At 38.5% G+C, this 271,527-nt stretch overlaps 2 protein-coding genes and 1 pseudogene across 6 annotated transcripts in view; 2 read left to right on the top strand and 1 right to left on the bottom strand.

Moving 5' to 3' along the window:
* The window catches only part of ABCB1 (ATP binding cassette subfamily B member 1), an 88,222-nt gene extending 70,834 nt beyond the window's left edge, over positions 1-17,388 (top strand). For both annotated transcript variants that reach the window (XM_046668811.1, XM_046668812.1), the window contains 7 exons: positions 1,896-1,996; positions 3,261-3,401; positions 5,781-5,937; positions 6,421-6,618; positions 13,106-13,312; positions 15,767-15,913; positions 16,735-17,388. In XM_046668811.1, coding sequence (XP_046524767.1) covers positions 1,896-1,996; positions 3,261-3,401; positions 5,781-5,937; positions 6,421-6,618; positions 13,106-13,312; positions 15,767-15,913; positions 16,735-16,938 — 1,155 coding nt within the window. In that variant the 3' untranslated portion in view covers positions 16,939-17,388. The remainder of the gene's footprint in view (positions 1-1,895; positions 1,997-3,260; positions 3,402-5,780; positions 5,938-6,420; positions 6,619-13,105; positions 13,313-15,766; positions 15,914-16,734) is intronic.
* A 36,227-nt stretch (positions 17,389-53,615) lies between these two features.
* On the top strand, positions 53,616-133,038 carry LOC124243310 (phosphatidylcholine translocator ABCB4-like; annotated as a pseudogene).
* A 2,121-nt stretch (positions 133,039-135,159) lies between these two features.
* Positions 135,160-189,057, bottom strand: CROT (carnitine O-octanoyltransferase). Of its 4 annotated transcripts, none has more exons than XM_046670076.1 (18): positions 188,928-189,057; positions 188,397-188,474; positions 185,657-185,792; positions 182,054-182,178; positions 180,400-180,581; positions 180,109-180,233; positions 174,109-174,217; positions 157,618-157,711; positions 157,151-157,276; positions 155,700-155,801; positions 151,063-151,146; positions 150,876-150,983; positions 150,520-150,650; positions 142,056-142,179; positions 141,105-141,183; positions 140,921-141,014; positions 140,675-140,794; positions 135,160-136,081 (listed from the first exon to the last, which is right to left on the bottom strand). In XM_046670076.1, exons 3-18 carry the CDS (start codon positions 185,769-185,771, stop codon positions 135,961-135,963), a joined length of 1,839 nt encoding a protein of 612 aa, XP_046526032.1. In that variant the 5' UTR covers positions 185,772-185,792; positions 188,397-188,474; positions 188,928-189,057; the 3' UTR covers positions 135,160-135,960. The 4 variants fall into 4 exon arrangements, with proteins under 4 accessions (XP_046526032.1, XP_046526033.1, XP_046526035.1 ...); XM_046670077.1 differs by having other exon boundaries at positions 188,917-189,038; XM_046670079.1 differs by lacking the exon at positions 188,928-189,057 and adding an exon at positions 188,588-188,610.
* Between the last annotated feature and the right edge of the window lie 82,470 nt (positions 189,058-271,527).

The raw sequence follows: 271,527 nt of genomic DNA, 5'->3' as shown, positions 1-271,527 counted from the left end.
GTGATGGCAGAGCCTGCTCAGATCCTGACTGTGTGATGGCAGAGCCTACCCATAACCTCTACCTTGCCCATGATCTGTGCTCCATAGATGTCAGTCACATTTTATAAAATAGATGCTTTCTCCTTTTCAGAAGTAAAAGTTCAGTTTATTTGAGGGTAGGAAGAGAAGTGTGAGGAGATTTTCTTTTTCTTTCTGGAAACATATGTATTTTTTCCTTTCTTCACAATCCTTTAGTGCGTGATAGTTTCTGAGAGAAAATGCTATTTACTCTTCTTGAATTAGAAGTTCTCTCTCCTCTTAATGGTTGCTGAGTCTCTATTGAAAACTCTTGGAATAAATGAAGCTATGCTGATGCAAAGTACTAAATAGCCTTTTCCTAATTGCTTTATTGTGTGGCATAATAAAGACAATTGTGAAGTGATCATATTATTTTACTCAGTATCCAAGGTCTGTGACTCATACTCTATCTTTTATTGGGCTGTTCACACTCTAAAAAGTGACGACATTTACAAACCAATCACAAACAAAACACATCTGACTTAGGAAACTGTGCACAGAAAATGTTTCTTAAAACCATTACATTGAAATTTACAATAAAATCTGTTTTCCAGAAGACGCTGTTATAGTTTCTTGAATTTTCTTATCAATGCAAAAAAACCTCTTCCATTTCTTTGTTTGAAACCTTATAATTGAGAATATTTCTCACATGGATCTGAACAAGGATTGTCCTTGAGGGGTTTGACTGCAGGTGAATTTTTTCCTCTAACTTTTTGCTTTCTGTACTTTTAGGATTTTCTAAAATGAGTATATGTTATATTTATAATGTGTAAAGAATTTTATAAAATATTTTAATGTAAATTGAATTTGGACATTTTCCTAAATTTGTAAGTAGCTTATGGTAAAATCCATTATTTTCTTGGCCTATTGGGTCAGAGTATAATATTTTTAACTTTATTGTTTAAGTTTTTGTTTTTAAGAATATAGTATTAATTTTTTTCCTCTACCTTTTTGCCTTAGTCTTTAAAACTGATTTAATGTCATATCAAATATTTGCTGTTATCTTTGAAATTAGGTAATTTGTATAGGATTCAGTGAGGTGTAACTGAGATTTTGTGTTTGTGATTTTTAAGCTATAAATCGCTCAATGTAATGGAATGTATGTTTATTAGATTCAGTTCTGATCAATGTAAAGGCCAGAGAAAGGAAGAACGTCTAAAACAAGAGGAAATTTCTCTTACTGACTGATTTCTAATTTACATTTATAATTCTGGAAAATAGTTTCTCTTAGAATTATAGAATTAAGGGGATTTTAGAGACACTCTCATCCATCTCCATCATTAAAAAAAATTTTATTATTTTTTTTATTGAGGTAACACTGGTTTACAACCTTACATAAATTTCAGGTGTACATCATTCTATTTCAACTTCTATATAGATTACATCATGTTCACCACCAAAAGTCCAGTGACCATCTGTCGCCATACGTATGTGCCCCTTTACCCCTCTCACCCTCCTCCCCACCTCCTTCCTCTCTGGTAACCACCAGTCTATTCTCTGTGTCTATGTGTTATTTTTTTATCTTCCAAATGTGAGTGAAATTATGTGGTATTTAGCTTTCTCCTTCTGACTTATTTGGCTTAGCATAATACCCTCGGGGTCCATCCGTCTTGCACGAATGGCAGAAACAAGACAGAGAGCCGATCTTCCTTCCAGATCTAAAACTCAATTTGGTAAATTACTTAGTATCTTTTTCTGTAATGAGGAAGCTCATAGGTCATAAAAAATAAATTATATGTTATAATAAAATTAATTTTATTAATGTCTTTTATGGAATTCAAATTAATTGCCACTGTTTGCCTTTGGGCGTCTTAGTGATCGGGTGTTCTCTGTTACAGATTGCTACTGAAGCAATAGAAAACTTCCGAACTGTTGTTTCTTTGACTCGGGAGCAGAAGTTTGAAGATATGTATGCAGAGAAATTGCAGGTCCCATATAGGTAATAATCACTGAAGAATGGGAGGGGAGAGTGGGGAGTTTTTCAATCATTGGATTTGTTTTCAGGAGGATTACTTTGGCTGGAAGTAGGGAACAGGTGGAGAAACTACTAGAAGGGAACCAATTGGGAAGCACATGTAATTACCCAGGAGAGAAATCACAAGACCCTGACCTAAGGCAGGGGCATCTCTGAGGTAGAAGCTGTAACGGCAGGTAACTGATGGCAAGGGGAGAGAGAGAGGATATTGAGAATGCCTCTCTGATGCCACGTTTGGATTAATGACCCCATTATTTGCTCTCGTTGGAAATAAGTTCTTTGCGGAACATGAAATTTGAGGTATCTCTTGGACCTGAGGGGTGGTGCTTCTTGAGTTTGCCCTTCCTTCTTCTTTTTACCCTTCTCCAGTGCACCTTCTGTTCTTCCTTTAATGAACTCATCCAGTGAGGGCTGTAAAAAGGGATGTGGCCATAAGCAAGCCTAACCTCTCTGAGTCTCAGTTTCTTCTATGGTAAAGAAAAGAGCTGGACTTTATCGGTGGGTTTTCAAACTTTTCTTTTTAATGATAGTAGAGCCTTTTTTTCTGAAAAAAAATTTATTTGAAGTCCCAATATATGAAACAGAGAAATGCAGGATCTGGTTGAAGCAGGAGTGGGAGGCCCAGAGGGCTGCCTACTCACCAGCCTGACCCCACATCACCCAGTTCCATGTGGCTCGGAAAATCCACGAATGTTAACTCCTTTGTGAAGCCTTCTCTAACTCCCCCAGAGAGTTAAGTGCTTCCTCCTTTTTTCTCATGTTATTCATAAGGTACCTCCATTGCATAAATTATAATCCAACTTGACTCCTGGGTCCCCAAGGGCAAGAATCGCCTGATTCCTCTGTGTTGCCCAGCGTGGTCCCTGCAGCTTGTAGGTGTGGGGTAAATGTGTGTTGAATGAATGCTTACTATGAAGTACATACATGTTATATGTCCAAGAGTGGAGGAAAAGGGAAGGAATTTCTATTTATTAATCCCTAACAGGCTCTTCAAGTTTTTCTTGGCTTATTTTAACTTTATCTCAACACTTTTGAGGTGTGGTTAATCCTCCATTAGGCGGTTTTCTAAATTTTCGCAAGTGGTAAAGTGGGGACCAAACTTAATTTTTTGGAAACTAAACCCATTTTTGTCTGCCATGCCTGATGCCCCACTGCTAATGTATCAAAGGTTGCTTTTTACGCACTGAGAGATGAAAGTCAAGTAAGTTTCAGAATGTCTTCTTTTCAGAAACTCCCTGAGGAAAGCACACGTCTTTGGAATCACATTTTCAATCACCCAGGCAATGATGTATTTCTCCTATGCTGGCTGTTTCCGGTTTGGTGCCTTCTTGGTGGCACGGCAGTTCATGAACTTTCAGGATGTTCTGTTGTAAGTACTGCATTAATATTTACAATTAGAGTCAAGAAAATAAAACCAAGGTGAACATGTTTCATGCCTGGATAGAAAACCTTACTGTGAAGCTTCATGAAGAGATTTTGGTGATTCAGAAGGCGACATTTTGCCTCTGAGTCTCCATGTGTTATCACTGAAAGCACTGCATTTCATTTGGGGAATCAGTGACTTCCCCACACCCCAATGCTGACTCACATGTTTGACCTTTCTGAATCTGTGGCTAGGTGGGGTAGTGAGCGATTCAATGAGGGGTTTCCAGAAGGCCTTGGCATTTGGGTAGAAGCTGAAACCTGAGCCAAGTGCCTGAGTGGCTCCTTTTAAAGGAGCCTCTGAGCAGGCAGGTCAAGAACAGGTGTGGAGCACTGTTCTGCAAGCCCTGGTAGATTCCAGGATAAATTTGCTTTCCTTGATAGAAGAAGAGCAGCTAGAAGATGAGAGCTGGAGAAATTCAGAGATGACAAAGGAAAAGCTAGATTGGGATTTTGGCTGCATCTCTGTGAATGCAGAAGATTGTACCTTGGTCAAGGGAAAACAGGCCTGGACTTCATTCTACTTCTAAAGTACTCAAATGTGCAGTTTGGTAGTGAAAACTGTGTGTAATCTTTCTGAGTGTCTAGATTTGGTGATCGGTGAGATTCTGCCCTTTGATGGCAACCATAATTAGTGTACTACAGTTTTACATTTAAACTAGAATCATCTAAACCTGGCAATATAATGTGTTAGTATAATATTTCCATCCTATTTAGACATCGACTTGTACATGCATTATACTTTGCTCAGGATGACCCCATGTGAAGATTTAAAATTGCTACTTAATATCTCTGTCTGACAAATGATATGCAGGTGCTATTTATGACTGTGACCAAAAGATCAAAACCAGGCATCACAGGCCTTGGGGCTTTGATTAGATAATTATTTGATATATTGCTTTACTCCAAGGTAAGGCATTGAACTGATGAAAGTTGCTGATTTAGCTGTTTAGAGTCAGAAAATCAATCTTCCAAGTAAAGGAAAGGGGAGACCTGTCTGAAGATCTTCCATTTAAAAAAGGTCTCACAGGTCTAAATGATAACAAGCCCAAGATTAACCATCCTTGAGATTTATTTAGAGCTATATATATATATATTTATATATACTTATTATTATATATACACACACACACACACATATATATATATATATATATAAAAGATGCTTTATGTGATACATTAACACAGGCTTAGAGTTCAGGGGAGAGGATGTGATGCGCTCAGGATTATTATGGAAGGGTCCCCAAGTCCTGAGTTCCAGGCCCAGTGTTTCAAAGGTGTGTTGATAAAAGTATGCAGAGGAGGGCAGCTGGAATGTTGAGTGGAAGGACTTATCAAAGATGACAAGGGCCTTTTTAACAGTATTCCAATACTTGAAGGGCTGTGTCATGCAAAAGGAGGTACATTTTTCTTCAATTTGAAAAAGAACTTTTTAACAATAGGCTTAATCAATCACACTTGCTACTTCCTAAAACAAAGGATGGAAACCAACTTCGGGGAAGTGCCTGGGCACAAACATTGGGAGCTGGACTTGATATCTTGTGATATCTTCCCAACTTTAACCAGCTCTGATTCTCATGTCGTAGAATAAGAATATTGATGCATCTTGAGAGCAGCGTGAAATTGGGCTCTGTAGGGAACTCTGTCTTTGCTATACAGCTCACAGGTTTTCTAAGAATCTGATGTAATTAGCATCACTGACCATATCCAGTATTGACTGCCACAATAATGCTGCATAATAATCAACCACTAAATCCAGTGAAATACAATCATAAACATTTGTTTTGGCCCACAAGTCTATGGGTCAGCTGGGCAGTTCTGGGTTGGCCATAGGAGATTTCAGCAAGGCTCACTCACCTGTGCAGTGAGCTATGAGCTAGTTGGCGGGGGCCCACACAGCTGTCCTCCATCTGTGCCTTGTCCTCCAGCAGGCTGGGCTTTGGTAATGGCAGAGAGAGAGAAAAGCATACAAGGCCTCCTGAGTCATAGGCTTGGAACTGGCAACAGTAACTTCCACCACATCCTGTTAGTCAAAGCAAGTGACAAGGCCAACCCAGATTCAAAGGGTAGGAAAACAAATTCCACTTCTTAAATGGAGGAGTTGCAAGGTCACATTACAGGAATGTGAGGATACAGAGAGAGAGAAAAAATGGGGCCATTTTACAGTCAATCAGTTACACAGGCATGAACGTGTAAGGAAAAGTGTTTTATTTTTAAACTTCTGTTTTGTAATTGTTAAGGCAATGCTCTCTGGTTGTAGAAGTATCAACTTGCTAGCATTGCAGGCAGAACTCTTTACGCATGTTTTGTCTTTGTTTTTTTGCAGGGTATTCTCAGCTATCGTCTTTGGAGCCATGGCAGTGGGGCAGGTCAGTTCATTTGCTCCCGACTATGCCAAAGCCAAAGTGTCAGCAGCCCACATCATCATGATCATTGAAAAAACCCCTCTGATCGACAGCTATAGCACAGAAGGCCTAAAGCCAGTGAGTTTGATGTTTTGGTTATATGATCTGCTCCTAACTGATGAATGAAAGTATTCTAAGAGGAAATTTGATAAAATCTGTGATTTTTTTCTTTGCTGGTAATAAAATGAAACTTTCTAGATCATTGTTTCATTTTAGTAAGTGGTAATAATATATGTTAATATCCAGTACTTTTGTATAAAAAAGCAATGGGGGGGATAGAAATATTGCTCATTTTATAAGGAATTTCTGTTAAACAGGTTTTATTATATGTGGGTTACTTTATTCTTGGGGAACAGCTTTGAGTTATCTTATTTGTATTGTGTTAATAATACATACTATGAAAACACTGACCCTTTTAGATCTTATTACATTCTAGCAGTTACAAATGAATCCTAATTGTAACACAAGTTCACTACCTTCTGACGTCTGGTGGTAGAGGGGGTTGATTATGCAATGGGTTTTCAGATTTGCAGCAGATTTACTGTTATTATTCTATTTCAGAATACATTGGAAGGAAATGTGATCTTTAATGAAGTTGTGTTCAACTATCCCACTCGACCAGACATCCCAGTGCTTCAGGGGCTGAGCGTTGAGGTGAAGAAGGGCCAGACGCTCGCCCTGGTGGGCAGCAGTGGCTGTGGGAAGAGCACACTGGTCCAGCTCCTTGAGCGGTTCTATGACCCCATGGCCGGAACAGTGGTGAGCACACTTTCTCATTGAGCTCATTTCAGGTTTTTCGTCATCCAAATGCCTGGGTGTATTTAATTCTTGACTATAAGCCATGGTTTTTCAAACCTTTAAACAACAGTCCTACTTAAAGGCTGACGTCCTAGATAGAGTCTCTACACTGTCAACGGCACCAGCCAACTTCTCCAGGCTGTCTCTCAACACTGCCCCTCTACCGTCCTCTGCAAGATGCCTTTTTACCACCCATCTCCCTTCCCTTGGTTAGGTTTCAGCTTGCATGAGAAGATCCAGGAAAAACTGAAGTAGCCAGAAAGATAGGGGAGAGGTGCTAAGAGAGACAAGTAAGATGGGAGCCAAGGATGGGGAGGGTTTCAACAAGGAGGAGGTAATCAGTAATGACAGGTTCTATGGAGAGACAGGGTAGGATGAAGACTGAAAAGACATGCTAGGATTTGGCAATTAATGGGCTGCTTTTGACATTTAAAGTATGCTCAGTGAAGTGGTGGTGGTAGAATACGGTTTAGCCTGGCTGAGGTGTGCTTAGGAGGGGAAATGGAGACTGAATGGAGACTGTCAAAAAGACGGAGGGTGAAGGGAAGGCAAAGAAGAATAGAAACTTGAATGGGGAGGCAGAGTCCAGGGAAAATGTTTAGTAAGGGGAATCTTGAGCATTTTTATGGCTGAAGATCAGATAAAAACATTGGTGGAGAGAGGGCATTGAAACACCTTCTAAGGAAAAAACAGAAAAGTGAGATCAACAAATTTGGACACCAGATAAAGAATATAGAGGGATTCCCTTTTGTTTCCTGAACTAAACGATTAAGTGAAGGTTCAGATTTATTCAGTCAACATTCAACAGACCTTTACTGAGTACCTGTCAGAGACTGTAGGAAGTAGCGAAATTTTAAAGATTATTATGGAGAGTAGGAAAAGACTCAAATGAGGAAGGAATAGAATTTACAGACAGAAATTTTCATTATGTAGGCATTTAGATATTGGTTTTACCCAGAGGTGATATTAAAAACATTAAACTGAAATAGATGGGCATTGATCAACCAAAATAGTTGATCAAATAGTTCCACATAGTCTGATTGATGCCCACCAGCTCCATACGGGCCCTTCTTACATTAAGGACTGACGTGAAAATAGAATTTTTTCAGCCTGTGGTCCAGGGCTCTTTTTACTTCCTCACAGCAATCATGGTTACTCAGATATTTTTTGTTGTATTCAAAGAGAGTTATGCCTTTATTCAGTCTATTCTTCAACAGCTACAAAAGCTTTGTCCCTTAATTTTACTACCTTGGTTTATATTTTGTGTAGATTCTGATTTTATGCTTCAATTTTGTGGTTAAAGTTTGAACAAAGGACTCTAAATGAAGACCCCACTGACAAATGAAACAGTCAGAGGAGGAAATTTTAGCTCCCAGACACTGATTATAGTCTTTAATAGACATTTATGAAGCAACATGTTAAGTGTTGAACTCTAATGAGTTATAGGGTATGGTCTCTGCCCTCACAGTCTTTAACTGAAGAGATGGGGTATATCCTTCCATGAGTTAGATTCAAGAAGAAAGTTAGGCCAGAGCTGGTTGCATAAGGGTGAGCAGTCAAGAAGTCATTGGGTGCAAGAGATAATGTGAGCTGTGGTGATAACTGATTTGTTCCCAATGTCCATATTGGTTAGTTTGGCTGAAATAGCACATTTAATTAGAGTTGTGCTTCTCAAATTTTTTGATTACTACACACTTAAGAGTGACAGCCTCTGATGGCTCACCTACTGCACTCATAGTCACTTTAGTAGAAAAAACAGTAAGAACAAAGTGTTGGAGTTGAAAACAACAATGGTAGACAGTACAATAATGAAACAAGAAGAAAGTAAAGAAATTAATGATTATTCTACACATACAGAATCACAAGGAGAAGATAATTAAAAACATGGATCATATCAGTTATGGTTCAGCATAGGAAACAGAAACTGCTGTAGGTCTTTCAAGTAGATAAATATTTAATAAAGGGAATTACATGCTTACAAAATCATCAGAAAGCGCTAGAAGAGTGGAAGTAAGAAGGGAAAGTCAACACTCCGGGCCATTCATATCACAGCACTGCAGCTGGGATCTTATGGCCAGGAGGTTGCTGAAAATCATGCAGTGGCACAGCTGCTCAAACCTGAAGACACAAGACCAGAGTCTGGCTGTTGCAAAAACTCCCATCTGCCAGAACACCTGTTATCTTAGCATGCTGCTAAAGAGAATTAGCCTCTGCCTTCCAGAGTTTGCACGGTGCATCTCACTGGTAGAACATCAATTACTTCCAGAACCAGAAGGGAGTCTGGGAAATAGTTTTTAGCCTTCTAGTCCCTTGATATATGGAAGAGCAGACACAGAAGAATATGGAAATGAATGCTGAGTACATAGGACAATAACCATCTCAAGACAGCACTGATAATGCACTGAAAACAAAGTGTCCTTAGCTTTTGTGGGAATGCTATCATCTGCTCCTGTGCATTTGCGCTAGAGCTTTGGAACACTGCCGAGTGGTACACAGCAGCCAGACTTCTTAGTGGAAGTGCCCCAATAAACACTAGTAAATGTGCCGTATGAATATTAATTAGTAACTCAATAACTCAGTCAGGAGGTTACTAGTAATTAGTTTTTATTGCCATGTAAAAATGAGTCTGTGGATTTGTGCATCATTTCATCATAAGAACTAAAGAAAGGACTTGATCCTGAGGTCAGGAATTCTCCTGATCATCCGTGGTCTTTGAATCATACTCTGAGAAACATTCACCTGAGGTGGTTCCCAAACTGGTGTGTAGCATCATGGCCTAGAGGGCTAATAAAGGACACAGGCACCCTGGCTCATTCAAGTAGGTTAGGGCCTGACCTTTTAATTTTTACAATCTTCCCAGGTGATCCTGATGCCAGCCGTAGTTGGAGACCACTGAACTGATAAATTTGAAAGGTTTAGGTTAAACTGCAGAGAGTCTTGGAAAATGAAGCTATGGAAGTGTACAGAGGGGAGGTTCCAAGTTTTGTGGGGCCTGAAAGTTACACAATTTTAGGGACTCTACTTAAAAGAATGCAAAGTTATAAGTACACAGTTAGGTACAAAAGTGAATGTGTACTTTGAATGAAAAAAATCAGAACAAATATTGAAACCTTAAAGATTCTGGTCCCTTTCTTGTTTCGGCAGGTTATCATCAATGCTTACCCAGAAGAGCTTTCTGATGGCAGCCTGGCCTCCTCCCACCCAGAACACTGTTCAGCTCCCAGCATATATCTGCCATTGAGGGCCCTTGAAGCTTAGGCTTCATTAGCTTCACTGTTAAATCACCTCTGGTTTGGGTCTTCCCCTGCCTTCCCTTTCTCCCCACTCTTGTCCATCCCACACACCACCATGAGAGTCCTCTCTCCCTCTTTGGATATAGTTAGTAGCCTGTTGTCATTGTCTGGGTCTCACCCAGTGGGTGCCTGGGCTAAGATGGGGGAATTCCCCTTTTGAGGGAGGCCAGAAAATATCTTTGAATTATGGGACACTTGTATTACCAAAACCACCTATAGTGTGTAGATCCAATCCCAGCTCCCCAATGACCAACTGTGTGGCCTTGCACAAGTTACTTAACTTTGCTCATTTGCTTTTCTGTAAAATAGTGATTAAAATCTCACAAGGGTTGTTATGAAGATTAAACAAGAGAATGTATAAGACACGCTTATCACAGGACCTATAATATATTCAATGCCCAATAACTTATCTATAGTCATTATTTCAGAGTAACTACAAATAGTAGAATAATACATATTTAACATTTGATTATGGTAATAAAAGCAAGCAATAGATTCAACAATCTAGAATAGAGATAGCTAGTCATTTTAATGTTACATTATTGTTACCAATGTATTTATTTTCCTGGTTAAGTTTTTATTTAGGCCAGTAGCTTTTGAGCAGTTTTCACTGGTTTCCCAGAGTTTCTTTGCCTTCCCTCAGACCACGACCCATTCCTCAGCCTAAGAAGCTCTGCATTGATCTGTTTTACATTTGGGCTTCTAAACATGTTTTCCTAAAGAAAGAATTCTTCAGCTAACACAGGTTTTAAATAGTTTGAAAATTCAGTCTATTGTCTGGAGATGAGGAGGCCCAAGAGTGTTATTGTGTTCAGTGTGATGGAGAAACTCATTAAAATGTGCTAGGATTATTGAAATTTGTATGATTATATTAGGTAGGCAGTGTCTATTTTCCTCCCAGAGGCATAAGCTTAGAAAAAAGTTTTTTAAAAAATCCTAATTATTCCTTCTTTGCTCAAATTTACATTTCTCAAGTACAGTGTTCCGTCTAACAAGATCTGCTATTTCGCCACATCCTTGTATGGTTTTCCCTGCCTCTCTCCACCCTCTACTTTCCACCTTCACTTAACACTGTAAGGAAGCCTGGAGCATAGATGCTCGGAATAGTCTCCATGGCAACTGGACTTGGTACTAATAAGGTCATGGCTGTGCTTTCCATTCCTGCACCTGCCAGCTGCACAAACAGAAGCTGTGTTCCTGCAGCAAAGGCGGTACCTTACCCTGGCCAGCTGTCTCCCGGAAGCACCCAGCCAGGCACACGGGAGACAGAGAGTATATACAATCACTATATACTCATCACCACTATTAGAACAGCTCAAAGCTGAGTCACTGATGTCTTCTTCAGAGGGGATGAACAACTCTCTCACTTGATTGGCAGAGCTCTCCTGCAAAGTAGATCTTTTGAGCAGGCCTACCCGCATCAGAGAGTAAGGATTTTTATCAGCAAGGCTGTAAAGGGCACTCCCCAGGAGCTTCTGCAGGGTAATCTAGGGAGACAGCTCAGTAGAGAAAGGGCAGCCTCTTCTTCCTACTCCCTTGGCTCAGCATTGTAGATGTTTGTCCATCCTTTCATGCACCCATATTCCGACTCCATTACACACACCCTGTTACGAACCACTGACAGTCTCGAGCACATCCTCTGTGCCCAGCACTGTGCTAAGTGAGATCCTTACGTGATCTCATTTAATCCTCATTCTGTGAGTTCAGGAATTATCATCATTCCTATTTTACCCACAAGGAAACAGAAATTAATTCACTTCCCCAAAGTCAACAACTACTTAGAGATATAACAGCCACCCTTCCATACTCATTTCTATTCCATTTGACTGCTGCATCTGATTCCTCAGAAAGCTGATCCTAACTCAGGTCAGAACAGAAACGTCACCACAAACCTATTATGTGGTCATAGTAGTTACTTATTTTCACTCAAATCTTAGCTACTCTTCCTGTGACAAACTGATACATAAGTATAAGGATACCGGATACATCCCAGAAATATAATGCATTATATTAGTTTCCTGTAGCTGCTATAACAAATTACCGCAAATGTAGTGGCCTTAAACAAAACAAATTTCTTATCTTTCAAGCTCTGGAGGTCACATGTCCAGAACGGGTCTCACTGGGCACAATCAAGGTGTCAGCAGGGCTGGGTTTCTTCTGGAGGTGCTAGGGGACAGTTCCTTTTCTTGCCTTTTCTAGCTCGTGGCCTCTTCCTCCATCCTCAGAGCCAACAATTACTGGCCAAGTTGTTACTGGGTAAAGGTCCACTACCCGATTTGCACAGAAGCCAATACCATGGCACCGGCTTTTGAGAAAAAAGCCTTTATTGCAAGGCCAACCGTCAAGGAGACAGGAGCCAAGGCTCTCAGATCTGTTTCTGTGATTGAAGGCTCAGGGCGAAGTTTAAGGAATTAGGGACTACTAAGCTGCAGCTGGAGCTAGGCTCGAATCAGTCCATAATCAAGCTACTGGAGCTGCTGGAAGCCAGATTTTCCTTACTGAAGGACTTCTTCCTTTGTAAAGGGCTGCTGTGGCAACATTTCTGAAGATTCTTGGTTCCAGGGTCATCCTGGGGCTTTGGGTTTCCGTCTGGCACACGTGCAGTGCTGTCTCTGTTATTGAGCAAGGTTTGATTAATCAACAGCCTGTTTTAAGGAAGCAAAACTAGTTTAAGCTGGTCAGTGTTTTATGTGCTTTTTCAGTCTTTCTCATGCTGCACCAGTCTGACACTCACTCCCCTCCTCCCTCTTCCACAATTAAGGACCCTTATGATTACACTGAGCCCACATGGATAATCCAAGATAATCTCTTATTTGGAGGTCAATTGATTAGCAACCTTAATTCCATCTGCTACCTTAACTCCCTCTTGCATGTGACATAACATACTCTCAGGTTCCATGGATTAGAACATAGATATCTTGAAGGGGGTCATTATTCTGCCCAGCATATGCATATATCAGAAACCAGGGTTAAAACAGAAGAAACATGACAATTCCTCAAAGCATACAACTATGACCTTATTCAGTTAGCCTTGACAATCCAAACTAAAACAACAACAAAAGTGTACTCTCGCAGTAACTTGGCAATTTTAATATATAAAACAATGATATTAATTTCACTGGTCCTGAAGTTGCTCTGTGACCTCTTGTTTTCAGCTACTTGACGGCACAGAAATAAAGCACCTGAATGTCCAGTGGCTCCGAGCACACCTGGGCATTGTGTCCCAGGAGCCCATCCTGTTTGACTGCAGCATTGGTGAGAACATCGCCTATGGAGACAACAGCCGGGTCGTGTCACAGGAAGAGATTGTGCAGGCAGCCAAGGAGGCCAACATACACCCCTTCATCGAGACACTGCCTGATGTAAGTCTCTCTCCAAATTAGGAGCCTGGGAGCATGTGGCGGCCTCCGTGGCCTATAGTTTGATCTAAGGGCTAGTTTCCCACAGAAGAGAAATGAGCAACCAGAATACACACCCATCTGTATACAAGCATCTGGCTATATGATGTTACATTTTACCCGATCACCCAGCTGACTCCTTGTGAGCCAGCCTGCGTGAAAAGTGCATATATCTGGGAGGCCTTTCCCTCTAAGTCTAAGTGCTGGGCCCACAGAAGCAGACATGACCCTCCCTCCCCATCTCTCCCAGCCTTCCTTCTGCCACCACGCAGCTCTCCCCGAAGCCTCAAACCTCCCTCTTTGGAGTCAGGCCAGGGAACTGGACCCATGCTAGCCACAAGGCTCTCTCTGATTAGAGCTGAGTCATTGGAGTGACCGTGGTGTTGTGTAATCTCTCACCATTGCACATTTCATGGCCCCAGACTCCACTTACAGGGTTGATTATTGAAACCTTCCTTGGGCTCCCTGGGCTGTTGTCCCATGGATGGCCTCTAAATTCCTCCTAGGAAGTTAGATCAATGAAACCTCTCGCCCCTTAGGTCGGTATCTACCAGCCCTCACGATCACTAGTTATGTTCTATATTGTAAGTGAGTGCCCCCTAAAAAGTAAAGCTCAGTCGCCTCAAACCAGTGAGGAAGGCAATCTCCTCATGGGAAGGATGGCAATACCAGGTGGCCTTCACTCTTTCCCAGAATTTCCTTTTCCTGAGGCTCTTCTTTGGATAACTGCTACCACCATATCACAGGCCCCAGGGAGGAAGTACGGTCCCTCTCCCCTCCTTTAACCTTCTATCCCAACTGTGGATAATTGGCCCATTCCCAACGCTAGAAATGTAAAAAGTACAGCTGCGATCCCCTTTACTATCGATGAGGTCAGTGTTCTCAAAGTCTGAGTGTGGACCAGCACATCAACATCACCTGGGACCTTGTGAGAGCTGCAGATATCAGGTCCTACTCCAGACCTGCTGAGTCAGAAACTTTGGAGGTCGAGTCCGGCAATCTGTGTTTTAATAGCCCCAGTGATGCTGACGCCGGCTGAAGTTTGAGAACACTGGGCTAGGGTTTAACAAAGACAATCACAGAAAGTAACTTATCTAGCTCATCAACTATCCCTTGCCCCTCTGGCATTTGCCTACCACAGGGACTCCACCTTTCTGGGCTCCTGGGCACCATCTGTCATACAGAGCACACTTGTAGATGTTGTGGTTCTTTTCCTCAATGTCTAGACCAGGAAAGGGAAGGCAAACCCCTTACTCCTGTCTGCTGTCTGAGGACCCAGTTCTTCACCCGAGTGATTCATGCCAAGACTTACCCCATCCTGCAAGAGGCTGCTTTAGTTACCTCCCCCTTCAGGGTTACAGCCTTGCCTTTCAGGATCCACGGTAATCAGTGCACCTGGCACCCCTAACCTCACCTGGGCACGTGGCAGTGCTCCCCCACCCAGGCAGCTGCAGCTTTGGGGTGGAGCCACTCCCCAGCATCTGCCGGAACCTCCCCTGGGGACTTCTCACTCCATCTGCAGGTGGAGACCTATGTCTGAGTGCCATAGAACTAGGGTTGCCAGAAATAGCAAATACAAATAGGCAACCCTACTTAGAACATGACTTTAAAGTCAAACTCTGGCTGCCAGAATCAGAGCCCTTGGTTTGACTAAAATTTCCGCCTGGCAAGGGCCGGAAAATCATAAGATAGTATTGTTTTCTAGGTTACACATGCTGTCACCTCCCTCCCGTTTCTGCTCTCCCCAACATACCCTTTTAACTCCCATCTCTATCATCTTGTTGAATAGTGACAGTTATCTGCTGTGGGAAACAATATGTGAAGAATTTCGGGAGCCCTCTACAAACAAAAATAGAAAAAGGCGATTTCAGCTTTTAAAGTTAGACATCAAAATAGAATTCTTTTACATCCATCAAAATTGTTCAAGTGTTGGAGATAGTTTTATAAAAACAGACACCAAAAGGCCAGCATCCCAAGAATTTCTTCCTTTCCTCGCTTTAAAATAATGCAGAGAGCATCACCTACTGGTTATAAATAAAATGAGCTTCTGTTATTTTATTATGCATAGCCTATCAAATCAAATTTCCTTCTTCCTGACAGTCTTTGTCCCAAATATAATGAAATCAGAAGACTGGAAGAGACTAACGTTGCAACAAGAATACTTCCTCATACAAAATGTTGACTTGCTTACACTAAAACGTAACTTTGAAGACCCAAATGTCTATTTTCAAAGAGAGAGAGCAAACCTGCCATTTAGAGCTATGTTTTTGTTGTTTAATTCTCTATGAACTCGTTCTTAGCTTCTGTACGTAAACTTTCTTTGTGTGTATGGAAGTGATTATCCTGTTTTCTGTAAGAAACTGTTTTAGAACTTTATTATCCATTCTACTTTTCATAATCACAAAACCCTGTTGACAGAAATATAATACCAGAGTAGGAGACAAAGGAACTCAGCTCTCTGGTGGCCAGAAACAGCGTATCGCGATAGCTCGCGCCCTTGTGAGACAGCCTCAGATTTTGCTTTTGGATGAAGCTACATCAGCTCTGGATACAGAAAGTGAAAAGGTAAGAATTTAAATGGAACTCATTCAGGTCTGAATCAGTTGTCCTTAAAAGGTTTAAATGTATGCTTCTGTCTTCCACAGTGGAGAACAAAATTCAGCCAGATATGTTAATTGTTCCTTATGTCAGCTTTCAGTAAAATTTAAACACTCTCTGTAGCTGTGATTCAAGAGAAGTAAGAGGAAGTAAGGCAAATTAAAGCACTTGTGCTCCCAGAAACAGCCCTGGATCACTTTGTATTGACCTAAGATGCTGCATTCAGGAGGCATACTTCTCATTTCTACCAGCAGCAACTTCTCAGCAACTGTGTAAAAAAGTGAGGGCAATACAATGTTAAAAGCTGACTGTACCTTAAGATAACTATTAGGAATCATTTTCAATTCAAGAAAAAGTTGAGTATTCAGGTATCTGGAAGAAAAACTGATTCTGAGATGTTCCCTGTATTGAAAATCCCAAAATTCTAGGAGGCTGTCTTTGGCCTGTGTTCAGTCTTCTGAATTTGCTGTAGAGTTGGACTAAAGGGCTTCTGTAAAGGATGTTATGTGGCTAAACACACTAGTAAATGTTTTTAGATGATTTGACAGATTGCATTTATTGTTATAACTTTGAGAATAGATAACCCCTGCCTCAGAACTAATCCAAACTAGGATTCAATATTCTGATATGCCAAATCCCTTCCTTTGTAAAATCTATTATATGTCACCGATGCCATTGTTAAAGAAGGACCTGTTGTTGGAGAAATTATTTGGGAGGCTTGTCATGGAGGAGGAATTAAAGAGATAGGACTATTTTTATCAGGATTAATTTATGTGATCATTGAACAGGTTGTCCAAGAAGCTCTGGACAAAGCCAGAGAAGGCCGCACCTGCATTGTGATTGCTCACCGTCTGTCCACCATCCAGAACGCAGACTTAATAGTGGTGTTTCAGAATGGCAGAGTCAAGGAGCGTGGCACACACCAACAGCTGCTGGCACAGAAAGGCATCTATTTTTCCATGGTCAGCGTCCAGGCTGGAGCAAAACGCTAAAGAACTGTGACCATATGAGATGTTAAATATTTTCTAATATTTCTTAAACATGGCATTTAATCAAAGTTAAAAAGCGAGTGCTCACTCAATAAACTGTGTAGAGTTACCGTTTAACGTATCCTGCCACAATTGGAGATCATTCCACCAAGTTCTGAGTCTTCAGAGACTATAATTAAAGGAACGGAAAGAAACATCATCAAATGGAATAAAATAATGGTTTTAATTGCATTATGAAATTTATAGAATAATTCAATAATATTTTTGGTAATAAGGGGTATAATTTTTGTTTATATTTTCTTATTTGGGCTGTAACTGACTGCCTAACTAAAAGATTATAGAAGTAGCAAAAAGTACCAAATGTTTGCATAAAGTGCCTATAATTAAATTTTGACATGACTGAAGTCATCTCGTCTGAAATGCCTGTAAATATGTCATCTCCCAATTGCAATATTGAAGACCATTTCTACATTAAAAAAAAAAAAAGTCGTCTTTAAAAACTCCAATTAACTTTTGTGGGAAATGTTAAACAGCGTAAATAACTCCTATTGTTAATATCTTTTCACACTGAGTCCTGCAAAATCATCTGGCTTCATTCTTCTTGGACTTGATCCTGCTGATTCTTGCATTTGCACATTATGATGCCTCTCAAACCAACCACACAGATCAATATGAGATTTTGGGGGCTGGGGTGGGGCAAAGAATGCACAATTGTGAAGTGTATACTCTCATGCGTATTAGATGTTTAACTACATCATCATGCAAACATAATGAAAAAAGAAAATATCGCAAAGAATGATACTCTGAGTACAAGAAAAAAATAGCCCCAAAGCACTATTAACAAGATTGAAAGGCACAGTCTGGGAGTAATATTTGCATATTTGTTAGAAACAATTGATAGCCTTAATATATAAAAAAATTTTAAAAGGAAAAAATGCCATCACCTCCAAGGAAAAATGGGCAAAGGACATGGTCAGGTAATTCCCAAATAAGAAATATATGAGAGAGAAAGTGTACAATCTCATAGATATGCAGATTCAGACAACATATCCTTGAGGAATAACATCAGTTTCGTGGTGGAAAAAGATTTCCCTCATTTTGCCCTCAACAATAAATAGGCATCCATCCACAGACAAAACTGCCTTTCTGGGAGCCCTGGGATCCAGCAGCATACACCAAGGGACCTGAGAGGAGTCTCACCCACTTGTATTGGGTAATGGGCATACAGCCCTTGGTCTTGGCTGTGGACCCCACAGAAGCCTGTGAACTGACTCTATCCCCTCTTGGCCTCAATTCAGAAGCCCCTGGAAAATGGTCTTAGATGATCATCCGCAGACAAGAGGGCCCTTGTAGAAGTCCAGGTTTCCAGAAGAGAAGTTCCAGCACACCGCTGGAGCAAAAAAAAAAAAAAAAAAAAAAATACCAATTTGGATGCGTTGGAGAGAGTAAGAGGAACAGCTTGACCTGACTTGTGTTAGTTTGCAAACTGGCCCCTGTACGCGGAGGGCAAGGAGAGACCAAAGAAAGGCAGACCACTCCAGATTGGTAGGTGGCGGTTTTAATAAGCAAGGAAACTTACTTACGAGGCTTGTCTTGGGCAACCACAAGACGAGTAAATCTCCGCACCCACCCACCAGAGTCTTAAAAGCATATATAGAGGCCTTAACTGGGTTCAGTCCCATGTTCAGTCCAGATAGTCTCAACAAACCCAACACTCTCAAGGCTATATCCTTGGAATAGCTCCCACTGTGGGAATGGTAGGCAGACCTAATATTTCAAGGACAGGGGAGGGAGTGAAGAACCTCAGATCCCCCAGGCCCAGCTGGGGAATCAACTGGCAGTCACATCCTCTTGATTACCTCTTCCGACACTCCACCCTTCACGAGTGGCTCTTACAATCTTACATGCCCCCCTCTTCCACACGCAGTGTGCCCTGAGTGGTCAGCAAGGAGTTTCTCTAGCATGGACGTGGCTTCTTTGGCAGTTGTCTGGCTGCACTGGAGGCAGATACCACAGCAACAATACGGGCACATGCAAGAGAAAATACAGACTAAGATGATTCCCAAAATAAGTAAAAATTTTATCCACAAAGAGCCCCATGATCCAAACCATTGGTTTACTAAGTCCCCCAACCCGGGTATTGGATCACTCAGGTTCACTTGTGTCCTCAAGTGATTTAATAAAGATGATACATTAGCAGACTCATCAGGTATGAACACACAACATTCTGTTTGGATGATGGTGCAGGTGACTCCTTGTGAGGCATTAGTAATGTTCAAGGCCATTCTGTTTTGGAGAACTGCTTTTCTCATAAGACATTTCAGTAGTCACTAAAGACAGGCTTTGCCAGCTGTCATTTGAGGCTTGTTGGGTGACTTTAGTGAGGGCTTGTATGTGTGCTATAACATCCTCCAGGCCAAGGGAGTGAACAAAGATGGTGGCCAAATGACTGTACCAGTGGAAAGCAAAACATGCCCATCTGGCCTTTAGGAGAGGGAGGTCAGCAGCTTTAAGAACTTGACCTGGTTGTGCATACCATACATTTTGGCCAGGAAGCACTGTCAGGCATGAGGAGATGAACTGAGGGTGGGAAATGCCATACTAGGATCTTCACCTTCTCCCCTCTTTCAATGGAGCATTTTCCATTGCAGGTAAGTGCATTTCAACAGGTCCAGCTTGCAGCAGGACAATGGAATCCCAGTGGAGAGTGTACTCAGTCACCCCCTCACCCAGGAGTGTAAAGTAACTCACTCATCCTGGTGGGACAGCGTATTGCAAATTCTAGTAGATAATCCTTCCCCAGGTGTGATGGGGCTTGGTGTCCTCAGCAGCACAGCACATTGACCACGGTAAGATTTGGGGCAATGGTTGGTTGCCACAACTTCCATACCTTTTCGGTATTGGGCTTCTTGGCTGGGGTCCCCAGTCTGGCGTATAGGGCAACAGACCGTACTGGTTGATAAGTCAAATGCATCATAACCTGGAACAGTACTTTAGTCTAACCAGCCAAGTTGGTTTTACCTCTCAGGAATTTAATCTGCTGCTTTAATATTCCATTTTTCCTTTCTACGAACCCTGCTGCCTGCAGGTTCTAGGGGAGAAGGAACCTCCATTCAATGTCATATTCTTTTGCCCAGTCTTGCGCATCATAACCTTTGAAATGTGACCCTCCAATCACTGTGTATTTCACGAGGGTATTGATGCATGGTACTCAGCTTCTCTAATCCCCTAATGGTGGCAGCCTGGTTTGCACGGCAACAGGGAAAAACTCGGGTTAGGCCAGACACAGTGTCAACACACACCAGGGCATATTTAGAACCCTCACTCAGACAGAGGGGGCCAATATAATCAATTTGTCAATCCCTCACCAGTGGGGAACTCCAATGAATGGCTCCAGACTCCTTCGGCAGATGCCTTGGGTGTTGTTTAGAACACACATGATATGCTGTTACTGCATTAACCAAGGCACTGTATTTCAAGGGCAATGTGGCATCCTTGGCAATACACCATCCCACCCAGGTGCAACAGTGGCTGCTCTTCCTATGCACCCAATCTGCTGTATCTACTGAAGGGTCAGTTGCTAGGGCTCATACTTAGTCTAAGGCATCAGCTTCCTGATTACTAGGGTGTGTGAGTGCCTTATGAGCCAAAATGTGGAAGACAGCGAGGATTGCCTCAGGCTCTTGCAGGTGAACCCAAATGTCTTTCACATATCCTGACCCCACAAGGGCTTATTTATTATCATCCACAGCTTGGCTTTCCATTGTCCAAGCCATAAGATTAATCCCTTTAGATCAGCCCAACTGTTGGTGCAAACAGTTAATGGTCAGGGCTCACCAGCCAAACTTCTCTGAGTTCAGCCCACTAGCTGCTGTGGTTTATTCCTGTTTATAGGCCTCTGTATACCAGGCATCCATGGGAATTTCCCCTATTCCCTCGCTATAGGCCACAGAGGCTGCCACAGGAATAGGGGTGGGAGCATTTGGAGGATTTGCATATTCTACAGGGCCTGGGAGTACCCGCATTTCTAGAGACAGTGGTCAGGCAGACAGGGTGCCCCTCTGCTGCAAATAGGCATGCCACTTAGTCAAAGTGGCAGTTTGAGCCATGGCAGAGGTGGGTTGTTTGAACATATTCTCAACCTACCCCTTGATAGGAAGAAAAGTTATTACTGCAATATACTGTTCCTACATGAAAGACTCTACCTGGAGGGTAGAGGAGCAACTGCTAGGAGCTGTTGCTCCATGGGGGTAAATCAGGGTTTTGCCCCCTTCCCGAGGTAGGATCAAAATCCTGAGGGTACTCTCTCCTTCTGTTGTCTCTGCCACAGTGCCAAATCTATACCTTCCCGAGTCACGGATAAATCTAACTCAAATGGTAGCACTGCTTGGGACGTGCCCAGAGCTTTACTCTGCTTCACTAGTATTTTTGCCTTCTCCAATGTGACTTACTGCTCTGATCCCCAGTCCCAAATGTGCCCTCTTATTACCAGGTGTTATAAGAGATGGAGGCACTGCACCAGGGGGAAATAAAAGTCCTCAAATACCCCAAAATCCCTGCGAAGGCTTCACTTCTTTCGTGTTCTTAGGGGTTGGATAAGCTTGCACCTTTATCAATCACAGCATCTGGGACAACACACGTCTTACCTGACCAAATGACTCCCCAAAACTTTATGGCAATACCTGGGCCTTAAATTTTCTGCAGGTTCACCTCTTATCCTCTCCTTCACAGATGTTCCAGCAAACCCTGTAGAGTGTCTTACAGAAGAGACAAGTCTTCACATGTTAACATTGTATCATCAATGTAATGGGCCCATTTTACTGAAGTGGGGAAGAAAAACAAGGACAGGTCTCAGGCTACTGTCCCATGACATAATGTTGGGCTATGCAGGTAGCCTTGGGGAAGTGCTTAAAAGGTCCATTGTTGTCCCTCCCATGTGAAGACAAATTGATCTTAGTTATCAGAAATCTGTACTTGTCTAATCTTTTTCCATGAATTTCCTTGAAGATGAGGCACTTTTGCAGGAACACTTGTATTAATAAGACGTATTTATACAAAATAACCTTAAAAAAGTTTAGCATCATTTCTTATTTGACAATGCTTCCCATGTAATTTAACATATCAAATAAGTCTAATTAGTTTAATAGCTCTCTTTTATAAGAAGAGAGAACACATCTTTTGAGATGTTTTAGGGGTCCTCTGAAAAATCCCAAAGCTACTTCAAGGTCAACAAGACTTAGATATTTAGAATTTGAGTTTTGGGAAGTTTGTCAAGAATATCAAAAGTTTTAAAACACTGGATTAAATGTCATAGGTTACTGTGAAACAATACTTATCCATTTAACCAAAGTGACAAATACTTTGAAGGCAAATACAGAAAGTTACATAGTTGTAAAAAAAATCTTAGCTCTTTTAGTAAAGAAGAGTCAATTTTCTTAAGTAAAGACCTGATAAAGACAACATGAAGCTTAGGAAATTATTTTGATAAAACGTGAAATCTTTGTTTTCTAGGCAGATTACTCAAAAGGTAAAGAGAAACTCCTCACAGTCTCATCAAGAACAGACTAATAGTCAAAGCAAACTTTGTCCTTTTAACAGATGAGAGAAAATTTTCAGCTTTCCATAAGTACACAATTGATGTTAAAGCTTATTTTTCTTCAGGTCAATTAAATCGAGCCCTTTTACAAATTAATTTTGGCAAGACCATTTGGAGGAAGAAAACATCACATACACATATATCCATAACATATATCCACAGACATACATAAACATACAGATAGACACAGAAACCCCATAACTTTTATTCCAAAACTTTAGCCATAAATCAGGTACCCACTCACGTGGCTAAAGTTTTTTTACTAATATTTGTAGAGAAGACTTTTAAGATTTGTTTTTGCCCTTGACGAATAATCTATGGAAGCTGTGGACTAGACTTTGGGCAAGGGAGCTTCTATAGCAGTCTGTATTTTTAAAAGCCTCTGTCCCCCATTTTTTTCCTTCACTCCACGGGCAGTGTTTTAGTCATCTCCTTGGGTGTTTACATTTCAAAGACATGACAAGATTTACAACTTTAAGGGGTAGAGAAAGAATGCAAGTTTTCTCCTAGGAGTTTTGGGGTATATTTCTCTATTATCAAAAATCTAGAGTAATTACTACTTAAAATTTTTCTTTGTATTAGAGATCAGAAGACACAGGGCACTCTGTCCATTTCATTGTCAATCACATTTTCCCCTTCACTCTCCTCACTTTCCCAGGGGTCCTACCTCTTAGTACCCCAGTCAGGGTTTGTCACAAGTGCTTGGACTTTAATTCATGGCAGATTGTGCCCTCCTAGCTTTGCAAAATGACATGCTAAGATATCCAGTTTATTATTCTGCTCTTCCATCTTATCTGCCAGCTCCAAAACTAGCAGAGTAGTGGACAACTGCAACTTCTTCTCTAACTTCATCCTTTCTCCAACTTTCTAACTTGAGTGTCAGCCTCTAGTTGGGCATTGGTGGCCAGTCAAACTACCCACAGTAGAGGCCAGCCCACTGGGGCACTTATTCATTTCTCTTCTTTGCTGCAGTGCACTATGTACAGTTCCTTGAACAAGCACATTAAAGTATCTGTCATTTTCAGGGTGTCCTTGTACTCATGGCAATCCACAAGCATCTAACATATGGGCCACCCCTACCTGCATAGTGGTCGATGGGCAACTCGAAATTTCCCCTACAGATGCCTCTTTTCCAAGGCCCATTTCTTTAGTTTCTCGGCTGGCTCACCAACTGTTAGTTCACAAACTGGCCACTGTACACAAAGGGCAAGGAGAGAGCCAAGAAAGAGGCAGAACACTCCAGATTGGTAGGTGGCAGTTTTACTAAAAAAGGGAACTTACTTATGAGGCTTATCTTCAAGTCCACAAGACAAGTAGATCTCCACACCTCTCCACCAGAATCTTAAAAGTTTGTATAGAAGCCTTAACTGTGTTCAGTCACGTATTCAGTCCAGATGGTCTCAACAACACCTTACTCTGTCAAGGCTATGTTCTTGGAACAGCTCCCACTGTGGGAACAATTGGTAGAGTGTACATTCCAAAGACAGGACAGGAGATGAGGAGCCTCAGATTGCCTAGGTCCAGCTTGAGGGTCAACCGGTGGTCATGTCCTCTCGATTACCTCCTCCAACAACTTGCACAGCCCATCCCCCAAGTTGACACAGCTTAGGGCCAAGAGAGATCTTAGCTTGTGATTTCACTCATGGGGTAATGTGAGAGTGTATGAGTGAGCACCTGGCTTCCCCAGCTGTGTGGGATGCTGCCAAAGAAGCTCATTTTTCTCTTGCCCCATCCAGAGTACTGAATTGTGACCTGTGTGACTTGGAGGTGGAAAGAGACTAGGAGAGTGGCAGATAGAACTTTCAGAGGGCATTAAAGTGATGTGGATCCTACTAACTGCATCATAGACTCTATCAAGAAGCCCACCCACAAGCTGCTGAGAATGCCTCACCTGCAGATCCCCCTAACTGGCCCACAAGCACCCCTAGTGCTCAGTGTGCCTCACCCACACACACACCCTGACTCCAACAGTAGCTCCCTGTGTGTGCTTCCAATGGTGGCGGCAAGAGCAAGATCTAGCAGACAGTTAGTGAACACTCACAGGAGGCTGGCCTGAATCTGCAGACCAGGGAGAAATCACACATTTGAGCTTTATCACCACCTTTGGAAAACAAAACGGAGGTGATCAGCACATGGCTTGGTGCATTGTGAGATCAAGAGAAGGCATACAAGCTTAAGAATTCTGCCACAAGAAGGAGAAAGAAGCATGGATCAAGTTATCCACAGAAGATCTGAGAAGGCCTCATAGTCATCAGCAGGGCTGATGGAAGGTGTTTCTCTCCTGGAGCCAGTTAATGAAGACTGGAAGAGATGACTGTTACTTCAGATGGGAAGATACCAATGCAAAACTTCAAGGGACATGAAAAATCAAGGTAACATGACACCACCAAAGGATCATAATGATCTAGTAACCAACCCCAAGACATGGAGATCTGCAATTTACCTGATAAAGAATTCAAAAAAGTTGCTTTAAGGAAACTTAATGAGCTATAAGAAAACACAGAAAGACAATTCAACCAGAATCAGGAAATCAATATACAAGAAAAATGAGAAGTTTAACAAAGAGATAGAAAATATAAAAAATAGCCAGACAGAAATTCTGGAGCTGAAGAATACAATGAATGAAATAAAAGATGTAATAGAGAGTATCAACATCAGAATAGATCAATCAGAAGGCAGAAGACAGGCACTTTGAAATTATCCAGTCATAGGAGAACAAAGGAAAAAAATGGAAAAGAGTGAAGAAAGCCTATGTGATCTGTGGAATACCATTGAAAGAACCAATCTGTGAATTATTGGTGGTCTAGAAGGAAAAGGTAGGGAGAAGAAAATGCAGAAAGCTTATTTAAAGAAATAATGGCTGAGAGGTTCCCAAACATGTGGAGAGATTTGGATATCCAAGTTCACGAAGCTCATAGGTCACCAACAAAATAAACTTAGAGAAATCCTCTCCAACATATTATAATAAAATTATCAAAAGTTAAGGACAGAGAATCTTAAAAGCAGCAAGATGGGGGGGGAAAAGCTTATAACTTATAAGGAAAACCTCCATATGGCTATCAGTGGATTTCTTAGCAGAAACCTTACAGGCCAGAAGAGAGTAGGATGATATGTTCAAAGTGCTGGAAGAAAAAAAACTGCCAACCAAGAATACTTTGTCTGGCAAAGTTGTCCTTTGGAAATGAAGGAGAGAGAAAGGCTTTCCCAGACAAACAAAAGCTAAGGGAATTTATCACCACTAGACCTGCCTTACAAGAAGGGCTGAAAGGAATTCTTCAGGATGAAATGAAAGGATGCTAATTAGTAATATGAGAACATGTGAAAATACACAACACACTGGTAAAGCTAAGTCTGTAGTCAAATTCAGAATACTCTAATACTGTAATACGGTGGTGCGTCAATCACTTAATTCTAGTATAAGTGTTAAAAGGCAAAAATATTGAAAATAACTGTAGCCACAATAATTTGTTAATGAATACACAGTATAAAAGAGGTAAACTGTGACATCAAAAACATAAAAGTGTGGTAGTAAAAGATTACAGTTTTTGTACGCACTCAAAGTAGTTATCAGAGTAAGATAGACTATTATTTCTATGTTTTATGTAAGCCTCATGGTAACCACAAAGTAAAAAGCTACAGTAGATAAAAAAAAATAAGTGGAAGGCAATCAAAACATACCACTACAGAAAACCCTCAATTCACACACACACACACACACACACACACACACACACACACAAGGCAGCAAGAGAGGAAGAAAGCAAAAAGGGAACTACAAAACAGCCAGAAAACAATGAATAAGACGACATTAGTAAGTCCTCAACTATCAACAATTACTCTCAATGTAAGTTGGTTAAAATCTCCAATCAAAAGGCACAGAGTGGCTGGATGGATAACAAAACAAGACCCAACTACATGCTGCCTACAAGAGGCTCACTTCAACTTTCAAGACATGCATAGGCTCAAAGTGAAGGATTGGGAAAAGACATTCTATGTAAGTGGAAACCAAGAGAGTAGGAGTAGCTTTATTTACATCATAAAAAATAGACTTTAGCCAAAAATGGTAACAAGAGACAAAGAAGGTCATTATACAATGAAAAAGGGTGAACCAGTATTGATGATATAATTCATCAAGAAGATATAACAATCATAAATATAGGTGCACCTAAATATATTAAGCAAATACTAAGATATCTGAAAGGAGAATTGGACAACAATGCTATAATAGGAGGGGACTTCAAAACCCCACTTTCAACAATGGATAGATTGTCCAGACAGAAAGTCAACAAAGAAATGTTGGGTTTGAACTATACTTCAGACCAAATAGATTAACAGACATATAGAGAACATTCCATCCAACAGCAGCAGAAAACACATTCTTCTCAAGCACACATGTAACATCCTCTAGGATAGGTTACAAAAGAAGTCTTAACAAATTAAGATTGAAATCATACCAAATATCTTTTCTGACCACAGTGATATGATTTTTGAAATCAATAACAAGAGGAAAGCTGGAAAATTCACAATAATGTGGAAATTAAACAACACTCTCCTTAACAACCAATGGGCTAAAGTATAAATGAAAGAGGAAATCAAGAAATATCTTGAAACAAATGAAAATGGAAACACAACATACCAAAACCTATGAGATGCAGCAAAAGCAGTTCTAAGAGGGATGTTTGTGGAGATAAATGACTGCATTAAGAAACAAAAAGATCTCAAATAAACCACCTAACTTTACACTTCAAGGAACTGGAAAAAGAAAAACAAATTAAGGCCAAAGTTAGCAGCAGGAAGGAAATAATAAAGATCAGAGCCGCAATAAATAAAATAGAGACCATAAAAACAGTAGAAAAGATCAATGAGACTAAGAGCTGATTTTTTGAAAAGGTGAACAACATTGACAAAACTTTACCTAGACTAAGAAAAACAGAAAGAAGACTTGAGTAAATAAAATCAGAAGTGAAAGAGGAGACGTTACAACTGATGCAACAGAAATACAAACACTAATAAGAGACTACTATAAACAATTATACACCAACAAATTGTATAACCTAGAAGAAACAGAAAATTCCTAGAAACATAAACCCTATCAAGACTGAATCACAAAGAAGGAGAAAATCTGAATAGACCAGAAATGAATAAGGACATTGAATCAGTAATCAAAAACCTCCCAAACTGGGGGCTGGCCCCCGTGGCCGAGTGGTTAAGTTCACGTGCTCCACTGCAGGTGGCCCAGTGTTTTGTTGGTTCGAATCCTGGGCACGGACATGGCACTGCTCATCAAACCACACTGAGGCAGCATCCCACATGCCACAGCTAGAAGGACCCACAATGAAGAATATACAACTATGTACTGGGGGGCTTTAGGGAGAAAAAGGAAAAAAATAAAATCTTTAAGAAAGAAAAAAACCCTCCCAAACAAAGAAAAGCCTAGAACCAGATGGTTTCATTGGTGAATTCTACCAAACATTTAAAGAAGAATTAATTGCAGCCCTTCTCAAACTTTTCTAAAAAATTGAAGAGGAGAGAACACTTCCAAACTCATTTTACAAGGCCAGCTATTTTCTAATACCAAAGCCAGACAAGAACACTACAAGCCAACATCCCTGATGAATATAGATGCAAAATTTCTCAACAAAACACTAGCAGACTAAATTCAACAGCACATTCTAAGAATCATGCACCATGATCAAAGAGGGTTTATTCCTGGGATGCAAGGGTAGTTCAATAAATCAATAAATATGATACACCACATTAATGGAATGAGAGATAAAAATCATAATCATCTCAATAGATATATAAAAAGCTTTTGATAAAATACAACATTCTTTCATGATAAAATCTCTCAACAAATTTGATATAGAGGGAACATACTTCAACACAATAAAGGACATATATGACAAGCCCACAGCAAACATCATATTCAATGGTGAAAGGTTGAAAGCTTTTCCTCTAAGATCAGGAACAAGACAAGGGTTCCCATTCTCACCACTCCTATTCAACATAGTACTGGAATGCTAGTCACAGCAATCAGGCAAGAAAAATGAATGAAAGGCATCAAAATCAGAAAGGAAAAAGTGGAATTGTCTTTGCAGATAATATGCTCATACACAGAGAGAAAATCCTAAAAACTACATCAAAAAATGTGTCTTTCTCTGCCTGGCTTATTTCCCTTAGCATAATGTCTTCCAGTTCTAGCCATGTTATCACAAATGGCAGAATTTCTTTTTTAAGGCTGAATAATATTCCATTGTATATATACCATATTTTCTTTATCCATTCATCTGTTGATGAACACTTAGCTTGTTTCTAGATCTTGACTATTGTGAATAATGCTGCACCGAGCATGGTGGTGCTGATTTTGTTTCTTTTGGATATATACCCAGAAGTGGGATTGCAGGCTCATATGGTAGGTCTATTTTTAATTTTTAAAGGAATCTCCATACTGTTAAGCCACCAAATCTGTGGTAATTTGTTATAGTAACCTTGAGAAACTGATACAAGCCTCAAATTAGGGAAGCTAAACAAGGTGCTTTTATTAAAAAAAACAAAAAGAGGATAATGAGGCTGTGAGTTGGGCTGTTGAGAAGAAAGAACAGGTGACTATGAGAAATATTCATAGTCTAGATGTGAAAGGTGGAGGGATGATAAAAATTGGCTAGGAAAATGCTGCGACAATGATAGAGATGAGGAACTCTTTTGGAAGATGATTTGTTCATATGGCTTGAAGGTGACATCATAGTAGAAGGTGTTTGGAGGTGTAGCCTTCAGGGTACTACCTAAACACAGATGAGTCCCTGTGTGTGCTGTTTGCTTGAGTTCAATTCTCTTTTATTTTCCTAATTCCATCCTAGGATTATTCAGCTTTATTCACCTCTAAATAACGATGGCCCTTCTGTTTGGTTCACTAGAATCAACTTCTGAATTTAGGCCAAAATGTTGTTTCAACCTGTTTCCTGACACACAAAGCAGCCATTTGTTGTCAGGTCTCAATAATAAGAAACCTTTTTGATTCGTTTTTCTTACTCACATCTCTGTTTCTGATTCCTGCTCCCAGTTTGTGAACCGTTTGAGGAAAGGACTGTGTCTTTGCATCACTTTGTTCTTGTGTTTGGCATATACAGCCATGCATTGCTTAATGATGGGGATACGTTCTGAGGAATGCATTGTTAGGCAATTCTGTTGTTGTCAGAACATCATAGAGTGCACTTACACAAACCTAGATGGTATAGCTACCACACACCTAGGCTTTATGGTACTGCTCTTATGAGACCACTGTCGGATATGCAGTCCATTGTTGATCAAAACATTGTTATGTGGTGCATGACTGTAATAGAATTTCAAAAAATGTCTGCTCATTTACCAAGCTTTTGATCTAGTATGTACCTTACCCTGGGTCAGTTTTGTTAGTCACAAATTAACATCTGAAAAGTCCTTTGTATGAGATATATTAAGAGGATTCTTATCTAAGGCCATAAAATTTTACATAAAGAATGGAGAGGGAAGCCCATCATTACTGTAAGACCTGTGACCCAGCCTTCCTCACTCTACAGAATAAAAGGGAAAGCCTTATGGGAATTGTATCTACTACTTTGTAAAATAAAATATTGTTTTTAAGAAATTGGAGTAGTCTAGTAACATTATTGTGCTAACGTCAACGTCCTGGGCTTAATTTTGTCCTACAGTTACTACATGTCTTCATTCAGGGAAGCTGGATGAAGAGAACACAGGACTCTATGATTTTTGCAATGTCATGTGAATTTATAATTATTTCACAACAAAAGGTTAAAAAAGAAATAGGAGAATGAGAGGGTTAAACTTTACTTAAAGATTTGCTGCTCTTGAAGTGATAATAATTTGAGCTGAAATCTGAAAAATGAGGAGTTACCCAGGAAGTGCTGGGAGTCGGGGAAACAGGCCACAGGGATGCAGGGAGGGCATTTCAGATACAGGAAACAGCCTGCTCAAAGAGCATTTGAAATAGAGAAAGAACGATGTTGTGATTGGAGCTGGCTGAGCAAGGCAGAGAGTGGTGTGAGGCACCCTGGTAGGGTAAGTACAGATGCTTGCCTTCCTCTGGGAGACCTGCCTGTCAAAATGGAATTTGGGAGTGTTTCAAGCTGAGGACCAGAACCCGGCCACCATGTTATAAGAAGAAGCCCAGGACACATGGGGAGGCCATGTGACAACTCAGCTGAGCCCCCCAGCCCATAGCTTGCATCAAAGTACCAGCCATGTGATTAGGTATCTCAGACATCCAACCCAGTCAAGCCTTCACATGCAGCCCCAGCCAGCAACTGACTGCAACCTCATGAGATCAGAACCACCCAGCTAAGCCCAGTCAATCCACAGAACTGTAAGGGATCATAAAAACCATTTCTTGGGGCCAGCCCCATGGCGCAGCAGTTAAGGGCGCACATTCCGCTTCAGCGGCCCGGGGTTTGCCGGTTTGGATCCCGGGTGCGGACATGGCACCACTTGTCAAGCCATGCTGTGGTGGGCGTCCCACATATAAAGTAGAGGAAGATGGGCACGGATGTTAGCTCGGGGCCAGACTGCCTCAGCAAAAAAAAAGAGGAGGATTGGCAGCAGTTAGCTCAGGGCTAATCTTCCTCAAAAAAAAAAAAAATAAAAACAAAAAACAATTTCTTTAAGCCAATTGATAACTAGAACAATAATAACCCTTTTAGTTCCAGAGCCTATAAGGGACTTTCACTTATCTTTATTCTCTTAATCTTCAAAAGCATCCCTCTCAGCTGCAATAACTTGATGGGCACTTGGTTGACCATTGTACTCCAACGCCTCTATCAATACCTGGCACATTGAAAGCCCTCAATAAAAAAAATTGTTAAATAGAAAAAACAAGATTTGTTGTTCTTACAAAAAGGTTAAACAAAAGATTTTCAGGGAGTATGTTCTGCAACTGTAGTCCTTTGTCCCACTTGGAACTTCTAACACAGAGATGAATGACCGCTGCCCTTGAGGTCAAGTGAAATCAGAATAGCAAAGAGAAAGGCAGGAATGCTTACAGATATGTGCAAGAGGCAAAGATGCATGATGAAATATTTTCACCTGGACTCTTTCAAAAGAGCTGGTTTCACTCATAAGGAAAAGTGACTTTTGAGTTGAAAACTGAGCGTTTTTGCCTTCTCCACTGGGCAGCTAAATTTAAATGCTTTCTCCTTATTAATTGTCACCTAGTGTTTGGAGAAGCACATAGGCTATCTCATCAGAAAAAGGTGGTCTATTTTGACTGCCAACTTGTTAACATGTACAATTCTTTGGGCAGGTTACTTATTTTCTCTAAGCCTTTATTTCCTCATTGGCAATTAAGGATTTTAATAGCTACCTCATTGGATTACTTGAGCACTAAATATTATAATAAAGTGTTTAGTACTCTGCATAGAATATAAGGAAAAGAAGCGACGTTGGTTGCCTTCACGTCATATTTATTTTGCTCTTCAAGGTTACCAATTCTCTTGCATGAGAAGGAAGCTTTGTTTTGTATTTTTTCATTTATCTTAAGTGCCTGCTGGATTAGATACCGGGCGCACAATGATAAGATGAGGAGCTCACAGTTTAGAAGACAGAAAATTAGTAATGTCTATTGGTGGCATGATGCAAGGCTTCTTGGAGAACCAAGAAGAGAGCCATCACTTCCTCTGGGAGTGGTTTGAGAGTTAAAAAAGCTTCCTGGAGAACTGAGTATCTACTTGTCAAATGGGCAGTAGAGAAAGGGTATGGATGTGGAGAGCAGCATAGAATAGGCTGGAATTGGAAGTGACTCAGGGTGGTCAGAGTTTCAGGTGTTGGGTGTGGGGAAGAGTGGGCGGTGACCACCACCAAGATGAGTCTGGGAACTCAGGGAGAATCATAGACTGAAAGATCTGGCATACTAGAATAGATTTGTTTTTATTCTTGCTGTGGTTTATTTGAAATAGTGAGAAAGTTGAGATATGCCTTACCTTCCTACAAATGTACCTGTGCAGTGAGATTTTATAAAATGAGTCAAATTTAACTTTTTTATTTCCATTATAAAGATGAAACTATAACCCTTTTGCAAACTCCATAAGTAAAGGAAGAAAAGAACACACTATAGAAACCTACCTTGCAACTCCTGAGCATGCGGGTAACCCGCAAGACAGCTTCTGTGGCTGTAGCATTACAACCATAAGCCTCAGGGAGAACACAACAGGCTAGCATTGGAGGCAGGAAATCACACTATTCTATTTGGGGAGGAGGGGAAGGGCAAGGTGAGGGAAGGAGGATTTGTTTTCTTTTTGGTCAAGAAATAGAGGAAACTTGAGAATATTGATATTCTCAAGGTCATAACTCTAATATTTTATTTTTATAATCAAACTAGTTTGCAGTTGCAGCTTTCCTAGTCTATAAGAATTTGAGTGTAACAATTTTTTCATTTCCAAAATGAAAATTCGCTTCAATTCTCGCTTCAATTCTCTCTTATGCAAAAGATGTCTATCAGTGCGGGCAATGACCCCACTACTCCCACTCATTAGAGTTTAAATAGACAACTCAGGCAGAATTTATCCATGGATTTTGTGCATTGCTTTGGGAAAGTGCCAGTTCCAGCTAAGCTATGGCTGAGACTTCCTGAATTATTTGAAAAACCCTATGGCCACAATATTCTACCTCCTTATGCTGAATAACAGTACAAAATTCTTTGGAGTCAGGGATCCCAGTTCTGGAACATGTGCACATAGACAAAATCTGGAGAGAAATATGCCATAATAGAAATGGTTGGGTTAAAGTGAAAAAACAGTTTTAAGGATTTCCTCTAGGAAAACAAATACTTAAAATGGTGTTTAAGAGTGTCGGAGGCTAAATACGAAATACTGGATGTTTCACAAAACTTAGCATTCATGGATGTCTTTTGCACATACTTCAATTTTGAAAATTTTTTTGAGTAGCTAAATTTTTTATTATGGGTTATTATCAGCTATTAATAGATGAAATTAAATTCTGAGTACATTTTAAATTTCTCAAAATTTGTGTTTATACAGGAGAGGCTATTATAGCCAACAATTTTACATACTAGCATTGCATATCAAGGCTAAGGTCATAAGTTAGCTATGCAAATTCTCTGCACCGAACTGCCGTGTATTTTCTACACCTCTTCATGTTCATGTTTCACACTATATTTTAATTATTTGCTTATTTTTCTCTCCATTTATAGCTATTTTGCATACCTGAAGGCTGGGTCTCTAGCTTATTGTCTTTTTGTCTTCAATACGCTCAATGCAATATCTTAACATAGTAGGTGCCCTCTTCAAAAGTGTTACATGAATCATGAATAGACACAGCAAGATAGGAAATGATAGAGTTAAAATATCTTTTGCAGTTTCCAGATTCTTCCACCTTGGGACATGTGTCAAATATCTTCCCTTTGTCCTTCCATACTTACTCTCCACCCTTCTCTCCACAGTGCTATATGCCCTGGGAGGTTGACTTCTGTAGGTTCAGCTGAAGGGAAGCCTGGGAGGCAGTTGGAGGGGATCACTGCCCTTTTCAAAGTAGTTTTCTCTACATGACACTCAATATGGGTTCTGGTAACTTCTTCCTCCACTAACCAACGTTGGCCCAGGGAAGGCAATGTCCTCCCCCCTATTTTTGTGGCCTCAATGTATTTCACTATTCATTGTGGTATACCCACTATACCCTATGTTCTGCCCATACCTTTGTAGATAGTTACTTCATTAGATCCTCCTTGAATATCCTAATTTGAATATGCCATTTCTCCTCTCCTGGGACTTCAACTGATAAGAGACTATTTAAATTATTTCAAAAAGAATCCACTGTTCTTGACAAATGTCATGATTGCTTTCTAAAAACCTTCTCAATCACCTCTGTCAGTATAAATTCCTACTTAATGTATAAAATCTCTTACACCTCCCACCACATCCTTATTTGCCTTTCACCTCAGTCAAATTAAGATCATGCCTTCTTTTTCCAGGGCTCCACTCTTCATCCCATTTGTTTTTGCATTATTTCCCTGCCCTTGGAACTTTTAGAGTTACTTCTCTTAGAAGTAGCTTCATGTAAGATTAAAGAGAATATGAATATTGTGTTTTCGATGGGTATTATGGAGTGGGAGTAATGGGAGAAAACACAGGTAAACAAAGTTAAATGACTTTTTTACTATAGAATTCTCAAAATATTTGATGTGCATTGTGACACTCTGAGAGAGTAGCATGGTAACCAGCATTTCTCAAACTTCCTTGATCACAGGACTCGTTATCTACTAAACACCGGCTGGCATTCCTCGGGTCACAGTTTGGAAAATTTCACTTTAGGGGTATGCTTTAAACTCCATCCTTCTCATCCTCCAGAAGACTTCTTGAACAAATATTGACAAAATTGATTAGAACTCTAAGAGAATGGAATTGGAAGACAGGGTTCTACAGCCCCTTCCCTTTAATCCCTAGTGTCTGCTCTGTCAGAATCTTCAAAGATGCGTGGGGTGGGGTGGGAGGCAGCCAGCACTTCTTGCAAGATCTAGTCTAAGGTACTAATTAATGGTAGCTGGCTCTTGATTCAGAGGTCTTCTCCAAGCCTCTGAGCCTAGATTAATTGTAGATGCAGTTTCTCCTCTGAGCTTTCTGCCTTGATCCTGAACTAGCTGGGGGTGGAAAAGGAGTGGACAAGAAGGGAGAGAGTAGTATTTATCAGGTGCTTGTAATGTGCTAGGTGATATATTTGGTATATCCCTTTCCTGAAGGAGCTCACAGTCTAGTGGGAAGGAAAAGATGTAAGAATAAGTGTAATTAATGTGGTATAATATAATATAATGTAACATATAACAACATAGGAAATGTAAATGAACATCTGATACCCTGGTTTCTTTCACATTGCCTCATTATTCTGCTATGGCAAGGTCTATAGTTATTGGCATTTGACTTTATATTTTATTCTGGAGTAAGCTTGAGGCCACACTGAGACAATGTCCACCTACCCTCATATATAGAAAAATATACAGATTTTTATAAGTGCCATAATAGGCTGGATGTTACTAAGAGGATGAGAGAGTGTGGAGCAGGGAAATGAGCAGATAAGTTAGAGAAATCTTTTTACCTAATACTTCATATCCGTTCTTCAATTGATGGACAAATCCAAAGATTTGCTAATTTGATTTTAGAAACTTCTTCCTTTGCCTCTGCACCCTAATAGAGAAAATGGTTTTAAAAAATCACGCAGCAACTTCCAGGAAGATGGAATGGCAGTATTTTTTCCCTATTCTTCCCACACTGTGCAATTAGAAACACTGAAAATTATGTATTTATAAAACAAACATGAGACAACTCTGAAAAATGGAGAGAAGAAGGAAAACTAGTTAAGGGTCTTGGAATCCAAAGAATGACATAATGGTGAGTTCTCCATTTTTTGTTTTTGTTTTATTCTTGCTTCATACATCCTAGACTTGTGCTGAAGAAGGTGGAAACCCAGAAATGCTAATCACAGACAAAAAGTAATCCCAAGAAACCCCTGCTTTCTCTAGCCAAAGGACCAGGAAAGGGACAGCCTAGCAAGATAGAAAATGTTTAAACATTAGGCACTCCATTCTAGCCAAATATCATAGAAAAAGCTGTGGCACCACCAATACTCATGCCCAGAAATACTGAGTGACAAGGCTTGACTTCTACCCTTGCTAGGCTGTAACAAGTCACCTCAACCTCACTACCCTCCCTCCACCACATTGGTGTCAGAGAAGGCTAAGTAGAGAGTCCACATTTCATCCCCATCTGGTAGGAATGAGGCACCTTTGCCCCTACCCTCTGGGGTGGTTTAAGAGGGGGCCTAGTGGAGGTCCAGGACTTTCACCATCACCCAGTGGAAACAAGGCTACCTCCTCATCCTTGTGGTGTCATGAGAGGCCATGTGGAGAGCTGTAACAATGCACTCCTACTCCTCCCAACCAGGAAGGTATCAGTGGAGGCCTCGTGGGGAACCAGAACTCCCACTTCTTCCCAGCAGTGACAGAGACCCCCCTTCTACCTCAAGCATCAGTGGAGACCAAGTGGGGAACCTAGGCTTCTATCCCCACTCGCAGTAATGACACCCTTTATCCTGATGGAGCAATTTTGAAAATCAATGAAAATAAGAGGTTTAAATAAGATCCAGAATCTCATAGCATAATACCTCAAATGTCCAAGTTTCAATTGAATATTGTTCAACATACCAAGAACCAGGAAGATCTCAAAGTGACTTAAAAGAGTAAATTAATATATGCCTGAACCAAGATGATAGAGAAGTTAGAATTACTTGACAAAAATTTAAAAGCAGCCATCATAAAAATGCTTCAATGAGGAATTACAAACTTGCTTGAAACAAATGAAAAACATAGAAAGTCTTAGCAAATAAATAGAACTTATGGAACAAATGGAAATTTTAGAGTCAACACATACAATTACTGAAATAAACTCAATAGATGAGCTCAACAGCAGGCTGGAAGATAGAACAATAGAAACTGTCCAAAATGAACAACAGTGAGGAAAATAGACTGAAAAAATTAACAAAGCCTCAAGAATCTGTGGAACTATAACAAAAAATTTAACACTAATGTCATCAGGTCTCATAATGAGAGGAGAAAGGATGGAGTTGAAAAAGTATTTGAAGAAATAATGGCTGAAAATTTCCTAAATTTGGAAAAATACATAAAACCACACATTCAAGAAGATAAGCAAACCCCAAACAGAATAAATCTGAAAAGTCATGCCAGGACACATTATAATCAAACCTCTAAATGCTTAATATAAAGAAATTGATCAATAATTAATAGCCTCCCCAAACAGAAAGCACTAGGCCCAGTTGGGTTCACTGGTGAATTCTACCAAACATTGAAGGAAAAAATTATATCGATTCTCTACAATCTCTTTCAGAGGATAGAAGCATAGAAAATTCTTTCTAACTCATTCTATGAGGCTATCATTACTCTGATACCAAAACCAGACAAAGACATCACAAGGAAACAAAGATGAAGACCAATATCTCTCATGAACATAGATGCAAAAATCCTCAGCAAAATATTAGCAAATTGAATCCAACAATGTATAGAAGGAATTGTGCACCATGACCAGTGGGATTTATCCCAGGTATGCAAGGCTAGTTCAGCTTTCAAAAATCAATTAATGTGATATATCACATAAACAGGCTAAAAAAGAAAAATCATATGATCTTATCAAATGCATTTGACAAAATTCAACACCTGTTCATGACAAAAACTCTCAGTAAACTAGGATATAGGGGAACTTCCTCAACTTGATAAAGAATGTCTAAAAAAACCTACAGCTAACATCGTACTTAATTATGAGAAAGTCAAAGCTTTCCCACTAAGAATAGGAACAAGGCAAATATGTCCTCTCTTACCACTCCTTTTCAACATTGTGCTTGAAGTCCTAGCTAGTGAAATAAGCTCAGAAAAGGGAATAAAAGGTAGTCAAACTAGGAAGGAAGAAATAAAACTGTCTTTGTTCGCAGAGGACATGATGGTCTATGTAGAAAATCCAAAAGACTTGAAAAAAAAAGCTGCCTAGAGCTCACAAGCAATTATAACAAGGTTTCGGGATACAAGGTTAATATACAAAAGTCAATTGCTTTCCTACATTCTAGCAATGAACAAATGGAATTTGAAACTAAAAACACGAGGTCATTTACATTAGCACTTCCAAAAATAAAATATTGAGCTGTAAGTCTAACAAAATATACACAAGACCTATATGAGGAAAACTGTAAAATTGTGATGAGTAAAATTAAAGAAGAACTATGTAAATGGAGAGATATTCCATGTTCATGGATAAGAAGACTCAATATTGTCAAGATGTCAATTCTTTCCAACTTGATCTATTGATTCAATGCAGTCTCAATCAAAATCCAAGCAAGTTGTTTTGTGGATGTAGACGAGCTGATTCTAAAGTTTGTATGGAAAGGTAAAAGACCCAGAATAGCTAACACAATATTGAAGGAGAAGAACAAAGTGGAGGACTGACACTTCCTGACTTCAAGGCTTACTATAAAGCTACAGTAATCCAGACAGCGTAGTATTGGCAAAGAAATAGAAAGATAGATCAATGGAACAGAATAGAGAGCACAGAAATAGACCTACATAAAAACAGTCAATTAATCTTTGACAAAGGAGCAAAGGCAAGACAATGGGGCAAAGATAGTCTTTACAACAAATGGTGCTGGAACAACTAGACATCCACATGCAGAAAAATGTATCTAGACACAGGCCTTTCACCCTTCAGAAAAATAATTCCAAATGGATCATAGACCTAAATATAAAATGCAAAACTATAAAACGCCTAGAAGATAACATAGAAGAAGACCTAGATGACCTTGCATATGGCGATGGCTTTTTAGATATAACACCAAAGGAAATGATCCATGAAATAAATAGTTGATAAGCTGGACTTCATTAAAGTTAAAAACTTCTGCTCTGTGAAAGACAACATCAAGAGAATGAGAAGACAAGCCACAGACTGGGAAAAAATATTTGCAAAAGACACATCTGACACATCTGATAAAGGACTTATCTAAAATGGAACTCTTAAAACTCAACAATAAGAAAGCAAAAAACCCACTTAAAAAATGGACCAAAGATCTTGACACTCCATCAAAGAAGTTAAACAGATGGCAAATAAGCATATGAAAAAATGCTCCACATCATATGTCATCAGGGAAATGCAAGTTAAAACTACAATGAGATACCACTACAAACCCATAAAAATGGCCAAAATCTAGAACACTGACAACATCTAATGCTGGTGAGGATGTAGAGCAACAGAAAGTCTTATTCATTGCTGGTGGGAATGAAAAATTGTACAGCCACTTTGGAAGACAGTTTAGTGGCTACAGAAAACTAAATATACTCTTACTATAAGCCAGCAATCATACTCCTTGGGATTTACCCAAAAGAGTTGAAAACTTATGTTCACACAAAAACCTGCATTAGGATATTTATACAAGCTTTATTCATAATTGCCAAAACTTGTAAGCAACGAAGATGTCCTTCAGTGGGTAAATGGATAAATAAACTGGTACAACCAGACAATGGAATATTATTCAGCACTAAAAAAAAATGAGCTATCAAGAAATGAAAAGATATGAAGGAACTTTATTTATATTATGCATATTTATTTATGCATATTATTAAGTGAAAGAAGCCAGTCTGGAAACGCTACATACTGTCTGATTCCAGCTATATGACATTCTGGAAAAAGCAAAACTATGGAGACAGTAAAAAGATCAGTAGTTGCCAGGGGTAGGGGGTGGGGTGGGGTTAGCAGAGATGAATAGGTGGAACACCTAGGAGTTTTAGGGCAATGAAAATACTCTGTATGATGCTATAATGATGGATATATGGCATTATATGTTTTTCCAAACCCATAGAATGTACAACAGCAAGACTGAACCTTAATGTAAACTATGGATTGGGATGATTATGATGTGTCAATGTAGGTTCATCAGTTATAACAAATGACCCACTTTGGTGGGGATGTTGATAATGGAGGAGGCTGTGTTTGTGTGGGGGCAGGAGGTATATGGGAAATCTCTTTACCTTCCACTTAATTTTGTTATGAATCTAAAGCTGCACTAAGAAAATAAAGACCCAAAAATCCCTAAATATAAAGAAAAAATGTTGGAAATAGCAATGGAAAAATGACACATTACTACAGAGAACAATTGTTTGAATGACAATGGATCTCTTATCAGAAACCATGGGGGCCAGATGGAAGTGGCATATCATTTTTCAAGTGCTGAAAGAAAGTCTCTCTCAACCCAGAATCCTATATCCAGTGAAATTATCCTGGAGGAATGAAGGGGAAATGAAGGTATTCTTCTTTTTTAATTTTTAAATTTTTTAAATTTTTAAATTTTTTTTAATTTAAATTTTTTTCCTTTTTTTCCCCAAAGCCCCCCGGTACATAGTTGTATATTCTTAGTTGTGGGTCCTTCCAGTTGTGCCATGTGGAACGCTGCCTCAGCATGGCCTGATGAGCGGTGCCATGTCCACGCCCAGGATTCGAACTGGCTAAACCCCAGGCCGCTGCAGCGGAGTGCGCAAACTTAACCATTCAGCCATGGGGCCGGCCCCAAGATATTCTTAAATGAAGGAAAATTAAGAGAATTTATCACCAACTGACCTACCTTAAAAGAAAAGCTAAAGGAAGTTTTGTAGACAGAAAATAAATGATAAAAGAAGGAACCTTGGAACATCAGGAAGAAAGAACATGGTAAGCAAAAATATTGGTAAATAACAATAGTTTCCTTCTTCTATTGTGCTGTTTAAATATTTTTGATGGGTGGAACAAAAATTTACTAAAAAGTTAACCACACTGCCTGCTGTGGTTCTAAATGTACTTAGAGGAAGTATATGACACAATCAGATTATAAATGTGAGAGGGTAAATGGAGGTAAGGCTGATGAAATTTCTGCACTTCACTCGAACAGGTAAATGATGAAAACAGTAAACTGTTAAAGTTAAGTGTATATAATGTAATACTCAGAACCACTAAAAAAGCTTTACAAATAGCCATAGTCAACAGATAACTTTAAAAACAGTAACCACAACCACAAACAAAGCTACAGATAAATTAAAATGGAAGTCTAAAAAATGTTCAAGTAACCCACGATCTCTTCCAGAAAAAAGAAGAAGAAATGCTTCCCAATTCATTTTATGAAGCTAGTATTGCCTTGATAGTAAAATCAAAGACAGCTAAAAAAAGAAAGAAAGAAAGAAAGAAAGAAAGAAAGAAAGAAAGAAAGAAAAGAAAGAATAAAAGAAAGAGAAAACTACAGATCAATGTCCTTTATGAATTTAGACATAAAAATGTAATATTTTACCATTGGGGAACCTAAGTAAAGGGTATAGAAGATCTCTCTATATTATTCTTGTAACTGTGCGTGAATCTGTATCTCAAAATAAAAAGTTTAATGAAAAAAAAAAAACCAGCAAAAAAGGGGGATAAAGTGAATCATAGATTCCACCTGATATTAGTAGAGTTCCAAAAACTGATGCACAGATGATTGCAAACCCAAGTTAATTTTGCTTCGGTATATTTCTAAACATTTCACAACACCATTTAAAGTGATTGAGAAACCTTTAGGATGCCACAATTTTAGGGCTAGAAAATAGTGCTGTCAATAATTGAGATTAACATCAAATTCTAACCAATGTTACTATTTTTTGTTATATTATTTATAGACAACTTCAGTATGGTATTATTTGGCAAATATTTTAATGTGTAACAAAGTAAAGTATAATATTTTGAAAAGGTACCTTTTCAAAAACCTTAAGAAAATTCAACATAAATGACCTAAAGCATAGTGACTCTAACTCGTGCTCATTCATTTCATCCCTGATGTTGACACCCTGCTGCCCTCCCTATCTACCCAACACTTCCTATAACCCTCAGAGCACAAGAATTCCGTTAGCAATGTCACCTTGGAACTCTCCATGTGCCATTACCCTATGCTGGTGGAAATGAAGCGACGTTGTGATTGATAGTAGACTCTCCCCAACTGCTTCTTTAAGTTTGTCACAGCACCTTTGCAAGTCCACCCTGGTTTAAGAGGGTGTAAGGAAGAGTTCATTTGGAAAACGGAGAGCCCACTCAGCACTACCTGCATCTTCAACACCTTATGAATGTCTTCCAATGTGCTGGGGCCAAATTAGTTGGATGAATTTTATAATGAGCAAAAGAAGATTGATAGCAAAAGGAAATGATTTTTTAGAAGAAAAGAGGTCAAAGGAGGACAGGGATTTTTGTTTTGTTTTTCAAGCAGTGAGAAGATTTTTAAAAAGAATTTTGGGAGAGAAGTGTAAGGTGTAACATGGTTTGAAAAAAGTGAAGACAGGAGAAATCAAGATCTATACTTTCTGACAAGGAGATGGGAGATTTAGGCAGACGTTGGAGAGTACTGGTGGCAAAAAATCTGCAAACAGAAGGTAGTAAGAATGGCCACAGGCAAATATAATAGTACAAGATAGCATCTAACCATCTATATTCAGAGATGAAAAGTCAGAGAATTGTTAGCCGCAAATACAATATAGTGGGGAAAAGACCACAAAGCATATTATCATTAAGCTAAAGGACAACTGGAGAGAGAACTAAATCCATGATACTCTCCTCAGATAAAAATGTTGTGAATTAGTTTATACTTAAAAATAATATAAAATATTATAACAATATTATGTAATATTAAATATATATTTTAAATAGCTTGATAGATGGAGTTTGTTCTTCCTTTTGACACTTACTTATAGGAAACTCTTTTTTATAATATAAATCTTTATGCTATAACTTAAAAATATTGATCTATTCAATGCACATGGAATGATCTTTCTACTGGTGTGGGGACTAGAAATATAGAGAGGTATGGCCTCTGCCTGGCAGTAGTGTTCCCCAGGGATATTGAGGGGGCAGCTGGAGTCACACGGTCAGGGATGGAATCCTAATTCCATTGTGTCCTAGCTGTGTGGAAATTCACTTCCTCTTTAGGAATCCCAGTGTCCACACCTTTAAACTGAGAGTAATAGCTCCTTGCTTGTTTATTTTAAACATGCTTCCTGTTTTGAAAATCGAATGGGATTATATATATATATATATATATATATATATATATATATATATATATGTGATGGGCTCCATAAATTTATAAAACACCATAAGTACCTGAATGATTTTTTTAACTGGTTTATTCTTAGTCCATTATGAGGCAGGAACTATGACGTTTTCTTGATATTCTCAAACCCTAGCACAGGGGCTAGCACATAGTAAGTGTGGACAGCAAATGTTGGATATCTCATTGAATAAAACCAATAAAAATGTTTAGTCTCATGGATCTGACATACTACTAAGATGATAATAAACAACAAACATAAGAAATTCATAAGTTATATAGTATGCTAGAAGGTGATAAATGCTGTGGGAGGACAAATTGAAGTAGAGAAAGGGAAACTGAGTGTCCTGGAGGTATGGGATGCAGTTTTTAAAGAGGAGATCAGGATTGGTCTCATTGAAAAGATGGTAATTGAGAAGAGACTTGCAGGAGGTGAAGGTTTTGGCCATGAGGATATCTGCAGGAAGAGAATTTTGGGCAGCGGGAACAAGTAGCACAAACACCCTGAGATAGAACTCTGCCTCTTTTGTTTGAGGAACAGCCAAGAAGCTAGTGTTGCTGGTATGGAGAGAAGTAGACAATGAGGTCAGAGAGATCATGGAGAGGGCGAACCATTGCAGGTCACAGCTCTGAATGCATTGAGGGCCACTGGGGAACTGTGAGGAGAGGAGAGGCATGATCTGACTCATGTTTCAAAAGAATCGCTCTGGCTGCTGCTTTGAGAATGGACAAAGGCAGAAGAGGGGGCAAAGGCAGAAGCAGAAAGACCATTAAAAAGCTATTGTAGTAATTCAGGTGAGAGATGATGGCGGCTTGCACCTTGGTGGTAGAACTGGGGAGACGGAAGTGGTCAGATTCCAGATATATTTTGAAAGTAGAGCCAACAGGATTTCCTGACAGACTGAGTACAAGATGTGGAAGAAAGAGAAGAATGCAGAATGACTCTAGTATTTTTGCTGAGCAATTGAAAGGCTGGAGCTGCCAACAGAGAAGGAGAAGCCTCTAGGAGGGGCCAGCATGGGGAAAAGAGCAGGATTCAAGCTTGGGCATATTCAACATCCAAATAGAGATGTCAAAGATGCAGTTGTATATATCAGTTGGGAATTCAGGAGGAAGGTCTAGGCTAGAAATAGAAACTTAGCAATTATTGGATACAGATGGTATTTAAAGCCATGGCTGAGATTACAGAGGGAGTGAGAATAGACAGAGAAGTCCAAGAAGTGAGCCTTGGAGCACTCCAATGTTAGTAACAAGTTGAAAGAAGAGGAAGACCATCAAAGGAAACTGAGAAAGTGGCCAGCAAAGCATAAGAGAGTCCAAGAAATATGTAGTGTCCTAGAATCTAAGTAAAGAAAGTGTATTATGGAAGAGAGAAAGATAAATTTGTCAATGCTTGAATTTGTCAAGTAAGATGAGGAGAAAGAATTGGCCCTTGGATTTAGCAATGTAGAGGTTATCAATGACCATTACAAGAGGAGTTTTGGTAGTGTGAAAGGGTCAAACTCCTGATTAGAGTGTGTTTAAGGGAGAACAGGAGGATAGGAAATGGAGGAAGTGACAGGTAATTTGAGAAGTTTTGCTGCAAAGTGAAGGAGAGAAATGTGATGGTAGTTGTCAGGGGAAGTGGGGTCAAGAGAGATTTTTTTTTAGATGGAATTAATAACAGCATGCATGTGTGCCAACAGGAATGATTCAGCAGGGACGGAAAAGTTGATGATGCAGGAGAGAGAGGGAATACTGACTCCTTAAGAAGTCATTCTTGAAGGGATGGGATCTATAGTATAAAAGTACAAACAGAAGGACTGGCTGCAAATAGGGGCATGGAGAGTTCATTTAGAGAAACGGGTGGGAAGGCAGAGTTTTGGTACAGAAGTGGGAAAATGGCATGGCAGGAGATTATGGCAGTTCCCTTCTGAACACTTTGATTTTATCAGTGAAATGAGAAGCACAGTACTTCAGCAGAATATGAAGATAGGGAAAGAATGATAGAAGTTTGAAGAAAGAGAAGATATAAAATAATTATCGAGGAAAGTGGAAGTGTGAATGAACCAAGGAAACGTTTATGCCTGTTGGGCAGCAAATGTTGGTATACATCAATGAAAAAAGAAAAAATCTCTGTCTTTATGAATCTTGCATCCTACAGAGTGGGCAATAAATAATAAGCATAATAAATACATTGTATATATAGTAAAGGCCATGTAGTTTCATGGTGGTACAAGTTAGATGGTTTTGTGTTTTTCTTTAGCCTTGTTCTGCTGTATGTCAGGGGCTTGCAGTATTGGATAATTTACATTTACCAGGGTTATGGTTTTACCACGTAAGCCTGATAAAGAGAGAGAGTGAGGGGGTTTCAGGTGTTTGCAAGATGGGTTATGAAGGAAGAGAATACATCAAGGGAGGGAGAAACAGTTAAAACATGGTAAGATCAATAGATTGGAGAATGAATGTGTTTAACCATCTGATACATTTGACCTGTCTTCTTCATCCCCACTTCCCTGCATTAGTTAATATGGTAACTAAGAACACTGCCTGGATTAGAATTCTAGCTCTATTAATTAGAAGATCTCTCTTCTGTTCCACTTTAATTTGCTTATCCCTGTCCAAAACACATTGCCTTAATTACTATAGTTTCATAATAAAAGTCTTGATATCCAGTAAGTCAAATAACCAAATAATTTTTCAAAATAGAGACAAAATAAATTTTCAGAAAAAAAACCTGAGAAAATTCATCACCAACTAAAGGAAACACAAGACTGTTCTTCACATAAAAGGAAAATGATTCAAGATGGTGGCTCTGAAATGTAGGAAGAAATAAAGAGCAAGAAAAGGCTAAATATATAGATAAATCTAAATGAATATTGCCTCTACAAAGTAACAATATTCTCATAAGGGGGATAAATAGATAGAGAAAATTATAGTACATGACAACAATAGTTTATAAATCAGGGGTGGATAAGCGAAGTTTGATAGTTCTAAAATCCTTGCATTGTTCTGGAAGATGAAAAGTACCACCGATTAGTCAAAGATGCGTGTCATAACCTCTAGGAAGGAGTTAACTATTAAAGAGATAATAAAAGAATGCATACTTAATGAGTTAAGAGAAAGGAAACATAAATAATAAAAATATTCAATTGATCCAAAAGGAGACAAAAATTAAGATTAAAAAAGAAAGATAAAAATAGTGGTGCAGAGCTAGCCCAGTGGCATAGTGGTTAAGATCATGGTCTCTGCTTCAGCAACCTGGGATTCCCGTGTTCAGATCTAGGCACAGACCTATACACTGCTCATTAAGCCATGCTGTAGCAGCATCCCACATCCAAAGTAGAGGAAGACTGGCACAGATTTTGGCTCAGGGACAACTTTCCTCAAGCAAAAAGAGGAATATTGGCAACAGATGTTAGCTCAGGGCCAGTCTTCCTCACCAATAAAATAAAATAATGGGGCAAATAGAAAAAGTGAGGAGATAGAGAGGTTGGTGTCAAGATGGTGGTGTAGGTGGACTCAGAACTCACCTCCTCCCATGAACACAACCAATTTACAACTATTCTTGGAACAATTACCCCTGAGAGAGAATGGAAAACTGGGTAAAAAGAACTCTTGCAACAAGGGACAGTGCTGACTGAGGTAGAAGAGGCAGAAATTCCCTTCTGGAGAGATAAAAGCCCACCTTTGCAAGCTGTGATGCTTCACGGCTGTCTGGGAGCAATCTTAAGGTATGCAGCCTTCCCTGGAGGAGTGGGGGACCTGAGTGGGGGAACATTACCATTGTAAGCATCCTTTGGACTCAGCACAACTGAGATGAGTGTCATAATATCTGGCATTGCTGGCTATTAACTACAATAGGGAATACTCCTAGAAAAGCTATTAGTAACACAAGCAGAAAAAAAATCAGCTCTTAAAGAGCCCATGCACAAATACACCTGTTTTGGAAAACAACCTAAAATCACCAGAAAGAAAGGTTAACAGTCCTTTCTTGAAAAGAGACTCACCTGATAGGCTCTGGGCACATCTCGATAAGAGGTGAGACCTCTCCAGGGACTGAGAAATTGGCAGCAGCCATTATTGTGACCCAGTACAGGCATGCTGACACAGATACTGGCAGACTCCATTGGAGTTCTTCCACTAGCCTGTTAGCATCAATTTAATCCAGCTCAGCCAGGGCAGGCAGCCTGCCCTAGGGACTGGCCCCACCCAACAGCAATCCCTCAAGTAACTTGTCAGCCTGCATAGACTGGGTGCCTGGATCCTCTGAAGGCAGGTGGGTGCGTCTGCCTCAGCAGGGCAGGGCATGTGTGAGGAGCAGGTGGAGTGTGGGGGACATTGGTGGAGTGTGTGGGGGCCTCTGCAGTGGGGCAACTGGGTCCACTCCAGGGGGTTGGGATGTATGCAGGGGCCAGGACTGTGTTGACAGTGTGTGTGGATCCATGGGGGCCATGGAGCTTGTCAGTGGCAGAAGACCTGTGCTTCTCAAATAGCCACATAGAGGATTGGCCCTAGCTTCCAAAGCCTGAAACAATTGGGTGCTCTTTTGTCTGGAAGCCAGCCCCACTCAGCTGCAATCCTGAGAGAGCTGAAAACAGCCTTGCAGGCCAGAGGCCTACAGCAATTGTAAGCACCTGAGCCTAGAAACCAGCCACACTGGAGACCTACACACTTAATAGAAAAACTGAACAAGAATGTGCTATTAGACCTTGCAGCCAACTGTGCTGGGGTTCCCCAAACCCATTAAAGTGACTGAAGCGAAGAAGCCAACAAGAGGATATAACACTTGTAAATATCTATACACCCAACATAGGAGCACCTAACTATATAAAGCAATTATTAACAGACATAAAAGGAGAATCAGACAGTAATGCAATAATAGTAGGGGACTTTAACATTCCACTTACACCAATGGATAGATCATCCAAACAGAAGAACAATAAGGGAACATTGGCCTTAAATGACACATTAGACCAGGTGAGATTACTAGATATATACAGAACATTCTATCCAAAAATCACAGAATAGACATTCTTCTCAAATGCACATGGAACATCTCCAGGATTGATCACATATTAGGCTACAAAACAAGTCTCAATAAATTTAAGAAGATTGAAAGAATACCAAGCATCTTTTCTGACCACAATAGTATAAAACTAGAAATCAGCTACAGGAAGAAAATCAGAAAAGCCAAAAAATGTGGAGATTAAACAAAATGCTACTAAACAACAATTGGATCAATGAAGAAATCGAAGGAGAAATAAAAAAAACAGGAGAAAAACGAAAATACAACATGCCAAATTTATGGGATCCAGCAAAATCAGTTCTAAGAGGGAAGTTTATAGCAAAACAGGCCTACCTCAACAAACAAGAAAAATATCCAACAATCTGACAGGGCACCTAAAGAAATTGGAAAAAGAAGGACAAACGAAGCCCAAAATAAGTAGAAGGGAGGAAACAATAAAAATCAGAGCAGAAATAAATGAAATAGAGACTAAAAAACAATAGGAAAAATCAATGAAACGAAGAGCTGGTTCTTTGAAAAGGTAAACAAAATTTGACAAACCTTTAGCTAGACTCACCAAGAAAAAAAGAGAGAAGGCTCAAATAAAATCAGAAGTGAAAGAGGAGAAATTACAACAGACACCTCAGAAATACAAAAGATTATAAGAGAATAGAACAAAAAGCTATATGCCAACAGATTGGATGATGTGGAAGAAATGGATAAATTCTTTGAATTATACAACCTTCCAAAACTGAATCAAGAAGAAATAGAGAATTTGAATAGACCAATCACAAGTAAGGAGACAGTAATCAAAAACCTCCCAAAAAATAAAAGTGCAAAGCCAGACAGCTTCCCTGGTAAATTTAATGAAACTTTCAAAGAAGACTTAATACATATCCTTCTCAAACGCCTCAAAAAAAAAAAGCAAAGGGGAGGGTAAGCTTCCTAACTCATTCTATGAAGCCTACATTACCCTGATACCAAAGCCAGACGAGGACAACACAAAAAAAGAAAATTACAAGCCAATATCACTGATGAGCATCAATGCAAAAATCCTCAACAGAATACTAGCAAATTGAATAGAACAACATTAAAAGGCCATACACCATGATCAAGTGGGACTTATTTCATGGATGCAGGGATGGTTCAATATCTGCAAATCAATCAACGTGATACACCACATTAACAAAATGAAGAATAAAAATCACATGATAATCTCAATAGATGCAGAGACAGCATTTGACAAAATACAGCATCCATTTATGATAAAAACTCTGAATAAAATGGGTATAGAAGGAAAGTACCTCAACATAATAAAGGCCTTATATGACAAACCCACAGTTAATATTATTCTCAATGGAGAAATCTGAAAGCTCTTCCTCTAAGAACAGGAACTAGACAAGGATGCCCGCTTTTACCACTCTTCTTTAACATAGTATTGGAAGTCTTAGCCAGAGCAATCAAGCAAGGAAAAGAAGTAAAAGGGATCCAAATTGGAAAGGATGAAGTGAAACTGTCACTATTTGCAGATGACCTGATTTTATATATAGAAAACCCTAAAGAACCCACTGAAAAACATTTAGAAATAATAAACGAATACAGTAAGTTGCAGGATACAAAATCACATACAAAAATCAGTTGTGTTTCTATACACTAAAATGAGTTAGCAGAAAGAGAAATTAAGAATACAATCCCATTTACAATTGCAACAAAAAGAATAAAATACCTAGGAATAACCTTAACCAAAGAGGTGAAAGACTTGTACGCTGAAAACTATAAAACATGGTTGAAAGAAAATGAAGAAGGTACAAAGAAATGGAAAGATAGTCCATGCTCTTGGATTGGAAGAATTATCATATTTATAATGTCCATATTTCCCCAGCAATCTACAGATTCAATGCAATCCCTATCAAAGTTCCAACACTTTTCACAGAAATAGATCAAAGAATCCTAAAATTTATATGGAACAACAAAAGACCCCAAATAGCCAAAAGAATCCTGAGAAAAAAGAACAAAGCTGGAGGTATCACACTCCCTGATTTCAAAATATTCTACAAAGCTATAGTAACTGAAACAGCATGGTACTGGCACAAAAACAGACACACAGATAAATGGAACAGAATTGAGAGCCCGGAAATAAACCCACACATCTATAGATAGCTAATTTTGACAAGGGAGCCAAGAACATACAATGGGAGAAAGAAAAGCCTCTTCAATAAACGGTGTTGGGAAAAGTGGTCAACCACATGCAAAAGAATGAAAGTAGACCATTATCTTACACTATGCACTAAAATTAACTCAAAATGGATTAAAGACTTGAATATGAGACCTGGAACCATGAAAGTTCCAGAAGAAAATACAGGCAGTATACTCTTCGATGTTGGTCTTAACAGCATATTTTCAAGTACCATGTCTGACCGGGCAAGGGAAACAATAGAAAAAATAAACAAATGGGACTACATCAAACCAGAAATCTCTGCACAGCAAAGGAAATCATCAACAAAAGGAAAAACAAAATAACAAGTGCGAGAAGATATTTGCAAACCATATATCCGATAAGGGGTTAATATACAAAGAATTCATACATCTCAACAACAAAACAACTAACAACCCAGTTAAAAAATGGACAAAAGATCTGAACAGACATTTCTCCAAAGAAGATATACACATGGCCAACAGGCATGTGAAAAGATGTTCAACATCATTAACTTTCAGGGAAATGCAAATAAAAACTACCATGAGATATCATCTCACTCCCATCAGAATGGCAATGATTAACACGACAGGAAACAATAAATGTTGGAGAGGATGTGGAGAGATGGGAACCCTCATATACTGTGGTTGGAGTGCAAACTGGTGCAGCCACTATGGAAAACAGTATGGAGATTCCTCAGAACATTAAGCATAGAACTACCATATGATCCAGCTGTTCCAATTGCTGAGTATTTATTCAAAGAACTTGAAAATACACATGCATAAAGATACATGCTCCCCTATGTTCATTGAGGCATTATTCACTATAGCCAAGACTTGGAAGCAACCTACGTTCCCATCAAGGGACAAATGGATAAAGAAGATGTGGTATATATACACAATGGAATACTACTCAGCCATAAGAAATGATGAAATCCAGCCATTTGTGACAACATGGATGGACCTTAAGGGTATTATGCTAAGTGAAATAAGTCAGAGGGAGAAAGTCAAATACGCTATGATCTCACTCATAAGTAGAAGATAAAAACCACGACAAACAAACACATAGCAATGGAGATTGGATTGGTGGTTACCAGAGGGAAAGGAGGAAGGGAGGAGGAAGAAAGGGGTGATTAGGCATATGTGTGTGGTGGTGGATTGTAATTAGTCTTTGGGTGGTGAACACGATGTAATCTACACAGAAATCGAAATATGATGTACACCTGAAATTTATACAATGTTTTAAACCAATGGTACAGCAATAAAAATAAATAAATTAATAAATAAATAATAGTGAGGGGGAAAAAAGAAAAAGTGAGATAGCAGAGAGGTGGAAGGACATTATTTCGATGAGAACAAAGCAAAAGTAGCTCAAGATGCTGCCACAAAGAGAAAGTTAACGATTTTTTTTACAGGCTGAATTCATCAGGAAATCTAATTTATCATAGTGGCTTAAATTACATTTTTGAATGAATGACAATCAGATGGATGCACCAGGTAGGGCTGTTTCATTGTTATCAAATAAATATAAAAGGTGCCCTTGGAATCAGCACTAACACAGGTACACACATAAACGCAGTCATGTAGGCACAGCTCCTCTCTCTCCACAAACACCTGCTTGTCCTAGTCTCACTTCTGCCCTCAGACACAGAAAGCACACCATGCACACTTCCTACAGGCACAACATTGTGCACTGACTCAGACAGACAGACAGGCAAACACCTCTTAGTCCTGGGTGTTTCTTGTTTGTTTATGTTTGTTTTTAGTTCAGAAGCTTCCTACTTCTTCAAGTATCTGCCTCTTTACTCTCTCAGCATTTCTAGAGACTGAAGAGGCTATCATCTTCTTATAAACTAGTGAGTTTTATACGTCCTCCAGTCACCACCAAGCTTTCTTTCAAACCAAGTAATTCTAACTGCTTTAGTCCCAGAATATCTTGAAATAGTGATCTGACCACCCGCAAGACTCATGAAGAGGAGAAATTCAGGTCAATAAAAAAAGAGAATCCTATGGTTATGGTAGACTGGATAAGGAGAAAATAATTTTGAGGAAAAATACTTAACTAAATTCATGTCTATCACATAATTCCAGGACATGCCATAGTTTCAATCAGCGACACGCCCCCCCCCCCCCCCCCCCCCCACCATACTCTTCCAGTCGGGTTCTGCCTAGCTCCAGGCAGCAGGCAGACCAGGATGGAGATAAGTAGCACATTTCAGAGTGAGTGCCAGAGCTGCTGCGTCCTGCTCCAGTCTTTCCTGATCTTTTAACTATAATACTAGTTATCGTTTATTAGGTGTCTCCTCCATGATGGGCACTTTACGCGCATTGTACCTAATCCTAATGATACCCTGTTTTGTGGATTCAGAGACTGAATCAAGAATTAAACTGCCCAAGGCTAGACAGCTAGTAAACGCAGATGTAAGATTCAAACCACGGTCTGCCTGACATCTCCTCTTATACTATGCTCGGCTTTAAAGTTCTCTTGGAACTCCAGAAAGCCATGGGATGACTTCTGTGTTAATAAGATACAGCAGGAGCAAGGACCAGCAGGTAATCCTGCTACCTGATTAGGAAGAAGGAAAGCCATATTTGTTGAGCATGCACTGTGTTGTAGGCACAGTATTAGGTTCTTTTACCTTTTTACTTCATTTATTCCTCACAATAACTTGGTAAGGAAGATGTTTTTGTCCTCATTTTACATATGAGGAAACTGAGGCCTAAAGAAGTGAGCAAAGAGCCCAAGGTCAAATGACTAATAAGATAGGAAGCTCTGAGTTTGAATCCCTCTAGCTTCATGATAACTTATTGCTCCCTGTTTTAGATCTTTCCTTTTCGGAGGAGTGTGGAGAAATTAAGAAAGGCATATAGGGGACTCAAATAGGTGCTAGGTGTAGAGACAATTAGTATAGGGAGAACTCTAAGATCAGGGGAGGGCACTGAGACTGGACTCTGGTCCTGCTGGTGCAGTCTCAGACAGGACTTAACCTCACTGAGTGTCAGTTTCTTCTGGTAAAAAAATGCAGGTTTTGAATTAGGCGATCTCCAAAGTCCCTTCCACCCTGAAGTTCTGTGTCTTTAAGTATTGAGAGAGCACCGAGAACACTCCTCTTCTCCAAGGAACATAATGGGATTATTCCGGGCCGGCTCTGGTTAGCTCTCGTGGTCCCTTGAGATAGTTCGGTTCAGTGGCCCCCAGACTAGACCTGGGGATGCAGAAGAGGGAGACGAATCTACTGTGCGCTCTCATCCCTCGGCTGCCATATGATTGTTGAGCGTCCAGAAGCTGTCCCCCGCACAGGTTTAAAAACTGAGCGCCGAGGGAGTGACAGTCACTTGGGGGGTGGAGAGAGGGGTCTGGATGGCCCTCCAGGCGAGACTCTCCGAGCACCCGGCGGCACCAGACTGGTCGCGGACTTATCGGCCGCGGGGCGGGGGTAGCGGGATGTCCACCCGGCGCCCCCGACCCCACATCTGACTTTTCATGCTTGTAAAGCATCAGACATCTGCCGTTGATGGTTGCGCTTTTTGAACAAGGGTAGTGAAGCGCGCGCGCGCACACACACACGTTATTCCTCTTCCTTCTTCTCTTATCCTCTCCCCCACCTCCCAGGGCGAGGCTGGTGCTCTGTTTTTCCCCTCTGAGCGGCGAGGTGGGGAGGGGAACCTTAAGCAGCCTTATTCTTCCGCAACCTGCACTTCCAAATCAGTTTTTGTTCATTTGCAAGGAGAGAACCTCGACTCTTCCTTTGCTGGTGTCTCTTTCTCCCTGGCCTGGCTTTTTGGTTCCCAGGCGCCCTTGTTAAGCGCACTTCACAAGCCTTAAGAGGGACAGAAGCGACCGGTCAATGGAGGACAGACATAAATAATATACATGCTAAATAAGTGAACTACAGAAAATATTAGAGGGTAATGAATGTGATGGGGAAACATTAATCAGGCCAAGGAAATCAGATACGCAGGGAGGAAGTCGTTTGCAGTTTTAAATAGGGTGGTCTCTGTCAGGATTTTAGTTTTTACTCTGAGAAAAATGGGAGCCATTGTAGGTTTTTGAGCAGAGGAGTAGCATGATATGACTTGAGTTTTTAAATGTTTACTCTGGTTGCTGTGTTGAGGATAGACTAAAGTGGATGTAAGTGGAAGTGGAGAGACTAGGCCGGAGTTCTCCTGTGCTATTGGCACAGCAATGAAAAAGGTGAGCAGTGGTTGAATTCTAGATATATTTTGAATGTACAGCCAGCAGGACTTCCTGACACCACACCCCAAAATCCTTCAGAAGAGTGACCTTTACTATTTTTAGATCTATATATATATAATTTTTTTTTTTTTTTTTTTTTTTTTTAGCAAAAGGAGAATATGATTATTTGGCAGACGTGGTTAACATACCCGTCTTCTCTGTGTGTGAGCTTGGCAAGGCTGGTGACCTTGCCTTGTTTATCCAGAAATCCTTTTAGTACCTTGGACAGTTACCTTTGCTCTTAGTGACTGCCTTGCAGTTTGTTAAACTGAATGATTTTGATAATGTGTGGACATCACTCTTTTGTAGTTGAATATATTATAATAGTTGAATATGATAACTACTCAAATTTATATTCAATTGACTGTGAAACATTTTGTAACAAGTTTAAATTCAAACGATTATATTTTTTACAGCAACCAAGACAGGAAAAAAATGAAGAGAGTGTATTTGATTGGTAACATGGGTAAGTTGTGAAATATTAAATGTAAATACTTCTTGTCTTCATTCAAATTTGGTGTCTTTAATCAATAGTTATAGAGCCAGTACTTAAAGATTGTCTATAGGCAGCAATAGATTTTCCGTGCTGCCCCTGTGTTGTCTTAGGTTGGCTCATTGTAGTCAATGGCCCACATTGTCAAGATAGATGATAAAAGAGGTAAGGATAGGCTGGCTATGAAACAGAGCAAAGCTAAGTGGTTTACAGGGAAATTGAAAATAAGACATCTTCATCACACTATACAAATGAACCAATTTAAGGAAAATGCATCTCTGCATTTGTTTCACAAAAACCACCCCCAAATTTACCTTAAAATAAACTTGCATATAAAGAAAGTGCTTGTTAACTACAGAAATTTTTAAATAATTAAGAAATCTGTGTTCACATTTGGCTTCTGAGAAAATTGATTAAATGTGGAGTAAGTTCCACAGATGAGTGAAATCATACGATATTTATCTTGTTCCATCTGACTTATTTTGCTTAGCATGTGAAAGGGGAAAGGGGCACATTTTTACCATAACAGATGGCAACTAGACTTTTGGTGGTGAACATGATGTAGTCTATAGGGAAGCTGAAATATAATAATGTACACCTGGAATTTATACAATATAAACCAATGTGACCTCAATAAAAAATATATCTGTGTGGAGTTTAGGGATTCAGATTATGTTTAACACAATTCTCAGTGGTTTTCTGCTGGCACAAGGCAAGCCAGCGTATTTTTGGAAGAAGTCTAATCTAGTTTTCATTTGTAATATGTCTCAGAGAGGTGGCTCAAGAAAATGTTTGCCCACTTTTGGTAAACATGATGTGTTTCAAACTATGACAGCCATTATTCAATAGCAAAGAAGTTCGTATTAAGTGGCAATGTCAACTGAAATCTCCAACTTGGTAAGTAAATCAATGAAGACACCAAAACATCCTTAGTCTCGAACATTGCTGCACATTTCTCACCACCGCAAAGCCCCTATTCTCCACTCCTTTATTCTTGTGATGTTTTTGTTTAAAAGCCTCAGTAAGAATTTTTAAAAATTTAGTGCTTTAGAAAATAAATTGTTTGTAAAGCTAAATCTGGTTTTAATGCATAAGTTTTAAATCTGCCTCCTTCAGAAAATAAAATAGCCCAAATCTTAAAGTAGAAACATAGAAAATTTCATTTGAATTTTAAAAGCTAAAATTTAAATTAAATTTAATCTTTTTCTTTTTTTTTTTCAGCCTCTGAATAGTTACTTTTCTCCCTGAAAAATGTTCAGGGCAAAACCGTGCTCTAACAGGAGTTAGAAATGCATTGTTGTGATGAAAATCATTGAAAACAAATCTAGGTTTACGTAGGATGTTGCTGTGAAATTCATACAATTTTAGATTTAAGCTGAGAGACAAAATAAATTTTTATTTAAATAATATGAAATGCATTTAAAACGTTCCTCAATTTCATGTAAATGTTCAGTAAAGAGAACGTCACATGACGACCTGATCCCATACTTGTAACCGTGGCCGATAGACTCAAGTGCTCTATCTCCATTTCCCAGGAGCTGCCAAATGAACCTTGGGGATGCTAGTCCCCTTTGTAGCAATTTTAGGGACCCTTCTCCATTTGCTCTTGACTTTACCTGCTCCCCTTGTTCTGTTCCAAGTTCCATCTGGCTTCTGACCCTTTATCTCTTCAGGCACTCTCGCTTGCCCTATGTGTTTGATGATGGAATTTGGCCTCCCCTCCCACCACGTGAGTCTAACCTCAGGCTGTCCCACCACATTGACCCTAAATGACTCACCTTCAGCTGTCATGGACCCCACTCTGCCAAGCCTGACTCATCCCGTTCTCCTGATGACTGTTCCTTGTCCCCAAAATGGGGTGTGGTGGGGGAAATGGGCACAGGGAAAAGGTTAAAAAGGAGGTGGAGATGCAAGGGACAGAGGGGAAGGTATAGAAATGGAAAAATAAGAGAAAGAATATATAGTCTGGAGGGCAGAGGAGGAAAGAAGAACAAAAAGAAAGAGCCATAGAACAATCAGTCAAAAATGGGGAGAAAAAGTGAGAAATTGGAGAGGACCAAAAGAACAGTGAGACAAAGTCTTGGAGTATTATGACACTGATTGGCTGGTTAGTTGTTGGGTGTTGTGTACTTCACTATGACAACTGGTATCACCCCTCTAAGTAATAATGCTAAGTACATTGTACATTGACAGTACTAAGTCCAAGATCCTTGGTGGGGCCCACCGAGCCTTTTGTACTTCTCTCTAATGTCGTCTTCCACACTGTGTTCTGTGCACTTTAGGACTCAACTTTGTGGGGTTACCCGAGCACTCCATGCAGTTTCTAGTCACCTTGCTGTTCTAAGCCTAAACATCCGCACTTCCTCTGCACTCCCCAGTTCTTCTTCAGTGAACTCTCTCTCATCCTTCAAGATTCTGCAATGAGCATCACCTCCATGAGCAAGACGTCCCCAAAGTACACATATAGACACTCCGTAATGTTTGTTACACTTCACTAATGAGCTGCCTTTTAAAAACTAACTTAAACCTCTTAAAGGAATCTTATCCTCAAAACTCAGAGGATGTGTTTCCCCTATTTGTAATTCTCCCTCTGAAATATTCTGAATGTCATTTTGAAGGATGTAACAGGTGTGTTCCTGAGTGTGTGTACTTAATGTCTACTCCTAGCTGTTTTAATTCACTACCACAGGAGCTCTGGAAGATCAAACAATATTTCTTAATGGAACCAAACTTTTATCTCTTCTGATTATATTGTAATCATTCAATCAAATAAGATACTGATTAAATAGAATCATATTGATTTCTTCACTGAATAGAAAATAAATGGAATCATGAAATTAATCTGTCAATGATTTGGATTGAAGTTCTCCTTCTTCTCTAATACATTTATTTGCTACGATTAGAAAATTACTGAGCTTAAATAAAAATCCAAAGAGCATATGATTGTAGAAAATGAGAAATTCTATTCTAAAGGGTATTATTTTATTTCTTTTTTGTTTTTTTAGTTTCGATACTCTTGATTGGCAGGATAAATTACTTATGTCCCTGGGCACGATCATGGCTATAGCTCACAGGGCAGGTCTCCCCCTCATGATGATAGTGTTTGGAGAAATAACTGGCAGATTTGTCAATACCACAGGAAACTTCTCCTTTCCAGGTAAGCATTTCCCTACTTTTTTTTCTTAATGCGTAATACTCCTTTAACTGGATGAAAGATTGAAAATTGATTTCACTATTTGTCATCTACTTGTTTAATTTTTTGGACATTTGGGTGACTCCAGATATCACAGAAGGAGTTATAAAATTCTCAGAAAAGTCCTCAAATATTCATTTAAATGTCAACAAGTAGGTGTATCCTGTTTGACTTTTAATATAGGGGAAGAAAATATGCAGGAAGCTTTGCATCTGAATAACGTAGGGAAGTCAGTCCCCTTGAGGGCAGTGGGACTATAACAGAGTATATCTATGCAGTGTCCATCCCATTATTGATTCCTCATGAATTTCAAAACACATCAGTTAGCATGGCAGTACTTCTTTGCTGTGCTCAGCTTGTAGATCTGTTTCTGGTTTTCTTTTTTTCTCTCTCTCCATCCTTCTTGTTAAAATTATACCCACATAGAATATACAATTTCTGTCTCTAATTTTTGGATCAACCAGGTTGAATGGAACTTGATAGAACGCTTCACTAAAGAGTGAATGGATTCAATATCAGAATGATGTGCTTTAAAGTTCACCTGAAAGACTAATTACTGAAGAGCCAAAGGAGTCCCATAAGTTAATGTCATCTATAAGAGGGCCTGTGACAGCAGCATTGGAGTGAGCTTCCAATGGACATAATTATTTTCATATTAGCCAAATTCAACGTAGAAAGGAAAATTTTCATGCTGTCTATCAACGCTGCAGTCTCAGTTTCTCCCAAGAGACCTAGTGGGCACTAGGCTGGAGAAAACTGAGTAAAGCTTCATTGGCACACAGATGGTGGAATATAAGAAAAAAACTGATAAAGGAAATGGAACCAAACATTTGCAGCTTTCATCACAAAGATACCTGAGAGAAAGTGGATTCTCATTTAGATAACATCAGTAAGAGTTTTGAGTGTTCACTGATTGAGAACTACATGTTTGGTTAGCATTTAGGGCTTAAGTGTAATTACCTAAGAGAGTGTGACTGCTTGATTTATACAATAGGATCTGTTTACATAAATATTAATGCCTTTTAGAAATCCAATAAAAGTGTCCTTTGAATAATTAAAGCAAGATCCAACAAAAACACAGTTTATTTATTCTCAAGTACTATTGTCTCTGAGAAGAAGCTGTTTATCATAAAAATAACAATAATAGTAATCTTTCATTGTATTTATTTCTGCTAAGTCCTATTTCACTTAACCCTCACAAGGACAATCTTACACAGTAGATAATATTATCCTCTGTGACAGATGAGGAAACTGAGGCTTGGAGAGCATGAGTAACTTGCCCAAAGTTAACATGGCTGGTGAGTATTTAGGACAGAATTCAAACTCAGGTCTTTCTGCCACCCAAACCACACTCATGACCATGTACCTTATACTGCCAATGTAAATAATTGTGCTTTCTCTTAAAAACAAAAATATGGTCATGTTTTAAATAGATTACTTGTGTTTGACCAGTGACCAAAACTTTAACACAAACACCATAAAGGTAAAATTGGAGTAAGATAGGATGATTTAAAAAGTCTTCAGTGTAATGAAAGGTAGGAGTTTTCTACATATTTTCCTTTTACTTCTTAGAGGATTTATAGATCTGTTACACATTAATTTCTTATATATATAAAGCGGGATGATGCCCATGTTCGGACACCTCAATCAGAAATTGGTTTCAACGGAGGGTTTTAAAAATCATATTAATGGATGAATAGATAAACAAAATGTGGCGTATACATACAATGGAATATTATTCAGCCTTGAAACGGAAGGAAATCTTGATAGTGCTGCAATATGGATGAACCTTGAGGACGTTATGCTTAAGGAAATAAACTAGTCACAAAAAGACAAATACTGTATGATTCCACTTATGTTAGGTATCTAGAGTAGTCAAAATCATAGAAATAGAAAGCAGAATAGTGGTTTCCAGGGCCTAGGCATGAAGAGGAAATAGGAGTTGTTGTTTAATGGGCATAGAGTTTCAGCAGAGTTTCAGTTTTGCAAGATGAAAAACTTCTGGAGATTGGTTGTGCAACAATGTAAACATTACTTAACACTACTGAACTGTACACTTAAAAATGGTTAAGATGATAAATTTTATATGTGTATTTATCACAATTAAAAATTTTTTAAAAATAAGATTAAAACAATGCAATGCATTTATCACAGATGAGTTTGCATTTGGACCAATTTTATTAGACCTGTTTTTGTTTTTACTAACACCATAATAATTCCACAGCTTTCCTACTTGGAGCAGTTTGCTTGTTTTTTACTTGTTTCTAATTATGCAACCAAATAGCTTTGAAGCCGGACATGACAGACAGGTGCCCTGTGCTGTGCTCAGGGCCAAATTCAAGGTCTCTTGGGGGAATGGCATGAGCAAGTCACTTACATACCTGTGATTGCTGGAGTGATAAAATCACCAGAGTTGCCAACTTAGTTTCAGAAGCCTCCAAGTTACATGCCCTGTGGTCCTCTGTAGCCATGCATGTTTGTCATTAGGCCTGTTTGCTATCTTGGAGAATTTGCAATGGGAAGTCCATCACATGTTACAAATTTCCAATGTCCACTCTTTGGTAGTTTGTAAAAATAATATTCTCATACTTCTTTGGAGAAAATCAGATCTTTAAAGGATATTCACTCTAAATCCAGGGAGCTCATTGATATGTTTAGGGTTGTAGAGTTTAGCAAAAATCACGGGCATTAAAAGAAGATAGAGTATTTTGCTGAGCTCACTAGCGCATCTCATACAGATGATGTTTATTTAGAGTCTATTCCTTAGAATTGTTGGATTCTTGGACAATTAGACATAATGAGAACCAAATGAAGAGGGAATGTTAGAAGAAAAAGAGGTTTAAATTACAAGAGGGTCTCACAATGATTTATTCTGAACAAGGCCCATCCTTGTCAACAGAGTAAAGCTACTCCATGACAAGGTCGTTCCCTCGCAATGACTCAGTTGTGCAGAAACTATTCTGCATCCAAAACTTTAACGACAGAGAATTGGAAACAGATTTTCTGCAGAATATTGGGAACTTGATATATTTTGTGCCAAGTCTATGTGACTGTAATAATCTAGGAAATTCTGTGGAGAAATCTATGTACCCTGCATGTCCTTGCAGTGCCTCATAGTTAAGAGGAAAAGGCATTTTTGAGCCCCTAGTTACCTTAATTAACTGTCCATACTGCTGTAGGGGAGGAAGACATTTCCTCTTCCCAAATGGGGGTTCGTCTGGCCGGAGAACCAATTAAATTCACATGAGACAGAATAGCAAGAGAAAATTAAACAAAGCTTTATGAGGAACCATGGCCCGGGGCCTTTCTTCCCGAAGGAAGACAGGGCACTGAAGAAGTGGGGTGCACAGAGTGGTTATATACCCCCAAACAGGGTGTTTCACATATGATTGAAATGTTCCTTTTACAATAGTCACGAGGCTGCTCTGTCAGCACAGCACTCGATGGAAATGACAGATAGGTCTGCTGTCCCAGTGAACGCCGCGGGGTGGCAGGTGTGTTGCCTCAGGCTAGGGGGTCACAGATGAGCAAATCGGTTCCCAGCCTAAAGAAAGATGCTTAATCTTTAAGGAGATGCCAATGTTGGGAGGGGGAGGGAAGTCAGTTACAGGAGGTTACCAGAGAAGCACAATAAAATGCAGATTTTAAGTCCTTGCCTTTGGTATTGATTAAGAGTTTTTAGAGAGAAGGTCATCTCCTTTCTTCTTCCTGGTACAGAGAGGGAGGCAACTTTTACAGATAGAGATTTACCTTACAAATGTAAATGTGTCCTAACAAAGGGCAAGTTGCATTCCTCAGAGCCTCCTTGCCTGTCCCAGTTTATCAAAAGCAATCAGCCTCAAATAATCCTGATGCCAAAGAGACATATCTTGGGGTGGCCAATTCCAGGTCCCTACACTGCCAAAGCTGCCTGGACAAACACCAACTCTTTGTTTTATGCTGAATATTTCTGTGTGATAAAAGGAGTGCTAGGCAGAATCAAGGAAGGCAGACACTGATTTACTTTGAGACTAAAAAGTGACAGTCAGGACTCCCTATGTAATGTCTCCCTGTATAATCCTTAAAGTATACAGTTATTATTTAGGCCCTTCACTCACCAGCTGTATGAACTTGGACAAGTTACTTAACCTCTATAATCCTTACTATTCTTATCTTTGAAAGGGGATCATAGACTTACTGGTAGAATTAAATGAGAAGATTTATGTAAAGTATCTGGAACGTAGTAAATGATCAATAAATATTGGGGAAAACTAGCTGTAAGAACTTGGAAATGAAACAACCACTCTGAAATTATATTTCCCCATCTATAAAATGGGTGAATTATATGGGAGCTCTCTACAATGAATAAGCAGCTTCAAGAATTCCCCATTTCCTTATTATGGGATGCATTCAGGCAAGTTAGAGTGGGAGTTCTCCGTCCTGGCACTTTAGAATCAAGTGGAACTACTTCCTAAAAATATGATGCTCTAGACTCAGCCAGAGGTTCTGATTTAACTAGTCTTGAGTGGAGCCTGGACACCTGTATTTTTCAAGCTCCCCATGTGATTCTAACAGTAGATAGCATTGAGAATCACTGAATCAGACAACTACTTGGAGATTGTTTATGAAACTGAAGCATAATAGGTAGCATCTGAGAAGACCAGGCCTAGCCCCTTTTCAGATCTAGAATCCTATGAGCTTTCCAGATCTAGAGTCCCATGACGCTTCTGGGAACACATCAACGTGCATTTCTCTCACCTTTGTCCTTAGGCAACAGAAACTCTTGGTTTCCTGGGGCTCTGGAGCTCCTAGAGTTACTAAATCAGAGTTAGATTGCCGTTCTCGGCCTGGGACCCTGAGAAAGGAGCAGGTCAAATTGGGAAAGCCCATAGATTCTTATTTCCAGGCAGCAGAGTCAATCTGAATTACAATATCTTCATTGAGAGGATTAAAAAGTTTGAGATACTGTTGGAGGAGAGTAAAACTCATTTAAAATTTTACCTGATTTCTAAGTTGGGGGGGGGGGGAATAGCCCTGTACACATTTATCTGGAGATTTCCCAAGGTTTTGAACAATGATTTCCACAAATACCACAGCTTTAAGATAGCTTGTCTGCCTCTAATTCCAAATACAGTTCCCATTTGGTATATCAAAGATGCCATATTTAAGGACTCAGGAAGAAAATGAGCACCCAGAACTGAACTGATAAGAGCAGAAGTAAAATAGGTAAACGGGAAATACCTACCCCGGGGTGTTTTCGCAACAATGCAGTGGTGACGCGTTATCCTATTATTTCGTGAATGCAGTAGATATGGGCTGTTCCCTTTTTATGTTTTCACTTTGTGTTTTTAAAAAATGAAAATAAGTTGTCATCACATGAGTCAATCCTTATAGTATTGTTTTAGGAGCTGTGTAGTATAGTGTTAGCACTCTCAGCCTACCTGCTAGTTGTATGACTTTGAGCAAGTTACTTTGTTACTTTGTGCCTCACCTTCCTCATCTGTAAAATGGGTATTTGTGAAATAGTCCTGCCTCATAGTTTTTTCATGCTGTTCTACGACAAGAAATAGGCTGGTTTGACATCAACAACACCACTGACCTCAATACATGGCTAACAGAGTAAGTATATTGTTAATGTCACACTTTCATAAGGAAATTAACCACTAACTATGTGAAAATTTATATGGGAAGTTTTTAAATAAAAAAAGTTACTAGATTAGGCATTTGATATGCATTGGGAATAGATCATCTGATAGCCATTTCCAGCATTTACAGCCTATGCCACGGTGTATTTTTCTTATCTGCTGGTTTTTTCTCCTCAGATATAGTAGGTTATGTCCTTATTTAAGCAGACACAATTTTAAAATATAACATTCCTCCAAACTCTTGCATGAATATAAAAAATTTAGGGCCAGCCCCTGTGGCCTAGTAATTAAGTTCAGCATTCTCTGTTTACACACTCTCCGTGCTTAGCATGGAAAAGTATACTTAATTTAAATTGATGTAAAAAACATTGTAATTCAGCAGAACCATTCTAGAATGGCATTTGTTCTTTTGTATCAAATCCTAGGAGCCAGTAATATTAATTTTAATTACCATTAAAAAATACGTTAATAGAATGAGCAACATTCAGGAAGAGATTAAATTCTAAAACAATAATAGTAATAACAATAAGAACAATCAGGTTTTGTCAACTATGTGCCAGAACTGTACTAACTACTTTCTCTAATTATCTGTCAACCTCATAATTATCTTGCAAGGTAGGCATTATTAATTGCATTTTACGGTTTATAAAACTAAAATCTAGAAGAATTGAGTAAGAACCCATATCCCATAAGTAGTGACTGCTTTATAACCTTGTACCCTGGCTTGACAGTGAAGGTCAGACTGATCAAAAAAGAAAACAAAATAAAAAACCAAAAACAAGTGTGGGGACCTGGAATTGGCCACCCCAAGATATGTCTCTTTCGCATCAGGATTATTTGAGGTTGATTGCTTTTGATAAACTGGGACAGGCAAGGAGGCTCTGAGGAATGCAACTTGCCCTTTGTTAGGACACATTTACATTTGTAAGGTAAATCTCTATCTGTAAAAGTTGCCTCCCTCTCTGTACCAGGAAGAAGAAAGGAGATGACCTTCTCTCTAAAAACTCTTAATCAATACCAAAGGCAAGGACTTAAAAGCTGCATTTTATTGTGCCTGTCTGGTAACCTCCTGTAGCTGACTTCCCTCCCCCTCCCAACTTTGGCATTTCTTTAAGGATTAAGCATCTTTCCTTAGGCTAGGAACTGATTGCTGTGCTCACCTGTGACCGCCCAGCTCCAGACAATCAACTAGCCTCCTGCTACACCCACCAAGATAGCCGACCACTACCTGCTGTGTCCATCAAGCACTGTGCCGACAGGGCAATCTTGTGACTATTGTGGGAGGGACATTTCAATCACATGTGAAACACCCTGTTTGGGGGTATATAACCACTCTGTGCACCCCACTTCTTCAGTGCCCTGTCTTCCTTCGGGAAGAAAGGCCCTGGGCCATGGTTCCTCATAAATCTTTGTTTAATTTTCTCTTGCTATTCTGTCTCATGTGAATTTAATTCATTTTCCGGCTAGACGAACCCCCATTTGGGGAGAGGAAATGTCCTCCTCCCCTACACAAGCAAAGGCCCAAGTCTAAGTACAAGAACATGTAAAATTCCTGTTCCTCTCCCAATGGGGCAATAGAAGAAGGATTTTCTTTTCTTTAGAGAAGGGAAATTGAGCTGTGTTAAGAGTCTAACTATTTGAAGAGTCCTGAATAATATTTATCTTTTGGTGCCATTCTTGATTGTCTTGGTTTCTCTCCTTCCACCTCAGCCTTGGCTTATGATGCTAGCCATGAAGGTGATAGTGAAGCCCTTCTATATCCCAGGGTTGAGAGTTCAATTCTGGAACAGCTACGAGAATATTTGTTGGACTGGGAGGGACCAAGAGAGATGGGTCCAGGCCAGTAAAGAGAAGTCTCAGATCAGTTCTAGTCCTGGCTGATCCTGAATTGGTTCAGTTCCCAGGAAGCTGGGTCTCACCAGGGCTTTCTTACTTTGATGGCTTTGTTCCTTAATCCTCCAACTACACAGGAGGTGAATATGGCTCAGTTTATGGATTGTTTACTTATTTTCATGTTTTCCCCCTACTTTTTCTGGTAGGTATCAAAAACATCTAGAAAATACCAAAAAGACTGGAATTACAAAAGCTATTTCAGCCAACATTTCCATGGGCATTGCCTTCCTATTGCTATATGCATCATATGCACTGGCCTTCTGGTATGCATCCACTCTCGTTATATCAAAAGAATATACTATTGGAAATGCAATGACAGTAAGTTGTTTTTCTAATATTTATGAAGAATCTGAAAATTTTCTTTATCCATGTACCTTTTCTTTTCTTTCATAGTCCTCCTTTTCAAGAGATGAGCCATGATTACAGGCTTTTTTCTTTTGGTGAATCTTTGCTCTGTCCTGTGGGCAGAGCTGGCCTTCTAGAGTACACAAAACGTAATTATGAGTGGGGGCAAGAAAACAGCATGTAGTTAGACTAATTGAGAAACATATACAACATATAAAAGGAAATAAAAATTGAATGAATTTGTGAGTGAACAAATATGGATTGGAGCCATCCTCATTCTGCCCTGTAGTTTCATTATATAAGAGAGTAAACATTATTATAGATAGGTCATAGTATGAGAGAATATTAAATTTACATAGTATAAAACATCAGCCATCTGAAATACAAGATGAAAAGCTATAGCTTGTTTTTCTTTTTCAAAATGAAAATAGCTTCATTTTATGATAAAAATAATATATACTAGGTATACAAATGATTAGAACACAGAATTTTAGAAATTGGAAATTACTTAGAATTACTTATAATCTAATAATCCATATATCCTTAATGATAACTTTTGGTGAATATCTTCCAGACCATTTTCTATATATACACGCTTTTTTCTTTTAAAACTGGGATCATATTATGCATATTTTTTGCAACCTTTTTTATAAACTAGCAATAGTTTGTGACCATCTTTCCATGTCAGTGACAATCAGAACAACATGTAACCATTCAAATAGCAATGTTTTAAAACCTGCACTTTCCTATCTTTCTAAACAGAAACAATTTGGCCCTTTGATGATGACATGAGGCCATTATGAAATTTAATTATTTCAAAATGTTTTCTGGAGTGGTCTCTTCAGACTCCACTGAGGCGCTGAGGGCTGTTTGGCCGGATGACCTTTCATAATTGCTGACTCTATTTTTTTCTCGTTTTGGTCTCCTTTCTGGTTGTCAGCTTGGAAGCTCTCCACCTTTCTTTGCTTCCTCATTTGCTAAATTTTGTGAAGAAGGGAGATTGAATCCTGACTTTCCCATTCACCTTTTGTGATGAGTGTGTCCTTGCTGGCCTAGGCTCCTCATTTGTAGTATGTGGACAGTGACACCTCCCCGGTTGGGCAGGAGGGTGCTGTCCACGAGGCAGGGAGCCCAGCAACAGCCTCTGCACCCAGCGAGAGCCCTAGTGCATTCACTTTATAATCTATCATCTATATTGCAGATAGCAGATGGATATTTGAGGGATATTTGAGTCCTGGGTGTGTGAAGTCTTATTGTTACTGTCTTCTGAGAAAACCCAAACTATATATAGAATTTCACCATGCCCAGAGAGAAAGGAGTAATTTCTCTTCATTTATGTTTTTCTCATTTAAATTATGCTAATAATCTGGATTCCTGAAGCTATATTCTTGGCTGTTCTATATCAACTTATTTTCCTTGTGAAAAAAAATGTGAAGGCAATTGTGTTGTTTCGTGTGCTATAATACAGAATAATTGTGTAAAGGAATTATTAATCAGTGTACACAGGTGTGATTTAGTGAACTGTTACTTTGTATATTAAAAATCTTTTCAAAATATGTATGTAAAATGGTACTTTTTTGGGAAAATTCCATGGGGCCAAAATCTACCATGTTTCGCCTTGAATATTCTGTGTAATGCCGTGCATAGTTAGAGAAAATCATATAGGACTGAATAATAATACTGATGGAAGATGTTTACCTCTGGTGGCATTAGCTTCAGAGTCAAGGAAATAGGTTTGAAAAATCTTTCTGACTGTGTAAATTCAGGAGAAGAGCAACAGATAATTTGGCAATCTAGACAAAAATATTTTTGAGGTTGAAGAAACCCATTTGTGCTGCAATAAAATGCTATATTAACCTTGTAAATTTTGCTCTTTTGCTAAAAAAATTTTGAAAGTGGTAAACCTAAACTCAATCTTTTGTATCGTGTGTATTTCAGACAAATCATATTTGAGATAGTAATGGATGCCAGAATGGGGCTTTTAACTTTTTCTCATGTTCTTTTGCTAAGGTCTTTTCTTCAATCCTGATTAGAGCTTTCAGCATTGGACAGGCTGCTCCATGTATTGATGCTTTTGCCAATGCAAGAGGAGCAGCATATGTGATCTTTCATATTATTGGTAATGTAAGTCATTTATTATTTTAATGCTGAAAAATTATTTGAGGCTTGGAGAATTAAATCTGGCTTTATTTTAAATATCATGTGAAAATTAATTGTGGGAAATTAACAACCTCTTCTTAGTAATGAATGAAATAAAACGCCTCATTAATATTTCTAAAAGTTTACCTTTAAGTAATATAATAACACCGATCTCATTTTGGAAAAGTACATCTGTACTAGTGTCTTATTATTAGAATTCAGAGCAAAGATATCTGTCTATCTAATTTTTCTCCTTTTCTTTTGCACTTTGTAGCCAGACTGAGAATATTATGACTTCTATACAGGATGAGTGGGTGGAGAAATTATTGGTAGGACCAGAATTGACAGGGTTGCCTCCCTAAAAAAAAAAGATCATCGCAATGTTTGATATGATTTTGAATCAAATATATTGAATAAGTTGTACTAACTGCAGCAAAAGAAAGAAAATAATTTTGACATATTAAAAAGTATATCACTGCATTTACCCAGATAAACTGCAAAGTAGGTAACTGAAATTTGATCATTTAATCCAAGCAATTGCTCCTGTTTCATTGATCTAAGTCATGAGAAAGTTTCTCGGCTTCCGAATACTTTGAAAGTTTACATTGATCCTAAATAACTTGGCCCTAACCAATTGTTCAGTCAGTCTTCTCAAACCAATCCATTACATTTATTGTTGGGGAACAAACTAATTTTCACTAAATGCTGAAATGCCTGGCTATATCAATTATAGTATGTTTTTGTTATTGCAGTTGTATAAACATGCGTATCTGACTATTTAGAAACTTTATGAAGCTATACCAAAAACTTAAAGTGAAATATTGTATGAAATTAAATGAATATATCCCTTATGTACTTTTCAGGAAAAGCCTATTTTCTGAGAAAGACTATTTCTTAAACACACACACATACACGATCTTCACCTTGCATTCTGTCTCCTGTGAAGAAGATTGTGCCATTCCAGGTCTTATTTTTGGAATTGCTGAATCATATTCCTTTAAAATGCAATTGTTTGTCTTATGGAATAGTCATTGAATTTTTTTTTAAATTTAGAATCCTAAAATTGACAGTTTTCAGAGAGAGGGCACAAACCAGACAACATCAAAGGGAATTTGGAGTTCAGTGATGTTCCCTTTTCTTATCCAGCTCGAGCTAATGTCAAGGTACTATAAGCAATAGTTGTAGAAAATCTTAACTCAGATTGATTGTTTAATCATCTTAAAGAATCTATAGTCTCTATTATTTTGATATTTCTATGCTTTTTCCTTTTGGGATTATATTCCCTCATTGGATACTTTTTTCAAATTCAAAATTGAATCAAATTATTCTCCTTTTAGGGCTTTGTAGTGAGATATATTCTTTTTCTTTCTTTTCCCTCACAGATCTTGAAGGGCCTCAGTCTGAAGGTTCAGAGTAAGCAGACAGTGGCCCTGGTTGGGAACAGCGGCTGTGGGAAAAGCACAATGGTCCAGCTGATGCAGCGGCTCTACGACCCTGAGGAGGGTATAGTGAGTGGGAAGAACCAAGTTTTCCAAAGTGGGAAGCTGGGTACCAATTAGCCCTTTGAAATTGTTTTCTTAGTAACAAATTTGCATGTGAGTCTAATTTTGGTAAAAGGTCTACAGAATTACACTGCATCTGGATAGTGCATTCAAACCTTTGGGCTGGTTTGGCAGAAGTATTCAAAATGATAAAAGCCAAAGAAGCTAGACACCACTCTCTTCTGTTCTGATTAAGCTTTTCTTACCCACTAAATCACTGGAAAACAGTCATCCAACCACTGAGAGGATTTTTTCCAATGAGTTACTGGGTTTGGTCAAAAACGATCCATATAGCAATAGTTGATAATCTGGTAATCATGATCACAAGAAGTCTTAGGATAATAATTAAATTCATCAAAGGCAGTTGAGTTTTCTTAAATGTTGTAACATCTGAAAGGAAAAGTGGGATAATCCCTTAAGAAACTTCTGGGGGTGTGGGGACTAACAACCTAGGGTATATTTTTTTGCCTTCTAAAAATTTTGTTATAAATTCAAACTTACAGAAAAGTTGCAAGCAGGGAATTCACATATACCCTTCACTCAGATTTACTAATTGTTTATATTTGACCAACTGCTTTATTGTCCTCTCTCTTTCTCTACACGTGCATGTATATAACACACACCTACACACACACATACATGCATATTTTTTTCTGAATCTTTAAGAGTAAGTTAAGGACATCATGCCCCCTTGATCCCTACATCCTGCACAATATATTTTCTGAGAAGAAGAACATTCTCTTACATAACCATAAAACAATTATCAAAATCAGTAGATTTAACATTAATACAATATCAGCCTGCAGTATATACTCAAATTTTATCAATTGTACCAACTTTAGAACATTGAGTTTATCTGAAATTAAAATGTATTGTAATTCAACAATTATGAAAGCAGATTACAAGTTACAAAGAAAGACAAAAAATATAAAAAGGCAGAGAGATAGAAGAGAGATTGCAGGGATGAATCCAAAAGTTTCTAGGATACATGAATTATTTGTTTATTTAATTTAATAAAATTAATGAACAGTCTTGGAAAAATCTAATATTGCTAAGAAGGAACATAAGCCCATCCTCATTTACTAAAGCAAACTCTAGGTTTGTTCAAGTGTAAACATCTTTTTTCATTTTTAAAAAAGAACCTAGTGGGCCAGCCAAGTGGTGTAGTAGTTCAGTGTGCATGCTCCTCTTTGGCAGCCTGGGGTTCTCCGGTTTGGATCCTGGGCGTGTGGACCTACACACCGCTCATCAAACCATGCTGTGGCAGGGTCCCACATACAAAATGGAGGAAGACTGGCACAGATGTTAGCCCAGCAACAATCTTCCTCAAGCAAAAAGAAGAAGATTGGCAACAGATGTTAGGTTAGGGCCAATTTTGCTCACTGCCCCCCCCCCAAAAAAACCCAGTAAAATACTAACCATTGAGAATAAGCATTTCCAAATATCTTACTTTTAAAATTATTGGGGTAATACATATTTTTTTAGAAAATATACATGCAGCAGAAAAACATCTTCAGAAATTCTATAACTCAGAGATCTTCACTGTTCACATCATGATTTAACAATTTTCTTACTACTAAAATAGTAGGAGAAATGCCCAGTTGATTAATTCAGATTTTCTTAAAAATTTTTCCAATAAAAATCAGTAAAACTGTAATAAAAGAAGGTAATAAATTGGAACAAATGATTTATGATATATATGGGAAAACATTTAATATTTGAAAAATTAATATGAGTCTATAATAAGATATGAACATGCAAATGTTTTAAGAATAAACATAGATTTGTAAAAAGTTTCAAGAAATGTTCAGCCTTACTTATAAATATATACAAATTAAAAAATATAAGCTACCACATCACACCTATTAATTAGAAGAAAAATATTAAAATGATAAAACCTGGAGCTAGTAAATTACAATGAGGCAGATATATTTATATATTCCTGCTGACATTGTAAATTATTAAAATCTTTTTATAGCATTGTTTATTCAACCTTTATTCAGCAAATAATAAATGCCCAACATACACCAGTCATTGTACAGGCAAGCAGTTGTTATTGGGGAGGAAAAAATAAATCACAGTCTTCAGCCTGGTAATTCTCTACTTTGACAATTGTAAAAGTAGAGATTGTCCTTCACTGGTCCTTGAAGGAAGCCAAATGTCCAGCAGGTGGGAAATGCTAAAGTAAATTATGGTATATTACATATAGTGAAATATCATAGCGCCACCAAAATGATATTTAGACTAGGTAAGTGGACATTTTTATTCAAATTTAATAATGGTAAGCAATAATAATAGTACACCCAAAATGTATAACCCAATATTGCTTATGGAGAATAGTCCATCCATGAAAAAACTGTATATATAAGATAATAAATATCAAGAGAGCATACACTTTTTATTTTTATTCTTGCAAATTGCTGTTTATTTCCAATTCTCACTTCTAACCACTGAAATAAGTTAAATATTAGCTAACACTTTTTTCGTAACAAATTAAAGTCTTGATGCTTTAGATATCAGATGACTTAAGATATTTAATATAAATATTTCTTTCTTTCAGATTAACATTGATGGGCAGGGTAGTAGGACCTTTAATGTAAGGTATCTGAGGGAAGTAATTGGAGTCGTGAGTCAGGAGCCAGTACTACTTTCTACCACAATTGCCGAAAGTATTCGTTATCGCTGAGATATAACCATTGACGAGAGAAAGAAAGCTCTCAAAGAAGCCAGCGCCTATGAGTTTATCATAAAATCACCACAGGTAAACACTCTGTTAATGTAGTTGCCCTCAAAATTAGAATTTCACCCCATACACCTGAGGTCTTTCCTCAAAGGTTAAGCTAATAATGTTTGAGATGCAAGGTTGTCCACCTTTGCTAGGTAAGTACCTTGAATTATTCAGTTGGAGGTTTAAGGAGTATAGTCTGGTACATGAATCATATAAAATTTTATACAAAATATGTGTTAGTAGTTTTTTATTTTTTTTATTTTTTTAATTTTTTTTTTTTTTAAAGATTTTATTTTTTCCTTTTTCTCCCCAAAGCCCCCCGGTACATAGTTGTGTATTCTTCGTTGTGGGTTCCTCTAGTTGTGGCATGTGGGACGCTGCCTCAGCGTGGTCTGACGAGCAGTGCCATGTCCGCGCCCAGGATTCGAACCAACGAAACACTGGGCCGCCTGCAGCGGAGCGCGCGAACTTAACCGCTCGGCCACGGGGCCAGCCCCGTGTTAGTAGTTTTTTAGAACTCCGTATTGATTTATTTCATTAAAATTTATGACTCATTACGATATCAGAGTGAAGCTCTATGTTGTCTTGAATTTCTAGATCCATAGCTTTTTCTGTTTAAAATACTTCAAGAACTCCTCCATCTTTTCTGTTGTAGAAATTTGACACCCTGTTGAGAGAGAGAGAGAGAGAGAGAGAGAGAGAGAGATAGAGAGAGAGGGGCCCTGCTGAATGGGGGACAGAAACAGAGAATCGCCATCGCTCGAGCCCTGGTTCATAACCCCAAGATCCTTCTGCTGGATGAGGCCACGACAGCCTTAGACACTGAAAGTGAAGCTGAGGTACAGGCAGCTCTGGGTAAGGTCAGTAGACCCTAAACACCTGAAGGACCAGCAAATTGAAACTTTATTGGAAATTTTCTTTTTTGTGTCAGGTTGCATTGCAGAGAGGGGTGGCTAGCCCAACTCACTGGCTTGCTTTGACAGAGGTGCACTGAGTTAAATCCAGGCCTCTGCGATGAGCCACTTGGCTTTGGTTTTTTCTCACAGGTAGGTTTTAGCTTTGGTCAAAAGTAGTTGCGTTAAAATGTGCAAAGAAAAATCTAGTTACCTAGACACTGGTCCAGCTGAAAAACAGTTCAAAATACTTGCCTTATTTTGTAGGCAGTAACATCATCTTTATCTATTCATGAAGGCAGATGGATGCTTTTCTGGAAATGAAGTTCAGCTTGTATGTTTGTCTAAGCATATAAATAAGCCACACATTTTAAGAATGCAGACCTCATGTGCCCAGCTCAGATATCTCTAAAACTATCACTATCATCTTTACCAGCTGAAGCTTCACAGGAGGAACATTATCTTGGGATTCTTTTGGGGTCAAGTGCTGATGTCATCAATAATAAGAACACGATATAAAAACCGGAGTCAGATGACACCATATACATGGGTTTCAAACACGTAAATGTCATAGATATATTTGATTTGAGAAAGTTTGGTAATAAAATTTGCAAGGTCCTTAACAGAGTCTATCCAAATTACCTCTTGCAATTTTAGAGACAAGCTGTATGAATCTTATTTTCTGAGGAAAATTTATACCTGAATCCTAAGTAAAGGCAACTGCTTTATGTGCTATAAACTGTGATTAATCAATGCTTCCTGGTCTATCAGATTAATATTTGGCTTATCTTATATAATTTAATTTAATAATGACTAATGAGATGGTGATAATTATCCCTCACAAATTCTTGCACTGAATTATATTGCTTTCATGTATGTTAAGTCATAATATTAAGGAACCAAAATATAATATTTATGAGACTGGTATTTGGTTGATTAATTAGAAGTGAGTTAAAGCAGGAAATCATAAAAAAAAATACATACAACAATTAATTTTAACTTAAAACTTATAAATGGACATGCATGTGTTGACATAGACTTTTTAGGCAAAGTCAGGTAAGATAAGAGAGATATTTATGAGAAAAGAAAGTCCCATTCAGCCCTAGGGCCCAGGTCCCAATCCTGTCCAGGATACAAATAATCAGTATATTAGCCCTGCTGAGCTAAAAGAGCAAAATTTATTGGACGTGTTGTGTTTCACGATGTGGATCTTGTCAGAGAAATTGTAGCCTTGCACGTTTCAATTCATATTTGGACAAGTTACTTCACTCAGTTTCAGCAGTTTGTGTTTTATAGGAGTGTGGCCCACTCCTCAGTTGATGACCTTTTACATGTCAACTTTAAAAATAGCTAACGAGTCATTCATAATTTTTAAAAATCCCCCCGAAAAGCCACTAGCAGCTTGGGGTGGTGATTAAGAGCACAGGCTCTGGTGCTAGACAGGCTGAGGTTGGAGTCCTGGCTCTGTCTTTTTCTAGCTGTATGACCTTGGGCAAATTAACTAACTTCTCTAAGCCTGAGATACTGCAGAAGTAATCGTCATGGGGAGAGAAAGGGGGAGAAATAATGTCGTAGGATTACTGAAAAGATTAAACAAAGTACTGCATGTAAAGTTATTAGCAAATGCCTGGCACACAGAAAACAGTTGGTATTGTTAGCTGCTGCTATTGTTATAGTGATTACCATTATCATGATTATTATTAATTTTATTAATTGCTCAATCAGTTACCTATTGCTACATAACAAACCATCCCAAATTAAGACTTTAAGCCTAATTATCTACAATAATTCCATAGATTGGCTGGGTGGATCTTCTGCTATTTTCACTTGAACACATGGCTGCATTTACCTGGAGGGTTGACTTAGTTAAAATGGTCCAAGATGGCCTCACTCACATGCTAGCTGTTGGGTGGGCATCTCATGTAGCTTGTTATACTCATACAATATGCTAAACCTGGCTTCCTTATACAGAAATCTCAAGCCAGTACACCCAGAGAGCAAGGGCAGAAGCTATAAGACATCTAGAAGTTTAGACTCCAGAACTCACATAATGTCACTTTTACCACATTCTGTTGGTCACAGAAAGTCACAGATCTGGCTCAGATTGAGGGAGTGAGGAAATAGATTCCACTTCTTGATAGGTGAGCTGTAAAGAATCTGGGATCATAATCTTCCAAAGCACACTCCTTGCCAAAATTATTTACATTTCTCCCATGTGCAAAATAAATTCACTTCTTACCAAGACCCTCAAAATTTTCATACCGTTACACATCAGTCTCAAAGTCCAGTATCTGAAGATCTGTATGTGGTCCAGACATGGATGAGGTTCTTCATGCTAAGCTCATCTTGATCCAGAGACTTATGAACTAAGGAGACAAGTTATCTTCTACACATACACCCAACATATAATGGTGATGCAGGGACAGGATAATCATAATAGACATTCCTGTTCAAAAAGGAGAAGAACGGGAAGCACATAGCAGTTACTGGTCCACAGCAATTCTGAAATGCGGTCAGGTTCATGTTGCTAATCACCCCACTGCTCCAGGGGAAGGGAATGTTTCTTGATTAAGGCCCAATTCCACCCCCTAGTAATGGGTTCCTTAGTCCATTGTTCTCCTTGGTTCTGGGCTCCACCCCCTGGGCTCTTGGATCCTCCTCTAAGAAGTCTTTCATTTTCCATAAAAAAAATGGTGTATGTCTGCAGTTGAGTAGCTTTCTCGGTGTGCTTTCTACTCATAGAAATTTAGGACCCATTTTGAATTTTCTCAGCCTCTTTTAGTCCAAACTGATAGACTTTCTTAAAGACTTTGTGAGTTTGCTTAGAATCTGACTGGTTCACTCAAACACCAAAAGCTACAACTATGATATTTTTCAAGACAAGCTTCTCTCTACTTTGGGCTGCGTGTGAAGCTGCCATGAGAATACTCTTACTTATGAGTCTTAGAAGCCCTTTTATGTAGCCAAGACTGTCTACTAGAATCTGCCTTAAATCTTTCAGAGATTTTAACAAAAAACTTACACCTATACCCTGATTTGATCCTCATTTTGCTGGATAACTAACAATTCATTTTCCAACCCAGCAAGTACTGGGTCTTCTATGTTGCCTCTAAATTCTCCTTGCAAACCAAATAGCTCCTTCTTTAGCTCATCATTCTCCTCCCAAACCTTATCAAATACAGCCAGCGGAATCCAGTTGGCACTTTCAACATTCTGTTTAGAGATCTCTGGAATCTCCTTAGCCAAGTGTATAAGTTCGTTAGCTACAATATCTTTATTCCAAGTTACTGCAGGAAACATTTTTTCCAATTATTCCAAGGTTAAAAAACACAGGTCACCGTCTTTCTAGGCTCCAATAGCAATTTCCTTACTTCTCTTTCAGTCTCCACTAAGGATATCATCACCTCCCTTCCAGCCACTGCCTACCACTCAGATCTTAGTCCCCAAGCCAATGTTGCATGTTTTAGATTTTTGCTACACTAGCATCCCAATCTAATTACCAATTTCTTTATCAGTTGCTTTAAGCCAAAACAATGAGTTGGCTGGTGTGGATCCTCTGTTGGTTTTGCCTAGTCTCACTCAGGCAGCTACTTTCATCTCAGGGTCAGCTGGCTTGGAACGTTCAAGATGGCCTCACTCCTGTGCTTGGCAGTTGGTGATCTCTATTGCCTGAGGCAGCTCCATTCTACTCCAGGAGGCTTCTCATTCTCCAGTAGACTAGACAAGCTTCCTTTCACTGTGGTTTCAAGGTAGTATTCAAAGACGCAAACACACAAGCTGTAAGGCCTCCTGAAGCCTAGGCTTTGGAAATTGCAAAATCTTTAATTCCTTCATTCTTTTGGTCAAAACAAGTCAAAAGGCCTGCCCAGATCTGAGGAAGTGGAGAAATAGACTCCCCCTCTGGATAGGAGTAGCTGCAAAGTGTCTGTGGCCATGTTTAATCTGCCATAGTTGCTATGAATAGTTTATAATCTACCTAATTGACTCTATACTTTACAAGATAACTAAACTGATGTATTTTGCAGACAATAAACTATATCTTTAAAAGGGAAATCCTTTATTATTGCACTCCCCACAATGATACTAGTCAGCCAATTGGACAGTCATTCTAAGTTACAAACCAGCTTTCTTTTAACAATGAAAAGTTGAATTTTGTAATTTATTATCTTTCCCCTGAGGAGCATAAGGATATACCACTATTATACTATCTACTGTTATTCCTCCCTGATTCCTTATCCAGGAAGAAAAATATTTTCCTTTTGTGGATCCTTTATACATTTATCAGTACCTCTTTTGTGGCACCAGCTTATCATAGTTAGCTATTTATTTATATGCCTTCTTTCTCCTAGAAAGAATAAACCCCTTAAGAGGCAGAATTAATAAATGGTTCATGCCTGTGTCTCTATAACACTTAATCCAGTGCCTTGCATATAGTAGAACGTAAATAAATATTTACTGAATTGATTACCATGCTCCAGCCCATTGAGATACTACATATCTTCATTAAAAAAACATTGTAATGCCATATCAGCTTTTCACTCAATAAATAACAACTATTTATCAAAAATAAATAATAGGTTTTTCAAAATGAGATCTTGAAGAAGAATACAAAAACAGATTTGCTATTTTATCTTTTTGTAAGCAATAAACTACTTTCCCTTTCCACCCCAACCTACTATTTTTGTTATTGAGTTTCTAATAGTTTACATCAATGTGAGATTTTAGTTGTACATTATTTCTTGACTGTCACCACACAAGTGCTCCCCTTCATCCCTTGTGCCCACCCCCTTCCTCTGGTAATCACTGAACTGTTTTCTTTGTCCCTGTATTTGTTTATATTCCACATATGAGTGAAATCATCTGGTGTTTGTCCTTCTCAGACTGGCTTATTTTGCTTAGCATAATTCCCTCCAGGTCCTCCATGTTATTACAAATAGGATGATGTTGTCTTTTTTTATGGCTGAGTAATATTCCACTCTCTCTATATACCACATCTTCTTTATCCAATCATCAGTCAATGGGCACTTGGATTGCTTCCTTGACTTGGCTATTGTGAATAGTGCTGCAATGAACATAGGGGAGCATATGTTATTTTGGATTGTTGATTTCAAATTGTTTGAGTAGATACCCAGTAGTGGGATAGCTGGGTCATATGGTAGTTCTATTTGTAGTTTTTTGAGGAATCTCCATAGTGTTTTCCATAGTGGCTGCACCAGTTTGCATTCCCACCAGCAGTGTATGAGGGTTCCCTTCTTTCCACACCCTCTCCAACATGTGTTATTTTTAGTCTTAGTGATTATAGCCACTTTAACAGGCATAAGGTGGTATCTTAGTGTAGTTTTGATTTGCATTTCCCTGATAATTAGTGGTGTTGAATATCTTTTCACGTGTTTATTGGCCATCTGTACATCTTCTTTGAAAAAATGTCTGTTCATCTCCTCTGCCCATTTTTTGATCAGGTTGTTTGTTTTTTTCTTGTTCAGTTGTGTGAGTTCCTTATATATTATGGAGATTAACCTCTTGTCAGATATATGATTTGCAAATATTTTCTCCCAGTTGGTGGGTTGTCTCTTTGTTTTGATTCTACTTTCTTTTGCCTTGCAGGAGCTCTTTAGTCTGATGAATTCCCACTTGTTAATTTTTTCTTTTGTTTCTCTGTCTGAGAAGACATGGTATTTGAAAAGACCCTTTTTAGTTCGATGTCAAAGAGTGTACCACTGATATTATCTTCCAAGATTTTTATAGTTTCAGGACTTATCTTCAAGTCTTTGATCCATTTTGAGTTTATTTTTGTGTATGGTGTGAGATAGCGATCTACCTTCATTCTTTTGCATGTGGCTGTCCAGTTTTCCCAACACCATTTATTGAAGAGACTATCTTTTCTCCATTGTATATTCGTGGCGCCTTTGTCGAACATTAGCTGGCCATAGATGTGTGGTTTTATTTCTGGGCTTTCAGTTCTGTTCCATTGATCTGTGTGCCTATTTTGTATTAGTACCATGCTGTTTTGATCACTATGGCTTTGTAGTACATTTTGAAGTCAGGGATTGTGATACCTCCAGCTTTGTTCTTTTTTCTCAGGATTGCCTTAGCAATTCGGGGTCTTTGATTGCCCCATCTGAATTTTAGGATTCTTTGTTCTATTTCCATGAACAATGTCATTGGGATTGTAATTAGGATTGCATTGAATCTGTAGATTGCTTTGGGTAGTATGGACATTTTAACTATGTTTATTCTTCCAATCCATGAACAAGGAATCTCTTTCCATCTCTTTATGTCATTATCAATTTGCTTCAGTAATGTCCTATAGTTTTCATTGTATAAGTCCTTCACCTCCTTGGTGAAATTTATTCCTAGGTACTTTATTCTTTTTGTTGCTATTGCAAATGGAATTGTATTCTTGAGTTCTCTTTAAGTTCATTATTAGAGTATAGAAAAGCAACTGATTTTTGTAAGTTGATTCTGTACCCTGCAATTTTACTGTAGTTGTTAATTATTTCTATTAGTTTTCCGATGGATTTTTTTTTAGTTTTCTACATATAAGATCATGTCGGAGTTCTCGTCAAGATGGCGCTGTGAGCAGACGTTGAACTCGCCTCCTCCCATGAACACAACCAGGTTACAACAATTTTTGGAAGAATCACCCTGGATTGAAAACCGAAAACTGGATAAAAAGAACCCCCACAACAAGGCGCAGTCCTGATGAAAGCAGAAGAGACAGTAACTCCAGCAGGAGAGCAAAAAAGCCACCTTTGGGAGCAGTGGAGCTTCTCAGCTGGCCAGGCGGGAGCCAACCTAAGGTACGCAGCCCTCCCTGGAGGAGTGAGGTCCAGAGCAGGGCCAATACTCCTATAACCATCCTTCCGACTCAGCCCAACTGAGAGGGGGGGTCTTACTGTCTGGCTTTGCTGGCTATTAACTGCAGCGAGGACACCCCAGAAAATCTATCAGCCGAAAGCCGAAAAGATCCATGTCTTAAAGGGCCCATGCACAAACTCACTCATTGCAGCAACCTAAAATCACAAGAGAGAAGGCTGAATGTCCTTTGGTGAAACAAGACTCACCTGGTGGGCTCTGGGGGCATCTTGGTGAGAGGAGGATCCTCTCCGGAGACTGAGACATTGGTAGGGACCGTTGTTCTGAATGGGTCCAGGCGTGCTGATACGGACACAGGTGGGGGCCATTGAGGTGCGTCCCTTGGGCTGTTAGCCCAGGGGTCTGCCACACCCACTAGAGGACAGATTTAATCCAGTTCAGCCAGGGTGGGCAACCCTCCCTAGGGACTGGCCCCACCTAACAGCAACCCTCACGCTACTTTTCAGCCTGCATTGACTCAGTGCCTTGGTCCTCTACAGGCAGGCAAAGGTGTCTGCCTCTGTGGGGCAGGGCTTGTGTGAGGACCAGGTGAACTTTGGGGGGCATTGGGGCAGAGGTGGGGGTCTCTGCAGTGTGGTGGTGGGGTACGCTCCAGGGGGTTGAGAAGTGTGCATGGACCAGGACTGTGCTGACAGTGTATGTGGTCCAGAGGGGGGTGAGGCTTATCAGTGGTAGAAGACTTGTGTTTGACAAATAGCCATAAAAAGGTCAGCCCCACCTTCCAAAGCCTGAAACAACTGAGTGCCTCCATGCCAAGGGCTAGCCCTACTCAGCTGCACTCCTAAGAGAACTGACATCAGCCTTGTTGGCCTCAGGCCTATCACAACTGTATGCCCCTGAGCCTAGCAACCAGCTACACTGGCTATCAACCCAATTAAGAGGACAATGGCAATAAGAGTGTGCTAATAGACTTTGTAGCCAACAGTGCTGAGGCCCCTCCAAACCGGATTTACAAACAGCTAGCCAGGGAAGGAAAGATCAGACTCCCTGGGTACCTGCAGTGGGAGCAACCCTGCCACAGCAGAAGAACACAAGTAGCCCACAAAGAGGTCACTCCTGGTTCTTATGGTCTGGTCATGAGAGGGAAGCACACTGCTGGTCCTCATAAGGCATCTCATACATAAGGCCACTTCTCCAAGATCAGGAGACACAGCCAACTCACCTAGTACAAAGAAAACAGCACAGAGAAAGAGGCATAATGAGGAGGCAAAGGAATACTTTCCAAGGAAGGGAACACTACAAAACACCAGAAAAAGAACTAAGTGAAACAGAATCTAGCAAGCTCCTTGACAAAGAATTCAAACAAAACATAATGAGGATGCTCACAGATATGCAGAGAAGAATGGATGAACAAAGTGAAAACATCAGCAAAGAATTGGAAGATATAAAAAAGAACCAATCAGAAATGAAGAATACAATACTCGAAATGAGAAATTCACTAGAGGGACTCAATAGCAGAGTAGAGGAAGCAGAAAAACTGATCAGCGAGCTAGACGAAAGATTAGAGGAAATCGCCCAAGCAGAACAGAAAAGAGAAAAAAGAATTAGAATGAGAACAGTGTAAGGGAACTCTGGGACAATATCAAGTGTGCTAACATTTGGATTATAGGGGTCCCAGAAGGAGAAGAGAGAGACAAAGGGGCAGAAAATTTATTTGTCGAAATAATAGAGGAAAATTTTCCTAACCTGAGGAAGGAAACATACATCAAAGTTCAGGAAGCACAGAGAGCTCCAAACAAGAGAAGCCCAAGAGAGGCCCACACCAAGACAGATTATAATCAAAATGTCTAAAATTAAAGACAAAGAGAGAATCTTAAAAGCAGCAAGACAAAGGCCACAAGTGACATATAAAGGGAAGCCCATCAGACTATCAGGAGACTTCTCAGTCAAGATCCTACAGGCGAGAAGAGAATGGCACAACATATTTGAAGTGCTAAAAGGAAAAAACCTACAACCAAGAATACTCTATCCATCAAGGCTGTCATTCAGAATGGAAGGAGAGATAAAGAGCTTCCCAGACAAGCAAAAATTAAAGGAGTTTATCACCAAGAAACCAGTTCTACAAGAATTGCTGAAGGGACTTATTTAAGTGGGAAAGCAATGACCACAAATAGAGATAAAAGAAAAAAAAATCAAAAAAACCCAAAACAACAACAACAAGAAAAAACAGGCAATAAAATCACTTGTAAGGTACAAGTATAGTAAAGGCAGCAGATCAACTACCTGTGAAGGTAATATGAAGGTTAAAAGACAAATGTACTAAAATTACCTATTTCAATGATAAGAGGGTAATGGATATACACACACTAAACAAAAGACTATATATGATGTGAAAATCCTATAATGTGGGAGGAGGGGAGTGAAAAAGTAGAGCTTTTAGAAAGAGGTCAATAGACTGTTATACACATAGTATACTAAATAGGATCCTCATGGTAACCACAAACCAGAAACCTATAACAAGCAGGAAAAAAAGTAAGACAAAAGAAATCAAACATATTACTAAAGATAGCCATCAAACCACAAATGAAGAGAGCAAGAGAAAAAGAAAGGAACTGAGAAGAACTACTAAAACACCCCAGAAAAAGAAAATGTGACAAAATGGCAATGAATATATATTTATCAATAGCTACTTTAAATGTCAATGGAATAAATGCTCCAATCAAATGCCAAGGGTGGCCAACTGGATAAAAAAGCAAGATCCATGTATATGCTGCGTACAAGAGACACACTTCAGACCTACAGACATTCACAAACTGAAAGTGAAAGGATGGAAAAAGATATTCCACGCAAATGGCAAAGAAAAGAAAGCGGGGGTAGCAATACTTATACCAGAGAAAATAGACTTTAAAACAAAAACTATAATAAGAGACAAAGACGGGCACTACATAATGATAAAGGGAACAATCCAACAAGAAAATATAACACTTGTAAATATCTACGCACCAAACATAGGAGCACCTAAATATATAAAGCAATTATTAACAGACATAAAAGGAGAATTAGACGGTAACACAATAATAGTAGGGGACTTTAACACTCCACTTACACCAATGGACAGATCATCCAAACAGAAGATCAATAAAGAAACACTTGCCTTAAAGGACACATTAGACCAGATGGACTTAGTAGATATATACAGAACATTCCATCCAAAAACCACAGAAAACACATTCTTTTCAAATGCCCATGGAACATTCTCCAGGATTGATCACATATTAGGCCACAAAACAAGTCTCAATAAATTTAAGAAGATCGAAATTATACCATGCATCTTTTCTGACCATAAAGGTATGAAACAGGAAATCAACTACAGAAAGAAAACCAGAAAAGCCATAAAAATGTGAAGATTGAACAAAATGCTACTGAACAATGATTGGGTCAATGAAGAAATCAAAGAAGAAATAAAAAAAATTCCTGGAGACAAATGAAAATGAAAACACGACATGCCAAAATCTGTGGGATACAGCAAAAGCAGTTCTACGAGGGAAGTTTATAGTAATTCAGGCCTACCTCAACAAAGAAGAAAAATCCCAAATAGACAATCTAAAAGTGGACCTAAAGGTACTGGAAAAAGAACAACAAACAAAGCCCAAAATCAGCAGAAGGAAGGAAATAATAAAAATCAGAGCAGAAATAAATGAAGTAGAGACTAAAAAAAAAATAGAAAAAATTAATGAAACCAAGAGTTGGTTCTTCAAAAAGATAAACAAAATTGATGAGCCCTTAGCTAGACTCACCAAGAAAAAAAGAGAGAAGGCTCAAATAAATAAAATCAGAAATGAAAGAGGAGAGATTACAATGGACACCTCAGAAATACAAAAGATAATAAGAGAATACTATGAAAAGCTATATGCCAACAAATTGGATAATCTAGAAGAAACGGATAAATTCTTAGAAACATACAACCTTCCAAAACTGGACCAAGAAGATGTAGAAAATTTGAATAGACCGGTCACCAGTAAGGAGATCGAAACAGCAGTCAAAAACCTCCAAAAAAATAAAAGTCCAGGACCAGATGGCTTCCCTGGTGAATTCTACCAAACATTCAAAGAAGATCTAATACCTATCCTTCTCAAACTCTTCCACAAAATTGAAGAGGAGGGGAGGCTTCCTAACTCCTTCTACGAAGCAAACATAATCCTGATACCACCACCAGACAAGGACAACACAAAAAAACAAAATTACAGGCCAAGATCACTGAGGAACATAGATGCAAAAATCCTCAACAAAATACTAGCAAATCGAATACAACAATACATTAAAAAGATCATACACCATGATCAAGTGGGTTTCATTCCGAGGATGCAGGGATGGTTCAACATCCGCAAATCTATCAATGTGATACACCACATTAACAAAATGAAGAATAAAAATCACATGATCATCTCAATAGATGCAGGGAAAGCATTTAGCAAGATACAACATCCATTTATGATAAAAACTCTAAGTAAAATGGGTATAGAAGGAAAATACCTCAACATAATAAAGGCCATATATGACAAACCCACAGCAAATATCATTCTCAATGGAGAAAAACTGAAAGTTATCCCTCTAAGAACAGGAACCAGACAAGGATGCCCACTGTCACCACTCTTATTTAACATAGTATTGGAAGTCCTAGCCAGAGCAATCAGGCAAGAAAAAGAAATAAAAGGGATCCACATTGGAAAAGAAGTGAAACTATCACTCTTTGCAGACAACATGATTTTATATTAATAAAACCCTAAAAAGTCCACTAAAAACTTTTAGAAATAATAAAGGATTACAGTCAAGCTGCGGGATACAAAATCAATGTACAAAAATCGGTTGCATTTCTATACACTAACAACGAAGTAGCAGAAAGAGAAATTAAGAATACAACCCCATTTACAATTGCAACAAAAAGAATAAAATACCTTGGAATAAACTTAACCAAAGAGGTGAAAGACCTGTACACTGAAAACTATAAGACGTTGTTGAAAGAAATCGAAGAAGACACAAAGAAATGGAAAGATATTCCGTGCTCTTGGATTGGAAGAATTAACATTGTTAAAATGTCCATACTTCCAAAAGCAATCTATAGATTCAATGCAATCCCTATCAAAGTTCCAACAACATTTTTTACAGAAATAGAACAAAGAATCCTAAGATTTATATGGAACAACAAAAGACCCCGAATAGCCAAAGGATTCCTGAGAAAAAAGAACAAAGCTGGAGGTATCACACTCCCCGATTTCAAATTATACTACAAAGCCATAGTAACCAAAACAGCATGGTACTGGCACAAAAACAGACACACAGATCAATGGAACAAAATTGAGATCCCAGAAGTAAACCCACACGTTTACTAATATTCGACAAGGGAGCCAAGAGCATACGATGGAGAAAGGAGAGTCTCTTCAATAAATGGTGTTGGGAAAACTGGGCAGCCACATGCAAAAGAATGAAAGTAGACCATTCCCTTACACCATGCACTAAAATCAACTCAAAGTGGATTAAAGACTTGAATGTAAGACCCGAAACCACGAGACTTCTAGAAGAAAACATAGGCAGTACGCTCTATGACATTGGTCTGAGCTGCATATTTTCAAGTCCCATGTCTGACCGGGCAAGGGAAACAAAAGAAAAAATGAACAAATAGGACTACATCAAACTAAAAAGCTCCTGCACAGCAAAGGAAACCATCAACAAAACGAAAAGACAACCTAACAATTGGGAGAAGATATTTGCAAACCACATATCAGATAAGGGGTTAATATCCAAAATATACAAAGAACTCATACAGCTCAACAACAAAAAAACCCAACAATCCAATTAGAAAATGGGCAAAAGATCTGAACAGAGATTTCTCCAAAGAAGAAATACAGATGGCCAACAGGCATATGAAAAGATGCTCAACATCATTAGCTATCAGGGAAATGCAAATCAAAACTACCATGAGGTATCACCTCACTCCGGTCAGAATGGCTATAATTAACAAGACAGGAAACAACAAATGTTGGAGAGGGTGTGGAGAGAAGGGAACCCTTGTTCACTGCTGGTGGCAGTGCAAACTGGTGCAGCCACTGTGGAAAGCAGTTTGGAGTATCCTCAGAAAATTAGGAATAGATCTACCATGTGATCCAGCTATTCCACTGCTGGGTATTTATCCAAAGAACTTGAAAACACAAAGGCATAGAGATACTTCCACCCCTATGTTCGTTGCGGCATTATACATAATAGCCAAGACTTGGAAGCAACCTAGGTGCCCATCAAGGAACGAATGGATATAGAAGATGTGGTATTTATACATGATGGACTACTACTCAGCCATAAGAAATGATGAAATCCGGCCATTTGTGACAACATGGATGGACCTTGAGGGTATTATGCTGAGTGAAATAAATCAGAGGGAGAAAGCCAAATACCATATGATCTCACTCATAAGTAGAAGAAAAAAACGACAAAAAATATCAGATAGCATTGGAGATTGGACTGGTGGTTACCATTGGGGAAGGGGAGAGGGGGGAGGGCAAAAGGGGTGATTAGGGTCACATGTGAGGGGATGCACTATAATTAGTGTTCAGGTGGTGAACATGATGTAACGTATACAGAATTTGAAATATGATGTATATCCGAAAAAAAAAAAGATCATGTCATCTGCAAACAGCGAGAGTTTCACTTCTTCACTCCCTATTTGGATTCCTTTTATTCCTTTCTCTGGCCTAATTGCTCTGGCCAAAACCTCCAGTACTATATTGAATAAGAGTGGTGATAGTGGGCATCCTTCTCTTGTTCCCGTTCTCAGGGGGATGGCCCTCAGTTTTTGCCCATTGAGTATGATTTTGGCTGTGCGTTTGTCATATATGGCCTTTATTATGTTGAGGTAATTTCCTTCTATCCCCATTGTGTTAAGAGTTTTTATCATAAATGGCTGCTGGATCTTGTCAAATGCTTTCTCTGCATCTACTGAGATGATCATGTGATTTTTATTCCTCTATTTGTTGATGTGGTGTATCACGTTGATTGATTTGTGGATGTTGAACCATCCCTGTGTCCTTGGTATGAATCCCACTTGATCATGATGCATGATCCTTTTGATGTATTGCTGAGTCCAGGTTGCCAAAACTTTGTTGAGGATTTTTGCATCTGTGTTCCTCAGCGATATTGGCCTGTAGTTCTCCTCTTTTGTGCTGTCCTTGTCAGGCTTTGGTATAAGAGTGGTGTTGGCCTCATAGAATGTGTTAGGAAGTCGTCCATCTTCCCTAATTTTTTGAAATAGCTTGAGAAGGATAGGTATTAAATCCTCTCTGAAATTTTGGTAAAATTCCCCAGGGAAGCCATCTGGTCCTGGGGTTTTCTTCTTTGGGATGCTTTTGATTACTGTTTCAATCTCTTTACTTGTGATTGGTCTGTTCAGATTGTCTCTTTCTTCTTTACTCAGCTTTGGGAAATTGTAAAAATCTAAGAATTTATCCATTTCCTCTAGGTTATCCATTTTGTTGGCATATAGTTTTTTGTAGTATTCTCTTATAATCCATTGTATTTCTGTGGAGTCTGTTGTTATTTCTCCTCTTTCATTTCTGATTTTGGTTGTCTGAGCTTTCTCTCTTTTTTTCTTTGTAAGTCTAGCTAGGGGCTTGTCAATTTTATTTATCTTCCCAAAGAACCAACTCTTTGTTTCATTGATCTTTTCTACTGTCTTTTTTGTTTCAATAGCATTTATTTCTGCTCTGATTTTTATTATTTCTCTCCTTCCAGTTACTTTGGGCTTTGTTTGTTCTTCTTTTTCTAATTCAGGTGTAATTTGAGATTGCTTATTTGGGATTTTTCCTGTTTGTTGAGGTGTGACTGTATTGTGATGAATTTCCCTCTTAATACAGCTTTTGCTGCATCCCATATGAGTTGGTATGGTATATTATCATTTTCATTTGTCTCCAGATATTTTCTGATTTCTCCTTTAATTTCTTCAGTGATCCATTGCTTGTTCAATAGCATATTGTTTAGTCTCCACATCTTTGTCCCTTTCTCGGCTTTTTTCTTGTAATTAATTTCTACCTTTATAGCATTATCATAGGAAAAGATGCTTGTTATTATTTCAAATTTTTTAATTTATAGAGCCTTGCCTTATTTCCCAACATATGCTCTATCCTTGAGAATGTTCTGTGCACACTTGAGAGGAATGTGTATTTTGCTGTTTGTGGATGAAATGTTCTATACATGTTTATTAAGTCCAACTTGTTTAGCTTTTCATTTAATTCCAATGTTTCCTTGTTGATTTTCTGCTTGGATGATCTATCCATTGATGTGAGTGGGGTGCTGAGGTCCCCTACTATCATTGTGTCATTATTAATATCTTCTTTTAGATTTGTTAATAGTTGCTTTATGAACTTTGGTTGCGTTGGGTGCATAGATATTTATAAGCATTATTTCTTCTTGATGGAGTGTCCCTTTGATCATTATATACTGCCCCTCTTTGTCTCTCTTTACCTTTCTTATCTTGAAGTCTACTTTGTCTGATATCAGTATTGCAACACCTGCTCTCTTTTGTTTGCCATTTGCTTGGAGTATTGTCTTCCACCCCTTCACTCTGAGCCTGTGTTTGTCATCGGAGCTGAGATGTGTTTCCTGGAGGCAGCAAATTGTTGGGTCTTGTTCTTTAACCCATCTTGCCACTCTGTGTCTTTTTATTGGAGAATTTAATCCATTTACATTTACAGTGATTATTGATGTATGAGGGCTTAATGCTGTCATTTTATCATTCATTTTCCAATTTTCCTGCATTTCCTTTGTTTCTTGTCTTGTGTGTTTTGGTCTACCCATTGAATTATGAAGTTTTTTACGATGTGTTTCTTTCTTTTTTCCTTATTTATTTTTTGTGTCTGTGTTCTACTTTTTTGTTTAGTGGTTACCCTGAAGTTTGTATTCAGAATTTCATGTATAATATAGTCCGTTTTCTGATGACCTCTTTTTTCCTTAGTCTATACCAATTCAGTCCCTTTCCTCCTCCCCTCCTAAGTTGTTGTTCTCATATCTTATTCCAACTTGTGTTGTGAGTTTGTGGTTAAAGTGACAAGATTGTCTTTGTTTTTGGTGTTTTCCTTCCTTTTAGCCTAATGCTATAGTTGGATATTTGCTATCCTATTCTGATTCTGTCTACCGATTTATCTCCTTACTCTGTGTTTTGTGATCCCTTTCTCCCTTTTTTCTTTTCTCAGGTATGAGGGCCGTCTTGAGGATTTCTTGTGGGGCGGGGGGGGGGGGGGGGGTGTCTTGTGGCTACAAAGTCCCTTAGCTTTTGTTTGTCTGGTAAAGATTTAATTTTTCCCTCATATCAGAAGGATATTTTTGCTGGATAGGGAATTTTTGGCTGAAGATTCTTGTCTTTAAAGTTTTGAATATGTTGTAATACTAGCTTGTAAAGTTTCTGCTGAGAAATCTGCTGAAAGCCTGATAGGGGTTCCTTTGTAGGTTATTTTCTTCTGCCTTGCTTCCCTGAGTATTCTTTCTTTGTCATTCATTTTTCCAGTTTTACTAGTATATGCCTTGCAGTAGGTCTTTTTACATTGACTAATCTAGGTGATTTGGAAGCTTCCTCCACACACATTTCCCTCTCTTTCCCTAGATTTGGGAAGTTCTCTGCTATATTTTTTTGAGCACACTTTCTACTCCATTCTCCTTCTCTTCACCTTCTTGAATACTTATAATTCTTGTGTTGCATTTCCTCATTGAGTCGGATATTTCTCGGAGACTTTCTTCATTTCTTTTTAGTCTTAGTTCTCTCTCCTCCTCTGTCTGGAGCATTTCAACATGTCTGTCTTCGATTATGGTGATAGACTCCTTATGATGTCCACTTGAGCATTCAGGGAATCCATATTTTGTTTTATCTCTTCCATTGTGTCTTTCATCTCTAATATTTCTGATTGGTTCTTCTTTATAGTTTCAATCTCTTTTGTGAAGTAGCTCCTGAATTCATTGAATTGTTTCTCTACATTCTCTTGTACCTCATTGAGTTTTTTGATGATAGCTATTTTGAATTCATTGTCATTTAGCTTACATATTCCTGTGTCCTCAGGACTGAGTTCTGGGTGCTTGTCATTTTCTCTCTGGTCTGGAGATTTGATGTAGTGTCTGATGTTGGAAGGTTAGCTCTTTCTCATTCTGATATCATTCAGTTGCAGTTACAGCCTATTGCCACTGGGTGGGGGTTGAGAGCTGTGTATTCTGAGCCCTCAGCCTTCAGCCAAGATCCCAGGGGCTGGAGCCCGCTGAGCACATTGAGGGGAGGGTCACTTTCTCCTGTGTGCCCTCTGGGATTTCTTGATCAGCTCTCACTATCTGGTCTCCTGGGGTCTTGGCTTGTTGAGGTTACCCTGCATGAAAGCTTTTGCCCCGTTAAAGGGCTTCCCTCTAGGCTGCAAGAGCCCATGGGAGTCCTGGGTGAGCCCCAGAAGGAGGGACCCCTCCCCAACTCCTTCCCTCAAGGGTTCTCCTGCAACAGCAATTGCAGTCTTTAGAGGAGAGAGCGAAGTTCTCTCTTACCCCATTCCAGCTCCTCTGAGGGGGGATCCAGCCTCTCTGCCTTCCATCATGTGGCTGCGTGTCTCTCCAAGGTTTTTGTGTTGTTAGGATGTCTTCTGTTGGAGTATGGATGCCCCTTTTTGTTGTATGTTGGAGGGGAGAGAGTCCCAGGCAAGTCCACTCCGCTATGATGCTGACGTCACTGTATTTTGATTTTTCAATGAAAGTTACTAACCACAGTGCTTCATACCTATGTGCACTCTCCTACTCATAGTGTTACCGTCCTGGAGGGGCAAGAATAGAATCAAAAGAGAGCCTCCATGGTGAGTTTATGAAATGATTCCAAAAGGTTCCATTTTATACTTTTTTTCCCACACATTCCAGAAAGGTTAAAGGTACTTCCTTTGTTTGGGCCTGCCTTTCATCCCCGCTCATCCTAAATTAGCAGAAGTTCCAAATTTCTTTTTTTTTAATTTAAATTTTTGTTTTTATAGCAGTAACATTGGATCAGTAACATTATATAACTTACAGATGTGCATCATAATATATTTCAAATTCTGTGTAGATTACCTCATGTTCACCACCCAAAGACTAATTGCTTAATTACAATGTGCTTAATCCCCTTTCCCCCTCTTCCCTCCCCCCTTCCCCTCTGGTAACCACCAGTCCAATCTCTGTTGCTATGTGTTTGTCATTGTTTTATCTTCTACTTATGAGTGACATCATATGGTATTTGACTTTCTCCCTTTGACTTATTTCATTTAGCATAATTCCCTCAAGGTCCATCTATGTTGTCAAAAATGGCCAGATTTCATCATTTCTTATGGCTGAGTAGTATTCTGTTGTGTATATATACCACATCTTCTTTATCCATTCTTGCCTTGATGGGCACCTAGGTTGCTTCCAAGTTTTGGCTATTGTGAGTAATGCTGCAATGAACATAGGGGTGCATGTATCTTTATGCATTTTTGTTTTCAAATTCTTTGGATAAATACCCAGCAGTGGAATAGCTGGATCATATGGTAGATCTATTCTTAATTTTCTGAGGAAACTCCATACTGTTTTCTATAGTGGCTGTACCAGTTTACACTCCCACCAGCAGTATATGAGCAAATTTCTTAATAACTGGTGTCCTTGAATCTAGGATATTTATTTGCCAAGGTCTTGTCATTACTGGGGTGTCTGAGAGCTCTGAAAAAAAAAGTCTCTTTGCATCAATTCTCTACTCTAGCCAAAATTTCTTGGTTAAGGGTGATAGCTGCTAACTTTTAAATTCACAAATACATATTTTGTTTCTCCTGCACACCAGCCATTCACTCACAAGTCTGAGCCCCATTCCTCTGTTTCTTTATGTTGACATAGCATCAACCTATTATTATCATAATGATAACACAGTCACTGTTAGCAGTTTACTCATCACTATTAGTATCATGAATGTAATTAGATTGATCAAAGTATTTCCTATATGCCTTATCATACATGGACCAAGCCATGCTACTTCCACATCAGTAAATATTTATGAATGCTTCTTTGAGGTTTACATACTAAAAATCAAAGAACAGTCTTAAATGTTGTCCAGTAGAGATATGCTCTAGTCTCTCTCTTTTTTGTGGTACAACTCTTTTATATTTATTTGAGCACAATTAATTCATCTGGTTATTTTAGTGTAAGGACTGAAGTAGAAAGACCACATTATTTTTTTTCCTGAATGACTACACAGTTGGCTCAATACCATTTATTGTATAGTTCCCCTTTTCCCTACTGATAGAGAATGCCATATTTATCATATACTAATTCTTAAATGTTTTATATCTATTTCTAGATTCTTTAATTTGTTCTATTGATCAAATGTCTATTCATGTGATAGCATCCCCTGGATTTTACTGTGTTAGTTGCTTTTTATGTTCTAATATCTGGCAATATTCCTCTCTCATTAACTTCTTTTTCAGAATTTTCATGGCTTCTCTTTTTTAAAAAATTGAGCAATAGTTCATATACCATAAAGTTCATCCTTTTCAAATGTAAAATTCATTGGTTTCTAGTATAGTTACAAGATTTTGTGACCTTGACCACTGTCTAATTGCAGAATATTTTCATCATACCAAAAAGAAACCTCATACCCATTTAATAGTCACTCCCCATTCCATACTCATACATAGCCCTTGGTAACCATTAATCTACTTTCTGTCTTTATGGATTTGCCTATTCTGGACGTTTCGTATAAATGGAATCATACATTGTGTGGTCTTTTGTGACTGGCTTCTTTCACTTAGCATAATATTTTTAAGGTTCATCCGTGTTGGAACATGTAGCAGGATGTCATTCCTTTTTATGACCCAATAATATTCCATTGTATGGATATACCACATTGTGTTTATCTTTTAATCAAATGATGAACATTTGGATTGTTCCCACTTTTTGGCTATTATGAATTTAGCCTCTCATTTTTAATTTATACTTTTAACTACTTAGGTGAATTAAGCTATAGTCTAATAACTGTCCTAATGATGTGGTTTTATTGCTTCCGAGTAGGAGTGTTCTTATCAAGCTAGTAGAGCTAGTGAGTATCAAAAAGAGTAATCACTATTAATGACATAACATGGGTAATTTGATGAGTATTTTCCAGGGTTTAAGTGGCCATTCATAAACCCACCAAACCAACTTGTGAGTTCACTGAACCACTTAGAGGGATGATTTGTAGATTTTAGCATGAAAAACATCACCTGGGGTGCTTGTTAAAAATCAGAGTTACTGGCCCCACTCCAGAGACTGTGATTCAGATGGTCTTTGAACCATCCAGATCTCCGAGGTACATTTTCACCTAAGTTTCCTGCATGTAGTCCATCATAATTACAGTTAGAATCAGGCACTTCCAAAGAAACTCTACAGAACTGCTCTGGAGAAGGCTGGATGCGGCAAAAACTCCCCTAACAGGTTTCTGCTAACCTCTCTAGGATATTACATAACTCAGAACTAGGGCCACTTAGGCAAGTATGAAATCACTTGAGAAGGGCCAAACCTTTTCTTGTTTTTTGGAGTAAACACTGACACTACTGTAGGCTTCCAGAGTTATCCATCCTCATACTGAAGGGATTGGCCTCCTTCCTGGTCCAGAAGCTAAGTCTCACTTAAACCTTTCATAGATGAGTGATGCCTTTGTGCCCTAATCACATGGAGAGTGTAAGCTACTCTCTCATCCACCATGAGCACGTCCATCTATGTGCTTAATTGTGTATGTTAATTGACAGTGCGATGACCTTGTAACCATGCTGCCCCACACATTTGTCCTTTTCTCCATTAGGCCAGAGAAGGCCAGACTACCATTGTGATAGCACACTGATTGTCTACAGTCTGAAATGCAGATGTCATTGTTGGACTTGAGATGCAGTCATTGTGGACCAAGGAAGCCACAGTGAACTGATGAGGAAGGAAGGGGTGTACTCAAAGTTTGTCAAAATGCAGGTCACTGCTTCCCAGGAAGTTTTCCTGCTGTTTGCTCCTCAATATAGTGTTCTGTACTTTGTTACAATATCACACAGCTAATGCCATACTGAGAAATAAGTATTCAGGAAGATGCCTAAAAGTATACATCTGGGACTTTAATTCACAACGAGTGAAAGAATCTCTCAAGGCAAGGGAGGAGCAAAATAAAGGAAAATGCCAAAAACATTTTGAGCTCATTCCTTAGGACAGAGATTCTCTTTTTTGTGTGTGTGTGTGGAAAGATTTGCCCTGAGCTAGCATCTGTTACCAATCTTCCCCCTTTTTTTCCCTCTTCTCCCTGAAGCCCCAGTGCATGGTTGTGTATCCTTCTAGTTCTTCTATGTGAGCTGCTGCCACAGCATGGCAACTGACAGATGAGTGGTGTGGTTCCATGACCAGGAATGAACCTGGGCTGCCAGAGTGGTGAAAGCACAGAACTTTAACCTCTAGGCCTTCAGGGCTGGATCAGGACAGAGATTCTTAATTGTCTGGGGAATGTGTTCAAACTAACAGGTCCTTTCCACCCTAAGATTAGGGCGATCAAAGTGGTGGTAGGAGTAAGAGGGCAATGCCAGGATCTCTAGTCATTGGGGGAGGTCGTAGGTGATTTAAAAATGCTTCCCAGATGATCCTAATAAAATCAATAGGAGGATTCCTGGCTCTAGGAAGCAAACAATTTGGTTTTCTTTTAAAAAAAAATCATTCATTCTAGTTCCTAAAACAGATGATATTGATAATTATTGGTTTATCTTATTGCTGAACAAGACACTTTATTTTGCAAATAAAATTTGCAAAATAAAGAAATCTAAAATTTTTTCTATAAGCATGATTCTTATAATATTTGTAAAAGTGTATGCATTTGCTTTGATATAACTGTAACTAATATGTATGTACATATGTTTGTTCTTTTTTTCTTAACATTCCAGATATACATCATCTAGATACTATCATTTTAATGGCTACACAGCAGTCCGTTATATTAATGTATAATAGATTGCTTACTCATTTCTCTAAAGTTGGAAACTTGGTTTGTTTCTAGTATTTCTCTTTGGGAGCATGTGTGGGTCCAAAAAAGTTAAGTAAAAAATTTGCTTTGTTCAAAAACCTCCCCCAAAATAAAAGTCCAGGACCAGATAGCTTCTCTGGAGAATGCTACTAAACATTCAAAGAAGATTTAATACCTATCCTTCTCAAACTATTCCAGAAAATTGAGGAAGATGGGGCACTTCCTAACACATTCTATGAAGCCAACACCACCCTGATCCCAAAACCAGGCAAGGACAACACAAAGAAGGAAAACTACAGGCCAATATCACTGATGAACAAAGATGCAAAAATCCTCAACAAAATTCTGGCAAACCGAATACAGCAATACATTAAAAAGATCATACACCATGATCAAGTGGGATTTATACCAGGGACACAGGGATGATTCAACATTCACAAGCCAATCAACGTGATACACTACATTAACAAAATGAGAAACAAACCACACAATCATCTCAATAGATGCAGAGAAAGCTTTCGACAAGACCCAACATCCATTTATGCTAAAAACTCTCAGTAAAATGGGTATAGAAGGAAAGTACCTCAACATAATAACGGCCATATATGACAAACCCATGGCCAACATCATACTCAATGGGCAAAAACTGAAAGCCATCCTTCTGAGAACAGGAATAAGACAAGGGTGTCCACTCTCACCACTCTTATTCAACATAGTACTGGAGGTTTTGGCCAGAGCAATTAGGCAGGAAAAAGAAATAAAAGGAATCCAAATAGGCAATGAAGAAGTGAAATTCTCACTGTTTGCAGATGACATAATCTTATACATAGAAAACCCCAAAGAATCCATAGGAAAGCTATTAGAAATAATCAAGAGCTACAGCAAAGTCACAGGGTATAAAATCAACTTACACAAATCAGTAGCATTTCTATACACTAACAATGAACTAACAGAAAAAGAACTCAAGAACACAATCCCATTCACAATCCCAACAAAAAGAATAAAATACCTTGGGATAAACTTAACCAAAGAAGTGAAAGACCTATACAACGAAAACTAGAAGACTTTCCTGAAAGAAATTGATGACGACATAAAGAGATGGAAAAACATTCCATGAACATGGATTGGAAGAATAAACATAGTTAAAATGTCCATACTACCTAAAGCAATCTACAGATTCAATGCTATCCCAATCAGAATCCCAATGACATTCTTTACAGAAATAGAACAAAGAATCCTAAAACTCATATGGGGCAACAAAAGACCCCAAATTGCTGAAGTAATCCTGATAAAAAAGAACAAAGCTGGAGGCATCACAATCCCTGACTTCAAAACATACTACAAAGCTACAGTAATCAAAACAGCATGGTACTGGTACAAAAACAGGTGCACAGATCAATGGAACAGAATTGAAAGCTCAGGAATAAAACCACACATCTCTGGACAGCTAATCTTCAACAAATGAGCTGAGGGCATACAATGGAGAAAAGAAAGTCTCTTCAACAAATGGTGCTGGGAAAACTGGACAGCCACATGTAAAATAATGAAAATTGACAATTCTTTTCCACTATTCACAAAAATAAACTCAAAATGGATCAAAGACCTAAAAATAAGACCTGAAACCATAAGGCTTCTAGAAGAAAATATAGGCAGTACACTCTTTGACATCAGTATCAAAAAGATCCTTTTAGACACCATGTCTTCTCAGACAAAGGAAACAATAGAAAGAAGAAACAGATGGGACTTTGTCAGACTAAAGAGCTTCTTCAAGGCAAGGGAAAACAGGATTGAAACAAAAAAAACAACCCACCAATTGGGAAAAAATATTTGCAAGTCATATATCTGACAAAGGGTTAATCTCTATTCTATAAAAAGAACTCACACAACTCAACAACAAAAAATCAAACAACCCAATCAAAAAATGGGCAGGGGACATGAACAGACATTTCTCCAAAGAAGATATACGGATGGCCAATGGACACATGAAAAGATGCTCATCATCAGTAAGCATCAGGGAAATGCAAATCAAAACTACACTAAGATATCACCTTATACCCATTAGAATGGAAAAAATAACCAAAACAAAAAGTGACAAATGTTGGAGAGGTTGTGGAGAAAAAGGAACCCTCATACACTGCTGGTGGGAATGAAACTGGTGCAGCCACTATGGAAAACAGTATGGAGTTTTCTCAAAAAATTAAAAATAGAAATACTGTATGACCCAGCCATCCCACTACTGGGTATCTATCCAAAGAACTTGAAATCAGCAATTCCAAAAGTCCCATGCACTCCAATGTTCATTGCAGCATTATTTACAATAGCCAAGACATGGAAGCAACCTAAGTGCCCATCAACTGATGAGTGGATAAAGAAGATATGTTATATATATACAATGGAATATTACTCAGCCATGAAAAAGGATAAAATCATCCCATTCACAAAACATGGATGGACCTTGAGGGTATTATGTTAAGTGAAATAAGCCAGATATAGAAAGACAATCTCTGTATGACTCCACTCATAGGTGGAAGTTAAACATGTAGACAAAGAGAACAGATTAATGGTTACCAGGGGAAAGGGGGATGGGGAGTGGGCACAAAGGATGAAGGGGTACACCTACAACATAACTGACAAATAATAATGTATAACTGGAATTTCACAAGGTTGTAAACTATCATAATCTTAATAAAAAGTAAAAAAAAAATTGTTTTGTTTTCTAACATGTAACTTAACTCCTCTGAGCTTCAGTTTCCATATTTGAAATACTAAACCTACCATTTGAGGTTGTTATAAAGTTAAGAAATAAACACCCGAATATACTAAAAACCACTTTAAAAGGGTGAATTTTATGGTAAGTGAATTATGTCTCAATAATGTTGTTATTTAATTTTTAAAAAGAAGCACCTGACACAAAATAAATGCATGAGAAATAATAGTTATTGAAATTTACAAAGTCCCCAAAATGAAAATATAAAATGAAAAGATAGAAAGTTTTATAACTCTTGCTTCAATTTGCTAGGGAATGTTTGTTCTCCAGCAGGAGGGGATTAATCATAGTGTCTTTGTTAATGGCTTCCATATGGCTTAGCCATCATAGGTCCCTATCATTTCACTGGTTAAAAAGTATATATAATGTTACTTTAATTCACTTTTAGTTTTCATTTCATTGATGGTCACTAAGGCTCTGCGGTTTTGCCAGTGATGAGATGCTGGGTCCTCGGATGAGGTAACCACTTTCTCCCCTGGTTGGCCTATTCCTGTGCCCCTGAAAGAATGACCTTCTGCTCTCATCAAGACTTTAGGCTGGGAGACTGCCAAAGGGATACAGTCAGCTCTGACCTTTCTATGTCCTATTCCCTAGGCTTTCTCTCCTAGGAAAAGTTGTACAATTAAAGACTGAACAGTGGCCTGGTGTGATAGAAAAGGCCTGTCACCAACTAAGCAATGGGTTTGGGCAAGTCATTGGCTTTTCGCGTCCTCACTTTTAAATGAGCATGGCCTGCGCTAAGATGACCAATGATGTTTCTACCAGCTCTGACATCCTATATTCTTAGGCCTTTTCAACTTCTTTGCATTGATACTCACACATTTCCCACTTCTGATTTTGGTTTTGCCTTACCTTTTACTTGTTAGTACTGTTGGAGAGATGGAGGAAAGAGCCCCAGTGAGCCAGAGAGTTCACTAAATGCTCAAGCTAATGCTGCTTCGTTTTCCTCAATCTCCAAAGACCAACATAATGTTAATACAACCTTTTCTTGGTTTTGTTTCTAAGCAGAATGATCACTGCTTTTCTATTAGGTTGACTATTAGCTCTTAGTTGTTTCTTTTAAATGTATCTTAATTTTTTTCTGATTATAAATGTAATGCATTCTTATTTTTAAAAATCAAAGCATTTTAAAAAAATCCAAACATAGCTATCTCAGAAATTTGAAAGTCTCCCATAATGCAAACCCCTGCTGATAACCACTGACAGCCATTTAGCATTTATGTTTCATCTTTGATAGCCTAAAAGAGCTAAATAATATATCCAGATTTCTTTAATTATTCATGAGATTGAGCATCTTTTCACACGTTCATTGGCCATTTGTATTTATTTTCTGTGAAAGAATCTGTTCCTGTATTAGGCCTTTTTTCTGTTGGGTTGTTTATAATATTCTTATTGATTTATAAGCAGTCCTTGCATAAAAAGGAAATATGCTCTTCTCTTGTGTGTATTAGAAATATTTTTCCTGCTTTGTTCTTTCAATTTCACTTTGTTGTTTGTTTGGCTGCCATAAAAAAGCTCTAAAATTGTATGTAATTAGATAATCATTTTTTTCTTCTGTGTCTTCAGGATTTGGGGTTGTTCTTTCTTTTTTTTATTGCAGTAACATTGGATTATAACATTATATAACTTTCAGATGCACATTGTAATATATTTAGAATTCTGTGTAGATTGCATCATGTTCACCACCCAAAGACTAATTACAATCCATGGGGTTGTTCTTAGAAAGGATATTCACCCTTGTTTCCTTTCAACATTTATTGTTTTACTTTTTTTTTCTCTTTTGAGGAAGATTAGGCCTAAGCTAACATCTGCCACCAGTCCTCCTTTTTTTGCTGAGGAAGATTGGCCCTGAGCTAACATCTGTGCCCATCTTCCTCTATTTTATATGTGGGATGCCTGCCGCAGCATGGCTTGATAAGCAGTGTGTAGGTCCACAGCCGGGATCCGAACCCGTGAAGCCCAGGCCGCTGAAGAGGAGTGCGTGAACTTAATGACTGCACCAACAGGCTGGCCCCTATTGTTTTACTTTTTCCAATTAAATATTTGAGCCAGCAGAAGTATATTCAGGTATAAGAAATGAGGGATTTTGGCTTTAAATATACTTTTTACCACCTGTGAAAAGTGGCTATCTTGGCTTTGGAGCTCAGTGACCTCAGCATCCACTAAATGAGGGCTTTAAGTAAGGCACAGAAAAAAATATTATGAGAGAGAAAGAGGTAATGGTCATTTGGTCATAGGAGAAGGCTAAAATCAGAATGGGCTTAATGGAAAAACTATCCGAGATGGACTGCTTGATAGCATGGATGAAATTAGAAAAGGAGGAAAAGATAAGGGGAGGCATTCATAAGAGGTGGTCCAGTTTAACTTGCCATGAGCCAGATTTTTGCGGAGCCAGGCTCAAGCATGTGTTGGGGAGCTGTGGAAGATTTTTGAGCTGGGGCATGATTTGAGCAGAGCTGCCCTTCAGGAAAATGAATCTGGTAGCAGTGTGGGAGTGGATGGAAGTCTTTAGGTTGGGTTTGGTTGAGAGATGGTATAAATAGTTCCAGTTATAAGTAACTAAGGAAGTCTACCAATCAGAACATATCTTTGTATTGTTGTTCAAGGCAATATATAAGCATATGTGCAAAATTCTGTTAGTTGTTGAAAGCACAACTGGAAAGCTAGCACCAAGTAATATGCAGAGATCAAGACAGACAGGCTACTGTAGGTGCAGTTGGGCCCTAGCCATGGGATTGAGTTGGGGACAGGGCCTGAAGGAGAGGAGTAAGAACAAGACAGTACTACAAGGACTGAGGTCCTGGACAAACCATTTAGCTGTGTCCTTAGAGATGGAGGAAGCAAACATGGAACCAGACTCAAAGTTAGATTCCAACAAGGTTGTCTTGATGTTCTCTGACCCGGCATTGAGCTAGAGGTCTTTAAATTACCCCTCCATCCCGGCCCCCCTTAAGGAGAGAATTGATCCCAAAGCTGGCAATGAAGCAGAGCCTGCAGGTTGTGTCACCTGGGGTGAGGTGTGAGTCTGAGCAGGAGTGTAAGGAAGAGAGAGAATCAGTCATAAGGAAAACAGATTAATTGCCTCCTGTGGGGAGTGACTAGCTTTTCCTTGTTTGTATCTTTAAAAATGAGTCCCTGGTAGTGTTTGTATTTATTCTTCTTCCCTTTCATGGTGGTCATGATTTGTTCTGTGGATTCTTGAGTATTGAGGAAATTCCTACATACTTACTGGATGATGAAAAATTTGCCTTTTAATTTTTAGAAATACTTTTATAATCCAATTTTCATATTGTTCAAATAGAACGTCACCTTTCTGTCCTTTTAACCTTTTTTACTTCTGTGTGTTGATACACTTCTTTACAGTTTTGCAGCTAACCTTGATTGAGAAGCTGTTATGGAATCTAAAAAGTCTTGACACACATAACATGCAAAGTGGCTTTATGGTTATAACCTTGGAGGTTATCTCCATCTGGACATACATATACATATGCATGCACGCACACACACACGTGTGCACAATTTAACGTTTTGCTCTTCTTTCAGACATTAGGAGACGAGCTCCAGTCAGAAGAATTTGCCATTGAATTAAACGATGAAAAGGCTGCCGTGGGTATGGCCCCAAATGGCTGGAAATCTCGCATATTTAAGAATTCTACTCATAAAAGCCTTATGAATTCTTGAAAGTATCAAAATGGCATTAATGTGGAAACCTATGAACTTGTTGGTTGTTTTTTAATTGAATTAAATCTTTTATTGTGTGTTTTGCTGTTGAAATTCTTAGCCTTGCAAGTATATTGCAGGCAGAGGTTATTCCTACTAAGAGCTGTACTCTTTTTGAAAAAAGGAAATTTCAAAGTTTAAATGTATTTGACAATGAATTGAAATCAATTCCAATTAAAAATGGGTTTCCAATGGAAAAAATAGATGATGCTTAATATTAACATTAGATATCACATTTATCTTTGAGATCCAGAGATAAATAAGACTTGTCTAAAGGAAGAGGCCCTGAGAATTGCACGTTCTATTAGGTAGGATACATTTGATTGCCTATACTAGGAAACACAGAATAACATCAATTTAAGCAAATTAAGAGTTTTTATTTCTCTTTCACATGACAAAAAATCTTAGAGGTGAGAAACGCAGGGCTGGAATAGTGGCTCTACAGTTACCACAGATTCAGGCTCCTTTCATCTTTATCCTCACTATCCTGGCATGGGGCTTCCATCCGCAGTGATCTAGAATGACTCTTGAAGCTCCAGCTGTTGCATCCATGTTCCAAGAAGCAGCAAGAAACGAGAGATTTTCCAGAAGTCCCACACAATACTGTTACTTATATGTCATTGGCCATAACTTAATCACTTGGCCCTACCTAACTACAAGGGAGGAGAGAAAATTGAATCTTTTTACTGTGTGCATTGCCACTCTGAATTAGATTGGAATTCTCTTACTAAGAAAAAGGGGAGACTGGCAAGAAATAGCAAAATTGTACATTCTTTAACATTTCTCACCTGAAGAGTTGGGATATTATTAATTCAAGTTAATAGAAACTTATATGGAGAAGGAATTCATTCTAAGAAAAGATATTTTCTTATTTCAAGAAATTGTTTGAGAATAATTTTGATGTTATTTATTGATAAAGCCTGAGTTTAATTTTACTCTCATGTTGGCCTGAAGCAGCTAATCATACTGAGAGTTCATTGTGTCTGTTTTTCTCTGCCCATAATATTATTTACTGCAGAAATTACAAGGGCTCTCTTAGAGGTCTTAATCTTGGTATATTTATGGAAAGAATAGCAATTATACAGTTGTGGAGCTGCATTATCGTAAGTAAGATAAACAGTTTCCCCCTTTTTGGCTTTGGAAGCATCCACTTTTCACTTCCTCATTTATCTTGAGAGTTATGCTGCTAAACCTTTAGAGTCTGGTATTTTAGAGGAGCACTTCTCTTGGAGAAATACACAGAAAAGAGGGAGAGGCATAAAATGCCACAGTCCACAAGATTGTCATAAGTACCGTCATAGAAGGATAAACAATATGCCCAAGGAGAGGAAGAACTTTAGTCTGATTAGAGGGTCCTGAGAAGACCTATGGCGTGTGTTGAAGAGCAGCCTAAGGAAAAGGCTCCTTTATCAGGCTGGAGACCCGGACTTAAAGATAATGTTAAATAGGAGAAAAAAAACAACTAAAATACAGAGAAAATGGTTGGGTTGAAAGTCAAGGCTGAGTAGAACCTACTGCTTTGTTCTCTGTTTCGTAGTGACAGAAACATGACCTAGTAAATGACCATAAGGCTATGGGATTCCATAGGCACCTTTTGTATCTAGTTTAATATTAAACTACCTCTATCGTCAGAATATTCTCCTTTATATGACCTAATTTCTTCATGCTTGACCAGATATTGAGTTCAACATTTGCTGAGAATCTGATGTGTGCCAGGCGTTGGGCTAGTTTCTAGGGATATAAAGACATAGTCTTCACCTTAAAAAAAAAAAAAAAGCTCACGTATTAGAAAAGGAGACTGTAAACAAATAGGAAAAAAATCATGGAACAAGCTAAGCTATGAAATAAAAGAAGTCTGTGCAGGAACAGCGGTAAAAGAAAAGGGGGATAATTAATTTGTTTTTGTGAGTTGGGAACATGTCACAGAAAAGGCATCACTGCGCAAGGTTCTGGGGGTGACAAGACCAGGCCCATGTTCTCAGGTTAATAATGGTATCCTACATTTGTAAGGATCTTTACCTATCTATTCATGGGCATTGTCTCTTTTGACTCCAACATCATCCCTGAGTTGAGTTGGGACTTGAATTTTAAGGCATTTTGTGCCAAAATCCTGCTTCTGCTCACTCTGCTCAGGCTGGAATAGGGATGGGCTGGTCACACCATGAAGACTGTTTCTTGGGTGAACAACTCACGCTCACTTTATGCTGTGTAATCAATGGACATTGTTAACATTTTATAATATACTGTCCTACTCTAGTGGTTTGCTGTAGACTGGTCAGTCTCTGCACCTAGTGTGCAAATGCCTTGAGGACACTTTCATGTGTCCTCTTCCATGTCTACAAACTCTGCTAACTGTTGTGTTATCACCAGTGTGTCCTGATATGTATGTGTTCTAGGATGAAACTATGCCACCAGCGTCTTTTCTGAAGATTCTGAAACTGAATAAAACGGAATGGCCCTACTTTGTGGTGGGAACAGTATGTGCCATTGCCAATGGGGCACTTCAGCCAGCATTTTCTATCATATTTTCAGAGATGATAGCACTAAGTGTGAAAACGTCACTTAACAGCTTGAATTAAATCAGTTCATCATTAAATCAGTTCTCATTCCAACCTCAGCACTGGGTCCATATTGGAGTAAAGCAGCCTCAAATTAAATTAAGCCAAAGTTTTTAATTCCCTTTTGAGGAAAGCTGTGAGACAAAAAAAAAAGTAGAACTGCTCCAAGTTACAATATTAATGAAACTATAAACTGTAAAATCACTGAAGAACACATTGTAATTAGCTCCCTTGATTTGGGTGAAACTGGTGTCAGGTGATGATCCCCATCCCACGTGGAGAGGAGAGGCGCATCTCACAGGAAGGCTGGGAGCGGGTGGGGGAGGGGAGAGTTCAAGTCATAGTGTTTAAGAGGCCAAGCTCTGGGCACAGAGCAACCTCACCGCTTAATAGCTGTGCAAACTTGGGCAAGATGCTCTCCCTTGCCGTACCTGAGTTTCTTCATCTATAAAATAAACCTACCTCACAGGATGGCTGAGAATTAAAGAGATTATATAGGTAACTATATGGAAAGCATTTAAGAGTGTCTGCCTCATAGTAAATTTTCAAAAAGTTAAAACCACCACATCATTGTTTGGTAATCCTTCCAAGGCTTGGGGACTCTGAGACTAAGAAGGAAAACTCATATTATCGAACTATTAAATTCTTTGGGGAATATTTATAGGAAGTTATCAGAGATATCTAAGGCTCAGTAAAACTCAGCATTTATATTGTATAATCTAGTCAACCTCTGACATTGTTGGAGAGACTTTTTTGTTGAAGATAAATTATTCTCCATCATGTTAAGAGTGTATTATGCTTGTGACATTGGAATTGGTCTACAATTAAGACCACAAGCCAAACAATAAATAAATTAGAAAGAACTATCTAGATGTTTTTCAATTACGAAATAAAGCAATCTCTGGCTCTCTTGCAATTCAAGAGCTGTGTGGACTGTGCTTATGTTTTTGGGCATCTCCTTTGTGCCAAATGCTGCTCAAGGCACTGGAGATACAGCAGGAAACAAAATAAACCACGTGCTGCCCTCAAATAGTGTACTATCTGTTGGCACAGACATACATACAACACACAGATGAAAAGGAAATATGTAATGTGTCCGGGGATAGCAAGTGTTTTAGAAGCAGGATCGGGCCATAGAGAGGCTGGAGACGGGGTGTTGTGTCACTTAACTTGGTTAGGGGAGGCTTCTCTGGGCAAAGGCCCTGTGGGGTGAGGGGTGGAGGGCAGGGGCTGGGTCAGGGAGGAATTCAGGCAGAGGGAACAGCGAGTGGAGAGGAAGAAGAACAAACACTGAAATGTGCAACCATGCACTGTGCATACGCAGTGTTTCACCCCATGTTCATAACCACAGTCCTCAGATTCATAGAGACAGAAAGAGTGGTGGTTCCCAGAGGGCTGAGGGAGGGCTGAGGGGGAGTTACTTTTTAACGGGTACAGAGTTTCAGTTGGGATGATGAAAAGGTTCTGAAGGTTGCACAACACTGTGAATGTACCTAATGCCACTGAATTGTACACTTAAAAATGGTTAAAATGGTAAACTTTATGTTATGTATTTTACCACAGTAAAAAGCCACATATTCAAAGCCTAGTTTTAAAAATGTGATGCTAAAGCCATTATTTATGGGAGGAATAAACGAGGACCGTGTAATCCAAGTGGGTATTTTAAATGTTCTTTTGTAGATTTTTGGACCAGGGGATGATGAAATAAAGCAGGAGAAGTGCAACATGTTCTCATTACTTTTTTTAGGTCTGGGAATGATTTCTTTTTTTACTTGCTTCCTTCAGGTAGGTACCTATGATTAGATCTTCTCATTGAGTCTATATTCAATTAGAGAATATAGATTATCTATTAATTAGATTTTTATTACCTACTAGTATAGATTAATTATCAACTAATCAAAGCCTAATAGAGCTTCCAAATCTCAGACTGAAATGAATTGCAAACACAACTGGCACAGGGCTCTGTTAGAGGGCAGCCTCCGTAGCAGAAGGAATTCTGACTTCCCGGTGTGCTAAATTATATTAGGTTACAGGTTTGCCCTCAGCAAACATTCATGACCAAGGAAAAAGGAGACTGGAATTCAAAGGAGAACCAGTTAAACTCAACTATTTATAAACTGGGAAAAATCAGCACAATGGCATTCTCTTTTTTTGTTATTACTCTTTACATAATATCAAGTAAATTCTCTGATCTTTTCCTCCTTAATTGATGAACTATTTGCAAGAACATGCATTATGTTGTATATAAATATTGTGGACCTGGCCAAAATGAACAGGTAAACCTTGCTCTGATTGTACTTATCTACCTAGACTTTTGCCCAATTTCTTTTGTCTCTTTAACTCAGTGAGCACCACATGGGGCTTTCCAACTCAATTCCTGAAGTCAGTAAATAATGTTTGCTAGTCATGCCTAGCATGCTTGTCTTTTATCATTGCTAAACCAATGGCAAAAGTAAGCCAAGCTTTTCCTTTAGAAATTATTGCCTTTCTAGCAGCAACTTGATCCTATCCAGCCCCAAGCACTGGTGTGTTAGGGAATGGAGCTAGTTATGTAAGTGGGTTTTGGAGGCTGCACGAACAGAGGGCTGATGGATAGAACTGTGGTGCCCACATTGGCCTTGAGCAATCTGCCGGCAAAGGAAGGAGGAGACCAGGCAGTCTGGTCCTGGACACCTGGGGCAGACTCACCCCAGGCAGCATGAGCACCCATCCTCCTGGCTTAGTATAGACTTCTGATGTGTCCTCTCCGGTATCCACTCCACCACACACCTACGACACTCAGAGTGACTGGAGGTTCCCACCCATCCCAGATGCCCGGAAGCAAGCCCAGCTGTGGACATCTGGGTTACTCTCTAGTTTGAACATGGTAGAATTAGAAAGAGGGAAATTGTTTGGCAAGGATGCTTGGGGAGGAAGAGTAGCCTAATTGTTCCCCAATGTGAGAGCAGGGGGAGCTGTGACAGGGAACCAGCAAACTCACTGGGGGCTTGATACTCCAGACAGCCTCCCCCCCTCCACACTACATGAACCAAAATGCATTCCTGTGTAGACTTTTACTTCCATTTTTGACCGTTTTGTTTAAAGTATTCAGAACACACTGGAAGTTGTAATTAAATACAATATTATTCTCACTGAGATGTTGTCATTGAAAGTTTTGAAAAGGAAACCTATTTAGAATGGTTCAGAAGCCAGAACTGGACACTTTTAAGGTTTTTGGTCTTATGAGTCTGCTGCAAACTAATGATTTAGCAGTACATGAATTTTAGGTTGGGACTTTGAGTTAGTATTTGGTCATATACTTTTGTTATTTGAATAGTTGATTAACATATAAGGAATGTAAAAATCACTGTGAATACACCCACTTGTGTCAGAATACTAGTGATGATCAAAAGGAATAATGGGTTTTTTTTCTCAACTAAGGTTTCACATTTGTGTAGCCGCCCCTGACACAGGAAGGGTTAATAATCACTGGAAAAAGCTTCCCAACAAACTATGACCCAGAGGTGAGAAGGCCGGTTAGCCAATGACGGGTAAGACCCCCTGGGGGGGCAACCTAAGCCAGGCTGCGGCCGCTCGGGGGCACAGATGGAGAAACAATATCGATATCAGGAGCAGGAGGGACCGTTGCCTAAGAAACCTTGCCTGCTCCGAGATAAAAATATAAGAGCACAGCAATAACATGATAATATCAAAACAGAGGCCAAGGGAGGGCTCCTTGAGAAATCACTAAGAATTCTTGGCATTCGCTAATTACTTCATCCAGAACACCTGTGTATGTTTAACAGATGTAAGCTATGTATATATTGAAACGCTGGTTATAATAAACTCAGAGTGGTCATCAGCCCTCTCCGCATCTATCCTGATGTGTACATTGGATTGCGACACCGACAATTTGGGAAAGCTGGTGAGATCCTCACCACAAACTTTCGGTCAATGGCTTTTAAAGCAATGCTAAGACAGGTAGGAGCGGGGCCAGCCCCGTGGCCAAGTGGTTAAGTTCGTGCACTCCGCTTCGACAGCCCAGGGTTTCCCCAGTTTGGATCCTGGACGCAGAAAATGGCACCGCTCATCAGGCCATGCTGAGGTGGTGTCCCACATAGCACACCAGAGGCACTCACAACTAGAATGTACAACTATGTCCTGGGGGGCTTTGGGGAGAAGAAGAAGAAAAAAAGAAGATTGGCAATAGATGTTAGCTCAGGTCCCAATCTTTAAAAAAAAAAACACAAGTAGGAGCGTGCCCTGGAGAATGCCTTCTGTTTCATCAGCCTCTTCCTGTCACCTGCTCTTCCACAGCATTCCTGAATTGCAGTTCACATCCCGCCTCCCTCCAAGGTGTTCACGCAAGGACTGGTCAGGGCCCTGCACATTGTCCTGGTCCTTTAGTATCCAAAGACCTCTCAGGGTTTTCATGGGAGTAGGCTTAATTTAGGTAGATTTTTTGGCTTGCTTTGCAGCCATCTCTATCCATGTGGACACTACCATTTCTGGGACATGTGTCTCTTCTCTGGATTCTCTGTAGGCCCCTGGGACTCATTTGAGACTCCAGGATTTCCTTTAAACAAAGGAAAAGTGGTTGGTAGTATTCATGTACCACAATTGACCATACTAATTACAGGTTTTCCCAGGTGTTGGTAATTGAGTTTTGTTTCTATCTTATTTGAGCTCCGTTTTCACATTAATTCACTCAGTTATTACTACTGTATACCAGACAGTGTGCTGGTAGCTGAGACTATAAATGCATTATCTGCACTTTTGGGAAGTTCACAGTCTAGTGTAGGACACGTGGGAAAATGTGCAAACATGAATTCTCTATTTTTATAGAGAAGGCTTCAGAGGGGGCCACAATATTATCCATCCAATTGACAGGAATTGATTACATTCCTGTTCACAAAAGGGCACATAGCAGATATCATATTTTGAGCAAGTTTGAGTTTGCAAAGCTTTTCTCAATATCTTTTTTTTTTTTCCCCAACCCCCCCCCCCCCCCCCCCCCCCCCGCCGGTACATAGTTGTATATCTTAGTTGCATGTCCTTCTAGTTGTGGGATGTGGGACGCTGCCTCAACGTGGCCTGACGAGCGGTGCCATGTCCGCGCCCAGGATCCGAACCCTGGGCCGCAGCGGAGCGCGTGAACTGAACCGCTCGGCCACGGAGCTGGCCCCCTTTCTCAATATCTTTTAAACTGTTGCTATATAAGGAAAATTACTTTATGTTAAACTAAAAGATGCTATGGATGAGTAACAATTAAGATCATATCTAAGATACACTCTTTTTCTTCTTCTCCCCAAAGCCCCTGTACATAGTCATATATCCTAGTTGTAAGTCCTTCAAGTTCTTGTTTGTGGGACGCCACCACAACATGGCCTGATGAGCAGTGTGTAGGTCTGTGTGTCCAGAATCTGAACAGGCAAAACCCGGGCCGCCTGAGCGGATCACATGAATTTAACTACTACACCACTGGGCCAGCCCCTAAGATACACACTTTTAATCCTTGTTTTAAAAAAACAGAAACATGGTGAGAAACCAGGGCTGATTTTCTCATGCCTAGCATTTACAAGAAAGAGCCCTGTCCAGCACAGCTCCCCCGACCCTTTATGAGAGAGACACCACCACCATATCAGGGAGGAAGTGTCCATGGTACAAGTTGTGAGGCTTGGGTGCTGGAGCGCCCACGTGCCCCTGCAACCTCATGGGAAGCAGCAGGGAGCACAGCAGCAATCTGGAGAAGATCCCTACTCCTGCCCCCCATCAGTGGTGCTCTCCTTGTCACAGCAGAGCAGCCTGGGGGCTTCAGTCCTCATGGACTCAGGGGGCGGGGGGCTCAGGGCAGGGACCAGGGCTCTGCACTGCATGTGAGGTCTTCAGTACCTCAGTTTAGTGTAGATATTTCCTCAGCATTGAAGGTTTGGGAAGTTTCATCAGATTCTCTTTGCTTGTTTTGTTTTAATTTTGAACTAGTTTACAGCTGTATTTTGTGCCGTAGGACAGGAGCTGGTTTGGAGATCATAAAAACAGTACTGGTGCACTTTCCACAAGACTTGCAACTAATGCCTCCCGAGTCCAAGGAGTGTGTAGACTGCACTCTTCTATTGTTTTTCTTTAACACGGTTTTGAATAAACATATGGTATGACTGCATCCGTTAAGCTGCCCTCAGCTGGAAATAACAGAAAACTCAACTCAAACTGGCCTAAACAATAAAGAGGAAGGGTAGACTTCAGGGTTGATTGATCCACTGGTTCAAAAATGTGATGAAGGACCCAGGTTCTCTGTCTGTGTGGCTCTGCATGGCTTTCAGTCCTCAGTGTTGGCTTCAACTTAAGGCTTGTTCCTCATGGCCACAAGATGGCTGCCAGTAGCAACTAGAGCCACAGGCTTCCTTGTTTCCCGTCCAGTGAAAGAGAGCACACATCTGTACCTCCTACCTCCAAACAAACACCCTTCCCTTAAGTCTAATTCAGGCTAATCTGGGTCATGTGCCCCACCCTGAATCAAGAACCAGCTCCTGGGAATGTTGTGCTCGCCCTGACTTGGGTCCCCTCCCCCCCGGAGCTGAGATCTGTTGCTCTGAGGCTCACTGCTTCCACACAACGCAGGAGAGTGGCCAGAGTCAACTGCAGTGTCTGCTACAACAGCCCTTGATTTCTGAGCGATATAAACAGTGATTGACCTTTTATGTGCTTTATGGCAGATGGTCTCTTAGGATATGTACACTTTGCAACAGATGGTCTTGGAGTATGTAAATTTCCCTCTTACACGTTTGAAGCAGATGGTCTTTAAAATGACCAGAGTACACTGGGGTTAGTTTCCTCTTTAAACATTGCCTTCATGAAAAGGTCCATGTGCCCCACAGCCTATCCCCAAAGCAGAGCAGCCAATTACATGGTTCTGTAATACTGAATTCATGTGGGCAGGAGAGAAATGAGAGTTGAAAGGCATAATCAAAGGAAAACCTGGCAAGCCTCATGAGTCGAGTATGGGTGTCTAGGGTTTATTGTAATCACAGGGAAAAAATGTCAGCACAGGCACAAACTCTCTCATCACTGTGACCAGGAAGCCAAAGGCTGGAGCTCATGGATTTGCAACTTAAGACTCAGTTGGCTGTCTTCTTTTGCTCTTCCAGGCCACTAGGACCAAGTTGGCTTTAATTGCACAGAATACAGCTAACCTTGGAACTGGTATTATCATATCATTTATCTATGGTTGGCAGTTAACCCTTCTGTTGTTATCGATTGTTCCAATTATTGCTGTATCAGGAATTTTTGAAATGAAAACATTGGCTGGAAATGCCAAAAGAGAAAAAAGAACTGGAAACTGCTGGAAAAGTGGGTCAAATAAGGCTTCAATTCGTGTATTATTTTTAGACGTGTTTTATTTGAATTATTTATTACGGCATACGGGTTTTAATAATTGTGCTCACAACTAATAATTGTCAACACTGTGCATGAAAGTTTACTGTAATAATAATATCTATAACTTGAAAATGGGCTAATTAATGTAAAGCTTTTAGCCTGTAGAAAGCACCTAACGTGTAGTTATTACAGAGAATCTCTGAATTTCCAAAGTTCATTTTCCCTTTTACTTCATAACCCCATGCAATTGTTAAGATAAATGTCACCCCTGTTTTACAGATGAGGAGTCCTAGGGCGGAGAACATAAATGAATTGTTGAGGTAGGAATTTGCAGGTACTTAAGAGACGTTCTTTTCTTCTTGGCTGTGATTTCTACAATTAAGGTGGGCAGCCACCAGACGGCAGTAATTCTTCGATCTGTGATTCTAACTAGAAGGGCAATTGGGCAAATATGTACTTGGGCCTTACTATGTGCCAATTATTGTGCTAAGTATTTATATGCACCAACTCATTATATCCTCACAATAATCCTGTGAGGCAGGTACTGTGTTACCCCAATTTTACAAATGAGGAACCTAAGAAACAAGTTAAAGCCATGGCTAGGATTATGTGTTTAAATGTGTCTAAATCTACATATAAACATTTTACTTACTAAACATTTGTTCTTATATGCACATGCGTTTAAACGTTTAAATGTAGATTACAGCCAGGAATTTTTTACTTTTGTTTACGTAAATATTATCCTTTATTGAAACATTTGGAAGTTAAGCAGATAATGAATATAAATTTTGATATAGTTTCTACAGCACCACACTTTATAAAGCCCTTTCACAAACATTCCTGGAACTGGCCTTCTCTAGGGTTATGTGACGCGGGGCAGACTGTATCTCCACCTCACAGGGAAGAAAGCATTTGGAAGCTGACTTGCTCCAGATGTGTGACACGTAAGTGGTAAAATTAGAATTCCAACCAAGCATGTTTCCACTAAACAAATTACGTGGGATGAAATCCTTTCCCCTTCTCTTAACCTACATTAGCTGCAGTTCAGCGCAGTGTTTGTGTCATCCCTGGGTTTCTGTTAGAATGCCTCCTTCTCGTGCTCACCCTGCTTCCTCTCCTGGAGTCAGATCTGAAGGACAGTTCATGGTTCTGGGACTTGAGACGCCCTGGGTTTCCAAAGTTCTTGAAGATCCTCTTGGCTGCTGGCTGTGGGTACTTGAGAGCACCATTTCCTTAACTTCTGTTTGTCACAATTAACTGTTGAGAAAACATCGTGTAGTCTTTGTTTCCTTTCTTCTCTGACCCTGCTGCTTTCCACATTTCAGAAGGGAAAATTGTCAGTAGATAGAATGAAGATAACATTTTCTTAGACTAGTTACATGAAAGAAAACGTCTTGAATCTAGTTAGGATGATAGAATCTTAACTCTAGTAAAAATGGCTAACACTGGAAGTTGTCAGAATTTTGTCGGGAGTAGGGCAGTAAGAATCGAGCAGTATGGCAAACACAACACAACACCTTGGATTATTAGTCTTGGCCTTGCTACTCACAGTGTGTGATCCTGGAGAAGAGCCCCAACTTCTCTGATCCTCATTTTCCACTTATATAAAATGAGAAATTGTACCAAATAATGTCCCATGTTCCTTCCAGCTAACACTCTCCCATTCTAGGGATCAGAGAATAAATAACTCAGACTGACCAGTCTGAAGTTATTTTTTTATTGAGTTATTGATAGGTTACAATCTTGTGAAATTTCAATTGTACATTAATGTTTGTCAGTCATGTTGTAGGTGCACCACTTCACCCTTTGTGCCCAACCCCCACCCCACCTTTCCCCTGGTATCCACTAAACTGTTCTTAGTCCATAATTTTAAATTCCTCATATGAGTGGAGTCATACACAGATTATCTTTCTCTCGCTGGCTTATTGCACTTAACATAATTCCCTCAAGGTCCATCCATGTTATTGCAAATGGAATGATTTTGTTCTGTTTTGCAGCTGAGTAGTTTTCCATTGTATATATGTACCACATCTTCTTTATCCATTCGTCTGTTGCTGGACACTTAGGTTGCTTCCACGTCTTGGCTATTGTAAACAGTGCTGCAATAAACATTGGGGTGCATAGGACTTTTGGGATTGCTGACTTCAAGCTCTTTGGATAAATACCCAGTAGTGGAATGGCTGGATCGTATGGTAGTTCTATTTTTAATTTATTGAGGAATCTCCATACTGTTTTCCATAGTGGCTGCACCAGTTTGCATTCCCACCAGCAGTGTATGAGGGTTCCTTTTTCTCCACAACCTCTCCAACATTTGTTGCTATTAGTTTTAGATATTTTTGTCATTCTAACGGGTGTAAGGTGATATCTTAGTGTAGTTTTGATTTGCATTTCCCTGATGATCAGCGATGATGAGCATCTTTTCATGTGCCTATTGGCCATCAGTATATCTTCTTTGGAGAAATGTCTCCAGCCCATTTTTTGATTGGGTTGTTTGATGTTTTGTGGTTGAGTTGCGAGAGTTCTTTATATATTATGGATATTAAGCCTTTGTCAGATATATGACTTGCAAATATTTTTTCCCAGTTAGTGGGTTTTTTTTTTGTTTCAATCCTGTTTTCATTTGCCTTGAAGAAGCTCTTTAATCTGATGAAGTCCCATTTGTTTATTCTTTCTATTGTTTTCCTTCTCTGAGAAGGCATGGTGTCTGAAAAGATCCTTTTAATACTGATGTCAAAGAGTGTACTGCCTATGTTTTCTTCCAGAAGCCTTATGGTTTCAGGTCTCACCTTTAGGTCTTTAATCCATTTTGAGTTTATTTTGGTGAATGGTGAAAAATAATGGTCAATTTTCATTCTTTTACACGTGGCTTTCCAGTTTTCCCAGCACCATTTGTTGAAGAGACTTTCTTTTCTCCATTGTATGCCCTCAGATCCTTTGTCAAAGATAAGCTGTCCATAGATGTGTGGTTTTATTTCTGGGCTTTCAATTCTGTTCCATTGATCTGTGCACCTGTTTTTGTACCAGTACCATGCTGTTTTGATTACTGTAGCTTTGTAGTATGTTTTGAAGTCAGGGATTGTGATGCCTCCCATTTTGTTCTTTTTTCTCAGGATTGCTTTAGAAATTCGGGGTCTTTTGTTGCCCCCATATGAATTTTAGGATTCTTTGTTCTAATTCTGTAAAGAATGTCATTGGGATTCTGATTGGGATGGCGTTGAATCTGTAGATTGCTTTAGGGAGAACGGACATTTTAACTATGTTTATTCTTCCAATCCATGTACATGGAATGTCTTTCCATCTCCTTATGTCATCATCCAATTCTCTCAGAAAGGCCTTGTAATTTTCATTATATAGGTCCTTCACTTCCTTAGTTAAATTTACCCCAAGGTATTTTATTCTTTTTGTTGCGATTGTGAATGGTATTGTATTCTTGAGTTCTTTTTCTGTTGGTTCATTACTGGAGTATAGAAATGCTACTGATTTATGCAAATTGATTTTATACCCTGCCACTTTGCTATAGTTTTTGATTACTTCTAACAGTTTTCCAATGGATTCTTTGGGGTTTTCTATATATAAGATCATGTCGTCTGCAAACAGCGAGAGTTTCACTTCTTCCCTCCCTATTTGGATTCCTTTTATTCCTTTTTCTTGCCTGATTGCTCTGGCCAGGACCTCCAGTACTATGTTAAATAAGAGTGGTGATAGAGGGCATCCTTGTCTCCTTCCTGTTTTCAGGGGGATGGGGCTCAGTTTTTGCCCATTGAGTATGATGTTGGCTATGGGTTTGTCGTATATGGCCTTTATTATGTTGAGGTAGTTTCCTTCTATGCCCATTTTGTTCAGAGTTTTTATCATAAATGGCTGTTGGATCTTGTCAAATGCCTTCTCTGCATCTATTGAGATGATCATGTGGTTTTTATTCCTCAGTTTGTTGATGTGGTGTATCACGTTGATTGATTTGCGGATGTTGAACCATCCCTGTGACCCTGGTATGAATCCCACCTGATCCTGATGTATGATTCTTTTGATGAATTGCTGAATTCTGGTTGCCAAAATTTTGTTTAGAATTTTTGCATCTATGTTCATCAGTGATATTGGCCTGTAGTTCTCTTTTTTCGTGGTGTCCTTGTCAGGTTTTGGGATCAGTGTGATGTTGGCCTCATAGAATGTGTTAGGAAGTGTTCCATCTTGCCTAATTTTTTGGAATAGCTTGAAAAGGATAGGTATTAAATCCTCTCTGAAAGTTTGGTAGAATTCCCCAGGAAAGCCATCTGGTCCTGGGGTTTTATTCTTTGGGATGTTTTTGATTGCTGTTTCAATCTCTTTCCTTGTGATTGGTCTGTTCAAATTGTCTGCCTCTTCTTGAGTGAGCTTTGGGAGATTGTAGGAGTCCAAGAATTTATCCATTTCCTCTAGGTTATCCATTCTGTTGGCATATAGTTTTTTGTAGTATTCTCTTATAATCTGTTGTATTTCTGCAGAGTCTGTTGTTATTTCTCCTCACTCATTTCTGATTTCGTTTATTTGAGCTTTCTCCCTTTTTTTCTTTGTAAGTCTGGCTAGTGGTTTGTCAATTTTATTTGTCTTCTCAACAAAACAGCTCTTTGTCTCATTGATCCTTTCTACTGCCTTTTTCGTTTCAATAGTATTTATTTCTGCTCTGATTTTTATTATTTCTCTCCTTCTGCTGACTTTGGGCTTCATTTGTTCTTTTTTCTCTAGTTCAGTTAGGTGTGCTTTAAGGTTGCTTATTTGGGATTTTTCTTGTTTGTTAAGATGTGCCTGTATTGCGATGAATTTTCCTCTTAATACAGCTTTTGCTGTACCCCATATGAGTTGGTATGGCATGCTATCATTTTCATTTGTTTCCAGGTATTTTTTTTATTTCTTCTTTAATTTCTTCAATGATCCATTGCTTGTTCAGTAGTGTGTTGTTTAGTCTCCACATCTTTGTGCCTTTCTCAGCTTTTTTCTTGTAATTAATTTCTAGCCTTATAGCACTATGATCTGAGAAGATGTTTGTTATTATTTCAATTTTTTTAAATTTGTAGAGGCTTGCCTTGTTTCTCAACATATGGTCTATCCTAGAGAATGTTCCATGTGCACTTGAGAAGAATGTGTATTCAGCTCTTTCAGGGTGGAGTGATCTATATATGTCTATTAAGTCCAATTGTTTTAGTTTTTCGTTTAGCTCCACTATTTCCTTGTTGATTTTCTGTCTGGATGATCTGTCCATTGATGTGAGTGGGGTGTTGAGGTCCCCTACTATTACTGTGTTGTTTTTAACATCTTCCTTTAGGTCTGTTAATAGTTGCTTTATGAATCTTCGCGCTCCTGTGTTGGGTGCATAGATATTTATAAGCGTTATTTCTTCTTGATGAAGTGTCCCTTTGATCATTATATATTGTCCCTCTGTGTCTCTCTTGACCTGTCTTATTTTGAAATCCACTTGGTCTGATATGAGAATTGCAACACCTGCCTTTTTTCCCTTGCTATTTGCTTGAAGTATTGTCCTCCACCCCTTCACCCTGAGTCTGTGTTTGTCCTTGGGGCTGAGGTGTGTTTCCTGGAGGCAACAAATTGTTGGATCTTGTTCTTTAATCCATTTTGCCACTCTGTATCTTTTTATTGGAGAGTTCAATCCGTTCACATTGAGAGTGATTATTGATGCATGTGGACTTAATGCTGTTAATCTGTCGCTCATTATCTTCTTTTCCTGTGTTTCTTTTCCTGTGTGCTTTAGCCTACCCATTGACTACTGCAATTTCTTATGCTGGGTTTCTTAGATTTTTCCTTATTTATGATTTGTGACTCTGTTCTGTACTTTATTTTAGTGTCTACCTTGAAGTTTGTATTTAGAATCTCGTGTATAATATAGTCTATTCTCTGGTGGTCTCTTACCTACTTGACCAATACTGATTTAGACCCTTTGCTCTTCCCCTCCTAAATAATTATTTTCATTTTTTATTCCAACTCATCTTATTAATTTTTAGTTAGAGTGCTAAGATCGTCCTTGTTTTGGTAGTTTCCTTACCTTTACCCTAATGCTATAATTGAATACTTGCTATCCTGTTCTGGTTCTATCCATTGGTCTCCCTAGTCTGGATTGTGTCCCCTTTCTCCCTTTTTTCTTTTTTCAAGTATGAGAGCCTTCTTGAGGATTTCTTGTAATGGAGGGCTTTTAGTTACAAATTCCCTTAACTTTTGTTTGTCTGCAAAAGATTTAATTTCTCCCTCATATATGAAGGAAATTCTTGCTGGATAGAGTATTCTTGGCTGAAGGTTTTTATCCTTTAAAGCTTTGAATCTATCACTCCATTCTCTCCTAGCTTGTAGGGTTTCTGTAGAGAAATCTGCTGACAGTCTGATAGGGGCTCCTTTATAGGTTATTTTCTTTTTTTTCTTACTTCCCTGAGTATTCTCTCCTTATCATTCCTATTTGCCAACTTTACTACCATGTGCCTTGCAGTAGGTCTTTTTACATTGACAAATCTAGGAGATCTAAAACCCCCCTCTACGCACATTTCTCCGTCGATCCCTAGATTTGGGAAGTTCTCTTCAATAATTTCGTTAAGCACACTTTCTGCTCCATTTTCCTTTTCCATATTCTCGGGAATTCCTATGATCCTTATGTTCTTACTCCTCATTGAATCCATTATCTCTTGGAGATTTTCCTCATTTTTTTTTAATTCTTAGTTCTCTTTCTTCCTCTGTCTGGCGCCATTCAGCCTGTCTGTCCTCGATTATGCTAATTTTCTCCTCTATGTTGTCTACACGGGCATTCAGGGAATCTGTATTCTGTTTTATCTGGTCCATTGTGTTTTTCATCTCAAGTAATTCTGTTTGATTCTTCTTTATGATTTCAATCTCTTTTGTGAAGTAACTCCAGAACTCTGCTTGTTTCTCTATTTTTCTCTCTACCTCATTGAGTTTTTTTATTATAGCTGCTCTGAATTCATTACCACTTAGTTTACCTAATTCCAAGTCCTCAGGACTTAATTCTGTGTTTTTACTGTTTTCCTTCTGGTCTGGGGCTTTTATAAATTGCTGGATGGTAGAGGAGCGGTTTTTTCTCATGGTGGTAGAATTCAGTTGCAGTTACAGCCTGTCGCCACTAGATGGGGGTCGAGAGCGGCGTGTTAGCTCTCCGCCTTCGGGGCAAGATGGCTGTGCCCACTGGCTTTGTTAGGGGGGAGAGGCTGTTACTCACACGCGCAGGTCTGGGTTCAGATCACTTCTGTTCTCTGGTCTCCCAAGGCCCTTGATTTATAGGGTCCCCGCGGACGGAAGCTTTCCCCCCGTCAGCGGGTCTCCACTGAATCAGCGGCAGGAGTCCTGGATGATCCCCCGGTCGCGCGGCCCCTCCCCCGCTCCTTCCCGACCCGCGCCGCAGCGATCGCAGACTCTACGGGAGGGAGCGATGTTCTCGCCTACCTTTCCAGCGCCTCCAAAGGGGTAAAGCTAGGTTTATGATCTCCGCCTTCTTGGTATTGTAGGTCTCTAACGAGCTGGCATTATGTTTATTCTCTGAAATTCAGTTCTTCCAATCTTTTGTTGCATTTTGGAGGGGAGAGAATCCTGGGTCAGCTCCCCCTGCCATTTTGCTCTGCCCCCTCTGAAGTTATTTTTAATAGCTACTGTAACCTAATAAAGTTTATTTATTTAAAAAAGGTTTTTTTGAGGAAGATTAGCCCTGAGCTAACATCTGCTGTCAATCCTCCTCTTTTTTTTTTTTTTTTTCACTGAAGAAGACTGGCCCTGAGCTAACATCCGTGCCCATCTTCCTCCACACTATATGTGGGACACCTACCACAGCATGGCTTGCCAAGCAGAGCCATGTCCACACCCAGGATCCAAGCTGGCGAAACCCAGGCCACCAAAACGGAACGTGTGAACTTAACTGCTGTGCCACTGGGCTGGCCCCCTAAAGTTTTTTTAAAAATATGAGAGATTCAAAATTTTAAGTAATGTTGATGAAGGGAGATGGAGGTACTATGGACAATCAGACCTGCTGCTTCTGGGCAAATGTGACTCACCATGTCTGCGATAGGCAGTGCATGCTCCAACTATGTATGTAAACACCTATGTAATCTGTCTATGTAAACATCTTATGTAACCTGCATAATGGAAACATTGTCTTCTGGCTCTATGACACTTTTGTCTAGTAGTCGTATAAAAGTGGCCACAGGGGGAGCTGCTGCTTGCCCCCCACGTCTGTTGGCCAGAGTGAATAGAGTACGTCTGCCTTGCCATCAGCTGCTTGTGCCGGTTTACAGTTTCCTGAGCCCCATGGTCCTGTCCTTGGCTGTTTCTTTCCTACATACAGTTAATTATGAGCAATTTGATCATGTTCAGTTTTGTTTACTCAGTCAACTCTTGATTAACACAGAATAAGGGTTAAAAAGAAGGTCCTGGAAACCACCCCCCCCATCACTGTTTTTCAAAAAGAAAAGCTCTCATTGACCTGGGTGCAGATTAATCATGTTTGAATTACCTCAGGATTTGGGATACATTTCCATTTTCTGAAATAGGCTTGGTAATGAGGGTGTTGATTCCTTGGCCTGGAAGCAAGCAGGTGAAAGTAGGCTGCATGGTAACACTCTTGACTCAAGCCCCGCCTAACTACTGAGATTGAAGTCCTGCTGAACAAGGGTTAACTCTCAAAACAGTTAATCCATGACTAGAAAATCAAGACCTGAGTGTAAAGTCATTAACAACTAATTCCTCCTTGTGTAAATTACAAAGCAGGGGAAGCAGAATAGCATAGTGGGTTGAGAACATGGACTTGGCATCAGATAGCCTGATATAGAATCCTTGCTCACCTACTTTCCACTCTACAGCTTCAGGCAGATCATGTAACTTCTCCGTGCCTCAGTTCGCTTGTCTGTGAAAATAAGAATAATATTTCCCTCACAGGGTTATTGTGAGGCTGAGATCATGTCAGTTAAATGAGTTAATACCTGTTGCATGGTAAAAGCTTAACAAGTATTTCTCTATTCTGGTTTTTATTACTTTTAGATTTTTCATAGATAGTAAAGATATAAGGTTATTCAAACTAAAGTATCAAATGTCTTGCTTTCATCTGTTTGCAGAAGCTGAGAACTGAGGTAAAAGTCTCAAAGCTGATGAAATAAAAACCTAAGATAAAATCTTATGTTCCTTATGTCAATGGTTTAGATTACTCAACTGCAGAACTATGATTTAGACCAAATAGGTGAGTCATAGACAATTAACATTAGTCAGGAGTGGTTTGGCTATAAGAATGAGAAAACTCCGTTGGCTGGTTTGAATAAAAAGGGATTTGGGGTAAGGACACAAGGAGGTGCGGGGCATACAGATGGTTTGTGTTAACTGGAAGTTGCCAGCAGCTCCCTCCTAGAGTCACAAGCTCTGTTGTCGCTGAATGTCTCTCCCCATTTGTTCTGTTCCTCCACTGCTGTATATTGAGACCAGCTTCCTACACATCCCCAGTGTGGCTCCCCAATGGTGACCTTTGCCTCTGAATGAATCTCTAGGACCTCGCAGTTCAAGCAGTTGTCTCCAAGTCCAGGAAACCAAATCTGATTGGCCTAGATGACTCAGGCGTCTGCCCCTGGTTTAACTGGGGATTTTTAAGGTAGGGTCATGTTGTTTACAATTGAGATCTTCTTTCCAGTTGAGGGTGAACAGTTTCTCTAGGTAGGAATATGCTTATGGAGGAAATGGTTAGCACCTCCAATGGGCCCTTAGAAATCGCTTAGCGTGATTCTCTCTTTTAGGATCTACCCTGTGAAGAAAGCAAGAACACAAACAAGTGTGACTAAAGCCTGTCAAGGAACTGCCTGGTGGCAGGGCTGGGAATAGAATCAGGCTTCTGGGGCCTCATTAGCTCCAGCTTTCTATTATTCCTTAATTCTCTTAAAGTTCAAAATAGCGTAAGGTCATAGGTAATGGCAAATATATATTTATATGTCAAACATCAAATGGACAGAAAAATGTAGCTGCATGAAGTATGTATAACTAAGGGGATGGAATAAATTGAGAATTTCAATGTTCTTGCCCTAAGCTGGTCAGTCCTCCCTAGGCATACGAAGACTCGCCCACCATTCTTGGCACAACCAGAGGTGCTTTTAAGATTGCTAGTTTTGTTGTAGAGCTGGTCTTGAAGAACACATTGTACCTTTGCTTTCAAAGCTGAAGGAATTTAAAACCCATCCACATAACCTTCAGGATTCTTTTGACAGAGCCCTAAGGTTTATGTTATTCATTATTTCAGAAGTGAAAGCCCCACTTCTAATCAAGATCTGTTCCACATTACACGTGGCAACAGAGGCAATGGAAAATATTCGGACCGTTGTGTCCTTGACCCAGGAAAGAAGATTTGAATCAATGTATGTTGAAAAAGTGTATGGAGCTTACAGGTAAGAAGCGTATGTTGTCACTAAGAACCTAGTGCTTCCCTGAGGCTGAATTATTGTCCCCAAAAGATAAAAACTCTGATGCTCCAAACAATGATAGGACTGTAAGGATGACATTTATAATTATCTCACTGAAAATAAGTAGCTTTTTGATGTGACTGGGCCACAAGCTTGGATTTTTGCATCTCTTGTAAAAGCTGAGAGGTGCAGAGGACTGCACAAGTGTTTGCCCACCAGTGTGGGCAACACAAACGACCCATCTGGGGGATTCAGGAGAAACATTCTGTTAGGGAATTGCTCAAACCTTTGTTTTCTTTGGAATGTGTAGACTGAACCTGAACGTGAGACTTGTTATTTGGTTAAAGTATTCCTTTGTTCTCTGGGTGAGGATCAGATCCAACTTACTCTGCAAACAGACACATAGCCTGTTTCACTGGTTTTCACTTGAGTAATTCAAGAAACTCCTAGCGGCGCTATTTGCCACTTGTTTCCAACCATGGCCTGTGTTTATAAATGAATGTATTTTAACACTAACAAAATTGAACACAACTTAGATTAAAAGTTTGTAGTCTAGAACAATAGTTTGAATACTTACAAATTTGGAAAGAGACAGTTGAAATCTCAATGTATTCCATCTCCTTAGTTATATATATACTTCATGCGGCTTCATTTTTCTGTCAGTTGGATGTTTGACATATAAATGTATATGTGCCATTACCTATGACCTTATGGTTTATTTTGAACTTTAAGAGAATTAGGAAGAATAGAAATCTGTAGCTAGTTTTTTATTTGATTATAAAGATTCGATAGCAATGTAAATTGTTTAGTCCTAATAAGTATTATAACACCGTGCTAACGGCATGTAAGTTAAACTATCCAAATCAGAAGTACTTTGAATTTTCCTTCATGGCAATTGTCGTCCTTCTAATCTGAGAGTAAATAAATTATTGGAGGATTTAAAATAAAATATAATAAAGTAGCTATGCGAACAAAGTATAGCATGAGATCTAATTAGAAATGATGCTGAGCAAATTGTATTGGGACTGGTGGGATCTAGTTCGGGGAAAAACTGCTGATGTGTCTGTGTAAACCTCAGTGACCGGACTTTTCTGAATCAAACAAGAATTTTGACATAAGAGACTATAACTAATAAAAGAACATAAGATAATATTAAAGAAATCAGATTCAGACAATTCGAACTTTAGTCCTAACTTTGACATCCTCGATATTTTTGGCACGACAATCAAGTTTACATCACAGGAGTTGAATATTTGAGTCATCAGATAAATACTGTGTAATAACAGCGACTATCATTCGAGCAACCACTAAGAGCTGGCACTATGCTAGATATTCACATTGTTTATTTAGTTCTCAAAACAGTCCTGCATCACACTGGCTGTCCCCAGCGTACAAATCAGAAAACCGATGCAGAGGGAGGTTGAGTTACTTACTCAAACTAATATAACTGGAGGCAGAATTTAAACCCAGGTTGACTAGACTTAGAAGCTGTGCTCTTTCCACAACACAGTGTTAAGAGAGGCTGAGGAGATGGTTATGAATATACTGATATGCTTTTCAGGAATTCTGTGTGGAAGGCACGCATCTATGGAATTACTTTTAGTATTTCATGAGCATTTATGTATTTTTCCTATGCTGGTTGTTTTTTATTTGGTGCCTATCTCATTATGAATGGACATATGCGTTTCAGAGATGTTATTCTGTAAGTAACTTCAAAGATATTAAGATTATTCTATAATATGGTTTCAATAGGTCTATGCAAAAGTTTGGAGTAGAAAAAACTGATTTGTTCTAAGATGAGGTCAAAGAGTTGAATCCACCACAGAAATCTTATCTTTTCAATATTTCAAGTACAAATTTAATCATACACATGGACTAAAATTAACCAAGCTCATGAAAATGATCATAAACCAGAATTTTAGTAATACGTAGAATTCTAGCTAGTAGGACAGCAAATTTTGTCACTTGTAGAATGTAGGCAGAAATAAATCATAATTAGAAAGTTGCTGGTGGCCATGGGCTCAAAACAGAGGGTTAAATAGCTTGTTATTTATCTGCAAACATAGATGGCCATGGGATGGGACAAGGGGATGGGAAACCTTGAATGAAGTCTAGCAAAGGCTCTCTCCCCTAACCATTAGGCCTAGGATGACCCTGCCAACACGTGCCTCTTAGCCTCTCCTTTTTTCCATGATTTCCAAGGCTAACCAATGGACTTTCTAATTGATGCAATCCTTTTATCAAAATATGTTAAATATATTCAATTAGGATGCAGTCTAGTCTTGCCAAAAGGAAGCCATTCTTTTTAAGATGGCTTGGCATATTTCTGCTCTGATGGGATGATTTTAAAGCAATAGTAAACAAGCTTTTTTTGAATAGGGTCAAGAAAAGGAAAGAGAAGGTGTTTAAGAACTCTTCTTTTGTTTTCGTCCAATATTAAAATGACCATGAAAATAGTAAACGCAGTTTTTGTATCAGTCAGGATCCCAGCAGGAAACAAATGGCACTGTAAATGGGGTTTGCTAAAGGATCAATTTACAAAGGAGTGAGCAGTACCCAGGGGAGCTGTTAACATCTCAGCAGTTCCCAGCTAGGAACTAGGAAGACTCTGAGCCTAAAGGGAAAGCGGAGGGAAAGATTTTCAGAACGCCCTGTAGGGGTTTTCTGTGGCCTTTGATGGAGTGACACCAATAACACACTAATCCAACAAGAAAAAAGCCAATGAAACAAATACCTTGGCTTCACTCTCCTCCAGCCCTCCCATCCTCTGCTAGCGCCTTTGATTGCCAAACCCCATCAGCAGCCAGAGGAAAGGAAAACCTTTCCAGGCAGTCCATGAAGGTCAGCCTCTCAGGCATGGAGTACGATGGCACAAGATAGAGGCAGGTAGAGAGTAGAAAGTGGTTTTGGAGGGACAAATGGAAATATCCAGTTCTGGGAATTACAACTTAGAGTACTTCTGTTGTCTAGAAAAATATCACTGAGAAAACTCGCCCTGCTTTTTTTATTGTTTTGTTTTTACTATTGAAATGTTAAATTCTGGATAACTGGAAGATAGCTTTTTAATCTTTCATGTTAAAGCTAGATTGCAGGCTGTACAGGAAAGCTAGGCAGCTACATGTGGGTTATTCATCACTATTTTAAAATTTAAATTTTGGTAACTAACCTTATCAAGTATTTAAGGCAGAACTCTACTATACCCACCATTCCCGCCCCCATGTACTTAAAGCACATTTTAATATCTTAGATCTAGAAGTTTGGGAGATGAAAATTTTAAGTTCTCCATTATTATTAGGGATTTTCCTACCTTCCCCTTTCTCTGGGGCGCTCTGGTACTAGAAGTAAATAGCTTTGTGGAGATGTTGATCTCAGAATCTTTAGCCCTTCCTAAAACTTGTAATCCATATCCATTCTTTAAAGAACATATAATTGGAAAATAGACCTTTAGCTTAGGACAATTGTTTTTTTAGGGTAGCGTCAATAGTTATTTTAATTGTAAGAGAAAAGCTATTTGTGGTAAAGGCTTATTTTCCCTAATAAAAATTCTTTAAGTATGGTGATTATTATTATGTTGGTGCAGGAGTGTAGAAGAAACCACAAACCAGAAGTCAGAGCCATGGATTCAGTAGGAAACCTCATTCCTTGTCTGGTACTGATCACACCCCTTAAGCGCTCGGTGCTTCAGTTCCCTCAACTCTGAAAAGGGCATAACTAGTTTCTAAAATTATTCAGATTCAGTTATAAGTCATTTCCTGAAAGAGAAGACCTTTGGAAAGTTACATTAACTCTAGGAAATTAGGGGCTCCTAAGGGAAGCCGGAAACAGGAGAGAAAAAGTCATCCCTCAGGTGGTGGATCCTGCCTCTCCTCTATATCTCCTTAGTTCCTAGAATTTCATGGAAATATGGGTGGGTGGTGGGAGGAGGATGACTAAGGGGGTAAAAAGGTCGATATTGGTAAGCAGTATGCCTTTACACTTTCAAACATCCTGGAGCTACTTACGTAAGCTAATTTTTTGATTCCTCTGTGCAGGGTGTTTTCAGCAGTTGTGTTGGGCACAGTGGCTCTAGGACATGCTAGTTCCTTTGCTCCAGACTATGCTAAAGCCAAGCTGTCTTCAGCTTACTTATTCATGCTGTTTGAAAGACAACCTTTGATTGACAGCTATAGTGAAGAAGGCCTGAGCCCTGTGAGTTCTCTGCTTCTTGATGAGTGCTTGGTTAATTTGTTCCTAAAGGTTTGCTGTCTGCCAGACTGTAACTACAGGCTAAATTTATAGTGATTACACCAACATTTATTTAGCTTATTTTGTGATATTTACAGGGCTAATATTTGGCCAACTTTCCCGGTATTTTAAAATTTCATAGGGGCTTTTAAGGATTCTGAAGTTTAGCACATAAAAAGTAAAGAAAAAAAAAATAGTCCAGATGTACTGGATCAGAATAATTTCTATGAAAATTGTTAGTTATTTCTCTATAAAGGTATATGCATATAGTTCTGTATGTAAATGCAATTAGTAATTTGACTCTAATCACATTTTGTAAAGACTGAGTTACAATTGGTAAGAAGCCCGCCTTAATAGCAGTAGGAGTGATAATCCTCCATGACCTCCAGAGTTAACTCAGACTTAGATCTGAGTGTTCTTTGCAGGACACAAGCTGCTGCACATTTTAATACACGAGAGGCAGTGTGGGTAAAGAGATGGAGACCTACGCAATCTTTCTTGGATTTTACTAGGTATTTTGTGTTCTGAGAAAATTGCTGTGCACAGTGAGTGAGATAAAGAGGTTACTGTGCACTGAGATCATAGATAGAAACTGCTGTTAAATTCCCAGCCTTGGAGACTTTGGCCACTGGCTTGGCTCCAGCCTCAGAATCATCATTGGGAAAGCTAAATAGTTGTCTTAAATGAACTAGAAATCAAGTTTAGATAATTCTCTGTAATATGACTTTATCTATCTCCCATCTTCATGTTATATAAACAAGAATTTGCTATCAATATTAACTGGTGCCAGTACTGTACTGAATATGAATTTTATGGTTCTCCACTAGAGTCTTTGGTAAACTCTCCTTGAAATAACACTTTTCATTCCAATAATTATCAGACCAATCCTAATAGCAACATTAAAAGAAGTTTTTCTTTAGGATAAATTTGAAGGAAAGGTGACCTTTAATGAAGTCATGTTCAACTATCCCGCCTGGTCCAATGCGCCAGCGCTTCAGGGGCTGAGCATTGAGGTGAAGAAGGGCCAGACGCTCGCCCTCGTGGGCAGCAGCGGCTGTGGGAAGAGCACAGTGGTCCAGCTCCTTGAGTGGTTCTACGACCCCATGGCTGGAACAGTGGTGAGCACACTTTCTTAAATTAGTAATCTGATTTGAGGCTGTATTTTAAGTGGCTAAACTAATATTTCCGTAATGGAAAAAATTGGACAAGTAAAGACCTATAATCCTGTTTGATACAATGACCACATGCTATAAACCCCAAACGGGCAGCCATAGTCAGACAAATATATGAGGACAATAGGGTAGAAGATCTGGAATTTAGTGTAATTCAGAAAATACTGAATATGAAGTTGACCTCTACCCAGCCATGAGCCTTTTGAGCCAGACTAATCCTCTTAAGTAAACACTCACTTCCTGATTTGTAAAGGTAAGCTGCAAACTTCTGCCAGAACTCTGAGTAGACTCCCAGGAGAGGCTAGTGCCTGCTTATTCCTGCCCCACCTCTGCTTTGCCTTATCTCTCTAATCCTGGACTCTAGACTGTCTGACTTTGACTTTGACCTCGCCTACAGCCCTTTTCATATTTGACTTTTGTCATTGACTTTCTGATATCTAGCCCCTTGCTCTCCTCCATGAGGGGAGCCTTAGCTCTTACTGATAATGCCAGCATCTCCCATTAGCTTGGGATGGCACCCGCTGACCTAGCCCTTGGGAGCCCACTCCCATATGGACAGTCAGCACAGCATTACACCTTGTTTATTGTTTCTTTTTGGGAAATCTTATGCTTCCACTATTACAATTACTCTGCAGGTATGAATACAGGCAAACCAGCTTAACAACCATCTGTAGGTATGCTGTGCTAACACCATGGTGGGAATTTATTTATTTATTGAGACGTCAAGACTACTTGGACTTGTCTCTGTTCCTTCACCTGTGACCTTTACCTTGCAGGAAGCTGCATTCTTAGTTACTTAATCCTCTAGAAGCATCATGCCTCCTGCTTATAGCAAATAAAAAATAATCAAAACCGCCAACAACAAAACCATTCTCCCAAACACACTGCCCTTTGAGCTTGTTCATTTTCCATTGAACTCGTGTCCTTAGTGCTGTGAAAAAGAGAAATGGGAGAAGTGGAAGGCTGGTCATTCTCAGGGGAAAGAGAGGTAGAGGTAGGACAGGAGGTAACCAACTTGCAGATCTGGGGCATGCTACTGCTCTGCTGTTTTTTCTGGTATTCCTGGAGGAGGGGGGAATAAAGTCAAGTCGAATGATTGGAATCGTTCAGGGGACAGCAGATATGAGTAGGACACCTAATGGCAGACCTCTTTACAGCAGAGGATGCTGGTACACTTGCCTGGTGGGGAGCAGATAAGAACAAGGAGAGGATTGTGGAAAGACAGGGCCAAACATGCTACCATTTTGCCAGTTAGACCAAAATAGGGATGGCCTAATCACCTCTGAAATCATTTTGTTGGCTCTCTTGGCTTCCAACTCTCTAAGTTCTGTGAGGCTCAGTATTTCACAAACTGCTGATGCCTACATGCAACAATCCTCCGAGTGGTTAATCTGGTAACTTACTGTTTAGTTATTTTTTTTCTTTTTAAGCCCTTCTTATAGTTTGTGGACTTTGATTTTCAGCTCCTAGATGGTCAAGAAGCAAAGAAATTCAATGTCCAGTGGCTCAGAGCCCGGCTTGGAATTGTGTCCCAGGAGCCCATCCTGTTTGACTACAGCATTGCTGAGAATATTGCTTAGGGAGGCAACAGCTGGGTTGTATCACAGGACGAAATTGTGAGTGCAGCCAAAGCAGCCAACGTATGTCCTTTCATTGAGACCTTACCCCACGTAAGTTAAGTGGTAACTTCCTAAGATGAAATCAGAATCAACTACAGTTTTCCTTCTCAGAGCAGTTCCCAAAGTTATACTCCAACAAAGTCTTGTAGCAGAATTTGTCTATTTACTATCACTGTGACCTTGGGCAAGACACTGAACTTCATTACCGAGTTTCCTTATTGGTAAATGGGAATATTAGTTGTCATGTCTACCTCATACAAATGTAGTAAGAAGCAAATGAGGTGATATTAAGTCAAAGCACTGTATCTCAGGTGGCAAACTGGTGACTGTGGGCTGCATTCAGACTGCAGTCATATTTGGTTTATCCCTTATGGTACTTTCTTTAAGTATTTTGAGACACTTATAGGTTCAAATGCAGTTGTAAGGAATGCAGAGATCTTATATACCCTTTTACCTAGTTTCCTTCAATGACATCTTGCAAAACCATAATATAATATCACAACCATGATATTGACCTTGATACAGTGCACTGATCTTATTCAGACTTCCCCACTCTTGTATGCATTTGTATGTGTGTATTTAGTTCTACGCAATTTTATTGCATGTGTAGACTCACGTAGCCAATACCAAAGATACAGATCATTTCCGTCACCACAAAAATCCCTTATGTTGCTCCTTTATAACCACACACCCCTCCTTCCCGCCCCCATGCCCCCCAACCTCTGACAACCACAGACTGTTCTCCATTTCTGTAATTTTCTACTTTAAGAATGTTATATAAACATACATACACTATACAACCTTTTGAGATTAGCTTTTTCACTCAGCATAATTCCCTGAAGTTGCGTGTATCTAGAGTTCATTCCTTTTTATTGCTGAGTAGTATTCCACGGTATGGCTGTACCGCAGTTTAACCATTCATTGGATGAAGCCTATCTAGGTTGTTTCTAGTTTTTGGCTATTAAGAATAAAGCTGGTATAAATATTTTTCAGTACAGGTTTTAGTGTGAATCTAATTTTGTTTCTCTGGCATAAACACTCAGGAGTGCAATTGCTAAGCCATATGGTAACTGCATGTCTAATTTTACAAGAAACTGCAAAACTGTTTTCCAGAGTGGTTGTGCCATTTTACATTCCCACTAGCAAGCATGAGAGATAGTTTTTCTGAATCTTTTTCAGAATTTGCTGTTGTCACTATTTTTTCCATTCTGATAGGTGTGTAGTGGTATCTCATTGTGGTTTAATTTGCATTTCCTAATGGCAAATGAGGTTGAATATCTTTTTATTTACTTATTTGCCATCTATAGCTCCTCTTTGATGAAATGTCTCTTCATTTTGCCCCTTTTCTAATTGGATTTTATTTTTTTAACTGTTGAGTATTGACAGACTTTTATATATTCTAGCTATTAGTCCTTTGTCAAATATGTAGTTTGCAAATATTTCCTCCCAGTCTGCAGTATTGACAGACTTTTACATATTCTAGTTATTAGTCCTTTGTCAGATATGTAGCTTGCAAACATTTCCTTTTCCATTCTTTTAACAGGGTCTTTCGCAGAGCTAAAGAATTTTGATGAGGTCCAATTCATCAATTTTCCTTCTACAGATTGTGCTTTTGGTGTCAAGTCTAAGAACTCTTTATCTAGCCCTAGATCCTGAAGATTTTTTACATTTTACGTTTAAGTCCGTGCTCCATTTTTAGATAATTTTGGCATAAGGTTTTCTTTAATGTTTCATTTTATTCCTTTGGAGAGAACATGTACTCTCCAGTTTCCATGGTCCCCAACACTCCCTATTACCTCATTATAGCTGCTCTGACTGTAGCCAAGTGCAGCGAAGTCAATATGGATTTGAAAAATATCCAAGGTAAGAGTTCAATGAAAACAGTTTTCTCCAGTGACTGGTAAACATGAGTAGTCTCGAAAAGATGACTTGAGATCCCTAAAACTGACGGCAGGGATCATTCATCTTGTGGCACTCATCTAAGTTCTGAGGTGCTACTGGATTAAAGTGAAGTAGAGCTTCATTATCTTTACTGTTATATTCTGCTATAATTAGAAATCACACTCACTCACAAATAAAACTTAAAACCCTCATGTTAGCCTTACCACCCCTTAACACATAAGTCATTGACTGCAAACAAATATTGGATTTGACTGTGAGTAAAAAAAACTGTAAAGCTTCAGCTTTTAACTTACATTGGACTTGAGGATATTAATTCACATGACGTACGTTGAATTCAGTTCACTGCAAACTGAACCAAATTAATTTATGCCTTTATTCATTCTATCCTTTTCCGGCTTAGAGTGTTCTCTCAATGTCCATTTCCCAACTTCTCTACAAAGGTATCCTTCCTTCATGTATTTCCCCTACTTCTCTCCCCTCTTACCACCACAATTTCTATTTCCCTCTTCTGATCTTTCACAGCATGTTATGTTTACTGCTCATTTGGTACTTACTTGACCTTTATTGAGTGCTGTATATTTTTCTCTTTAGATTATAAATTCCTTCAGGGTAGGAACGAAGCAGAATTTATTTTTATACTTCTCACACTTCTTGGCATAACAGGTACTCAGTAAATATTTAAGTGAATGAATGAGTTTAAAAGAGAATAAACTAGGCTCCATGTAGGTCATATGAATATTTCAAATTAAAAATTTTTTAAAACCTTGAAAACATTAACATTTAACCTTTTTAGGACTCCAATGACAGCAGATCAACTGATAGTATGATAATGGTAGGAATTTGAGAATTTGTTGTAAAATACCATTAAGAAGTAAAGGCACTAGTTTTCCAGTTGGATTTTGAAAATGAACATTCTGTTAAATGCAAATAACATTATAACATTAAATGGACAACTACCTAGTTGTTATGGAAGCTTTGTTGATTCTAAATGTTTTTTCCTTATAAGCAGAACTGTCAAATGTTTAGAAATAAAAGTTTATCAACATACCATCAATAATCTTTCTGGGTTAGAATTTTATTAACTTTATTAGTGGCTACCTCGCAGAAATATGAAACAAGAGTGGGAGATAAAGGGACTCAGCTCTGAGGAGGTCAAAAACAGAGGATTGCTATTGCCCGAGCCCTCATCAGACAACCTCAGATCCTCCTGTTGAATGAAGCTACATCAGCTCTGGATACTGAAAGTGAAAAGGTGTGGCCTCCGAACTCATGTCCCATTTAATTTGTAAAACAGCAGTCTTTTGTGCTGGCAACCATGAAAAAAATGATGTCAACACAGGAAAAAAAGGTAAACAGAAATTTAGACAGTGGTTATTTTGAGGTAGAATATTTTATTTTGTTCCTTTCACTATTTTCTGAATTTTCTAAAATGACCACATACTACCTTTATAAACACAAAAAAAGTAAAGCATTCAAAAGAAAAAAAGCTGTATAAGTCACATTTTCAGCACAATAATGGAAAAGCTGGAAAATAATAACAGGGAAGTAGTTAAGTAAAATATCATATTGTGACTAGTTAGAAATCAAATAATTGTAAAGATTATTTATAGTGTGAGAATCCATTTTTATTATAATTAAAAAAGATAACTATAGGTAATAGCGATTATGTAAATACATGCATAAAGCCAAAGCTTCAAAGAGATGAGAAAAGAAATAAAAGGTAAATTTTTTTGCTTGGATAGTAAAATTTTTAAATTTCCTTTAATGTTAAAACTCATTTATACAATTTTTAAGATAAGGCTTCTGTTCTGATTTATCAATAGATAGTCCAAGAAGCCCTAAACAAAGCCAGAGAGGACCGCACCTGCATCGTGGTCACTCACCGTCTGTCCACCATCCAGAACGCACACTTAGTAGTGTTTCAGAATGGCAGAGTCAAGGAGCATGGCACACACCAACAGCTGCTGGCACAAAAAGGCATCTATTTTTCTATGGTCAGCGTCCAGCTGGGGTCACAGAACTTGTGAACTCTTGTTGTAGTATATTCCAAAAATAAATTCAAATCATTCTACAGCTTTTTCTGCCTTATAAAAGAAGTTTATAAGTCATCATAAATATAGGTATATATTATTCCAGATCAATTTAGAACATCCAATATGTTCTAAATCCAATATGTTTCATATGACAGCATTTGAAATTTAGGAGTTACAAGTGACACCTGTCTTGATGAAGAATGAAAATAACCTAGCTCTTCCTGAGTTATCAGAAACATACAGAAGAGAAGAAGAAAGTTCAGGTATTTAAGCAGTAGAATTAATAGAAGTCGCAGACATAAGGAAAGTTCTTATGGTCCTGAATAGTTGTGTAGATAACAGGATGGTTTGGGAACAATTTTCCCAAGAACAAAGGAAAAGTAAATTGTTCAAAAGTCTGCTCTTTCCCTTAGTAAGTTTCCAAATTTATTCTATTGGAGAAGTGAAGTATTTTAAAATGAATATATTCCCAGCTTTAACATCAAAGTCCAAGAGTAAATGCAATTGTCCTTAGATAAGCTATGAAGGCACACATCTGTTCCATAAGGCAAGAAAGCAGCACACCATCAAGTATTACTTTTAAAAAATGTTTAAAATTTCTTAGTAAAAGTTGCACATATTATCTTAGTGCAACTTGAAATACTGGAAATATCAACAATAAAATGCTGAGTTTCTATAACAACTGTATTTTTACTGGTAATTCTAATTTTCCCAGGTATTAATCCACTTCTCCTACAAGAGGGAAGTATGTTTAGACAGAGAACAAAAAAGTATTCCAGGCAACCTTTGGAAGTTAACCACACTGAAATGTTTTTTCTATAATTTTCCATTTGTTTTCTCCATAATCTACTGCAGCAATATAAATTGTCATTGCTGTGACAGGTTGTTTAGGTAGTAAACTATCCATAACAACTTCTTCTATCTGTAATAAACCAGACATTACTAGAGAATTTTTCAAATGTGACCGTGTGTTATCAGTGGACTGAATTCCAGATTAACCAAAAGAAGAGTAGGGCAAGGGGTACATTACCACGGTGACTCAAAGTGAACAGAATTCAACCTACTCTTGTTTAATTATTCCAAAAGCTGCCTGATAAGGACCATGGGACTTCTGCCTCTGGAAATTCTGACTCAGTTCCTCTGGGTTGAGGGCCAGGAATATCTTTGTAAAAAGCATTCCGGGTGATTTTTAACTTCAGGTAGGTTAGGGAAACGTGTTGAAGCATGAATGAGAAGAGATTTCTCTGCAGAAGGTGATCAGCTTTTAAAATATCCAAGTCTTTAGACATTATTTAAGAACAACCAACCAAATAATTCTAAAGGCCCTGCTTATCTAGTCTACAAAATTGTACAAGTGAGGAAAAAGGTCCATAGTTCAGATTTCATCTTCCTATTAGGATATATCAAATGCCATACTCAGAATGTTTTCACAAAGAAATAATGATAAATAAATCAGTCTTATCAAATTCAGAACATGATCATGTAAAGAAAAAAGGGACGTATACAACCAGTACACTAAATGTACTATAATCTTTATGTGGTAGATTGCTACAAAAATGACCCCAATAAGTCATGCCCTCTTGTACCCACTCATTTACATTTACAAAATGACTCTACTGTTCCTCTTATCAAAAGATGAGACTTTCCCCCTTCTCCTTGAATCTGGACTGTTCTCATAACTTGTTTTAACCAATAAAAGGCAAAAGAAGTGACATCATGTGACTTCAGAGGCTAGGCCTCAAGAGACCTTGCAACTGCCACCTTTCCCTCTTGGAACATTCCTACTGCCAAGTATGAAAGTCCAAGCTAGAAAACTGAATGATCAAAGACCACATGGAGAGAGAGTCCCAGCCACCAAGTCCTCAGACAGTGGGTGAGGCCATCTTAGACTTTCCAGCCTCAGTCTGGTGACTGCAGCTGCATAAAATAACTCAGGCAAGACCAGCAGAAGAACCATCCGGCTGGGCACAATCAACTGACACAATCACAGGAAGTTATAAATTGTCGTAAGATGGTAAGTTTTGGGCGGTTTACTACACAACAATACATAACTCAGATCAGCAAGTATAAGATCAAACTGGAAGGAACCACTTATTCAAACACAAAACAAGAAGCTATATGATTGAGAGTTTTATTTTCCAGAGAAAGAAACTACAAAATTGAACAAAAAGGAGAAAAAAACTGTAAAATCCTGAGAATCTGATTCAACATTTAATCCTTTTAAAGTCATAACTCAACTAATTTTAAATGTAAGTGCTCTAATTTTATATTCACAAAACTAATTATAACAACATACTGTAATGAATTTTGTTAGGTTGTGTGTGTGTGTCAGAGGATGTAAACCTCCTTCCTACAATCTAATTCTTCTGTCTGGCCAACAGAAACCATTTTTTAAAGATCATCATTAAATTGTAGTGGTCTTTCCCATCAAACATAGTAGGCTTGTATCCCTGTGGTGAATGTGGAAGGCACTGATTTCAGGGAAATTAGTGTCCAGTCATGTATTTCATACCCTTTGGCAACTAGAAAATGTTAAAGTGCTTGGGAAGATAAGACTCTACAATGATGTTCAGAGAGAAGATTTATAACCTGTTCAGATACCAACAAAAATATTTAAAAGTTAGAGCAAGACTTGCATTATTAAAATTTGTAGATTTGCATTGTTGAGGCTTATCTTAAATATTGCATAGTTCTATATTCACTATATCATAATTTGCATTGCTGCAGCATCAGAGGAAGCTTAAAAATATTTCTACTTTCTACGTCAGAATAAATTTAGAGAGCGTGACTCTACTAATTTCTTCATTTAACAAGTTTCCTTTAAGTCAACATTTCTTCGTATCTCACAGTACCAACCCACTCCCAGCACCCAGTTTAATAATATATTTTGGTAAGTGCTTAATAAATGATTAGTCTCTAAAGATGAGCGGTGTTCATCAGCTGAATCATATCATGGAAAGCATGAAAAATCTGCTCAATTAGCTTTTCTGCATCAGTCTCTGGACATGATTTCCAAGCTGTACAGGCCACAACAAACCTGTGAAGCACAAATAATAAATGATTAAATACTACGCAAAAATCCTAACACAAAAAAGCTCCAAATGATAATGGTGAATACAGCTATGACCTTTATTCCATCGGGTTATTCATATATGAAATATGAATTCTTGCTGACATTAGGTAAATGTAACCTGACACAACTGAAGATAAAGCCATATTTATACATAATACTAAGAACACCTCATTTACTATGTGTCTAGTGACTAAGGATAAAAGGGAACAAAAAATTAGCCAGAGCTCAAGAGTGCTCTGGAGTAAGGTCTTTATTACGTTAAAAAAACAAACCCACCTCTTCCTAAAAATGATGTTCCTGATGTGCCCTAAATGGAGTGAGTTGGAATATGGATTCATGCAACTGTTTGCAATGAAACTGGAACTATTTTTAAAGAAGAATATAACATTTGAAGAGAGTAATAAATAAATAAATAAATAAAAGGGAAAGAAGGATAAGAGAAAAGTTGTTTCTAGAAAAGCCAGAGAGAAATTCTGATGGGACTAAGTCATGTCTCCATCATCTCCTTCTAGAATCTCTTGATGAAGAAATCCCCTATCTGACAAGCGATAAAAGTGGCCCCGGGAAGCAGAGCAAAATAGGAAAGAAGAGAGAAAAGGGGAGAAGCCCGGCTTCTGGTGGGCTCAGAGCAGAAAGTGAGACACTCTTGGAATCAGCCTTCCCCTCTCCAGACACTCACATTTTCTATGGCAAAACATGCATTAAACTCAAAATCAGAATGTTGTGCAATGTAAAGCTTGTGGACAACCAGGCAATTTTCACATCACTAAAAAAGACAGTAAATTAAAACTTCAACGTGTACTTTAAGCAGAATGAAATGAAAACATGCTCTGGATCAGTATATAACGATGACACTAATGTTTGAGTGGATTATATTTACTAAAAGATATACAGGAACCTACAGGAAGTCTTGGCTTGTTTTCACCTAGCGATTCATTATCACTAGTCATTTTCCACCTACACTGTTCATATAATTCTCAAATATTCAGTGAGATATATTTACTCTAAATGTATTTCTTTGCAAAAATGAATGATTCTTATTCAAGTATTAAAAATTTTTAAAATTCACTTACCTTTCTAAATTATAAAAAGAAATAACCTCTCCTACATGTACAATTCATAAAAGAATCTACACAGATGCCAATAAACAAAGAAAAAATGTTTTCCTTTATAAGGAATTCAAATATGTTATTTTTGCCTATAAAATTAGTAAAGAATATTTTATAATGCCTAGAGTTGGAAATGATGTGATAAAATGAGGAAGGATATATTATAATATTGCACATTATTTGTAATGATGAAAAACTGGAAATAGTAGGAAAGTAGTTAGATAAGTTATGGAAACCTCTAAGACTAGACATTCTTCAACTATTAAAATATCTCAAAGCATATTTGATGGCATCGGGAATTACTTGAAATAATATTAAGTCAGACAGAAATTCACAAAAAGTCAGACAATTTTCTAGTTTAACAATGAATGAAAAAATCCCTTCCAGATAATTTCCATGTATTTTATTTGAAAACTGTTTTGGGTGTATTCACAGTAATGACGCATAAATGGACACCTCTAGCCCTGAGCTCTTTTCTGAGCTCAATACTCATATATTCAACTGCCTACTGACATATCCTCTTGTATATAAATATAAACATCATAAATTCTTGTATTAGCAGAAATCTCCAAGTCAATATGTACAAAACAAAATTCTTGATTCTACCCTTACATGCCCTCAAACCTACTTCTCCCCTAATTTTCACTGCCACCATCAAAATTAGCAATCCATCAATCAGTAAGTCCTAGTGGTTTCTACCTCCAAAATATATCTCAAATCCCTCCACTTTTCTTCACCTTAATTATCAACTGCTTTGTTAAACTTATCATCCTTGCTTCCTGACTGACTTCCCTCTCATTCTTACCCATATTACTGTCCACCTAATTTATATTCCATATAACAGCCAATAGCTCTCTTTACATGTTAATAAAACATGTAACTTTCATGCTTAAACCTAGTAAAATGCTTCCCATTATTCTTAGGAGAAAATCCAAATTCTTTACCATGTTACAAGGCCCTACATCAACTGAACACCCCAAACAACTCTGTGATTCCAAGGCGTATTATTTTTAAAGCTCTCCAGGTGATTATAATGTGCACTCGGGGTTGAGAACATCAAGATTTAGCTCCTGTCTACCCCTCTTCAACCCCTTCTTCTACCACCCTCCCACTCAATTGCTAATTTATAGCCATACTTCCTCTTTCCATTCTTTGTAAATGCCAGGCTCTTTCCTATACCATGACCTGTATACTAATATTCAACAACAAAGTTGTTGTAAAAACATTCACTGAGTGCAACATATTTACAAGGCATTGTTAACAGAGCTGGGGATACCAGAAACAAATCAAAGACCCTGTTCTTGTGGGCTTATATTCTAGGAAGGGAAGACAGATAACATACAAATAAATGTATATACATATTGGGTAGTTAGAAGTGTTATAAAGAAAGTGTAGCAGGTGTGTGCCGAAAAGGGGGAGAAGTGCTATTTTAGATGGTCAAAGAAGGCCTCTCAGATAAGAGCAAATTTTTAACAAATATCTGTATGAAGTTAAGGGAGTGATCCTTGCATATATTTCAAGGAAGAAGGTACTAGGCAGAGGAATCATAACTGTGAATGCCATGAGGAGGGAGCTTGCTTAGTATGTTCAAGGTACAAGAAGGCCAGTGTGACTGGACTAGAGTGAAACAGTAGGAGAGCTGTAGAAGACAAGGTCAGAGACGTAACTGAGAACTAGGTCATGTAGGGTCTCACAGGAGGACCCTGGATTTTACTGTGAGGGAAATGAGAAGCCCTTGGAGGATTTTGAGTACAAGAATGATATGACTTGAGTTACATTTTTAAAAGTACTATCAGGGGCTGCCGTGTAGAGGATGGTCTGTAGGGGAGGAAAGGTGGAAGCAAGATGACTACATAGGAACCCGTTGCAATAACCTAAGTGGGAGAAGACGACAGCTTAGCTTGGGTGGTAGCATCGGGGATAGTAAGCAGTGATCAGATTCTGGAAAGCTGTTTTCTTGGCATTCATATGATTAATTCCTTCTCATCCTTAACATCTCAGCTTAGTTGTCACTCCTCGGAGACCTTCCCTGACCACACTATATAAAGCAGTGCTCCATCTTCCTGCCAACTGTCTCTATTACCACATCAACTTGCTTATTTCCTCCATAGCATTCATCACGATTTGAAGTTATCTTGCTTATTTGTTGGCTTTTGTCTCTCTTTCCAAAGTAGAAAAGAAAATCTATAAGATGGGGGATCTTGTCTGTCTTGTGTCCTTAGCACCTATAACAATACCTGGCACACTACACGTTCTCACTAAATATTTTCTGAATGAATGAATGGAAGCTCTGTCCCAGGATCATTAAAGACATATTTTTCTAAAGTCAGAGAGCCGAGGTATATCTGGCTTGAACTCTTATTACTGCATGCAACAGAGGATCCACTACTTGTCAGGGAATATGTTAGAATGCTTACTTATTCTCTGTGTCTGGTGACCTCTGACATTTTATTATGAAAAAGGATAAGATCTATGTTTAACTTTTGTCATTCAACCTTTAATTTGCACATTAATGTACACAAACTGAATACTATGGGAATACATAACATAAGGACTCAGATGCCAAGAAATACAAGCACCACTGATATAACAGACCATGCACAAATCACACCTGACACGGGGGCAGATGATAAAGTTTAAAAAAAATAAAATGGCTGTAAACTCTTTAAAGAAGAAAAAGCATAAAAACAATATCTTACAAACTGAAATATGCCGTATATATTATCATTCGAATTTTTCCCATTCCATGTGAAGTGCCTCCAATCCTGCTCTCTTCTTGTTCACATAGTGCTAAATGTGGCGACACCATTTTGTTATAAAGCCTCCCATGCTTTGAAAGACCCCAATAAAGAGACTTCCAGACTATGTGAATGAGGACCTTCCAAGCCTTTCTATCAATTCCACATCACCTTGTTCTCCACCTCTCTTTTTCCTACCAGGTTTTAACATTTTCTTTCTCATTCTTTCCACAAACATAAGTCAAACCTCATACAACTGAAATGAAATGCATCTGAATTGGTAAAACATTCTTTTTTTGAATATAAATTAATTTATTTAGTCTCTTATCTTACTCTTATTAGTACTGTCTATGACTGTGTGAACCACCACATATTTACAAGGCAGTGAAATTTTATCTGAACCTACCATAAAATACTTCGGATGGAACAAATATGTTAATATGTGCACTGATTTTTGAGGATGATGACATGATCACTGAGTCAACCTTAAACAGTGTTCTGCACAAAATGGCTAAAGGACTAAGATGACAAGTGTCTCGAAAGCAGGACAGAGAAACATAAATATACATCAAATGCCTAAGTAGTAAAAATAATTACCTATGCAGCAAGTGACATCACAACACAGAATCATAGTGTAGGAAAGACAATCAAACAACAAATGCTAGCTTTCTTACTCTATAGCACAGTAAGAAGAATAGGAGCAGCCTCACCTGTTGTCTCTGATGTGGTAGAAAAATCCATAGCCATTGTGCACCATGGGAGCCACCACTCCCTGGATTCTGAAGTAACCAATCAGGCTTGTTGAGAGGACAAAGTTTCCACCTCCTCCACTGTGTGGCATAAAGAAAGAATATTTTACTAGGCTTGCAGAAGCTTCTATTGCTTCTGAAGAACTTTTAACATTCAGTAAAAAAACAAACTGCTTGATGAAGTTATAAAACACTCCAATATATCACCTTTTGGAGAAAACTGGGTCCGTAAAGAGTTCTGGAATTGGGAGACCTTCCTCTTTTGCTATGAGTGAAAGACCTAAAAGATGACGGTCAAATCCTGCAATGAAACCCCACATCTGAAGTCAGAAAAAATTTTTCAACGTAAGAGGTTTTTTTAAAAAAGTTAGAATAATTCTAATATAAGTACCTTTTCCAGTTGAACAATCTTTCATCATTTTATTATGCTTTGCAAAAGCCTGTAACATCTTTTGCTGCCGCTCAAGGAGCTATGTTAAAAATCAAGAGACACTTCAATAACAAACTGCACAGAAAGCAAACAAAAGACCCCTGAGCTCAGTGTAATTAGGAGTTGGGTGATTTGGGAGAGAAAAAGAAGATTTCTAAGACCTTGAGACACACGCTTCTGTGTCTTTCCCTTACTTCTAGTATTGTGTTTTCCTTCCTGTATGTCCTGCATCTTGATTATTTCTTTCTCAGAATAGGAAAATAGGAAGTTCCAGCACTGAAGCGACATTAACAAGTATAAAGACAGCAGCAACTAGAATTTCAAAACTAAAGCATAGTTGTACAAAAATGATAATGAAGCCGTTCCTTGAAATTAAAACAAATTAACAGATACATATGATATACAGAACTATGTCTATCAAAACTAAAGGAGCCCATGCAATACCAAAATAGCAGGGGGAAGGAACTACCCTGTTGTCTAAATGCTTCAAAAAAAAAGTATAAAACAAAACTTATAAAACTAATCTGGTTCTAATATATGAAAACAAAAATATGTGATTTCAAAAAAATTCAAACACATCAAGAACAGCTTCCTGTTAAAGGTGCTTTGGGAGTCTGCATTTTACTGGTGTTCTTCTAAAAGCAGATCAATACTAGTGAAATACTCAAGGTACTGAGGATATTTTGCCTAGGAAATGACACAAATGGGCTTCTTCCCAGGTCTTCCTTGTTTCTTATTCTTTCCAGATATATATATCTCACTGGCAACTGAACAAATCTTTGGAAAACTTCAGGAAAAAATGTCTGAAAGTATTTTACTCATCCAGGGGAATTGAGGTAAAGAAGTTACTGATTCAAGGGCCAAGGTTCCTGTAGAACAAATTCTGTGAATCTTTCCATTTCAAATACTCACACTGGCATAAGGATTCTGCATGGACTGGCACCACCTGACTGCTTCTACTGTACAAGATCGCACAGTCTCTGTACGGCCATGATAAAAATATCTTGTCATAGCTGTTTCATAGCAGCAACCAGGGCTACAAGAAAAAATGAAAGTAAGAGAATGTATTACAAGAAAGAAAATGCTCTAATGTTATTACAAAGAAGAGTTTCCCTAATAAAACTTTGCTTAGTGGCTTTGGTCAGACACTAAGTTCTACAATATAGAAAACAGTTGAGACTTTCAAGAACAAAGAGGCTATTTTCAATATCAAAGAGCAAAAAGTACTCTGGTACACAGGGTCTCATATAATATGAAACGTTTCAAAGGCTTGGCTGCTGTCAGGTTATATGCAGAGGAGTCTGTGGTAGGTGGCCTCTAAGATGCCCTCCAGTAATCCCTGCCTCCTGCTATTTATGCCTTGGCATAACCCCTCACTTTGAGCGTGGGATGGACTTAATGACTTCAATCTAATGAAAAGAATATGACGAAAGTGACGGGATGTCACTTCTGAAATTAGGTTACAAAGAGAGCCCTCTCTTGCTCTCTCACTTCCTTACTCTAAGGAAAGCCAGCTGCTATGCTGGTTGCTACCCTATAAAGAGGCCCAGGCGGCAAGAAACTGAAGGAGGCCTCTGAACAACAGCTTGGGAGGAACTAAATCCTACTAATAACCATGTGAGTGAGCTGGAAGGGAATCCTCCCTCAGGAGTGCCTTCAGATAAGAACAGAGCCCTGGCTGACAGCCCGACTACAACCTCACAAGAGACCTGAAGTCTGAGGCAGCCAGCTAAGCCACACCTGGATTCCTGACCAACAGAAAATGTGAGATAATAAATGTTTGTTGTTTTAAGCAACTAATTTTGGGAGTAATTTGTTATACAGCAATAGATAATACAGAGTCTTTGGCCTTTAGCTCCTTCATATAGAACATGAATGACTGTAGAATTAAGTAAAAGTATTATTTAAGAAGTTCCCCAGAGCGATGACTGTTTTCCTGGGTTGGAGAATGATATAATGATTTTAGATATAAAGCTCTCTTACTTTCCTGGTGGTTGGAATTTAGAGTTAAAGAGATCAAATGGAATGAGTAAAAGGGCTGAATGTGGCCAAGAGGGCTCAAACAGAGTTACTGAGCCTCTTCTGTTCAGTGTTTCTGTGAGGCTGTCTCCCCGAGCTAAAGTTGTATCCTTTCAAAGTATGAAGGGGAAAGTGTAAATAAAAACTTTAAACACCACTAAAATAACATTCTTTTAAAAATAGATTAAATATAAAAGCAGCAAGAATGAATAACAAAATATCACTACTCTGTAACCTTTAATGAAATAACTGATCTTGGTAATGATCATCAATGGCTCTTAAAACCATTAGATGAAAAACTCGGGGAGGAAACTCTGTAATGGATCTAGGCTGACAACTGAAGCCATTCTCAATCTGAAAAGGATGAAATAGAAACCAAGTACCATTAACTATCTAATTTATTGTTGTAAAAAATAAAAATAACTGATTACTCTTCTCAAGTCTCTAGAGCTAACTACCAGTTTATAGGAAATATGGGAGAAGCAGCAACATGTTTAACAGTTTTGTTTAGTTTTTTTTTTACTTAAAAAGGCAAATGCATAAAATATAAATTTACGTTAGTGGGCACACTATGTATAAAGATGTAATCTGTGACAATAACAAAATAAAGAGGGCAGTACAGAGATGTACAGAAGCAAAGTATATACTATTGAAACTAAGCTGATATTATTCAAACTAAGTTGTTTTAAAGTTAAGATGTTAATTGTAATCTCCAAGGTAACCAAGAAGAAAATACCCAAAAAAACAAAAGAGAAAAAGACAGAAGGGAATCAAAATGGTACACTACAAAAAAACTAAATACAAAAAAGGCAGTAATGGAGAAATTGAGAAACAAAAAACATGTAAGACCTACAGAAAACATAGCTAAATGGCAGAAGTAAATCTCTCCTTATCAGTAATTATTTTAAATGTAAAATAGACTAAACTCTCCAATCAAAGGCAGAGATTGGCAGGATGGATAAAAAAACATTGTCTATGCGGTCTACAAGAGATTCACTTTAGATACAAAGACATTAAGAGATTAAAAGTAAAAGGATGAAAAAAGATATTCCATGAAAACAGTAGCCAAAAGAGAGTTAGAGTGGCTATGTTATTATAAGATAAAACAGATTTTAAGTCAAAAAGGTTAAAAAAGACAAAGAGGACATTATATACTGATAAAAATGTTTAATTCATCAAGAAGAGATAACAATTATGAAAATATATGCACCAAACAACAGAGCCCTAAAATATATGAAGCAAACATTGACAGAATTGAAGAGAGAACCAAACAACTCTACAATAGTTGGAGACTTCTATACCCAACTTTCAAAAATGGATAGAATATGCAGACGGAAGATCAACAGGGAAACAGAGGACTCGAACAACACTATAAATAACTAGACCTAATAGATATATAGACAATATGCCACTCAATAACAGCAGAATTCAAATTCTTCTCAAGTGCACATGGAACATTCTCCAGGATAAACCATATATTAGGCCACAAAACAAGTCACAATAAATTTAAAAAGACTGAAATCATAAAATGTATTTTCTTCAATGACAATGGAATGAAGCTAGAAATCAATAACAGAAGAAAAACCGGAAAATTCACAAATATGTAGAAATTAAACAACATCCTCTAAAATAACTAATTGGTCAGGAAGCAATCACAAGGGAAATTAGAAAATACCTTGAGATGAATGAAAATGAAAACACAACATACCAAAACTTATGGGACAAAGCAAAAGCAGTGTTCAGAGGGATATTTATAGCTTTAAACTCTTACATTAAAAAAAGATCTCAAATCAATAAACTACACACCTTAAGGAATTAGAAAAAAGAACAGCAAACTAGACCCAAAGCTAGCAAAATGAAGAAAATAATTAAGACTAGAATGGAGATAAACAAAATACAGAAATGAAAAATAGAGAAAGTTAACTAAAGCAAAAGGTTGGTTCTTTGAAAAGATCAACAAAACTGACAAACCTTTAGCTACACTAAGATAAAAAGGGAATAAACTCCAATTACTTAAATTAGCTATAAAAGAGAGGGCATTATTTTGACTTTACAGAAATAAAAAGGATTACCGGCATATCTTGGAGATATTGCAGGGTTGGTTCCAGAGCACTGCAATAAAGTCAATATCACAGTAAAGGGAGTCACACTAATTTTTTGGTTTCTCAGGGAAATAAAAGTTATATTTATAATATACTGTAGTCTATTAAGTGTGCAATAGCATGATGTTTGAAAAAACAATGTACAACCTTAATTTAAAAATACTTTATTAGTAAAAAATTGCTATCATCTGAGACTTCAGCAAGTCATAATCTTTTTTGCTGGTGAAGGATCTTGTAAAAAAAGCAGTATCTGCAAAGCAGAAGAAAGCAAAGCACAATAAAACAAGATATGCCTGTGTAAGAGAATACTATGAACAACTGTATACCAATAAATTGGGTAACCTAAATAAAATGGACATATTCTGAGAAACACATAAATTAACAAATATGACTCAAGAAAAAATAAAAATGTGACTGGACCTATAACAAGTAAGAAGATGAATCAGTAATCAAAAACCTCCAAACAAAGAAAAGTTCTGGACGAGATGGCTTCACTGATGAATTCTAACACTTAAAGAATTAACACCAATCATTCTCAAACTCTTCTAAAAAACTAAAGAGGAGGGAATACTTCCTAATTCATAATATATGAGACCAGCATTACCCAGTTACCAAAAACAAAGACATTACAAGAAAAGACACTATAGACCAATATCCCTTATGAATGCAGATACAAAAATCCTCTACAAATTACTAGCAAATCAAATTCAGCAGCATACTAAAAGGATGATACACCATGGCCAAGTGGGATTTATCCCAGGAATGCGAGGGTGGGTCAACATATGAAAAATCTGTATAATACATCACATTAATAGAATGAAGGAAAAGACCTACACGATGATCTCAACTGATACAGAAAAAGCTTCTAACAAAATCCAACACTCTTCCGTAATAAAAACACATGGGGCTGGCCTGGTGGTGTAGCGGTTAAGTTCACACATTCTGCTTTGGTGGCCTGGGGTTTGTGGGTTCAGATCCTGGTGCGGACCTATACACCACTCATCAAGCCATGCTGTGGCAGGCGTCCCACATATAAAATAGAGGAAGATGGGCACAGATGTTAGCTCAGGGCCAATCTTCCTCAGCAAAAAGAGTAGGACTGGCAGCAGATGTTAGCTTAGGGCTAATCTTCCTCCAAAAAAAAAATCATAATAAAAACACTCAATAAACTATGAATAGAAGGGAACTTTCTTGTGGCCTGGGGTTCGCAGGTTCGGATCCCGGATGCGGATGTGGCACCACTTGGCAAAAGCCATGCTGTGGTAGGCATGCCACATATAAAAAGTAGAGGAAGATGGGCATGGATGTTAGCTCAGGGCCAGTCTTCCTCAGCAAAAAGAGGAGGATTGGCAGTAGTTAGCTCAGGGCTAATCTTCCTCAAAAAAAAATAAAAATAAAAAAATAAAGAAGGGAACTTTCTCAACATGATAATGGGCATTTATGAAAAACCAACAGCTAACATCATACTCAATGGTGAAGGACTGAAAACTTTCCACCTAAGATGACTAAGAAGACAAGGATGCCTGCTTTTGCCACTTCTATTCAACATAGTACTGACTGTTCTAGCCAGAGGAAAAAAAATAAAAGGCATCCAAATTGGAAAGCAAAAAGCAAAACTATCTCTACTCACAGATACTTGATCTTATACTTAGAAAACCCTAAAGAGTTCAAAAAAACTGTTAAGAGCTAATAAACAAATTTGGCAAAGTTTCAAGATACCAAATCAACACACAAAAATCAGTTGCATCTCTATACACTAGCAATGAATGATCCGGAAAAAAAATTAAGAAAAAAATTCCATTCACAGTAGCATCAAAAAGAATAAAGTACTCAGGATTAAGTTTAACGAAGGAAGTGAAAAGACTTGTACACTGAAAACTACAAATCATTGCTGAAAGAAATTTAAAAAGACACAAATAGATGGAAAGGGACCCCATGTTTGTGGACCAAAAGACTTAATATTGTTCAGATGACAATACTACCCAAACTGATCTACTGATTCAATGCAATCTCTATCAAAATCCCAACAACATTTTTGCAAAAATGGAACAACTCATCCTAAAACACACAAGGAATTTCAAGTGACCCAGAATAGCCAAAAAATCTTGAAAAAAAGAACAAAGGTGAAGAACTCACACTTCCAGATTTCAAAACTTACTACAAAGGTACAATAATCAAAACAGTATTGTATGGGTACAAGAAGAATGGCACAAGAGACATATAGACCAATGGTACAGAATTAGAAGCCCAAAAATAAGCATCACAGCTATGGTCAACTGATTTTGCACAAGAGTGTCAAGACCATTCAATAGGGAAAGAACAGTTTCTTCAACAAATAATGCTAGGAAAACTGGATATCCACATGCAAAAGAATGAATTTGGACCCATACCATATGCCATATACAAAAATTAATGCAGAAGGGATCAGAGATCCAAAGCAAGATCTAAAACTATAAAATTCTTAGAAAAAAACATAGGGAAAAAGCTTTTGACGTTGGATTTGGCAATGATTTCTTAGACATGATGCCAAAAGCAGGCAACAAATGAAAAAAAAATGGATAAATTGGACATCAAAATTAAAATCTTTGTGAAAAGATACCATGAAGAGAGTGAAAAGACAACTCACAGAATGGGAGAAAATATTTGCAAATCACATATTTGATAAGAGTTTCATATCCAAAACATATAAGGAACTCTTACAATTCAACAACAAAATGACAAACAAACCAACTACCAAATGCACAAAGGACCCTGAATAGACATTTTGCCAATGAAGATATAGAAACGGCCAATAAACACATGAAAAGATAATCAACCTTATTAGTCATTAGAGAAATAAAAATAAAACTACAAGAGATACCACTTCACAACTACTAGGATGGCTATAATTTTTTAAAAACAGAAAAAACTTGAGGGTATTATGCTAAGTGAAATAAGTCAGAGGGAGAAAGTCAAATACCATATGATCTCACTCATAAGTAGAAGATAAAAACAACGATAAAGAAATACACAGCAACAGAGACTGGATTGGTGGTTACCATAGGAGAAGAGGGGTGAGAAGAGGGCAAAAGGGGTGATTAGGCTCACATGTGTGGTGATGAACTATAATTAGTTTTTGGGTGGGGAACATGATGTAATCTATACAGAATTTAAAATATATTACAATGTACATCTGAAAGCTATATAATGTTATAATCCAATGTTACTGCAATAAAAATTTTTTAAAAATTAAATAAATAAAATAAAATAAATAAACCCAGAAAAAATAAATAAATAACTGTTAGCAAAGATGTGGCACAATTAGAACCTGCTGGTAGGAATGTAAAATGGTGTTGCCAACTATGGAAAATAGTTTGGCAGTTCCTCAAAAAGTTAAACTTAGAATTACCACACAACCCAGCAATTCCACTCCTAGATATACACTTAGAGTAACTGAAAACAGGGACTCAAACAGACACGTGTATATGAATGTTCACAGCAGCATTATTCACAATAGCCAAAAAGTAGAAACAAGCTAAGTGTCTATCAACAGATGAATGGGTAAACAAAATGTGATAAATCCATATAATGGAATATTATTCAGCCATCAGAAGGAATGAAGTTACAATTCTACAACATGGATAAACCTTGAAAACATTCTCTTAAGTGAAAGAAACCAGACACAAAAGGACAGATACTGTATAATTCCACTTACAGGAAATATCTAGAACAGGCAAATTCATAGAGACAGAAAGAGATTAGAGGTTACCAGGGGCTGGGACAGATGGAGGAATGGGAAGTTATTGCTTAATGGGTACAGAGTTTCTGTTTGGGGTGATGAAAATATTTTGGAAATGGATAGTGGTGATGGTTTCACAACATTGTGAATGTAATTAATGCCAGTGGATTAAAAACTTAAAAATGGTTAAGGGCCAGGGGCTGGCCCCGTGGCCGAGTGGTTAAGTTCGCGTGCTCTGCTGCAGGTGGCCCAGTGTTTCGTTGGTTCGAATCCTGGGCGCGGACATGACACTGCTCATCAAACCACGCTGAAGCAGCGTCCCACATGCCACAACTAGAAGGACCCACAACAAAGAATATACAACTATGTACCGGGGGACTTTGGGGAGAAAAAGGAAAAAAAATAAAATCTTTAAAAAAAAAAAAAATGGTTAAGGGCCAGCCCTGGTGCCCTAGTGGTTAAGTTCAGTGCACTGTGCTTTGGTGCCCAGGCACGGACCTACACCACTTGTCTGTCAGTGGCCATGCTGTGAGGGTGGCTCACATACACAAAGAGGAAGATTGGCAACAGATGTTAGCTCAGGGTGACTCTTCCTCAGCAAAAAAAAAAAAAAAAAAAAAGATTAAAACTGTAAGTTTTATTGTATATACATTTTACCAGGATAAAAAAAGATAATTGACTGCTTAAGGCAAAAATAGTAACAGTGCATTGTGAGGTATATAAATACGTAAAAGTGTAATGTATGACAACAGCACAAAGAATGTGAGAAGCAAAATAGAAGCATTCTGCTTTAAGCTTCTTACATTATATTTGTAGTGGAAAATATCATTTGAAGGTAGACTGCGATAAGTTAAAGATGTAGTTTGCAAACCCCACTGCAACTACTAAAACAAACAAAAAATCAGAACAGCTGACAATGGAGATAAAATGAAACAATAAAAAAAACACCCTAGGAATTCAAAAGAGGATAAAAAAGAAAGAACGAAAGAAACAGATGGGATAAAGAGAAAACAAGTAAGATGCAGACTTAAACCCAACTTTATTAATAGTTATATTAAATGTAAATAATCTAAACATCCTATTTAAAGACAGATATTCTCAGAGTGGATTAAAAAAAGCAAGATCAAGGAGCTTCCACTTCTGCTGAGGATGTAGAAAGTCATAACATACCATCTCTCCTGTCTTAAAAATGAGTAAAGACTTGATAATCTATAAAATCACATCTTTTCATGAACCCTTCTGAATACTGAGGCTGCAAGAAAACCAAGTGATCTGAATTCCAAAGAATGGCAAAACTCCTCTTAGAAGAGAGCAGACACTTCAAAAATATTAAGGTAATGAAAAACAAAGACTGTGAAAGTGGTGAAAGTGTCACAGATTGAAACTCTAATACACTGTTGATGGAATTTCAAATTAGGACACAGTGTAAATTGGGAAAAAACTCGGAAAAAACACTGGGGAGTTAGGATGGAATAGCCATGATAAAGACATACCCCTGACTTCAAGATTCTGAAAATGGAAAACAAATGGTCCTTACCATCCGTGAAGTCTATAATAGGCCAGCTGAAGTGCAAGCTGAACAAACGTATCAGGGTGAAGCCTCATCTTCTTGGTTAACTTTTTGCCAAAAGATGTAAAGGCATACACGAAAATCTGCAGATCAGAGGCCTAACAAAAAAAATTAAATGGGAACAGTAAAAAGTCACCTAAGGAAGATACCCCAAAGACAACCAAGTCATCATTTGCATTAAAGTAATCATCAGACATAAATAATTAAAAGTATAAAAGCTATAATTTAAAAATGTTTTATGCTGTCATGCTTGGATGATAGCCAAATTTTTATATATAATAGTCAAAAGCAGTTACTATCTAAGAGAAAAGTGAAAAATCTACCTGCTTGAGATATTGGGCTTTAGCTTGGTTGATATCATCTAATACTTTCTCATCCACAGTGAAAATAAGCTCCTCTGGAAGTGGTATATCCCGTACATTTTCTGAACCCTGAAAATAGGGAAGACTTAAAAACATTATATCTATAAAAATATGAGGGGAAAAAGGATGAATATTTGTTCTAACATACCTTCCATCTTCCTTCATTCTCCAAAATTTTCTCATCAATATAATGGCTGATGTTTACCATAATCATTGCATCATAAGGAGCATGCTAAAACAAAAATACACAAGATTTTGAATACTTGACATCAATACTTTATGTCAAGTTAAAACTTTACCAGTATTTTGTTTTCACTTTCCCCCATTCTTAACACATAATAAAGTACAGAATTCTCAAATGCTTCACCTCCTAATAAAAAAGATACGGATATTCCACAGTATAGTATATATCTGCTATATTTTATTTTCTGAGAAAGAACAAATATTTAAAGTTGGAAGCACCTAATTAGGGCTCTTGAGGTAATAGGGAGGGGTATAAAGTAAACATGAACAATCTAGAGAACATAAATTTCTACTTGGACTGGAAGTCAAAGCAGCTATATATATATGTATGCAATACTAAGATGCTCTGGAATTGTAAGAGCACTGTGGAAAAGCATATGGGGATGGCAGACTATCTGAAGGCTACACTGAGGATGAGGATGAACTTCTGTAGGAAAAGACATAGGCCACTATTTGGGTATTAAAAAATATGGTGATTTTGGGGCTGGCCTCATGGCCGACTGGTTAAGTTTGTGCGCTCCGTTTCAGTGGCCCAGCGTTTTGCTGGTTCAGATCCTGGGTGTGGACAATGGCACCACTCACTAGGCCATGCTGAGGCAGCATCCCACATGGCACAACCAGAGGCACTCACAAATAGAATATACAACTAGGTACTAGGGGGCTTTGGGGAGAAGAAGCAGAAAAACCCCAAAGATTGGCAACACATGTTAGCTCAGGTGCCAATCTTCAAAAAGAAAAAAACAAATAATAATTTTGTGTATATATCTACAAGAATATTCAGATGTGGTGGAAATAATCTTCAATGTTTAAGGAATGTGGCAAATATGGGCTGAGTTACCAGGGTGCTACAGGTTTGACAGCTATATTTAGAAAAAGGAATTGCAGCTAGTGAATTTTCCCATCATTTATTTTAGAGGACAAACTTTTTGCCTTATTTTCTCCATGTTCCTTTGATGACAATTACATCAGATGCTTTTTTTCCTCTATGTTAATGCTACCACTTTACATTAAACACAGTTACTATTCATGACAGAATGTGACAACGCTAACCTTGGAGAGAAAAAAGGGAGGCTTAACATATGGACCCACCCGACTTGGGTCCAGTTTCAGAGGGAGTAATTAGTTGCCTTAAACATCCCCCTAACATCACACAGCACTGCTACCCCATATCATGGTCCAATGGAGCCTGAGAAGCACAGTATACTGGTACCCAGTAGGTAGCAGCCACAACATCAGGAAAATGCTCACAAAGGAGGTCAATACAAGACACGTCAGCAGCTCATCCCACATGTCAGCAACAGCATGCATAACAAGACCCACAGGTCATTGACAAACTCCTTTTCTAACTGCATCTCACAACTGTGTAGCACTTCAGAGCTTTACAAAGAATTTCACAGATATCACATATATTGTTTCATGTGAGACAATAGTATTCATCTCTTTTTTACTGGAACCGGCAAGAAAGAGCAAGACTGAAGGACGTAAGTCTCTGACTTACAATTCTACCCATCCAGCTCCCAGTGGAAAGCTAATAAACAATTTAAATAAAAAGTTAGGAAATATAAAAAATTCAAATACTTTCTTGACACTTTATTTGTTCACATAAGGTTTACCTCTCTCTTTTTTTGCTGAGGAAGATTTGACCTGAGCTAACATCTGTTGCCAATCTTTCTCTTTTTGTATGTGAGCCACTGCCACAGCATGGCCACTGACAGATGAGTGGTATAGGTCCATGCCCAGGAACCGAACCCAGGCTGCCAAATTGGAGTGTGCTGAACTTAACCACTAGGCAACCAGAGCTGGCCATCTTTTTTTTTTTTTCATTCATATGGAGACATTATGTGTAACATACTGTTTAAAAATGTGGACTTCGGTTCTGAGTCCAAACCCCACCACTTGCTAGCTGTGCAACTATGAGAAAGCCACTTAATTCTTTAAGTAAACTGACTCATTTGTTAGTGGGGATAATAATACCTATTTTCATACAGTTGCTGTTAAAAACAATAGTAATAATGCTTATAAAGTGCCCACTACAGAACCCAGTCCACACAATAATTAGTAACTGTTGTTATTATTGACAACTAGTGTTTATTATATGCTTCCTATGTGCTCTTCACAAAGCCCTCTAATAAAGCCTTCATAGAGAAGACAAAAAAGGTGACCTTAGGATTTTAAATCCTAAGAGGGAAAAGCAATTAATTAGTATAATCACAAAAGCACATATTCAAGTACCAATGGAAGAGAGCAGAAACACAGCTTTGGATTAAGAACACTTCTACTTTAGTTTATACACTTTACTAATGATGTTTTACAGAAGTTAAATTACATTTTCTGTAATCATCCTAGGTTACAAGGAAAACCTAATGGAACTTTAAAAGCAGATTATCAAGTGGAGATAATCAGATTGATGTTATAAATATATAGATGTTAATATATACACATAAAACATGTCCATGCACTTACTATAGGAAAGCATCTTGGTTGTGCTGAGATGTATGCTCACTATGGGACCAATATTCTTTATTCAGAGATAGAAAAGATTATTAAAGTTATTTTTATTCTGAATTTGAGCAAACAGCCCGATGTTGGTGCTATTAGTAAAAATCAAAAAGTGCTAAGTGGTTTTCTGGGGGTTGGGAGTGACGGAGAAAAGAAAGATGATGAGTTCTTGATAATGAGAGCAACTTACCCTTATCTAACAATATAACATCCAATTTGAACAATTTAGCATATAGTGAAACAGAACTCTCAAAAGAGAATAATAGGTAAAAACTAGAAAAGCATAACTGCAAGCCACCAAAAATGGTCAACCAAACTATTAACCGAAGGAAGAGAGCAGGCATAGGGGAAAAAGTATGACTAAAATTAAGGTCAGCTTTAGAATTAGTAGAGGAAAGGACTTTTAGGAGGATGGAAGCAGAGCCACATTCGTATGGAAGCAGAGCCACATTCGTATGGAGCAGAGAGTAATCAACTTCAGCCCACAGGTCAAAGAGAAATGGAGGGAAGAAGCCAGGAGGAAGTTAGCCAGTTAACAAAGGATAGTTTCCAGGGAATACAAAGATATAAGCCAGACAGAGGAGGTCACGAAGAATCAAACAAGGCCGAAGAGAAGAAAACTGAGGCAATTAACCAGAAATATTTTGTCAACCACAGACTCCAAGGAAGAGGAAAGACAACAAATCTTCAAAATGACTCATGGCAATCTTTCACTCTGATGAGCTCCTATAATAGACATCTAGTTTTAGTATCTGCTCATCAACCACTCCACCTTCTTCTGTGATAATAGCAACTTTATTTTTCTTTAGGCAACCACCACTCCTCTCTGTGGTGGTTTGAATGAGGGTGTTTCTACTGTCGAGGTTCCAAGGCCAGACGAATCACAGCACCTGATTCCCTAGAATGGGCCCCTGATTCACACAGGCCGCGCACAACCAATGAACACTATTCCCAGGACTTTTGCTAGGGAAAAAAGCTGGCTATTTCCACGAGGAGCACTAATCTGTGAAGAGAACTATGAAGACATGAGATTGTGGATACAAGAATCGCATGGGGTAGTCTCCCTAAAAATAAAAGCCAAACATAGTAAAGTAATGCCAAAAAACAGAGAGAAATTTCTAATGAAAGCATTTGGACACTGGAAATCAGTCTTTCTGAAATTTAGCTGTACTCCTACGCCAACAAATATCTTCTTAAGCTAATGCTAGTTTGATTCAGGTTTCTATCACCTAAAACTAAATAAATACTGATAAATACAACTGTTGAACCCAGATCAGTGTAACAGGTCTTATCAGTATTTTACAGTCATTAAATGCTTTTGGAGAAAGGCCACCAAAAACAAAAAATCTAAATCCTCATACTATTTTATACCAAATTATATACTTTATGAAAAATGTCACAACGAGATTACAAGTGTGTGTTGCAACTCTAACTGAGGCTGATTTTCTAGTTTTCTTGAACCTCATGAATGTCCCTCAGAAACTGGCAAGATAGAGCTAATAAAGATGACTATGGGAGAACAGAAGAGAAACAAGAAAAGTTTTGGGTTTTTTTTAATGAAGAAGGTAAAAAGTGGTATTAAGTACCAGACATTTTAATATCCATAGTGTAAACAAATAATGTTCCAAAGATCATATGCCATTTTAGGGGAAATAGGTATACAAAATTATTACGTAAATCTAGAAATAAATCCAGATATATTTCTCTGTGCATAGAACATATGCATAATGCTATACAATAACTTTTAAAATAGATTGTAATTCTCAACAAACAAGTAACAGTGGATTTTAAAGAGCTTATACTGCGTAAAAATACATACAAATTTTATACACACCTAACTGTTAGCCTTACTACAGATGAAAATAACTTGCCCTATACTCTACTTTCACTGAGAATTCATAACTAAACCTTTTACTATAATGCCATAAAACTAAAGAAATGTTTACTTATACTACCACAGCACAATGTAAGTACTGTACTTTATTGCCATTAAATTAACCTAAAACATTAAAAGGAAAAAAATAACTTCAGTAGTTTACTTACATCACAATTACAGCCAAATACTCCATTAGCAAAGGAAATCAAGTTATAGGATTTGTCACCCCAGCGCACTGTTGGGTCTCCAGTAAGAAGCATTGTAGTTACCTAAAATAAATGGAATATTTCCAAATTAAAAGGATTTTAATATTGGTTTGTAAGTATTTATATCTTATACATATATTATCTCATTTTTCCTCATCAGGTAATCCAAATTTAATAAAATAATAACAATTATACTCAAGAGATAATAATATTCTGGCCCTGACTTTAGATACTTCTCAAAATCTCAAGAAATCCTAGCAGAAAAAAAAATGCTGTACAATATTCATGGATGTTTAGAGGACATACAATGGAAAAGAGAAGGCTTTTGCAACTCGAATAGTGTAAAAGGCCTAGCTAAGTTTAGTCATTAAAGTCTAGTTATGAGGAAAATATTTCAAGAATTCATTTGTTTCCCAAATGGTAGCTTTTGACCCATTAGTGGGTCATGAAATCAATTTAGTGCATCACAGTGAACATTCTTTACAAAAAGAAAGAATTAAATAGAATATAAATATCAGAGTATATGACAGATAGTAAAAGTAACTGCTGTTTTATGAAACGACATATGCATGTGTACACATACATACGTGTGTGTAGCGGGCTCCAATCTAACTGTATAACTATAGATTGCAGTAAAAAAAATTTGAACAACACTGCATTAAAACATATTCCTCAAGAAGTTTGGTAATTCTTCTACTAAAAAAAAACACAGTTAAAGAAGAGGAAAAGTTGGTTTCTAGCTACAAGGTTTTTCAATCCTGTATTATATTATTCCTGTCATTTAATTTTGATGAGTGCATTGTGAAATAATTTAAGTGCTTTCAAAAGACTATGAGACTTCTACAAATATGACTAATACCTTTTATTACTTCACAGGAAATGATAATATTACCCCAGGGTAAAAAAAAACAAAGCAAGGCCACATTTACCCTTAAATTCACTAAAGTCAGCGTGTTCAATAAAACCAAATGATAAATTACTTACAAAAGTGAAATAATTCTTAAAACAGACTTTACCAACAAAGGTGTCAAAGTACACTGGTGTGGGTCATAGGCAGAGTCTCATATCACCTTTGGCATGAAAAGCTCATTTAGCCTAGTGCCCTGTGCAAATTTTCTATATATGCAATCAATGAAAAGATTGGGAAACGCTGACATGTGGTTAGCAAACAATACTCATATTTTCTTTAAACAATGTTCAAGAAATATCTAAACAGAACTAAACAATGGGGCAAGAATTTACAAAGCATTATTTATTTATATATAAGATTCAATTTGGTACATGTATATATCATAGCTAAGAAAAAGTTTGGAGAGCCTGCAAGTAACAAAAAAAATCTTCTCTCATTCAATACACAACAGTCCTCCAGAAAAATCTGTGGGAAGAAATAACAGAACAAGATAGTTAAGTACCTGAGAATAATCTTCTGGTGTTACATGTGGACTGCCATCCTCTATGGAATACACCAGTAAACTGCTCTGAATTTTTTCTAACATAGTCAAGTTCTCTGGATCAAGACTAACCAAATATTCTCGTGCCTAAAGGTCAAGGAAACAATGATTAAATGTTACAAATTAAATACACTATATCCAGAAAACCTCAAAATAGTTTCTTAGGGAAAAGGTTCACTAAGAAAAGTGTAAATTATAGTTATAATACTGTACTGTATATTTGAAAGTTGCTAAGAGAGTAGATCTTAAAAATTCTCATCACAAAGAAAACTTTTGTCACTATGTGTAGTGATGGATGTTAACTAGATGTATTGTGGTACCATTTCACAATACGTACAAATATTGAATCATTATATTGTACACTTGAAATATGTTACAGGTCAATTATACCTCAAGAGGGAAAAAAAAAGACAAGTATAAATTACAACCTTAGCCCATCGAGTTCGCTCCTCGCTAGTTAATGCTGCTATCCCAGGTCCGTCAGGTTCACTATGGCACTTCTGATGGATGTATGTCAACTGCCTTATTGAAGATTAAAGAAAGAGGATTCAAAAAGAGCACAGGCAGGATCACTAGCTACTTTGGCCTTCAATAAGTCATAATGTTTATCATTATTTAAATGTTTTGATATATTATCCAAAGGAAGAGATTATGACCTCAACAGCAATGTATTTATTTCTTACACCACATCTTTTTTTAAAAAAGTGATTATGTAGCCTATTAACACCAAAAGTATATTTAACAATAACTTAAGTAAATAAATTTGGTGTTTGGCTGATAGAATTTATACTTTCAAAATGTAAATTCACTTTTGGGGTCTAAGTAAATACTTCTTACATTGGAGAACTTGAAAAATATTCTGGTAAATAATCTCAAACATCATGCACATCTTATCTAACTAGAAACTATGTGCATGTATATTTAACAGAGGACTTACTCTATACCCAATGAGTATCTGTGTTTAAGCCCAAAAATACAAGTACCACGTAGTCAGTTTTAAATGTTTTCACATGTGCATTGTTACTTATAACCATTATATTTTAAAGACTCTATTAGATAAGGATAAATTATTTCCCACCATAGCATTCTATATGCCCAGATCCATGATGAGTTTCATGTATCTTTAAATATATGGCAGGTTATTTACAGGGTTGTTTCTAAACAAATAAATTTTCATGACTAAAAAACCCACAGAGATTTAGTTTCAGCCCTATTTCTTCATGGCACACGCTAAGAAACTACCTCAATTTAAAAGCTTCCAAGGGTTTCTTGGAAAGTGAGCTAATGTACCTTAATAAGTCATCAAAAGGCACCACTAGTAGCCAACTCTTATTTGTGGCGTTCATCCAAAACTTGAAAAAATACAATTATTGATTTGCATATTGCTCTGTTCCTTTATTATTTCTGTAATACTGATGAAGAAATCAATTCCTTGCTGCAAAATTCCTCCCTCTTTATTTGAACAAGAATGGTGTCCTGTGGTGCAGATTAGGGCTTCTTCACCAAACATTCTGCATCCACGATGGCAGCAACTTGCCTTGCCTCTTCCTGCTTACTTGTCTTCGCTAACTCTGATTTTGCTTCAATTACAAATAAAGCTTCTACAGTTTGTGGTTACGTGGTGGGTATAGTGACTACCATAAATTCTGAATGCTAAAGTAATAAAATCCACCTCACCGTTTTTCTTCATATGGTACTGGTTGCTGCCCTTCCCTTACTACCTCAAAGCACCAGTTTTGATTATTGACTTTTTCCTGCTCCCTGATACAGGCCATTTTCATGTTCAGTGAGAAATGACCACCTCATAAAAGGTGGTCATTATCAAAGAGAAATTACCAGGGAAAATGTATTAAACCTGAAATGACATTTTAAATTTCATAACTAAAGGTCAGATAATTGCCCAAATCTTCACCATTAAGAAGTCCACACTACCCAAAGTGATCTACAGATTCAGCAATCTCTATCAAAATCCAATAGGATTTTTCATAGAAAAACGGGAAGAAAAATGCTAAAATTCACATTGACAAATAAAAATGGCAAGCAATAGGATATACTGGAGTATATGAGGAAGCCATTTGGTATAAACCTAATTTGGCCTGACCGTGTCTTTCCAAAACGGCCTGACCGAGGCCGTTGAGCATGCATTGTATATCTGCTTTAGAGATTCCCTATGGCAAGAACAAAGGCCCTTGAGATAAAGGTGCAACTTCTCTCCCCCTCCCAACGTTGTCGGCATCTCCTTAAAGATTAAGTATCTTTCCTTAGGCTAGACACTGATTGCTGCGCTCACCTGTGACCGCCCAGCTTGAGACAATAGACTTGCCTCCTGCTACGCCCACCGAGATAGCAGACCCACTACCTGCTGTGTCCATCAAGCGCTGTGCTGACAGGGCGATCTTGTGACTACTGTGGGAGGGACATTTCAATCATATGTGAAACACCCTCTTTGAGGGTATATAACCACCCTGTGTACCCCGACTTCTTTGGAGTGCTCTGTTCCTTTGTGGAAAGACTCTCCCGGGTTATAATCCTAAGACTTAAGCTCAGAATAAACTCACCCAAATTTTCATTTATAGATTGGTTATGGTTTATTTTTGTCAACAACATGGAACCACAAAATGTTCTGAATAGCTAAAGCAATTGGGAGCAAGAAGAACAGTACAGTACTGGCATAAAAACAGATATAAAAAGACCAATGTAACAGAAGAGAAAGCCCAGAAATAAATCCACCCACATATAGTCAACTGAGGTAGCCACAGGTGCCAAGACAACACAATGGGAAAAGGACAGTCTCTTACATAAATGGTGTTGGGAAAACTGGATTGCCACATATGAAAGAATGAAACTGGAGCCCTACCTTACCTTCTTCAACGAACATATCCAAATAGCCAACAGGTACATGAAAAGGTGCTTAACATCACTAATCATCGAGGAAATGTAAATCAAAACCACAATGAGATATCACTTACATCTGTTAGGATGGTTACTATAAAAATACAAGAGATAAGTGGTGGTGAGGATGTGGAGAAAAGGGAACCCTTGTGCACTGTTGGTGGGAATGCCAATTGGTACAGTCGCTATGGAAAACAGTATGGAGGATCCTCAAGAAATTAGAAATAGAACTACTGTCACCAACTAGTCACCCCGACGAACTCAAGGGTGGATTTAGATATTTTAACTGTTTTTCCAAATTGTTCTTTTTCCTTTTGTTATGTTAAGGAGATGCCATCACCAGCCACCCTGAACCACAGCAAGCCTCACCACAAGAGCTCCGCCTATGACCTTTGCCTTATTTTTAATGCTAAGATCTCTCCAGGAGGGGCTTAGGCCTTATTCCCATAACCTGCAGTGTAGCTGGAAGCGCGTTTCCCAGCTGAGCCTGTGCAAGAGAATACCCACCTCTCCCTTTTGAATATTCATTCCCCACCCAAATAAATGTCCTTGCTTCTCTTTGTTCAGGGAGCCCATGACTCTGGAAATGATTCCTCATGGTCTCCTATCTGCTGCAAATATACTTTACTTTGTGAGACAACTAATTCTGATATAGAGTCCGATTTAACTTGCCAGGAAGGAACCCACTTCGGTTTTGCTAATACCACCATATGACCTAGCAATCCCAGTTCTGGGTATACATCCAAAGGAACTGAAATCAGGATCTTGAAGAAACACTTGCACTCCCATGCTCATTGCAGCATTATTCACGATATTCAACAGGCAGAAGTAACTTAAATATCCATCTATGGATGAATGGATAAACAATCTCATATACACATAGAATGGAATATTATTCAGCCTTAAAAAGAGAAGGAAATTCTGCCATTTGCAATAGTATGGATGAACCTGGAGGACATTCTGCTAAGTGAAATAAGCCAGACGCAAAGGATAAATACTATATGATATCACTTTTGTGAAGAATCTAAAATAGCCAAACTTGCAGAGCTAGAATAGAATAGTGGTTGCCGGGGATTTGGGTAAGGAAGAAATAAGAAGGTATTAGTCAAAGGGTACAAAGTTTCAGTTATCCAAGATACGTAAGTCCTAGAGATGTACTGTATAGCACTGTGCCTGTAGTTAACAATATTGTATTGTATACTTAAAAATTTGCTAAGAGAGTAGATCTTATGTTAAATGTTCTTATCACAAAAAATTATTAATAACAAAGAGTGGGAAACTTTTGGGGATGATGGATATGTTCATAGTATAGATTGTGGTGATGATTTCATGGGTGTATACTTACCTCCAAACTCAGCAAGTTGTACATAATAAATATGTACAGCTTTTCGTATGTTAATCATACCTCAATAAAGTGGCTTAAAAAATAAATTATCTGTTCAAATAAAAAAAAAGTACAGATTTCGTAACTAGGATAATCTCTCTTTTCCTTTAATTCGGCTATGTATGCACCTGTTTTTCAGCTACAAGTGTAAGTTTTGATACTTAAAAGCTCAAAGGTTTGTATTAACATTTCATTTCAGAAGCATACATCTTTAAAAATATTCTACTCTTGATATTTCCTCAAAATCTGGTTTCTGCCTTTATTATTTTCCACTTACTCTTTAATTTACTGTAATCAGGTTTTGTTCTCCAGTGATTATCCTGAAACTGCATTTCTGAAAGTTACCAATAGCATCTTATAAAACAAACCTAGTAGCTTTATCTCAGACTTATTTTCCTCATCATACAGTATTTAACAGCCAGGAGTAAATCTTAAAATTATCTCTGTCTTGGCTTTTGTAGCACTGTCCCATTGTGGTCTCCCTACCTCAATGACCTCTTTGTCTTTTTCATTTACCATTTATTCTCCTTCCACTGCCAAAGGGGTGTTTCCCCAAATTTCTGTGCTAATCGATTATGAGGTAGACTCTGGTAAACTTAAAACAAAAAGAAGTTTATTTGGGGTTTGTTAGGGCTGCAGCCCGGGAAGCACAGATTCAAGTAGCACTTGAATTGTGTTCTAGCTGTTGGAGGGAGAAGAAAAGTTTTATAGTCATGGCTAACAAATGCAAAAAAAAAAGGGAAGGAATATCTTGTTTTTTTCCCACTGAGGAAGATTGGCCCTGAGCTAACATCTGTGCCCATCTTCCTCTATTTTATATGTAGGATGCCCATCACAGCATGGATTGATAAGTGGTGCATAGGTCCGCACCCAGGATCCGAACTAGTGAACTCTAGGCCGCCGAAGTGGAGCATGTGAATTTAACTGCTACGGTCACCAGGCTGGCCTGGGAAGGAATGTCTTTTAACAAATTGCAGGCACAATGTAATCATTGGGAAGATGTAATTACATTGGGAAACAATGTAATCATTGTTTCAATCCGTTGAAACAAGCTATTAAGCTTAGGAATGTAGGAGATGACTGTCAGGAACAGGGTCTCTGTCCCAATAATCGTATCTTCCTGACAGGAACAGGGTCTCTGTCCTGGTAATCTTATCTTCCTTGAGAAGACTTGCAGATGCATTTCAGGCATATAATGAATTCAAGAGTTCATCCTGAAGAAGGAATTTGTTCTTCTTCTCCTCATGTCTGCCCAGCTCCATTTTAGTGCCTTAACATGAGAGACTCCACCTTTTTCCAATTCTACATCTGTCACTAGCCTTCCCCAATCTCTTCTACAAGTTTCTCCCCTGGTAATTTCACCCACCTCTTTAATAGCTGCAACTATCACCTTTATGCAAGAGGAAACTCTTCATTCATTCAACTTAAACCTTATTTTCTCTCGAAATTTCTGGTACCAAATTTTCAATGCTTGCTGGGTTTCTCCACTTCAATTTCTGTCAACATTTTAAATTAGATGTACCTTTAGAAATTATCTCCCTGCCCTCTTCCCACAAAAACAAACAAATAAACAAACAAACAAAAAAAACCCTGATCTTAGAAGAAAACAAAGGTATAAATCTTCACAACCTTGGATTAGGCAATGGTTTCTTAGTTATGACATCAAAAGCACAAGCAACGAAGGAAAAAAATAGATAAACTGGATTCTGTCAAAATCAAAACAACTTTTGTGCTTCACAGGTGGCCATGAAGAAAGTGAAAAGACAACTCCAGAATGGGAGAAAAATACTTGCAAATTATACATCTGAAAAGGGACTTGTATCTACAATATATAAAGAAGTCTTAGGGGCCAGCCCTGTGGCATAGTAGTTAAGTTCAAAGTGCTCTGCTTTGGCGGCCCTGGTTTGTGGGTTCGGATTCTGAGCGCCAATCTACACCGTGGTGGTGACCCACATATAAAGTGGAGAAAGACTGGTACAGATCTTAGCTCAGGAATAATCTTCCTCAGCAAAAAACAAAACAAGTCTTAGAACTCAATAATACAAAGACAAATAACCCAATTAAAAATTGGCAAAGGATCTAAATAGACATTCCTCCAAGGAAAACACACAAATGATCAATAAGCACATGAAAAGACATTTAATATATATCACTGTCATTATAGAAATGTGAACATCAACCGCAATGAGATCACACTAGGATGGCTATTATCAAAAAGGCAGACAATAGAGAATGTTGGTGAGGATGTGAAGAAATTGGAACCCTTACATACTAATGATGTGAATGTAAAATGGTGCAGTCATTTTGGAAATAGCCTGGCAGCTCCTCAAATGGTTAAACATAGAGTTATGACCCAGCAATTCCACACAGCAGAACTAGAAGGACCTACAATTAGAATATACAACTATGTGCTGGGGGACTTTGGGGAGAAGAAGAACAAAAGAGATTGGCAACAGATGTCAGATCAGGGCTAATCTTAAGAAAAAATTAAAAATAAATAAAAATCAGGAGAATTCACATAAAAATATGAATTTCTGGTTTCTCTTTAAAAAATTATATCAAAGTTTCTTTGTTCAGATTTTTAGCTCTGTTAATTCAACCTCCACGGTGGTTTTCTTGTCTCCATACATCCTCTGCAGTCATCAGTCTTATGGCCTTAAAATTCAGATTTGATTTCACCTTTGCTTAAAATTTTTAAGTGGTTCCTTGTGGTCTAAAGTCCCAGTGCCTTAGCTGTGGCCTAGATTTGACCTTTGCCTGTCTCTTCAGCCTTGTGTCCTTCTAGTTCTGCTATGTGGGATGCCGCCTGAGCATGGCTTGATAAGCAGTGCTAGGTCTGCACCCAGGATGCGAACAAGCAAAATCCGGGGCGGCCGAAGCAGAGTGCGCAAGCTTAACAAGTCAGCTACAGGGCCGGCCCCCTGATTTTCAAATAGTGATTCAAATTCTCTGCTATCTAACCAAAACAGTTCACAGGCTGAATTTAGCCCACAGATGATATGTATGCCATTTCTGGAAAAGCGGCTTTGAGTAAGCTAATTAATAAACCTAATCTAATAATTATGTCAAATTTGCACCAAACAAATTAAAAAATATAAGCAGAATATACATAAATATTCAAACCACAAAAGCAAAATGCCTAAAAGATGGATAAATTGGCCTATATTAAAATGAACAATGTCTGTACAATTACCAAAAACCATTTTTTTAAGTTAACTGGAAAAAAATCTTTGTAACACATATAATTGATAAAAGATTAATGTCCAGATATATAAATAACTGCTACAAATCAATAACAATAAAAAATAGCCAATAGAAAAATAGGCAAAAGCAACACATAGCAGAAAAATTACAAATGGCCTATAAACATATATAAAAATATTCAGCCTCACTAGTAATGATACCCTAATTCAAGCAACATCGAAAACCGTTTTTCACCTGTCAGTTCACTATATGTTTTAAGTTTAATTTTACCTTGTTAGTAATGATGTGGAGAAGTGGGTATTCTTATAAAATACTGGCAAGGAACGCAATGCTGCTTTGGATGACAATTTGACTTGGTTAAAAACATTAAGCGTATATATCTTATGATCCAGAAATTTCACTTTTAATATCAAACCACAGATATTTTCTCCCAAATACACAAAGATATATGCTTGAAAATGTTCATTATTTGTTATAGCAGCAAATGGAAACTAGCTCAATGCTCAATGTGTACCAATGGAGAAATGGTCAAACCATAGTATAATTATGCATCACTTAAGAGGATAGTTCTGACAAGTTAGGCAATTTCATTGTTGTGCAAACATCATAAAGTGTACTTACACAAACCTACATGGTATAGCCTACTACACACCTCGGCTATGTGGGACTAATCTTATGGGACCACTATTATATATGTGGTCCTTCATTGACCTTAATGTCATTATGTGGTACATGACTATATGTCCATTTGATGGACTTCTACGCAACAGTTAAAAAGAATAACGTAGATGTATCTGTTCCACTGTGAAAATACCACTATCTTATTATTTACTGAAAGAAGCAAACTGCAGAAAAATACCTAAAATAACACTATTTTTTAAATGAATACAACTACTCCTTCCATGCTACATACAAAAATCAATTCTAGGCAGATTGTTTTTTATTTTTTATTAATTTTTGTTAAGGCTAGTCAAGTGAAGCAGTGGGAGTGGAAAAGGAACAAAGAAATCTGTAACTGGCTGTGATTAATTAATTGTAAACACCACTGCACTAGGCCCAGCAGGCAGACTGTTAATGTAAATATGGGCGGCAAAACAATAAAAGTGTATAACACAGTATAAGAAAATATCTTCTTGACACTGAGGGAGAATTTTTTTAAAACATGATATGAAAAGTAAAATCCATATGGTAAAAGATTAATAAATCGGACAACATTCAAATTAAGAATTTCTGTTGATCAAAAAGACATCTTTAGTGGAAGGAAAGAGCAGTTAGAGACATCTTCTACTCTATGGATTTCAACACATAAAACCAACAAATAGGAGATCTTGTCAAGATGGTGGCTTAAGCAGACTCTGAACTGACCTCCTCCCATGAACACAACCAGGTTACAACTATTCTTGGAAAATTACCCCTGAGAGAGAACTGAAAACTGGATAAAAAGAACCCACACAACAAGGGACAGTGCTGACTGAGGTGGAAGAGACAGAAATTCCTTCTGGAGAGAAAAAAGCTGCTTTTGCGAGCTGTGGAGCTTTACAGCCAGCTGGCCAGGAGCAACCCTAAGGTATGCAGCCTTCCCTGGAGGAGTGGGAACCTGAGCATGGGTGTGTTACTACTATAAGCATCCTTCAGACTCAGCACAACTGAGACAAGGATCATAATATCTACCTTTGCTGGTTATTAACTGCAACAGGGAATACCTCTAGAAAAGCTATGGGACATAAGCCAAAAAACCTAGCTCTTAAAGGGCCCATGCACAAATACATCCATCTCGGAAAGCAACCTAAAATCACCAGAAAGGTGCACAGTCCTTGAGTGAAAAGAGACTCACCTGGGAGGCTCTGAGTGCATCTCAGGTAGAGGTGAGACCTAATGGGGGGCTGAGACATTGGCGGAAGCCATTGTTATGACCTAGTACAGGCATGCTGACATAGACTGTGGCAGATGCCATTGGAGTTCAACCCCTGGCTGATCACCCCAGAGGTGTGCCACACCCACTAGAGTGCAAATATAATTCAGCTCAGCCAGGGCAGGCAGCTCACCTTAAGGACTGGACCCACCCAAGAGCAAGCCCTCAGGCTACTTGTTAGCCTATACAGACTGGGTGCATCAACTTGCAGGCAAGCAAGTAGTGTGTCCTATTCTGTGAGGCAGGGCCTAGCAGATGGGGAATGTGTGGGGCATTGGTGGAGAGTGTGGGGGCACCCACAGTGTGGCTACTGGGTACACTCCAGGGGTTCGGGATGTGTGTGCAGGCCAGGACAGTGTCAATGGTGGGTGTGAAACTGTGGGGGGTGGGGTTTATCAGTGGCAGAAGACCTGTGCTTCTCAAAAAGCCTCATATGGAATAGGACATGCCTTCCAAAGCCTGAAACAATTGACTGCTCCTGTGCCTGGGGCCAGCTCTACTCAGCTGCAATGCTGATAGACCTGACAACAGCTTTGCAGGCCTGAGGCCTACAGCAATTTTAATTCCCTGAGCCTAGCAACCAGCCACACTAGGGGCCTATTCACTTAACAGAAAAACTGCAACAGGAGTGTGCTATTAGACCTTGTAGCCAACTGTACTGGGACTCCCCAAACCAGATTTACAAACAGCCAGCCGAGGGGAGGAAACACAGACTCCCTGGGTACCTGCAGCAAGAGCAACCCTGACACAGCAGAAGGACACAAGCAGCCCACACAGGGGTCACTCATGGAACATTTGGACTGGTGAGGAGAGGGAAGCACACAGCTGCACCTCAAAAGGCATCACTTACATAAGGCCACTTCTCCAAGATCAGGGGACACAGCTGACCCACCTAACAAATAGATATAAGCACAGAGAAAGAGGTAAAATGAGGAAGGAAAGGAAAACGTTCAACCAAGGGAACAGGACAAAATCCTAGAACTAAGTGAAACAGAAATAAACAATTTACCTGACAAAGACTTAAAACAAAAAGTCATAAGGATGTTTAATGATCTTGGGAGAAGACTGGATGAACACAGTGAGAACGTCAACAAAGCATTGGAAAATATAAAAAAGAACCAATCAGAAATGAAAAATAGAATACTGGAAATGAAAAATTCACTAGAGGGACTCGAAAGCAGAGTAGATGACACAGAAGAATGGAGCAGCAAGCTGGACGAAAGCCTAGAGGAAATCACCCAAGCTGAACAGATAAAAGAATTAAAAAGAATGAGAACAGTCTAATGGAACTCTGGGACACTATCAAGTGCACTAACATTCATATTATGGGTGTCCCAGAAGGAGAAGAGAGTGACAAAGGGGAAGAGAATCTATTTGCAGAAATAATAAATGAAAACTTTCCTAACATAAGGAAGGCAACAGACATCCAAGTACAGGAACCACAGAGAGCACCAAACAAGATAAACCCAAACAGGCCCACACCAAGACACATTATAATTAAAAAGCCCAAGATTGAAGATAGAGAGAATGCTAAAAGTTGCATGAGAAAGGCAACAACTGACATACAAAGGAAACCCCATAAGGCAATCAGCTGACTTCTCAGCAGAAACCCTACAGGCTAGAAGAGAGTAGCATGATATATTTAAAGTGCTGAAAGGAAAAAACCTATAGCCAAGAATACACTACCTGGAAAGTTATCATTCAGAATGGAAGGAGAGAGAAAGAGTTTCCCAGACAAGCAAAAATTAAAGGAATTTATCACCAAGAAACCAGTTCTATAAGAAACACTAAAGGGACTTATTAAAATGGGAAAGAGAAGATCACAAATAGGAATAAGGAAATTATCGAAAAAAAAAAGGTACTAAAACCACTGGTAAAGGCTAAAATATAGTAAAGATAGCAGATCACCCACCTATGAAGATAACATGAAGGTTAAAAGACAAAAGTACTAAAATTAGCTATTTCAGTAACAAGAGGATAATGGAAACACACACACGAAAAAAGAGGTTAGAGATACTATCAAAAACATAAAATGTGGGAGAAGGGGAGTAACAGAATAGAGCTTTTAGAAACAGCTTGAGCTAAAGAGACCATCCACTCAATATCGATTGTTATATACATAGATTATTATATATGAACCTCATGGTAATCACACCAGAAACCTATAATAAATACACAAATAGCTAAGAGAAAAGAACCCAAACATAATACTAAAGAAAGCCATCAAACAACAAGGGAAGAGAGCAAGAGAAGAAGAAAGGAATAGAGAAGAACTACTAAAACACCCAGGAAAAAAAGGTAACAAAATGGCAATAAGTACATTTTTTATCAATAGCTACTTTAAATGTCAATGGACTAAATGCTCTAATCAAAAGGCATAGTGTGGCCAACTGGATAAAAAAAAAAAGACCCATGTATGTGTTGCATACAAGAGACACACTTCAGACCTAAAAACACGCAAACTGAAAGCAAAGGGATGGAAAAAGATACTCCATGCAAATGGCAAAAAAAAAAAAAAAAAAAAGCAGGCGTAGCAATACTTATATCCAACGAAACAGACTTTAAAACAAAAACTAGGGCCAGCCCCGTGGCCAAATGTTAAGTTCCCACGCCCTGCTATGGCTGCCCAGGGTTTCGCTGGTTTGGACCCTGGGCGTGGACATGGCACTGCTCATCAGGCCAGGTTGGGACGGTGTCCCACATGCCACAGCTGGAGGGACCCACAACTGAAATATACAACTACATACTGGGGGGACTTGGGGAGAAAAAGCAGAAAAAAAAAAAAGGAAGATTGGCAACAGTTGTTAGCTCAGGTGCCAATCTTTAAAAAAAAAAAAAATAAAGCAAAAACTATAACAAGAGTTAAAGGGCACTACATAATGATAAAGGGAACAAGCCAACAAGAGGATATAACACTTATAAATATCTATACACCCAACATAGGAGCACTGAAATAGATAAAGCAACTATTAACAGACATAAAAGGAGCAATAGACAGTAACACAATAATAGTAGGGGATTTTAACACTCCACTTGCACCAAAGGACAGATCATCCAAACAGAAGATCAACAAGGGAACATTGGCTTTAAACGACACATGAGACCAGATGAACTTAGTAGATATATATAGAACATTCCATCTAAAAGCCATAGAATACACATTCTTTTCAAATGCTCATGGAATATTCTCCAGGATTGGTCACATATTAGGCCACAAAGCAAGTCTCAATAAATTTAAGAAGAGTGAAATAATACCAACTATCTTTCTGACCAAAAAATGCTACCGAACAATGATTAGGTCAATGGAGAAATCAAAGAAGAAATAAAAAAATACCTGGAGACAAATGAAAATGAAAACACAACATGCTAAAATCTATGGGATACAGCAAAGGCAGTTCTAGGAGGGAAAGTTTAGAACAATTCAGGCTTACCTCAACAAACCAGAAAAATCTCAAATAAACAATCTAACAGTGCACCTAAAGGAATTGTAAAAAGAAGAACAAACAAAGCCCCAAATCAGCAGAAGGTAGGAAATAATAAAAATCAGAGCAGAAATAAGTGGAATAGAGACTAAAAGAATAATAGAAAAAAAATCAATGAAACCAAGAGCTGGTTCTTTGAAAAGATAAACAAAATTGACAAACCTTTAGCTAGACTCACCAAGAAAAAAAGAGAGCAGGCTCAAATAATTAAAATCAGAAATGAAAGATGAGAAATTACAACGGACACTTCAGAAATACGAAAGATTTTAGGGGAATACTATGAAAAGGTGTACGCCAACCAATTAGATGAGCTAGAAGAAATGGATAAATTCCACCTTCCAAAACTGAATCAAGAAGAAACAGAGAATCTGAATAGACCAATCACTAGCAACGAGATCGAAACAGTGATCGAAAACCTCCCAAAAAATAAAAGTTCAGCACCAGATGTCTTCCCTGGTGAATTTTACGAAACATTCAAAGAGGAATTAATACCTAGCCCTCTCAAACTCTTCCAAAAAACTGAAGAGGAGGGGAAGTTTGATCATCTCAATAGATGCAGAGAAAGCATTTGACAAGATACAGCATCCATTTATGACAAAAACGCTAAATAAAATAGGTATACAAGGCAAATACCTCCACATAATAAAGGCCATATATGAGAAACCCACAGCTAATATCATTCTCAATGGAGAAAAACTGAAAGCTATCCCTGTAAGAACAGGAACTATACAAGGATGCCCACTGTCACCACTCTTACTTAATACAGTATTGGAAGTCCTAGCCAGAGCAATAAGGCAAGAAAATGAAATAAAAGGGATCTAAATTGGAAAAGAAGAAGTGAAACTGTCACTATTTGCAGATGACCTGATTTTATATATAGAAAACCCTAAAGAATCCAATAAAAAAACTTTTAGAAATAATAAATGAATACAGTCAAGTTGCAGGATACAAAATAAACATACAAAAATCAGTTGTGTTTCTATACATGAACAACAAAGTAGCAGAAAGAGAAATTAAGAATACGATCCCATTTACAATTGCAACAAAAAGAATAAAATACTTAGGAACAAACTTATCCAAAGAGGTGAAAGATCTGTACACTCAAAACCATGTAACATTGTTGAATAAAGCTGAAGAAGAAACAAAGAAATGGAAAGATATTTTGCGCTCTTGGATTGTGAGAATTAATACAGTTAAAACGTCCATACTTCCTGAAGCAATCTATAGATTCAATGCAATCCCTATCAAAGTTCCAACAATATTTTTCACAGAAATATAACAAAGAATCCTAAAGTTTACATGTAACAACAAAAGACCCCAAACAGCCAAAGGATTCCTGAGAAAAAAGAACAAAGCTGGAGGTATCACACTCCCTGATTTACTACAAATATACTACAAAGCTATAGTAAGCAAAACAGCATGGTACTGGCACACAAACAGACATACAGATCAATGGAAGAGAATCGAGAGCCCAGAAATAAACCCACACATTTATGGACAACTAATTTTCAACAAGGGAACCAAGAACATACAATGGAGAAAGGAAAGTCTCTTCAATAAACGGTGTTGGGAAAACTGGACAGCCACATGCAAAAGAAAGTAGACCATTATATTACACTATACACAAAAATCAACTCAAAATAGAATAAAGACTTGAATCTAAGATCTGAAACCATTAAATTTCCAGAAGCAAACATAGGCAGTACACTCTTCAACATCGGTCTTAGCAGCATTTTGTCAAATACCATGTCTGACCAGGCAAGGGAAACAATGGAAAAAATAAACAAATGGGACTACATCAAAGTAAAAACCTTCTGCACAGCAAAGGAAACCATAAACAAAACAAAAAGACAACCTAACAACTGAGAGAAGATATTTGCAAACCATATATCAGACAAGGGGTTAATGTCCAAAATATACAAAGAACTCATACACCTCAACAACAACAAAAACTAACAACCTAATTAAAAAATGGACAAAAGATCTGAACAGACATTCCTCCGTAGAAGATACACCAACAGGCCAACAGGTACATGAAAGGACATTCAACATCGTTAACTATCAGGAAAAAGCAAATCAAAACTACAATGAGATATCATCTCACTCCTGTCAGAATAGCTATAATTAACAAGACAGGAAAAAATAAGTGTTGCAGAGGATATGGAGAGAAGGGAACCCTCGTACACTGCTGGTGGGAGTGCAAACTGGTGCAGCCACTATGGAAAACAGTATGGAGTTTCCTCAAAAAATTAAGAATAGATCTACTATATGATCTACCATATGATTCCACTGCTAGGTATTTATCCAAAGAAGTTGAAAACACAAATGCATAAAGATACCTGCACCCCATGTTCATCACAGCATTATTCCCAATAGCAAAGACTTGGAAGCAAACTAGGTGCCCATCAAGGGATGAATGGGGGAAACAAGATGTGGTATATATACACAATGGAATACTACTCAACCATAAGAAATGATGAAATTTGGCCATTTGTGACAACATGAATGGACCTTGAGGGTATTATGCTAGCTACATGAAGTAAGTCAGAGGGAGAAAGTTAAATATCATATGACCTCACTCCCAAGCAGAAGACAAAAACAATGACAAACAAACACATAGCAATACAGATTGGACTGGTGGTTACCAGAGGAGAAGGGGAGGGGGAGGAGGACAAAAGGGGTCTTTAGGTACATGTGTATGGTGACGGACTGTAATTAGTCTTTGGCTGGTAAACATGACATAATCTACATAGAATTTGAAATATTATTACAATGTACAACTGAAATTTATATAATGTTATAAATCAATGTTACCGCAATAAAAATAAAATAAAAATAAGCCAATAAATATCTCTATCTAGAATGTATAAAGAATTCCTACAAAACTCATACACTAGTGGAAGTGCTTATTAGTACAACTATTTTGGATGTACATATACCCTATGACTCAGCAAGTCCTCTCCTGGGTGTAATCAGACAGAAATGCATGCACAAGGGCATCAAAAGATTTGTACAGCAATTTTTACAGCAGCATTTTCTGTACTAATAAAAACTGTAAGCAACCTAAACAATTACCCTTGGGAAGGAGGGAAAGCACAGTAACTGGGAAATGGTACAAGGAGGTTTCTGTAGTACTAGAAACATTCTACATCTTGACCGGGGTGGTGGTTACATGAGTATTCACCTGTATATTTCTGTGTGCACTTTTGTGTATGTTTGTAATACTTAACAAAAATAATTTAAAATATATATAGATGTATTCAACTTGACGTCTATATGACAATCTAGGAAATTTGAACAATTGATTGCACATTAATGATATTAAAGAATTCTTGTTAATTTCTTAGAAGTCATTAGGTGTGATAATGGTACTGTACATGTATGTTTTTAAGAGTCCTTACATTTTAGAGATACATACTAAAATATTTATAGTGAAAGGCTATTATGTCTGAGATTTTCTTTAAAATAATCCATGGGTGAGAAAAGGAAAGGGTACAAGGAGGTACAGTTGAAAGAAGACTATGAATTTATAATTGTTGAAGCTAGGTGACAACTGTTGAAGCTGGGGAAGAGGACATGAAGAGCTTCATTATACAGTTCCCTCTACATGTTGAAATTTTCCAGAATACACTTTAAAAATATAAACACACAAAATAATACTACATATATACTGCCATTTCTATGTATGTAATACATACTATGTATAAAATATACATACATATTCTATTTTAAAAATCTATATGTACATATAAATTCTCTCTAACAGATCTGGAAGGATAGAGTACACCAAACTAGTAACAGTGATTAATTCTGGGGTGGGGAATGGGATTGGTAATATTTGTAATGTTTTCCTTTTCTCCAAGTAGAATATACTCATATGTATCTAGTAAAACAAAATTAATTTAAATCAAAAAAGCAGATTTTTAAAAAATCAGCATATATAAAATTCTTATTTTTAAGCTTACTCTCACCTTATAAAAAAGCAATTCTGAACATTAAGCATAGGCTTAAGACCTAACAAGACTCAAGAAAGTAGTTTGAAAACCTGAGAATCTCTGGTGGGGTGATCAAACATCCTTCCTGTATTGCATCAAAGACAAAAACTCGGCCACGACAGAGGACTGCAATGTGACTTGGAGTATGCCCTTCGCTCTCTGGAAAAAGAAACAGAAACCATAAGACTCAAACCCCTCAAGTTAAACAAGAGTAAAGCTGCATATTTACATCCAATAGGGAAAAATAACCATTCCTCCAGTATTTTATCATATATTCATCAACTGTATCACATGAACACAAACACTTTAATAAGATGATGGAATTTCAGTTATTATGATATAAATAGAAGCTCTTGAAACCTGTCCATGTTTCTAGAAACATCTAGAAATCCATGGGAGTTTCAAATATTTGTACACCTTGAGACTCACATAAATCCCAAACTACTGCAGGGATTTCTTGCTTTATTTATGGGTAGGAATGGGAAGGGGAAAAGGGTAGCAGAGGAATCCTGGAGGAGAGCTATTTGAATGAACTAACAAGTTTCTCTTTGGGAATATTTTAATGTTGATCGTTCAGATAATTTAATTGCAGTAATACCTGGCTATGATTTCTCAATAAAATCGTTTTTAGTAGAGTAAGGGCACTGTATGCCTGAGTAGCAAGGAGAAAGAATTTTGCCCAATCTGTAGTTTTACTTAAGGCTCTGATAACAACTGGTAAACCACTGATAATTGATTCTATGATTCCTCTAGCACATCTTAACTCCCCCAAAACTATTTGCTTGCTGTAAACCTTTGACTATTCTGATTTAGCCCCATTTTTCAAGTACTAACCCCTTTGACAAGGTTCTTCCTATATGATCCCTGCTTCTTCTAAGAAAGGAAAAAGGAAAAAGAAGAAGAAAGTTAGAGAAGACATACTGCTACTGGAAGGAAATTTACTGGTTGATATTATGTACAAGGAACTGTGCTAAATGCTTGATGCACATTATCCCATGAAATCTATTCATCAACTATGAAGAAGGATCATGTCCTGATAGCACTACTATTTTTTCTCTTGTATCCTATTTCCTCAAGTCCTAAGAGGTCAGGTATATATTTTCCTTGTCTCTCATGGTTACATTCAAACCATTTCTTCTCTCTTCCCCTTCAAAAATCCCCATACCCTTTTCATCTACCACCGCACCCTTTTATTGCTGTTGTCTACTAACCAAATCCTATCCAAAATTTAGGGCTGGCAAAGACAAAGGAAAATAAACTTGATGCCAAGTTAATCAATAAATGGTGGGGAGGGGGGTGACTTGACAGGAGTGTGCTACCTCAGGATGAGCCCAAGGGGGGATATTTGAGCAGAGACCTAAATGAAGTGAAGGAGGGAACCATGGAAATATCTGCAGGAAGAGAGTTCCAGGCAGAGGAAACAGCAAGTACAAAGGCATTAGGACAAAAATGAGCTAGTTTGTTTAAAGGAAGACAAGTTCAGTACAGCTGCAGCAGAGAGAGAAAAGGGTAGAATGGTAGATAAGGTTGGAGCCAGATCATATTGGCCTCATAAAGGACTTTCAATTTTAAGTATGATGGGAAGGAAGTCAATGCAGGTTTTAAAGGAGAAGAGTAATAACGTAACCTAATTAATATTTTACAAAGGTCACTCCAGCTGCTATATGAAGAAGAGATTATAAGAGGCAAGAGAATATACAGCAAGGTCAATTGGGAGGTGACCGAAGTGGTCCAGGTGAGAATGACCTAAGTGAAAGGTGATGGTGGCTTTGACTGGGGTGTGACACTTGAAGGAGACAAGAGGTCAATTTTGTTTCTTTTAAGATGTGAGATATTACAGATTGCAACAGTCCAGTAAAAAGGGAAAACTGATAATGCAGCACAGAGAAAGAGGATAATCCAGAAGCAAGGTCCTTGATTAGGCAAGAGGAAGTGGGGCCCAGTGCACCATATAGAAGGGTTGTCCTTAGGAGGCAGAACAGTTCATCCATTTTAAACAAGGGAAGGCAAAGTATATGACTGTGCATTAATGTATTACAAGGAGGTTGCAAGATGGGTAAATATTTGAATGAGTATGTTTTCTATGACGGCTGTAACAAACTACCACTAATAACACAAAATTATTATCTTACAGGTCTGGGGACCAGAAGTCTGAAATGTGTCTTACTGGGCTAAAATGAAGGTGTCAGCAAGTCTGTGTTCTTTCTGGAGGAAGAGAGAGAATCCGTTTCTAGAAGAATCTGTTTCCTTCACTTTTCCAGCTTCTAGAGGGAGCCCACATCCGTGGGCTCATCCATCTTCAAAGCCATCAAGGGAGGATCACGACTTTCTCATGCTGCCATCTCTTTGTTCTCTTTTCTGCCTCTTTATTCCACTTACAAGAACTCTTGTGATTACTCTGGGCCCACTTGAATAATCCAGGATAATCTCTCCATCTCAAGGTCAATTGATTGGTAACCTTAACTTCATCTGCGACCTTAATATCCCTTTACCATGTAACCTACACATTCAACAAGTTCCAAGGATTAGGAAGTGGACATCTTTGGGGAGCCATTATTCTGCCTAATCAGATAGGCTGGTAAATTTGGTGATGGAAAGATTGCTTCATATTTGTTGAGAATAAGAAAAGAATTTACTAGCTGAGAATAAGGAAGGACAAGGCATGAAACAGTCTTCTCTAGAAGTGAGAGAATGACCTGACAAAAGAATACGGCAAGGTAGCGCTGTGGGTCCACTTGAGGTTTAACTGAGAAAAGTAAGTGAAGTTTTGTGGTTTTCTCTGGCCAAGTAAATTGCTAGGGTAGATATCTTTGATATGTAGAAATAAGACAGAAGATTGAAATTTAATGGTTGGGGTTGGGATAGGGAGGGAGTGGGTGGGCAAAGATTTGAATGTGTATTCAATGGAGCGGTTACAGTGAAAAACCACAGACAGAAGTGAAGACTGGGGGTGGTGGAGGGAGAAATGGAACTGCGAAGAACTGTAGTAGGGTAAATGAATTGTAAGTCACAATGTGGTCAAAGAAAAATGTGGCTGAGGTGGACTACTAAAGGAAGTGAGTTGGGAAGAAAAAGTGGAGATGCCAGTGAGATGCCTACAATTGAGATGTTAGAGGTAATGAAGTTTTTGATAATAACAAGGTGTAGGGTATGACCATGGGAGTGGGTGGCTGCCTGAGAAGGAGTAGAGATAGAGATTCCTGCGGGAAGAAAGTTAAGGAAAGGAGAGGCCATGATCATCTATAATTGGAAGCTAAAGTCATCGAGAATGTGACTGAGGTAGTAATGGAAAGCAAGACAATGAGACTGGTGCTAAAGCAATCATTGAATGAAGAGGAATGATCATAAGGAAATTCACCGCAACACTGACATGCTGTGGTCATACAAGCTGATAGCATCTTGTGTGTGTGTGTTGAGGGGGGAATGCCCGGGGCATGAATAAATTGTAAGGAAGAAAGGAAAATGGAAAGGGCGATGGGAAATAAAGAGGACACCAACATCTCCTACACGCCTTCTAGTACCAAAGTATAAGAGAAAAAAAAATCCCCACTTGAGATGGTTATAAGGAAAGTAGTACGCTCAAAGAATAACCAGGTTTCAGTGACAGTACCTTTCAGAAGGAAACAGGAACTTTTGGAGAAAAAGTTGAGGATATAATGGATTTTGCTGACCATGAGGTCCAGAAAGTAGAGCAGAAGTGTTTGGGGAATGAGGGGGGGTGGGTCACAGTAGTAGGGAACCTGAATCAAATTAGGCTATGCACAAATCCATGAATGCAGATGACAAGAGATGACAGGGGGAAGTCTGAACTTCTTGGGCAAAATGAGGTAAACAGGATGAAAGGCATGACTGACTCAGTCTTAATGGTCTCTTAGGGGATAAGTAAACAAACAAAACAAAACTCATTCTAACAAGTGCCTCCTTATTGACACTATCCTCTTAGTCACAGCAGCCTGCATGCTGCCCTCTCCCTCAACACACATTTCCTCCATATCCAGGATAGATTCCATGGCCCAACATTATAATTTTTCCCTGGCAAAAACCCTTAAATCCTTCACTCTCTTTTCCTCTGCACCTGCCCCTGATTGATGCTGAAGAAAAAAAACACCAACACACCATCTAATCTAACTTTAAATTCATAAATATACATCTCAAAAGGGTACTCAACACTGTCACTACACCTACCTACACCTACACTGTCACTGTACCTACACTTTCACAGCATATTTGCTTTTCCCACTTTCCAAAATAGCTTCAAACCTTCTCCTTTCTCCTCAGATCTTCCACCCCAGCTGATAACCTCAGTTCTTATTTCACCAAGGAAAACACAAGTTATACATAGGACCTCCTCATCTTCCAACAACAAAACTAACCAATCTATCTCCATCCAGATTCACACTTTCACTCCCTCTCATCCTTGCTCCTGTCAGAGACCAATCCCTCTACCCTTTCTGCTCTTGATCCTCTCAGCTCTTACCTTCTCAATGTTTTTAGCTCCTTATCCTTTCTCCTACAAGATTACTTTTCTTTCTCACCTATGTCATTCCTATGATATAATTATCACCCATCTTTTAAAAAAACAAAAACAAAAATAATATCTCCCACTGTAAATCAAAACTTTTTTTGCAAGCATTAATTTCCAAATGTTGTCACCTCTTCCTCAGTTTGCTTTTATCTCCTCCAGGTGAGCTCCCTTGCACAACTTCCACTAAGACAGCTCTTGTCAAGTACAGCCTCTCTTCCCATCACGTTGACAAATCCAGTAGTCACTTTTAATTTTTACCTCATTTGACCTCTCAGGAGCATTAGAAAAAACACTTCCACCGCCTGGCTTCTGGGAGAGCACTGTCTTTGTTTTCTTCCTACCTTGGTCTCTTTTGCTGGCTCCTCCTCCTCTGACCACCAAATACTGCATTTGATTGTGATAAGAATGGTTCCCCTGATCATCTTCACCTATATTTGTTCTGAAAGCTTAGCTACTCTTATGGCTTTAAAAACGATTTCTATGCCTGCTAATGATGACTCCTAAATCTATATCTGCAGTCCTGAATTCTCCCCAGAACTCCAAACTTTGTATCCAGCTGCCTATTTACATTTCCACTTAGATATTTAAAAGGTATCTTAAACTCAACATAGTCTAAGGGACCTCTTGATTTTCCTCCCTAAATATCTCCCCTCAATTTTTTCCATCTCATAAAGCAACACATCTATCCACCCCGTTAGTTACTCAAGCCAAATATCTTGAAGTCATTTCTGATTCTACTTTTTCTCTTTTATCTCACAACCAATCTATGAATAATTCTTCTAACTACAAATCCAAAATACATAACAAAAACAACAATCTGAACTAAACAAAAACAAATAAAAAGCCAAAAACTTGTGCTGGATCATCTTATCATTCAGATCCTCAGAGAGGCCTTCCCTGACTACCTAATCTAAAACAGTCACTAAAACTAAAACTAGCAGTTACCACAACAGAATTTTCCATTTCAGGATATGTTAGGACACCAAGCAGAAATTAAACACCAGGCTACTAAACTGACAGTAAAAACAAAAACTTTGATGAGTCAATCTGAACTCTAGTGCCTTGAAGAAGAATGATACGAGGTTCTCACCTCATATAAGGGGGAAAAAGGCACACCCACAAAGAGAAATGGGGCATGAGGAGCACACACAAGAAAACACTCAAAAAGAGAATTCAGATAAGAAGGAACGAGGGTAGAAAGGGAAGGATCCAGATCATATGCTCCGGATTTCCTAATACTCTGATTCATAATTCTACTCTTGAACTAAAATTTAAACTCTCAAATGAAGCAAAGTGAGCATCAGGTTTGCAGAGAATCAAAGATATAGTTTAGAAAATCCATTCCCATAAATTACTTCCAACTAATCAGAATGACTGAAAGATAGGTTCACAAAAAGCCTTTAATTAGTCAAAATCCAGTAAGAAATATTCTTCAAAAGAGTATGCTCCACAGTGTCATAACTACAGCAAAACTACCCAAATCCTAATGCCTTTACCAAAAAACGTACCCAAGTTTTCTACTTACCAGTCCTAAAATAACTCATAACTGAATCTCTAGTAATTCCTGGCACCTTGCAGGTAGAAAATAGCATTCGGAATTGACTCATATCTAGAGGAGTATTTCCAACTTTATGAACAGGCACTTTTTCTCTATTGAAACAAAAACAAGTATTTTTTATCAAGAAGTCATTATAAACCTTATAAACTAAACAGTCACAACTCTAGCATTCATCCCCAAACTAAATCAAGCTTCTCAACATTTTGCTACCTGAGACCTTGAGTAAATCTGTTACTAAATTCACATAACTATCCTTACTTTCTTAATAGCTGCCAGTAGTTTAAGTTATGCCAAAGATTTATACTTCCTCTTTCCAACTGAGTGCCTTCCTTTGGAGGCCAATAGTGTTCAATATAGGGCGCAGGACCCGCAAAGTTGACATTCAGTTGTGACGGCATACGAACATCCAGATACGCAACATTCAGCCACCACTCTTCCAGCTAAAAGAAATTAAAAACATCAGCCTAATGATATTGATAATACTTGAATGTGTAAGTGCTGGCAAAATAAATAAATAAATAAAAAAGAGCTATATTTGTTCTTTTTGCTTTACTCTTCAATACTTAACGTATGTTCTTGTTTTAAATCAACATAGATATTGAAAAATGCTATTGTGATCATTTCTTTCCTTTAGAATTGAAGGATCTTAAGTACTATTCAGTTTAACTACATTATCAAAAACATGAAACAAGAAAGCACTAAAAAGACACCTTCAGACAGATCAAATTGTCACAAATACTCAACAAAGTACTTAAATGTGTTTTCTCAGAGCACCTGGTGTATAACATGCATTCAACAAATCCTCACTTAAATATAACAGTTATTAAGGAATTTACAATTTTCCTTTCCCAAGCAAAAACGGAAATATCAAATCAGAAATATAAAAACTTTTTGGTGGACTAAAAACTAATTTAGATTTCTCAAAGACACTACTTTCTATGTGTACCTCTTTCACAATACACAATTGAATTTCATACATAAGTAAACAGATCTCATAAAATTGCTTGGCATTCTTTTTGAAGAAATTGATGTTATAAACTATAATCAGTCATTCAGAAAAAGATATAAGTGAAAAAGATACAGACAGAACAACTTCTTTACCTTTACTCTGATTTAATTAAAAGCACTCAAGTTTCAAGACTGAAAATAAAGAAATCTGGAAGTAGAAAATTTTATTATTCCATCATAGGTATCAATGGCTAATGAAAAAATCAGCTTGCTTTTTATTTCTAAAACTAAAAGATAGTTACAATCATTATTTCTATACTAAGGCAATGTTTTCTAATTATGAAAACTCATTCTCTGGTTCATACTATAGAAATAAGAGTAGTTTAAGCTCAAGAGGTCAAAGAAGATTCCTTGTGGAAAATTACTGAGATCCTCAATAATTATTATACCAACATCTCAGTCTATATAACTGAAACATAGAATACTCATAATCATTCTCCATTCCAATTCGGCAATGGCCCTTTTTCTCCCCTGCACTATTTAGATATTTGTACACCACCTAAGTGACATGTCTACTTTAGTGTTTTGGGTTTTTTAGCCTATGATTACCTGGACAAGATGTTTCTCTGAAGCATGGTCTACAGATCACCTGCATCAGAACCATAGGGAATAGTTGCTAAAATAAGGATTTCTGGGCCCCCATTCCAGAGATACCGAATTAGAATCACTGGTCCCAGGAAATCTGCATTTTAACAAATTCCCCATATGATAAGAGAGGAGCACACTCACAACACTCAAAACTCCCCAGAGTTAAATAATTCATTCATTCTTTTGGATAATGATAATGACAACAATGACTTCAAGAATTTTTAAAGTAATAATTTTAAAACAAAATCTACATACATTTTTATTTTTCATTCATTAAGCATCAATTTCCTAATTATAAGCACAATAACATAAATACCCAATTTCTTTTTCCTTTTGCCCTTTCAAGTAATTTCTCGTGTAATTCTCCTCCAATCCCATTTTTAAATTTTTGGACAATTTCTTCAGTTTTCTTATATTCTTCCTCATTTGCAAAGGGCTTTACTATAAAGAAAAAATATGCATTAAAGTATTTAGACATCAAGTACCACAAACTCACCTCAATTTTTATTACTTATACAAACCTTAAGACTCAGATATGTAAAACAACTATGTATGTATTCATTATCACAGAAGGCCAATAAGTTACAATAATTTAGCACATGATAACGGCTGAAAAGCAACAATGCAAAATACTATAAAAAATAAAACAGTGGATATTATGTAATCTGATAATCATGGTCTGAAAAATTATTTTAAAATAGTCCAAGATGATAGTTAAAATGACAAAGACAGAGCTATCGTCTAGCTATTAGTCAATAGGAAAGTAAATCCTGTTTAGCCACGAATAATAGAAATTAAGCTCCTTTCCACTAATGTTCAAGCAAAGCCTTGAACATTATGTATATATGCAATATGTATGTAAATTTAAGTGTAAAGCCTGCCCAGAGCTGTTCAGGGTGTCTTGTGGCCAATAATGGTTTCCTTCAAAAAAAGAAAAAAAAGGATACAGGGTTCTTAGTCCATGAAAAACTGTTCTGAAAATTAAGCTGTAGATGAAAGTAGAATAGAAATCAAGGGACATTAATATTAATATCTTCCTTTTGTTTTATTTTGTCTCTTCAAAGTCTTATCTTTTTTTTTTTAAAGATTTTATTTTTTTCCTTTTTCTCTCCAAAGCCCCCCAGTGCATAGTTGTATATTCTTAGTTGTGGGTCCTTCTAGTTGTGGCATGTGGGACACTGTCTCAGCGTGGTTTGATGAGCAACGACATGTCCACGCCCAGGATTCGAACTGACAAAACACTGGGCCACCCGCAGCAGAGCGCGCGAACTTAAGCCACTCAGCCACTGGGCCAGCCCCTTCAAAGTCTTATCTTAAACTCAATTCAAAAGCTGTATTCAGAGAAAGTATAAATGAAGTGAATAATCAAAAAAAGTGAATAATCAGTGAATTTTTAAAAAAAGAAATTAGAACTTCCAGATGAGAGTAGATAAGAAAAAAGAAGAGAGAAAAAGAAGATATAAAAAAAATCAGAGGGTTTCCAGTTAAAGTGATCTAAATACATACATTTATTTCCACTCCTGGAAACTCACTAAAATGACAGTGAAGTAATAAAAAAGGCATAAATTCATAAGGACAAAGAAAATGAAAGAAGAGAGGACAGCATACAAGTTAAACTAACATTTTACAAATTAGAAAACACATGGGAAACCAGTAACTGACTTTGTAGAATGGAGAAACTTAATATCTAAACCCTGGAGATGGAAGGGAGGAGGAGACAGGGTGGGGTTAGGTGCAAACCAAGAAGCAGCCCCATCCCTGCAGCAGAATCCCAGAAAGCTTCAACAGTTCAACACAGGTGGGCTCCCAAAGGCAAGGGGCAAAGAAGGCTCAAAACGGGAGGACTGTTGGAAAGTCTTTAAAAGCAGCAGACAACCACGCCATCCACGCTAGACCCTGCAGGTCTCTTTCTCCACTCTAGAAAGCCAGGCAACTTCCTCCCAATGCCAGTAGAAATCCAGAGGTTTACTCTCAGGAGTTGAACCAGACAAACTGAATACATAGATTCTACCCCATATTGAAAAACAGGGATTATAATGAAAGTATACACCCAGAACAATGAGTCCTCCAGCCCCCTTCCCCTACCCAGCCCCCAAAACACTAGCAGTCAGGCTTATGCCTTCTGAACAAAAGATGAGAGGATTCTTCTTTGGGGAAACCAGTCAGTCCAAGAGAAAGGAGTATTTGGCTATGCCCTAATGGAACTGCTATACCTCTGCCCTATTACCCTACAAGGCTTAATATAAGGTCCCCTAGCCTCAAAGCCCTACCCATGCACACAGAGGTCCCAATCAGCTTTAAAGGTCTGACTCTTAAATATGAATGACTAAGGATTACCAGATATTGAGGAAAGCCTCTCACATGAGTCAGAGAGTAGAATGGAACAAAAAGAGGATTGGTGATATCAAACAGTACATAGACCAAAAAGGGAAAGGCACAAATAATGAAAGGGAAACAGTTTTTTTAACTAAAAGCTTAGCCCAGAAGGACCCAGATCTAAGTAATAGGAATTCCAGAGAGCAAAGGGAGGAGAAAACTATCAAAGAAACATACTTTAAAAATTTCTTAGAACTGAAGAACATGACTTTTAAACTAAAAGAACCCACTGAGTGTTCAGAGAGATAAATGTAAATACCTACACACGTGTAAAAACCTACATCACTGGGAAATTCAGAATGGTAGGGACAAAGAAAAACGTTCTCAAAGGCATCCTGAGAGTAAAAAACAACAGGTCACATATAAAGGATCAAACATCAGAGGGGCATCAGATTTCTCAAGAAGAACAGTTTCTTCAAAACTCTTAAGAAAAATCATTTCCAACCCAGAATTCTATACTCCACCAAACAATCAAGTATGAATGTAAAATACATTCATTTTTAGGTCTTAGATTCCTTTCCTCCTAGACACGCTTTCTCAAGTAGCTACTGAAGATACATTGCACCAAAATGAGGGAAGATAAAGAGGAAGATGGAATCCAGGAAGTAGAGAATCCAACACAGGAGAGAGAGGCGAAGAGAACTGCCAGGATGGTGGCCGAAGGAAAGCCCCAGGATAACAGCTGTCCAGCCAGCTCAAGAAAAGTGAATGCTGACTGAACCAGAAGAGTAGAGGGCCCCAGCAGAGATGTCTCCAAGAAGAAATGAAACTAAGAGAATATCTTATGTGTTTAAATTCAGGGATTTTCAGTGTATTGAAGTGTTTGGAATTCAATTCATTATGGATACAAAGTACTAAGCAAATGAAAAATGAGGAAAAACAAAATGTAGCAAAAAGATAATCAAAGTACACTGAATGGTTCTCTTGTGAATAATCGCATAACCATAAACCCTAAATGGTCAGGCGATTTAATTCAAATAAATACTGATTTAAATCAGGTGAAACCTGATTTAATACTAATTTAATCCCAAATGGTGATTTTGTACCACTATATTGAGAGAATGAGAGAGAAAATGTGGATATGTTGGATCACATATACATTGGGTGTAGGGGGAAGGAAGGTTATGAGATACAGAAAGTTAAACCCACATCTTTTTAGGAACGAATTTAAAATATTTACAACTAAAAATTCAAGAAATAGCAATATAAGAATGTTGGTTTAAATCCAGAGATAAACAACACAAGAAACAGATACAATATTTGAAAATGCTTGCCTGAGGGAGTGGGATTTGCAGGATTCCCAGTTTAAGGGGGGATGAGGCAGAGGACTACTACTTTTTATTGTAAGCCTAATAGTACTATCTGGCTTTACAAACTATGGAAAAATTAACATGAGAGAGGAGAAGTTTTGGACATTTTAAGAATACTTTAATTATCATGAGCCTAGAGGAAAAAGCAATTAGATCCTCATCAACTTCTAACAATTTCACAGTTTTCTAAGTTGCTAACAAAATTAATATACACTAGAAGATTACAAACATACCTGATTCAAGATATCTTTTTAATGATTCTTCAAGTGAAGGAACAGGCAGTGATGGAAGAGAATCTTGGTACTGAAATGTTCGTTCTTCAGCTGATTTAGCCAACTGATTTTCCATGATGCAATCACAATCGGAAAACTAAAGAAAAAAGCCCTCACAACTTCAATCTCATAAATATTCTTATATATGCTAGTTCCAATTCACCAAATTAATATCTAGGGACCACAGGCTACCCAGAACTTGATGCTAGTTCTTAAGGCATTCATAAACTTGTCAGAGAGAGAAAAACAATTTTTTTTTTAAAGTATAGACTCACAGTGCTAGAGGCTAAGGAGTGATCAATGGGAATGGCATAATTATCATTAATTGAGCATCCACTATTTGCCAAGTACTGCAGTGTTAAAGAAAATGTGTTATCTCCTTAATCTTCATATTATCTCTGAATGATGGCATTCACGGCCACTCTACATATGAAGAAACCAAAACTCAAGAGAGATTTAGTAACTTGCCCAAAGTCAAAGCAACAACTCAAGCCCAGATCTGTTTGACCGCGATCTTCCAAGTATATAAAGGCTACACGATAGCGGATGAGGAGACCTGCAGTAGGTCTAAATGGGCAAGTACAATTCAGATGCAGAAAAGGATGGGCTGAGAGAAAGAATTTTGAAGAGCAAAGTATAAAGAAGTGTGGAAAAGTCATCCAACTGTCGAGTTACAGAATATTATAGTATACACAAATCACATGACAAGCTGCTGTGACCTAACTGTGCAGATGGTATATGCAGATATGCAGAATGGTTTCACACATCCCAAAGCAATCTTCAACACTTTCCACAACTGTATTAATTTTCATCAGAGAAATCAAACTAACTCAAAACTAAATCAAAATGAATGATGTATGTAAGTGCTAAATGAAAAATGAGATTTCTCAAAGAAATTAAATTATATAAATATATATAAATTAAATTATATATTAAAATAGCAATTGAGAAATCAAGAACATTAATATTGAATAAGAATTTCCTGTCCTTTAAATACTACTTTTTAAAACTAACAGCAAAGCCAAACAAAATATTCCACTCATAGAACGTTACAGAATAAACCATCAAAAACAAGGGTGTGGCAGAGACTGTTTTCAGCCAATATCATTTTTCCCATTCTTTCTTAACAGAATCCTGAGTTTTAGTTGGGTATACAGCCACAAAACTGTATCTTTCCTACTCTCCCTTGGAGCTCAAGTCCAGGTTTGTGATGTATGTCACAAAGGTCATGCCCCTATTAAGGACTACATGTGCTCTCCCTGTGCGTTCTCTCTTTCTCACTGCCTAGCAGGTAGTGCCAACTGGAACGGCTTCTTGGACCTATTATTGGAAGCCATGCACTGAGGCTGTCAGAATCTACTAGCTCTGGACTCCTTCCTCTACACGTATGAAAAAACTTTTATCTTATTCATGCCATTGTATTTTGGCCTTTCTTTGCTAGGGTAGAAGAGCTTAGCCTATACCACTAATATAAAGAGAGAATCCAAAAATGAGGTACAACAAAGATCTCATAGTTTCTCCCTATCTAATGACTTTGGCTGCACTTCTCTTTGACCATCCATAAACATGGTTTTAGACCTAATGGAAATGTAGATCTAGGACCAAATCCCACGTGCCTCTGGACAACCAACTTTAACTGAATTTCCTTATCTGTAGAGAGGATAATCATATAATCAGATAGAGTTGTTAGGATTTTTTTAAAAACCGCCTGCAAAAGCACATTATAAAAATAATCTAGTAGAGACAACCATATTATCCTAGATAGAATTTCTATGAATGGCCCCCAGGATTCCACTCCCTCTAATCCACAGAACCTATGAATATGAGATTATCACTTCCATGAGTGCGACTGTGTTATTTTATACAGTCAACTGACCTTAAAGTCGGGAGATTATCCAGGTGGGCCTAATCTGATCACTTGAGCCCTTAAGCGCAGAAAGCTTTCTCTAGCTGGTGGCAGACAATGAGTCAGGGAGGTTAAAAGCATGAAAAGTGTTGGAGGTGTTGTCTGGCTTTGAAGATGCAGATGGTCAGTCTTATGGAACTGAGAGAGGCTTCAGCTGACAGTACAGAAATGGGAATCTTGGTCCTACAACTGCATGGAAATGAATTCTGCCAACAACCTCAATGAGCCTGCAGGTGGATTCCCCCCCAGAGCCTCCGGAAAAGAGCCCAGACATACAGAAACCTTTATTTCAGCTTTGTGAGATCCTAAACAGAGTACCCAGCTAAAACCCGCATGGACTTCAGATCTACAGAAGCTGTGAGATAATAAATTTATCTTTTTAATTGTTAAAAAAAAAGTTTGTTAAGTTTGTAATAAATTGCTATGGTAGCAATAGGAAACTAATACACATATATATAAAAGATAAATTATTCTCTGTGTACCTCCCTGCCACTTAATAGACTCTAGGAAACTGAGACCAAGATTACTAATTCCATTCTCACTACAATCTCACCTCACCAGGAAGTACATGTTAAAAATATGAATTATCAGATTCTTTCATGAAGGATTATTTGCCATGAATTTTCAACCACAAAGATTAAATTAAATAATATAATTACAAAAGAACCTATATATGCATTTAGAAAATGAGGACACTGGATTCAATTACAGTGGGCTTCCTGGTGGCATTAAGATGTAAACTCAAAGCGGAAAGTCAATCAGAAACAACAAGTAAAAAAATAGATTGTCACATACCAGTACACCAAGATGAACTGTTTAGGACTGACGGTAGCCTGTTGCAACAATTCTGTTTTGAGATCACAAGCCTGGCGACTGTGGGAAGGAAGAAAGAAGCTTAACAATTGCAGGGGGGGGATAATTAACAAAAACTTGGAAAGAGGGTGGAAGGCAGACAAGCCAGGGGTTGGGAGGCCCCAAGACTCAACTTTTGGTAATCACAGCCAACACATGCGAAAGTCCATCTGCTAGAGAGCTGGATAAAAATTACTACAGGATTAACTAGGTTTCGGACAATCGTACTCCGTTCCATTAGACAGGTCCACAGGATACAAAGTACATCCCGATGCCCAGGTATCCGGTGCCGGCGCCCTGTCGCAGGGGACAAGCGTTCAACGCTTGGCTCTAGGAGGAGCAGACGGCGACGAGAGCGGAGACTCCTCCCACCAACCCAAGGGCAGCTCTGCACACTCAAGAGGCCACCAAGAGAGAGACAACTCCAACCAAACATCACGACGGACCAGCCTAGCGGCCCAACCTCAAGGGTACCTCTCCGACCCCGGCAGGTGAGATCACTGATGACAGGAGACCCTCGCTGAGTCCTGACACCTCCGTCGTTCTACACTATTTAACTCCGTTCTACAGGACGTAACTTTCCCCCACCCGCTGAGGATTAAGGGAGGGAGGGGGCGCAGCGTCGCCCGCCTGCTTTACCTCGCAGCCGCGCCAGTCGGCTCCCTAGCGGGAGCCAAGGAGAGCGGCAATTGGATGGAAAGCCGCGAGGGTCCCGCCCCGAGAACATTGGGGAACAGGGATTGGATGGAAAGCCGCGAGGGTCCCGCCCCGTACTTGAAGCCGGGGGCGGGCCGGGCCTGCGCTCTAGTGGGACCCGCTCGCTGTTCCCGTGGGTGTCCTCTGCGCGGGGTTGGATTCTAGGCTGTGGGCCTGGGACGGGCTCGCGGGATGGCACATGGACTGTGTGAACACTGTCGGGCAGCAGTTAACTGCTTGCCGCAGGTGGAGCACAGCGCCCTGGCCCGAGATACGGCGGGGCTTCTGGGTCGGCGGTGCTCCGCCCACGCAGGTACCGAACCCTCGGAGACCGACGCAGGAACGGGTTGCTCAGACCCATTTTCACCCAACTTGTACAAGACTGGGCACCCTGTTTCCTTTTCTATTCTAGCCCCAGCTCTGACTTATCAGCCACTCCTCCCCCTTCTCTGTGCGACGCTTTTTGCAGCCTCCAAACAAGAATTTATACCAACGCGTTTCCTGTTTCCTGGCAAGAGAACAGTTGACCACACAGATTCCTAGTTGACCTGTCTTTGCCTTCATACACTGAAGCTGAAGTTTGCCCGCTTGGGTGTGCTTCAAGCACTGCGCCATCCAGGGCCTCCCTATCTTCCTCCAGGTCTTCATGCTGCCTGAGATCCTTGAAGCCTCCAGGGATGCTCACACTGAAAGCTTGGGGTTGATCTGATGTCTTTCACTATCGCACCAAGAAATGGCGTTTTTAACCAGAGCTAGACAAGTTCTAGAGGAAAATCATAATGTGGTTAACTTAGTTTCCAAGGCTAATCTATTTTCCGTTTACCTCCTGAAATATAGTTTCATTTTTTTCATTTTAAATACTCTTTCAGTTTTGTGAAAGAAAAGACCAATAGTTTACAGTGAGTCTGAACTAGATACCAAACATTAAGAACTACATTTCAAATTACTATGTTATTACAGATGCCAATCTTTTGTCTTTCCTAACTCCCTTAATAGTAAGTCTGACCTGAACAGAACTGAGGCCATGTATAACTGAATATTGACTTAGCGTGAATATTCCTAAGTTTTCTACAGAAATCTTAATGTGTTTGATTACAGTGCAGCTCTAGCGCTTGCTGGAGGTGTTGCATAATATATGGCAGACAGACCTTTCTAATAAAAGTTCTGAATTCTGAAACATTTCAGGCCAAAGAAATTTCAGATAAGAGGTTGTAAAGTTGTAGTAATTTCCGAAGACACCATAAGGAACTTTTATCTCATAGTATGTAAGTGCTGTGTTCTGGATAATGTTAAAATTGGCTTACAAGATAGTATTCTTGGAGTAATAAAAAGCTACTCAAAAACTTTCATTGTACATTTTTCTCATGTCTAGTGAATTTTGCCACCTGTGAAAAAGTTTCTGCATGTTGAATGCCTGTTGGTGGCATAGAACTTCGGGTCACCTAGCTTCACCGTCCTTCTCCTGGTCTTGGTATTTATTTAAAGGGAAACAAGATATTTCTGAAAAGATTCTTGGAGAGAGAAAAAATTGTGAGACTGTATGAAAATAAGTGGAACAGAGACCTGAGTGTGGAGGGGGAAAAAGGTAATCTTTTAAAATATACCGATAAGCAGATGTACCAATAATCTCCCAAAGCATATATTTATAGGTGACTTTTTCTTCAAAATGCATAATATATATTTTAAAGTCAGATTCCAAATTGTGTTCTGTTCAGGTTAGATTTGAACTAGTTTGCATTTTTTAGAGTGAGATGGAAGATAGTAGCTAGTGAGGAAGATGTTTCAGGCACATGAAGTGTATTGATAACAAGAAGTTGTTCCAAAATTAAAAATTGACTGTGAGTCAACTATTTTTCTGGAGAAAACCTGTAAGTACTACAAGTGGGGATAATAAGTTTTTTTAAGTTGCCTTAAAAGATCTTTCATTTTTAATCCTATGTAGCTCTTTCTCAGTATACCCCAAATAGAAAAACTCATAAACAAGTCTGAGGAAGTTCCATCATAAAAAGTATAAAAATACTAGAAGTTTACATTTTTATCTGCAAAGCTAGCTTGCTGCTAAGACTTATGACTCTAAAAAGTAATGATATGTAGTATAAATAGCTCTAATCTATGGAACAGATCTTTAACCTATTTTCATCTGGATGTATAACATAAGCATATTGAAGAAATAATTATGTAATCTTTTTTTTTTTTTACTGGGAAAGTTCACCCTCAGCTAACATCTATTGCCAATCTTCCTCTTCCTTTTTTTTTTTCTCCTCCCCAAAGCCCAAGTACATAGCTGTATATTTCAGTTGTAGGTCCTTGTAGTTCTATGTGAGCTGCTGCCACAGCATGGCTACTGACAGATGAGTCTTGTGGTTCCACACCTGGGAAACTGAACCCCTGCCGCCAAAGTGGAGTGTGCTGAACATGAACTGCTAGGCCATCAGGGCTGGCTCAACCTTTTCTTATTTTTTTGTTGGACGGGGGCAGTAGAGGAGTGGTCATTTTGGGAAGTAGCCAACAGCAGGTTAAAGTATGCTGCGTGCAAAGTGGTCAACCTGAGATTAAAAACTAACTCCACTACCAACAGCAGATGTATGTACAAAGGGCCTCTTTTTAGCATTTGGTTTGGGGTTGCCTTTGATGATATTCACTGTGTATAAAAATTTACCACCAAAATGCTAGGAAAGAGTTAAGGTAACTATGATGTTTTTATATCTCAGAAAAATTCTTTATTACTAAACAGAATATAACATTTTAAAAAAATTTAGCTTCATCAAGCTATAATTTATACACCATAAAGTTTGCCCATTTAAATGACATTTACTATATTCGCAGGATTATGCAATCACCATAATCTAATTTTAGAACATTTTTGTTACCCCAAAAAGAATGTAATCATTGGCAAACACTCCTCAGCCACACCCCACCCCCAATTCCCCAGCCCTATGCAGCTGTTAATCTACTTTCTGTCTCTATAGATTTACCTATTTTGGACATACATATGAACAGGATCACACAATATGTAGTCTTTTGTGACTAGCTTCTTTCACTTCAAGATTCATCCACGTTTATTAGATATCAGTACTTCATTCCTTTTTATGACTGAATAATATCACATACTTTGGATATACCACATTTTGTCTACCCATTCATCAGCTGATGGACATTTGGAGTATTTCCATCTTTTATCTATTATGAACAATGCTGCCATAAACATTTATGCACAAGTTTTTGTGAGAATATATATTTTCAGTTGTTTTGGGTGTATACCTAGGAGTGGAATTGTTGGGTCATATGGTAACTCTATGTTTAACATTTTTAAAAACTGCCAAACTGCTTCCCAAAGTAGCTGCACCATTTTACATTCCCATCAGCAATGTATAAGGGTTCCAATTTGTTCACAAAAAAATATAACAATAGTACATGTTATTGTCCATCTTTTTGATTATAGCCCTCCTGGTAGATGTGATGAGATGTGTTAGCTCATTGTGGTCTTAATTTGCATTTCGTTGAAGACTGATGATGTTGAGCATCTTTTCCCTTGCTTGTTGGCATCTTTGTGCATCTTCTTTGGAGAGGTATCTGTTCAGATTTTTTACCCATTTTTTCATTGGGTTGTCTTTTTGTTGTTGAGTTGTAAGTGTTCTTTATATATTCTGGATACAAATCTCTTATCAGATATATGATTTGCAAATATGTTTCTCCCCTTCCTAGGTTGTCTTTTTACTTTCTTGATAATGTCCTTTGAAGCACAAATGTTTTAATTTTAATGATTTCCTACTCATTAATCTTGTCTTTTGTCACTTGTGATTTTGATGTTGTAGCTAAGAAATCATTGCCTAAGTTAACATCGTAAAGACTTGCTCATGTGTTTTCTTCTAAGAGTTTTGTAGCTTTTGCTCTTATACTTATGCCTATGATCCACTTTAAATGATTTTTTGTGTAGTATGAAGTAGGGGTCCAAATTCATTCTTTTGCATGTGGAAATCCAGTTGTCCTAGCACCATTTGTTGAAAAGCCTATTTTTTCCCCATTGAACTGGCTTGGCCCCTTTGTCAAAAGTTAGTGGACCATAAATGATAGGGTTTATTTCTGCACTGTCAATTCTCTTTGAATCATCTACAGGATATGCTGTTCTTTGCCAGTGCCACACTGTCTTGATTACTGCAGCTTTTTAGTTTTGAAACCTGGACGTCTGAGTCTTTCAAGATGATTTTTGGTTATTTTGGATCTCTCGTATGTCCAAGGACATAAGACTTTGCATATAGCTAGAGACAACAGAGTACAGTGTTTCATTTAGTACATAAATATTGACTTTTCATGTACATTATGCTTCTGAGAACCCGATCTAATCTAGTGAACTGAACTGGAAGTATCAGTGTTCTTGGTTCTTCACAGTATCACACAGCTACCTCTTCATTTACACAGTTATTATGAGGAAGAAAGTATTCACAAATGTAATGTTCAATATGAATATTTATTAATAACACTAGGTTTATAGTCTATATATTGCATAATATTCATGTTTATAAGTGTCTGGGGACTTTTCCAATTTATGGTATCCAAGAAAATAAGAGAAATGATGTATATGTATCCTCAAAAGGAAACCAGTTTTATTCAGTTTCATTTTGAATAACTGCTCTATAGTTTATCAAAAAAGTACTGTAGTCATCCCCCTACTGAAACATCAGTGGGGGCTAGTCAACAGGCCGTATGTTCACAGGCAAATTATATTAGCTAGACTCTATCTTGGAAAATCATTGGAGAAAATGGTCATCCTTGAAATTGTGGGTGATCTACCTGATTGTTTCATCATGCTTGCTGACATTTAAACTTGAGCGATTTTAATTTTAGGAATGTTTTTCGATTTTTAGTTGTATTTTTGTAATTAACAATATGAAATGTACCATTAACAATATAAAAATTTTCAGTCTATCAGTCAGCTTAAGTGCTTAGAGAAAAATGTTAGATTTTGAGGGTGATTTGTCATTTGTTACCTTTGTAATACAGTGAATATCTTGTCTTTTTAAAATTTGAATTCCACATTAGTTTATGCCTCATATTCTGATACATACCTTATAATGTACTTTTCCTGTTAAAAAATACATTTCTGTTGAAGCATATTGGTGTTGCGTTATTTAAAATACTTCTGAGTACTTAACCATTATGCTGACTTTTTTTTCATATCCTTAAGTTATCAGAAAGGATACGATAAATGAAACAGAGGGAACTCCATCATGGGTTTACACAAAAGGGAAGGTGTCATGTTATTCTGTGTTATTTTATCATGGTGCCTTTAACAATTTGCAGCTCCTCTAAGCTCCAGTTTTTTCAATTTTATTTTGTTTGTTTTTTACCTATCATGCTTGTGCCTAAAATTAAATTCTAACTTATAATTAATAAGTACTTTTTGAAGGTCGCATAATAAAGATTCTTATATTAGCCTTGACATGAGACAAAGTCACCCCTTATGTAACACGTTCTTGTGATTATGGAACTTAAAAAAATGGGAAGCACAAATAATTAGAATTTACCTTTAGTACCAAGATAAATGATATTTATAAAGATCTGAAATATTACGTGAAGTACGGTTTGTAATGTCAAAGAGATGTGAAATCACATTCTACATAGTCTTAGAGTCAAGCATCGCTTATCATAGTTTTATTCTTGATGGTCCTTATGTTACAAAGCAGAGACACAGAAAGGATGGTTTAATGTTTGTACTGCTACCCTTAATATCAAGAAGCTGAAGGAAGATTTTCATTTCTGCTCCAAAGACCATACTTGTCTTTTTTCCCCTTGTAATAGCATCCTTTTTCTACCATGTCGAGTTCATCTAAACATATTAACATATAAGGGACTTGGGACATACACTGTATACAAATAAGATCTCAATTGTAGTGAAGTTAAGCACAAATCCCTTTCTTTATTCTCCTTCCAATCCCTGCTTGCTTTTCTAACACAAATTCATAAAGGTTACTATGCTTCTTTGAAGAGGTAGTTTCATTTTTTAGTAGAACCATCTGTTCCTTGTTGAAACTTCTAACAACCACTGATTTTCTCACATCCCCTGCCTAGCTTTACTTTAGTTCTGGAAACAGTATCTTTGTTTATTTATTTTGAGGAAGATTAGCCCTGAGCTAACATCTGCTGCCAATCCTCCTCTTTTTGCTGAGGAAGACTGGCCCTGAGCTAACATCCATGCCCGTCTTCCTCTACTTTGTACATGGGACGCCTACCACAGCATGGCTTGCCGAGCGGTGCCATGTCCGCACCCAGGATCCGAACTGGTGAATCCTGGGCTGCTGAAGTGGAACTTGAGCACTTAACCTCTGTGCCCCTGGGCTGGCCCCTGGAAACAGTATCTTTAAAATGTCATGTCTCATTTAGCATATTTGTGGTTTCCTTTAAGCTTTCTCTTTCTGTGAATTTACAGGACCTCTAAAACCATCTGTGTTGTTTGGTTTTCATTTCTTTGTTTACCTCTGGGCACAGCAACTCACGTGAGCCTGAAGCTCATAGGACACACGTCAGGGGTAGCCAGGCTCCTCTAATATAGTTCAAAGCACTATATTGATGTTGGTCTTGAAACTTTCATTTCTTAACCCACTAAATGCCAATAACAAAAGGAATATAAACAGGAATTCTAAGACAAAGTGTGTAGAAGTGATAATACAGAATATAAACTTATCCTGACAACTAAAATCTAGCCATAAATTGGCTTACCTGGTACTACTAGATACCTATCTCGTCACATTCTAAAGCAATAATTCTCAAAAGGGAGGTGATTTAGCCAACCATGGGACATTTGGGAATGTCTGGGAACATTTTTGATTATCACAGCTGTAAGTGGAAATTTGGAATAGATGGGCCACAAAGGAAACCTGTCTATTGGTAAGGAGGGAGGAAGATGGGCTTTCATTCTGAAAATGATAACAGTAAAGTGTTTGAAAACTGTGTAAAGGACAGTGAGGAGGCCAGCTGAGATGAGAGGTTCATACTGGCTGTATATATATACAGAGAGAGAGAGAGTTGGATCGATGGTGCTAATTGATGAAGAGCCTTGAATGCTACAGAGAAAAAAATACCCACATTTTAAAGCTGGAAATATAACTTGTTTTAAAAATAAGAGACAGAGACCTCAAGGGGTTCATTTCCCCCCACTGCCAGTAAGGTCTACAATGTAGATTACCTTAGTTTAGGCTCTTTATTCTCTACCACATTGCCTTTCAAGATTTCTCTTTGCAATAGAAAGCCATTGTAGGTTTATAAGCTAGAAAGTGTTTTAGAAAGTGTAGCAGAGTGAGTGATAAGCTGTGAAGAGATAAAACTAGAGAAGAGTCTTTAATTTTCAAGAAGAAATTCATTACTGAAGGAAAAAAAGAGCTTGCTGCTGAGGAAGCACTCCCAAGTCCCCACTGTATTATTGTTATAGCTCCCGCATTGCAAAAGGCAAGATAAGAATACAAAAGTCCCTGTTTATCAGGATGGTTATCTTTCTATAGGAAGTGTTATAAAAGTTCCACTTAAGTTATGTCTGTGTCCTTTGAACTGTCTCATCTAACTTGGAAGACAGCTACTTTCCAATCCTCAATTACTTCATATTAAAGATACTTTAATATCTTTTTAAAAACTTAGAGAGACTGTCCCCCACGGTGTTGTGGTTAAGTTCTGCGCCCTCCACTTCGGCAGCCCAGATTCATGGGTGTGTATCCCAGACACAGCCCTATGCCACTCATCAGCCATGCTGTGCTGGTGACCCACATGCAAAAAATAGAGGAAGATTGGCCACAGATGTTAGCTCAGGGCGAATCTTCCTCAAGCAAAAAGGAAAAAAGCTTAGAGATACTCTATCATATTAGTGTTTACACAGTAGTGGATCAACTTTCATTCAACATTGTGTTCTTGCTTTGTTGAGGTAAATATATTTCATATAAAGTACTGAATACCTGAGGTGTTTTGGTGTCTCTTCTGTATTCTAAGACTTATCTGGGTGCACAAAGCCATTTAGACTTTAAGATTGTCATTTTTCCAGATAGAATTTTGCAGATGAGAATATAATGTTCTCAAATAAACAATGAACCTTTGTAAATAGATTTCAGAATAGCCTTAGAGAGCCTCAAAATTCCATAGTAGGACCATTGTGATTCAGGTAATGTGGGATGAGGCAAAGTAGTATAGTCAGAGCACTCATGGGAAGGTCTCGAAACCTACTTCTGCTGCTAACAGACATGTTCTTGAGCTAATCTCAAACCCTGGGTAGGCCTCAGCATTCCCATGGAAATAAAATGGTTCCTCTCCCTACCTACTCTATAGTTCTGAGAAACGCCCAATGAGCTTTACAAGGTGTCCCAAAGCAGGGGTCATTGTGACCATGTCTCTTGCTGGGCAGAAATCCTGTGGGAAAGTGGTGTCGTCAAGGAGTGTGTATGGTTACAATCCACCACAGGAAACTTAGAGAATTCTTTAGAGAACAAAGTGGGTTCCACCATCTCTTGCATCTGCTCTCCATTCTTTCTTATACACCAACTCCTGTAGGAAACTTTTCTTAATGCTCCCATTCTTGTCTCTTCTCACCTGTTCTTGTCCTCTTCTCACCTCTCACCAGGCTGACCTCACAATCTGTTTTCTCAGAGATCTTTTCCACTGTTTATCCCACTGTGAACCAGTCTTAGCTAGAATTTCACCCTGAGTTCTTTTGCTTAACTGTTGTTTAACTGGGATGGTTACTGTGATGGGCAGTTTGATACACTTGTTAACACTGGCTGCCTAATATTGAAGCTTTCTTGTTAGCATTCCAAGTACTTTGGACTCTGCTTTGGAGTTCATAAGGTTCACTTTATTTTCGTTTTGTTTCATAGGAGCTGATATGTGATTAGCTAAAGAGGTAAAAGGCTATACAAATAAGTATTTATTGAGCATGCTCCTTGCCCAGCATTTGGTTAAATACAGATACAAATCAACAAGTCAATTCTGTATTTTCCAGTTTTCTGTTTCCGTGGATATGACAGATCAAAGGAGGTGGGAATGCTAAGGCATTCTTTGTCATATTTTATGGTGAAGCATGTATATCGTGGAAAATAATATTAGGCTGCTAAGTGTGTGACTTCTACAAAAAGTGCATTTGACCTTTTGCTTATATAAATATAAGTGCTGTGTTTTGTATCTTTACTTACATATTCACTTCTTCTGGACCTAATGCTATGTTTACTTTTAAATATAAATTCAACGTAGGGCACGTATCATTTTATTAGACATACTTTGCATGTCTCTAATCCAATGCCAAGCCAAAATGGGTGCTTGAGTTTTTATGTTTGAGAAAAAAAATTCCTGGGTAAGAGCTGTTATCCCTGGGTTGTAAGAATATGGATTGTTTTTTATTTCTTTACACTCCTCTGCATTTTCCAAATGGCCTAATATAAATAATTATATATATGTATATGTATATAATGTATGTTGTATATACATATTTTTATGGGACCTCATGATATCATACAGTCCTGTGTCCGGCCTTCAGAGAGATTATATGCCATTATCCTTATATGAGGTCAATGGTCAGAAGCCCAGAAATATTAAGTGACTTATCTAGAATGATACAAGTAGGAAGTGATGAAGGAGGGACCAGAACCAAGGTTTTTCTAGCTACTAGTTTTGTATTTTTCTTGTTAAAATGAACATGACAGGTGGAAGTGTGGAACCACCCTTTCCTCCAGCAGTGTATGTATATATTACCTACTTTATGTTAAATCTCGAATATTCCAGAACTTAAAGTGTGCAATTCAGGGTTTATGTGTGTGTGTCTATTGTCCTTACTCAATTTGAAAAATTTTCCTTTTTTTGTATATCTGAGTGCCTTACACAGTAAAATGCATATATTAGACTCTCAATAATAATACCTTAAAGAAAATATGCCAAAACATTAACAGTAATTGCTTCTGGGTTGTGGGTTAATGGTTTCCTTCTCATTTACATTTTCCTATGTTTTTATTTTCTATAATGACTACTTCAAAGTTTACCATTAATGAAGACTTATTTCTTTATAAAAAAGAGATTGATATCCCTGAGTTCACATTTTATTCCTCAAATATGGAGGAAGGTTTCTTTTATTCAACAAGCACAAATATATATTCATGGTAAATATTTAACATTGTAATGCATTGCTTTAAAAAAGTTTTCTGCCACAGACTCCTTTAATAATCTGTTGGAAGTTATGAAACCTCCCCTCAAAGAAATACAAATACACATATAGAAACAAAATATTGTAAAAAATTTCTGGAGATTCACAGATCCCCTACGGCTCACTCATGTAAACCCTCTCAGTCTTGCTCAAAGCGTGGGCTACAGTTTTCATCAGAATACCTGGAATGCTCCTATGAAATGCAGATTCCCAAACGTGGTCCCAGACTTTCTGAATTGGAGGGAGCAGAAGGGCCCAGGCATCTGCCTGTTTAACAAGACAGTCCTTCCCCAACCTCCAAGCACATGGAAAGCACAGCAAATGTAAGAGTCTCATGACCTAGGTGTCTATAGATTTCATATTCAGAATCCTAAGTAAGAATAGCAAAAATTAAAATGATAGAGACTATCTAGTGCCAGGTCTTGAAATTAGGAAGCTGAGCAGAAGGAATGTAGTTCTGCCAATACCTTGATTTTAGCCCCAGTTTTGAGCTTTTGAGATTTAAAAACCCTCTGTTGTTTTAAGCCACTAAATTTGTGGTAATTTATTACAGGAGCAATAGTAAGTTAACCTAAAATAGATAGACGAATTACTTGCCCAAGATCATATCACTAGTAAGTGATGGGTCACAAATCAAACCTAGATCCTCTCTGACTCCCAAATTCATGCTTAAACCATTATAGTAGCAGTGTGTCTTAAGTATAAATAAGGGAAGAGTAATCTATATTGAGTTGTTTTAGTTAGAGATTTATTCTAAAAGTTTAAAATAATTTTTTTTTAAATTGGCACCTGAGCTAACGCTGTTGCCAATCTTTTTTTTCCTGCTTTTTCTCCCCAAATCCCCATGGCACATAGTTGTATATTTTAGTTGTTAGTCCTTCTACTTGTGGCATGTGGGATGCCACCTCAGCATGGCCTAACAAGCGGTGCTGTGTCCACGCCTAGGATCCAAACCAGTGAAACCCTGGGCTGCCAAAGCACAGCACGCGAACTTAACCACTCGGCCACAGGGCCGGCCTCTGAAATATTTCAGAAAAGGATATGTCACAGTATTTTGAGTTGGTCTTGGTATCAAGTCAGTCTTCCATACATCATAATTCCCTGTGTCAGTGGTGTATGAGACCTATTGCAATTGTTCTTTGATTGAGATAACGTACGTCCCAGCTGGCCAGGCCCTGGATTGTTACAAATCCCAGCAGTTGGGTGTCCTGCCCAGAAGGGAGTGAGAAGGACACATGGTTGCAATGGGCGTGTGGGCTTTTTTTGTTTTTTTTGAGTTTGTAATAGTTCACATCATTGTGAAATTTCAGTTGCACGTTATTTCTTGTCTGTCACCACCTAAGTGCTCCCCTTTGCCCACTATGCCCACGCCCCACCCCTGCTCCCCTGATAACCACTGAACTGTTCTCTTTGTCCATGTGTTTGTTTATATTCCACATATGAATGAAATTATCTGGTGTTTGTCTTTCTCAGTCTGGCTTATTTCACTTAGCATAATTCCCTCCAGGTCCATCCATATTGTTGCAAATGGGATGATTTTGTCTTTTTTATGGCTGAGTAGTATTCCATTGTATATATATACCACATCTTCTTTATCCAATCATCAGTCGATGGGCACTTGGATTGCTTCCATGTATTGGCTATTGTGAATAGTGTTGCAATGAACATAGGGATGCATACGTTACTTTGGATTATTGATTTCAAGTTGTTTGAGTAGATACCCAGTAGTGGGATAGCTGGGTCATATGGTAGTCCTATTTTTAGTTTTTTGAGAAATCTCCATACTGTTTTCCATAGTGGCTGCACCAGTTTGCATTCCCACCAGCCGTGTATGAGGGTTCCCTTCTTTCCACACCCTCTCCAACATTTGTTATTTTTAGTCTTAATGATCATAGCCATTTTAACAGGCGTAAAGTGGTATCTTAGTGAAGTTTTGATTTGCATTTCCCTGATGATTAGCAAAAGTTTTTCATTTTGTTCAAGTTCAATTTATTAGATTTTCCTTTCTTGAATCATATTTTGGTATCCAGTCTAAGAACTCTTCATCAAGTCCTAGATCCTGAAGATTTTCTCCTAAAAGTTTTATGCTTTTATATTTTACGTTTAAATTTATTATCCATTTTGAGTTAATTTTTGGATAAGGTGTGAGGTTTGATCAAGGTTCTTTTCTTTTCAGCCTATGGATATCCAATTGCTTCTGTACATATATATATATATTCTGAATATTAAAGCTTTATCAGATATATAATTTGCAAATATTTTCTCCCATTCTGTAGTTGTCTTTTCACTCTTTTTGATATTGTCCTTTGATGCACAAAAGTTTCTGATTTTGATGAAGTCAAGTTTATCTATTTTTATTATTTTTTTATTTTATTTTTTTTTTATTAATGTTATGATAGATTACAACCTTGTGAGATTTCAGTTGTACATTATTTTTAGTCATGTTCTGGGTACACCACTTCCCCCTTTGTGCCCACCCCCCACCCTCCCTTTTCCCTGGTAACCACCGATCAGATCTCCTTGTCAATATATTAACTTCCACCTATGAGTGGAGCCATTTAGAGTTCGTCTTTCTCTGACTGGCTTATTTCGCTTAACATAATACCCTCGAGGTCCATCCACATTGCTGCGAATGGGCCAATTTTGTCTTTTTTTATGGCTGAGTAGTATTCCATTGTGTATATATACCATATCTTCTTTATCCAATCATCAGTTTCTGGGCATGTAGGTTCCACGTCTTGGCTATTGTAAATAATGCTGCGATGAACATAGGGGTGCAAGGGACTCTTGGGATTTCTGATTTCAGGTTCTTAGGATAGATACCCAGTAATGGGATGGCTGGGTCATAGGGTATTTCTATTTTTAGCTTTTTGAGAAATCTCCATACTGTTTTCCATAGTGGCTGTACCAGTTTGCATTCCCACCAACAGTGTATGAGGGTTCCTTTTTCTCCACAACCTCTCCAACATTTCTTGCTCTTGGTTTTGGATGTTTTTGCCAATCTAACGGGTGTAAGGTGATATCTTAGTGTAGTTTTGATTTGCATTTCCCTGATGATTAGCGATGATGAACATCTTTTCATGTGTCTATTGGCCATATTCGTATCTTCTTTTGAGAAATGTCTGTTCATGTCCTCTGCCCATTTTTTGATCGGGTTGTTTGTTTTTTTGTTGTTAAGCAGTGTGAGTTCTTTGTATATTATGGAGATTAACCCTTTGTCGGATAAGTGGCTTGTAAATATTTTTTCGGAATTAGTGAGCTGTTTTTTTGTTTCGATTCTGTTTTCCCTTGCCTTAAAGAAGCTCTTTAGTCTGATGAAGTCCCATTTGTTTATTCTTTCTATTGTTTCCCTCAACTGAGGAGTTATAGTGTCCGAAAAGATTCTTTTGAAACTGATGTCAAAGAGTGTACTCCCTATATTCTCTTCCAGAAGACTTATTGTTTCAGGCCTAATCTTTAGGTCTTTGATCCATTTTGAGTTTATTTTGGTGTGTGGTGAAAAAGAATGGTCAATTTTCAATCTTTTGCATGTGGCTGTCCAGTTTTCCCAGCACCATTTGTTGAAGAGACTTTCTTTTCTCCATTGTAGGCCCTGTGCTCCTTTGTCGAAGATTAGTTGTCCATAGATGTGTGGTTTTATCTCTGGGCTTTCAATTCTGTTCCATTGATCTGTGGACCTATTTTTGTACCAGTACCATGCTGTTTTGATCACTGTAGCTTTGTAGTATGTTTTGAAATCGGGGATTGTGATTCCGCCGGCTTTGTTTTTCTTGCTCAGGATTGCTTTAGCAGTTCGCAGTCTTTTGTTGCCCCATATGAATTTTAGGATTCTTTGTTCAGTTTCTGTGAAGAATGTTCTTGGGATTCTGATTGGGATAGCATTGAATCTGTAGATTGCTTTAGGTAGTATGGACATTTTAACTATGTTTATTCTTCCAATCCATGTGCATGGAATGTCTTTCCATCGCTTTATGTCGTCATCAATTTCTTTCAAGAAAGTCTTGTAGTTTTCATTGTATATATCCTTCACTTCCTTGGTTAAGTTTATCCCAAGGTATTTTATTCTTTTTGTTGCGATTGTGAATGGGATTGTGTTCTTGAGTTCTTTTTCTGTTAGTTCATTGATAGTGTATAGAAATGCTACTGATTTATGTATGTTGATTTTATACCCTGCTACTTTGCTGTAGTTGTTGATTATTTCTAATAGTTTTTCTATGGATTCTTTGGGGTTTTCTATATATAAGAGCATGTCGTTTGCAAACAGCGAGAGTTTTACTTCTTCATTGCCTATTTGGATTCCTTTTATTTCTTTTTCCTGCCGAATTGCTCTGGCCAACACCTCCAGTACTATGTTGAATAGGAGTGGTGAAAGTGGGCACCCTTGTCTTGTTCCTGTCCTCAGAGGGATGGCTTTCAGTTTTTGTCCATTGAGTATGATGTTGGCTGTGGGTCTGTCATATATGGCCTTTATTATGTTGAGGTACTTTCCTTCTATACTCATTTTATTGAGGGTTTTTGTCATAAATGGGTGTTGGATCTTGTCGAATGCTTTCTCTGCATCTATTGAGATGATCGTGTGGTTTTTGTTTTTCATTTTGTTGATGTAGTGTATCACGTTGATTGACTTGCGGATGTTGAACCATCCCTGTGTCCCTGGTATAAATCCCACTTGATCATGGTGTATAATCTTTTTAATGTATTGCTGTATTCGGTTTGCCAGAATTTTGTTGAGGATTTTTGCATCTATGTTCATCAGTGATATCGGCCTGTAGTTCTCCTTCTTTGTGTTGTCCTTGTCAGGTTTGGGGATCAGAGTGATGTTGGCTTCATAGAATGTGTTAGGGAGTACTCCATCTTCCTCAATTTTCTGGAGTAGTTTGAGAAGAATAGGTATTAAGTCTTCTTTGAATGTTTGGTAGAATTCTCCAGAGAAGCCTGGTCCTGGACTCTTATTTTTGGAGAGGTTTTGGATTACCGTTTCTATTTCCTTACTTGTGATTGGCCTATTCAGATTCTCCATTTCTTCCTGATTCAGTTTGGGGAGGTTGCAGGAGTCTAGGAAGTTGTCCATTTCTTCCAGGTTGTTCAATTTGTTGGCATATAGTTTTTCACAGTATTCTCTTATGATCCCTTGTATTTCATTGGTATCTGTTGTGATTTCTCCTCTCTCATTCCTAATTTTATTTATTTGCAATTTCTCTCTTCTTTTCTTGGTGAGTCTGGCTAAAGGTTTCTCGATTTTGTTAATTTTTTCGAAGAACCAATTCTTTGTTTCATTGATCCTTTCTATTGTCTTTTTTGTTTCAATATCGTTTATTTCTGCTCTTATTTTTATTATTTCCCTCCTTCTACTGACTCTGGGCTTTGTTTGTTCTTCTTTTCCTAGTTCTGTTAGGTGTCGTTTGAGGTTGCTTATGTGAGCTTTTTCTTGTTTAGTGAGGTGAGCCTGTATTGCGATGAATTTCCCTCTTAGGACTGCTTTTGCTGCATCCCAGATGATTTGGTATGTCGTGTTCTCATTTTCATTTGTCTCCAGATAATATTTGATTTCTTCTTTAATTTCTTCAATGATCCATTGTTTGTTCAGAAGCGTGTTGTTTAGTCTCCACATTTTTGCACCTTTCTCTGCTTTTTTCTTGTAGTTGATTTCTAGTTTCATAGCATTATGATCAGAAAAGATGCTTGATATTATTTCAACTCTCTTGTATTTATTGATGTTTGCTTTGTTTCCCAAAATATGGTCAATCCTTGAGAATGTTCCATGTGCACTTGAGAAGAATGTGTCACCTGCTGTTTTTGGATGAAGTGTTCTATATATATCTATTAAGTCCATCTGGTCTAATTTTTCATTTAATTCTATTATTTCCTTGTTGATTTTCTGTCTGGATGTTCTGTCTGTTGGTGTTAATGGTGTGTTGAGGTCCCCTACTATTATTGTATTGTTGTTGATGTCTTCTTTTAGTTCTCTTAAGAGTTGCTTTACAAATTTTGGTGCTCCTGTGTTGGGTGCTTATGTATTTATAAGTGTTATGTCTTCTTGGTGGAGAGTCCCTTTTATCATTATATACTGTCCCTCTTTGTCTTTCTTTATCTGTTTTGCTTTGAAGTCTACCTTGTCTGATATTAGTATAGCAACACCTGCTTTCTTTTGTTCATTATTAGCTTGGAGTAGTGTTCTCCATCCCTTCACTCTGAGTCTGTGTTTGTCTTTGGGGCTGAGGTGTGTTTCCTGGAGGCAGCATATTGTTGGGTCTTGTTCTTTGATCCATCCTGCCACTCTGTGTCTTTTGATTGGGGAGTTCAATCCATTTACATTTAGAGTGATTATTGAGATGTGGGGGCCTACCACTACCATTTTATGTCTTGTTGTCCGGTTTTCTTCAATTTCCTTTGTTTCTCGTCCCATGGTTTAATCTGTTCTGATGAAGAGCTGCTACTCTCTGTTGTTGTCCTTCTACTTATCTCCTCTGCTCTTGGTTTTGTAGCCCCTTTCCTTTTTTGGATTTTTCAGGAATGAGGGTTTTCCTGAGGATTTCCTGAAGAGGAGGTTTTGTGGCAATGAACTCCCTTAATTTTTGTTTATCTGGGAAAGTTTTTATTTCTCCATCGTATTTGAAGGATATTTTCACTGGGTAGACAATTCTCAGCTGTAGATTTTTGTCCTTCAGATTTTTGAATATATCATTCCACTCTCTTCTAGCCTGTAAAGTTTCTGCGGAGAAATCTGCTGATAGCCTGATAGGGGTTCCTTTGTAGGTTAGTTTCTTCTGCCTGGCTGTCCTTAGTATTTTCTCCTTGTCGTTGACTTTTGCTAGCTTCACTACTATATGCCGTGGAGTTGGTCTTCTTGCATTGATAAAGTTTGGAGATCTATTGGCTTCTGTCACCTGAAGATCCATCTCTCTCACCAGATTTGGGAAGTTCTCAGCCATTATTTCTTTGAATAGGCTTTCTGCCCCTTTCTCCTTCTCTTCTCCCTCTGGTATACCTATAATCCTTACGTTGAATCTCTTAATTGTGTCTGATAATTCTCGGAGAGTTTCTTCGTTTCTTTTTAGTCTTACTTCTCTCTCCTCCTCTGCCTACAGCATTTCTATATTCCCATCTTCCAAATTGCTAATTCTTTCCTCCATATTATTGGCCCTACTGTTCAGTGCATCTAGATTTTTCTTAATCTCCTCTATTGTGTTCTTCATTTCCAGTATTTCTGTTTGGTTCTTCTTTATCGTATCAAACTCTTTTGTGACATAGCTCCTGAACTCGTTGAGTTGTCTATCTGAATTCTCTCTTAACTCATTGAGTATTTTAATGATGGCTGTTTTGAAGTCATCGTCATTTAGGTTATATATCTCATTTTCTGTGGGATTGTTTTCTGTGTATTTGTTATTTTCCTTCTGTTCTGGAGATTTAATGTATTTTTTCATGTTGCTTGATGTTGTAGATTTGTGCCTCCACATAGAGATAGAGTTTAGTTGCTCCTTCCCCTTGTTTCTGCTGGTGTGGTGGGGGAGCCGCTGTTTATACTGCACCAACCAGGAACCCTATCCGCAGTTGCTAACTGGGCCTGGGCCCCTCCTCGTAGTCACAGTGGTCCTTTGGATTCCCTCTTCTGCCGTGGGGGCCATCATGGAGGGGCTTCAGGCTGCTGGTGCCTACTGTTGCAGCCCACCTAGACATGCTCCCTCCTTGGGGTCTGCAACAGTGTTATGGGCTTTTCCAGCGGCCAGGGGTAGGATCACTTATATTTGCCGCTCCATCACTGTCGGCACCCACAAAATCTCACTTGTCCACTATGGGTCGCAGCAGAGCTATTGGCATCTTCTACAGTCTGTGGTTAGCTCACCTAGCTATGCTACTTTTGTCCTGGGGTCTTCCAGCCTTGTGGCTCCCGGATGGGTGCTCTCTACTAGTGCTGTGCAGAGGCTTTCCCTGAGGCTGCTGTGAGCCTGTAGGGTTTCCCCCTAGGTCGCTGGAACTCCACCCAGCCCCAGTCCTGTTCCCCAGGAACTCAGGGAGCCCTTTGCCCTGTTTGGGGGATAGCTGGAGATCCTGATTTCAGTGGTAGCTGGTCAGCTGCTGCCCTGCCTGATATTCTCCTCTCCAGGACCCTCCTGGTGTTGTGGATGCTGGGCGTGGCCCCTCCGCTAATGGCAGAGAGTTTTGTCTGCTGCCTGGGCGGAACTCTGGAGCTTCCCCTCCGGGGCACGGAGCCGGCCTCTGGAGCTTCACCCAGCCCCAGTCCTCTCAGACATCTCCGGCAATCCCTAGCCCCATGGGGCGGGCAACGGCAGCTGGGGGTCACCTCGCCCTCTGGGATTCTCTCTGGGACTTTCCCGGAGTTGTGAATGCTGGGCGTGGCCCCTCCGCTAATGGCAGACAGAGAGTTTTGTCTGCTGCCCGGGCGGAACTCTGGAGCTTCCGCTCCAGGGCACGGAGCCAGCCTCTGGAGCTTCACCCAGCCCCAGTCCTCTCTGAGATCTCCGACAATCCCTTTCCCCACTGTGCAGGCAGTGGCAGCCAGGGGGCCACCGTACCCTCTGTGATTCTCTCTGGGACCCTCCGGGTGCCGTGAACACTAGGCGGGATCTCCCCGTCAATGGCGGGGCGAGACTCTCCCTGAGGGCTCAGGTGTGTAACTCTAGAGTTTCCCTCTGCATTTAGGAGTAATTGCGGGGGGTTTAGGTAGGGTTCTGGTCACCTGTTTCCACCATTGCTCCTCTGGTGTGTGCTCGCTCCTGCCCTAGGTGTGTGTTGATCTTCTGGGGGCGTCCGTTGGAAGAAAGCCACTTGCAGGTACTAGGCTGTTCGGTCGGGGTCGGAGAGTTTTCACCTATCTCCATATCCTCCCGGAGGGAAGTCCGTCCGCCTTCCGATGTATAGTCGCGTGGGTGTCTCAGACGTCCTGAGATGCTATCTGGATATCCTTTGTTAAGCGATGAGTGTCCAAATAATTGAAGACTCTAAGGGGGAGAGACAAAGAGGACTACTCACAGCGCCATCTTGGATCCTCCCTCTCTATTTTTATTTTTGTTACTTGTGCTTTTGGTGTCATATCTAACAATCCATTGTCAAAACCTAGTCAGAAAAATTATGCTTATGTTTTCTTCTAACTTTTTTTATGGTTTTAGCTCTTGTATTTATGTTGTTCCATTTTTTTATTGGAGTAAAATATATGTAACATAAAATTTATCATTTTAACCATTTTTAAGTGTACAGTTCTGCGGCATTAAGTGCATTCACATTGTTATGCAGCCAACACCACCATCCGTTTACAGATCATTTTCATCTTCCTAAACTGAAACTCAATATTCTTTAAACACTAACTCCCCATTCTGCCTCCTCCAGCCCCTGGCAACCACTGGTCTACTTTCTGTCTCTATGAATTTGACTACTCGAGGTACTTTAAATAAGTAGAATCTTATAATATTTGTCTTTTTGTACCTGGCTTATTTCACTTAGCATAATGTCCTCAAGGTTCATTCATGTTGTAGCATGTGTCAGAATTTCTTTCCTTTTTAAGGCTGAATAATATTCCATTGCATGTATGTACCATATTTTCTTTATCCATGCATTCATTCATGGACACTTGGGGTTCCACCTTTCAGCTGTTGTGAGTAATGCTACCATGAACATTTTATACAGATATCTTTCTTTGCTGCCTATGCTTTTGGTCATATCCAAGAAATCATTGTCAAATCCAGTGTCATGAAAATTTCCCCTATTTCTAGAGAAGACCTCCCCTAGAAGTTTTCCTTCTAGATATTTTATAGTTTTAGCTCTTACACTTTAGGTTTTTGATCCATTTTGAGTTCCTTTTTTGTATATGGTGTAGGGAAACTTCCAACTTCATTCTTTTGTATATGGATGTCAAGTTTCCTAGCACAATTTGTTGGAAAGACTATCTTTCCACATTGAGTCATCTTGACACCCAATATTTGACGTATATATGAAGCTTTATTTTTGGGTTATCTATTCTATTATATTGGTCTACATGTCTGTCTTCATGCCAGTATCACAGTTTTCATTACTGTATTTTTGTAGTAAGTTTTAAAATCTGGAACTGTCAGTCCTCCAAATTTATGCTTTTTCATGACTGTTTTGGTTATTCAGGATTCCTTGATATCCCATGCGAATTTAAGGATGGGTTTTTCTATTTCTGCAAAAACATTGCTGAGATTTTGATAGGGATTGCATTTAGTCTGTAGATCACTTTGGGGAGCATCAACATCTTAACAATGTTGAAGCCTTCCAATCCATGAACATGGGTGCCTTTCCATTTGTTTATGTCCTCTTTAATTTCTTTCACCAATATTTTATAGTTTCTGGGTACAAGTCTTTTTGGCTCCTTGGCAAAGTTTATTCCAAAGTGTTTTATTATTTTTGATGCTACTGTAAATGGAATTGATTTCTTAATTTCCTTTTTGGATTGCTCATTGTTAGTTTATAGAAATGCAACTGATTTTTGTGTATTCCCTTTCTATCCTGCAACTCTTCTGAATTCATTTATTAGTTGTAACAGTTTTTCTGTAGAATCTTTAGGGTTTTCTACATATAAGGTTGTGTTATCTATAAACAGAGATAATTTTACTTCTTCCTTTCCAATTTGGATGTCTTTCGTTTCTTTTTCTTGCCTAATTGCTCTGGCTAGAATTTCCAACACTATGTTGAATAAAAGAAGTGAAATTGGACATCCTTGTCTTCCTGATTTTATGGAATGGTTCTTTTAAAATTTATCTTTCCTCATCAATAATCTCATCCTGTTCATCTATTTTCCTGATTTTTGTTAGGTCTTTGTCCATGTTTTACTTTAGCTCTTTGAGCATATTTAACAGTTTTTATAAAGCCTTCGTCTAGTAAGTCCAATGTCTGGACTTCCTCAGAGATGGTTTCTGTTGTTTTATTTTATTCCTTTGTATGGGCCATACTTTAAATTTTGTTTTGTATGCCTTATGTGTTTTTTGTTGTTGAAAAGAGGATATTTGAATATTATAATGTGGTAACCTTGGAAATCAGATTCTCCCCTTTCCACAGGGTTTGCTGCTTTTTTAAAAAATTGCAGTCTGTAGTAGTCCTTTTGTGCGGTGACTTTTCCCAACCGCCCCTCCCCACCACAGCATAGAGACTATATTCATTGTTCTGTGGGTTACTGATATCTCTGTTCCATAGCTTTTGTCCAGCTAATGTTTTGACAGAGATTTCCTTGATTGCCAGAGTTAATACAACAATGAAAACCAACCTACTCTTTGCAGGGGGGCTGTGTGCTGGGACACTTCTTCAGCACTTAGCGAGACTGGTACTGAACTCTAGGGGTCACCCTGAGTTGAAAGATGACAGTCTTCTCAGGTCTTTACTGAGCATGCTTGCCCTGGGCATGTGTGTGACTTTCTAAATTCCCCTGTATACATAAGTACTTTTGATTGCTCTAGTTTCCCACAGAAATTTTCTCCTGACTTTTCCTCCAAGTCTTTAGGTGATCTGTTGTGTGTCTGAGTCATAATCTTTTGCAACAGGCAGCTGCAGGTTGTTTGTCTGCCATCCAGTGTTTTTGAGCAGCACCTGCTGTTTTTCTATCCAGGGTAAGTTCCCAGTTAGGTGAAACAGACAAGCATCTTGCCTCAATCCTTCAGATATCCCCAAGACAGGGTAGAACATAACTATACAATAATTGTTGAAAAGGTCTGCCCTGGTTCTGAGGAACCACAATCCCAATCTAGGAACACAGACTGCTTTCTTAAAGACTATCACTGAGCTGGGGTGGGGGTGAGACAAGAGCAGGTATTTTTAACTACAAAGCTTCCCTATTGTTTTTAAGTTGCCTGTTTCTATATTCAGCATTTGTTTAGTTGCTGTAAACTTTTGACTATTTTGCAGAGTTCTGACAAGGTTCGTTCTGATCATTTCTGCTTAATTTGTGGTGGTTCTGTTGGCAGTTGGGAGTTTGGAGCTGCCTCTTCTGCCATTTTGATGTCACTCCCTGAAGCGATCTGTTTCTCTCTCCCTAGCAATGCTTCTTGCCTTAAGATCTATTTATCTAACATTAATATAGTTAAACTAAGTAATATTAATTAGTATCAACATGGTATAACTTTTTTCATCTGTTTCCTTTTCTATCTTTCTGCGTCTATATGTTTAATATGATTCTTATTAGTGGTGTACAATTGAACTTTTTGATCCAGTCTGACAATTTTTGTCTTAACTGAAACATTAAATCCTTTTACATATAATGTAAATACTTATATGTTTGATTTTAAATCTATAATCTTTTTTGGGCTTTCTAGTTGTCGCTCATTTTCTATGTTTATTTTTTTTCTTTTGTTGCCTTTTTTTGTTTTATATTTTATTCCATTTTGCCCCTTACTTATTTGAAAGTAATATATTCTATTTATGTAATTTTAATTGTCCCTCTAGAAATTAAAACAATATCTCCTGTATTTTCCATTATTCTCTCTCCAAATCACATTTTGGATAATTTCTTCTGCTCTATCTTCCAGTTCACTTATTCTCTTAGTGTCTTGTACACTGTTCATATCTATTGAATTTTTAATTGAGATTATTTTAGTTACTTTTAGAATTTTATTTGTTGCTTTTTAAATTATCCTAGGTAACTTTTTATACCTTCCTATTTCCTACAGATATGTTTATACTCCTTTTTCATTTTTTAAAAACAGTATAAACATTGTTTTCCTAATAGTTCCTGTATCTGAAGTCTTTCTGTTGTTGTGCTTATTTTCTTCCATGGTGGATCACAAGTCTTGATTTCCAATGGCATAATCATAATCAGTATCTTTGTCCTGAAATGTCAGTGTGACAAAACAATGCCTCAAGCCTGTTGGTGTCACCTAAAGATAGAGACAGGGAAGAAAAACAGAGAAAAGAGAAAGAAAGGAATGCAATTGAGAAAGAGAGAATAATATGGAAGAAAGAGATGGAAAAGTTGAAAGTGAGTGAATGGGAATGATAGCACCTCTTCCCTTAAATGCCACTGAAGGAAAAATGCATTGAGTATCCCCACTTAGAAACTTGTACAATTAAAGCACTTTATGAAAGAAGACCTGGGAAAAGATGCTCCAGAATGTTAACAATGATTGGTACTGAGTGGCAAAAATATGTGTGATTTTTTTCCTTTCTACATTTCTGCATTTTCCAAGTTTTCAGTAATAAATGCTTTATAAGTTAAACCTATTAAGCAAGTGATACTTGTTTAAAAAATGTATTGAGTAACATGAAAAAAGGGATAGGTCAAGAAACAGCATTAAGGCCTTACTGACCCAGGTATTGAGAGAGTAAATAAATATATGGGTAAATATTTTCTTTAGAAAATAAGCTGTGAATAAATTTATAGGGGTATTTTAAATAAAAACAGGTGTTTCAATAAAGAAAATAACTAGGGACCATTTCCAAATGGCAATCTTACCCTCCTAAGTTTCTTACCAAAATCTCATTGGCAGATATACAGACTTTGATTGAACAGACATGAACATTGTTATTTGAGTTGCTTTTAAAGTAGTAATGCAATGTTAATGGAAGGCTGAAAGGCTGCAGTGTGTCTTGGTGTTAGCATTTGTTGACCTATCCTTTTTTATCTCCAGTGTCTGGTATAAGATATGCTGGAAGAGAAAGGCAATCTAAGAGCCATTTGCAGAAGACCCGCGTTGTTGATGATATTGCCAGTTCTCTGCTGCCAATCCTCAGGAAAAATCTTTTTGCTTATTTTGGTCACAAGTTAAAAAGTAAAATAAAAGCACAGGTATTTTTAGTGACATCTTTTTGAGTTCTTGATCCAAGTCCATCTAAAGCAGTTGATTTTTATGTCTAGTTAATGTGGTTTTTTTTTACTTGGTTAAATTTCATCATTAATAAATTAAATATTGTATCTATATTCTCAAGAAAAGAACATGAGAATCTGTTAAGTAGTAACTATAAATACTATAAGTCCCATGTGGTGATACTAATTGACATTTTCTTCTAAGGACTGAAAAAGTCTTGTTTCACAGGACAATAAATGCCGCACTGCTAAGCTAGTGCACCTAGCACTTTTGTAATTCCTCAGTGGATGCTTATAAAACAAACATTTAAAAGTCAGTTGAGAACAAGCAATTTGTGGTATGTTCATGCAATGGAATACTACTCAACAATAGAAAGGAATGACCTATTGATATATGCAACATGTATGAATGTTAAAAATAATTATGCTCAGTGAAAGAAGCTAGATCAAAAAAAGAGAGTAATATTATATGATTCCATTTATATAGAAATCTGGAAAATACAAGCTAACCTATAAAGACAGAAAGAAGATTAGTGTTTGCTTAGGAGGACAGAAGGAGTGAGCAGGGAGGTTTGAGAGAGAGGGACAACAAAGGGACATAGGAACAGAAAATGTCGGGGGAGATGAACATGCTTGTTGTGGTTGTGGTTGTGGTGATGGCATCACAGGTTTATATATATGCCCAAACTTATCAGATGTACGCTTTAAATAAGGTACTTGATTATGTGTCAGTCATACCCCAATAAAACTGTTCAGAACAAAACGGAACAAAACAAGCCAGGCTGAGGGGCTGGCCCCGTGGCTGAGTGGTTAAGTTCGTGCGCTCCACTGCAGGCGGCCCAGTGTTTCGTTGGTTCGAATCCTGGGCACAGACATGGCACTGCTCATCAAACCACGCTGAGGCAGCGTCCCACATGCCACAACTAGAAGGACCCACAACGAAGAATATACAACTATGTACCAGGGGGCTTTGTGGAGAAAAAGGAAAAAAATAAAATCTTTAAAAAAAAAAAAAAAAAAACAAGCCAGGCTGAGTCTTTGTCCTCTCTCCGAGTCTCTATGCAATAGTGTTACAATAGTGTTGAAAGCCCAGGATGTACTGGATAATCATGATCAGCCACAGCTTTTGTAATTATGTATTTATAATACAATTATTCTATTTTGATCCCTTATGCATAAACTAGTTTCAGAGGACCTAATAATAATTTAGATTCCCTTTGAGTCTTGGCTCTTGTTGAATTGATTAGCAGGCATTTTAGGGAAATGTTCTTTTGGCGTTTTTCCTTCTTACAAATCCAGTATGAGAGCATCTGTTGCTTTTGTGACTAAACCCTACTTTAAAGGAAAGCATAGACTTCAATCAATTAATTTTTTTCTGTCAAGTTTCAACTTTGTCTCATGTAAGATATATTTATTTTGGGGCTCGGAAGGGGAATTCAAAAGAAATTTACACAGCAAAAATTGTTATGCAGTTTGTTTGTGATTGGTCTAGAACATTTTTTGATCAAAAGTTCCTAATCCTATAGTTAGATGTTAGTCAGGGCTCCTTCAAAGGAAAATCATCAACTTAGAACTCTAGCTTAAGCTAAACGAAGATTTATTGGTTTATGTAACTAAAAGATTCAGGGACTGGATGCTGGGACAACAATTGAGGTGACCAAATATTTGCCCTACTCTGCTCATCTTTTACTTCTGCTTTCCTCTGATTGGCTTCGTTCTCTACAGGGTCCCCCTGTGACTGGGAAACATGGCTTCTGGCAGCCGTAGGCTTCTGGGCTATGGCTCTTACCTCTTAGAGTCTCACGAGGAAAGAGACTATCTGGTTCTTGTTATCAATACTCAACATGGGATTCAGATTGGATCTGTTTGGATCACATGCTTTTCCCTCCGCCAATCACTTACCCAGCCCTATGGTAGCCTAGGGCAGGGAAATAGGACCCTTGATTGACAGCCCCAACAGAACCATGTGAATGAGAAGGCCAGGAGTGTAGCTTCCAAAAGGAAAGAATGCAGGGTAGACAAAAAGTAACAGATGTTCACTATAGCTAGTAACATCTACTCTCCCTGTCAGTTGGAGGTGAAGCAGCAGAAACATAGTTTTGTTGTCTTCTGCTTTCATGACCAAGTTGGTCACCATTTAATGAGCTCTCTCTGCATATATCTACTCATTTCATATCTGATGATTGACTCAAAACCAGAAGTTTTCTCTTTAATTCCAAGTCAGTTGTGAACTAATCATCTTTTAGTAAATTAATAGGTATTCACCCAAAGTGAGAGAGATTGCATTAAGGGAAAGAACCCTTGAAGACCGGGCAGTGCCTCATCCTCTGAACTATCTCGTTTAAGCCTTTAGCTCTACTAGCTATTTTGAGGCTACCCAGTTCTCCTAGGTCTAACTTAATTGCTGTTTTTCCTTTTAGACACATCTTCCCTGCCAAAATCTGGAGGTAGCATCTGGATCTAGAATTCTATGACTGGGATGCCATTTCAGGATTCCAAATTCATAATTTCAGTCTGAGGGATTAAAGTAATTCTGAAGCAAGAATTCCTGCTGTGCTATCCTCCCTTGCTCCTTATTTGTAAATAAGTAGATTGCCTCTGAAATCTACCTTTGAAGAATAACCCTTCTATCACTTCGAGTGACTTACAGATAATGTTAAAAATAAAAACAGTTATATGACATAACCTCACTTTGCTTTGTTAAGTCTGGGTACTGTCTTTGTCTTCTAAGATAAAATATAACTGAGGAACAATTTCTCTGATTCATTAAAAATTTACCTCAAGGAAATTTGACAACAAGGATTTATCCCAACAATTTTTTTCCCCATGCTAACGGGAGATTTGCAAGTTATTGGTACATTTACATTACTATTTTAAAACTAACTTTATTTGTCCTATGGAAAAATACAGACAGCTTCTGAAGTAGATATGCAGTGGGCTAGGTTCCTCTCTAGGCTCCACCACTAACTGGCCCTGTGACTTTGGGGAAGTTGCCTTACCTCTCTAAAGTCGGATACTCCCCATCTTGGCCCCCTCATAGTGCAAAGAAGCTTGATTACTCATACAGTGCTGGTGGGAATGTAAAATGGCATAGCCATTCTGTAAGACACTGGCAGTTTCTTTAAAAACTAAACATGTGGCTTCCATACAACCCAGCAATTGTACTCCTGGAATTTATTCCAGAGAAATAAAATACTTACGTCCACACAAAAACCTGTACACAAATTTTTTTGGCAATCTTTATTCATAATAGCCAAAACTGGAAACAACCTAGATGTCCTTCAATGGATGATGGTGAAACAAACTTTGGTATATCCATATCACTAAGCAATAAAAAGGAATGAACTCAAGACCTATGCAGCAACCTGGGTGGTGCTGATTGTGAAAAAGCCAATCATCTCCAAAAGGTTGCAAACTGTATGTTTCCATTTATATAACATTCTAGAAATGACAAAAAGAGAGAACAGGTTAGTGACTGCCAGGGGTTAAGGAGGGGGTAGGAGTGAGAGGGAACTGGGTGAGGCTATAAATGAATAACCTGAAGGATCCTTGAGGTGATGGAAAAGTTCAGTATCTTTATTGTATCAACGTCACTATCCTGGTTGTAATATTGTATGATAGTTTTTTGCAAGATGTTACCATTAGGGAAAACTGGGTGAGTGTACACAGGATCACTCTGTATTATTTCTTACAAGTGGTTGTGAATCTACAATAGCTCAAAATGAGAAGTTTAATTTAAAAAACTTTTAATTGAGGAGGAAGTCTTTGAGTCCAAATTCATAATTTCAGTCTGAGGGATTAAAGTAATCCTAGAAAAATTATGTAATGTGATAAATGTATTATTCTTTATTCCTTAAACTGAATTGTTATTTCTAATCTCTACCAGTGAGCAAGATTCATTCAATATATTTTTAGATTAGTGAGTCATTATGTGACTTCTCTTGCCTAGTATCTTGTGCTCAGTATATCCCATATAACAGGGCTCTGCAGCAAATACCAAAATTCTTTGATGCAATTGGTCTTTCACCTTTCAAAACCTTTTAAACAAATGTTTCTTTTTCAGTCCAGAGAAGTCCAGCCCCAGGTAGGTTGAGCAATTGTGCCCAGGTCTGGAAGAGTTTAGGAGGTTCTGTTCTTGCTGGACAGTAACCACCTCGGCTAGGCCTGGGCAGGGTTCTTAGGAAAGCCCTGAGGCCTTTGAGCAGTGCTGACTCTTGATTAGCCTCAGAGCTATCTTAATTTTCTTTGATCATATCATTATAAAAGTATGTCATCATGAAAAATTTCTCTTTAGAAAGTATATTAGATTCCATATTTTTTATCAGTTTATTTTTTTGTAGAAATAAGGGAACTTATCAATACTTCCTTTGACATATCTGTGAAATTTATGAATTTCTTATTTTTTTAGAATTCTAAATAGTAAATTCACTTCAATCCCATATCATAGTTTATTTTACCTTGTCAAAATGAACCTGGTGGATACAAGGCCCTATTTTGTATTGTTTAAATTTAACCTTTCTGCCACTCTACCAAAAGAAAGAGTGGCTTTCATGCACACATTTTGATCATATAATTCTATAAATTTTATTCAGAAATCTTAGAAGTTTGCACAGTTAAGAATTGTGTCAGTACAGTGCAAATACCACTGTCATCCACAAGCAGTGTTTGTAGACTCCAGAATAAGAAGCATATGATGAGATGTCTCATGCAATGTAGTTCTTCCATAAGTTCTATTTAGGAAATAAGGCATTTTGAGGCAGTCTATAAGGCATGCGGAGGAAGATTCTAGAGAGGGTCCTTCACCAGGTTCAGATTCTAGAAGAAACCCAGAATGAACTCTAGAATAAATCTAGAAAAATAGATCCAACCTATCCAAACAAGTCTTTAAAAACATCTTACTAGATTACTATAAAATACTAAATGATAAAGCCAGGTATATATCTTTTTTGTGATTCTCCTTACATAAAGGAGGGGAAGGAAAAGAAATCATGAGATGGAAATACGCCAAAATGTTAGAGGTGGTTGATTTCGGATGCTAGACTTAGGAAGGTTTTGTTTGTTTCTTTGTTTGCTTTACTTCTTTAAAATGTTCAGACTTTCTATTAGGGGTAAGTGGTTCTTTTATATGCGGAAAAATGTAGTAAAAAAAAAACTGAGAAAAAATTTTCATGGTGTCCATGACTGTCTTAATCCCCTCTCTCCTCATGAAAACCAAGAAATTGGTTGAGGTAGAGTTAATTTCCAGTAGGATTAAATTATTTTAATTTCCAAACAATACCACCCCACCTTTTTAAACCACCAAAGTCTCAATAAAATGCCAAAGTCACCAAAGAACCAATAATCTACAGCACAAACTCAGCATATTATGTCCCTGGCTCCCAGAGGGTTTGCAGTTCTGTCAAGACAGAAGATGGAGAGTTTGCAGAGACAAAAAGCAACTTGATACCAGGTGAAACCTGAGCCTAGTTTGTCCCATTCAAGTCTAGCTCTCAACACCCTGCCTCCCTCATCTCTTGACCAGAGTCACAGCCCGTAACACTTCCTACCCTGTTACTTAATTTCTTACATAGGCTCATCATTACCCACTTCAGTTTGACACATTTCCTGGCTTCCTCCCACTAATTCTCTCCTTAAAGCTTCCTATTATGTTCTCAAACCACAAATTAATTTCCAAGAAATCTCTAGAAATTTAGCGCTTTCCTAAAATGCTGCCATCTCCTCACTGTAACTGAAGAACTGAAGTTTCTCCCTTCATGAAGATTTCCGTCCTGAGTATCTACTCTTTCTCCCACTAACTTCTACTCCCTTATCCTTAGACTGGGAAACAGGGTTAGTATAATCTTGGCTCTGCCTTGCCCTTTTCAATTCATTGTTCTACTACCTTCCTTCAACAATTCTCTCCTTCACTGAGTTTCATAATTCCTCACCTTGACTTTATGGATGTTCAGTTCCATTTCAGGAATTCACACACTAGGTCACAATCCAGTATTTACCCCCTGAAATGCTCCTCTAAATTTTTTAAGTCAACAACGTAAATTTTATGTTATGTGTTTTTCTTTTTTTTCAAGATTGGCACCTTAGCTAACAACTGTTGCCAATCTTCTTTTTTTTTTTTAATTCTTCTCCCCAAAGCCCCCCAGTACATAGTTGTAGTTTCTAGTTGTGAGTGCCTCTGGTTGTGGCATGTGGGACGCCACCTCAGCATGGCCTGATGAGAGGTGCCATGTCTGCGCCCAGGATCTGAACTGGCGAAACCCTTGACCGCCGAAGCAGAGCACGCAAACCCAACCACTTGGCCACGGGGCCGGTCCCCTATGTTATGTGTATTTTATAATAGTTAAAAAAAACCTCTGTCATAAACTCCTTTTCTGTCACAACCTCCTATGCCTGTACTGCTACCACCTCTCTTCCACTAAACTTTTATATTGACTTTAGAAGACTTATAGTCTGTAGACTTCTTCTTCTCTCAGTTTATCACTAACTCCCAAAGAAAATGGAGACCATCAAATCATGATTTCCCTCAGCTTCTTTTCTCGGTACCTCTAGACACCCACATGTCTACTAAGTCTACATTCTTCCTTTCTATTGAGGAAAAAAGTATCCTTACCTGTTTTCACCTGTGTTATTAGTGCTCTTATCACCTGTCTTCTAAGGGAGCTTGGTCATTGCTTATCTTCTCATTCTCCTTTATCTTTAGTCTCTATCCTTCGCTACTGGATTCTTTGCCTCCTTTATACAAATTGCTCTTTTTCTGCACATACTAAAACACAAACCAAAAACTTTCCACAGACCATGGTCCCCCTCAAGTGATTTCTCTTTTCACCTGTAAATTTCTTGAAAGGGTAGACCTTCATTTCTCTCCTATTTGCCTCTCATATATTCCACTGTTTCTAAAACATTTCATGCAAATGTCAATAGTGACCTCCATTATAACTGCCAAGGTCAGTGGACTTCAAGGACCACTTTCCCCTTCCAATCCTCATTTTCCTTTACCTTTGCAGTATGTGACACTGTTCACCATCTTCCCTCCAATCTTTCTGCCTCAGCTTCCATGATGCCACTTTCTTCTGTGTTCTTCCTCTCTCTGAACATTCTCACGTAAACTGCGTTTCAGTAGACTCTTGACTCCTCTCTCCATCTTCACATTCAGCTTCTCACAAAATCCTGTCATTCAACATTTGTAATGTCTCTTGAATCTGTCCATTTCTCTCCATTCACTGCCATGGACGTGGTTCAAGCCTTCACCTGTTCAGCACCCCTTCCTCCTCCCTACTCCCCAACACGACCTCTGTACAATCCCTCACAACATTGCCAGAGCTATCGTTCTAAAACCTAAATCTGATCAAATCACTCCCCTGGAAAAAAAGATTAGTGATTCTCCACTGATCCCAAGATAATGTTCAGGCTTTATTGCAGTCCTTAGCTGCTTTATGGTCCTTAGCTCATCTGCCACAACTGTACGTTATGCTCTGTGCTGCCTTCTAAGCCTGATAAACACGCTCTATGCTGCTTTCAAACCTGACAGATTCCTGCTTGTGCTTTAACGCCAGAGCAGATACTACCTCCTTTAAAGTACCTTTTCTAGTCTGTCTCCTTTCCCTCTTCCTCTCTCTTTCTCTTTCGCTGTCCTTGAGGACCTGAAATAAGTATGTACAGAGCTCTTTGGGAATACAGAGAGAGTCACTTCAGTATCTTCTTTGTGCTAAACATTCTCACATATTTAATTGTCATTAGTAGGGTTGCCAGATAAATTACAGGATACCCAGTTAAAATTGAATTTCGGATAAAGAACAATTTTTTCTTTTAGTGTAAGTATGTCCCAGGCAATATTTGGGACATATTATACTGCAAAATTATCAAATTTAATTGGGTATCCTACAAAATAAATTCATACTAAAAATAATTTATTGTTCATCTGAAATTCAGATTGAACTGGGTGTCCTGTATTTTTATTTGCTAATCTGGCAATTCTAGTCATGAACCACATTGAAGGGTAGGCAAACGATGCCAGTTTCACGGTTGACGAAATGGAATGAAGCTCAGAAAGACGATGTCCCCAAAGTCAACTAACTGAAAAAATGGCAAGAGACGTGATTTGAACCCAGATTTGATTCAAGGGGTAGATTTGAACTACCTTTGCAGTCTCAGTAACCATGGGCAATGACAAGAAAGCGGGAGGGAAGTGACACATCACAAAAATTGCAGAACTGAGACTGGGACTAGCTGCCTTCAAACCTTCAAACACAGCTGGGCTGCCCCAGGCAAGCACACGTCTCGTCTGCATGGAAGAACCAATACTATATCCAACTTTGTCTGGGTTTATTTTGGTTTTTGGAATTTGCTGAGACCTGCGTGACACAGCACTTATCTTGCAGACATGTCCCTCATTGAGGCCCTATATCCAGCCCACTCTCCACCAGGCCTCAATGCCTGGAGGGCCACTTCACCCAAGTTCCTGACAAGGTGGGAAGAGGGAGGTAAATTACAGACCCCAAGACTGGACTGGGTGGCTGCTGACTGCTGAGACATACCTAGCAGGGCTTAACAGTATGAATACTAATATGAAGAGTAGCTCCCATTCATTAATGCTTGATAGTATTAATACCAACAGTGGCTACCCTGTGCCTTACATTGCTGGATCTTTTACATACATCATTTTGTATAATCTTCTCACTTGTATAAATCCCTCAGACTCCTAGACAGAAGATACTACTACCCTCATTGTACAGGTTCTGGAGGTGAATAACTTGCGAAAGACATCCATCAGAGACAAAATTCCTGTTTCATTTGGTCTGCCTCCAAACCCCATGATACATAGCTTTGTTTGCTGTCCCTGACTGCCAAGAAACTAAACCTGGAGGTGGTGGCTGATGCTCCTTGCAGTGATTCCACCTTCAGCGGAGAGCACAGGACGGTCAGAGATTTAAGTGAACGCCTCCCTGCCCCACCCGCCTTGCTGCCTCTTTTTCCTTTCTTTCTTTCCTAATTAATCAGTTGTGCCATGACCTGAAAGTTACATCTGTCCACCAGTTTCCAAAGTGCCCCACCCCCTGGCATGGGCTCTGTGTCTCTGGTGGAGCCCAGGATGAAGGAATAAGGTCTTATTATTTTGATTTTCACTCAGTGAGCAAAGCAGGTACAATTTACTTCAGGGCAAGTGCTGCAGTCGTTGTAACTCTTTGGCAATTAACGTATGAGTTGAAACTGGTGTTCTGTCATGCCAAGGACTCCAGAAAGAGCCTGCCCAACTCCATGCCAAATCAGGACATTAATTGTAAACATTGTATTAAGAGTGCAAAAGGAATGTAATTAAATTCACTCTCTTATCTAAGAAATTGAAACTTTGAATCATAAGAGAGCCATGGAAAGAGTAGCATTCAAAGATAGTTACCGATGTCAACATAAAACTTCCTCGGATTTACAACAGTGTATTTTGAGGAAAGGTTTAGGAATAACTTTTTCAGTTTATGTATATTTGCTGCTGTTGTTGTTTTTAATTTAAAGAGTGTCAGGGAAGCCAATTTAGAAAATCTTGTCTAGACCGTTGCTACTCAACGTCTGGTGCAGAAACCGTAGCACTAGTGTCACCTGGGAGCTTGTTAACTCTTGTTAGATTCTGAATCAGAATCTGCATTTTCACAAGATCCTCAGGTGATTTCTATGCAATAGTATAGACTGATAAATGATCACAGCAGCTGGAGAAGGTGTGGTGTTTGTTTCCTGGGGAGGATGTGGGTGTGGGGCGGGGTGGCAGTGGTCTGTAGAGCCTAAAGTGATCCTCAGGTGGGAGGGTTCATCCTGGAAGAAGTGGTTGGGCAGGTCAGGCCAGCAGGTGGACTTCATGTATATATCATATATATATCTGTCATTTCATTGATATTATGGTTGGGAGAGCACTATCAATTTGCCTTCTTAAACCCAAGCTGCAGTAAAACAACAAAACCCTCCCTGAAATATTCAACACCAAATCTAATGCAGTTTCAGAAACCAGATCCCTGTCCACGTTATACAATTGATATTTAAAAGAGCTTGTAAATGAGCTTCTGAATGAAAAAAGTAGTGTAGAATTGTGGAAAATGTGGGATCTCTTACTTAAATTCACTGTCTTCTCCTGTGAACTAGGATGATGATACTTACTGAGTAATGTACATGGTATGTTTTCCAAAATGTTAGAGGAGTTATTAGAATTAGTATTCATTTCGCACCAACATAAACACAGCAGTAGCCTTGCTGACTCTCTACATACTAAACCAGTGAGAATCCAGATTCCTGGCAATCTACATCTATCTATTGCAAGCAGCAGAGCTTGACTCAGAACCTCAAGTTCTGAGTTGTGCTTCAAAGCTTATTTATTGTCTGTACATGATGAGGAGAGTTAAAAGTGAATAACCATAGAAGAACAAGGAGACCCCATATATAAAAGAGACAGTTGTCACCAGTCTTGCCAGCAATGATGACAAGGAAGGTTGGAAATTCCCATGATCCTTACCACTCACCAGACCCAGGATCAACTCAAGCCGACAATGACACCAGAGTGTCTTCACGTTGTCCTGCCTGATAAAGAGAATATTTCAAAGAAATTTAGAACAGGGTCCAGCCCAGGCCCATTTCTCTTCAAAACAAGCTTACATAGCTCAAGAGCTGACTCCTCATTTCCTAACCGCACCACCCTCCCAAATTGCTCTGTTACTTTTTGCCTCATAACAAACTACCCACAGTTGGTGGCTTAATATAACAAGTTATTATTTTTCATGATTCTGTGATTTGACTGAGCTCTTCTGGGCAGCCCCATTCTTCAGGCCAGCCTTTTAGTCACAGAGCTGAGAACTGATCTCCACTTGTCTTTTTTGAGAACTTTATTTCTCAGGAATTCTGAATTGTAGAGGCAACATATTAAGTCTGTGGTTCGTAACTGACTTTGCTGCAGAGCCGTGAGTGACTAGAGCAAATTTCATGTAGGGGAAAAACTTAAAATTAGATGCTAATTATAGCTGTTCCCACATTACAGATTTTGTGTGTGTATGTGTGAGGAAAATTGGCCCTGAGCTAACATCTGTTGCTGATCTTCTTCTTCTTTTTGCTTGAGGAAGATTGTCACTGAGCTAACATCTGTTGCCAATCTTCCTATTTTTGCATGAGGAAGATTGTCACTGAGCTAACATCTGTGCCAGTCTTCCTCTATTTTATGTGGGATGCCACCACAGCTTGTCGTGATGAGCAGTGCTAGGTCAGTACCCGGGATTTGAACCTGTGAACCCCAGGACGCTGAAGTGGAGTGTGCAAACTTAACCATTATGCCACTGGGCTGCTCCCCCATATTACAGTTTTTACAAACATAGTTAAGCCCTTCCCTGCACACAACCCATTTCCCTGTCTTGGTGTCCACTCACGTCTTCAGAAAGAGAGAGAGTTTCTTCAGTATCTCACAGTGCAAACGGCATCCCATCCTTCAGGAAAACCCTGTAACAGAGCTAAAGGTCGGTTCCCCATCTTTTCCCAATGGCATCTTGAAGGCAACAATTTGCCATAGAAAAATTCCCCAAATCTTGACGTAGGGTGAGGAGAGGAGCTCTATCAGATTGGCCTCATGTGGGCTTTGACCTTCCAAGTCTTCTGGTTTCCTTTGAGAATTCTCTATAGGTGTGAAATGAGGATGCACCTCTTCATTCTCCCTGGAGCTCCTAATGGATCTCCTCCCTAACTCCTGGATGCACCCTTAGAGAATAAACAGTCAGAAACAGTGGAGTCTAGATTCGTTTGAAGGACAAGAACCATTTCTCTAAGTGCCACCTCATGAGAAGATTTCCCTTCTGTCAATGGAGAGAGTGTGTTACTCTTCAGAGCAACTCTATCAGTTCCTCTTTATTCATTTCTCTGCTTCCAGGTCTCGCCCAGGAACCTATTAATATTGTCACATTTAAAAAAAAATAAGACTCATTATAGTGCCTTTCCAATAATAGACAGTATAATACTGGTGGCTACTCTTTAGCTATACAAAGTCCAAACAGAAGCACTGATTGTCAGTTTGTCTTTACTTTGGACCCAATCAAGTTCTTGGACACTAGTCTCTATAACCAGAGGATAGGCCATTTGGAAAATTATTTTCCTTCTGTCGAGAGCGCACCCAGAGGGGTGGGGTTGAGAGGTGACTTCTCTGCATATATAACCTCTATATAGTTTATGAAGGTCATTCACTGTGACCATTTTTTCCCCAGGGGAAGAAAATAATCTGAGGAAAAATGTGCCATGTACCTAGATAGTAGTCAAACATGCCTTTAGAGCCTGTGTCCTGCCCACCTCTGTGCACTATTGCATTTAGCGTATCAGACCACTTGGCAAAGGCAGTCAGACCAGAATGGGAGGCTCCAGTCTCCAAAACAGTCCCTTTAACACTGGGAGTAGGCTTCACTTTCTTAGCATTTTGACAGAATTATTCATTGAGACTAGATTTCCTATAATGGCTTTATCCTGAAAAAAGCAAAACATACCTTGTCTCCCACTTTTGGGAAAGCTGCTAGCATATTTATTGAGAATCTTAAAATCTGGACTATAAAAGAAATCAATTTAAAAAGTACTTTAAGAAATTAAAGTAATCTAAAAATACAATAAATCTCCCCTGGGTAATGAATAGCGTGGTGAAAATATGCGCTTGGGCACAGCCTGGTAACTAATGACTTGCTTGTAGATTTAAAAAAAATGGATTCGGTGAAGAGCAGTTCTGAGCCTCCAGTCATTGCTGGCTGTGCTGGATCGACACCTCCTGGCGTACACAGAGTACTGCATGCCGCTGGCCGACTTTGAGGAAGCCGTTACTGGTTAGCCTTTGATCAAGGGCTCATTCAAATCTATTGACCAAGTTCAACATCATCAACAGGGTCAAAGTTCGGTGAGAGTATTTGTTAGAGAGTTAATAATTTCCACTGCTCTCTTTTCAAGTTGTTACTGGCACTGGCCTTTTAGAGAGAAACAAAGCAGCCTGAAGTACACACATCATCTAGCATTATGAGAGTATTGGCCAGACCCTCTCCACCCCCTATGGCATGTCCCACCCAAGGGAAAACTTTGTAGGACCAAAAATTCAATGGAATATTCATAACAATGGTCAGTCCAGAGCCCTTTCTGGGTGACACAGGCAGCAGATCAGTTGTTAAAGGGTACTGCAGCTCATATTATTCTGGTGGGCCCCAAGGCAGTGGGGAGCAATGTCCCAAACACAATAATGAGGTTCCTAACTTCACAGGAGGAGAACAGTGTATGGCTATTTGAATGTGTTAGTTTACTAGGGCTGCTGTTCGCAGTAACACAAACTGCATGGTTTAAAGAACAGAAGTGTGTTGTCTCCAGTTCTGAAGACTAGAAGTCTGAGCTCAAGAGTTTGGCAAGGTTGATTCCACCTGAGGGCTGTGCAGGAGAATCTGTTCCATGCCTCTCCCATAGCTTCTGGGGGTTTTCAGGAAATCTTTGGTGTTTCTTGGCCTGTAGACATATCATTTCAACTTTTGCCTTCTTGTTCAGATGGCATTCTTCTTGTGTGCATGTATGTCTCTCTACATGGCATTTTTTCATAAGGATTCTAGTCATATGAGATTGGAGATCTACCTTTCTCCAGTATGACCTGACCTTAATTCATTTCATTTGCAATGACCCGTTTTCCCAATAAGGTCACATTTGGAGGTACTGGAGGGTAAGCACTTCAATATATAAACGGGGAAGAGAGATACAACTCAACGTGTAACAGTTTGCCTCTTCGCGCCCAAAATTCATGTCCTTCTCACATGCAAAATACAGTCACTCCATCCCACCATCCTCCGAAGTCTTAACTCATTCCAGCATCAACTCAAAGTCCAAAGTCTCATCTAAATCAGGTATGGGTGAGACTCAGGGCATGATTCATCCTAGGAAAAATTCCTTTCCATCTGTGACCCTATGAAACCAGACAAGTTGTCTGCTTGCAAAATGTGATGATGGAACAGGCACAGGATAGACATTGCCATTCAAAAAGGGAAAATTTGAGAAGTTACATTTACCAATATCTATGCCCATGTTTCAATCTATATTTGGGAAATATTGGCCATGTCCTCTATCTCACTTGGCATTCTATAGCAAGCTCCCTCAATCGTAGAAATTTTGTTTTGCTTTCCTCTTATCCATATACAAATGCTCATCACTCTCCAATTCCTAGATTCCTCTGGAAAGATGTGGCATCTTGAAATTCAGTGGAATTGCCACCACATCCCTCTCCTGCCACACACACACACACCTACTTGTAAATACATACACACAAAGCAACACAACCAGAGCTGCTGCTTTTGAACAAAGTATTGTTTTAAAAACTGTAAGAAGGGCCATGTGTTGATGATTACAAAAGCAAGGTGATGGATACATGGGGCTTCATTATGTTATTTTCGCAACTTTTGAGTATATTTGGAAATTTCAATAATAATAATACTTTTTAACTATTACAGAAAAGAGGGAGAAATTGGAAAGAAAAAGGAGTCACTGGTCCCAAGCAAGTTGGAAACCTAGCATGGCAAATTCCAATAGATTTTGAGGCTTGAGGACAATCCTCTTTGGATGGAGCTCTGTCCTCCGGCCCCACTGGGGTGGCAGCAGCCCTCTGGAACCAAGGTAGTGGCCCCACCCTCTGGACCTACAGAGGAGCTGACCCCCACAGGGACATTCTTCCCTTTTCTTGAAGAAGAATAACACATATTCACAGCCAAAGAGCTCTATTGTCCTGTTTCCTGCCTGTAGAATCCCAGAGGTCCAAAAGCCTTCCCTCCTTTCTTCAATTCTCTATCCCCTTCTATCCGAGCTTGCAGTTTTTCTACAGACAGGTGATTGAATGATCCACAAGTCACACGTCTAATCTCTTTAGCACACCCTTGGTGTTCTCTCCAGAGCATGCTGTCTCATATTTTGCAATATGGATAGGCTGAGAATTTTCCAAATCTTCAAGTTCTGGTTCCTTTTTGTTTATAAAGTCCTTTTTCAGTTTATTTCTTTCCTCTTGCATTTTACTATAAGCAGCAAGGAGAAACTAGGCCGTAAATTCAACATTTTGTTTGGAAAGTTCCTCAGCTAAATATCCAAGTTCACTGCTTAGAGTTCTGCCTTCCACCCAACAGAACACAGTTCAGCTAAATTCTCTGCCACTTTATAAAGTGGATCACCTTTCCTCCAGTTTCCAATAACGTGTTTCTCATTTCTGTCTGAGATTTCAGCAGAAATGCTTTTAATGTTCACGTTTCTACCAACACTTTCCTCAGAGCAGTCTTGGCTTTTTCTATCAAGCACCTCAAAACTCTTTAAGTCTCTACCCATTACGCAGTTCCAAAGCCACTTGCGCTATTTTAGCTATCTGTTACAGCAGCACCCCATTTCTCATTACCAAAACTTGTGTTAGTTTGCTAGGGCTGCTGTTACATAGTACTACAAACTAGATGATTTAAGCAACAAAAATGTACTGTCTTACAGTTCTGGAGGCTGGAAGTCTGAGATCAAGGTGCCTGCAGGGTTGGTTCATTCTGAGGGTTGTGAAGTAGACTCTGTTCCATGAACATGCCTTCATGTTTGGGTGGTATTCTCCCTGTGTGCATGTCTGTCTCTTCACATGGCGTTCTTTTATAAGGACATCAGTCATATTGGATTAGGGGCCCATCATGCTCCAGTGTGACCTCCTATTAACTAATAACATCTGCAATGACTCTATTTCCAAATAAGGTCACATTCAGAGATACTGGGGGTTAAGACTTAAACATATAAATTTTGGGGGGGACACAATTGAATCCATAACATGGACGAAATACTTTCTCTCTTAATCTCTTCTCCAAAAAGTAACAGCTGTCCATGGGAGAAGTGAATGTGTGTATTCTACTACGTTTCATGCTTAAAGCACAGGCGTGCTAACGGGTCATACTGGTGAGAATATTGAGAAACAAATCAGGACACAAACCCACTGCAGACCTACAGCAACCCCCTGCAGTATGACCTGGGCACACCATCACTGAGAGCCCAGCCAAGTCCCTGGGACTGCCCCAGACTGAATGACTCAGACTGGGGCAAATACATGGTGGGGATGAGAATGGGTCCACGATTTGTGACTGCTCCCTGTGGATAGGGGCTGGATGCCTGAGGGAGATGGTTGAAATGGATCTGGAGAGCCCATAGACCAGGATCTTTGGGATGAGAGGGAACACATAGGAGGAGACACCCCTCTGTGAAGGGCCCTTCATCCTTTGATGCTATTCCTCTAGGACTCTCACAAAATCCTAGTTAGCAAGCACTTTGGCCTTTTCCCCATGGGATAAACCCTGTGAAAGTTTCCCAAACCTTTACAGAAGAGTCTTGATGAGATGGAAGGAATTGGAGGGTCAGGGAAGGAGAGGCCTCAGTCACTGAGTCACCCATTTTGTTCCTGGCTCTGAGGGACTATTTATGAGTGGTGAGGCATGCAGCGAGCCGTGACCCAGTGGGGAGCTGGTAGCAGGGGGGAAATCCATCTGATCCAGAAGCATGCTCAATCCAAGAGAGACTGTAACACTGACCCTTCTGCTTGTGCATATACATTAGCGGAAGCTGGGAGAAGGGGTGGACATCTCAGTTACAAGGTGAGTCAGGCTTGTAATAAATTCCCACTATTTCCTGGAGTCTTTATTTTGTAGAAGAGCAGGGGATGCCTCTCTAAATAAGAGCTGTCTTTTCCCTTCTATTAAAAGGAAATAAGGCTTCTCCTGAATATTTCTTGGGATCTCCAAATTTTAAACTTAGAAAATAGTTTCGGGGTAAAAAAAATTCACTGACCTTTGGCAAAAAGTTTTCAGTTCGTCTTTGAAAAAGAATTTGTCAAATTAGTACCATACTCATTAAAGAACAACAGCCCAAAAAAAGAAAAAAATCGGAGTAAAAACCATTTCTAGCACTTGGGTGTTTTTGTTTGTTTGTTTGTTTCTTTTTTGAGGAAGATTAGCCCTGAGCTAACTGCTGCCAATCCTCCTCTTTTTGTTGAGGAAGACTGGCCCTGAGCTAAGATCCATGCCCATCTTCCTCTACTTTATATGTAGGACGCCTTCCACAGCATGGCTTTTGCCAAGTGGTGCCATGTCTGTACCCGGGATCCGAACCCGTGAACCACGGGCTGCCAAAGTGGAACGTGCGCACTTAACTGCTGCACCACCAGACCAGCCCCTGTCTTATTTTCAAAGGGACATTCAATCCACATTGTTGGTTCCAAGCAGAGGACTTAGGACAAGACAAATACATCTTGGCAGTTCTGGGCAAATGACAGAGGGTAATGAGGATGTATTTTAGACTAACATCTAGAAAATGTTGCCAATAAAAGCCTTATGGCTTCAATAGTTCTCCTAATATATCAAACTATAGATGTAGGTATCCTAAAAAAAAATTCATTGTCTGAAATTCAAATTGAACAGGTCATCCTGTATTTCATCTGGCAACCTTAAATAGGTGGGAATATCTTTGATAGCTGTGGTTTGGGCTACCCGGTGTATGTGCTGGTAAATGTTTAATATCCAGCTCTCTGGGGAAAACACACAAAACACCTGAAAACCTTGATTCTAAGTCTTTGCTGATTTGTTTTTTGGGGGGTGTTTTTTGGCAAGGAAGGTGGTCCCTGAGCTAACATCTGTGGCAATCCTCTATTTTGTATGTGGGATGCTGCCAAAGCATGGCTTGATGAGTGGTGTGTAGGTTCAAACCTGGGATCTGAACCTGTGAACCCCCAGCCACAGAAGTGGAATGCACGAATTTAACCATGACACAACCAGGCCAGCCCCAAGTGTTTGCTAATTTGCATGGTGTAAATACTCTTAGTGTGGCTGATTTTAAGCTTCCAGGGTGAGCTCATTAAGTGCAAAGTTGGGAAGAGATGTGCCGCCCCACATCATCATACAGTATGTGCACCATACAGATGCAATACGTTAAATGACCTCAAGAGTAGATAACAAAATGACTGAGATCATTCAGAAGTGATGAGTTTTGAGTATTTAGTATCTTTGTTTTGAATAGATTTTGTTTAATTATAAGCTTTTGTACTTTAAGTTTTAATAATGGCTGGGTTTAACAACTTGGCTTGTAGAATTCCTGAAAATTTAACATTTTGTTCTTGCAAGCTGGTAGGAACTGACTCTAGCTTACCACTAAGAGTGTAAATGTATTTCAGGAAGAAAATAGTTTGCTAAACTCAAAACACTACTTCAGAAGGCATAAGGGAATTTAGAGTGGATTAAAAGAGCAGTATCCTATGTACATTGTAGTATTTTATGTCCTCTGTTTGAACTGTCATAAATTCGAGATGGAAAATATCCATAGTAGTACTACAGAATCCCTAAAATAAGAAGAAATTGATTTCAGCACACTGTAAGGTCTTAATGATTTAAAAGGAGAATGGTTCTATTCTAAAGTGGTTTTGCAGAAATAATTCACAGTTGAAGAAGTCCATTATATTTTGATAAACTTTAACAAACTTTCTGCCATATCTGTCAGTAACAATACCTTTTATTATCAAGTGTTGAACATTCTAAGCATATTTGTATTCCCATTGATTTTCCAGAACTACTAAAATCTTTTGCCACACAAAAGTGATGAAAGTTTGTAGTTTGTTATTTTGCAATTTAGTTGAGTGTTTTGAAACAATTTAGGTGAATTATAAAGCTAAAAATGCAGTACTTGGCACTACCACTAAACCGTGAAGATATAAAACACCAGGGGTTCCTGATATAGCAAAGATTGTTCTCGAGACATTTGGAAAATAATTTAGTGCCAGATAGAAAATGAAAAATTTTGAGGTGCCCAATATTTAGTACCAAGATTTGCAATTCTGAGAAACATGCCAATTTCCTAACCAGTCTTAAAACTTTTTCCTTTGTAATGGCCTTTCTAGTACATCCAGTACATCTTTTCTTACTATATTTTTGAAATACATGACATTAGTGGGGGAAAACACTCCTCAGCTCACATAATTGTTTGACCTGACACTGGTGTCAACAAAAGAAATGTACAAAGTTAAAACATATCTAGGTCTTTGTCAGTTGAATTTTCTGAAGTTCTGGGGTATCGTCTGTGTGCTGAAAAGCCTAGTGTTTAAACTAATATTCAATTCATTAACATCACAAATTTAGTTTTTTTTAAGATGTTAAGTTCAACTTAGAGATCTTGGTTTTCCATTTGTAAAAATAATTTTACCTATCTTAAGAAAAATCAAGTGTTCTTTAATTAATATTCCCCTACTAGTTTTAACTCCCCTGAAGAAATAACCTATTCATAAACTTATTTGATTAAATTACCTTAAACTGGTGGTTCTTAAACTTCTGGAGAGTTTATTAGAACACAAATTGCTGACCCCACCGTATAGTTTCTCACCTAAAAGATCTAGGGTGTGGCCCAAGAACATGCATATCTAACATGTTTCCCGTTGGGCTGATGCTGCTCTTCTGGGGACCACACTTTGAGAACCACTGCCTTAATCCTTTGAAGCAACAAGTACAGATGTAAAGTATCTGACTTTCTAGAACACTTGAAACATCTAATGAGGAGGCCAAACAGGACACATAAGCAAGGTCTTTCTTAGTTTTTAACTCTTGTAAATAAAATTCTCTTAAACCTTCAAATTCATTTTACGAGCTTAATCAAATTCGTCTATACATGCTAAATCAAAAGAGAAAGTGCAATATCAATTACACATTTTGTGTAAACATCGCATGGCTAAAACATCAGATTCTCTAACAAGTCAGGTTTACAAACACCTTAACAAGACGTGCTGGTTTATCTCAGTGAGTACAAAATTTATAATCAGAGTAACCATCTCTGATGGCCTGAGGTCACTAGATTCAAGGTTTTGGACCATAAAATAATTGCTTGTGTGAAAGGAAGACTCAAAAACAAGAACATAAGAAAAGAAAAAGAGTTTTATTTGCAAACTTTTGCCAAGGAGTCAGATTTTAAAAGAATTGTTCACCAAATAAAAAAATACAACAATATTTTAAGAAAAAAGTTACTAAAATTGATCTGTTCATGCCTGAAAAGCAGCATTTCCCTCCCATGAGATTATTGTGTCTCAAGAGTCATCACTATCTGTAGATGTCAGCCAGGCAAATTTCAGGATCAAATCTGGTTTTGTTAGAAAGTCAGTTTCAACTAGGGCTGGAGAGAGTATCTTTTTAAAAATTACACTTTAAGTAGCATTTTATATTAGATTACATTTTAGATTTGCTTTTTCTAACTGTGGTATATGATGCAGCATTGAGACAAGAGCTCAATTGGTCTTCCTCACTTGTTGATCAGTAATTAGATACCAGGTTGAATTTACCTGAGCTACAGCTGGACATGCCAAACTGTTTCTTATAGTTGCATATGGCCAACAAGGTAAATGGGGGACTTCCAACCCACATTCCAGCTGGCACTTAGTTATGTAACTGCACAACATCACGGATCCCCTGCGCATCTTCCAGTTTCAATCATATTAAGATTTTATCCTGCTCTTTCTCTTCTTTTATGTCTTGATTTTATTTCATAGATTCCATACCCCCATCTTTTTCAGATTTCTGCTAATTTCTTTCACCAAGGATTCAACTAATGTCTTTACTGCCTGATTGGTTCTAAATTATTTTCCTTTGATCTGGATCCAGATGATTTGTTGGCAATCTTTAATCTGCAGAATCAATAATCAAAACCCCATAGCTTTACTGAAAAACTAAACTATAAAGAAAATGGTTCAACATAGCTGCAGCAAAATAATAATCTTATTTTAACTTTTAGAAAAAAATTACTTCTTTGTGACACAATTTAAGAAACCTTCTTGGGGCTGGCCCTGTGGCTGAGTGGTTAAGTTCGCACACTCCACTTTGGTGACCCAGAGTTTCACCAGTTTGGACCCTGTGCACGTACAGGGCTCCACTCATCAGGCCATGCTGAGGCAGCATCCCACATGCCACAACTAGAAGGGCCCACAACTAAAATATGCAACTATGTACTGGCGGGATTTGGGGAGAAAAATCAGGAAAAAAAAGAAGATTGGCAACAGTTGTTAGCTCAGGTGCCAATCTAAAAAAAAAAAAAAAGAAGTATTCTTAATAAATCCAAGTAAAAACACAAGAGTAAAAGTTGAAAGTGAGTCAGATGTCTTAGTCGGCACTTTGATGTTCACTTGGCATTTTTCTTAGAAGGTTTTTATATTGTAGGAGATTCATTATTTTGAAAAGATCACAAGGATTACAACAGCATTTCCAGATACAGTAGAAAAGCTTGCTATGGGGACAGTGCCAAGATGGCAATGTAGGGGGACTCTGAACTCACCTCGTCCCATGGACACAACAAATTTACAACTACTCTTGGAACAATTACCCCTGAGAGAGAATTTAAAACTGGATAAAAAGTACCCCCACAAGAAGGCACAGTGCTTACTGAGGTGGAAGAGGCAGAAACTCCCTTCTAGAGAGAAGAAGGCCACCTTTGAGCCACAGTGCTCCACAGCTGGCCAGGAACAACCTTAAGTTATGAAGCCTTCCCTGGAGGAGTTGGGGATCTGAATAGGGGAACGTTACAACAATAAACAGCTTTCGGATTCAGCATAACTGAGACAAGTATCAAAAGCCAGCAAATTCACCCATTTCAGAGAGTAATCTAAAATCATCAGAAAGAAAGGTGCACAGTACTTTGGTGAAGAGACTCAATTGGTAGGCTGTGAGTGCATCTCAGTGAGAGGTGAGACCTCCCTAGGGACTGAGACATTGGTGGCAGCCCTTACTGTGACCTAGTACAGCCATGCTGACACAGATGCTGGCAGATGCCATTGGAGCTATTCCCCTGGCCTGTTAGCTGAGGTGTCTGCTTCACCCACTAGAACACCTATTTAATCCAGCTCAGCCAGGGCAGGAAGCCCACCCTAGGGACTGGACTCACCCAACAGCAAGCCCTCGGGCAACTTGTGGGCCAACATAGGTGGGAAGCCTAGAACCTCAGCAGCCAGGTGAGTGGGTCCACATCTGTGAGGCAGAGCATGCATGAGGGGTGGGCCTGCATTGGTGGAGGATGTGGGGCCACTTCAGGGAGGTGATTGGGTCCACTTCAGGGGGTCAGGGTGCATGTACAGGGCAGGACTGTGTTGATAGGGCGTGTGGCCCTATGAGCAGTAGGACTATCAGCTGTAGAAGCCTTGTGCTTCTCAAACAGCAACATAAGGGATCAGCCTCACCTTCCAAAGCCTGAAACAATTGTGTGCCCATATGCCTTGGGCCAGCCCCACTTAGCTGCAATACTAAGAAAGCTAACAATAGCTTTGCAGGCCAGAGGCCTACAGCAATTGGAAGCCCCTGAGCCTAGCAACCAACTACAATGGGGGCATACTCACTTAACAGAAAAGTTGCAACAGGAATGTCCTATCAGACCTTGCAGCCAACTGTGCTGGGGCTCCCCATGCCTGATAAAGTCACTGAAGGGACCATAGCAGCTACATGCAGCTGAGCATTACAACTAGCTGGCCAGGGGGACAGCTTAGCCTCCCCAGGCACATTCAGCAAGGGCAATGCTGCCATAACAGAAGGATACACAAGCCCACACAGGGGACACTCCTAGAACATTTGGAACTGGTGATGAGAGAGAAGCACAATGCTGGGCCTCATAAAGTATCTCTTACCTAACACCTCCTCTCCAAGATTGGGAGCTGTAGCTGACCTACTTAATACATAGATATAAGCACAGAGAAAGGGGCAAAATGAGGAGATAAAGGAATACATTACAAATAAGGGATCAGGACAAAATGCCAGAAAAAGAACTAAATGAAACAGAGATTAACAATCTACCTGACAAAGACTACAAACTAAGAGTCATAAAGATGGTCACTGATCTTGGGAGAAGAATGGAGGAGCTCAGAATTTCAACAAAGAATTGGAAAATATAAAAAAGAACTAATCAGAAGTGGAGAATACAATACTGGAAATAAAAAATTCACTAGAGGGATTCAAAAGCAGAGTAGATGATACAGAAGAATGATACAGCAAGCTAGACAAAAGAATAGAGGAAACCACCCAAGTGAAACAGATAATAAGGAATTTAAAAGAAGAAGGACACTCTAAGGGACATCTGGGGCAACATCAAGTGCACCAGCATCCATGTTATAGTTGTCCCAGAAGGAGAAGAGAGAGACAAAGGTGTGGAGAATCTATATGAAGAAATAACAGCTGAAAACATTCCTAACCTGAGGAAGGAAACAGGCATCCACGTACAAGAAGCACACAAAGCACCAAACAAATAAACCCAAAAAGGCCCACACGAAGACATATTATAATTAAAATGTCAAGAATTAAAGATAAGGAGAGAATCCTAAAAGCCACAAGAGAAAGGCAACAAGTTATATCCAAAGGAAACCCATAAGGTTATCAGGTGACTTCTCAGCAGGAATTTTACAGTCTAGAAAGGAGTGGCATGATATATTTAAAGTACTGAAAGGAAAAAACCTGCAGCCAAGAATACTGTACCCAGCAAGTTTATCATTCAGAATGGAAGGAGAGATAAAGAGTCTCCCAGACAAACAAAAATTAAAGGAGTTTATCACCAAGAAACTACCCTTACAAGAAATGCTAAAGGGACTTATTTAAGTGGAAAAGAGAAGACTACAAACAGGAACAAGAAAATTATCCCAAAAAAAGGCAATAGGGGCCAGCTTGGTGGCATAGTGGTTAAGTTCATGTGCTCTGCTTTGGAGGCCTGGGGTTTGCCAGTTCAGATCCCAGGCACAGACCCACACACTGCTGATCAAGTCATGCTGTGGTGGTGTCCCATATAGAAAATAGAGGAAGATTGGCACAGATGTTAGCTCAGGGAGAATCTTCCTCACCAAAAAAAAAAAAAAAAAAGGCAATAAAATAACTGGTAAAGGCAAATATACAGTAAAGGTAGCAGATCACCCACCTATGAAGATAATATGAAGGTCAAATGACAGAAATACTAAAATTATCTATTTCCATGATAAGAGGACAACAGATACACACACACACACACAAAGAGGTTAGCTATGATATCAAAAACATAAAATGTAGGGGCAGGGGAATAAAAGAGTAGAGCTTTTAGCAAGAGGTCAAACTTAAGAGGCCATCAACTTAATATAGATTGCTATATACGTAGGTCATTGTATATGAACCTCATGGTAATCACAAACCAGAAATCTATAATAAATACACAAAAAATTAAAAGAAAGGAACCCGAATGTAATACTAAATAAGGCCACCAAACCACAAGGGAAGAGAGCAAGAGATGAAGAAAGGAACAGAGAAGAACTACTAAAACACCCAGAAAAAAGGTAACAAAATGGAAATAAATACATTCTTATCAATACCTACTTTAAATGTCAATGGATTAAATGCTCCACTCAAAAGACATAGGGTGGCCAATTGGATAAAAAAACAAGAGGCATATATATGCTGCATATAAGAGATACACTTTGGACCTAAAGACATTTAAAAACTGAAAGTGAAGGGATGAAAAAAAATACTTCATACAAATGCAATGAAAAGTAGGCTGGGGTAGCAATACTTATATCAGACAAAATAGACTTTAAAACAAAACTATAAGAAGAGGCAAAGAAGGACACTACATAATGATAAAGAGAACAATTCAACAAGAGGATATAACAGTGTAAATATCTATGCACCCAACATAGGAGCACTGAAATATATAAAGCAATTATTAAGACATAAAAGGAGAAATAGACAGTAACACAATAATAGTAGGGGACTTCAATACTCCGCTTACCCCAATGGATAGATCATCCAAACAGAAGATCAATAAGGAAAGATTGGCCTTAAATGACACATTAGACCAGATGGCTTTTATGTATAGAGAACATTCCACCCAAAAACCACAGAATACACATTCTTTTCCAATGCACATGGAACATTCTCCAGAATTGATCACATATTAGGCCACAAAAGAAGTCTCAATAAATTTAAGAAGATTGAAATAATACCAAGCATCTTTTCTAACCACAACAGTATAAAACTGGAAATCAACTACAGGAAGAAAAATAAAAAAAGCCACAAATATGTGGAGATTAAACAAAATTCTACTGAACAACAATTGAGTCAATGAAGAAATCAAAGGAGAAATCAAAAATACCTGGAGACAACTGAAAATGAAAATACAACATGCCAAGATTTATGGGATACAGCAAAAGTGGTTCTAAGAGGGAAGTTTATAGCAATACAGGCCTACCTCAACAAATAAGAAAAATCCCAAATAAGCATTCTAACAGTGCACCTAAAGCAACTTGTAAAAGACAAACAAAGCCAAAAATCAGTAGGAGGAAGGAAATAATACAAATCAGAGCAGGAATAAAAGAAACGGAGACTGAAAAAAGCAATAGGAAAAATCAACAAAACTAAGATGGGTTCTTTGAAAAGATAAACAAAATTGACAAACCTTTAGCTAGACTCACAAGAAAAAAAAGAGAAGGCTCAAGTAAATAAAATCAGAAATGAAAGAGGAGAAATTACAACAGACACTTCAGAAATGCAAAAGATTATAAGAGAATACTACAAAAAGCTATTTGTCAACAAATTGGATAATCTAGAAGAAATGGATAAATTCTTAGAATCATACAACCTTCCAAAACTGAATCAAGAAGAAATAGAGAATTTGAATACACCAATCAGCAGTAAGGAGATCGAAACAGTAATCAAAAACCTCCCAAAGAATAAAGGTCCAGGACCAGGCAGCTTCCCTTGCAAATTCTACCAAACATTCTAAGAAGGATTAATACCTATCCTTCTCAAACTCTGCCAAAAAATTGAAGAGGAGGTGACACTTCCTAACTCATTCTACAAAGCAAACATTACCCTAATACCAAAATCAGACAAGGACAACACACACACACACAAATTACAGGCCAATATCACTGTTGAACATCAATGCAAAAATCCTCAACAAAATACTAGCTAATCAAATACAACAATACATTAAAAAGATCATACACCATGATCAAGTGGGATTTATTCTAGGGATGCAGGGATGGTTCAACATCCACAAATCAATCAATGTGATACATCCCATTAACAAAGTGAAGAATAAAAATCACATGATCATCTCAATAGATGCAGAGAAAGCATTTGACAATATACAGCATCCATTTATGACAAAAACTCTCAATCAAATGGATAGTCAAGAAAAATACCTCAACATAATAAGGGCCATATATCATTCTCAATGGAGAAGAACTGAAAGCTATCCCTCTAAGAACAGGAACCAGACAAGGATGCCCAATTTCATCACTCTTATTTAACATAGTATTGAAAGTCCTAGCCAGAGCGATCAGGCAAGAAAAAGAAATAAAATGGATCCAAATTGGAAAGGAAGAAGTGACACTGTCACTATTTGCAGATGACTTGATTTTATATATAAAAAATGCCAAAGAGGGGCCTGCCCAGTGGCACAGTGGTTAAGTTCATGCATTCTGCTTCAGCAGGCCAGGGTTTAGGTTTGGATCCCAGGTTCAGATCCCAGGTGCTGACCTGAGCACTGCTTGTCAAGCCGTGCTGTAGCAGGTGTCCCACATATAAAGTAGAGGAAGATGGGCATGGATGTTAGCTCAGGGCCAGTTTTCCTTAGCAAAAAGAGGAGGATTGGTGGCAGATGTTAGCTCAGGGCTAATCTTCCTCAAAAAAAAAAAAAAACCTAAAGAATTCACCAAAAATCTTTTAGAAATAATAAATGAATATGGTAAAGTTGCAGGATACAAAAATCAGTTGTGTTTCTATACATTAACAATGAAGTAGCAGAAAAAGAAATTAAGAATACAATCCCATTTACAATTGCAACAAAAAGAATAAGATACCTAGGAATAAAATTAAGAGTTGAAAGATCTATACACTGAAAACTACAAAATATTGTTGAAATAAATTGAAGAAGGCACAAAGAAATAGAAATATATTCCATGCTCTTGGATTGGAAGAATTAACATAGTTAAAATGTCCACACTTCCTTAGCAATCTACAGATCCGACGCAATCCCAGTCAAAGTTCCAATGACATTTTTCACAGAAATAGAACAAAGAATCCTAAAGTTTATATGGAACAACAAAACACCCCAAATAGCCAAAGGAATCCTGAGAAAGAAGAACAAAGCTGGAGGCATCACACTCCCTGATTTCAAAATGTATTACAAAGCCATATAATCAAAACAGCATGGCCCTGGCACAAAAACAGACACATAGATCAATGCAACAGAACTGAGAGCCCAGAAATAAACCCACACATCTATGGACAGCTAATTTTCAACAAGAGAGCCAAGAACATACAATGGAGGGAGGAAAGTCTCTTCAATAAATGATGTTGGGAAAACTGGACAGCCACATGCAAAAGAATGAAAGTAGACCATTATCTTACGCCATACACAAAAGTTAACTCAAAATGGATTAAAGACTTGAATGTAAGACCTGAAGTCATGAAACTTCTAGAAGAAAACATAGGCAGTACGTTCTTCAACGTCCGTCTTAGCAGCATATTTTCAAGTACTATGTCTGACCAGGCAAGCGAAACAATAGAAAAAATAAACAGATGGGCCTACATCAAACCAAAAAGCTTCTGCATGGCAAAGGAAACCGTCAACAAAATGAAAAGATAACCTAACAATTGCGAGAAATATTCACAAACCGTATATCTGATAATGGGTTAATACCCCAAATATACAAAGAACTCATACATCTCAACAACAAAAAAATTAATAACCCAATTAAAAAATGGGTAAAAGATCTGAATAGAAATTTCTCCAAAGAAGGTAAACAGATAGCCAACAGGCATGTGAAAGGACATTCAACATCATTAAATATCAGGGAAATGCAAATCAAAACTACAATGAAATATCACCTCATTCCCATCAGAATGGCCATAATTAACAATACAGGAAACAGCAAGTGTTGGAGAGGATGTGGAGAGAATGGAACTCTCATACACTGCTGATGGGAGTGCAAACTGGTGCAGCCACTACGGAAAACAGTATGAAGATTCCTCAAAAAATTAAGAATATAACTACCGTATGATCCAGCTATTCCACTGCTGGGTATTTATCCAAAGAACATGAAAACATGAATGTGTAAAGATATATGCACCTCTATGTTCATTGCAGCATTATTCACAATAGCCAAGACTTGGAAGCAACCAAGGTGCCCATAAAGGGATGAATGAATTACAAAGATGTGGTATATATGCACAATGTAATACTACTCAGCCATAGAAAACGGTTAAATCTGGCCATTTGTGACAACATGGATGGACCTTGAGGGTATTATTCTAAGCGAAATAAGTCAGAGGGAGAAAGCCCAATACCGTATGATCTTACTCATAAATAGAAGATAAAAACAACAACAAACAAACACATAGAGACAGAGATTGGATTGGTAGTTACCAGAGGGGAAGGGGGAGGGAGGAGGGCAAAAGAGGTGACTAGACACGTGTGTGGTGATGAATGGTAATTAGATTTTGGGTGGTGAACATTATGTAATCTACACAGAAATCAAAATATAATGATGTACACCCAAAATTTATATAATATTATAAACCAATGTTACTGCAATGAAAAAAATTTTAAAAAGAGAGAAAAGCTTGCTATTTAGGTATATAAATATTTTGCCCAACAGTGAAGAAGGTAACTGTGATGCTGTTTTGATGGTAAAAATAAAAAAGAACTCTTGCCCAGCTATCAATAAGCAAAGAAAAAGGAAAAGTGAAAAAATAACATTAGTTGAAATACAAATTTATTTCTTATCAAAAAGAGCAGGAGCTGGTAGATAAACCTGCTAGGCAGACTGAAGTTATATTTCTTCTAAGGCAATGGTTGAATACATTAAAAAAGAAATATGAAACATTTGCAACAACACTGCATTCTACCATGCTTAAAGTGCTAATGATATCCACTCCTGTGTAAGGAAACAAGGCACTATTTTTAGATGATTTACAACATAATTAGCTATCACGTATGACTTTTTTAGGGAACTTAGAAGGAAATGCAAAGTAATTTTTTTGTTGATTAAAATTAAAGAAATCAGATTGTTCGTGTCATTCAAGAGAAAATTCCTACCTCAGTTCACCAACAAAGAATGAACCAAAGCTTTGAGGTTGAAGTTCTCATGAATGCAAACACAGTATTCTGCAAGGGCATTAACCATAGTTGCATGAACTATGATTTTCAAGATATAATGTGTCCTACTTTCCTACACTGGAGCTGGTTCCCAGAAATGAGAGTGATGATCTAAGCAGCTACATCCCTAGAATTGCGGAGTTGAAGAATGGTTTTCAGGAAAGATTCTCTGGTTTAAAACTTGAGGAAAATGAACTAACATTGTTCAATTAATATTAATAGTGTGAGCTTGAAGATCTAAAAACTCAAGTGGTTGAATTGCAGTGCAATACAATACCGAAAACCTACTAGGAAGCTGTTGGAGAACCACATTTATTATAAATATCTCTGAAATAACCTTAAATAAAAAAATCATGGATTCTTTTCATGTTCAGAAGTACCAATGTTTGTGAATTACTATTTTTCCTTTTAAATAAAGCTGACTTTTGCTTCCAGTTAAAGAATCCAAGGCAAAAATTCTATAATAAGCATAAGACCTGAGACTGTGGACTTAAACAAAACAGCTAGTTATTTTACCATCAAAATGGGTTTATTTTGGAATAGGAGAGGAATTGCAATTCAGGACAAGCAAGCTATAGCAAAAGCCATACGCAAGTCCAGCAAACAAACGAGAAGAACGTTACTTTATGGAGAAAAAGGAGGAAGTTGGGAGGGGTTGTTTTGAATGAAAATCCATTGTTGGAAAGTGAGAGTTCAGGGTGGTGATGATTTCTCATTGGCTGAGTTGCTGGGCAAGGAGGAAATCTTCCTTCTGCTGAGGGTAGTTAAACTGATGATTCTTCCTGTTGGGGTCTGTAATTGATGTGGAGTAGTAGTGTGCGAGGGCTCTCCCTTCTGGACTTCTGACTTCATTTTAAATGAGTTTTCCTTTATTGTCTTTCACATTTTCCCTTTTTCATCAAGATCTTTCTTCAAAAGCATTGTTGATCAACAGTCAGGAGTATGGATGTTTTTGGGTGGGGAGTGAAGTTTTCTCTCACCCTGTTCCACCTCTTCTGAGGGGGGCTCCAGCCTCTCTGCCCTCTGTTGTATGGCTGCACGTCTCTCTCTGACATTAAATCTGTCTTGTGTTTGGATGTCCTTTGTTGGAGTATGTTTTTTCATTGTATGTCAGAGGGGGAAGATTACTGGGAAAGTTCACTCCACCATGATGCTTATGTCACTCCATGATTACTCCCATTTTTATCAAAGATAATCGTAGTAAATATGTGAGTCTGTATATATCTCTTTCGAATATGACATCCTGGTCAAATGCTTGATAATATAGCTAATCCTTCCAATTGTGTCCTGCTCTAAGAAGAACAGATTCTCATTGAATTTATGGAAATACATATATTGTCATGAAAGGAATACTTAAGAGTTTCTGAATTCTGGAAAGATCAGGTAGGGAGACAAAGACAAATGTTTTAACCTTTGTTGCAAATATACATTTTCTCATAGAGGAGAAAAGAAGGTCCTTTAAATGCAGCTCAGTGTGATGATCTTAAAGTTATCAAACACCTGCATTCTAGAGTATTTTTCAATGAATTTCTCTGCAGATAAAACATATTTGTAAAAGCACCAGAGTAAAATAATAACTGTCTGTAAATGACAAAAAATTAAAAATAGCAATGGTTAAAGATCTGGTGAAGGTTCGTTATAACATAATCAACAAGTAAATTTGGTCACTTCTGTGACATACATTCTAAAACTATGACTAATAACATTATACCAGGAAATATCAGAATTTTAGGAATTTTCATACAATCTCTAGAACATTTATTTTAACAACATTCACCTATATAATATAACGTAAGAAGGTTTATCATCATTTATTTGATGATGCTTTCCATGTAATTTGACATATCAAATAAGTCCAATTAGTTCAACATTTCCCTTTTTATAGGAAGAGAGAACAAATCCTTTGAGAAGTCCCAGGCACCATCTGGAAATTCCCAAAGTTATTTTCAGGTCAAAAAGACTTTATTTAGAATTTGATTTTTGGGAAGTTTGTCAAAAATGTCAAAAGGCTTTGGACATAAGACCAAATAGGATCACAGAAAATTATGAAACAATATTTAATTATCCATTTAACCAGTAACAAAAGGATTTCAAAGACAAATATAGAAGGTTACATAGCTGCAAAACCTTAGCACTTTTTAATAGAAAAGACTCAGCCTTTAAAATAAAGCACAGGAGGGGCTGGCCCCGTGGCTGAGCGGTTAAGTTCATGCGCTCCGCTGCAGGCAGCCCCGTGTTTCGTTGGTTCGAATCCTGGGCGTGGACATGGCACTGCTCATCAGACCACACTGAGGCAGCGTCCCACATGCCACAACTAGAAGGACCCACAATGAAGAATATACAACTGTGTACAGGGGGGCTTTGGGGAGAAAAAGGAAAAAATAAAATCTTTAAAATAAAGCACAGGAAATAATTTTGATATAACAGAAAACTAGGGAAAAACCTCTTACAGCCTCTCATCAGGAGGGGACCAACAGCAGAAGCGGACCTTGTCCTGTTAACAGATGAAAGAAAGCTAAGTTCCAGGTTTACATAAATACACTATTAATATTAAAGCTTATTTTAAAACCCTTATAGCAATTTTGTTTATTCTTATCCAGATGGATCACATATAAAGTTTCTTTCCAAAGATTCCTGTTTCACAAACCTTCTACAACTTTCTTCTCACATTCAGATTTCATCCTATCCTTTCTTTTCTTATTCTGGCCACCATTTTACTTTAGGACAAAATTAATTTCTTTTTCTTCAACAAAAAGGTATCCCCATACCTCATATGTTTTTCTAACTAACACACATCCTACTTTCTTTCATACAGAGATATTTCCTTATCATTACTAGTAGCTTTAATCACATATGTTAATTAGAATTCTTAACCCTTAGGATCCTTGATTCCTAGTGAAAACTAAGTAAGCAATTTTGGAATAGAAAATTTATAAATACATTTCATAATTTCTAGAATCATATGCCCTTTAAAATAGTGCAATCTTTCAATGTGGCACAAGATATAGTTACTAACAGACTCAATTTTTTCTTTGGTTTCTCTACAATAGGAAGCCAAGAGTACACAGATGTAAGTTTAGTAATTAATGTTTTAGTATTGTACCTTGTTTGGAGAATGATCCAGATATTCAATGAAATTCCGTCATTTAATTTAACTTAGCAGAAACTCTAAAGCTTTAAGTTACCCAAAAAGATTTGGAGATGCTATTTTTTTAAGCATACATACAATAAAACATAATTATTGCACCTAAAACTCTTATCCCATTTTCATCTATCTAAATAATTTGTTCCCAGCAATTATGTTTAGATTATTCATGAAACTTCATGAGACATTAGACAAAGTCAGCCATCATCTCAAGAGAATCTTTTTTTTTGGCTGATAAATTTTGCACCAGAAATAACATGCACTTATTTGACTAGTAAACCCAGGTAGAATAAAAATATAATATTTAATGCTGATAACTCTAGAGACATGCCTGTTTCAATTAAACCAACAAACTTAAACTAGCTTTAATTATGATATTTTTCCAGATCACGTGAACCTGAAAAGCATTTGGGTTAGTTTCCATTATATCCTGAGAAATTTTTTTTAGGAATACTTAATTTATATAAACATTTGATTTTCCTTAAGCTAATTAAATAAAACTCTTTTATAAACTAATTTTGTCAATACCATCCACAGGTAGAAAAATAGCACAAAACTATAACATACATACATGGACATACATAACATACAGATAAACACAGAGATCTTATAGCCTTATTTTAAAATTTTGGCCATATCCCATGTGCAAAACTCCTAAGAATTTTCTAGCAGATGGACTAAGTTACCTGCTCAGGTGGCCAAATGTTTTTTTTAAATTTTACCAAATGTTTTTTATTTGCATGCTGTAAGGATTCTTTTAGAGCTGTTTTTGAAGTCATTTTGCCTTGTAGAAACTTCTGCCTCTAGATTACTTTTGGTTAAGTTGGTTCATTTAGTTAGAAATGCACATGAGGATGCACCACAGTTTTTAAACATAAAACCAGCTAGGGCCCTTGAAGCGGGGGTAGGGGGAGCGGCCCTCAAAGCATTTAGATGCCTGGGATCTCCTTCTTCAGAGGTTTTTCTCTAGAGCAAAAGAAAAATTCCTAAAGCCTGATTCAAAGGAATCATGGCAAATGCTAGCCCACTTACAATTGGCCTAATTATACCAACAAGTACTCACGGAAAGGACAAAGCCCTTATAGAGAAGGGACAAAGTCTGTATAAAACAGATACCAAATCAAGCCAGAGAACTCAAAATGCAAAGAGAGGGGAGATCAAATCTAGAAGGAAACTTACACCCAAACTCCAGGGTCAGCAAGAAAGCAGAAAGCTCAATGGCTCTGTGGGTACTAGTACCTATTTGCTCACCAGCCTCAGAGTTGTTGGGGGTTTTCTCTGGATCCCACTTCTGATGACCATGTAATGTTGACCTAAACAAATAAAACAGCCAGTTATTTTACCAGCAAAATGGGTTTATTTGGGAATAGCAGAGTAATTGCAATTCAGGACAAGAAAGCTATAGCAAAAGCCATAGGCATGTCCAGCAAATGAATGAGAACCACACTGCTTTATAGAGAAAAAGGAGGAAGTTGGGAGGGGTTGTTTTGAATGATAATCCATTGGAGGAAAGTGAGAGTTCAGGGTGGTGATGGTTTCTCATTGGCTGAGTTGCTGGGCAAGGAGGAAATCTTCCTTCCTCCTGCTGGGGAAGTAACTGACAACTTCCTGTTGGGATCTGTAATTGACCTCTTCCTGTTTGGGGTCTGTAATTGATGTGGAGTAGTAGTGTGTGAAGCTCCCCCTTCTGGCCTCCTGACCCCATTTTAAATAAAGTTTTTTGAATTCTGTTTCACAAGACTGACAGCTAGAAACAGAAGGAGAGGTACCAAATTTCCGGTTCTAAATTAAAGAAGTAGTGAATTATCAGGTAATGTAATAATTGAGATACTTTTATTTTTCAGAATCATGTTTAAAATATCTTCAACATAATACACATGTAATAATATCTTCCACATATGTGAGTATGTAAGCATATTTCCTGTGTGTTTACTGCTCCTGCTGCTCTTTCTAATCTCTGCTTTTTCCTTCTTCTCACTGCCCAAATCAATAGACCCAGCCCACTTGCTTTAGAAGCACACTTGTAAAGCAAAATTTTCCATATCCAGAAACTAGACAAGACTCAGACTGGGGAAGAGGATGGAGCTGTGAAAAGAGAGACTAGGACAAGGGACGAGGGGAAATAGAGGAGAACCTGAGTCCCGGCAAGGAAGGGAAGAAAGAGAGTCCATCACAAGTGCCAGGGAACCCTGTGGAAGTGACTCTATGCCCAGATTGAATAGAATGAAGACCATCAGCAGCCAGCTCACAAACCAACCACCTTCCAACAGTACTTACAATGGACTGAATGTTTGTGTCCCCCCAAATTCATATGTTGAAATCCTAACCCCTAATATGGTGGTATTAGGAGGTGGGGCCTTTGGGAAGGAATTAGGTCATGAGGGTGGAGCCCTCAAGAATGGGATTAGTGCCCTTATAAAAGGGATGCCAGGGAGTGCTCCTGCCATCTTTTTGCCATGTGGGGATACAAGGAGAAGCTGGCAGTCTGCAACCCAGAAGAGGGCCCTCACCAGAACCTAACCATGATGGCACCCTAATCTTGGGCTTTCAGCCTCTAGAACTGTGGGAAATAATTTTCTGTTATCTATAAGCCACTCAGTCTATGGTATTTTTTTACAGCTACCCAAAGAGACTAACACAGTACCTGAGGGCAAAGAAAGCTGCCAGAACAAGAGTAGGGGTGAGGGTGGGAGTGAGGGTAGTTTCCTGAAGAAGGAGTCTCACCCTGAACAAAGATGGCACAGACTAATTTGAAATTCCTATAGGAGCCCAGCAGAAATAGACACATTACTCCTACTTTAACATGTGACTGTGATATGGGGCATGCTTCCACCACAGTTTAGTAAAAATAAAGAAAACGTGACTATAATTCTGTTGGTTGATGATTTTTCTTACATCTCAGCCCCTCTTCTCATTTATGTTGCCTGTCTGGCCTCTGCTCTGGGCCTCAGTACTTCAACCAAGAGCAGTCAGGAGGAACATCATGCACATTGCTGAGGGGTACAACCTCTAGTCTATAGTAAGAGCCTTGGCTGTAGTGCATCCACATACTCGGGATTATTTTTGCTGATTTGAACTTAACTATTTTTAGCCATGCATTGCCACTTAAATTATACCATGTGTTTAAAGGAAATTGCTTCTTATAGATATATGCTCTTCAGAAGCTGGGCACACTTTAAATGATCTTGAATCCGATCTTCAAATTAGTTTTTGCAATTCTATCATTTTGTTTGACCTTTTATATTAAAAAAATAAAATTACTTTTCAATGGCAAAAAATTAAAGAAAAAATAGTATGAGGAATGGTATTATTAGAGATATGATAGTAATGCCAAAAAGACTAAAATCAAATAATTAATAGTAGTTGTCTCTGGAGACGAGAGTCAAGGGAGGGAGAAGTGAGGCAGAAGACGACTACATTTTTATTGTGAGCCCTTCCCTACTATTTTTAAAAACTTTGATAAAATGGTGATTCGATGGACCTATCATAACATATCTTCAATTGTTGATTTTATTTAATAAGGAAATAAATCATTTTCTACTCTCTTAAATTTTCAGAAAAAAAGAAAGAAAACATCTTTCCAAATTTGGGATTCAGTGTTAAAAATTAATCTATAAATATTATACATACTGTATTTAACTTTAACAAATAATAATATAGTATATAGATAATAATATAGATTATCATATATTTCATTAAATTATATATTTAACCCTAATTGGTAATATAAATATAATATCTATTTAATAAGTATATTTTCTGAGAATTTTTATTCTTAAAAGTTTATTTTAAATATCTGACTTTAAAGACTGCTTGTTTAGTATTAACTAAGTTTGAGTGGAGGAAACATTTTCCATTGTTAAGAGTGTGGTGGAGAGTAATAGACTGGTAGGAATGCTTCTTTGGAATTTGTTTAAATAGAAAAACATTCTCAGGTGGACAAAGGGGTCTGAGAGGTTCTTACTCAAGAAACTCTTTTAATACAAAATTGTAAACTCACTTGATCAGAATTTAGTGCAAATTTTTTTTCTCATGTTAATACTTACTAGCATTCATGGGATATTTACCATGTGCCTGACATTGTGCTATACACATGACACGCACTGAATAATTACATGCGATTACGTACATTTTATGTGAACCCTCACCTCAATGCTCTTATTTTATCTCCATTTCACAGATGATGAAAAGGAAGATGAGAGACACCAAGAAACTTGATTAAGGATCCAGAAGTGGTGTCAGTGGTGAAACCAGAATGTAACATTTGGTCCTATCTGGCTCCAGTGCCCATGTGCTGTCTCCTTGCCTGTGGTCACTAGGATTTGATCTGTGGCGGACAAGCCAGGTGGATCTTAAGTTTGCCTTAGTTCCCCATGTAATTTGGCTTTCCCCACTGCCCCACGCCAATCACCCTTTTAAATTACTTGAGCAAAAATCTAGTCTTATTCCTCTTTATTTTGTAAGTGCTTAGCACAGAACAATAACAATTACAATGATAAGCTAAGCTTATTAAGTTCCTATTAGATGCCAGGTGTGATACAAGACACAGACATTATCATTTAATAGGTCTTTGATAAACGTGTTGAACTGACTGTGGGCTGGCAGTCACCCTTCCCATGGTTTTAGCTGTGTGCCTCTCTCCTGGTGCTCAGTGTCTGGCAATCGCTGTGCTGTGATTTTGCCAACTGAAATGAAACTTTATTTTTTTTGAGGAAGACTGGCCCTGAGCTAACACCTGTGCCCATCTTCCTCTACTTTATATGTGGGACGCTGCCACAGCATGGTGTGCCAAGTGGTGCCATGTCCTCACCTGGGATCTGAACTGGCAAACCCCAGGCCGCTGAAGCGGAACGTGCGCACTTAACCGCTGTGTCACCGGGCCGGCCCCATGAAATAAACCTTTCTTCTTCCTCCAGTAGGTCGTCTAATAGGTGGAACAAAAATATTTCCCAGACTATGTTTCTGCCCCTATTTGTGGCTTTTACTATGAGGACTGTACGTTGCAGCATGTATTATCTGCAAATACCTTTCTGCCTAATTGTTTTCTGAGTACTGCAATCCCTGGATCAATATAGAAAGAAAGGATCTGATCCATCTAATACTTTCATGCAAGAAATATTCACTGGAAAGTATGAGTTAAGCATTATAATAGGCTCTCAGGGACACAAGGTGAATAAGACAGGCATATTGCAAAGGAGGGTTTTATTTTTTATTTTTATTTATTTTTTTGTGAGGAAGATTGGCCCTGAGCTAACATCTGTTGCCAATTTACTCTTTTTGCTTGAGGAAGATGGTCCCTGAGCTCATATCCATGCCAGTCCTCTACTTTGCATATGGGACACCGCCACAGCATGGTTTGATGAGCAGTGTGTAGGTTCACGCCTGGGATCCAAACCTGCGAACCCCAGGCCACCAAAGTGGAGAGCATGAACTTAACCACTACACCAATGGGCCAGCCCCTGCAAGGGGTGATTTTAAACAAAAGAAAATTGATGGGGGTGGCAGTAGGGAAAGTGGGGAAAGCACAATGGCTGCCTCAAAAATCAGTGCCCACCAATGGCCAATAGACTTTGAATTTCTGAAATGGTGAACAAGACAGTGGAGAAAAATGAAAGACATTCTCTCTGTTAAAGCAGGCTGGTTTGTTCAGTTTCCACAGCACATAACAGGTTCTCCTCCAGTTGCGCTTACAGTCTGTTTCTAGTAGACTTAGTTAGTAAACGTTTCTCCTGTGTTCTGATAATAGCCTTAGCTGTTGGGGAGGGTGTGAGTCATCAGCTTCCGTTTCTTCATTGGCATAACATTACAGATTGACGGAGCCAGGATGGAATCTTGGTTACCCATATGGAACAAAGTAAGATTAGATCCCTATTTCACGTCAAACGTAAACATATTTCAGATGGATTAAAGACATGAATGTGAAAAGAAAAACTTTAAAACATCTAGAATGAAATATAGGAGAGTATCTGTATGACCCTGCATGGAAAAATGCTTTTTTAAACAAGACATAAAGAACAAACCATAAAGGAAAATATTAATAAATTGACTGTGCATCAGAGGATACCTTTCAAAAAGTGAAAAGACAAACCATGGATTGGGAGAAAATATTCACAGTACCTATTACCAACAAAGAATTGGTATCCAGAATGTATCAGGGAACACCTTGAAATCAATAAGAAAAAGGGGAAACAAGCCAATCGCAAAGTGAGCAAAGGATTTGAATAGGGAAGTCACTGAAGAGAAATCCCAAAGTCCAATAAACATTTGAAACGATGCTCAGTCTCATTAGTAACAAGGAAAATGCAAAGTAGATAATGAGATACAATTTCAGACCTGTAATATTGGCAAAAATTAAAACATCTTGTTACCGGCTACCAACATAGGTTCCTTTCTTTCTTTCCAACTCTTCAATGCATTTTCAAAGGTTTTTTCCCCCTTAATTTAATCCAGCATTAAAAAAAAAGTAGTGGAGTTTTTCCCAGGGATATCTCATCTATGTTACTGCTGCAAATTGAACTTATGTGTTCTTTTCAAAAGATTATTTGAAATCATATCGGGGATTTGCTTTAAAATAATTCCATCAACAAAGAAGAGACAAGATTGGTTAAATATTGAAGCTGAGTGATAGGTACAAAGGAGTTCATCGTGCTATTCTTTCTACTTTGTGTTTGTTTGAAAAAATCCTTAATAAAATTTTTTTAAGGAGACACAGTGAGAAAAGGAGAATCCAGATGTTTGATGACAAAATGGCTCCCTCTCCCACTCCCCTCAAGGGCTGTCTAACCTAGACCACTTTTCAGCCTCCGGCCACGGGGTTGAACCCCTTCCACTCTCAGTACATATAAAAATATAGATATATGAAAATAAAAATTACAGTTTACCCATACCTATTATTTATTGTCTTTACTCTGTCCCAGATGAATATCCTCACAATGGACCCAGTCAGAAGGTATCACTAATTTCTCCATTTACAGATGAGGAAACAGAAGTTAGCTAGATTGAAAGTAACTTGTTGATCATCACATATTCCACCAGTGGTGGAGCCATTAATTAAAATTCAATGACTAAAAATGATTCTGTCTGTCCGCAAAACTCCTGCTCCTCACCACTACAGTCGATTGCCTCCCCCACACCATACTTTACTGAGAAGAAAGAAAAAAACAAAGGCATGAACTCCTTCCCCTCCATTTGGAACTTTTCAAAGTCTCTTCTCCCCCCTCACTTAGAGGAAGAAGTGTTTCTTCTCTGTTCCCCTTCCCTGTTCTGTGATTCCACTGCCATTCGCTGACCTTCCTCCACCTCCTCCACCTTCCAGACCTGCATCATCCACTTCCTGCTGGGAATTTTCTACTGGGCATTTGCTGCAAGCAGCCCTTGTGGCCAGAACTTCATCATGCCCACTGCCAGTGCCAGAAGAGAGGCATGAGGCCTCGAACACTGGAGGAGCCTCCTAACCGCTTCCTTTCTTCCAGCCTCATCTGTACCTCACACAGGTTAGCTGCCCTAAAACACTGCTTTGTGTTGATCCTGTTCAAAAACCTTCAAGTCATCCTGAACTTACAGCTAGAATGACACACATGTGCCACAGAAGAGCTCCTCTGTGCCCTGCTGCCACCCTTCACTCTGATCTGAGCGCACAGCGCTAATAGACCACAGCACTCTTCTTCTTGGTCAACTCAGTACTCCTGGAAATCCCATCCAGTCAGAGGTGTGCACAGGAGACCTTCTACTTTATAGTGACCTAGAGCCCTGAGGATAAACTCCTGTGCTGTGTGGTCAAGGCCCTCCCCAATAATGGTTGCCTTCTTTCAGTGACATCTCAATTGATACTTACAGGAACCCTCTCTTCTAGCCAAACCACTTGTTTCACCGTCCCAAGGGCGTGCCTGGCACTTTCCCACCTTGGCTTCTGCTCTTTGCTCATGCTGTTTTCCCAGATTTGTTTTCCATACCCTCTTCTCTACGTACCATACTTCCCTCCCCACCAGGTCCAGCTCAGATGCTAATTTCTACACAAATCCCTCTCGATTGCCTCCACGGGACATGCCATCTCTCCCCTTTCATCCACTCTCTATTGTCTGGCCCATCTCTCACTGCCTGACAATGGCCACTTACAAGTCTCTGTCTCTCTCTCTAGTACCATCCCTTTATCTCTTATACCCCATAGCTTAGAGGAGGATGTTAGAAACACAATCTCGTGTTCTTAATTTCCCAGGTTTTAGAAACAAAAGTGCAGAGAGGATAAGGGATTTATTCGAGGTGACACAGTAAGTTAGAGCAGGCCTGGGTATAAAACATCAATTTCTGGATGCCCCTTCAGCATCATTCTCCCCACACTATGCTACTTCCTTCACCACCTAAGGCTGACTTCCTTGCCGGAAGAGAAGGTATTTTATACTTCATATACATACCCGTCCTTCCCTCCCACACACATGTGTAGTGTACAGAGTTGCTTTATAAGTATTTGTTGATAATGAAAAGACAGTCCCACTTGGAACTACAGTATTTGTGTAGTCTCAAATATGAAAACAATTCTCTTTTCTTTGAGAAGGGGAACATTTCTTTTTCTCTCTTTCTTCCTTTTCTTCTTTTTTTATTGCGGTAACATTGGATTATAACATTATATAACTTTCAAGTGTACATCATAATATATTTCAAATTCTGTGTAGGAACATTTCAGCATATAACCAGAGAAAAGCAGTAATAAAAAAGAAATGCATTTAAATACTCTGATGAAATCATCTCGTTCTCAGAAACACAAAGGAAGGATACCACCTCCCTTTGCCCAAGGCCATTTTGAGACGGAGTAGATCAATCTGATGTCTTTCTTTTCTTACTGCCAGATAATTCTGCTCAAAAGTTCATTGCAGAGATTAGATGTGGTGACTGTGATACTTAATTTAACTAAGATGTATTTGGACCAATTGCATGCAGGACTTGTTCTCAGACAGAGGGGGAGATTCAAAAGTGAGAGCCTCATGAATTAACTAGGAGATAGTCACACATAAAAGTGACTCGAGGGGCCGGCTCCGTGGCCAAGTGGTTAATTTCATGCGCTCCGCTGCGGCGGCCCAGGGTTCAGATCCTGGGCGCGGACATGGCACCGCTCATCAGGCCACGTTGAGGTGGTGTCCCACATCCCACAACTAGAAGGACCTGCAACTAAGATATACAACTGTGTACAGGGGGGAGTTGGGGAGATAAAGCAGAAAAAAAAATTTTTAAAAAAAAGAAAAGAAAAAGTGACTCGAGGGGCCGGCTCAGTGGCACAGCGGTTAAGTGTACACATGTTCCGCTTTGGCGCCCCGGGGTTCACTGGTTCAGATCCCAGGTACAGACATGGCATCCCTTGGCAAGCCATGCTGTGGTAGGCATCCCACGTATAAAGTAGAGGAAGATGGGCACAGATGTTAGCTCAGGGCCAGTCTTCCTCAGCAAAAAGAGGAGGATTGGGAGCAGATGTTAGCTCAGGGCTAATCTTCCTCAAAAAAAAAAAAAAGTGACTCAACCTCAAGACACAATCTCAAGGTGCTCTGCTGGAGGGTCTTACAGAAATAGCCAGGAAGCACTTGAAAACTTCTTCTACCTCACTGGTAATCAAAGACAAGCAAATTTACATAATAATAAATATCATTATTCCCTGATCAAATCAGCAAGGTTTTTTGTTTTAAATTATAACATCTAGTGTTGACTATGTTACTGCCCAAGGTGGGGATCCTCTGCTCAATGCAAGACATACCAACAGTCAAGAGGCAAGGTGGAAGGAGAGAAAGCATTTTTATTACAGCTTGCTAGCAAGGGGGAAGATGGTGGACTAATGTCCTAAGGAACCATCTTACAGAACAAAGACTGCAGGCCAGTTATGTCGGGGCTGCTGTGTGGGTCAGGGAGGCATCTGATCTCTGGGTGGGGGCAGACTTTGGGTCTTAGTTCCTGATAATCTTTTGTTTTACTGGATCTTCATCAGAGACCAAAGCAACACCCTATACCCAGATCTTTCAGTTGTCATAGATGATGGCTATCAGCATAGACTCTCTGCCCTGGAGTCACCACATTCCTAAGGAGCTCAAAGGAACAAAGTTATCACAACTAGTAGGGGCCATAAAATCTACAGAGCATGCATATCTCCTGGAGGGTGCATATCCGGATGGGTTAGTTAATCAGGTCATTCCAAGTTACAGTATGGTTTCTTTTCTACAATATGGCTTCCCTTATGTCAACCTTGTGTTGAGCTGGTATCAGGCAGAGTTTGGGGAAATGGGCTCTCAAACAGCGGTGGTGGAAGATCCTTTCAGGTGGATGATTTAGCAAAATTCTTAAAAACCTTAAAAATGCACATATCTTTTCACCTAGCAATTCGATTTCCCCAATTAGACCTAATAAAGTCTGTTTTCCAAAGATTTTGCTACAAAGATATTCATTGTATCAACATTTTTACTTGTAATACTGAAAAACTGGACACAATCTAAATAATGATAACTAACAATTGTGTATTTGCTGTGTCCTAGATGCTTGTCTGATCACTTTGCATAGGCTAATTCATTCAGACCTTACACACAACTCAATGGGGACGTACTAATAGTATTATCATTCCCATTTTACAGATGAAGGACTGAGGCACAGAGAGGTTAAGAAACCTGGTCATACACCTAGTAAAGGGAAGAGTCGGGATGCAGCCCCAGCAGTCTAGCTCAAAGCCCATACTCTTAACCATTCCACTCCACTAGCTCTCCAACGTAAACAGACAATAATAGGAAAATGGTTAAAATCAGTAATGCTCAACGTGTGTGTGTGTGTGTGAGAGAGAGAGAGAGAGAGAGAGAGAGAAAGAGAAAAGAAGAGGAGAGAAAGAGGGGGAGGAAGAAGGGAGGGAGGGAATGACTGTGTGTCAGAGGCAGGAGAGTTGTGTCATGAGAGTGTATCCAAATTACTTAGGGCCTCTCTTACTGGTGGGAATGTGTTGTATTCCTTGGGAGTAAAGAGGAGGGGAGAAAAGGGACAGAACCCCTGGGTTGCATGAATTATAGCACAAACACTATGCAATCATTAAAAATTACAATGTATAATTATATTGAGTTGTGTTCTAGAGCAGTGCCTTTCAAACTCTTTTGACAGGACTTCTATTAAGAAATAAACATTTTGCATCACAACCATGCCCATCTGTAACAGGTTGAGGGTAATCTGGCTCCCACCAGCACAACTGTGCTAATTGTTTTTGGTGGGTATCTATTCTTATGTCATGCCAGTTTTTAAATTTTTTGAATATCATATACATTGTTTTATACACACACACACACACACACACACCCCTGAAATAAAAGTTTCATGAAGCAATACTCAATCTTTGTGTGACACTCATATTTTCTCTTCTCTTTAATTCTTTTTGGTTCTGCTCCATTCAGTTTCATTCCACTCTATTCCATGCTTAAAATTCTGGTTGTCAGCCTCTATTAATTTCATCATCCTAAATTAATGTACCCATAATTTGAAAACAATTCCAGAAGACAATCATGGCGCTTGTAATACCCGAAGTTTCCACAAGAGGACACCACAATTCTAGCCGGACACATTTTATACCAAAGGCTCTACCCCCGGGAGAGGGAGACGGGGAGGGCAGGGATGTGGTCACTGGGCCAGGAATGGGCACCTGGCCCAAGGGCAGCCAATCTCTTGAGCATTAACCAACTAAAGACCCGACACAAAAAGCCCCGCCCCTAGGAGATTATCAGGATCCATCAGTCTCAGGAATCTGAAACGGAAACTGCAGAGAGATTTAAGTGGTTGACAGAATAAGGCTAAAGGTGAAAATCCGTCAGATAAGGAGAGGCTAGAAGGGTAATAATGCGTCACGAATAAGCCAAAGGTTTCAATACGTTCAAGTTATGGAGAAGAAGACAATGAAAAAAACAGAAGCTATAAGGAGCTAAAAAAAGACCCAACTCCCGGCAGGGAAGCCTGTCGACGGGGAGAGGGCGATACACGCTGCAGAGCGATCACAGCAATGGCGGAACCTCACCGGGAGACCTCGAGCTCCGCCGCCAGCCTCCCCGGAGCGTCCCGCTCGCTCCGTGAGCTCGTTCTTGGCTTCCCTTCCGAGGAGTGTCATGGGTCCCTGTGTTCCTTAGTGCTGGGCGTCCTTACAGGAAACTCTTCCTCCTTCTGCTGACCTCGCAGCAGAAGCGTCTCTGCTGTTTCTTCCTACGAGAGAGTCTAATTGAAAAAAGCAAAAGAGAAAAATGGTCCCGGTATGTTAAGGATATCACTTAATAGCATTTCTTTAAAATGTAATTTTGTTTTAAAATGTATAATATAAAATCCGAAAGGATATACATCAAGATATTAACAGTGGTTATAGCTGAGAGAGGATCTTGTGAGCATACTTTTTTCTTTTGCACAAATATCCTTTTTTCCTAAAATAAACATGTAGTAATTGTTTGATGTTTTAAGTGCAGTGCTCATTAAAAGGAAAGAAAATTTTAAAAACCAATATATTTTTATAGATAACAGTACAAGATTGCTCAGTGTCTCCAGAAGGATCATGTGATTTGGGCTGGGCCCCCGAAGCCTTGCAAGGTATAGGTGTCCTGGGCACTTTCCTCGAAGGGGCCACCCTGAGTGGGTCCAAGAGGCTGGTGCCTATGGGGAATACTGGAAGACAGTGGGGGGCTGACTGGAGCTGAAGCAGAGGACCCCAAGATCGTGAAGGACACAAAACTTTGAATATATTTGGTGGAGATTGTTTTTTTTTTTAGACTTCTAAAAATTATGCAATATTTGATAGATATTTAAAAAGATGTAATTTATATGTAAGTTATAGAGCATAATAATAAAACAACAGAAATATATCCATTACTCAACTTAAAACACAGGACATGACTAATACCTTTGAGACCCTCATATACCCCTCTGTGAACCCATCAAGCTCCTGCCCTTCCAAAAGTAACCATTTTTCTGAATTTCATTTTTAACATTTCCCGTATGGTTTTATTGTAAATGTATACATCTTTAACAATAATAATAGCTAACATTCTTTGAGTGCTTCCTCTATGTAAGTCACTATTCTAAATTCCTTACATATTTTAACTCTAACCCTCACAACAACAGTAAAGGTGAATATCGTTATCATGTGCATTCAGCAGATGAGAAAACTGAGGCACAGAGGGGTTAAGTGACTTGCTCAAAGTCACACAGCTAGTTGATTGTAAAGCCTGGTTTCAAACCAAGGCAGTCTGCTCTAGCTTTTGTACCCTTACCTACATATTCTACCTACTCTTAACAATATATTGCCATTCTACTTATGTTTAATCACATACAAATAGAATCCTACTGTCTTAGTTTTGTTTGCCCGGAAGCACAGTCTGAGATAAGGATTCTCATGCAAGTAGTTTATTTGGGAGGTGAGCCTCTGTATTAGTCAGGGTTCTCCAGAGAACTAGAACTAATAGTATATATATAGAGAGAGATGTATATAAGAGGAAATCTATATTTATTATGGGAATTGGCTCACGTGGTTATGGAGGCTTAGAAGTCCTGCCTTCTGCTGTCTGCAAGCTGGAGACCCAGGAGAGCTGCTGGTGTGGTTCAGTCTGAGTCTGAAGGCCTGAGAACCAGGGCCCAGTGTGTACGTCCTGGTCCGACTCTGAGAACTGGAGAACCAGGAACACAAATGTCAAGAGACGGAAGAAGATGGGGTCTCAGCTCAAGCAGCGCGAGCTAACGTGCCCTTCCTCTGCCCTTTCGTCCATTCGGGTCCTCGGCAGATTGGACGATACCCACCTGCAGTGGTGAGGGCACTCTTCTTTGCTCCGTCGACTCATTCAAATCTCTTCCGAGACACCCTCCCAGACACACCCACAAGTGTTGTACCAGCTGCCTGGGCATCCCTTAGCTCAGTAAAGTTGACACAAAAAATTAATCATGACAGCCACAAAAACCCAGTAAAAGAGTGGGGAACTGAGACAGGGAAGGAAAAACAGCCGATGAAGAAGTTACCCCTGTGGGCGACTATACATGTTAATGACACTGAGGAACCAGAATAGAGTATACACTTTAGAATTAACCCACCCAAGCGGGGAGGGGGCTGGAGTATTTATACACCAACTCCTGTCCATCATTGGTTGGAGGCTGCTCCCAGAGGGCGTTAATTCCATGGCACTTTTGGCCTGCCGTGTTTGTAGGCAGAGCAGGCTTCGCAAACAGAGAAACTTCTCTGGCAAAAGGTTGAAATTACTGAGAGTTGGGGGCTGGAATCTCCTGTGCTGAAATGGTGAGGCCTAACAGGATATGAGCAGGGCACTTCCAGTGTCTGTGATGCACTCCACGAGCATTCTGCAACTTGCTTGTTTTGGTTGCTGTTCATTACCAAGGCTGTGAGAGTCTGCCACGTTGGCATGCTGATACGTAGAACTGTGGTTCATTCATGTTCACTGCTATATTCCATTGTGTGAATATATTCCATTTATTTGTCCATTCTTTCGTTAATGGACATTTGGGCTGATTCCACTTTTTTGTTATCACAAATAATGTTATCTTGAACCTTCTTGCACAAGTCTCTTGCTGTGTTTGTGCAAGAGTTACTCCTATACACTTAGGTTTAGAATTTTGGGGGTAGGAAGTATTTGCATCTTAACTTTTACTGTCTAATAAGTACAGTAGTTTTCCAGTAGAGGTACCAGCCACAGAGTGTATTGCCTAATGTTTCATATCTTTGCCCAAAATGGTATTTTCAAACTTTTAATTTTTGCCAGTCTGGTGGGTATAAATAGTGAAAGTTCTTCATCTTTTGGGGATATATAGATTATATATATATATATAAAAAACTATATATTTATATATAAAAATATGTATTATATTATATATTTTAAATTTACAAGTCAGGTAGATTCAAGTTCACTACTGGTTTCTATCATTATAATTTAAATTGACTGAGAAGAAAGGTTGGATAATAACACTCGGAGTTGTGACTATAAATGAATGAAATTGTTTTGCCTGCGTAACTTGAATGATGGTTAATTTTACGTGTCAACTTGACTGTATCCTGGGGTGTCCAGATATTTGGCTAAACGTTATTTCTGGGTGTGTCTGTGAGGGTGTTTCCAGATGCAATTAGTATTTGGATCAGTGGACCCAGTACAGCCGTTGGCCATCTCCAGCGTGGATGAGCATCATCCAATCTGTTGAGGGCCTGAATAGAACAGGAAAGTGGAGGAAGGAAGAATTCAGCCCTTCCTGTCTGATTACTTGAGCTGGGACATGGTTCTTCTTCTACCTTCGGCACATCCCCGGCTCAGACCTTTAAATCTGGACTGGAATCTACATTATCAGTTTCCCTGGTTCTCCCTGAGACCTTTAGACTCGGACTGAATGACATGACCAGCTCTCCTGGGTCTCCAGCTTGCAGATGGCAGGTCATGAGACTTCTCAACCTTCATAATTGCATGAGCCCATTCTTTGTAATAAATCCCTTTATATAGATATTTTATTGATTCTGTTTCTTTAGAGAATCTTGACTAATACAACTTGCCACAGGTTCTAAGGTCAATTAAAACAAAAGGAGACTTTCAAAACTGTGAGTGAAGTTATCAACTTGAGTTAGATGTAGTGTCTAAGGATGACATTGTAGGATGACACTGAAGTTCTGTGTGCCTATCAAAAAGTCGGTGTCCTTATTTTATAGGTAGGTCTCATATATGCAGGTGATAGGTTTCCTTCTCCATACTCTTACTCAATAATTCTCCTAAGACCCTTTTCACTTTGGACCAAGTGGTTTTCCTAGGGGACTTATAACAGGAGAAAGCTTTGTCCACATTAATAAATTCTTATGACATCTTTAGTGAAGGAGGAAGTAGTTCCCAGTAGAAGTTCCCAGTATTAGTTTCATAGGACTGTCGCAAGAAATTACGACAAACTGGGTGGCTGAAAACGACGGAAATTTGTTCTCTTATAATTCTGGAGTCCAGAAATCCAAAATCCAGATGGCTGCAGGGCTGTTTCCTTCCAGAGGCTCTGAGGGAAGATCCATTCCCCGCTTCTCTCCTAGTTTCTGGTAGCTGCCAGCATAACTCCAATCTCTGACTCTGTGTTTGCGTGGGTTTCTTCTCTGTGTGTTTCTATATGGCCTTCTTCTAAGGGCACTGGTCATTGGATTTAGGGTCTACCCTAATCCAGGATGATCTCATCTCATCTCATTCTTACCTTAATTACACCTGCAAAGACCCTTTTTCCAAATAAGGTCACAGCCACAGATTTTGGGTACACATATCTTTTGGGAGTCCACTACAGGAGGCAACAGAAGACATTGTCATCAGGAGAAGGTAATAACTTAGATATTCAGAGGTTCTGCTCATATCTCTCTTCTAGTGGGTGGGGTGGGAAAACACCATGCTGAGTGATATAGATGAGATTTCATCCTTTGTGTATTCTGAGAGTTAATATCGTTTCCCTAAATAGAGGCTTGGTGACAGATGTCTGCCCTCACCATAGGGATTGTCAAGGAACCTAGCCAAGGGGAAGTGGTGTTAATATTTTCACTGGGAAGAATATAAGAATATTTTCCTCCAAGAAGGAAAAATATATGTGCTGTTGGGTGGATAGATTGCAAGAGAATTGCATTATCTTGGTTATTATTTATTTTTTCTTCCCAATCTTAATGTCTTTCTTAAAAAAAAAAAAAGCTTCACAAAGTTCTTCTCTAGAAAATAAACTTATACTGTAATGTTCTATTTATTTTACTAAAAAAGTCAGAAGAATGAAAAAATGTTAACTTTTTCATTCTTGGTGGTTTTTCTTGTTCTTTTTTTACTATTATGTATTTTTACAATTAAAAAGTTAATTTGATAAATTTGCCATAATTAGCAAGAGACATAGATATTGTGTTGAGCAATACCATTGACTTCTTCAGATGTTTATTTTTCACCATGAACCTAGATTTCTAAGCAATAAGATAGTCGCATTCCTGTCTAGTCTCCCTTAAAAATTTAACGTGATGTTATTCTAAGTGTGATTTCCCCATTGCTATGTCTATTTAGAGAATAAATTATGTAGTACGGAAGGCGCCTACAGCAAGGCTTGAGTGTGTGCAGTGCTGTGCTTACAGACTAAAAATATCAGTTATCACAGAGAAAGCACCTTTGTGAAAAAGATTTAACCCCCCCCCCCAAGGCCAAAATTATCCAATGTCACTACATAAAAAGCTAATATAACTACACTGCATCTGTGAACTACCTTTATATTTGTTTTCCTTCTTTTCTCCCCTTAACTTTAGGCTATTCTCTCTTATGCCAAAAAGTCACGTGATTTTAGTGTCAGAGATCTTAGAAAAACCCATCTATCGGTTCTGTCGTTCTCATTTCACAAGGAAGAAATGGAAACTCTGAGGGTTAAATACATAACTGAAGGAGACACACAGCCAGGGCCGGGTGCACACTTCTAAAGCTGAATGCCTGAACTGTAAACAAGTTACTCAAAATCATTATCAGGAATATTCTAGATCTGGAAAGAAATGGTAACAAAAAGTAACTGTCTGATGTCATGCCTATCATTTTTTCCCATGCTTTCTTAAGAAATGTATTATAGTTCAAGACCTAAAAAATTCTCTACCTTGTCCTTGAATCTTTATTTTCAAATTTCTAACTCATGAAATTAATTATAGCACTCCTCCCTTATGGGGATATGTTTCAAGACTGTAGCAGATGCCTGAAACCTCAGATAGCACCAAACCCTATACATACTACGTTTCTTAAAGTTTAATTTTGACCCAGGCACGGTAAAAGATTAACAACAATAACTAATAATAAAATAGAACAATTGTAACAATATACTGTAATACAAGTTATGGTAGATCTTAGCAAGTTCAACATATGATTTTTTTCTTTCCTTAATAAGTTGAGAATTGTCAATTTTTTACTTAAAGGAAGCATTTTAAGGCTTTTCTTAAGCATATTCAAATTGCTGACATCGCTGCTTTTGCGATTTGGGGCCAATATTAAGTAAAATAGGAGTTACTTGAACACAAGCACTGCTATACCACACAGTCGATCTGATCACACAGATGGCTACGAAGTGACTAAGGGGTAGTTAGCATCTACAGCATAGATATGCTGGATAAAGGCATGATTCACATCCCTGCTGGAATGGAGCAGGACAGCTCGAGATTTCATCACACTACTCAGAATGGCTAGCAATTTAAAACTTACCAATTGTTTATTCCTGGAGTTTTCCATTTAATATTTTCAGACCATGGTTGACCATGGGTAACTGAAATGGTGGAAAGCAAAAACCACAGATAAGGGGGGGCTACTGTAGTTAAAACACACATGCACACACACACATACACACACACAATTTAAAACCCAGAAGTTATTTGAACTTCAATAAACTGTTCACCTGCTCAAACATCTATTCACTCCTATTTGAGAGGACTGGCTTAAATCAGCATATTTGTTTAATTTCTCTGTGCAAATTTTGCACTTTCAAAGTGAGAACATCATTTCAGCTGTGGGCAATAGACCACTGCTTCAGATTTTATCTACTTCTATGGCAGAAGTATAATAAGTCAATTATTAAAACAACTAAAAATTACTTTTTATCAGTTGTGGCTAATTGCAGAGAACAGCACTCCACAGTAGAAAAATCCATCACACCACCAAGTCTCATTCAATTCCCACAGCAACCCTGAGGGGAAATTTTTTCCTTATTTTTTAGTGGAAATAAAACTGAACCTCTAAGATTTGCTCGAGGTCACAGTTTTCTACTACACATCAGCTTTATTTAAAAATAGAGAACTCCAAACAAAGTGTGTAGTCCTAGCTTTGATAAATGTACCATAGTTGTGTAAAATGTTAACGTTGGGGAAAGCTGGGTGAAAGGTTAATTCTGGAAGTCTCTGTACTATCTCTACAACTTTTCTGTAAATATGAAAATATTTCAAAATAAATAAATAAGCCCTTTAATTATTCTCACAGTTTATGAGCATTTTAGATCTGGCAGGGTAAAATATAATCTTTCCTTTCACAGCTGAGGAAACTGGTGCCCTAGCTGACTTTCCTAAATGCAGACCAGAGACTCCCAAATACTGAGCTGGTTCTTTCACAACACGTACCTGATTTGCAGGGGGCATGTAGAAATCTCATCCTTCTGTTCAAAATATTTTATCAGAATCTCTCTTCCACCATACAATGAAAAAGACATTCACACTCCAACAGAGGACATCCAAACAACACAAAAGATGTGCGAGAGAGCCATGCAGCCATGCAATGGAGGGAGGAGAGGTTGGAGACCCCTTGGGGGAGATGGAATGAGGTAAGAGAAAACTTCACCCTCTCCCCAAAAGATCGGGATCCTGGACTGTGGGCGACCTCTGAGAGGGAAGGAATGGAGGAAGGGATGTTCATTTGCAGGAACGTCAAAGATCCCTGAGGGCCCTTGCAGCCTGAGGGAAGTCCCCTACTGAGGTGAAAGCTAACATGAGGGTGACCTCATCAAGCCAACATCCCAGGAGAACAAATAGGAAGGGCAGAGTGAGAAAACCCCAAGATCACGCAGAAGAAAGCTCCCCTCCCTGCCAGCCACTCAGCACCAGCTGCAGTGCCTGGGATCTCGGCAGAATACAGAGGGCTCAGAATACGCAGCTCTTGACACCCCATTCAGTGACATTAGGCTGTAACTTTGACCAAATAACACTATGATGTGCAAAAACAGAGCCACACCCTCTAGCAGTATCAAAAGTTATATTAAATCTCAAGACCAGAGAGAAAATGACAAGTACCCAGAAATCAGTCCTGAGGACACAGAAATATGTAATCTAAATCAGAGAGAATTCAAAATAGCTATCATCAAAAAACTCAACAAGTTAAAAGAGATTGTAGAGAAACAATTCAATGAGTTCAGGAGCTACTTCACAAAAGAGATTGAAACTATAAAGAAGAATCAATTGGAAATATTGGAGATGAAAGACACAATGGAAGAGATAAAATAAAATATGGATTCCCTGCATGCTAGAGTGGCCATCATAGAGGAGTGAATCAGCATAGTGGAAGATAGACATGTTGAAATGCTCCAGCTAGAGGAGGAGAGAGAACTAAGACTAAAAAGAAATGAAGAAAGTCTCTGAGAAATATCTGACTCAATTAGGAAATGCAACATAAGAATTATAGGTATTCCAGAGGGAGAAGAGAAGAAGAATAGAGCAGAAAGCTTGTTCAAAGAAATAATAGCAGAGAACTTCCCAAACCTAGGGAAAAAGCTGGAAATCCATGTGGAAAAAGCTATAAGATCTCTTTAAATATGTCAATGTAAAAAGACCTACTGCAAGGCATATAGTAATGAAGCTGGCAAAAGTGAATGATAAAGAAAAAAATATTAAGGGCAGCAAGGCAGAAGAAAATAGCCTACAAAGGAGCCCCTATCTGGCTTTCAGTGGATTTCTCTGCAGAAACCTTACGGGCTAGGAGAGGCTGGAATGACACATTCAAATCTTTGAAGGACAAAACTTTCAGCCAAAAATGCTCTATTTAACAAAAATATCCTTCAGATATGATGGAGAAATAAAATCTTTCCCAGATAAACAAAAGCTAAGGGAGTTTGTAGCCATGAGACACCCTCCCTACAGGAAATCCTCAAGAAGGCCTTCATACCTGAAAAGAAAAGAGAGAAAAGGGTTACAAAGCATGGAGTAAGGGGATAAATAGGTAGACAAAATTAGAATATTGTAGTATACATCAGAACAAGTTAGCAAATACTAAAGAGTAGCATTAAAGATAAAGGGAAGGAAAATACCAAAAACAAAGAAAATATTGTCATTTTAGTCACAAACTCACAACAAAAGATGGAACAAGATGTGAAAAAACAACTTAGGAGGGGAATATGAAATGGACTGAATCAGTTTAGACTAAGGAAATAAAAGACCATCAGAAAATGGACTATCTTATCTACGAGATTTTGAATACAAACCTCATGGCAACCACTGAAAAAAAGCAGAACAGAGACACAAATAATAAATAAGGAGAAAACAAAGAAACACAACATAAAAACTACATAACTCAATTGGTAGACCAAAATACACAGAACAAGAAACAAAGGAAATGCAGCAGAAGTGGAAAACGAGTGACAAAATGGCAGCATTAAGACTTCATATATCTATAATCATCCTAAATGCAAATGGATTGAATTCTCCAATAAAAGGACACAGAGTGGCAAGATGGATTAAAGAACAAGACCCAACAATATGCTGCCTCCAGGAAACACATCTCAGTTCCACTCGGGCTCAGAGTGAAGGGGTGAAGACAGTACTCCAAGCTAATGGCAAACAAAAAAACGCAGGTGTCGCAATATTTGTATCAGACAAAGTAGACTTCAGGATAAGACTGGTAAAGAGGCACAGTATATAATAATCAAAGGAACACTCCATCAAGAAGAAATAACACTTATAAATATCTATGCACCCAACACAGGAGCACCAAAGTTCATAAAGCAACTATTAACAAACCTAAAAGAAGATATTAATAATAACACAATAATAGTAGGGGACCTCAACACTCCACTCACATCAATGAATAGATCATCCAGACAGAAATTCAACAAGGAAACAGTGGAATTAAATGAAAAGTTAGACCTGTTGGGCTTAATAGATATATATAGAACACTCCATCCAAAAACAGCAGAATATACATTCTTCTCAAGTGCTCATGGAACATTCTCAAGGATAGACCATATGTTGGGAAACAAGGCAAGCCTCGACAAATTTAAGAAAATGGAAATAATAGCAAGCATCTTTTCCAATTACAATGCTATGAAGCTAGAAATTAATTACAAGAAAAAAGCTGAGAAAGGGAGAAAGATGTGGAGACTAAACAACATGCTATTGAACAAGCAATGGATCATTGAAGAAATTAAAGGAGAAATAAAAAGAAATATCTGGAGACAAATGAAAATGAAAACATACCATACCAACTCATATGGAATGCAGCAAAAGCCATACTAAGAGGGAAATTCATTGCAATACAGTCTCGCCTTAACAAACAAGAAAAATCCCAAATAAGCAATCTCAAACTACACCTAACTGAATTAGAAAAAGAAGAATAAACAAAGCCAAAAGTCAGCAGAAGGAGAGAAATAATAAAAATCAGAGCAGAAATAAATGTTATTGAAACAAAATAGGCAGTAGAAAGGATTAATGAAACAAAGAGCTGGTTCTTTGAGAAGATAAACAAAACTGAAAAACCCCTAGCCAGACTTACAAAGAAAAAAAGAGAGAAAGCTCAGATAAATAAAATTAGAAATGAAAGAGGAGAAATAACAATAGATACCACAGAAATACAACAGATTATAAGAGAATACTATGAAGAGCTATATGCCAACAAAATGCACAATCTAGAGGAAATGGATAAATGCTTAGACTCTTACAGCCTCTCAAAGCTGAATCAAGAAGAAACAAATAATGTGAATAGACCAATAACAAGTAAAGAGATTGAAACAGTAATCAAAAGCATCCCCAAAAATAAAAGCCTGGACTAGATGGCTTCCCTGTAGAATTCTACCAAACTTTCAGAGACGATTTAATACCTATCCTTCTTAAGCTACTACAAAAAATTAGGGAAGATGGAACACTTCCTAACACATTCTACAAGGCCAACATCACTCTGATACCAAAGCCTGACAAGGACAACACAGAAAGGAAAACTACAGGCCAATATTGCTGATGAACATAGATGCAAAAATCCTCCACAAAATATTGGCAACCTGAATACAGCAATACATCAACAAGATCATACATCATGATCAAATGGGATTTATACCAGGGACACAGGGATGGTTCAACATCTACAAATCAATGTGATACATCACATCAACAAAATGAGGAATAAAAACCACATGATCATCTCAATAGATGACGAGAAAGCATTTGACAAGATCCAACAGCCATTTATGATAAAAACTCTTAACAAAATGGGGATAGAAGGAAATTACCTCAACATAATAAAGGCCATATATCACAAACCCACAGCCCACATCATACTCAATGGGCAAAAACTGAACGCCATCCCTCCGAAAACAGGAACAAGACAAGGATGCCCACTATCACCACTCTTATTCAACATAGTACTGTAGGTTTTGGCCAGAGCAATTAGGCAAGAGAAGGGAATAAAAGGAATCCAAAGAGGGAGTGAAGAAGTGAAACTCTGGCTGTTTGCAGACGACATCATCTTATATATAGAAAACCCTAAAGAATCCATCAGAAAACTAATAGAAATAATTAACAACTACAGTAAAGTTGCAGTGTACAAAATCAACTTGCACAAATTAGTTGCATTTCTATATTCTAATAACGAACTTACAGAAAGAGTGCTCAAGAATACAATCCCATTTGCAGTCGCAACAAAATGAATGAAGCATCTAGGAATAAATTTAACCAATGAGGTGACGGACTTATACAGTGAAAACTATAAGACATTATTGAAAGAAGTAGATGATGACATAAAGAGATGGAAAGAGATTCCATGCACATGGATTGGAAGAATAAACAGAGTTAAAATGTCCATACTACCCAAAGCAATCTACAGATTCAATGCAAGACCAATCAGAATCCCAATGATATTCTTCATGGAAATAGAACAAAAAAATTCTAAAATTCATATGGAGCAACAAAAGACCTCGAATTGCTAAGGCAATATTGAGAAAAAAAGAACAAAGCTGGAGGTATCACAATCCCTGACTTCAAAATGTATTACAAAGCCATAGTAATCAAAACATCTGATACAAAAACAGGCACACAGATCAATGGAACAGAACTGAAAGCCCAGAAATAAAACCACCCATCTACAGACGGCTAATTTTCGACAAAGGTGCCAAGAACATACAATGGTCAAAAGATAGTCTCTTCAATAAATGGTGTTGGGAAAACTGGACAGCCACATGCAAAAGAATGAAAATAGACCATTATGTCATGCCATACACAAAAATAAACTCAAAATGGATCAAAGACTTGAAGATAAGTCCTGAAAGTATAAAACTCCTGGAAAATAATATAGGTAGTATACTCTTTGACATCGAACTTAAAAGGATCTTTTTGAATACCATGTTTTCTCAGACAAGAGAGACAGAAGAAAAAATAAACAAATGGGACTTCATCAGACTAAAGAGCTTCTGCAAGGCAAAAGAAACTAGGATGAAAACAAAAAGACAACTCACCAACTGGGAAAATATTTGCTAACTATATATCCGACAAGGGGTTAATCTCCATAATATATAAGGAACTCACACAACTGAACAACAAAAAAAACAAACAGCTGGATCAAAAAATAGGCAGAGGATATGAACAGAGTTTTCCCAAGAAGATAATACAGATGGCCAATAAACACATGAAAAGATGTTCAACATCACTAATCATCAGGGAAATGCAAATCAAAACTTCACTAAGATACCACCTTACACCTGTTAAAAAGGTGGTAATCATTAAGACTAAAAACAGCAAATGTAGGAGACGGTGTGGAGAAGAGGGAACCCTCATACACTGCTGGGGGGAATGCAAACTGGTGCAGCCACTGTGGAAAACAGTATGGAGATTTCTCAAAAAACTAAAAATAGAACTACCATATGACCCAGCTATCCCACTACTGGGTACCTACCCAAATAACTTGAAATCAATAATCCAAAGTAACATATGCATCCCTATGTTCATTGCAGCACTATTCTCAATAGCCAAGACATGGAAACAATCCAAGTACCCATTGATTGAAGATTGGATAAAGAAGATGTGGTATATATATACAATGGAATACTACTCAGCCATAAAAAAAGACAAAATCATCCCATTTGCAACAACATGGATGGACCTGGAGAGAATTATGCTAAGCGAAATAAGCCAGACTGAGAAAGACAAACACCATATGATTTCACTCATATGTGGAATATAACCAAACACATGGACAAAGAAAACAGTTCAGTGGTTACAAGGGGAAGGTGGTTGGGGGTCAGCACAGTGGGTCAAGGGGAGCACTTATGTCGTGACAGTCAAGAAATAATGTACAACTGAAATTTCACAATGATGTAAACTATTATGAACTCAATAAAAAAATTTATCAGTCATCCCACAGATCCTATCTACTCTTGGGAGCACATTCAGACTGATGTGTACAATCTGTTGCAATGCCTAAATCCTTTATATTTGTGAATCAATTTTCCTCCCACATAACTATTGAAACTATGCGCACCTGACAAGGCGCCCAGCAGTTATGGCCATCTGGCCCTGGGGTTGTAGGGAGACTCTCCTTTCTTGTATTTTGGATGCTTTTCTTTGGTACTGCAGCCTTTCTTCCATCTTGACTTTTTTCCCCCGCTGACTTTTTTCTTGAGTCTGCTGAGTGAGGCCATGAGGGCCCCACTAAGGGCAGAATTTTGAGGATGCGTGCTTCTCCCAGCCCCCTGCCTTTAAGAGACATCCCAGTTCAATAGGACTCAGACAAAAATTACCTGGTATATTCCCCTCGCATCCCTGAGCACTGGGAACAGGGAGAAACACATTTCTCCAAAATTCTGCTCTGTGATCTTCCGTAACTCCAGCTACTTCATATAACTTTATAGATCAATAAATATTGCATGTGGATAATTACTTCATTGCTTTGTAACCCACCTCACTGACAGAGAGTGGATTCTGATTTCTTCCAGGTTCTCGCTTCCTGGCCTGACTTGGAACACTGTTTCTCTCTTCACCCATTCTTCTTTTTTTTTTTTTCATATAACAAATTATGGTTTATGGATGTTTGTGCTTTTACAACATAATTGGCTTGCACTGTTTAAAGGAGCTTCTTTGCCAGGGTCTCAGTCAAGGAAGCTAAACTCTACATTTAGGGAAAACAAGGATGCAACACACTAGGAGGAGGAAGTGGGAAGCTTCTTCCCATTTTCCTAGGCACAGTGCCAGTCTTCAAGACAATTTTGAGACAAGCTGTTTGGCTTTGGCTTACTCTTACTTGGTGTGAAAATATCCAGGGCCTTTGTGTGACCTTTAGCTACCCAGGGCTACCCAGTATCCTTAAGTGCCCTGTCTTAAAACCCACCCATTCTCTCCTTCCTCACTACTACCCTTACCAAAACTTCCTTTCTCTCAGAGAAGGGGTTAGGGCCCCACTTAGTAGCAGAATCTGTTAAAATAATCAATAGT

This window comes from Equus quagga, chromosome 8 (genome assembly GCF_021613505.1).
Source record: "Equus quagga isolate Etosha38 chromosome 8, UCLA_HA_Equagga_1.0, whole genome shotgun sequence".
NCBI classification, from domain to species: domain Eukaryota; kingdom Metazoa; phylum Chordata; class Mammalia; order Perissodactyla; family Equidae; genus Equus; species Equus quagga.
The sequence above is the reverse complement of the archived record's forward strand: the minus strand, read 5'-3'. Positions and strand labels throughout refer to the sequence as shown.

Coding starts and splice junctions, on each gene's coding strand:
- CROT (XM_046670075.1), bottom strand. CDS start 188,889: ATGTTTGGTTGGAGTTGTCTCTCTCTTGGTGGCCTCTTGAGTGTGCAG. Junction 180,582..182,053: donor CAAAAGGAAAAAGAAATTGG/GTATTTATGTTA, acceptor AATTTCTTTTAG/CTGGAAGAGTGGTGGCTGAA. Junction 150,984..151,062: donor AGAATGAAGGAAGATGGAAG/GTATGTTAGAAC, acceptor CCCTATTTTCAG/GGTTCAGAAAATGTACGGGA.